At 42.4% G+C, this 274,889-nt stretch overlaps 3 protein-coding genes and 1 long non-coding RNA gene across 4 annotated transcripts; all 4 read left to right on the forward strand.

Annotated features, from left to right (window-relative positions):
• Positions 1-406: 406 nt before the first annotated feature.
• On the forward strand, positions 407-102,860 carry IQGAP1 (IQ motif containing GTPase activating protein 1). The gene is made up of 38 exons (XM_079913249.1): positions 407-565; positions 2,366-2,465; positions 36,314-36,470; positions 37,934-38,011; positions 42,871-42,947; positions 48,888-48,955; positions 50,037-50,150; positions 50,714-50,892; positions 51,798-51,882; positions 56,204-56,367; positions 57,193-57,268; positions 58,086-58,249; positions 58,467-58,627; positions 60,189-60,313; positions 62,280-62,443; positions 69,339-69,429; positions 69,601-69,768; positions 70,705-70,847; positions 75,821-75,991; positions 76,701-76,784; positions 76,888-76,959; positions 77,055-77,124; positions 77,493-77,701; positions 78,414-78,569; positions 78,806-78,969; positions 79,623-79,847; positions 83,365-83,505; positions 83,598-83,682; positions 84,781-85,013; positions 85,604-85,736; positions 86,979-87,081; positions 87,817-87,952; positions 88,349-88,436; positions 91,100-91,312; positions 92,419-92,585; positions 94,463-94,585; positions 98,254-98,362; positions 100,532-102,860. The coding sequence occupies exons 1-38, from the start codon at positions 511-513 to the stop codon at positions 100,643-100,645; spliced, it is 4,965 nt and encodes a 1,654-aa protein (XP_079769375.1). The 5' UTR covers positions 407-510; the 3' UTR covers positions 100,646-102,860.
• A 17,282-nt stretch (positions 102,861-120,142) lies between these two features.
• On the forward strand, positions 120,143-220,119 carry CRTC3 (CREB regulated transcription coactivator 3). The gene is made up of 15 exons (XM_079910122.1): positions 120,143-120,449; positions 127,935-128,033; positions 180,319-180,438; positions 187,959-188,020; positions 189,340-189,402; positions 191,508-191,608; positions 198,981-199,016; positions 201,886-201,971; positions 203,871-203,920; positions 209,385-209,602; positions 210,068-210,366; positions 214,297-214,497; positions 214,585-214,665; positions 216,105-216,207; positions 216,647-220,119. The coding sequence occupies exons 1-15, from the start codon at positions 120,318-120,320 to the stop codon at positions 216,853-216,855; spliced, it is 1,860 nt and encodes a 619-aa protein (XP_079766248.1). The 5' UTR covers positions 120,143-120,317; the 3' UTR covers positions 216,856-220,119.
• Positions 160,098-171,685, forward strand: LOC307181856 (uncharacterized protein; the record flags this gene model as incomplete). The annotated part of the gene is made up of 2 exons (XM_079912757.1): positions 160,098-160,227; positions 170,119-171,685. The coding sequence occupies 2 exons, from the start codon at positions 160,098-160,100 to the stop codon at positions 170,403-170,405; spliced, it is 417 nt and encodes a 138-aa protein (XP_079768883.1). The 3' UTR covers positions 170,406-171,685.
• Positions 220,120-268,779: 48,660 nt separating the features above from the next.
• On the forward strand, positions 268,780-273,199 carry LOC307182171. Its single transcript, XR_013827139.1, has 5 exons — positions 268,780-269,708; positions 269,900-269,958; positions 271,273-271,350; positions 272,024-272,162; positions 272,697-273,199. It is a non-coding gene; the product is annotated as an uncharacterized lncRNA (long non-coding RNA).
• Positions 273,200-274,889: the final 1,690 nt, after the last annotated feature.

The raw sequence follows: 274,889 nt of genomic DNA on the forward strand, positions 1-274,889 counted from the left end.
GCAAGAACACACTGGGCCACTTCAAAAGAGGCCTTCCTTGAGCCCTTTGGTGCAGAAGAGTTTGGCTAGGCAGGCAGGGGAAGGTAAAGTGCCCACGTTTTTTACTCCAAGCTACGGACACTGGCGGTCTTTGCGAAGAGGTGCGAATGGGACGGCCGCCGGCTAGGGCAAGTATCCAGGACCGGGGCGGGTCTTGCCGTCGGGCGGCGCTGACAGCGAGTACAACTCGCGGGCAGGCTCCGCCTTCCTTCTTCCGCCTCCTGAGGGCGTTCCGGGCGCAGGGCGGGGCTAGGGGCGTGGTCAGGAGGCCCAGGCCCCGCCTCCTTCCGTCCGCTGCGGTCGGCGCGGCAGGGCGGGGCCGCTGGGGTGGGGTCTGAGGGTGGGGCCTGCGGCGCGGGGCGGGGCCACAGGGACCGGGGCAGCTCGAGCAGTCTGCAGGGGCTGCACCCGCCGCCGCCTGCGCTTCCAAGGTTTTGCGGCTTCCTGAGCAGAGACCCGGGCTCGGCCGCCATGTCTGCAGCGGACGAGGTTGACGGACTGGGTGTGGCTCGGCCACACTATGGCTGTGAGTGTGGGCTCCGCGGCACTGGGGTCTCGGGGCGGGCTCGCTGCCTCTGAGGCGCCGTTTTCCCGGGGGCTCGCCGGGCGGGTGGGGCAGGGCTGCTGTGGGCCGCGCGGACCCGGAAGAGCCGGTGCGGCGAGGTGGCGGGCGGCGAGGCCCGCAGCCCTCGCCCTCTCGGTCTCCGAGGCGGCGGGGAGGACCCAGGCGGCCTCCCCGCCTTGTCCCGGGCGCGGCGGCTGGAGGGCCTCACCCAGCGCCTCCCGACTCCCAGCTCGACCGAGATTGGGGAGACGGCCTAGGGTGAGGTGGCAGGAGGACGGTGCAGGGCGTGTCCCGGGGACCGGAGACCCGAGACGCGGGCTCTGCTCGGGCTTCCTGGGAAGGTGCTGCCCGAGTGCTGCCTGCGAGGTAGACCCAGGGTCCAGACCTCCCCGGCCCTAGGCTAGCTGAGAGGTGCGGCCCTGGACAAGTCACTTCAGCTTTCTCGAGCTTAGTTCCCTCGTCAGGATCTCAAAAGTGAAAAAAAAAAAAAAAAAAAACCCAAACGTCTGACTTCCTCATTTTCCGAACCTCATTTTCTGTCCCTGTCCTGGGACATCACTGAACTGCAGGCGGGATAGTTACCACTGGCCAAAGGAGAGTCCTTGAGAGTCTTGAGGTTTTTCGTTTTATTTTATATTCTTGCGAATGATGTTATGTTTTAGGATAATTTCACTCAGCAGTTACATGCGAGGTATTGTGTCACGTTTGTGACATTAAAGATTAGTAAGAGCAGGTCCCGCTTTCAAAGAACGTTTTAATCAGAGAGGCGGGCAGGTGTATTATCTAATGATAATAAGGAGGGATAGAAATAAAGATGCCGTGTGAACTAACTAGGCTTAAACAGTAATGTGGGTGAGAAGGAGGGGCTTGGGGAAGGCAGTAGGAACACAGATAGGACCTTTGATCAGAGCCTTGAAGGATGCTGTGTAGTTTGACAGGGTAGGGTGGGGCAAGAGACAGGACGTGGAGAGAAAAGCAGGAACTAAGGTACTGAAGAGTAGAAGAGCACTGTGTGTGTTGGGAACTGAGTGGTGTGGAGTGCACAGTGGTGGGAGGGGGAGGAGGGAGAGGGAGAAGAGTTACCAAAAGTAGTTGGGGCTAAATTGGGAAAGGCATTGAATGCCAACCGCAGGAGTTAGGAATTTATTCCATATCCTGGGTGCCCATTAAAGGAAGCAGATTGCTTTGAAGTTAATCTTATAGGCTCTTGAGACAGACTGTCTGGATTTGAATCCAGGCCCCATCATTTATTTATTAGCTGTGGGGCAAAGGTCAACCAGCCTCAGTTTCCTCATTTGTAAAACAGGAGTGATAATCACAGGATTGTTGTGGGACTTCCATGAAAGAATGCATGTAAAATGCATAGTACAATTACTGCCACTTAGTTCTCAATGACTGCTGGCTTTAGTGATTCATAAAAGAGTGGGAAAAAAAAGACCATGAACAGCTCTGGATTTAGAGAGAGTTTGGAAGATAGACCAGCACAAATTTGGACCAGAATCTCAAGTCAGTATTTTTCAAGTCACACTGAAATTTAGTACATGTTCATAATATTGTACTTTGAAACAAAGATTAGGATGAATATAGTTGAAACCCCATGGTTCCTGTCTTAGGAAAGTCATTGTATTGATAGTACCGCTGGCTGTCCACATGTTACCCTGACTCTCTAGGTGACTAGCAGGAATTTGATGCTATGGCATTCTTTTATCTCTCAGGAAGGGTACAGATTCTTGCGCTTACATTCTTTCTTTCATGTTTTAGCGGTCCTGGATAATGAGAGACTTACTGCAGAGGAGATGGATGAAAGGAGACGTCAGAATGTGGCTTATGAGTACCTTTGTCATTTGGAAGAAGCAAAGAGGTAAAGGTTGGCTGGAGAGAAGATTGGGAGAAGGGAGCTGATCTGGTGTGAACAAAGATAAAGATCTCTGAGTATGTTGTAGGTGTGACTGTGAGAGGCAGGTAGTTTGAAGGAATAAGTAAGTACAGGTAGGATATTTTTTTCATGGGAGCAAGTAGCCTTGATGGCAGTTTATCATGAAACAGTCTGATGGGCACCTACATATACTGAAAAATTTCCAGATTTGTGTTGTTCAGTTTTATGCTTATGGTGCATGTTTTGGGCACAACCAGCTATAGGGAAGAAAAGCAATTTTAAGGTTTGAAGTTTTTGGCCTTAATGTTTCACCAGTTATTCACTGGTTTTGATTTATATATGAATTGGGTCCATTCTCCGCTTGGTAGTGCTCTGGGTATGGGTCCATGCATTTGGCAATATTCAAAGTCTGTTTACCAAAGGCAGCGTCCTCTGCATTCTTTGTGAAGTAAATGTACAACTGCTGTTTTCTTTTTTCAGATGCTCGAAGACCTTGTGGTCTTATTCTTAGAGTGTTGATTTGCTATCAGTAGTTCATTTCTTTTGTTCTGGTGCTTGTGTTTCTTTGCAAAGTCCCAGGGTAGATAGATGTAATTACAGATCACGTATCCTATAAGTGAGCTTTTTTTTTTTTTTTTTGCGGTACGCGGGCCTCTCACTGTTGTGGCCTCTCCCGTTGCGGAGCACAGGCTCCGACGCACAGGCCCAGCGGCCATGGCCCACGGGCCCAGCCGCTCCGAGGCATGTGGGATCCTTCCGGACCAGGGCATGAACCCATGTCCCCTACATCGGCAGGTGGACTTTCAACCACTGCACCACCAGGGAAGCCCCCTATGAGTGAGCTTTGGTGGAAAAGGCCAGCAAGGGATAATGAGAGATTTTGTGGTTAAAGTCTAATGAAAATCAAGGATGTTTCAAATGGTGCTAGTAATCAAGAGTGTTTTTTGTCTTGTTTTGTCTTTTTAGTTTTGAAAATCTTAAACGCTACAGGAAAGTCCAGAGAACAATACAATAAACATCCATGTATTCCAAAACTAGCAAATGTTAACCCTTCAGATTTTTTCCCTTTTCTCTTAAAAGACACAGTTGGAGTCCCCTTTGTGCACCTCCCTGGTCCCATTCTCCTTTGCATTCCTGGGGATACCACTAACATGCATTTGGTGCATCTTCTTGAATCCGGGCTTCTTTTCTGAGCTTAAAGCCCTTCCATTAGATTGGGAGAGGGTTGTGAGGAGATTAGTGATGATTTAGGTGGAGAGAATGGTAATAACACTTGTTTTTCTAAATGGAAGGTTAGACCGAAGGAGGTGAATGTGTTAGTAGAAAGGGGGATGTTTCTCATACAAAGTTTGTAAGGATCCCGTGAACAAAAATATTAAGTCCTCTGCTACTTAAATTATGGACTAGATCTAGTTTTGGAAGGTAAACAATTTGAAAGCTGTAGCTAGTATGAGAGACCATCTTGGGCTCTGTGGAGTCTTGGTGTCTTTGTTGGGGTGACCTAGGGGTGAGAGAAAAGGGCTTCCTCCCCCTGTCAAAAGCTTTTCTGCTTTTAATATTGGGTTTCCGCAGTAAAATTCCCTTTTTTAAAGAGGGTATCTTGGCTAACATCCCCTTGCTACCACTAATTCAGTTTCACTATTATGATTATGATTATGATTATTTTTAATTTGGCCACTCCACACGGCTTGTGGGATCTTAGTTCCATGACCAGAGATCAAGCCCATGCCCTCGGCAGTGAAAGCACAGAGTCCTAACCAGTGGACCACCAGGGAATTCCCCAGTTCCACTACTAATCTAGTTCAGCCATCTCATTTCAGTGAGGAAACTGAGGCCTGAGTGTCCACAGTCTACTTGTAGTTTTCTTGATTGAAGAATAGTTTTCATCATTTTATACGATGGTTTTTAACCAGGTGTGTACATTAGAATCATCTGGGGAACTTTAAAAAAAAAAAAGGCTATCTGAGCCTTACCACAGAGATTCTGGTTCAGTAGATCTAGGCTGGAAGGTCCAGATACCTGTATATTTTAAATGCTTCTAGCGGTTCTGATGGACCCCCCGAGTAGAGAAATGAGATTGAAAACATTTTAGAACTCTACCTTATGCTAGGTTATGATAGCCTGAATAGGATGATGTCCTTTATCACATTTCCTTCTTCAAGCGCTGTACTACAAGAGCACTTCATTTCCATCTACTCCAGAGCATATTCTTTTCTGTCAGGTGTTTTTTTCCCCAGAATAGAAGAATATCCCATTTCCTTTAAAATCCATCCAGGGACCATGATCCCCTGGGACGTTTTTTCGTTGGGTGCTTCTGCATACTTAGGAAGTGACTAAGGCAGTGAGACATTTGTGATAGTCTTTATTTTCCATACTTTTGGTTATAAGGGAGAGCATAATAGCGGCATATTGTCCTAGTACAATCTGCACTTTGGCCTCGCATCAAGGAAATGTGCCTGGTTTATTTTATGGAGGCAACCATATAAAATCTGGATGCAGTGATTTTTTTTTTTGTTTTTGTTTAAAGCTTTGATTAGAAAATCAACTTTGGAAGCACCTATTTAGACTTTACAACTAGAGAGGGCTAGGAAAAGAAGCCTGGGAATGTCATACTGAAAAAAGAAGACCGGGGTCCCTCCTGGCCACCTGATGTGGCTGTTGCCACCCCTAAAAAGTGTTCAAGGTGCACCGCAGACAAATCACATGCTCTTCCTTATTAGCTGCGACTTCAGCTCCCAGTTGTGTCTTCTACCCTGGTGAGCTGGGTTGTACCTTGTGTGCTTCTGAGGCCCCTCTTTACCCTCTAGCACAAGTCCATTTTGCCTTTTTGGATTGGCCCCATCCTGTTTCCTTCATAACCTCCACCCCTCCCAAGTTGGAGGAGTCCCAAGGTCTGGAATTTACACCCACTCCAAGGCCAGGAAGAAAGATCGAAGAGATCCAAGGGAGAAAAAGTTCCCCTCTTTAGTTCTATTTATAATACTGCTACTCCTCCCACTAAAAGCTCCACCTTATAGCACAGTGGCCCCATTGTGTATCCTAGGGCACTCCATTTTCTCCTGTACCTGTAACAGCTCTTTTGTGGGAAGAGAGGAGAGTGTGTAGAGAGGGAGAGCATATAAATGTGTGCAGACAGGGAGTATAAGTAAGAGTGTATGTAGAGAAATGAGAATGTGTTGTGAATTTGTGTTTCCCTAAGAGGTTAAGCGGGAAAATTTAGGAGTGATTCTATAAAAGTATGCACTTCGGGAATGCTTGCGAAATAGAAAATATAGAGATTCTGCTTTTCTATATTGTTTGGAGAGTAGTTTAAATATGGAAATTAAGTTATTGGTCTAATGAAGTATCATCTAAGGATTCAGGGTTTTATGCTAAGGGCTGCAGAGCAGACCAAGGACTTTATAAAGCAAGACATCTTAAATTATGTATTTATGCTTAAATGTGGGTTTAGTTTTATCCTTTTGCCTGTTCTGATTGGACTTTACATTTGTTTTGGCTAAAGAGCAGTTGTATAGTAGAGGTAAATAGCATTTTCACTCAGTTGAAAGAGGTGAGGTTTAAATATGTGAGATATGGTAGGTGCTCAGGTCTTGGACAGGAAGAAGTAACAGAAAGATCAGGGACTGCCCTGGTGGTTAAGAATCCTCCTGCCAATGCAGGGGACACGGGTTTGAGCCCTGGTCTGGGAAGATCCCACATGCTGTGGAGCAACTGAGCCCATGCGCCACAACTACTGAGCCTGCACTCTAGAGCCCGCAAGCCACAACTACTGAAGCCCGCGCACCTAGAGCCCGTGCTCCCCAACAAGAGAAGTCACTGCAATGAGAGGCCTGCGCACTGCAACGAAGAGTAGCCCCTGCTTGCTGCAACTAGAGAAAGCCCAGGAGCAGCAACAGAGAACCAACACAGCCAAAAATAAATAAATAAGTAAATAAAGAAAGAAAGAAAAGAAAGATTAGAAGGTTCAGGTGAAAAGAACCAAGAAGAGAACATAACAGGCAGGGCAGAAGAGGGCAGTCTGCAGAGGAGGAGAATGTATGAGTAGTACTAGAAATGGGAGAAAATTGAGTTAGGTTAAAGGTCACAGGAGGAAGGTTAATTCTAGCACTTCCCGAGTTTAATTTAGGATTCCTTCTTTCAGAGGCTTGCTGGTATGTCCTTTTGAGCCTGTCATGGGCCACCTTCCTCCTGCTCAGTGTCCATACCCCAGCTCACAGGGCAGGGCACACCCCTCCCCCCACAAGGGGTGGAAAGTGAAGCCTGTGGCTGGCTGGAGACTGTCAAAAACCATGTGATGTTAACAAGAGCTTAACACTAAGTAGAGGCACTTTACCTTCTGTAATTTAGGGGAATTGAAAAAGTATCTTGGAAAGAAATCAGCTCTTGAGAACAAATTCTCTTTTGTGCGTATGTCTTTGTTGTTGGCATCGAACATTTTCCAGGATGGGCTCATCAGATCTCCTCTCCTCTAAGTGGAATCAGAATTCCAGTAACATCTGGATATATCTAGGTTGGCACACTGTGATCATGAAAAGAGAAATTAAAGACGTTTAACTAGAAGCTTGCCCACCAGCTTCTAGAATTCTCAAATAATGAAGGAATATCACTAAGAGACTGAGGAGAATCATTTTTAGATTGACCCAAGCTTTCCTTTTGCAGATGAGAAAACTAATCGCTTCATGAGACCCAGTATGATTAAGGGGCCACAAAAAACGTAGCTTTTTAATGGTACTTTGGGACTACAAGCTAGGTGCATTCATATATTTATGATTATCAAGGAGAAGTATGGGGTGGGATTTATTCTTAACTCTTAAAATGGTGACATAGATGAAAATCTCTTTTTTTTAAAATTTTTGAATTTTATTTTTTTATACAGCAGGTTCTTATAGTCATCCATTTTATACACATCATTGTATACATGTCAATCACAATCTCCCAATTAATCACACCACCACCACCACCCCTCCCGCTTTCCCCCCTTGGTGTCCATACGCTTGTTCTCTACATCTGTGTCTCAATTTCTGCCCTGCAAACCGGTTCATCTGTACCATTTTTCTGGGTTCCACATATATGCATTAATATATAATATTTGTTTTTCTCTTTCTGACTTACTTCACTCTGTATGACAGTCTCTAGATCCATCCACGTCTCTACAAATGACCCAGTTTCGTTCCTTCTTATGGCTGAGGTATATTCCATTGTATATCTCTACCACGTCTTCTTTATCCATTTATCTTTATCCATTCGTCTGTCGATGGGCATTTAGGTTGCTTCCTGGCTATTGTAAATAGTGCTGCAATGAACATTGGGGTGCATGTGTCTTTTTGAATTATGGGTTTCTCTGGGTATATGCCCAGTAGTGGGATTGCTGGGTCATATGGTAGTTCTATTTTTAGTTTTTTAAGGAACCTCCATACTGTTCTCCATAGTGTCTGTATCAATTTACATTCCCACCAACAGTGCAGGAGGGTTCCCTTTTCTCCACACCCTCTCCATTTGTTGTTTGTAGATTTTCTGATGATGCCCAATCTAACTGGTGTGAGGCGATACCTCGTTGTATACCTCATTGATTTGCATTTCTCTAATAATTAGTGATGTTGAGCAGCTTTTCATGTGCTTCTTGGCCATCTGTATGTCTTCTTTGGAGAAATGTCTATTTAGGTCTTCTGCCCATTTTTCGATTGGGTTGTTTGTTTTTTAAATATTGAGCTGCATGAGCTGTTTATATATTTTGGAGATTAATTCTTTGTCCGTTGATTCGTTTGCAAGTATTTTCTCTCATTCTGAGGGTTGTCTTTTCGTCTTATGGTTTCCTTTGCTGTGCAAAAGCTTTTAAGTTTCATTAGGCCCCATTTGTTTATTTTTGTTTTTATTTCCATTACTCTAGGAGGTGGATCAAAAAAGATCTTGCTGTGATTTATGTCAAAGAGTGTTCTGCCTATGTTTTCCTCTAAGAGTTTTATAGTGTCCGGTCTTACATTTAGGTCTCTAATCCATTTTGAGTTTATTTTTGTGTATGAGGTTAGGGAGTGTTCTAATTTCATTCTTTTACATGTAGCTGTCCAGTTTTCCCAGCACCACTTATTGAAGAGACTGTCTTTTCTCCATTGTATATCTTTGCCTCCTTTGTCATAGATTAGTTGACCATAGGTGTGTGGGTTTATATCTGGCTTTCTATCTTGTTCCATTGATCTGTGTTTCTGTTTTCGTGCCAGTACCATATTGTCTTGATTACTGTAGCTTTGTAGTATCGTCTGAAGTCAGGGAATCTGATTACTCCAGCTCTGCTTTTTTCCCTCAAGACTGCTTTAGCTATTCGGGGTCTTTTGTGTCTCCATACAAATTTTAAGATTTTTTGTTCGAGTACTGTGAAAAATGCCACTGGTAATTTGATAGGGATTGCATTGAATCTGTAGATTGCTTTGGGTAGTATAGTCATTTTCACAATATTGATCCTTCCAAGAACATGGCATATCTCTCCATCTGTTGGTATCATCTTTAATTTCTTTCATCAGTTTCTTATAGTTTTCTGCATACAGGTCTTTTGTCTCCCTAGGTAGGTTTATTCCTAGGTATTTTATTCTTTTTGTTGCAGTGGTAAATGGGAGTGTTTCCTTAATTTTTCTTCCAGATTTTTCATCATTAGTGTGTAGGAATGCAAGAGATTTCTGTGCATTAATTTTGTATCCTGCAACTTTACCAATTCATTGATTAGTTTTAGTAGTTTTCTGGTGGCATCTTTAGGATTCTCTATTATAGTATCATTTCGTCTGCAAACAGTGACAGTTTTACTTCTTTTCCAATTGTGCTCCTTTATTTCTTTTTCTTCTTTGATTGCTGTGGCTAGGTCTTCCAAAAACTATGTTGAATAATAGAAAATCTCTTTTTTGTGAAACTTAGTACAACTGCCTTGGACAGACTCTATGGTAAGAAGTGGGTTGTCTTTAAAAGTGTTAAAAGTGATTCAAACCAAGAGTGCTTTTTTCATATTATTACAGTGTTACAAATGGGGGGATGTGTTCCTAGCAGCCAGGAAAAGCGACTCTACAGTGTAGCTGAGACACTTAGCAAAATTTACAGCTGAGAAATGTGAGCAGTTTCTGGTATATATTAGGCAGTCAACTAGTTAGTAGCTGCTGTGATAACTAAGAAAAGTCATATTACTGTAATCTCATAACACTTATGATGAAGTCAAACAAATTTTAAAAGCCTGAATAAAACGTCTTTGAAAATCTTGACTGTTGAGATACACAAAGTGAAAAGAACGAGGACTTTCAGTTTTGGCAGCTGCAAGTTCTGATTCTGGTTTTGCAAGTTACTTAACCTTAGGGAGTAGAGCCTAAGCTTGTACTTTACAGAATGGAGATACTGTGCATTTTAGGGAGTTGCTGAGAGGGTTAAGTGCCTGGCACAGTGTCTGAAATACAGTAGGCACTCGATAAATGTATTCTTTATCCTGGTCCTTGGGGCAAAAGCAGATTTAATATGAAGATGAAGAGGCATTCATAAACTTTTCTGGGGAATTTTCTGGGCATTTTCAAGATTCTAAATGTTGGTAGCTCTTTAGTTTTTTCACTTCATACTTAAGCTGTTGTCTGAAAGGAAACACCAGAAACAGAGGATACCTCTAGGGATTGGAGGGTATGAGAAGACTTTTCCTTTTTACTTAATGCTTTTCTGTATATTTTAAATGCTTTTTACAATAATCATGAATTTTATAATAAAAAAGGAATGGATTAAGAAAAAGGAAAAACTTAGTATATAATTTTTAGATAATGATTATCATGAATTTAGATTTTTAAATTGCTGTATTGTCATCTTAATTACTATTTTCAATGGATACATAATGTCCATAATTTATTTAGGCTTATTCCAAAAGTTGTATTGCTTTGATTTCTGGAAAGAGTAAACATTTTCCCATATATTTGTTTACCATCTTTATTTTATGCAAGTTGTTGATGACGTTTGTCTGTCTTCTAGGGTCATGATGTTGACTTTTGTGAGCTCTCTTATAATATGGGTGTCAACCTGTGGTATTGCTACAAACATTTTCTCTTGATTTTCCATTTTATTCTTTCACTGTATGGAAGTTTTAAATTTTATGCAGTTTAAGTGTTAATCTTTCTCTTTGTAATTTCTTCTATCTAGATAGTTTAATTTCTGTAAGGCCTTGCTAAAATTTGAAGTTTTATATTCTGTTAACTTTCCTATGATATAGTTATTTAATTTTTTAAGCGTCTAAGTCTTTAAATTTCATGGTGTTTCTAAATTATTCTGATATTACTTAAAAATAATCTTTTACTACCTATTAGCAACTGACATCTAGGATGTTAAATATTAAATTACATAAAGTTCTGTTTCTAGACTTTTTATTCTTTTATGGTGAACTGTATTTCTTTTTGGGTGGGGGGGGTAGGGAGTGCTGTACCATGAAGCCTGTGGGATCTTAGTTCCCGGACCAGGGATTGAACCTGGGCCCACGGCAATGAAAGCACTTAAAGCACTCTTTTTTTTTTTTTTTTTTTTTTTGTGGTACATGGGCCTCTCACTGCTGTGGCCTCTCCCATTGCGGAGCACAGGCTCCGAACGCACAGGCCCAGCGGCCATGGCCCATGGGCCCAGCCGCTCCACGGCATGTGGGATCCTCCCGGACCGGGGCACGAACCCGTGTCCCCTGCATTGGCAGGCGGACTCAACCACTGTGCCACCAGGGAAGCCCTAAAGCACTCTTAAAGCTTAGAGTCCTAAGCACTGGCCCACTGGGGAATTCCCTTCATTTTTCTTGAAGAAATGTGTGACTTCATTTTCTTGTACTTATTAATGAGAAACAACATCTGAAACTAGCTTGATTTTTACTTCCATGAAAAGTAACATTTTTAAAATACTTTTTCACAGTTTGAAACTTGTAAAAATTCTTATTTCTAAAAGTTTCCCCATGTTACATATTAGAGTTGATACCGGCTTAGTAATTTAGCCTGTACTGTGGAGACTCTTCTTGATTTATATCTTTTTTTTTAAGCGATTATTAATACTGCTTGACTTTTATTTATTTTTATTTTATTTTTTGACATATCTTTTTTGTTTGTTTACTTTAGCTCTAGGAAGTTGTTATATCTTTAATAATTGGTTCTAATTCAGTAGTTCTGTCTTGGGGGTGCCTGTTGGTAGGTTAGATCTGCACAGTGTTTTATGGCTGATCTTCATTTTGTTTAAGTCAGCTTTCTAGATATGTGTCCTACATATATATCTTCTGTTTGACTAACTTGATTTTCCTCTTTGGTTCTGTTAATGGTAGTTGCTTTGTCTTATTGCAATTTTTATTTTGGACTATTAACTCCTTTTCCCTCTCTATTCTTGTTAATAGATCAAATGGTCTCTGATTAGCTCATGAAGAATAGTGTGACACATACAGGACCCTTTTCAGGTGGAAAAAAGGAGCTTGTAGCCAAGAGAGTTGTTTACTTTACCAATTCCCCTTATTTTCATTAAGTCTTGGAGTGGATGTCACCATAGGAAATCTGTGTTAACTGGATTGTCCACCAGTCAAGGTTAGGAAAGTCTGGGTGGGCTAAGTGGACCATCAGTTTGACCTAATCTAGCATATATTTCTTCTAGTCTTAAATGTCAAAGCAACAATTGTTTATATATTTTGATGTTCCTAATTGAAAAAACAGTAAAAATATATTTGAGGGCCTAAGTTGGCATTGTTCTAGGAATGTGATTTTTCTGGCTTTGCGTGATGATCTGTCTCTGATTTCTGTATAATTCCTTCAGTTTCACAGTTTAGCAATGGGGATACCTTTTGGTAGCAGGACCTGTTTTGAACATTTTTAAGCCATGTGGTATTTGATGGACTCAGGGTTGTTTCCAATTGTGGCTGCTAAATAAACCCTTTCACAGGAAGTATTTATGTAAAAAAGTGCTAGTAGGCAAAGTGAGACCATCCGGAAGTGATTCATATGACTGGTGTTGTTTGTTTAATTTGGGACTTGGTTGCCTAGAGACCATATCTTTGAGCAAGCTGAGTGAAGTGCCACATGAATGCAGAGGTCCCATTGCCTACCTGATCAAATCAGGACTGCTGTTTGATTTTTCTTCTGACAGAGCTTCTGGTAATCTCATTGATCCCTGTGCTTTGACAGTGTGTGAATCAAAAAATCTTAAACATATAAATGAAAGATCTGGTTAATGGTTTATGTTGAAGAGAAAGTCTACTTGCTTAAGTTTGAATGTTTAAAAATTTTCTTCCATATAATTGTACATTGGGAAGAATTATTTTTCAATAAGGTATTTTATTATATAAACCTCAATACTTCAAATACCTTTACACCAGGTAAGAGGAAGCAAAACAAAATAAAACCCCGAAAACCAAAAACCAACCCTGCGATTTGCAAGGACATCATGATATATAATATTACCTGTCTGACCCAAGGTCAGTGTCCTTCCCCTCTCTCCTCCTTCATCATCATCATCATCATCATCATCAGTACCATTTATTGAGCACTTATCATGTGCTGGGCACTGTGCTAAGCACTTCATATGCATTGTCTAATTAGCTATTCTTGAAGTCCCATGAGGTGCTTATTCTTATCTACATTTAACAGAAAAGAAAGCAAAGCTCAGAGAGGTTGACTCGTCCATCTCTTAAGTGATAGATCCAGATTTCAGGCTTGGCAAAGACTCCAAAGCCTTTGCTCTTCCCTGGATCAGTCTGTCACTGCAGTACTACTTGTGCTTCTAAAAATAATAACTACAACAACAGTATCTACCAGTAATTAAATAGAACGATGATGTACTTTACATACAACATTATGGTGAGATAGGCATTATTTTTATTTTAAAGAAGGAAAAAAATGAGTTAGTATCACGTGTTTCAAGGTCATGTAACTGTGGAATTCAAGCCCAGGTCTGTGTGACACCGTCACTACTGCTGTCAACCTCTACAGGCACTAAAGGGACAGCATTTAAGTCCAAAGTTAAGTCACCTAGTTCCCAGACATTAAACAATTGCCTAGCTGTCAAGTGGGTGAGGGAATGTGAGCTGTTTCCTGCTTCTAATTGCAGTCTCTTTTACCTGCCAGTCTGCCTATATGAGGACAGTTCTCTGATTTGTCTCATGTATTTTAAAAAAAATATTTATTTATTATTTATTTGGTTGCACTGGGTCTTAGTTGCGGCACGCGGGCTCCTTTAGTTGCGGCATGCAAACTCTTAGTTGTGGCATGCATGTGGGATCTAGTTCCCTGGCCAGGGATCAGTCCTGGGCCCCCTGCATTGGGAGTGCGGAGTCCCAACCACTTCCCTGGAGTGCCACCAGGGAAGTCCCATGTCTCATGTATTTTTGTGTCTAACAAGTTGTTGGACTCTGTCTTACACTTTTTCTTATTCATTGCAGAGCTAAAGATAGTGATAGACATAAATAAGTAACAGTTAACTGATTGATGAAAAATTTGGGCATGAATGCTTACAAGAAATACAGTAAACATAAAATCTAAGTGATTTTTATAGGTGTCTAGAACATAACTGGTCTGTGATAAATGTGTATATTTAACTTTTTTGACCTAACTCCTGCTCACTAAGAGGTCTCTTGGAGTTGGAAATTGATGCAGTAGAGGTTATATGGTTACATACAGTGACTCTGGGGAGACTAGAGAGTGCCTGGTTGGTTTTCTTCTTTCTAGCACCTATTTTTGATTCAGTTTAGAAAGGCATTCCTTCTTCCCAATTGCTTGTTTTTTCAGTAGTGACCTCATGCAGACAGGAGTGGCATTGGAAATTGCCTTGGATTGTTTGGCAAGAATTGTATTTTTTGGTGTTGTGGGTGGAGGAAAGGCCTGCCTCAAGGCCTTTATTTCTTCCTTATTCTGAATACCTTCCTGTTGACTCATTGGAAATCATAACAAAAAGCAGAAGGAGCATTGGAGAGGCAGCTGCCAGCCCAGGGCTTGGCTTCTGTTGGGGCAGATGTCTGCGGACTGAGAGAACTCTGGCTTTAAGAAAAATTGGGAGACTTTTGTAGTAGAAGGAAATACTATTGTTGTGATAGGTATTTATCCATAAGGTAGAAAGTATCAGCCAGTTGCTAGGAGTCATTAATCAGCAACATAAAAAACTAAGGATATTTTCTTCAATAGGATTAATTAGTCTTCCTTTAAAATTGAAGCAGAGGAACTGAAGTGTAAAAAGAGGGAATGGGGCAAAATTAGAAAAGGAAAAATTGAAAAAGAAAAATACCTATGATCATTAAAAATAGAAAAATGATATAAAAATAAAATTTAAGGGAATTCCTTGGTGGTCCAGTTGTTAGGACCCCAAGCTTTCACTGCCGAGGGTTTGGGCTCAATCCCTGGTCAGGGAACTAAGATCCCGCAAGCTGAAAGGCGTGGCTGAAAAAAAATTTTTTTTAATAGAAAAAGTCTTGTGGTATAGCAGATCATTTTATTACAAATAACATACATCTCAGATGATCTTTAAAACAGCTAAAAGGAGACAAAAGTTACTTACCACTTACATGACTATTACAACAAAATGTTTTTCTGCCCTGAAGACATATTACTATGTCATTACTTTGGAGAGTGCTTTTTAATCATTGCTAGTTTGAAGAGGTAGTGCTAGACAGTGGCTTGACTTTGGGAGTTTTCCCTTAAAAACTTGAGAATTACCCACAAAAATGTGTTTTAGGTAGATTTGGTCTCAACTTTTAAAACTTTCTCTTAATCATTTAAAAATAGGTAATATATGGATATATGACACTTAATTCAGAGGCTCTGCTAGGATATTCAGTAAAAAAAAAGAAAAAAGAAAAAAGTCTCCCTAGTCCTGTTTCCCAGGCACCCAGATCTTCCCAGATGGAACCACTGTTATGATTGTATATCCTTCCAGAGTCTGTGCATCTAAATACAAATACCTTTTGTTTCCTCTTATAGAAATGATAGCACTGTACATTCTGCTTTGCATCTTGTAACATGTTCCACATGAATATGTTATAGCGCTTCATTTTTTTTCTTTCACAGTTGCATAGTTTTTCAGTGTATGGGTTTAACCCATCAGTGGACGTTTCCCCCCCACCCCAGCTTCTTCTCTTATTAGTAGTGTTGTAGTTAGCAACTTCGTATGTGTGCCATCTTGCACTTGTGAGTATTTTAGGTTAAATTTCTAAAAGTAGAATTTCTAAGTTAATGGGAATATCTACATTTAGTTTTGATAAATATTGTCAGTTTGCTCTCTTTGGAGGTTGTACCAGTTTATATGTACATCAATGATACATGAGAGGGCTGCTTTCCCTATGATTTCACTGACCTAGAGTATCATAAGTTTTTTTGTCATATTTATGAATTTCATAGGTGAAGATGGTATTTTAATTGTAGTTTCATTTTCAGATTATCTTACTCTGAGTGAAGCCAAGCATCTTTACATATGTTTAAAAGCTATTTGTATTTCCTTTTCTGTCAGCTGTTTTGGCAGAATCCTTTGCTCATTCCCTGTTGTGTTATTGGTCTTACTGATGTAAGAGCTCTTTTTATACTGAGGAGATTGATCCTTTGGATTTATGTGTAGTAAATAATTATTCTAGCTTGTCTTTTAACTTTTGATTTTAAGGTGTTTAAAATAATTTAGAATTTTAAAACATCTGATTTTACTAAATCTTTTATTTTTATTTATTTATTTATTTTATTGGAGTATAATTGCTTTACAGTGTTGTGTTAGTTTCTGCTGTACGATGAAGTGAATCAGCTATATGTATACCTATATCCCCTCTCTCGGACCTCCCTCCCATCCCACCTATCTAGGTTGTCACAGGGCACCAAGCTGAGCTCCCTGTGCTATACAGCAGGTTCTCACTAGCTATCTATTTTACACATGGTAGTGTATTTATGTCAAACCTAATCTCCCAATTCATCCCACCCTCCCCTTCCCTACCTATGTCCGCATGTCCGTTCTCTACATCTATGTCTCTATTCCTTTTATTTTTAGCTTTTGGGCTTTGTATAATTTTTAGAGAGTCCTATACTGAGATTATACAAAAACATTCCCCCAGGCTTTCTTTTAGTATTTTTAGGATATAAAGAACTTTAACATTTGACCCTTTGATCCATTTGGAATTTATTTTGGTGTGAAGAGTGAGGTAGAGCTCCTGCTTTATTTTTTTTTCTCTAGTTGGTGTTTGGATAGTATCTTAAATATTGAGCACCAGCAATGGCTCTCTTATGAAATGTGCTCTGGAATTTGCCAAACTCTCTGGTCTATGAACTGAGATTTAATTTTTAATTTTTTATTTTCAGAACAAGGCAGCTTCAACTTCTGAGATTTTTTGAAACATATGGCTTAAATATCCTTTTAGAAAAATTAGCTAGAAGTTTCCAGAGTTCTTTCCTCCTCCCTTCCTCCCTTCCTTCCTTCCTTCCTCCCTCCCTCCCTCCTTCCCTCCCTTCTTTCCCTTCCTTCCCTTCCTTCCCTTCCTACCCTTCCTTCCCTTCCTTCCCTTCCTTCCCTTCCTTCCCTTCCTTTTGGCTGCCCTGGGCCTTAGCTGTGGCACCACGCAGGATCTCTGTTGAGGCATGCAGGATCTCTCTTTTTTTTTTTAGTTGCGGCATGCGGGCTTCTTAGTTGCAGCATGCAGAGTCAGTTGCGGCATGCATGCGGGATCTAGTTCCCTGACCAGGGATCCAACCTAGGCCCCCTGCATTGGGAGTATGGAGTCTTACCCACTGGACCACCAAGGAAGTCCCCAGAGTGCTTTCAAGCAAGTTGTATTATGTTTAAAAGATTAATAGTGTAATGAAGTTGGCATTGAGAAAACAGGTTTTGGATGAACAACTTTGACATATATACTGTGAAGAGATGAATAGACTTGTCAAACTAACAATTTATTCTTTGTGTTAAAGGAGAGTATAGTTTTGAAGAACTTTTGAAAACTGTGTAGCTGACTTCTGTATCACTATTTTTTTTAAAATAAATTTATTTATTTATTTATTTTTGGCTGCATTGGGTCTTCATTGCTGCACACGGGCTTTCTCTAGTTGCAGTGAACAGGGGCTACTCTTCCTTGCATTGCGCAGGCTTCTCATTGCATGGCTTCTTTTGTTGTGGAGCATGGGCTCTAGGCACACGGGCTTCAGTAGTTGTGGCTCGCAGGCTCTAGGGTGCAGGCTTAGTAGTTGTGGCGCATGGGCTTAGTTGTTAGTTGCTCCATGGCATGTGGGATCTTCCCAGACCAGGGCTCAAACCCATGTCCCCTGCATTGGCAGGTGGATTCTTAACCACTTTTGAGGCATATTCTATTAATTTCCTCTCATTAAGGAGGAAAGCTTTTGGTGGTCAAATATGTTTCAGAAATACTGGATTAAACCAAGGTAAACAGATTATTTAGCTGGTGGACTGTTTAGACTGTCATGGGCTGTAAATTCTGAATCTCCAAGGGAGAGGATAGTGTAAACAATATTCCTCCAACCTAGTTTACTATCAGACTCTTTCCTCACAGGTCGTCTTTCTTAGGACTAGTGTTCCAGGGTATACTTGTTTGGGAGCTCTCTCAGAATATTGGATCTGTGGGACTGTTTCAGCTAAGAATTTGAGACCTGTTCATGGTCAGTTCTTAAATTAACTGTTTTATGTTTTATCTGTAGTTTCTTTCCTTTCTCCATTGAGTTCTCATGTTCTTGGTTGATAGAGCTTAAATTAAAGCCATTATTGTATTAATTGGGTAGGTGTAATTGCTGAACTTCGCCAGTGATCTTTAAGACATTGTGAAGAACAAGAGTGTGTTTTTTTTTAAAATGGGGGATTGAAAATGTACTAGTTATTAAAAAGGAGAAGATACCACAAATTCTAGTCTAGTGAACTAGTTTCTGGCAAAATTCTGTAGCATGTATTTTGTCAAATAGATGGCTTATGGAGAGAAAAGAAGGGGTGCTTAAGAGTCAACCAGGACTCCCTGAGAAAGGCCCTGTCACAGTAACATCATTGCCTTTTGGACAGACTCACCAGATTGGTGAATCAGAGAAACGGAGTAATGTCTAGATTTCATTAAGGCATTTGAAAGTATGTCTTGTGATACTTTTGCAGACAGATTGGATAAATGTGGACTAGACTGTAATGTAATTAAGATTTGTAGCCAGATGAGTAAATCATATTCAAAAAGAGCTGCTAAATGGTGAGTGACTGCTTAATGGGCAAAGGATTCCTTTTTGGGTGGTGACAATTTTCTGGAATTAGATAGTCATGGTGGTTGCACAACATTGTGAATATACTAAAACCCACTGAATTGCTTACTTTAAATATGTTAAAAATGGTGAATTTATGTTACATACATTTTAGCTCAGAAAAAGGAGCTGCTAGAACTTTTTTGTTTTTGTGGTACGCAGACCTCTCACTGCTGTGGCCTCTCCCGTTGCGGAGCACAGGCTCCGGACGCGCAGGCTCAGCAGCCACGGGCTGGGTTCACGGGCCCAGCCGCTCCGCGGCATGTGGGATCTTCGTGGACCAGGGCACGAACCCGTGTCCCCTGCATCGGCAGGCGGACTCTCAACCACTGCGCCACCAGGGAAGCCCGAGCTGCTAGATCCTTAATTCAAAGAAAGCTCAGTAGGTCATGTTACAAGTAAAACATTTGTGTTGGGACTTATGCATGCATCAGTGGTATGTTGATCAAATCTTCAGTTGTGTTGCTGGGATGGTTAATACACTGCATGAAAGATTTTGCTTTCAAAATACCTTGAATCTAATGATGATATTTAATAGTGAGAAATGTGTCATCCTGCATTGAGGTTCAAAAAATGGAGTGTCTAAATACAGGATAGAGAGAGAAGTAGCATTAGTAGGGACAGGATTAGTGGGGGAAAAAAACAAAATGAAACAAAACTGAGATGTTTATTAACTCACTAATAGAAATGTGGTATATGCAGCAAAGGAAACGATGGTTCCATTGTCCTCTGTACTGATGAGAGGCTACCTGAAGTTGGTTTTCAGTTCTGGAGGCCGTACTTTAAGAGGGACCTTGCTAGTCTAGAGCAGGGATGATAGATATGTGGTGGGCTTCCTTCACACCCATGGCAGGCACTGCTGATAGATCAGAATCCTTACCTGAGGAGCCACTCCAGGCAGTGGGTGTTGGTCCACTAGTTGAGACTTGGTTGTTGCTCCAGGACTAGAGCATGTTGGATGAGCATGTCCAGGATTAAAAAGGGTCTAGAGATTATGAGGTATGAGGAATTATTGAACAGATCATTTAATATGGAAACAAGATTTAGAATATATTGAGACTTCCCTGGTGGCACAGTGGTTAAGAACCCACCTGCCAATGCAGGGGACATGGGTTTGATCCCTGGTCCGGGAAGATCCCACGTGCCGCGGAGCAACTAAGCCTGTGCACCACAAGTACTGAGTCTGCGCTCTAGAGCCCACAAGCCACAACTACTTAGCCCACGAGCCACAACTGCTGAGCCCGAGTAACACAACTACTGAAGCCTGTGCTCCTAGAGCCCATGCTCCGCAACAAGAGAAGCTACCACAAAGAGAAGCCTCCACGCAGCAAAGAAGAGTAGCCCCCACTCACCGCAAGAGAGAAAGCCCGTGCGCAGCAACGAAAACCCAACGCAAAATAAAATAAATAAAAATAAATAAATAAATAAAAATTTTAAAAATTTAGAGAGAATATAGAATCATAGAATCTCAGAAGATCAACCTCTCATCCAGTATAGGAATTTATTCAACTGTTAATATTTTGCCGATATTATTTTAAAATTCCTGAAAAATGGTAAAGGGGTTCAATTTATCATATGTGGTACCAGAGGAACAGAACTAGGCAATGGAAATCTGCTTAATATGAGGAAGAACTTTATAGCAATAAGAGGTTTCCAAAAAAATTCCCCAAAAACTTGCTTTGAGAAAACCCATGTTGCAGATTTTCAAGCATAGACTGTATAATGGTTAATGGAAGATTATGTTCTAACCTAAGTGCTTTCTCAAGTTACTTAAAATAGTTTTTATTTTCATTTCCTGTTATTAAAAGGTATTTTTATTTTGAATGACTTGATAATATTCCATTGCTCTTTTTTTTTTTCTGACACGGCTAAAAAAGTCAGGAAAAACACCTCCAATACAATAAAACAGGTAAAAATTTTCTGAGCTCCTCCATTGTTCAGGACCCTCTGGTAGAACTGGAGAAGATGTGAAAGTATAACCCAATCCTGCCCTTAGGGGACTTATGGATTAATTGGACAGTCAGGGTATAACCATTTGAAAAGTTACTCACCATCGAAGGATGAAAGATCTAACTAATGTCACAAGGCAATATAGATTGCCAAGGAAATGATGCAAGCAGTTAATGTGTTAAAATTTATCTAAGGGAGAGATTATTTTATGGCTGAGTTTTGCAGTATAGTCTGAAATTATATGGCAGAGAAGGGACAGCATAACTGTATGTATGTTTGTCTTACTTTTTTGTGCTCCTTTAGACAGTCTCTTTAGTGAGACCGTCTTTTTCTACTTGTTGGTGTCCAACAGCAGCTCCTTCCACAGTGCTTTTCACAAAGTAGATGCTCAGGAATATTGTTCTGCTGAATTCGTGAAAAGTTGTGTGGAATGTGGGGGCTGTGGTGGTTAAGAGAACTTCAGTATTGGTGGTGATGAGAATTTAGGGTAATTTCTTTTTCTTTTATTATTTGGCTGTAATTGAGACCAGGACTGTGGTCCTCAAGCAAGAGAGAAAGGATGGTTTGTGTCATTCAGCAGTTATTTATTGAGCACCATGCTTCAAATAGAAATCAGAAAAGGATTCCACCCTTATGTCCTTAAGTAACATTAAGAGGTAAAGAGATACAAAGTGCTGTAAGAAACTCTAGAGGAGGGACTTCCGTGGTGGCACAGTGGTTAAGAATTGGCCTGCCAGTTCAGGGGTCACGGGTTCGATTCCTGGTCCGGGAAGATTCCACATGCCGTGGAGCACCTAAGCCCATGCGCCACAACTACTGAGCCTGCGCTCTAGAGCCCACGACTACTGAGCCCATGTGCTGCAATGAAGAGTAGCCCCGCCTTGCTGCAACTAGAGAAAGCCCATGTGCAGCAACGAAGACGCAACGCAGCTAAAAACAAAACCATTAAAAAGAAAGTCTAGGGGCTTCCCTGGTGGTGCAGTGGTTGAGAGTCCGCCTGCCGATGCAGGGGACACGGCTTTGTGCCCCGGTCCGGGAGGATCCCACATGCCGCGGAGCAACTAAGCCCGTGTGCCATGGCCGCTGAGCCTGTGCGTCTGGAGCCTGTGCTCCACAACGGGACAGGCCACAACAGTGAGAGGCTCGTGTACTGCAAAAAAAATAAATAAATAAATTAAAAAAAGAAAGTCTAGAGGAAATTTGGAGGAAGAAGAGATTATTTCCAGTGGTAGATTATGGAAGAGTTCATGGAGGAGGTGCCTTTTGGAAGTAACATTTGAATTGTCAGAGATGGGTGGGGCTGATCAAAAGTTTTATCAACCTTTATTCTTAGTAAGCATCTCCATCCCTAGCTTCCCATATCACAACTTGATGACCTCAATTTTCTCTACAAACTCCCTCCATTTTTCTGGCCCTAACAAATTTATCTCGTTTACCATGCAATGTTGACCTCCTTCCCTGTAGCAACGGGAGAACAATTTTTCTTCTTAAGACTCAGTCTTCTCTCTGTGGTCTGGATCCTACCCCTCCTTGTTTCCTAGGGTTCTTGTCCAGTATTATTTTCTTAACTATAACTTGAGCTGTTTTCTGCCAGTTCTTTCTCTTTCGCACATAAACATCCTCACCCATTCCAGATATACTCCCTCAATCCTAGACCCTGTCTAGGATTATTGTCCCTTCTTTTTTCCTTCAAGGAAAACTTGTCTTTATTCCTTATATACACTTTTAAAATCTTAACTCACATGGATGCGATTCGTGTGCCCTCCTTTCTCCCACTGAAATTTCTCTTGCTCAGGTCACCAGTGACCTAATTGCTATGCCCATTGGAAAATTTTCAGTACTTATTTTACTTAATCTATGCAGCATACGACACTCTTGTCTATTCACTTCATGAGATTTTCTTCCTTTTAACTGGGTATCTTTTTATACTTAAAAATTTTTGACCTGTATCAATATATTGCCGATCTAAGAAAAATTCAGGCAGCTCCTCCTCCAAGAAGCTTACTTGGACACACACCCTTACCCCAGGTCTGAGTTAGATGCTCCTCTCTTGTGTCTCTATCGTCCCCCCTCCCCCGCCCACGTATCTTTAGTATAGCTTTTCACAATAAATTGTAAGTGCTTTATTTTTTTCTCTTCCCTAATTGACTGAGGCTTGGAGGGCAAGGGCTATATGTCCTTAGTGAGGTTCATACTCAACAGTTAACCTGCCTCCTGATACGTTCTCACTAACGACTACATCTGAAAATTAACTTTTTGGCATGTTTTCGCTCTACAGCCTCTCCTTGTTCCCCTGGGCTCTGACAGCTGCTGCAGTAGGCAGTGACTCAGAGAAGTGGTTTTTTGCAAAGAAATATGTGCCTGTCTTCCACCTAGTAGAGGACTCTCACCTGTTTTTTTTTTTCCTCAAGAGCTGCCCACAACCAGCAGTGACTAGGCTGAGACTTGAGCTCACTTTGAAGTCTTTTTTTTTTCCATTTAGTGTTAAAAGGTGTTTCATGCTTCATGATTTATGGTAAAGTAGAGGTGGGTGGGTGTATAGGTTGAACACAGTAATGTTTCACTAGGCTTTGCTTCTGAATACTTGGTCTGGAAGTAAGTTAATCCTATTCACTCAGGGACTTCTTTTTTTTCTTTTTAAATTTCATTGAGGTACCGTTTACATACCATAAAATTCTCTGATTTTCAGTGTATAAGTCAACAATTTTTAGTAAATTTACCAAGTGGTGCAACCATCACCATAGTCTAGTTTCTACCACTCTAATAAGATGAGGGACCCTTTTGAAATACGATAACAATTAGACATTTAATACTGGCAAGTAAACCTGACATACCTTGTCCAGTTCAGCAGAGTGAAATGATTTGTTCAGGGACAGGTCTGTTTTAGGTATCAAGAAACACAGAGGTTAACTAAGTTAACTTAAGACGAAGAAAAAAAAATCCCTTCTGTTTCTCACAATTCCTATAGCTGTTCAGATTGGTTTAATTCATATTCAGAAGTTTCTTTTAAAACAGATACTATCAGGATTTCTCATTTTGCTTGTATGGCTTGGAAGACTAGCGTTTGTCATTTCTTGCCTGGGTTACTGCTGTACTTTCTTTAGTAGCTCTGCACCCCTTAATAGTCCCCCCTCCTAATCCGTTGTGCTTGGAGTGATCTTTTAAATCAGATCTAATCATTTCTTTCCTGTTTGAAATCGTTCAAAAGGTCTGTACATTCTCTTCCTTTAGCTTGACATGTTCTCCCCCATGCGCGCGCGCGCGCGCGCGCACACACACACACACACACACACACACACACACACACGTCCTTCAAGGCATAAATGTCATTTTCTCTGGGAAACCACTTCTCATTCCCCTCCCTCTTCATATGGTGAGGAATGCTTTATTGAATAATAAAGTCTTTTTTCTCAAGACTTGTTTTTGCCGCACTGTATTGAAATTACTAGGCTGTTTCCAGTGCCTAGATGGTACTCAAATGTGTTAGCGACTTAGTAAAATCCTATTTACAAGGAAAGATGGCCCAACTTGGGAGGTTTTTAGCAGTGAGTAATGCTGACATTCGGCGGGGGTGGGGGTGGGGGCGGCGTTTGCTCTGCAAACTGGGTGTGGTGCCAGCGGAGCTGCTCCTGGAGGAACTGAATCTCAGTGGTTTGGAGTAGTCAGTTCCGGCATTGGTATGTTCCCCTTCTGTATTGCACAGAGCCGGGAAACCACTGAAGTCGTGTGGTCTGCAGGACTTGTTCAGCTGGTTTCACAGACACCTAATTCAGATTCCCACCCTGATTCTTTTCTCCATATGCTCTTGGTCTGGGCTTGTTTTAAGGCTTATCACACTAGAGTTCTCTGAATAGTCATTTTTTGTCTTGCTGAGTGGTGGAATGGGTAGGGTCAAGTATATGCTCTCTTTGACAAATGATATCAATAAGACAAAGTAGATAGGTATTACGCAAGTTACTGGGTGTCAGGCTCTAGAAGTACGTTTATTTCTGGGATCTAGCTGTCCCCCACGCGTACACAAACACGTTGCTACCATTATTTAGAGCCTACTAGTGCTTCTATACGTTATCTTAGTCTTCACAACAATCTTATGAGAGTAGGTGCTGTTCCTAATCCTGTTTTACAGACAGGAAACTGAAGCTCAAGAGAGGCTAGTTAGGTACGTCATTCTTGCTCATTCTTATTTCCTTCCCTCTTTCTCAAGGAAGAAGTGGGTATGTTCCTTCTCATACATAACTGCCCATTGTGTTCTTCAGAACCTTCTTTTTTATTCCTTTATTTCTTGTGTCTTTAGTCCCTCTTCCTTATTCTTTTCTTGCAGGGCGCAAATATGTGCCTATTCTTCAGTTATTTAAAAAAAGAGACAGAGACATACCGCCACTTCAGACTAACCCTTTCTTTATCCCCCCAATTTCTCTTCTTCCCTTCTTAGATTTCTTGAAGAAGAACTCTACATTTTCTGTCTCTAGTTCCCTACTTCTAGTGACTTCTCTAGTTATAGTAATCTGATCCTCCTGCCTCATCACTCCACTGAGACTCCCCCCTATTGGGATCCCAGATGACCTTCTTCCTTATTTGCCATATCCTTTTCTCTTTGCCACCCATCTCTCTGCAGCATTTGAAATTGGTGACCTCTCCCAGCTTCCTGAAGTTTTTTTCTTCCTTGCTTACCATCACGTGATTCTCTCATAGTTCTCTTTTTACCATAGTAACTGTTCTTTCTCTGTAATATTCGCCTCTTAAGTGTTGGTGTTTTTCCAAGGCACAGTCCTTGAACTTTAAAATTTGTCTCTACAGTCTTTCTCTAGGGAGCTCGTCCACTCCTGTGGTGCCGCTTCTCTTTCTTCTCTCTCTTTTTTTTTTTGGCTGCATTGGGTCTTCGTTGCTGTGCATGGGCTTTCTCGAGTTGCAGCAAGAGGGAGGCTACTTTTCATTGTGGTGCGCAGGCTTCTCATTGCAATGGCTTCTCTTGTTGCAGAGCACGGGCTCTAGGCATGCGGGCTTCAGTAGTTGCAGCCCACGGGCTCAACAGTTGTGGCACATGGGCTCTAGAGCATGCGGGCTTCAGTAGTTGTGGCTAGTGGGCTCAGTAGTTGTGGTGGCTGGCGGGCTCAGTAGTTGTGGTGCCTGGGCTTAGTTGCTCCATGGCATGTGGGATCTTCCTGGCCCAGGAATCGAACCCATGTCCCCTGCATTGGCAGGCGGATTCTTAACCACTGTGCCACCAGGGAAGTCCTGGTGCCACTTTTCAAATCTGGGTCCCTGGTCAAACTTGGTCTCTCTCCTGAGTTTTTCAGACTTGTATTTCCAACAACCGGTAGGATGTCTCTACCTAAATGTATCATTGACCTTTCAAGCTGAACATATTTCAGGCATGAACTTATCATTCTGGCTTGCTTCTTGTGTTCCCAGCCTTGTTTAATGGCATAATCTTTTATTTAGTCATCCATGCCACAAGTCACCAAATCATCTTTTAAAAACAAAACAACCTTTTTCCTTTTATTGAAGTTCTTGCAAGTTTCCTATAGATGGTACGTGTTGCCAGATTTTCTTGTGGAACAGTGTGAGAACGTTGAGTTTCCCCACATACTGGACAATAATAAGTTACTATCATTCTTTTTTATCTTTGCCTTTTTTATCTGCTAGCTGAAAATGGTGTTATTGTTACTTTAATTTGCATTCCTTTGATTAGTAGTGAGATTAAGATTTTTTCCCATAATTGCTGACTACTTATATTCTTTTGTGAATTGCCTGTTTGTGTTTCTAGTGCATTTTCCTAGGAAAATATTTGTCATTTATTTCAAGCATTAAAATATATATATATGCATCTGAAGATTATGGGAGGGCTTCCCTGGTGGCACAGTGGTTAAGAATCAGCCTGCCAATGCAGGCAACATGGGTTCGAGCCCTGGTCCGGGAAGATCCCACATGCCACGGAGCACCTAAGCCCGCGAGCCACAACTACTGAGCCCAGGTGCCACAAATACTGAAGCCTGCGTGCCTAGAGCCCGTGCTCCACAACAAGAGAAGCCACCATAATGAGAAGCCCACGCTCCGCAACGAAGAGTAGCCCCCGCTCGCCACAACTAGAGAAAGCCCATGCACAGCAACGAAGACCCAATGCTGCCATAAATAAATAAATAAAGCTTTATTTTTTTTTTTTAAAAAATAAAGATTATGGGAGAGGGCACTTCCCTGGCGGTTCAGTGGTTAGGACTCCACGCTTCCAGTGCAGGAGGGGTGGGGGACAAGTTCAATGCCTGGTGGGGGAACTGAGATCCGCATGCCATGCAGACAAAAAATTTTAAAAATTTTAAAAAATGAAGATTATGAGAGATTATTAGCCCCTTGTTATAGGTTGCAAATTTTCCCTCCAGCTTATCTTTCAAATTTTTTTTTTTAAATTTCCTTGTAGAAGTTCAACTGCTTTTGTGTAGACAGTTTATTTCCCCCTTTTCAAAATGATTTCTGCCTCACAGTCTTGTTTGGAAAGGCCTTTCTCATTTCAAGATTATACAACCATTCATTTATATTTTTTTCCTCCTTTCATTTTTTTATGTTTTAAAATCTGTAATCCACTTGATGTTTAAAGTCAGTAGCAAAATGTGAGGTCAGGAGCTAACTTTGTTTTTCTTTTCTTTTCCAATTGTCTGTTAAACCTCATCTTCCTCAGTGCCCTTCTAACCCCCACTCCCAGCCATCTAACAGATTGTCAAATGGGGTCAATTCTTCCTTTGAAATTACTCATCATTTTTCTTTCTGTTTCTGCCATTGCCCTAGTTGGAGACCTTATTATCTCTCACCTGGATTCCTGAAGTAGTTGCCTAATATTGCTCTGTTGAATCTATCTTCCGTGCTGTTGTCCTAGTTACCATACTAAGTGTCAGATCTGACCAAGCTACTCTTCTATTCAAAAACTTTTGTGGTTCCCATTGCCTGCAGATTAAAATTCTATTGTTCCAGGTACATCTCCTACTCCTCTACCACAGTGATTTGTCATTCCCTAAATATGCCATTTGTTTTCATGCCTTTTTGCCCTCTTTTTTATGCTGTTCTCCTTTATTTTAAATGTCTTTATTTCCCGTTTTCACCTTTCTAAATACAATTTATCTTAAAAGCCTAGTTCAAATATCATCTACTATTGTAGCTAGTCGTTTAAGCATCTCTGTTCCCAGAGGGTGATCTCCAGGTAGTTAGCGCATTTTATGCCACTGATAAGTGTTGCACAGAGTGAGCCGTTAGAAATGTTTCCTAAATGGATATTTAGCTGTCAGAGTAGATTTTTTTTGGAAAATTGATTTAAAATATGAATAAAACAAAGCTTTATCAAAATACACTAGATATGAAAGCTGTATCAGGACTATTTATAAGAATTATTATGCAATTATATTAAAGATAGACTTTTATATAAGCACTTTTCACACTAGTTGTGTCAACTTCAATGTTTAATATTTTATAGGCCTCTCTCTTGGTCCTTGGTAGAGTAAGTGTTGTTAATGAGGTCATGCACTGTGGTTTAGGGTGCTTCAGGAGGCCCAGCTCCAGAACTTGAGCTTTTATTAGTATTAAGGAGGGTAGTAGCTTTTATTATTTTTGAATAAATTGCTGGAATGTAGCACCTCAGTTTGCACTTTAGAATCACACCATCTTGGGTTCAAGTGTGAGCTCAGCCACTTACTAGATGGGTAATCTTGGACAAGTTACTTTACTTTGAGGAGCCCATAGTTTTCTTATATCAGTAAAATAAGAATAGTAATACTACTTACCTTATGGGGTTTTTGCAAGGATCAAGTGAAATAATACATGTAAAGTATTTAACTTAGTATCTGCCAGGTGGTGTTAGAGATTTTTTTTTTGGTGTTATTTATAGAAAATGAACCATTCAGATGTTACTGTTTTCCTGTTTAATAGTTGTGTTTCAGATCAGATGTCACTTAAAAAATTTTTTTTTTTTAGTAATTTTCATTTGAATTAGATTTGTTAAAGCAGTTCTAGGGTTAAACTTGAGGAGGAGAAAATGTTGAAAGTTTAATCCCTTTTTGTGGGAGGAAGGACTAACAACTCTATTCTCCGTTTCCTTCATATAAGAGTTTTGTTGCTGAGTTCTATCTGTGGTCGTGGCTGCGAGACCTGTTCACAGATTGGGTGTGCTGGTCTCACCACTTGGTATAATATTCTCAGAACTTTTTTTTTAAAGTGACTTCTTTGTTAAAACATTTGTACTCGTAGAAACATTCGTACTTGAAAAATTTTAAAACCCCACATTGTTGCCACAGTGATTTTCTGAAACAGATCTGATCAGATCACCTCCCGCTTAAAATCCTTCAGTGTCTCTCATGACAGAAGGAAAGGTTTCTTAGCATGACAAACAGGCCTTGCACCATCCAGCCTGCTCTTTTTTTTCATCTTCACCTCCTACTTTCCCTTCTAGCAATGACAGTGCTGAACTACTGCATAACCCACCATTTTTTCTCGGCCCTCCCTGCCTTTGTACATGGTATTTCTTCTGCTTAGAGGCCTTCTCTGCCTTGGCCATTTGGTGAACTCCTCCTCGTCATTCTTTAAAACCCATTAATATTTGTGGATAATGTGAAGCTGGAAGAGAAGTTGGTATTTTGGGTAACAGAATTAGGATCCCAAAAGGTGTTGACATTTCGGGACAATGGGCTGAATCAAACATGAAGAAACATAGTAGAGATGAGTGCAAATAATGGATCTAATATGGAGCTGTAGAGATCGGGTTTAGCAGCTGCATATTTGGGGAAAAAAATACTAAGAATCTCTGTTGAGTGGAAAAGTGTTGTAAAATAATTTAATTGAGGCTTTGTCTGTGGTTTTGGAGTGTTCAGAATGAAGGAGTGATATTCCGGTTCCATTTCAGGCCAGTCAGACCACACCTGGAGCATAGTGTTCAGAGATGAATGAGAAAGATGTGAGGGGCAGGGAGTCATGTCTAACACTAGCAGTGATATCAGCTAACGCTCTGAGCGCTTACTCTATTCCAGGCACTGTTCTTAACTCTTTATGTGTGTTATCTCTTTTAATCCTCACAATCGTCCTGTGAGGTAGGTGCTGTTCTCTTTTCATGAAGAGTACTTGAAGGAAAAGGAATCATTTTACTGACAAAAGTGTCAGCATGTGACTCATCATATGAGGGGAAAGGAGGAAAAACACAAATTTTTAAATACCCAGCCAAGCACTGTGCTAAGCACTGTATTTCACGTGTAATCTTATTTAATCCTCAACAGCAGCCTTATTTGGAAAATATTGTTATTCCCTTCTAACGAATGAAGAAACTGGGTAAGTGACTTGCTGTCTTGATAAGTAACAGGGACAGGATATAAATCCACGTCTTTAAAAGTCCCTGGCCAATACTGGTCACATTATATTTTAATTCCATATGTTGTCTTGCTTCAGAAGGCAGCTTAGGGTGTCAATGGGGAGCTAACTGGTGGCTTAATAAAAACTTTTTGGCTACTAGAATCCTGAGATGAAATGGGTTAACTTGAATGTGTGATTTCCATGTCAGCATCAGTGTTCAGGGTCAGCTTACATCATGATTTGGCCAAGATGTTTTGGAAGCATTCAGGCATTAAAGTGGGGGAGGGAGTGGAAGGTGAGAGGGGAGTGGAGGAGTTGGGGTAGACTGGAAGAGCTTTAATGAGCCTTCCAACTGTGAAGTTCTATGACTATTAAGACAGTTTTAAACATGAAAATTGGTAATATGAGAATTGTGTTGACCAGTGACTTTTCTTTTGTGCATAGATTGATTTATTTGTTAAATTTCTGCTTTACTGAGGTATAAATAGCATGTAAAACTATAGGATATTTAAAATAAGTACTTTGTGGTGATTTGATGTATGTATACATTGTGAAAGGATGTAGTTAACATATCCATCACCTCACGTTTATCTTTTTTTTTTTTTTTTTGGTGAGGACATTTAAGTTCTACTCTCTTAACATATTTTAATTATACAATATAATGTTAGCAACTATAGTTAGATCCTCAGACCTCATTCATCTTAAAGCTGAAAGTTTGTATCCTTTTACCAACCTCTCCCTAATTTCTCCACACCCTACCTCATGGCAAGCACTAAAGTTTGACTTTTTTTTAAGATTCCACATTTAAGTGATACATACAGTACTTGGTTTTCTTTGTCTGGTTTATTTCACTTAGTATAATGCCCTCAAGGTCCATCCATGTTGTCACAAATGGCAGGATTTCTTTCTTTCTCATGGCTGAATAATATTTCTTTGTAGACATATACCACAACCTCTTTATCCATTCGTCCATTCCTGGGTACTTAGTGTTTCCATATCTTGGCTATTGTGAATAATGCTGCGGTGGACATGAGAGTGCAGATTTATATTCGATATCCTGTTTTCATTTCTTTTGACTATACAGTTATCCCTCCATATCTGCAGGTTCAGCATCTGTGGAGTCAATCAACTGTGGATTGAAAATATTTAGGGAAAAAATAATTCCAGAAAGTTCCAAAAAGCAAATCTTGAATTTGCTGCTTGGCAGCAATTATTTACATAACATTTACATTATATAGACAACCATTTATATAGCGTTTACATTGTATTAGGTATTATAATAACCTGCAGATGATTTAAAGTATACAGGAGAGTGTGCTTAGGTTGTATGCAAATACGATGACATTTTATGTACAGGATTTGAGCATCCTTGAATTTGGTACCTGTCTACGTGGGTCCTGGAACCAATCCCCTGTTGATACCCAGGGATGTCTGTATACCCAGAAGTGGGATTGCTGGATGATATGGCAGTTCTATTTTTAATTTTTTGAAGAACCTTCATATTGCCTCCATAGTGGCTACACCAATTTATATTCCCACTGTTGGCTGAAAAAAAATGTACAACCTAAAAGTTGAGAATTACGTTTTATTCGGCAGCTTTAATGAGGACTTAAAGCCCAGGAGACAGCCTCTCAGATAGCTCTGAAGGACTGTTCCAAAGAGGTAAGGGAGGAACCAGGATAAATGAGTTTTTTTAAGAAAAAAAACAAAAAACAAAACCCAAACCAGGTAGTCAGACCATCATAAGATTACTGCTATTAAAACAAAACAAAAAACCCAGACATCTCAAGTTAATGAATTAAGTGCTTTTCTACTTACAGAAAGATGCAAGAGTCTGGGCTTATTGAAACTATTCCTTTGATATTCACCTTATGTAGAGCCAGTATTCTTTTTTTCTCTCTCTTGAATCCTCTCAGGATATACCGTTGGGGCTGGATGTAGAGGTTCATGGCTTGGTGGCAGGCAACCTGTTTTTCTCCATCCTGAATTCCCCTTAGGGTGCACTGTCATGGGCCGCTGCAGTGGCTGATGGCTTGATGGCCTCAACGTTCTTTGTTTTACTGAAGTGGCAGAGGACATTCTTTGTCTACACCACCAGTAGTGCACAAGGGTTCCCTTTTCTTCACATCCTCACCAACACTTTCTCTTGTCTTTTTGATAGTAGCCATTCTAACAGGTGTGAGGTGATAGCTCATTGTGGTTTTGATTTGCATTTCCCTGATGATTTAATGATGTTGAGCATCTTTTCAGGTACCTGTTGGCCATTTGTATGTCTTCTTTGGAAAACTATTCAGTTCCTCTGCCCATTTAAAAATTGGATTGTTAGGGGTTTTTTTGCCATTGAGTTGCATGAGTTCTTCATATATTTTGGATTTAACCCCTTATCAGATATATGATTTGCAAATATTTTCTACCATTCCATAGGTTGCCTTTTCATTTTGTTGGTGGTTTCCTTTGCTGTGCAGAGGCTTTTTTTAGTTTGATATAATCGTCCTTGTTTATTTTTGCTTTTGATGCCTTTGCTTTAGGTGTCAAATCCAAAAAAATCATCTCCAAGACTGATGTCAAGGAACTTACCCCCTATGTTTTCTTAAAGGAGTTTATGGTTTCAAGTCTTGCATTTTTTTAGTTTGATATAATCGTCCTTGTTTAGTTTTGCTTTTGATGCCTTTGCTTTAGGTGTCAAATCCAAAAAACGCATCTCCAAGACTGATGTCAAGGAGCTTACCCCCTGTGTTTTCTTAAAGGAGTTTATGGTTTCAAGTCTTGCATTCAAGTCTTTAATCCGTTTTGAGTGGATTTTTGTGCCTGGTGTAAGATAAGAATCAATGCATAGATTTATTCTTAAGTGTATTTATAAAGTTAATTTAAATGCTTAAGTTTTATAAGGAAGCTTTGTGTCTGAGTTGAGAATTACTGGTGGTCTTACAGTTAAACTGAAATATTTAAAACCCTATTAAGTGGACAGAACTTGGAGAGATACCAGCCTTTTTCCTGCATGGGATATCTGAAACTTGGTCCTGTTTAGACAGCCCTGTGGAGCTCAGCTCTGTTAGGCTTTGGGGGTGATGTGGTAAGAGCAATAGTGGTTTAGTGAGAAGGATTCTAAATTAGGAATCAGGGCCCTCTTATCGCACCTTTGTCACTAGCTAGCAGGTAACCTTTGATAGGCCTTACTCTTATTTGTAAAATGAGAGAGTTGTACAAATAGGTACAGCCTTTGGGTAAGCTTTTGAGCAATAACATTTTTTATTTTGGAGTTTCCAAAGGAATTAATTCTAAATAAGGAAGAACATTGTGTACAAAGACGTTCCTTGCAGAATTATTTAATGGTTGAAAACATTTAGAAATGATATAAATGCCCAACATAGGTGACTGATTAGCATTTGGTAGAATTTTAATGTAACTCGAAAGTCTTGAGAAACTGTATAGTAACATGAAAAATATTCATAAAATGTTGAGAAATGTTTTGTAATTTTCCTCAATGGATAGATTTTATATAGAGGGGAAAACCCCAAAGGGATTTGCCTTAGAAGTGCATTCAGTTCCTTTCTCTCACATTTTGTGATGCTGTGAGTTTGTGGCAGAGGGGGAATCTCAGATGGGCTGTAGAGAAGGACAGGAGAATTTGTTGCATCTTCTCAGAATTATAGTAGAATCCAAACTGATGTTGAGATTAAGAATCTAGTAATATAGCATCCTACTTAATGCTGTTAATTTTTCAAGCAGTTTGGTCCTAATTTAACTAACTTTATTCTTATAAACAAACCAGGTGATTCTCTGCTGTGGAGCAGAGCTTAGAATGGAGGGTGAGCCACACAGGGAATTGGAGGGCAGTTTTGGGCTTGCGGCGGTTGTTTAGAGACACTTCTGTGCTTTGCCTGTTTCCTCTAGCTCTCCCTCTCTGCTTATTCCTTTCCACCAGATCACAGGTGGCTTTTCTTCAGGCCTGACACTTGTGTGATATTTAGGGTATTCTACTCCGCTATAGAAAGCTTGTGAGTCTTGTCATCAGTCAGGACTGTTTTATAGCAGTTAGACAAGAGAAGGCGAAGGTAAAGGATTGTGGGAGATGTGGCTGTGGTCCCTCCGTTTACTCTGATTTTAATCCAGTGATCTCAGAGGAGAGGAGAACCTAAACAGCCCTGGTAGCTGGCTCTGATTCAAGCCAAAAGCACTACTGTGTTGTTTATCCACAGTCTTCCCCATTTTGAGAGGAAAATAAGTAACTTTTTCTTCATACTATTATGTGGTAAAGGGATATTTTGGGCTTAAGATTTATTCTAGGTTTGTCCCTGTTAATGAGAACATAAGTTAGACTGTCCCCTGAGAGCAGGGATTGCCAGGAGCTGTTTGCTGTATCCTTTTTAGCAGTAAAATATTGGATGGACGATTACATGAGATGTGTCCTTAGACTACAGCTATTTTCCATACCATTGACCTATGTTCTTTTCCACATTGTCCTATGGTCGTAGGCTCTTGGAGAAGCATAGTTTGGATTTTGTAGCTGCTACAAATTGATATCTAATTTAGTTACTATGGTAACTCTTCTGGAAAATTAATTCGTTTCTTCTTTTTCCCCTTATGACATTTCAGTTCAACTACCTAAAAGAAAAGCCAGAAGAGAAAACTTAATATCATTGGGTGTAGGAAATAACCAGAAAATTCTCTGGCCCATTCATCTATCCAGCTAGTATTTATTTAAGTATCTACTATGTGTCAGACAGTATGCTAGCTGCTTTAGAAGTAGAATAGACTTGAAAGTGAGGTTGAGTTAACTATTCTATAGAACTTGAGAAAAACAGGAACATTGTTGCTTTTCCTTTTTTTTTTTTTTGTGGGAATCTTAGCTCCTGACCACAGATTGAACCCGGGCTCCAGCAGTGAAAGCACTGAGTCCTAACCACTGGACCTCCAGGGAGTTCCCTCATTATTTTTTAAAGATTCTGAGTGGTAATCTCAGTTTGAAAAGATAGAATTAATATAAGAAATTTTATTCTGAATTATAAGACTAATAATTTTAAAAGTATGTAAATTCAAGCTCTATTGTACATCTTTTCAGGCAATTTTATTAATGTAAAGAATTATATAGAAACACACATAAATGGGATTATAAATACATTTATATATTATTTGGTCTATTTTTCTATTGGTATGTTAGAGTTTTCTTATAAATTTTCATGGGTGTGTGTGTGTGTATAAAATATGGCATATTTAAATGTGGCTCAGTTTTATTTGTCTTTTAATTTAAATTTTAGGTATCAATTAACATTATAAATGTTTCATTCTTGTATTGTCCCATTTGGCAGTAAATCTAGCTTTTACTTCAGTCTCCTGTATCTCTGGATTTTTTCTTTCCCCATTTGGCTTTTCAAAGATTTATTACTAGGGAAACAGACCAGGTATCATCTAGTGGTCCCCCTCAACCCCTGTAAAGAATAGTAAAGAATTTGGGGATACAGTAGCCTTGTAAAATTTGAGTAGCATACTTATAAATTAGGGGTTTTCAAACCGGGGTCAATGAAATCTCTGAAATTATATATTAAATTTAAGTATATATACATTTTGGGGGGGAAGGATCTGTAGCTTTCCTTAGATAGTCAAACGATTCTGTGATTCAAAAAAAAGTTTAAAACCATTGCCCTAAATGACTTTTTTAGTTAACTACATTTCTGTTGGTAGAAAATACATGCAAATAAACTTGGCTTTGTTTTATCTTGGGATTCCCTGAAATCTTGTGAGAGGTGTCCGAGGGGGACAATATAGTTTTCCGTTACAACTTCCTTTCCCCTCTAAAAAAACACATAAGAATTCACTTTTACTGCTTCCATTGGAGTTTCCTTAAGTATTTTAGGTGAGATGATTGACTATTTTGGAATCCCCAAAACAGCTTTAAAATCTGAACCTAGAAATTCACTATGGATGCTGAATTCTCAAACCAGAAAAGAACCTCAGCTGCAAATATAAGTTTCTGAACAGTTGAGAGATGGTGGCTTCAGTTACAAAAGGTTTTTCTTAGGAGTTCTTAAGGCGCAACTGAAGGAGTAAGGGAGACCGTCTGGGCTGAGGCTCGTGGGGCATTTAGGACCTGGGGAGCCAGCTGGCTCTCTTGCTGCAGGAGAGGAAAGTAGGGTGGAGAAGAGGGTGGCGTTTATACTTGGAAATTTTCCTAAGTTCCCTGCCTCTGAGATCTGACTGGGCCAGAACAAGGATGTGTGTGAAATTGAGTCTTCAAACACTATTGCTTATGTTCAACTTAAACTTTTCCAAGGAGAATGGAAATTAAGCTTGAAATCTCTGAAGAGGGGAGGGGTTCATACCTTCCCTCTCTTTTGTCATGTCCTCCCTCCTTCTGTGCAGGTGGATGGAAGCATGCCTGGGGGAAGACCTGCCTCCCACCACAGAACTGGAAGAGGGACTTCGGAATGGGGTCTATCTTGCCAAACTAGGAAACTTCTTCTCCCCTAAAGTGGTGTCACTGAAGAAGATCTATGATCGAGAGCAGACCAGATACAAGGTGAGTCCATCCTTGCTTGGTGCTTAAATTTCTGTAAACTTGAGAGAGAAGTTTAGCATACTTTATCCTGTGAAAGAGTTACTGAGAAATATGTGTAAGTGTGTTTGTTCCAACAAAATAAAATACCTGGCAGAGTGGAGAAAATTTAGTGCGAAGTCAAGATACAGTAGTAAAAGAACTTCAGCTGTCCATATTTCTGGCGCAATTCTAATGAGTAATTTGTATCTAGAAATTTTCATGGTCCTTGATGAATTTTTTATTTCTTAGAAGGTAGAGGAAGTAACTAGGGGAATTACTACTTTAAGTCTAATTTTAACCAAGCTCTGAGATTTGTTGGCAAATTGAAAGCAATAGCAACTTCGGGGGAAGAAAATCACCCCATGATATTAAAGTTTAAGGTAAAACGGGACAGTGATCCGATTTCAGAAAATTGAGATACGTGATTGATTCTTGTGGCCCAGGGCCCTCAAAAAGAAGACTGCTTTAATTAAGTTGGGATGTTGACAAGGACCGAATTCCCATTGCTCACAGAGTTTCTGTGGGGAGCTTTCCTAAGAGCTCTTATCTGAAAAAAGGATGAGTATAGAAGATAGTGGAAGATTGCAAAACCAAGAGCAAATGTAAGAGGGGTCAACTGTAAGAATTGGGCAAGAGCTCAGAATGAGTTAAGGATGAAGACAGAATCAAAAGAGTTGGTTTTTTTGTTTGGCTTTTTAATATTTAAATTAAAAGGAAAACAAGGAAAGTATAGGTCTTAAGCCAAAATTAACATCCCAAATAGAAACTTTTCTTCATCAAAAAGCAAAGACTTATATGCTGAATTTTAAATAAGTGGTTATTCTGAAGACACCTCCTGAACTGTTCTGTTGACTCTAAAAAATGTGTGCAGAACAGGCAGACAGAGCAGTCTCCAGCAACAGTAAAGACAATAGCCTACACCTCTAACCGTCTGGAGGGTAAACCTTCCTAAAAAACAACAGGTGTAGAGGTTAAGAGGGGGATGTTTATATGTGTAGTATGAAAATACCTCATTTGGGGAGTATCTTCTACTTGCCAGACACCACACTGAGTGCTTTATGTACATTTTCTTAGTTAATCTTTCCAACAAACATAAAGTAGGTGTTAAAGATGGGGAAACTCAGAATCAGTAGGGTGAAGTGACTTGCCCAGTGTCACCAATAGATAGCCAAGTCAGGAATTGAATCCAACACAATTGAATTCCAAAGACCATGTTCTGCTGAGCACACTGTACACAGGAAGATTCTCCAGATGGTTCTTAACTGAGGAGAGCTGAGATGTGGATTTGGCTTTTGGAGATTAGAATGTGTAATGATACAGACAGACCTTAAGTTTAAGGGGACCATGTAAAGTCTTACAGGGAAACTTTTATTGATACAGAGTATTTATTTAGTATTTGCTTCAATATTGCCAAACAGTGCCTAATGGTCTTTTATTTGTTCTAGGCAACTGGCCTCCATTTTAGACACACTGATAATGTGATTCAGTGGTTGAATGCCATGGGTGAGATTGGATTGCCTAAGGTAATTTATGTGATATTCATTGTTCTGGCTTAGTTCTGGCTGTTTGGCATAACAGTTCTCATTCTACCTGTAAAATTATTCTCAATTGATTCTTTGGTAATATATCTATCTATCTATCTATCTGTCTATCTATATTTTAATACTAAAGGATCTCTTCAGTTTGTTTTAGGAAATAGCTTTGTTCTTTTTCTTTTATATTTCTCATCCCTGCTTCACCTCACCCTAGAGAAATTCCCTATGATGTCAGTTACTTTTACTACACCAAATTATAAACATTATAATTCAGGGCTTCCCTGGCGGCGCAGTGGTTGAGAGTCTGCCTGCCGATGCAGGGGATACGGGTTCGTGCCCCGGTCTGGGAAGATCCCACATGCTGCGGAGCGACTGGGCCCGCGAGCCATGGCTGCTGAGCCTGCGCGTCCGGAGCCTGTGCTCTGCAACGGGAGAGGCCACAGCAGTGAGAGGCCTGCATACTGCAAAAATAAAAATAAAAAATAAAAAATAAAAATAAAAAAAATTCACATACCATGAGGGAATTCCCTGGTGGTCCAGTGGTTAGGGCTCGGCACTTTCACTGCCAGGGCCTGGGTTCAATCCCTGGTTGGGGAACTAAGATCCTGCAAGCTGAGCAATGTGACTCCCCCCCACAAAACAAACAAATTCATATACCATGAAATTCACCATTTTAAAGAGTACAGTTCAGTGGATTTTATTCACAAAGTTGCTACATTCAAGTTTGACTTTAGGAAACATAAGGAAATATTTTAGAAATGTCATCTTCCAGCTTCAGAATAACCAAATTTGTAGGTAATATGAAGGGTTTATTTTACATTTCAAATTGTAGAGGCAGTATAATGAGATTTACTTCTTTTATCTGGTTTTGGAGGTGGCTGTAGGTTTTTTGTTTTTGTTTTTTTGACAGCTTTATTGAGGTGTAATTGATTACAGAAAAAACATACATATTTAATGTATACAATTTAATGAGTTTGGAATGATAGCTGTAGTTTTGATACGGGAGTGTGCATCCTTGAGTGTTTTGCTCAAGAGTTTATTTAGTGCTTCTCTTAATGAAATTGCCATCTCAAGTGTTGGGCTGCACCTTGCAGGCCTGCAAGCCTTGTAGTTGCCTTGAGAATGAGGGAGGAGTCCGAGACAGCAACAGAGACATCACTGGTTTATTAGATAGGGGATCTCAGCTGTCCGAGTCAGGGTTCTGGAGTGACACCCTACCGTGGACGGCAGACAGCAGGCAGAACACGGCAGCAGTCTTTGCTACTGGGGGTGGGGATGAGGGGGAGGAGGAGTTTACCAGTTATGGGGGAATTGACGTCAGTTTGGCTCATCAGTTAGTTACCAGGGAAAGCAGCAGAGGGGCATGTCCCTCATAGCCCCTTGGGCAGAGTTTTTCCCCTTTGATAAGCTATCATAGTGGAGCCATTCTGATCTAAAGATCACTAACATTTACTGATTAGGCTGTATAATTAAGAGGGAATGTCAGCCATATGAGTAGGGTATAGGTGAAGCAGGGACTGGTTGAGCAGGAGATGTACAGAGAGCAAGAGAATAGCCATCTTGGGTGGCCTGATCATACATCTAGCTACCTAGTCCTACCTTGAATCCGTAGAGGCCCTGATACAGTGTCACTGTTAGAGGCATGGACAGCTTTTTTTCCCCCCTATCCTCTGACCTAAGAATTCTACTTCTAGGAATTTATCCCCACTCCCACCCCACCGGCTCAAAAAAAGAAAGAAAAAATTAGACAAGCACAAAAAATGTATATGTAAGGATTTTTCAGCATTGCATATGATAGAAAAAATTGATAGCAAACCACATATTCCTTCACTCAGGGTATTAATTGTGTTACAGCCAGTCAAATACTAGTGCTGCCGTTGAAAAGGATGATGTCAATCTATATATATATAACCGTGATGTGTTAAGTGAAAAAAAAATCAGGCTACGATTATAAGAGCTTGTGTTCTGGCTAAAATGAGATCACTGTTTTTGTCTAAAAATAAAGTGAGTATTCTTGGGAAAAATCTGCAAGGAGAAATAGTTTTCATTTCTGTGTGATGGGGTTAAAGGGTGGTTTTTATTTTCTTTATACGTTTCTGTGGAGTCTAAATTTCTGTAACCAAAGAAAGATTAAAAAGAAATGAGATGTGGAGTATCAGAAAGTGGCTGAAACCACTTGGAATGAACACTTGGCATTTAGCAGAGTGCTCAGCTCACTGTTGCATACATACCTGTTGAACTGAGTAAATTCAGAGCTAAGTCTTTGCAGACTAGCTTGTGTCCTCTTTTTTTCAGAGCAAAGTGCTGAAGTTCTCTTCCTTGCACTGGTATGTTTGAGAATTAAGCCCCACAAATGTCAGGAAATGCAATACGTCAAGTTCTTACAGCTACTTGGCCTTTCTATGCACCTGTAACTTCCTGTTCCTGTTTTTTATATAGTATGCCCAATGGGCAATAACAATTTAACCTCTTTTGAATGGTACTAAGAGCTTTGTTAATATTTGCTATTGCTAATAGTACTGTTACTACAAAATGCCTTTTTAATAATTTAATCTTATTACCTTTTTTGTTTGCTAACAGTGGTGCATTGTCCTGGACCACAATCTCAACAAACTGTTGAGGCTATCAGGAACAATAGGGTTATTATGGCTATTACCCTTGAAATGTCTGCTCTATATGATTTAAGTCCAGAAGACTTCTGAGTAATGTAGACTAAAGATACTTAGCCTAAAAATGTGTTTTTGCTCATAATATAACATGTGATCGATAATTGACAATAATAGTATTTATTGGGATATCTTCCCTAATCTCTTTATATGGTACATACAAATTATAGAGACTTAATAGGATAATTTTTTGGTTTTTATCCATTTGACTCTTTATTATAATTGGTGCTGTTGGCCAACTCCTACATGAAACATTTTGTTGTTTTGATTTTTAAAATTGTTTTTAATCTGCCTAATAGTCCTCTGTTTTCTTCAATTATTCTGCCTTCTACATCCTAGTGGCAGGCATTCCTTAAGATGCAATTCTTATTTTAGCTACATTCTCTCATTCTCATGGTTTCAGTTGTTTTGAAGACTCTTTGCTATAAGGTAAACACAGTTTCTTCAATTGGCTGCTGGACATTTCCCCTTGGATAGCTTTCTATCTCCTACAGTTTCTCATATGTAAAACTAAACCTACCTTTTCCCCCAAGTGAACCTCCTCTCCTCTGCATAAATGGTACCATGTCATTATGTTCCCAGTCATCCGGTCTCAAAACCTTGGATTTACCTTGGACTCCTAAATGCAGTCATTCCCCAAGCCTTCCTCAGTTATTTGCAATGTCTCTTTTATCTGTTGAAACAACCTCCCAGCCTGCTTTCTCAGCTTCAATCTCTTCACTATTCGGTGTATCCTGTGTCTTGTCTCCAGTCAGATCTTCCTGAGGTTGTTTTTAGCCTTGGCTCCAAAGCTAGGACTTCTCTAAAGCCTGAATATCAAGTTCAAACTTGTCTGACTTTCAAGGTCCTCATAATCTGCCTCTATCCTCCCTCCCAACCTTATTTTTTTTCTATTGCTTTCTAAAATGTATTCTGTACTGTTTTTGGGAGGGTGACTGACTTTGACATGATTTTCACCGTTCAGGAGAAGACATTTCAATCTTAGGAAATGAGCATGGAAAGTTTGAAAAATTATCAAAAAAGACCCCCATTTCTCTTGGGGGTGCACAGTTCTTCCTCATCAGGAGCAATAGGTATTGTGGGGGAAAACAAGCATAAAAACAAGTAATTAAACACAATGTGTTAAGTTCTATAATAGAGTTAGATACAAAGTGCTATAGTACTCTTCTCACTGCCTTTTATTGCTCATCCAGATTCCTCTAATCGCTTCATAATCCAGTCTCACTTCTCTAATCCACTGTTACCCCTTTATTCCTCTAAATTACAGATTGAGTTGTATAGTACCACATTACCATGAGAAAAGGTCTTGAAATTCAAGGCAATTCTCCATCTAAACTTACCCTGTTCCTATCCTACCTCATTCGTTAATTCATCAAACATAGAGAGCTCCTTCCATGACCTTGACTCTGGGCTTAGTGTTGAAGATACAGCAGTGAACAATATAGACCTAGTCCTTGCCTTCATGTGGCTTATAGTCTATTGGAGGAGTCAGACAGATAATTTCAGTGCACATAGTTGATTAATTGTGGTACATGCTACCAAGGAAAACTCCCTATCTCTCTCATTCCCATATACATCCTCTATTCTACCTACTTTATCTGTGTATCTTTCTACTTCCCCCAAGCATTATAACACATTTTAATATTGTTTATAATGTGTTATAATATTATAACACATTTTAATATTATAACACATTTAATATTGTTTTGTAGTTTTTTTCAATGTCTAAATGTAGTGATTTTACACATACTGAAGCACTTAGTAAATGTTCATTGTTGAGCTATTATTACTCGATCTAGGCCTGCTAGATAGCAACTAGGAAGATTGCAATCCTTCAGAGCCTCATACACTTGCCACTGATTTAAGCTGGACTGGAACTTGAGTTTTGTTTGCCCATGTCTGTGTCTGCAGTAAGTAACTCACTCTCACATACTTAGTAAAATTCAGTGGGTTGACCCAAATAAGTCTTTTCCAAGTAGTGCTTTTCACTGTGTATTGTATCATTTTGTTCCTTACATTACTTATAATGAAATGTCTGTTCACCCTAATGAGGTTATTTGCCAAATGCTGACAATGTTTTCTAATTGTCCAAAGTTTTACTTGTATTATTCATGATTGTTGAATGATTAAATGAACTCTAGTGGATGGATGCCTTACTCTACTTCTTTTATTTCTCTTTAGATTTTTTATCCGGAAACTACAGACATCTATGATCGAAAGAACATGCCAAGATGTATCTACTGTATCCATGCACTTAGGTAATCAGATTTTCTTGGTAGAATAAGCAGTATATAGATACAGAGAATAGATTGGTAGTTGCCAGAGGCGGGGATTTGGGAGTAGGCGAAATGGGTGAAGGTGGTCAAAAGGTACAAACTTTCAGTTATGAAATAAATAAGTCCTGAGGATGTAATGTACAGCATGGTGACTACAGTTAATGATACTGTATTATGTATTTGAAAGTGGCTAAGAGAGTAGATCTTAAAAGTTCTCATCACAAGAAAAATAATTTGTAACTATGTGTGGTGATGGAAGTTAACTGGACTTACTATGGTGATCATATCATTATGCTGTACACCTGAAACTAATATAATATGTCAGTCATATCTCAATTTAAAAAAAAAGCAGTTTAGGAGTCACATCTGAATTGAGTGTGTAGCTTGTTGTCCAGGGTATGATGAAAAAGTTTTTGCATTTGCTTCAGAATTTTCAAATAGAATAGAGCACTATTATCTTAACAAAATGGTGAGAAACAGCTGTGTTCTTCTAGGGAGAAAGGATTTATTTATTCCTATAATAACAAAAAATCTTCCTCTAAAAACATAATATAATCTTTCATTATTGATCTAGTGTTTCAGTGAACTATGCATTTCTCTTGAGATGTAGTCCCTTTCTTTTAAATTAAAGTCTCTTAAAAATTATAAAAACTACATACATTTGAAAACTTTTATTGTTTCTCATTTTGTTTCAAGCTGATAAACTGATTTACTAAATACACTGTGTCTTGATACTCTTTGGTAGTACAGTTAAATTTTGGCAACATCTTCAAATAATACCAGCAAATATCAAATGGTTGATTGATAATTTATTAAGTTATCTAGGACCTTGACAAGTCATTTGTTCATTAAGTAATTTTTATGTCAATGCAAAAATAATAAATAGGAACTGAAACAAGGTATAATTTTATCACAGCTTCATAGTAAATTTGGAAGATGACTTAATTTCAGGTCCTCAGCTCTTAGAATGAACGAAGTACTAAATTGGAGGGAAGAGGTGATATGTCTGGATGGAGGATGGGATGGGAGAGGTGTAGGTGCTAGTAGTATAGTACTTCAGAGTGGTGCAAATTTACTTGATGGCCGTAGGCCTAAAGCAGAAGATGATAGAAGTAAGTATGAGAAGGGACATGAGGATGAGATTTTTTTCTTGGGCTGCTCTTCTTATATAGCATCCTGTATGTGTACTTAATAAATGTTAATTATATGTATGAATGTATAATATATACATTGACCCACAAGAAACCTGTTGTCTCCAGTTTCTGGATCAAATGTTTGCCAGATCCTTGGTATCACTGGAATCAGTGTGAAACCCATAAAGGAGAGAATATAACTGAGGGCTAATAGATCTCTTGTGTGGACTAATGAATGCATTAACCTCCTTAGAGGGTGCCCTCACTAGGCTCTCTCCCTTCTGATCCATCTGCCATGCTGCTGTCAGAGCTCTTTCCAAAACAGCCCTAATGGTATCAGACGCTTCATAAAATATTTTGAGGCTTCCTTTCTAGCCTCACCTCCAGCCATTCTCTCCTGTGTACCTATGTTCTAGTATTTTCAACAAACAGGCTATGTACTCTTGCCTTTGGTTTTGCTGTTTCCTGTGCCTGAAATGCCTTTCTTAAAAAATTATTTATTTATTTATTTTTGGCTGCATTGGGTTTTCGTTGCTGTGCGCAGGCTTTCTCTAGTTGCGGCGAGCGGGGGCTACTCTTCATTGCGGTGCGCAGGCTTCTCATTGCGGAGCACGGGCTCTAGGTGCGTGGGCTTTAGTAGTTGTGGCATGTGGGCTCTAGAGCGCAGGCTCAGTAGTTGTGGCGCATGGGCTCAGCTGCTCCGCGGCATGTGGGATCTTCCCGGACCAGGACTCGAACCCGTGTCCCCTGCATTGGCAGGCGGATTCTTAACCACTGTGCCACCAGGGAAGCCCTGAAATGCCTTTTCTCCTTGGTTTAACGTATGCTTTTCTCCAGGTGCCACCTCAGAATGCTACCATTAATATGTTCTCTTACTTTTTCCCTCTCTGGCAGAATTAGCTACTTATCATCTTTGTGCTCCTTTAGCATTTTATAACATACCTCTTACTTCAAGCATAGTGCTTGTTACATTGTACTCTGGTTACTGTTTGTTCTTATAACTTGCTTTCTTGTGGATTCCTTAGGGACAAGAAGTATTTCCTTTGTTCTTTATCCATGTGTCTTTAGTATCAACACTTAGATGCCTAGCCTATAATCACAACAAATGTGTGTCAAAATTATACATTATAACAAATCTCCCTCTCCCTCCCCCAGCTCAAGGGGGTACTTTCTGTCCTATAAATGAAAAAGGAAATGGTACTTTGTCGAAGGGCTCTTCATGTTTGTCTCTGCTTATCCAATCAAGTTTTAGCTCAGTTCCCGCATTCTTGGTGAAGTTTCTCAAATGACCTCAGCTCATTCCTTTTTCTAAACCTCTGGGGGGTTTTTTTGTTTTGTTTTTTTTTTGGTTTAGTTTTGTGTGTGTGTTTTTCGTTTTGTTGTTTGTTTGTTATATATTGCTTCTTTCATATCTTTTCTCCCTATTACATTTATTAGCATCTTAGGGACAGAAGTCATGCCTTACTTTTTTTCCCCCTCCAAGGTACATAGCATAACATTGGACAAACAATGGTAAAATGAGAATTTTAAAAAAATTGTTTAGGAATAGGTGATATATTGGAGAATTTTCAGAATGTAGCAATTTCAGATGCATATGTCTGAGCCAAAATCAGCTAAATTCTGAGTATTGTGATTGGCTTAGTGTTCTGTGAAGTCTATGTTGATAACCTTGTGAAGGCTGTACCTACAATGGATATCTGAACTTGGCAGGCACAGCAACTAAGCTGGCAGAATTCCTCTCTGCTAGTTCTGTAGCCACTACTCTCTGCAGTGTAACCTGAGTCCCAGGCCCTCAAATTCTCAGATTGAAGAATTAACTGCCTTTCTAATGATGGAATCAAAATGAGAAAGGGAGGAAGCCTGCTACTGTTTTCCATTTCTGTTCAATATGCAGTTCGTGCTTAGAAAGTATATACACAGCAGTGTGTTCTGGTTGGTGATTTATGATTTCTTTCCTCCCTTACAGTGTTTTTCCTGAAGGGTATGTAGGAAGTGTTTGTAAGTGCTTGAGCCTCTTCTTTACCTTTACACAGCAGTGTTCAAGGCAGGTTCCTCACTTCACTTACCTGTATTGGGTGAGGCACTGTTTCCCTTTTGGATCAACAGTGATAGAGAAGCTTTATCTTCTTGTTTTCTCCCTTCCTGCCATCTTTTTTTTTTCTCCCTCAGTCTTGACTGGCATTATTCCAGAGATAGTTACTGTACTTTAGTGAGACTAAATTACTCTTGTAGATTACATTCCACTCTCAGATAAGACCCTAATTCTCCATTATTTCAAATATATTTGTATACTTCCTTTCCATTTCCTCTGATGCTTTATCTTTCTAAGAACTGATTTTGGGATTAAATTGGCCCATAATCCTTTATCCTAAATTCAAAAAAACATGCTGAAAGATCTGAAAAATGAGTTTTGGTTTAGTTCAAACTCCTTTGTTGGCAAGATCTGATCAGTATTAATTGAGATTACTTAGAATGTTTATCTACTTAATATGATTATTCATATGTCTCTTTGCAGAAAAGTAATGTATTTGATTAGGGGTGCTTCCCCAAGGCTTGTTGGGGGTGTTTTATAATGCTGTTTACACTGTAAAACTTTCTTTCATAGGTTACTCTACAATCAGTAACAGTAATTGGAATCCAGATAGGCTAACACAACCTCCTTTTCCTCATTGCTATAAAGTATATCTTAGATAGGAAAAGAAAAAGAAATCTGAGCTCAATTACAGGCTGACTATTATAGGTACCTAACAGCTTATTTGTAAGCAGACATAGGAGACTAGGAACAAAGATTGAAAGTGGTGTTTATTGTTAGGAGTTTTAAGTTTTAGCTGTGAGGTTAAATACTTTGGATGCTGGATAAGAGGATCCAAGTGGCCATTATGATTCCATTTAAAACTCCAGCATATCCTTAAAATATTCCTAATAATTAAAATGAGATAAAAGAAAGATGATGCCCATCTGTTTTCTGCTTACCACTCCTCTACTTTTTATAGCAGCTAGTGATATCATTGTAACACCTTTAATTTACTGTTGAAAGATATTAAAAGCTAACTCACTGTTCTTGGGGCTGTGAAAGTGACATGCCCAAGCTTTTGTTAAAGTGTGGCAGCCACTTTCTTGTTTTAAAGTAGGAATAAAAGAGGAAGAAATTTCTGGAGAAAAATATTTCTACTAATTTAGAATGCAGATGGAACATTGTGTGGGGAAAGTATATAAGGTAAAATGTGTGTAGAAAGTTGTTAGCTGTTTGGCTTTGGAAACTTTATTGAATAGATGTAAAATCTTTGCAGAGAGGAACTTCATGTATTTCCATCTTGAGCATTTTATTCTAAAGAAAAGCCCTTAATCATATACGTATGATTTATATTTGCACTTATCTGAGAAAGTGATTAGTTATTGTGGATGTATATATTCTAATGTATTTTTAGAACACTTGATTTTTTTTTTTTTTAGATTATGCATTGGGGTTTATTATATGCAGTTTGGGTTCTGATCAGTTCTGTGAATGCAATATGCGTGATACATATTTGTATTTGGATAATATTGAGGTTTATAGGCTATCTGCAAAAACTGTAGACTGCTCTATTGAGTTTCTGTGATTTATTTCTTAGACATTTTTTTATTTCCTCCCTTATTGATAGGCTGTCAGTGTCTTGCTCACGTTAATCCCTGTGGAGTGCCCTTCTGATTTCTTCTTCTTTTTCTTTTTTTAAAAAATAAATAAATAAATAATTTATTTATTTATGGCTGCGTTGGGTCTTCGTTGCTGCGCTCGGGCTTTCTCTAATTGCATTGAGCCAGGGCTACTCTTCATTGCAGTGCGCAGGCTTCTCATTGCGGTGGCTTCTCTTGTTACGGAGCACGGGCTCTAGGCGTGTGGGTTTCAGTAGTTGTGGCACGTGGGCTCAGTAGTTGTGCCTCGCGGGCTCTAGAGCGCAGGCTCAGTAGTTGTGGCGCAAAGGCTTAGTTGCTTCATGGCATGTGGGATCTTCCCGGACCAGGGATCAAACCCGTGTCTCCTGCATTGGCAGGCAGATTCTTAACCACCGCGCCACCAGGGAAGTCACCCTTCTGATCTCTTCTAATTTATTGATTCTGACCTGCTAGAGCCTTAGAATCCAGTTAATCTAACTCATGTTACAGACTTCCATCCATCTGTGAAATATTGATTAATATTTATTAATATATGCCAGGCTCTGGGTAGGCATTGGTAAATAAGACTTTCATTGTCCCTGCCTTCATGGAGCTTAGAGTGTAGGATATTTTTATTTAAAGAGTAAAGATTTATAATATATACTTTATTTAAAACTCTTAAAGTACCTGAATTAAACTTTTCCATCAGTAATATGAATTCAGCTTAAGTAAGATTTGCTGTCTGAATCATTTTTATGAGACTTTTCTAAAATGTCCTGTTACTTAAAACTTACTGATCACAGGAAGGTAAACAGTGAAGAGACTTCACTTATATTTATTATGTTAACATTTATATTAACATCTAATCACACATTGGATTTATGCTGGAGCTGGGACTTAAACTTGCATCTGCTGATTCCCAGTCCAGTGCTTTTTGCATTACATTATGTGACTTTTTAAGGACCTCCTTGTTATGTAAAACTAAAAAAAGGCTCTGAGGTAAAGTATTGTAACTGCAAAGTGGAATATGGTAGAGTACTGGGAGTCTCTGTGTTCAGAGTGTTTCTGTCCTTTATGCTGATTTTCCCCTTTGAACTTAGAGCAACAGGGAGGTTCAGCTGCGAGGCCTGACTCTTTTGCATATTATATCTTCTAGTTTGTACCTGTTCAAACTAGGCCTGGCTCCTCAGATTCAAGACCTATATGGAAAGGTTGACTTCACAGGTAAGAAGTTACAAACTTGGCAGGAAGTGCTTGATTTATGTGGAAATAACCTGGAGAGTCAACAGTGCAAATCTTAAAGACGTACGGCTTTAAAAACACTGTGCCAACAGAGATTAAAAAAAAGCATGAGTAACCTGCTTCTCCTGCTTCTCCTCTTCTTCCACTAAACTTGGAATTTCAAGCTCTGTTCTCTCAGTTATGACATGGGTATGATTGATAATTCTCAGTTTTCTTATATGTAAGTTAGAAAGAATATTAACATATAGTATGTAAAAAATAATATAATACTAACATGTAACATTAAAGGTTCATGTACAGTGAAAAATCTTTATAACAGTCTTGCCCCTTCCCTTCCAGTGAGCACCAGTTGTAGGCAAGGGAAGGGGAGCGAGATGATACAAAGATGACAATTTACTAATTTTAAAACTTTAGCTTATTTGGGTGGGTGTTTGCTATAGTCAGATGCTTGAAGAGATGGGGGCTTGGGGAGCAAAAGAACAATGGTAATATTGGTTAGGGGTAAGATAGAGTCAAATCTTTTGTAGGCCGGGGAGTTTTAAAAATTGTAAATAAAACTTTTATCTGTGATATTTTTCCTTCCAGAGAAGTTGTTCCCCAGACTTGGGGCAAGGGCCAAACCTTACATGTTGTTTTCTTTATCATTTGGCTTTCTGCCTTAGAAATGAAATTGTGTAATAGTAGCTAGTGATTTGGATTGTAAAGACAGATAACTGGCTTGTGATTCACTTCTTGTTCGAGCTGCCTTTAAAGCTGCTCCATTCGTAAGTTCATTATAGGGAATGCCATAAGTAGCAGTTTGGGAGAACTATTTTCAATAGAGCCAGTCTCATGTTATAGTTATTTCTGATGCTCTTGATAATACTGTGTCTATTGAGTGCATGTTATGTACCGGGTATCATGTTAAGTGCTTTCCATATATTATCTTATTTAAATCCTTCTAACAACCCTAAGAGGTAGATGTCATTTTATCCAATACATTTTGTAGTTGAGGAATCTGTTTCCTTCTCTGTTATGGAAAGGTGTTTAACTTGCTTGTTTGGGTCTTAATTTTTCCCTGTAGAAGAAGAAATCAACAACATGAAGATTGAACTGGAGAAGTATGGGATCCAGATGCCTGCCTTTAGCAAGATCGGGGGCATTCTGGCTAATGAACTGTCAGTGGATGAAGCCGCATGTAAGAAGAGAGAAATTTTGTGGGTTCAAATGGGATTGTTGCTACTACTTTTAATGATTAATACTATAATGATGGTCTTAGACATTAGGAATTTTGCTAGCAAGTTTAGGTCAGTAGATATAGATTTAAACACTACTATACAGTTATCTATGCTATTGTTATTTGGAAATAAGTGAGTGATTTTGATTAAAATAAAAGCACTAGAAAGTGAATTCTACATTTCAGTGCCTTTTGGAGTTTCTTATTTTCTGATGGTGTTTACGTGATGATTAAGGTGAACATTTCCATAACAAATGCTCAGAGGCTCCTTTCAGAGTCTCTTATGAATATTTCCCTGTTAAGATTTCAGATTCAGCATTTCAGACATGGATCACAGGCCGAGCTGTGGGTTTGTGCATCAGAGGAAAAAGACTGGGCTTGAAGATCTGGGGGTCCTCTAACCCCTCCCTCTATGAAAAGGAGCCTCTTTCTGTGATAGGGGGTTGCAGTGTTTGAATGTGTAATGTATATCCTTTACTTTGTATAACCTTAGTGTTCTATGTTTTGAATTTTTTTTTTTTTAGTACATGCTGCCGTTATTGCCATTAATGAAGCTATTGACCATAGAATTTCAGCTGACACGTTTGCAGCTTTGAAAAATCCCAATGCCATGCTTGTGAACCTTGAAGAGCCCCTGGCTTCCACTTACCAGGATGTACTTTACCAGGCCAAGCAGGACAAAATGACAAATGCTAAAAACAGGGTAAAAATGGAACATTTGATCTTTCTAACTGATTTATATTCTTTCACTGTTTGATATGACTCCATTTTAAAAATCAGTTTTATCGAGGTATTAATTTACATATAGTAAAATTCAACCATTTAAAGTGTACAGTTTGATGGGTTTTGACAAATGTATATGGATGTGTAACCACCCCAAAAGTTCCCACGTCTCCCCTTTGCAGTCAGTCTGTACTTCCTCGTACTCCCCACCCCTGACCCCAGCAACTACCAGTCTGTTTTCGATCACTTTAGTTTATTTTTTTAGAATTCTATATAAGTGAAATGGAGTTACCCAGTATGTAGTCTTTTGGTATTAGATTCTATTTTGACTTCTGCTTCCTTCTTGAGTTTTGTGCAAACCAGTGACAGGCTCTGCGATCTAATCCCTGGATGTACCTGTTCTGCTCAGGTCTGAGGCAAGGATGCAGACTCACAAGTGAGCAGGGCAGGGTTCACCAGTGCTTCCTTCTCTTGCCTGACTCTGGAAGAACCCCTGGGCTTGTTATTTACAAGTGGATCTGCTTTTTTTTTTTTGTGGCCTCTCCTATTGTGGTGCACAGGCTCCGGACGCACAGGCTCAGCGGCCATGGCTCACGGGCCCAGCCGCTCCATGGCATGTGGGATCTTCCCGGACCGGGGCACAAACCTGTGTCCCCTGCATCGGCAGGCGGACTCTCAACCACTGAACCACGAGGGAAGCCCAGATCTGCTTTTTATGTGTTTAGTTACAGTTGTGTAGCATTCTGCTCTTTCTTTATTAAGGATTTTAAGCCACACCCTTACTTGCTGTTGGTTCTGTAATGGTGGGGGAGGAGCACAAATATATTTCTGTGGTCTTCTTAGAGACCTGAGCTAATTTAGTTACACTTTCTTATTCATCTTCAGACAGAAAGCTCTGAGAGAGAGAGGGACGTTTATGAGGAGCTGCTCACTCAAGCTGAAATTCAAGGCAATATAAATAAAGTCAACAGTAAGTATGTCCCCACATCAGGCACCTAAAAGAATGTGACAGAATAATGTGGCAGCTGTTGATCTCTTCTTGGACCTATGGCATGGTTTAAGTTTGTTTATTTCAGACATTCATGGGTTTGCTTAGGAACTGTTACTCATTTACTTAAGTCTTTTGTGTTCATACGTCTTCTCTTTGGGCTACCATTGTCCTCAGACAGGCCCCCACTCCTCCATCTATTCATCTACTGTAACTTACAAACTGGATTTTTTGGCTACGGTTTCACTCTTTCACCCTGTGTTAGACACCTAAATCTGAATAGGGATTTCATTTTCCTGTTTTTATTTATTTATTTATTTTTAAATTTAAAAGAACAATTTATTTTTGGCTGCGTTGGGTCTTCGTTGCTGCACATGAGCTTTCTATAGTTGCAGTGAGAGGGGCTACTCTTCATTGCAGTGCACGGGCTTCTCATTGTGGTGGCTTCTCTTATTGCAGAGCACGGGCTCTAGGCGCATGGGCTTCAGTAGTTGCAGCACACGGGCTTAGTAGTTGCGGCATGCGGGCCCTAGAGTACACGGGCTTCAGTAGTTGTGGCGTGCGGGCTCACTAGTTGTGGCTCGCGGGCTCAGTAGTTGTGGTGCACGGGCTTAGTTGCTCTGCAGCATGTGGGATCTTCCCGGACCAGGGATCAAACCCGTGTCCCCTGCATTAGCAGGCGAATTCTTTATCACTGCACCACCAAGGAAGTCCCTATTTTCCTATATAGTTTTGTTTTTCTTTTAAAGAGTAATACAAGTTATCCAGAAATAAACAACAAACAAAAAATTAGACCCCATCACCTAGGATAACCACTCTTGATATTTTTAACATATCCTTCAAAACATATTTAAACAAAAATGAGATTGTACTGTTCATATTGATTTTGTGTATGTTGCACACTTTTGAAAAACTAATTTCTTGAAAGTGTCATTTTCATTTTGTTACTCTTCTTCAAAAGAACCTGCATTAGTTCCTTATTACTTGCCAGACAAAAGCAGATCCCTAGCCTGGTGGAGTTCTTTATGTAGTATTTTATGCATATAACTCTATAGAAACTCATGTGCCTAATTGTCTCCCATATTCATTGTTTATTTCATGACTCATGAAAAATGGCTATGGAGTTAATCAGAACTGGGATTTGATCTCTTGCCCTCGTAGTAATAGCTGTGGGAATTGGGTATGTGTGGCATAGAATCATTATACGAATGATGAGATAATGTATGTCAATTGCCTGGTATTTAGTAAGCAGTCAGTAAACAATATTATTATCACTTTTGTTAATCATGTAATCTCGCCATTGTAATGCCCTCACGCCTCATCTCTTACTTAATCCAAATTATACCCATCATTCAAGATTCAGCTCAGTTCTCACCTCAGTGCCCATCCTAGCTCACAATATACTTGCCTTTCACATGTCCTACTGCATTTATATGCTAAACCACACAATTTTGTTCTTAATTATGTATTGTCTTAATTGCTTGCTTTTTGTTTCTGACACATTTATAAACTTAAAGTAGAGTTTACTTCTGAGTTCTGCTTTTCAAATCCTCATAATTCCTAGAATAATAGGGTTAGACTCACCAAAAGAACTAAAAAACCTTGCTTGATTCAACCAGACTTGATCTTATCTTGATCAAGATAATAATAATAGTAAAAGTAATCAGTGTCCTCTTCGTTCCTTTGGAGATCCCAGTTTCTCACTTGAACTAATACTCTGAATAACTGGAGTGAATTTATAAGATTTTACCAACTCCATGTGATAGGGAGTTCTAAATCCTGACCAGGAGTCTTTGTATTCTGTTCCATTCTGGCTCATTTAGGATAATAGCTTTCTGAACAGAGTGATAGTTCCATTCACGTATGGGTGATTTGTTGTGCTGTATCTGTATGAATACTACTTAAGTCAGCAAGTATAAACTAGAATGCCCTTGTAGTTAGTTCTCTGTGTGAGAAGAAAGTCCAGCACATTTCCTGCTGCATACACCGCGTAAAATACTCTTTTATTTACTAAGGGATTTTTTCTCTACCATGTTGTCTGGGATTTTTTAGCCTTATAGCCCTACCTGGCTAATTGTATTAGAGTCCGTTATAAACTTATAAGGAGAGAAACATATGTATATATTTTTAAAGTGTTTCATGCATATTGTTCTCATGTGGTCAGAGGAGCAAAATAGTAAAAATTCCCTCAAATAGCTTTCAGTATAGTGAGGAAGGTAAATAGTCAAATGAATAATTTCAGGGCAACTTGGTTAGAACAATACAGTGAGTAATTTCAAGGCAACCAAAGGTGTGTGAAGTACAGTCATAGAATAAAGAAAAGAATGATGACTTTTCCTCGAGGTTTGTATCTGAACCTTCACTGGGGTTCTTAGGGTAGTTAAGAAGGTGAGGATAAGGCAGAATTCCCCATAGGGGGACAAGCTTTTCCTAATAGTAGAGAAAGTCTGAGACAAGGGAAAGTTGTATGGTAGGAAGATAGAGGGACTTTAGGTCCTGGGAATCATCTTAATGTAATAACAGATAAGATTCTTTCCCTAGGGCTTGAGAAGCCATTCACGCTGCCCCAGAAGAAAGCTGCAGGCCAGATAGTTAAAAATGAGAAAAAGTTTTTATTTTTTGTTAAGTAGGATAAGGAAAATTAGAGTTAGGTAATTAAAGCATAGTGGGAGAAAGTGTTTAAATAATGTTGTAAACTTTATAGTATTAGTAAATGTTCATTTAAATATTTACATATTTAAGTAGTAAGTTTACATTTCTAGTAAAAGCATAATTGACCAGATGCCTTTGCAGATGGATAGTCTGAGATTCTGCATTGCATATGTAGAGGAAACCTGCTTGTTACCTATATTGCTTTTGTTTTCTGTCCCCCACTACTACAAAAACTTCCTGAAGATGGAGATAACCTGTCTGCTTTGTTCATGGCTGTGTTTGCAGCAGGTGCCTTGGTCTGTGTTGTTGAAAAATGCTCGTTTAGTTGGCTAATGGCCACATAGACCTGCAGCCATGATTCAAGGAGCTGCTCACCTCCTTCGTGTGGTGATCAGTGAGCTGAATTGCAGGGGAATGTTGGGAAGAAGGAGACAGTCTCTTAGGAATCTAACCTTTTCATCCTTTCACCTCTTGGTGTTATTTTTTAGTTCTAGTTTGAGACTTTGTTTTCTCTTGCACTGTTTTGTTTCTTTATAACAGCTTACATTAATTTTCTTTTTGTTTCTTTACTAATGAAAACAGTTAAAATTGATAAATACTGCTATGCCCCAAATATTTTAATTTTTAGTATTTTATTATTGACTTTTTTTTGCTACTTTGGTGGTAAAATCATATGGTCATTCCTGGGTGGGACATGGGAGGGCGAACTCTATATTCTCTTCTAAAATAGGAAAGCTGAAAATAATACAATAATTATGATTTTCCAGTGGCTGTCATTTCTGAAATCAGAAAGTACGATATGTTGACTTTCAACTTAGTAATACCTTATTTATTTTACAATATAAAAGTACTTTCATGTATATGATTTTATTTAATCTTATGAGGAGGGTATCTTTGTTATCATTTTCAGATGAAGGAAAGTCTGCATTTTTACTGTTGGATAATAAAGCCCTTGTGTGACGTCAGGTTCTGTGACTAGAAGTAGAGAATATTGAGGTGGTGTAGAGAGCCCCTTCCACTCCACGCAGTCAGACCAGCCTTGATGTCTAAGCACTGCTTTGGGCAGAGTACATTCACCAGAGTACACCAGGATAATGAAGGGATTCAGAATGATGCTGGATAAGAAATGGTTGGAGGAACTAAGGTTCTTTAGTCAGGAGTAGACAGTCACAGGGAAGGGGGTTGGATGTATTCAAGTATCAACTCTAGGGTGGGAGCTTTAACAATTTTTATAAACAGAATTGTCCAGAGATGTAGTAAATTGCTGTGTGGGATACCTTCTCCTGTATAGTAGTTTAGTCTGGATAATGACTTGGCATTCTAGAGGGAATTTAGGCATGTGTTATTGGTGCTTCTTATATTGCTGACCATATTGGTGCCAAGCTCTCTGCATCTAGAAGCTTTTAAGTAGGCCTGGGGTGTGATCCAGGAATCTGTTAAATCTGAACAACCTGGGAACCCCTGGATGTGATGACTTTAAGGTTCTCTTCCAACCCCAAAGTCTAATGCTTCTGTGATACTCCAGAATAAAAGCTATCTAATTATATTTCCCTGATCTGGAACTGGGATTGGTTTTCAGGAAGGAAAAAATATTCTAGGCTATAATGTTAACATAGTTTTTTCTTAAGCGTTTGCCTTTTTTCCTCCTCAGTGTTTGCTGCGTTAGCGAATATAGACCTGGCTTTGAAGCAGGGATCTGCACTGGCCTTGTTCAAGATTCTGCAGTCACCAGCGCTGGGCCTTCGAGGACTGCAGCAGCAGAATAGTGACTGGTACCTCAAGCAACTCCTCAGTGATAGACAGCAGAAGAGAGAGGTAAAAGTACCCTGAGTTGCACCTGCAAGAGTTTATATACATCCTTTTGAATCCCATGCTGTTGTGTCAAGGTATATATGGGGCTTTTTTTCCCCCCTAATATAACTTTTTCTCCTGCAGATGAATTAGGCTGTTTAATATACTCAGGTAAAGTACACATTGTCTTCAGCTCTCTTTTGCTTTTAGAGTTGTAAATCGTCTTTTAAAATAAACATTGCCCATCCCGGCAAGTGAATCTGACCACCCCTTCACTTGAAGTCCCTTAAATCCCCAACTAAAAGCCATTGGGGAGAACCTGAAATTTTTTATTCTTACTTCAGGAATTTCCACTTTTAAAAAACCATACCTGATGAGTTTCCTCTGGCCAACACTGGGAAAGTACTTAATGTGCAGTAAGAGTAGACTGTGTGGGACTTTATGGTTTTCTTTTTTGAGAACAAATATGAGGGGATTTCTTTTTTTTTTTTCTTTTTCTAAATAAGGACAAGTATACATTTTACAAATCCTCAGCATTGGCCAGAGGAAGCAGCATTAATGTGCTAATGATTCTACAAACATTTTATCTCAGAACATTTTGATGCTCTTTACAAAATATATTTTTTTAATGTGCTTATATCAGGAGAGTCACTCTACCCGAGATTTGACAAGGGCATTCGGCTCTCGCTCAGGCTGCCGCTTTGGCTGTGTGTAGCCTGAAGCTGTCTCTTATGCCTGTGGCTCTCTGTCCCTAGTGACTGCTGTTGAGATATGAGAACTACAAGGCCCGGAGGCCTAGGCAGGAGTCATCTTTACCTAAGTGTTCTTTGCTTTTCTCACGGTGGTCAGGCTGAGGCCCTGCAGAAGGAGGAGCTACAGTCTGGAGTGGATGCCGCAAACACTGCTGCCCAGCAGTATCAGAGAAGTAAGAGTCCTCTCAGCTGCGTGTCCACTGAGATCCTGAGTAGGGGAGGAAAGTGGCTTTGTGTCGTTGAGGGACCTGAGGTTAGATTCTGTCATTCCTCACCCCACCCCAAGGCTACTAGCTGCAGTCAACTACCAGGTACCTTTGGTGGCAGAAGGGTTCCTCCAGTTTTAAAAGTAGAACCGGAGTCAGCGTAGTCTCACTTTGGCTAGGAAGCTCGTGCTTACGTGGTTGGTTAGGGAAGCATCTGGAGGAGACAGGACTAGGGATTGATTGGCAAGATTTGTATGTTGAGAGACAGGAGAGAAGGGTGTTCCTAATATGGGGCAACAGGGGAAGAGGAAGTGTGAGCAGAGGGACAGAAGGTGAAAGATGTATTATGGAACAGTGGGTAGAATAAAATTTTTGTAGATGTTTTAGGCTGAGTTGTGTAAGATAAAGGCTTGGAAAGATTGTGGGAAGCTTTGAATGGCAGCTTAACAAGCTAGTTCTTTGCCAGGCTCCCCTCTGTAGGGGAAGGATGTCTTAGGTAGAGCGTAGTGGTGGCAGGCAGGATGATTTGGAGTGGAAAGAAAAAAGGGGTGAGGAGAAGAGGAGGCTGCTTTTTAGAGACAGATTTATTGAGATGTAGTTCACATACCATGCAGTTCACCCTCATACAAAGGAGGCTGTTTTCTAAAGATGAAAGTTCTACTTCAAACGTCATGGCTAATAGCTTATCCACAGAATATAACTTTCTTCTGTGAAAATTGGCATCTGCTTCCCCTCGGGCCTCTCAAAGCCAGCTGCCTTTGTGACCTCCTTGTTCTCTACCCAGGACTGACAGCAGTGGCAGCGATCAATGCTGCAATCCAGAAGGGTGTTGCTGAGAAGACTGTTATGGAGCTAATGAATCCCGAAGCCCAGCTGCCCCAGGTGTTTCCATTTGCTGCCGATCTTTATCAGAAGGAACTGGCTACCCTGCAGCAACAGAGTCCTCAGGTGAGTTAACTGAACCTGTGCTGTTTGTGAGCAAAACAGAGTGGACGTGAATTTAAAATTTAATACCCACTTCTTGGTGTAGTTAGGTAGAGGGGTTTTTTTTGTTTGTTTTGTTTTACTGGAAACTTAGACTCGTTATGGTTTTATTAAACTTCTGACCTCCCTTGGTATTCCAGAATGTCTTTCCTTATTCTTTCCCCCCTCACTTTCTGTACAGCATAGCCTCACCCATCCTGAGCTCTCTGTTGCAGTGGAGATGTTGTCATCGGTGGCCCTAATCAACAGGGCGCTGGAATCCGGAGACATGAATACAGTGTGGAAACAGTTGAGCAGTTCAGTTACAGGCCTTACCAATATTGAAGAAGAAAACTGCCAGAGGTGGGTGCCCAGAGTGCTGGGTTGAATCCATTAGGTAGCTGTCACCTCTGTCTTTCGTGTGCCAACACTCTTATTTTCTTTGCAGGCATTGTGACTTCAGTGTGATTGTCTTTTATTTTTTCTATTTTGATACATTTTATTCTTTACTATGCTGAAGGTTTTGTAGTAAATTACAGATATAACATTCCACTCCTAAATTTATAAGTATACTTATTTAAAACAATGAGGATATTATATAGCCAAAATAACACTCTTATACCCTGACAAATCAACAGTACTTCTTTAATACTTTCTAAACCTAGTCCATTTTCGTACTTCTTGTTCCAAAACTGTTTGTTTTTTCAGCTGGTTTGTTCAAACCAGGATCCAATCCAGGACCACATGTTAACATCTGATTATTGTGTCCCTTTGGTATCTTTTAATCTAGCATTGTCCGTTTCTTTATGACACTGACATATTAAAGAGATGGGGCCAGTTGTCCTATAAAATGTCCCATCTTCAGTTCTGGTTGCTTCCTAATATTTGGTTTATTCCTGTAAATTGTAAATTAGGTCTAAAGACTTGTCAAGATTCAATTAAATATTTTTGGCGACGTGTGTTTCATATTTTCTCATATCAAGAGGCATATAAAATCTGCTTGTCCCCACCATTAGAGATACTAAGGGACATTAATCCCTCCAATTGCATATTTATTTTTCTCCCTTATCACCAGAACATAATTTTTTTTTTTTAATGTAACTTTTTTTTTTTTTTTTGGCTGCCTCGGGTCTTCGTTGCTGCTCGTGGGCTTTTCTCTAGTTTGTGGCGAGCAGGGGCTACTCTTCGTTGCGGTGCACAGGCTTCTCTTTGAGGTGGCTTCTCTTGTTGCGGAGCATGGGCTCTAGGCCTGCGGGCTTCAGTAGCTGTGGCTCACAGGCTCTGGAGCCCAGGCTCAGTAGTTGTGGCACACAAGCTTAGTTGCTCCGCGGCATGTGGGATCTTCCCGGACCAGGGCTCGAACCCATGACTCCTGCATTGGCAGGCATATTCTCAACCACTGCACCACCAGGGAATCCCCAGAATATAATCATTTTTGTACCTTTTGCAGCATCAAAATGTCCAGTTCCCCATTAACCATTCATCTAATATTTTTAACCCCAATTGATAATCCTTGCCTAAATCCATATACTTTCAGTAAGAGTTGCTGAATGGTGATTTGTTGATCTGTCATTCCTTCTGTGTTTGTTAGCTGGTGTATGGCCTTGTTTTCTTGTCTTTAGAGGGATTGCTTGAGCTGCTGCCACTGACTCCAGAGTTGGTCTTACTTGGAATTCAGAACATGTAATATAAATAGGCCGTTAAGAATAAGTGATATCCTTGCATTTTTACACTTTGCTCAAGGTAACTCCTCGGTCCCAAAGCTGACCTCTAGAATACATCAAGCTGTTGGGGTTCCTTAGCTATCTCTGTTCCTTGGATCCTTTGCCCCCATGTCTTCTCATTCCTGTCAACCAAAATAATCCTGAAGGTCCCTTTTCTTATGTTGCACTTCATTGTCTCTTTTGTTGGGGGAATGGAGCAGGTATCTCGATGAGCTGATGAAACTGAAAGCTCAAGCAGATGCAGAGAATAATGAATTTATTACATGGAATGACATCCAAGCTTGTGTGGACCATGTGAATCTTGTGGTGCAGGAGGAACATGAGAGTGAGTAATCTACTTCCCGTCCCCCCAGATAATGTCACAGTTACAGATAATGTGATTCCATGAGCTGGTTCTAAACACTACTCCCGGGAGGATTTTTGGAAATTGGAAAAAAAAAAAAATCTGTCTCAAAAAGCTACAGTTGTATATTGTTTTCGAAACACCAGGCAACTGCTATGATTAGATAAGTATGTAATAAGAACTAAAATTTTCAGGAGGCGAATTGAACATGATCTGTTATTTTTAAATGCTATTATAAGAAGTGGTTCTGACACTGACTACCTGGAGTTAGGTCATACTGCACAGATTGAGGGCACAGTCCTCCCCAAGACTCCTCTCACTTTAGACACCAGCCTTAATCTCTGGAGTTCCCAGGTCACCACACTTCTGAAAAACTGGCTATATATTCAGGGGTTCCCTCTATCCCCTCAGGTTCAATAATTGGCTAGAATGACTCACAGAACTCAGGAAAGCACTATACTTACGGTTATAGTTTTATTGTAAAGAATACAAATCAGGATGAGTCAAAAGAAGAGAACAGGAGGGCAATGTCTGGTAGGGTCCCAAATTCAAAGCTGCTGTATCCTCAGGGTGTGTTGCCCTCCTAGCCCATTGATGAGTATCACAACCAGGGAAGCTCACCTGAGCTTTGGATATCCAGAGTTTTTAGTGGGGCTTCGTTCCATACAAATAATGGATTGAATTATGGCCAGCTATTGGCCAAGTAATTGAATTCAATTTCCAGTCTGCTTCTCCTCCCTGGAATAGCTGGGCTGATATTCTGAGATCACATGGCTCAAAGCCCCAATCTTCTAATCACATGGTTGGTCTTTCCAGCGTGACCAGCCCCTATCCCAAAAGTTTCTAGGGGCCCACCAGCAGTCACCTGGTTGGCATAAACTCAGGTGTGGTCCTAGGGGCCCACTATGGATAATGAAGATACTCCTATCGCTTGGGAAATTCCAAGGGTTTAGAGCCTCCTTTCCAGAAACCAGGGACAAAGACCAGCCAAATTTTTTATTATACAACAGAGTCTTTACAAAAGTAGTCCAGTTGGATGAGATACCTGAGGAGTGACTATTTCTAGTTTTAATTAGTGTTTCCTGTGAGAAATATTCAGTGATTTAGTGGGAAGAGTCTTCCCTTGGAGTAGGAGACCCTGAGCTTTGATTCTCTGTCTCTTACTTGTTTGCTGTGTGGTGTAGGAGAGGAGATTCCTAAGACTCATCTTTTTTTTCTATAAAAATGTTGAACTAGGTGACTTTTTTTTTTTTTAATTTATTTCTTTTTTTGGCTGCGTTGGGTCTTCGTTGCTGTGTGCGGGCTTTCTCTAGTTGCAGCGAGCGGGGCCTACTCTTCGTTGTGGTGCGTGGGCTTCTCACTGCGGTGGCTTCTCTTATTGCAGAGCATGGGGTCTAGGGGCATGGGCTTCAGTATTTGTGGCATGCGGGCTCAGTAGTTGTGGCACAGGGGCTTAACTGCTCTGCGGTATGTGGGATCTTCCTGGACCAGGGTTTGAACCCGTCCCCTGCATTGGCAGGCAGATTCTTAACCACTGCACCACCAGGGAAGTCCCACTAGGTGACTTTTAAGATCCCTTGAACTCTTGACTTTTCGTGAATCAAGAATGGTTTTGATCACACATTGGAGTATACTTGAAAGCTATCCTTTATAAAGCCAGTTTCATCAAAATCCTCATCACTCTTAAGTTAGGGCAAGTAAAAATAAAACAAAAGGACTTGAGATTTCAATAGGAATATGGATATAAGGGAGTTTACTTAGTTGAAAAAAACCACTAAATTTAAAGGAAAAAGATTTAAATGCTGTTTAATATTATGAATGACAAATTGTAGTTTGAATCATGGTAACTCTTGGATAGAGGATTTATGGTCACTTACCATGTTTAAAGACTGTTTTATTTATACAATTTCTTAATCTAAAAAATAACCTTTTGTCCATTCATATTTAGGGATTTTAGCCATTGGTTTAATTAATGAAGCCCTGGATGAAGGTGATGCCCAAAAGACTCTGCAGGCCCTGCAGATTCCTGCAGCTAAACTCGAGGGGGTCCTTGCAGGAGTGGCCCAGCATTACCAAGACACGCTGATCAGAGCAAAGAGAGAGAAAGCCCAGGTGAGTGGCACTAAATTGTTCCTTTTTGTTCCGAGAACTCCATCCCTCCTAGAACGGAGATAGAGGTAGGAGTGTTCTCTCAATGACTATTTCCTGGGCACCCTTAGATTCAGAGCACTGGAGGGACACATAAGAGTCATAGACTCTGCCCTCCAGAAGCTTATGCTATTTTACATATTTGGTTTTTTTGTTGTCCTTTGTTGTTATGGTTATAGACACATCTCTTATGTCTCTTTAAAGAAATTCTCAATTGAAATATAAGATCCAGAAAAATGTGTCAGTTATTTAAGTGTACGGTTGTATAAATGTTCAGAAGTGAGCATACCTATGTAATTGGTGCTCGGATTATAAAAAGCATTAACAGAAACCCCCTTATATCCCCTTACATCCTTATTCACCTCCCCACTCCCCAGGAATAAACCACTATCCTGATTTATTCTAGCACATGTCTTTTGGTAAATATATGTATGCATTTCTATTAGGTATACATTTGGAAGTGGAATTTGTGGGTCATAGGGAATACATATGTTAAGCTTTAGTAGGTAGTGCCGTAAAGTTTCTTTTTTTTTAGTTTAAATAATGGCTTTATTGAGATATAATTCACATACCGTACAGCTCACTGTTTTGTAGTATACAATTCAGTGGTTTTTTCGTCTATTCACAGAATTGTGCAACCATCACCACAATCAATTTTAGAACATTTTCATCACCCCCAAAAGAAACCTGTGTAGGTAGTCACGCCTCATTTCTCTCAATCTCTCCAGTCCTAGGTAACCATCAGTCTACTTTCTGTCTATGGATTTGTCTATTCTGGACATTTCGTATAAATGGAATCATACAATGTGTGGTCCTTTGTGACTGGCTTCTTTCTCTTAGCTTGGTGTATCCAAGCTGTAGCATGTATTAGTATTTTCTTTTTACTGTTGAATAATATTCCATTGTATGGCTGTACCACATTTTATTCATTTATTCATGAGTCAGTGATCATGTTTCCACTTTGTGGCTAGTTTGTTGAGGAAATGGATGAGATTTACTCCTTTTTTAGTCCTCTTGCTGAATAGGAAGTTGCCATGTTGCTTTAGGAAGCCCTAAAAGAAATTCTTAATTCAGGGGGTCAGATTCCTTCTGGGAAGCCAAAAGTGGTAAAACAGATCAGGGCTTTTGTGTTAAGGGAGCTATTGTACACCGACAGCCTTGTGGGCTCTAGAAGTTTGGGTTGTGGGGGAGGAGCTGTGGATAATATAATGTTGATAGATCTCATTTGATTCCATTGTCATGAGAGTAGTTGACATTACTGTGTCCTAAACATATAAGTGTAGCAAGTACCAGGTTCCTTTTAAGAGGGTCATTGCTGGGCTTCCCTGGTGGCGCAGTGGTTGAGAGTCCGCCTGCCGATGCAGGGGACACAGGTTCGTGCCCCGGTCCGGGAAGATCCCACATGGCCGCGGAGCGGCTGGGCCCGTGAGCCATGGCCGCTGAGCTAGCGCGTCCAGAGCCTGTGCTCCGCAACGGGAGAGGCCACAATAGTGAGAGGCCCGCGTACAGCAAAAAAAAAAGAAAAAAAAGAGGGTCATTGCTATGCATGTCAGTTGATCCTGTGGTGAAGGTTGAATCACAACCCCCATTTTGTAGCGAGGAAATCTAGACAAAGGCATTAACTGATTTTACTTACTCAAGTGAGAAGCGGTTGGCTGTAGGGAAGCTGTAAATAGAGGCCTGTCTTTGATATCAGTTTACTGGATCAGAGCTTCCCAAACTTGACTGATGACTAGAACGCTGGAAAAGTCATTTTAAAAATACAGATTCCTAAGCATTAATTCTATTTCTGCTAATTCAGAATCTCTAACCTGGGGCCTGGCTGCAATGATTCTCTGTAGGCCAGTGGTGGTAGTGTTATTTTTTGCTGCCTTATTAGTCCGAAAGGAGTCTTATATCCGGTCCAACTGACAGAGGAATGGGCTTTGAAAGAATAAGCTAGGTCTGAGTCCATGTCTAAAAAAGGAAAGTAGATTGAGGATATAATTTGTACCAGCTCTCACACATGTGATGGGCCTTACTGGTCCTTTTGTTTGGATCATAGGAGTTAAACTTTTATTAGAGGATGTGACTAGAGTTTGAAGCATTTCCTTTTGCTGTGGAATAACTTTTCAGAGTTCATCAAAGGCAGAGAAAGGGGAGAGTTAGAGGAAAATGTGCTTAACAGTGCCGTGCTCAGATGGGTAGACTATACGTTAGGTGTAATTGTCTTTTTTTAAGCCTCAGCTCAGCTTTTAAGTTCCTCTTGGGAGTAGTTTTAAAAATAATCATCTGAGTTCCAAATTTAGCAAGCAAAAGATCTTTAAATTTGATCTGTTTTTCTTGTAATATCTTTCTGTCTGGTTTTGGTATCATAGAATGAATGAATTGGGAAGTGTTCCTTCCTCTTTTATGTTTTAGAAGAATTTGTAGAGGATTGATATTAGTTCTTTAAACATTTGGTAGAATTCACCGTTGAAGCCATATGGTCCTGAATTTTTGGTTTTGTTTTTGTGGGATATGTTTTGATTACTGATTCTATCTCTATATTTGTTATAGGTTTGTTCAGATTTTCTTCAAGTAAACTGCCTCTTTCTCTTTGCCTTTAGGGAATTCCATTATGCATATATCTTCTCTTTACTCAAATCTGCTGAATCCCTCTAGTGAATTTTTCATTTCAGTTATTATATTTTTCAACTCCATAATTTAATCTGGTTCTTTTTTAAAAAATGTATATTCTCTATTTGGTGAGACATTGTTCTCATACTTCCCTTTAGTTCTTCAGATATGGTTTCCTTTAGTTCTTTGAACATACTGAAGATAGCTGATTTAAGTCTTTGTCTACTAAGTTCAATTTGGACAGTTTCTGTTGTCTGTTTTTTTCCTGTTTGGACCATGCTTTCTTGTTTCTTTGCATGTCTTGTAATTTTTGGTTGAAAGCTGGACATTTTAATAATAATGGGTCAACTTTGGAAATCAGATTCTACCCCCTCCTCAGGGTTTATGGTTGTCCCTGTTTGTTTCTGCTGTTGTTTGTTTAGTGATTTTCAAGTCTGTATTCTTTGTCATGTGTGTCCACTGAAGTCTCTGCTTGGTTAGCTAGTGGTCAGCTAATGATTAGTCAGAAATTTCCTTAAATGCCTAGAACCAATAAAGCTCCCAGCCTTTGCTGAGGGCCTTTGTGTGTGTTGGGGCATGCCCTCGACTCTCAGCCAGGCAGTTTACAATTTTGCTTTACCCTTCACTTCATGCTTGCCCAGAGCCTCAAGGTCAGCCAGAGGTCAGAGCTTACAGCCTTATCAGATCTCTTCTGAGCATGTGCATAGCCCATAATGCACTATGACCTTCTAGATTCCCATCCCAGGAATTTGTCAGAGCTTTTCAAAGCTCTCTGTGGACATCTCATTCTCTAGCTTTTCCTTTTAAGCTTTTTGGTTAACCTATTATTTGCCTAAGTTTTTACCCACTGCCCCAGGCATCTGTGATGTGAAGCAGTTACCTCTGTTTTGGACAAATACCCCTGGAGAAAAGGCTGTTTGCACTGGGCAAGCTCTAAGTCAGGTCAAATAAAGACAGCCTAGCTGTGGTCTTCCAGGGAACTACCTAACATGGCAACTAATGACAGTTCTGTGGGAATAGATAGGGCTTTGAAGGAGGTAGGTGTTTATGGGGTGGGGGCGGAGGGGGGTGGGCAGAGCACAAATGGGAATAGGGCAGTTTAAGTGCCATAGGCCTCACTGTTCTTACTGAGAGTCAACTGTTCTTGAATAAACTCTCTCTGATTGCTGCAAGCCTTTGGTTCATTTCTGTAGTTTTGAAAAAGTTGATTCTGATGACTTTTGTCAGTGTTTTTGTTGCTTTTATGTAGGAGGGGATATTCAGAGGTCCTTCCTCTACTGTTTTCACCATTGTCAGTTCTCTCTTCATTTAAATTTAGTGCCTTTGGAATACTTGTTAAAAGTGGATTACTGGTCACTGGGTAGTATTGTTTGAATGCCAAGACAGAGATATCAGGAATTCTCAAGGAACTCATTTTATAATTACAAATATGAATGATTTTTAAGTCTGGCTTCTCCTCCCCCACCCCACAGTCTGAGTGTACACAGACAGGCATACATGCATGTAGCTAAAAATCAGCTGGTGTGCACTGACATGGCTGTACCAGTTGTTAGAATATTGAATACTTTTGTTTGGTACATTGCTCCTGTCCCAGGCCTCCCAAATGTGTTCCACCCCCAGTTCTAGCTCTTTCCCTGAACTACCGCTATGAGCAACTGGAGAATTAACACCTAAACCAGCAAGGGGCCATGAGATCTCTGCTCCACTCTGATTGATCAGTGCTTGTGTTGATAAATATGTTGTATAGATTCATGTGTGTGTGTTTACATGTGTATATGGTAGGTATGGAGTGGTTTATATGTATATATAGCATAGTTTACATATGTGATGAGCGATAAAACATTATATTTATGTTACACATATATGTATCTATAATATGTTACATATATATTATCAGTACATATGTGTAATATTTTATCAATCATGACACACGCATCCATGCCACATATAATAGGAGAGACTTTTAAGGAGGTTTTAAGGGGTGAGAAGTGCCCTTTGCAAGTGTGTGTGTTTGTGCTTTCCGAATATATACACACATATATGTATGGTAGCCATTCTTTCATCTCTTTTCCCTTTCTTTTCGCCGTGTCTTGTGGCTTCTCCACCTCTTTTACCTCTAGTCATTGCCCACTCGTTTGGTTCTTATCTCTGGTCCCTATCTCTTTACCTCTTCTAAAATGCAGTCAGTGTGCTTCTAAGTGTCAGTCAGAGTTGTTAGGGATGTTATTTCAGTATACTTTATATAGCATTTTCACATTAAATCTATTTTATCTCAGTATTTTCCACAATATGTCATTCAGGGTTTTAACTCTCTACTGAGTGATTTGAGTTAATCTTTAGAGCAAACTTTAACAGGAGGATGTTGGGTTTTGTCATCTTATTCGATCTAATTGGAGCAGAGAGAGCCTGTTCTTTCCTCACACTGGGATGAGCAGGTGTATGTCACCGATCTTGCCTCCATCAGTCTGGTGAGGGGTATTTCTATATATCATTTTCCCCTGATGTACTGCTCCATTGTTGTTGTTGTTTTTTCCTCCTCTCACACCACAGCTCTGTACCTTGTTTCTTAGGGGGGAGTATGTATGGAAGTGTTTGCTTTAATCCTTCTGCTTTAGTCTGTCCGGGGCAGAGAAGACAGAACTCTGAATGGTCAGAAATCATGATAAGCTGCGCCTTTCTCTGGATGCAAGGAAGGTTGTGCCAAGCCCCCAGGCTTTGCTTACAGTAGACTCTGCTCAGAGCCGTCTGACGCGTGCATTAGCCTAAAACTGAGCCAGAAGTGGCCTGGTTCTGTGGAAATACTTGCTTTGGGGGTGCAAGGGTTTTTATGCCACTTGTCTTGGAGACTGCACCTTCAGCCGTCTAGCTTATGACTTCTCATTTTAAGTTGTTGCTGACTCATTGTATCATCTCGTATTGAAACTATTGCTTAGCATTGCCAGTATTTATTCGTATGACTCTAGGGAATTGTGTGTGGCCATTTTCTATTTTCAGTAACAGAAGCTGACCAGTGGCAGAAAAGTGCTAAGTTCTGCAGCTATTAGGTGACTTGTTCTTGCATTCTATTTATCGGGTTACTCTTTTCCTTTCCCAAGACTATGAGCTTCTTAAATTGGGATGGTGCCTCTTATGATTGTAAGTTAAATGATCTTTCTAAAACTCTGAATTACAGAGACATCTTTAGATTTCAGATGCCTTCCTTTGGCCTTACCCTGTCTCCAAGGCGCTTTATAAATTGCAGGGGTTTGTGACTGCTTGGCTCTGCTGAGTGAAATATTGTGTATCTCTCCCCAGTAATGCAGGAGGAAAACCAAGCCTCCTCTAAGGTTTTGCACTTCAACTGCTGGGCCTGCAGAAGGCAGTGAAACTTTCCATTTTGCCCCACAGCCCAGACCCTGCCTCACCTGGCAACACAGTTATAGTTACTGATCCCAGCCGCCTCATTGGTGCCTTGGCAAATTATATTTACATCAAGTAGTCTCGATGGATTTTTGAGCTACTATTTATCCCAGTTGCTATTAGCTCAAGCCTCAGGAACAGTTACTTTTGTTGGGTCTGTCAAGATTGCCTCAGACATGACTCTCAACCTGGACACTTTAAAACCTGAGGTGCCTTGTCTAGAAGGAGAAAAAGACTCCACTTGTATTTCACCTCTGTCCCTAGTATTCAGCTCAAACTACACTATGGACTAGAGAGGCTTTTGTTGGCCATGCTGAGAAAACTAATCACCATTTATTATGTTTCTGTGTGAAAATGTGTTTTTAAGTTTCCAACAACTGATATAACTTTCAAGTTTTAGAATATAAGCTGGTGATAAGATTAAATTGCCTATAGTGACTCCTGGCTTCACATGTGATAACATCTTGATAGTCCTAAAAACAGTAGTCATAGAGAATATTAACTCCCTCTGAATATTGTTGGCAAAGGAGGCTTTCTAAAAAGTACTTCATGTCATGGTGCTTGTCACAGTATTTAAGTCCCTACGCCCCTTCCCAGTTGGGATGTTTTGCCCCTTCTAGCAGCTCTTGTCCTCCTGAACAACTTGAATCCATCTTCTTATATCCATCACCTACATCTGTGATATTTCTCTTGTAACCCTTTACCAGTTTTTTGGTGCCCGGCTTCTTCCAGTTGACTATTCCATGTGTCTTGTATGTTGGAAACTTCTTCCTCTGTCTCTAATTGAGTCTCAGAAGCCGCCATCATGACATGTACCCTGATTTGATGACTATAGTATTGTTTTGCTTTTAATGGTTTGTAGGAAACCCAGGATGAGTCAGCTGTGTTATGGTTGGATGAAATTCAAGGTGGAATCTGGCAGTCCAACAAAGACACCCAAGAAGCACAAAAGTGTATGTATCAGTTGTTTTATTTCTACTCTGGTGGAAAGTGGGGGTGGCGAGGTGCTCCGTATCTTAGAACTCAGCTTGACCAAGATAGAAAGATGTAGGGGGAACAGTTTGCTAGTAGGTGAATCTAGACACCTTCTAAACTATTCCAGTAACAATTCTCTTCTGGGATAGTTGCCTTAGGAATCTTTGCCATTAATGAAGCAGTGGAGAAGGGCAATGTAGGAAAAACACTGAGTGCCCTTCGTTCCCCTGATGTCGGCTTGTATGGCGTCATCCCCGAATGTGGTGAAACTTACCAGAGTGACCTTGCTGAAGCCAAGAAGAAAAAACTGGCAGCAGGTGAGTTTGCGTAAATAAATATGTGCCCTGAAAGTAAGAACTTGAAAATATCACAGGGCAGATGTAGAGCAAAGGGACAAGCTATAGGGAAATTCAGAAGTACAGTATTAGGCTTATTTTAAAGACCCAAGGAGATAATATTCCTATTTTTGAAAATATTCTTTTTCTTCCCCTTGAGGGTGGCTATGTTAATAAAAAGGTCAGTTTTCTGAAAACGTTTATGTTTCATAGGGTGTTAGTAGTTCTGATTACCTAAGCCTGTAGATATTTAAAAGTTTATCTGCAAAAAGAGGGGAATAAAGATAAGAATTTTCATCCCGTTTCATGGCCCTGTTTTTAAAATTAACTAGAGAGGCTGAATGGCTGTAAGTTTTTTATCAGAATAGTTTTCTGACACACAAGGTCTTACTTAGGTATAGGCTTCGGAAGGAACAGAGGCAGTCAAGGTTGATTTCCCCATTTGGACTTCATAGGTATTTTCTTTTTATACTGTGGATATGAATGAGCTAAATGAGACATTACAAAGTCATAGTTTTAAAATTTTATTTATTTATTTATTTTTTGCAGTACACAGGCCTCTCACTGCCGTGGCCTGTCCTGTTGCGGAGCACAGGCTCCGGATGCGCAGGCTCAGCAGCCATGGCTCACGGTCCCAGCCACTCCGCGGCATGGGGGATCCTCCCGGACCGGGGCACAAACCCGTGTCCCCTGCATTGGCAGGCAGACTCTCAACCACTGCACCACCAGGGAAGCCCCAAAGTCATAATTTAAGAGGGACTTAGGATCGCTCTTTACTCTCATAGACCCAGGGACAGGTTTTGGAATGGTCTTCATTCAGCTTGTTAACCCTTACCAGAACAATCCTGTGGTATCAGACATGTGAATGTGGGGCGTGTGGCTCTGGGTTTCTTTCATCTTTCCTTTATTTTCTGCCAGGAGATTATAACAGCAAGTGGGTGAAGCACTGGGTAAAAGGTGGCTATTATTATTACCACAATCTGAAGACGCTGGCAGGAGGATGGGATGAACCCCCAGACTTTGTGCAGAATTCTATGCAGCTTTCTCGGGAGGAGATCCAGGTAGGTCTCATTTCTTCACAAAAGAAGAAGCTGAGGGAAAGTACCTGTATTTTAGAGGTAATATTACTTAGGAGGAACAGGGCATGTGGTCAGAAGCCCTAGACTAAAATTAAGGCTACATAACAAACTACTTTGGAGTAATTTTTCCAGTGGGAGTGCTTAAGGCCTAAATTAGTAAAACATCTGGATTATAGACTTAAGTCAGATGAATTGTGTGCTTTTTAAAGAAAACTGGATGATCCAGCAAAGAACAAAAAAAGTTGCTCTGACTTCTCATTAAATGCAACTACTCTTACTCTTTCCCAGTGTACATTTTTAATCTCTTTTCTGACTATTCCACAGATTCCAACTGTACTATGTTAGAATATAACCTGCACTTTCACATAAAGTTAGCATTTTTTCTTATAGCAGCTTTTAAAGTGCTTCTTTCTCATCCCGTGTCTTTGCTTATGCTGTTCACTCTTACTAGAATTTCCTCATTCAGCAGTTCCTGAATACCTCCTATATGTACCAGACCCTCTTCTAAACACTGGAGATATAGTCATAAACGAAACAAAGTTCCTGCTGTCGTGAGATGTCCCTCCCCTGCCATCTACATCTGTCAAAATTTTATCCTTCCAGGCACACCCATCTCAAAGTGTCACCTCCTCTACAACGCTTACTAAAATTCCTTTTCCTTCCCCACTCCATCTTCATTTCAAGCCCCCCGCCCATAGTCTTTGTATTCATTTAGAATTTAACCAACTTGGATTTGTTTCAGTCGTGTGTGTACTTACCTTATGCCCACTGTTAGTTTTTAAGGTGAGGTACTAAGTTTGCAGTCCTTGTACGTAATGGCCACTTACTTTGACCTTGACGGGCTGTTGAGCACTTCCAACATTACCTGGTGCTAAGCTCGTGGTTATCAATCTGGAGTTGTCTAATGTACATGAAAGGAGAGGGAAATATATTGAGGGAAGTTGTTCAGTAGGCTCCTGTGGGTCATGATTAGACACATGGTTAATACACACAAAGATTCCTAGAGAGAAGGGACAGTAAAGGACTTTTAAAAAGGTTATCTACTTCCATTGGGCTGTTATTCCCAAATCCTGTATAGAAAAAAATGGATGTTCACATATGTAAAAACTGAAATAGTCCCTTTCTTCAGAACTCACCTATCAGAGGAATGAGTTTCTATCTTGTGTTTATTAAAGTTCTCCTGTGAGGGAAATTATAGTCTCGTACCTTCCCAGTGTTTCATCTTCACTGCTAATGGTTTCACAGGTGATTAAATTTAACTAAGCTCATTGAACTCTCTCTCTGTTGGGCGTTGAGGGGCTATAAAGATGTATCAGAGTCTCTACTTTCCAGTTATTAACAATATTGTGGTAAAAATAGCAGGCACAGAACTGCGTACTGCAATGTAAGACAGAGAGAAATAGATGCTCTAATAACAGTACAATAGAGGAAATATTAAGGAAGCAGTTAATTCTATCCTGGAGAAAGACAGCGTAGATAACATTTTAGCAGATGAGAAACAGAGGGAAGTCTATTCTGGACAGAAAGGACAGTGTGGGGAAGGACATCGAGGACTGGAGGAACATGGGCCATTTCAGGGAGGACGAGTGGTCCTTTGACTGGCATGCGAAGTGGAGGAGGCAGAGAAGAGAGGCAAGGACCTGACTGGCCACTTAAAGGAAGCCAGGGTGATCTTCCAGCAGAGTGATTTTTAACTCTTTTTGGGTCGTGTACACCTTTGAGAATCTAACTAACCTCCACAGAGACACTCCTACTTGGTGTTTTGTGTATGGACCTAAGATTTTTTTTTTAAATAAATTTATTTTATTTATTTATTTTTGGCTGCATTGGGTCCTCATTGCTGTGCGCAGGCTTTTTCTAGTTGCAGTGAGCGGGGGCTACTCTTCGTTGCAGTGCGGTGGCTTCTCTTATGGAGCATGGGCTCTAGGCACGTGGGCTCAGTAGTTGTGGCTCACAGGCTCTAGAGCACAGGCTCAGTAGTTGTGACGCACAGGCTTAGTTGCTCCAACAGCATGTGGGATCTTCCCGGACTAGGGCTCAAACCCGTGTCCCCTGCATTGGCAGGCGGATTCTTAACCACTGCCTGCGCCACCAGGGAAGCCCTGGATCTAAGAATTTTTTTTTTTTTTTTTACATCTTTATTGGAGTATAATTGCTTTACAATGGTGTGTTAGTTTCTGCTTTATAACAAAGTGAATCAGTTATACATATGTTCCCATATCTCTTCCCTCTTGCGTCTCCCTCCCTCCCACCCTCCCTATCCCACCCCTCTAGGTGGTCACAAACCACCTAGCTGATCTCCCTGTGCTATGCGGCTACTTCCCACTAGCTATCTATTTTACGTTTGGTAGGGTATATATGTCCATGCCACTCTCTCACTTTGTCACAGCTTACCCTTCCCCCTCCCCATATCCTCAAGTCCATTCTCTAGTAAGTCTGTGTCTTTATTCCCGTCTTACCCCTAGGTTCTTCATGATCTTTTTTTTTTTTGTCTTAGATTCCATATATATGTGTTAGTATATGGTATTTGTTTTTCTCTTTTTGACTTACTTCACTCTGTATGACAGACTCTAGGTCCATCCACCTCACTACAAATAACTCAATTTCGTTTCTTTTTATGGCTGAGTAATATTCCATTGTATATATGTGCCACATCTTTTTTTTTTTTTTTGCGATACACGGGCCTGTCACTGTTGTGGCCTCTCCCATTGCAGAGCACAGGCTCCAGACGTGCAGGCTCAGCAGCCATGGCTCACGGGCCCAGCCGCTCCATGGCATGTGGGATCTTCCCAGACCAGGGCACGAACCCGTGTCCCCTGCATTGGCAGGCGGACTCTCAACCACTGCGCCACCAGGGAAGCCTGTGCCACATCTTTATCCATCCATCTGTTGATGGACACTTAGGTTGCTTCCATGTCCTGGCCATTGTAAATAGAGCTGCAGTGAACATTTTGGTACATGACTCTTTTTGAATTATGGTTTTCTCAGGGTATATGCCCAGTAGTGGGATTGCTGGGTCGTATGGTAGTTCTATTTTTAGTTTTTTAAGGAACCTCCTGGTGGCTTTATCAATTTACATTCCCAACAACAGTGCAAGAGTGTTCCCTTTTCTCCACACTCTCTCCAGCATTTATTGTTTCTAGATTTTTTGATGATGACCATTCTGACTGGTGTGAGATGATATCTCATTGTAGTTTTGATTTGCATTTCTCTAATGATGTTGAACATTCTTTCATATGTTTGTTGGCAATCTGTATATCTTCTTTGGAGAAATGTCTGTTTAGGTCTTCTACCCATTTTTGGATTGGATTGTTTGTTTTTCTGTTATTGAGCTGCATGAGCTGCTTGTAAATTTTGGAGATTAATCCTTTGTCAGTTGCTTCATTTGCAAATATTTTCTCCCATTCTGAGGGTTTTCTTTTGGTCTTGTTTATGGTTTTCTTTGCTGTGCAAAAGCTTTTAAGTTTCATTAGGTCCCATTTGTTTATTTTTGTTTTTATTTCCATTTCTCTAGGAGGTGGGTCAAAAAGGATCTTGCTGTGATTTATGTCATATAGTGTCCTGCCTATGTTTTCCTCTAAGAGTTTGATAGTGTCTGGCCTTACATTTAGGTCTTTAATCCATTTTGAGTTTATTTTTGTGTATTGGTGTTAGGGAGTGTTCTAATCTCATACTTTTACATGTAGCTTTCCAGTTTTCCCAGCACCACTTATTGAAGAGGCTGTCTTTTCTCTACTGTATATTCTTGCCTCCTTTATCAAAGATAAGGTGACCATAGGTGTGTGGGTGTATCTCTGGGCTTTCTATCCTCTTCCACTGATCTATATTTCTGTTTTTGTGCCAGTACCATACTGTGTTGATTACTGTAGCTTTGTAGTATAGTCTGGAGTCAGGCTCCTGGACCTAAGAATTTTAAACAGAGGAGTGATGTTACCTCACTTCAGCACGTTACCTAACCTCCTACCTCCCTGAAAACAAAACAAAACAAAAAACAGTGACCATCAAATTGGTTCTCCCACTCTCCACTTTCCTCCCTTTCAGTGAATCTGGATTTTCACTGAATCCTTCATCATTTTCTTTTCCCAAACTTATCATTTATCTTGTCTCTTGATTTTATTCTCTCCCAGTTCCTTGCAGACCGTGTACTCCACCTCCTCTCATTTTTTGGATTATTCTAATATGTAACCTAGATCAGTGCTTTCCAGAATTTAGTGCAGTCTTTAACTGCACACGTTGTTGCCCAGGGAAAAAAAAAATCAAGGCTCTGATACCAAGGACGGGGGGATACATGGTATATCCATATACCATGGAGAGTAGGTGGGTAACCAGGTGTTCTCACTAACCATTCTCACCACTCCTGCCCTCATTCAAGCCAGGTCCTCTCCCACTTGGATTATACGATAACAGCATCCTAATTCATCCACTCAGGCTAATCTGTCAGCTACTCCGCTAACAGTGCTGCTTTTCTAAAAATAAATCTGATGGCTTTATTCCTGTTTGAAAGTTTTCTGGTTCTCCAGTGCTTGTAGTAACAGTTCAAATACTCTAGGCTACTTCTCAAGACGATTTGTAGTCTGTCCACTCCCTTGCAGGGCCCTCCTCTGTGTCATTCCAGGGGATCTGGGCCTTGGTGTTGTCACCTGTTACTCTGTCTTCTTGTCAGCAATGACCCCAGATCAGCAAGCACACTTCCTGGCACAGCCAGTGTTAGGTAGGTGAGTAAAGGAAATAACATATGAGGTAAAAGAAGGTGAAGTTTTTGTTTATGACTTTTTGGGGGAATGTGAGGGCAACTTGGCCTTGAAAAATAGATCTGAAGTCTGCATTCCCATTTCTTGGCTAAAGATCTAGTATAGCCTTGGAAAGCCTTAAGCATTAGTTTGTGTGATACTGTGTAAAAATTTGTGTCCATTCTCACCTGTGTTTGTCTTCTCATGTGACCATTGCTTTTTCAGAGTTCCATCTCTGGGGTGACTGCTGCGTATAACCGAGAACAGCTTTGGCTGGCCAACGAAGGCTTGATCACCAAGCTGCAGGCTTGCTTCAGGGGATACTTAGTTCGGCAGGAATTCCGATCCAGGATAAATTTCCTAAAGAAACAAATCCCTGCCATCACCTGCATTCAGGTATTTCAGAGCCTATTATGCAGACAGCAAGTGGGCTTCTAGAGCAGGGGTAATAAAAAGTCAGCTCCTACGATCGAATGTCTGAGTATGTCCTCTGTCTTCTGACCTCTTAGTCTTGTCCTTCTTCTGACAAGCACTTCCTCTCCTACCATTGGAATCAATGTGTGCTCATTGCTGTTTAGTGTGGTGAGTTGTCCAGCTCAGTGGCAGTTCTTCTTGGGCACCTCATTGTCTTCTAAGACTGTTCCTTTGTGTCAGATTTGAATATTGAGAGAAGCAACTGCGATTTTGCTTCAATGACAGGGAAGCACAATGTCACAGAAACAATTCTGGGTTAGGAATTATGGCTCCAGCACTGCCAGGTAGTGGTAAACCTCTTCTCTGAGTTTGTGTCCTCATCTATAAATGGGGATACTAATATTTATCTTACCTTCCTCACCTGATTCGTTGTAAGGAGCCTATGAGAGCATCTGTGCAGATGCACTTTAAGGTGTGAAGTGCTGTGCTCACATCAGGGAGGTGGAAGTTAGCCAGTGTGCTCTCCTGGTAGAGGTACAGCCCAGGCCCCTCTTCCCCTGTCACTGGTGGACGTGATCCTTTTTAAAGCTGCATCATGAATTGCACTTGGATGGTATCTCAAGACAGAATCTTTTAACTTCCTCTGACCCTTGGGAAATAATGTGTCGCATGTAATGTTTGATGGTTTCAGTCGCAGTGGCGAGGATACAAGCAGAAGAAGGCGTATCAGGACCGCTTAGCTTACCTGCGCTCCCATAAAGATGAAGTTATAAAGGTGTGTAGCCCAGGCAGGGTTTCTCAGCGTGGGGCGTGAGCATGATATGTGTGGAGATGAAGGGCTCTTCTAATTTCCAGGACCGCCTTTTCCTTTTCCACAGATTCAGTCCTTGGCAAGGATGCATCAAGCTAGAAAGCGCTACAGAGATCGCCTACAGTATTTCCGAGACCATGTGAGTACCCTTGGGTAACAAGGACCAGTAGAGTTAGTTTTGCTGTGTTTGTGGTGGACAGAAGAACAAAGGAATTTCTTTTTTTTGTTCCTTAGATGAACGACATTATCAAAATCCAGGCTTTTATTCGGGCAAACAAAGCTCGTGATGACTACAAGACTCTCAGTGAGTAACTGTGGCTCAGCAGAGGACAGTTGAGGCAGTGGTTGAGAGCCGTCAGGTTCTGAGTATTCTCCACGGATCTCTTTTCTTGTCCTGCAGGCAAGGCTTGCAGGGTAGGGTGCTGTTTGTGACTTAAGCCCCATTGCTCACCTGTGACTTGATGTCTTGTTGCTTGCTGTATTCGCCTTCCACATAACAACATAGCAATAGCATGACTGGGAAGACTGCACTTGGTGGTTGTCTTTGCACATCTCAAAAATAAACAAATATCTTACGTGTGAATAGAGCTTTTTTTTTTTAAGACAGTGCTGATGTTTTCCATTTTATTGACGCTTCCATTCCTCGTCTGACACATGCTTTCTTTCTGTCAGTCAATGCTGAGGATCCCCCTATGGTTGTGGTCCGAAAATTTGTCCACCTGCTCGACCAAAGTGACCAGGATTTTCAGGAGGAGCTTGATCTTATGAAGATGAGGGAAGAGGTCATTACCCTCATCCGTTCTAACCAGCAGCTGGAGAATGACCTCAATCTCATGGATATCAAAATTGGACTGCTAGTGAAAAATAAAATTACACTACAGGTATGGTCCAGTGCCAGTAAGGGCCTTGGGGTACATTGTCCTGCTTGGTACCCCTGTCTCTCCCTAGGTGACTTGCAGGGAGGGGGTAGGAGGCTGGCTTTCTTCTCAGCGAACGCCATACATTGTTTTTTTTTAAGTTAAATAAGAAATCAAGTGATTTAATCACAAAATTTTAAATAGAGAAAAGTAGATAAAAACCATCCCATAACTCCACCACCCTAACAATCATTTTATATCCTACATTTTTATTTAATATAGAGGATAAGACACTTTCCATATGTTAAATCATCATAAATATTATTTTTAGTGGCAGTGTAATAATTTATCAGGAAATAATCTGAGTTACCTCTTTTTTTCTAGACTATTTGACATTTTCAACTTTTATTATTACGGAATAACACTGCAGTTAATGTTTCAATGTATATGTAGCTTTTATTGTGTTTAAGACTTTGTAAGATAGATTCCTAGAAGTTGGTTTCCTGAATCAATGGACATTTTTATAGATGAGGTTCTTTATAGGAAGATGGAAGTAGGAATGGATTTGATTGATGTACTGAAAATAAGGTACAGTGTAGTGATTCTAAAATATTTAGGGGATCTGCCAGTGCAGTAGACCTTCATGAAAGTTTTTAGGTGCTAAAAGACCTTTCCATAATGCCCAGAGTTTCATCTTTGAAAGCTTTTTGATTTATGTATATGTGTTTGTTTATAGGACGTGGTTTCCCACAGTAAAAAACTTACCAAAAAAAATAAGGAACAGTTGTCTGATATGATGATGTTAAATAAACAGAAGGGAGGTCTCAAGGCTTTGAGCAAGGAGAAGAGAGAGAAGTTGGAAGCATATCAACACCTGTTTTATTTACTGCAGGTGAGTGGCTCCTGGAATTAGTATTGTAAAATTTAGTTAATTTACTTTTCTCAAGAAAACCTTATGCATAGATCTCTGTGAAAGTCCTTCTGATTTCCACTGAGAGATGAGTAAAGGGCTATCTTATTTTTCTTTATTACTCAGGTACTTTCTAATCCTTCAAGATGAAAAATCTTGAATATTTGTGCCAGCCTTCATGTCATCTAGAAATTACTTATCCCTTGCTTTCGTTTCAGACCAACCCCACCTATCTGGCGAAGCTGATTTTTCAGATGCCCCAGAACAAGTCCACCAAGTTCATGGACTCTGTAATCTTCACACTCTACAACTATGCATCCAACCAGCGAGAGGAGTACCTGCTCCTGCGGCTGTTTAAGACAGCACTGCAGGAGGAAATCAAGTACGGACAGATTTCTGCAGGGCATACATGGGACCCCTCCCCACCGTCATAGGTGCTCATAGTTTGAGATTCAGGCCTGCCTGTGCCTTTTCTCAATACTGTGACATGTGTGAGATACTTACTCTAAAGAAGCATTTACCTTTTATAATGTAATAATATAGATTATGCACTCACACAAACTAATTATACTGAAAATACAAAGTAATTATATGTTAATTATATATATACTGTATACCAATATGAACTAATAATATATACACAATATAAACTAATATGCTAATTATAAGCTAATATAATAAACACTAATATAAAGTGTCACTGTTTCTGGGGAGGTGATAGAGATTCGCTAAATTAGTTTTAGGAATATTCTGTATTAAGATAGAATTTTTTAAAAGCTGGTCCAAACATGAAGATTTCACATCTTTAGCTAATGAAGGACCTGATCATGTTCCTATGATTGAGTCTGCAACAACAGCAGGAAGGTGCGGTATTCAGATGAGTGTTGGGGAGTGTTTCTAGAGAAAGAGCTTGTAACCCTTTCCTTCCAACTATCATATTTCTGTTTTTAGGAGATGAGATCTTTAAGTAGGAAGGATCTTTAGGTTGGCAGATTTGTGATTAGTTTGAATTGAATTTGTATTTATGTTTTATAGGTCAAAAGTAGATCAGATTCAAGAAATCGTGACAGGAAATCCTACAGTTATTAAGATGGTTGTAAGTTTCAACCGTGGGGCCAGGGGCCAGAATGCGCTGAGACAGATCTTGGCCCCGGTGGTTAAGGAGATTATGGATGACAAATCTCTCAATATCAAAACTGACCCTGTGGATATTTACAAATCTTGGGTCAATCAGATGGAGTCTCAGACAGGAGAGGCAAGGTATGGTAACCACAACACCTTTTCTTCCATGTTTTTATTATTTTCTCTCTCTCTTTTTTAAACAGTGAACATTTCTTTGATTTATAAATTAGTAATTGCTTAAATAGGTTTTCCTTAGAAACCCCTTCTTTAAGTAGTTGACTTGGTAATTTATTCACTTATTTAGCAAATATTTATTGAGTACATACTAAGTGCCAGACACTGTGTTAGATACACCTACAATAATGCGATAATGAATGAGACATACAATAATGAATGAAGAAGACATGCTCCCTGCCCTCTGTTCATAGTTTATTGCGTGGGAGAGATGACACACAGGTACATAGAAATAAAGTTGCAAACTGAGGGGAGTTTCGTGATGTTTTGTAGGGAACTGTAATGGAGAATTCAAGAGGGAGCTAACTTAGAGGGGTTAGGGAGAGCCTCCCTGAGAAGGTGAACCATCACATGGTGGAGGCCTGAAGGGTACAGTGGGGCCAGCCTTGCTAAGAGCTAGGTGCAGAGTCTTCATGTCTGGATGCTGTCAGGTGGAAGGAGCTTGGGAGAGTCTAGGACCTGGAAGGACACTGGGCATCAGCAGAGATGCAGTTGGATGGGAAGACTCGCACAGATCTGAGTGAGATCCCTGTGTTTCATTAAAGGGAAGAGGAGCTGGTGTGGGCGAATGATGAGCTGCCCTGGAATACTGAGAGTTGGACTAACTAAATTAACATAATCCAGGAGAGTTCTGTGCCAGGGCGGTAGTTTTCACCACCAGCGTTAACACATCCAAAGGAAAAATGTGTCAGTAGAATATGGGAAATGCTGGGAAAATACAGTTCAGAGGGCCAAAATGTTTAAAATATTTTTATCCAGCTTGGGTGAGGACAGGGGAGGAGTAGCTCTCCATATGATTGCTACTCAGAGTTTGATCTGTGGGCCAGTAACTGTAGATCATCAGTGTCGCTAAACACACTGTTTAGTTCAGCTGACATTTTTTTCCATAGCAAGACTTTCTCAATGAAGGAAGTATCCATTCTGAAGTTGATTACATTCTGGCTCAAGCTCCTTATCCTGTCTTGGACTGATTGGTGGAATGGTCTACATGTTGAATAATGCTGCTTTCCACGTACCTGGACACCAGGCAAAGGGGGAGGTTACCCTGGATAGAGAACAGAAAATTCTGCTCACTCCTACAAAGGGCTTATCCCCTATTGGGAATCGTGTGGGAACCAACCCTGATTTGGTTCTCTGCTTTGTGTCAGCCTGTCACCCAAGAGTCAGATCGTTGCTGGGTGTGATGGAAAATCCATTTTTGTTTTGACCTGCACCAGGCCCAAATCCTGGAATATGGTCAGCCAACTGCAGTAGTTGACTGGGAAGGTTTGACTGAAGCTCAGGGCATCCCTAAATGGGAGCCCCACGGACACAGGCTCAAGGGTACTAAGATACTTCCTCTGCCGGTCCATGAGTTGGTCATTTTTAGATCAAAATTCCAGTAGGTATTTCAAGATTTTTTTCTTGTAGGTGCCTATCAGAAACGTGTCTTATTTTGCTTTTCATAAAATGGAAATTGATTTTAACACATTTTTTTTAATGTGGATAACTGGGAGGTGTAGTGGTATGTGGTGGGAGCCCATGCAGCATGTAAGCATCACGGATCCTTGAGCTTCAGCCACGAAACTCATAGCAAACTGGGACGTTGTCCCTCTTGGCAGTGTTCACCTCTAAAATCTTTGAAATTTAATATTCTGTTCTCTGACTACACCCATTTAGTTTAACACTTTCATTCTCTTTGTTCATTGCTACCTTTTTTAAAATGTCATATACGTATACAGTTATATTTTACTGATATAAAAGATGTAAAGTACATAACTTACAAAATATAAATGCCCTTATAAATTCAATACAGCCAATTGTTTGAGACAGAATGCTTTTGTTAATTTTTGCTGAATCTTTGTGTTCATAGTCTACCAGTGTTTGTAATTCAGCCACCATATGACGAATGGAGTTGTGTCCTTATTTGCTGGTATTAGTTTCCTATTGCTCCTGGGATGAATTACCACAAACTTGATGGCTTAAAACAACAGAAATTTATTTTCTCACAGTTTTGGAGGCCAGAAATCCGAAATTGGTATTAAAGGGGTGAAATCAGGGTGTCAGCAGGGCTGTGTTCCCTCCAGAGGCTCTAGTGGAAAATCCATTCCCTGCCTCTTCAGCTTCTGGTGGCTGTTGGCATTCCTGGCCTTGTGGCTGTGTCACTCCAGTCTCTGCCTGCCCTCCCCCATCGCCACATTGCCTCCTCTTCTGTGTGCACCAAATCTCCCTCCGCCTCTCTCTTATTAGGATGCTTGTGATTGGATTTAGGCCACCAAGATAATCATTACTGCTTTTTGACCTCATTGAAAGTACCACACTGGGACCCCTGCAATTCATTTTTGTCTTTCAGCTCCCTCCTGTCCTTGTTTCCTTCCTAATTAAGCCTAGGCCCAGTGTTCTAGCACATCTACTATTCTCTTGTCAGTTCCTTCTGACTCAGGGCCTTCTCCTGAATGATCTCGTCAGCTCCTCTGTCTTCAGTTCCTATATGTAACTGTCAGCTCCCTCACCAGTACCTAAAGGGTCACCATGTCCCATTGATTGTGTCTCCTTAATATCTCTCAGATCTGTCTCCTTGGTCCCCACTGCTTGCATCCTTGTTCATGCCCTCATCATATTTTTTTTGGTGGGGGGCCATGCCACGTGGCATGCAAGATCCTAGTTCCCCAACCAGGGATCGAACCCACGCCCCCTGCAGTGTAAGCACAGAGTCCTGACCACCTGACCACCAGGGAAGTCCCATGCTCTCATCATTTCTTGATCAGGCTGTAGCACTAGTCTTCTAGCTCTTTCATCTGTGACTGTCCATCTTTAGTTCATTTCTCATGGTGGATCAGAGCAATCCTCCTCAAAATTCAGATCTGTCTCTTAATAGCTTTCTGTGGCTTCTAGGAAAGTCCAGACTTCTTAGCATCATATACAGGGCCCTCCATGATCTGGCCCCTGTTTACTCTTCCACCCTCATTTCTCCTTCCTCTTCCCTTTCTTCGCATTTGACCTTCCTTCCCAGAAGACCTTTCTTCTCCCTTTTTCCTGAGTTCATATGTCCCTTCCTTATGGAAGTCTTCCTTGATTCCTCCAGTCTGAATCGAAGCCTCTTCTCTGCGGCACTGTAGCACTTCTGGTCAGCTTCTTCTTTGTAGTGCAGTGTGTTTACAGATACTTATTTGTGTGTCTCTTCCACCAGACTGTGAGAGACTCGAGAAGCTTTCATGTCTCCAATACCTTTTATCCCAAGTGCCTGGCACATAGTTCAAGGCACCCAATTCACAGTTGAAAACCTGAGCCCCAATTCTGGCCCCACCATTTACCAGCTCTACGAGCACAACAAAATTATCTACTCTCTCTGGGTTTTTCTGTTTATGAAAGACACAGTCTCACCTCAGGCTGTTCCTGGCTGTTGGTCTAACATACCTGGGGATAATTTCTGCTTTCCCAGCAAACTACCCTATGATGTGACCCCAGAGCAGGCTCTGGCTCATGAAGAAGTCAGGACACGGTTAGACAACTCCATCAGGAACATGCGGGCCGTGACGGACAAGTTCCTGTCAGCCATCATCAGCTCTGTGGACAAAATCCCGTGAGTGCTGTCAGCTGTGACCCCCTGTTGAGCCCAGAATTAGTGGCCTTCTGCTCCCTGGCCCTTCTCACTACGTTTTGTCCACCCCACAGTTACGGGATGCGCTTCATTGCCAAAGTGCTGAAAGACTCATTACATGAGAAGTTCCCTGATGCTGGTGAAGATGAGCTGCTGAAGGTAAGACTGAAAGCTGGCACATTCTTGCCCTACCAATAATAGCCCTTTGAGGAAAAAGTTCTAAGACTAGGCCTGACCTTAGACTTTCGTTAAGGACCTTAACCTAGATTTTGTCAGTAGCTTGCCGTTGATTGTGAGATTTTGAAAGTGTTTGTAAATAGTAAATCATACCTCTTTTAGTTCCTATATAGTTCCTGTGTTGTTTGAATGGCACACAGACCTCAAACAAGTAGAGAAGATGGATTTTCCTGTCTTGAGATACATTTCTTTGAGTCCTATCTTTTCGCTGAAGAATTGCTCCCTCTGCTGGTGGCCAGGTGAATGGTAGCAAGCACAGTTGTTTCCACTAAGGCTGTTGCTGATAATTCTTTCTTACTCAGCTATGCTCCCTCCTTTTTTTTTTTCCTCCTTCTTCTTTTTTTTTTTTAATCTGAACGCTTTTTTCTTCTCTCCTAGTTCTGTGCTTTCCTACAGTGAGGCCTCGATTCTAGACTTTCTGTTCAGGTGAATTAATTTTATTTTTTTCTGAATGAAACTCTAGGGGAAATGCTGTGACTGTCCTTGAATTCTTCTGTGGAAGAGATGTGTGTTGAGTGACTTTAATTTCAGAGGCATGAACTTGTGCACCTTTGAAGTCTTCAGCATGAGGATGATGGGGGTTGGACAGGTTATGCTCTGCTAATTAGGTCGTGTTCAAGGATTTATTTTAGCTATGTTTATTAGCTTCTTAAAATGAAAGCCCATCTGCCTGAAAATGAAAAGTGCATGTGGTTGACAGCAGCCTTATTTGCTGCCATGGTATGTGAACAAAGGATGCCCTAAAATGCTCAGTAACAGACTTTAAGTCTATCATTTTTACCTTCTGAATCTGCTCTTTCATTGTCGTGATTTTCAGTTCTGTTCTCATTTTCTTTTTTTCTGCATCCAGCCAAGGGCTGTTTGGTCATTTTAGTTTCAGGCCTTGAGGGAAATTGTGTGTGTGTGTGTGTAGTGTTTAATTTTTTCTCACAGGACCACATTTTCTTTGCTAGCAAAGTCATTTATGGCTTACTTGGTGGAATGGTTTTTAACACCCATTTCTTTTTCCTCTGTTCCCAGATTATTGGTAACTTGCTTTACTATCGATACATGAATCCAGCCATTGTTGCTCCTGATGCCTTTGACATCATCGACCTGTCAGCAGGAGGCCAGCTTACCACAGACCAACGCCGAAATCTTGGCTCCATTGCAAAGATGCTTCAGCATGCAGCTTCCAATAAGATGTTTCTGGGAGATAATGCTCACTTAAGCATCATTAACGAATATCTTTCCCAGTCCTACCAGAAATTCAGGTAAGGGGAAAGGGACAAGGTACTTGAAAGATTCTGTGGGCGTGTTTCTAACTCTGAAGGTAAAGACAAGATTAAATACCACACCCAGCATTCCCTGGACTGCAGTGTTGTATACATCTCATGTGCTCAGAGCTCCAGGGGATGATGAAGAGGATGTTTGAGCTATTAAAATGTATTCCTATGAAATAGACTGTACTTCACGTAGAAACAATGGTCTACGTTAGGCACGTGTTACTTTGTAACCAGAGAAGAATTGGAGAGTGCTTTTAATATTTGTAAATTAAACATTCAGTTGAGAGTTCGAGTTCGGGACGTTGTCTTAGAAAGTTGGTTCTGCTAACAACGCAGGTGTTTGAGAACTGTTTTAAATTATGGTTGAGCAGTTCTTGTGGGTAGAACTAAAACGAAGTGGAAAGAGAACCAACGTCCCAAGGCTGTCAAGCACAACGAACATGCAGCAGTTTCTCTAGAATTAACTGTCTTGACTGGCTTCTTTTGAACTCACTGCCCCAGAGGTTTGTGGGATGTCCTTCGTCAACTTCTCACACATGTGTCACTTGTTGGGGCCTGGTTCCTGTGTTTATTTTCAGACGGTTTTTCCAAACTGCTTGTGATGTCCCAGAGCTTCAGGATAAATTTAATGTGGATGAGTACTCTGATTTAGTGACCCTCACCAAACCTGTGATCTACATTTCCATTGGTGAAATCATCAACACCCACACTGTAAGTATTTTTCTTTAATGATTTAATTTCATTGCTCTGTCTTAATTGCCTTCTCCGGCTGCTGCCTGCTATCTCTGGAAGCCAGAGATCTCAGTTTGATCTTACTGACATCACATCTGCCTTGTTGTTTATCTTCTTTGCTTATTATCCTTAACTTTCTTGAAGTGATCCCCAGGCCACCTGCATCAGAATCATCTGGGCTGGTTATTAAAAATGAAGTTTCCTGAACCCCACCACAGGCCAGCTGAATCAAAATCCCCATGGCTGGGCTTCAGAATCTCCATTGTGACCCCTGATATAGTGACTTGATAAAATACTGTTTTTATTGGTCCTTTTTTTTACCCTGGCCCTCTGTCTTACTTTTCTAACATGATCTAGAATACCAGCTTTTTCCTCTGTGTCACCTTTGAGTGATTTTTCCCTTGGGTACTTCTTCCCCCCTCCCCAATTTTTTATAATTCATCCCCCCTTGGGGGCATATAGAACAGGAAATAAGGAAATAAAATGAAATTTCAGGGATTGTCATTTCTGACGACGTCACCTGGGGTAATAGCTTATTAAGGCTTTGCCGAATACCCCTAAAATAATGATAATGTTGATCTGATGCACTTTTTTTCTGAATTAAAAGATATTATATACTGGAAACTTTTTTTTTTTTTTTTTTGCGTTATGTGGGCCTCTCACTGTCGTGGCCTCTCTCGTTGCGGAGCACAGGCTCCGGACATGCTGGCTCAGCGGCCATGGCTTATGGGCCTAGCCGCTCTGCGGCATGTGGGATCCTCCTGGACCAGGGCACGAACCCGTGTCCCCCGCATCGGCAGGTGGACTCTCAACCACTGCGCCACCAGGGAAGCCCTATACTGGAAACTTTAAGTAAAAGTATGAATGTGAGTCATTTGAACTGGTTGTAGGGAATATTGATGACTTGGATATTGAAGTCTGTGAGTTTCCTTGTTCTTTCTTATATAGGGTACGTTTAAATCCTTTATATCTGTAAGGTTGAGAGAGTACCAGTATTTCCTCTTCATATGTCGTAACATATGTCATTCATCACGGGCCAATGTGTTGCTTTATATATCATATTGTTTATTTGGGTTAGTTTGTTGAGGATTGGTTTTTCAGTTCTTTGAATATGGGAGTTTTGTTATCTAACCTCTTTTGTGCTGTTAGGCATTGTGGATGGGGACGGGGGCTAGTGGGTTGAGTGTGTAAATGGAATTGATCCCTGGATGTTGGATGCAGCTCCTGTTAGATCACCAGGATGCCATTGCCCCGGAGCACAATGATCCAATCCATGAGCTGCTGGATGACCTTGGCGATGTGCCCACCATCGAGTCCCTAATAGGTAAAGTTCTGACTTAACTGCCCAGAAGCTGAGAGAGGAGATTGGCAGGAGTGCTGTAATTATCACCTTCTCTGTTTCTACACTGTTCAAGCTCTGAATACACATCAGAAAAGAAAACAGATGTGATCCCTATCTGTTAGGAACTGAAGTCCAGTGGAAGAGATCATTTTAAATGCATAGATACATATAATCATGTAACTAGAAATTTATAAGTCCTATAAAGGAAATGAACAGAGTATTTTTTTTGATATTTATTTATTTATTTGGTTGCACTGGGTCTTAGTTGTGGCAGGCAGGCTCCTCAGTTGCGGCAGGCGGGCTCAGTTGTGGCAGGCGGGCTCCTCAGTTGTGGCATGCGAACTCTCAGTTGCAGCATGCATGTGGGATCTAGTTCCCTGACCAGGGATCAAACCTGGGCCCCCTGCATTGGGAGCGTGGAATGTCAACCACTGTGCCACCAGGGAAGTCCCTGAACAGAGTATTTTGAGAGAGAAATGTTACAGTGTTGAAATGATTTCTCAAACATTTGTTAAGTTATTTTATTATGGATCCTTTGCCTTTACCATTTGGCATGATGTTTTATTTCTCAGTAAAAGGTGTCCTCACCACAGTGTACATATAGGCTTATTCAACTACCTTCTTAAACTTGCATTATCTTTTACTTGAATTATTATCTGCTCTCCAATGTCTCCTCTGTTTACGGTATTGATTCTTTCTACCGTCCCAAAACTTTAGGAGAAGGCTCTGGCAATTTAAATGACCCAAATAAGGAGGCACTCGCTAAGACAGAAGTGTCCCTCACACTGACCAACAAGTTTGATGTGCCTGGAGATGAGAATGCAGAAATGGACGCTCGGACCATCTTACTGAAGTGAGTATTGGAAGGAGGAGGAACGGAGTAAGTGTAACCCAGTGATCCCTTCTGTCCCTTGGTCTTGGTGAATGAGTCCTCTTGTTCATCCCTAAAATGATCATCTCAGCCATTTAAGCCTCATACATTTCCAGTCACCTCATGTATTATACTTGACGCAGGGCTTACTTGCCTTATTTGCTAATAAGATACTGAAATGAATTTGTAGCTTGGAAATCCTAACCTTGGTACTCACTCTGTCATAACTGTGTAAGTAAGCCTGGGACTTTGCGTACCTTGCATTAGGGCTGCCCAGTGGGACTCTGTGAGGTAGTGTTTGCTCTGCTCCTGTTGAGGTCCATTCGAAGGAAGTAGGACACCTGCTAATGTTTAAATGCTTCGCACACCTCCTTTCAGCACAAAACGTTTGATTGTGGATGTCATCCGGTTCCAGCCGGGAGAGACCTTGACTGAAATCCTAGAAACACCAGCCACCAGTGAACAGGTAAAGTTTGGGGGTTTACCAGGTACCACAGTAAGATGCATAGGTGCTCCTGTGATAGGCACGTGACAAGGCTGAGGAGGTGGGACATAGGTGGCGACAGGTGGTCACTGGAAGGTGGGCCTGGATGTGGTGGCATTTAGGGCTTATTGAGAAAGTTGTTGGTTCCTAAATCCAGAGGTGGTTGTTTCTAGGGCACAGAGCTCACTGGCACTTACATGCAGTCTGTGTGTGTGCTTTAATTTAACCTGAGGCAGAATCAGTGAGTCTGCCCAGTAATTTATTGAATACTATATAGTTAGAATTTTGTTAAGTGCCTTGGTAGATAGGAGAAAAGAATAGAATGTGGCTCCTAAGTTCCGTGAACTTAGTTGGAGACATGTGACATATGCCCCTGAAACAGTTAGAAAACCACTGAAAATTCACTATGGTTTTGGCCCTGAAAATGCTAGAAATTAAAGCAAGAGTCCAGTGAGGAGCAAAGCATCAGGGAGGTATGGGACTTGAACCAAGCTTACAAAGAACATGCATGTATGACAAGAGGGACGTTCTAGACCGGGGAGTCCCCGTGAACAGAGGCACAAGGGAGGGCAGAGCATGATGTGACCAGACCTACATATCTAGAATGAAGGTGTGGGTGAGGGTGAGTAGTGAGAAATTAAACGTGAGGACAAATTATGTAGAACCCAAAACTTAGGAATTTTGCACCAGAGAGATAGGAGTAAAGGGCCTTTGTAACCTTTGGGACCATTTGACATTGATTAATTTTGCAGTGCTGTCAGAGCAGATGGTAGTTGAGTCATCTGTGTGTGTGACAGGGTTCCAGGTCCAATTGGGTGAGGGGTGGCATGGCAGTGGGGAGGGACGGATGGGTCACGTTTAAGCCTTCTGTTTCATGTTTATAAAATGAGAAAAGTAAGTCAAGTCATTCGTTTTCAATTTTTTGAGCATGGGAATCCTTTTCATTAAGTAACAATGTATTTGGAAGCCCAACATATAAAAGAGGTAAAATTGGAGCTACTCTGGCAGCCCCAGGGATGGGCCCTTGGAAGCCCACCCTCCAGGACTCGTGGCATCCCTGGGAAACCCTTAAGGCTGCAGGGAGGACTATTTGAAAACCAGTTTTAAATGAATTGTCAGCGTTTAGATGCTGTGACTAATTACTCATTAGTTGTGTGTGATGGGCAGGAAAAGAGGCATAACCAGTAACTGCAACTGGTTAAACTTGGAAGGAAATTTGAAGTAGGGAAGAAGGAACTGGTCTTTACTGAGAATCTGCTATTAGTTTGGTGCTTTCACCTGTGTTCTTTCCTGTAATCCTTGCACTATCCCTATGCGGTGAGTCTTTTCATCCTCCTTTCACAGATGACAAAACTAAGACCCCTAGAGGTTAAATAACTCGCCCAAGATCATTCACTTGTAGTGGCAGAACCAAACTTGAATCGGGTTCTGTCTGACTCCAGTTTATGCTCTTTGCGTTATCTGATGAAGAGTAATTTTGACATTAGAAGAAAAGGGAATATTGGGAAAGGAATTGCTCCAGTTCGGGAAAAATTACAAGTCTGAACTACAAACCTTTCCAAATGTAAACATCCCCAGTACAAAACAGTTCAAAATGTGGTACCAGAGCCTTAGCCATATGCTGGGATCTATCAGCATAGAGGTGATCATTGAAGTTTTGAGAGAGAACACTTACAAAGAAATGACCATGGGCCACTTGGAGGTACCAGCGCATGCTTAGGGCAAGGAAAAAGTGCAGAGAAGATGATCAAGGCAACAACTAAGAAAAGGCACTGGATTGGGGATGGGCGGAATGGTAACGAGAATTGGTGAGAGAAGCCAGACTGCGAGGAAAGTGCTGAAAGACTGCAACAGCAAGTGTGGATCGTTTGGTGGGTGGGAACATAACAGACAAACGTTGGTTGGTGACTAGGAGACAGAGCAGATATGAGAAGGGTCTCTTTACTGGCGTTTGCAGCATGTTTGAAAGAGGGAAGGCTTGAGCGTGATTCAGCTGGGATGAGGTAGCAAAAAGGATTAGCAAGAATTTACTGACCACTGGTGTTGCATTGGTGTGGTTATAACGTTCATCAAGCCGGGTTTCAAATAAAATTAAATGATTTCCATGTCCCTGGTGTGATAGGGAAAAAACGAGGGATTTTGTACCCAGTGGAGTCCAATCTCCTGTCCAGGAAAGAAGCCCTAAGAAGCCAACATCTGACTTCATAGATGTTTCTCTTCTAGATGAAAAGAGAGCTGTCTCTGCTTCATGCAGTTTCTTTGTCAGTTGTCGGGGGTGGGGGTAAGTTTGTTCCCCTCTATTTCCGGAATAGAGTTGTTTGTTTGTTTGTTTTAAATATTTATTTGCTTGCTTGCATCGGGTCTTAGTTGTGGCAGGCGGGCTCCTTAGTTGTGGCATGCAGGCTCCTTTGCTGCATGCATAAACTGGAGTCAGACAGTTGTGGCATGTGAACTCCTAGTTGCGGCATGCACATGGGGTCTAGTTCCCTGACCAGGGATCGAACCCAGGCCCCCTGCATTGGGAGTGTGGCGTCTTAACCACTGCGCCACCAGGGAAGTCCCCCAGAATAGAGTTTGAGAGCTTTATAAATTCAAGTGTGGTTCAGTGTGGAGACCTTGCCACGAACTTCTTTTTCTTACTGTAGGAAGCAGAACACCAGAGGGCCATGCAGAGACGTGCTATCCGTGACGCCAAAACTCCTGACAAGATGAAAAAGTCAAAATCTGCAAAGGAAGACAGCAACCTCACTCTTCAGGAGAAGAAGGAGAAGATCCAGTCAGGCTTGAAGAAGCTAGCAGAGCTTGGCACCGTGGACCCAAAGAACAGATACCAGGAACTGATCAACGACATTGCCAGGGTACGGCATTTGGGGGACAGTGACGGCCTGGCCATGTTTAAAGCTGTCTCAGAGGCTTGTGAGGAGACAGTAGCTGTTCCGGTGACAACGTACCTTCAGTTCAATGTACCTTCAGGAGAGGAGATTAGAGTCCTCTCTTCTGGGGAATCGTTTCTGACTCTTCCAACATGAGGTCCTAGCCTGCCCTTTGATGGCTTATTCCATGGCCTAAATTAAATTAGTAGGGAGAAAACCTTAATTAGAGCTTCCTATGTCTCAGTTTGTCTTTGGCCTTAAAGAATTCCTCCAGATATTTTTAATGATTACTGTGAAATATAAATTAACATCAAGTTGATCATCAAATCTTGATTTGTGTGAATCTTCTCAAGTAAGGGGCTCTGGCGCAGGCTGAGAAGTTTAGGCATTCTCTGCTGTCGCCCTAAAATCACACCATGCACAACTGCAAGCTTGGTAATTGTTATATTAAAGTTATCTTTTTCTCCCTCTCCTGACGACATATTTAAGAGGTTTAAACCAGCTTTGCAAGTCAATTATGAGAATGTGGAGGTCTGTAAAAGTAACACATTTCCCTGCCTCATTAAATAGAAATGGGGAAAAAATTGATGAGATCTGAATTTCTTCGTTAATTTTTGAACATAAAATTGCTAACATTTTTAGATTCCACATATAAGCAATATCATATGATGTTTGCTTTTCTATGTCTGACTTACTTCACTTAGTATGATGGTCTCTAAGTCCATCCATGTTGCTGCAGGTGGCATTATTTCGTTCTTTTTTATGGGTGAGTGGTGTTCCATTGTATATATGTGCCACATCTTTTTTATCCATTCCTCTGTTGATGGACATCTGGGTTGCTTCCATGTCCTGTCTATTGTAGACTGTGCTGCAGTGAACATTGGGGTGCACGTGTCTTTTTGAATTATGGTTTTCTCCAGATATATGGGCAAAAATCTTTAAAAAATTTCGAGGTGAGTAAGAAAAAAAGAATTGCTGTCTATTAAAAATGTGTGGTCAAGCAAGGCAAAGTTAAGCGCTGCTGGGTTCTAGTGTTAATGATTCAAGAAGCACATGATATTATTTCTGTAATTTTAATAATTATGTCTCAGGATATTCGGAATCAGCGGAGATACCGACAGAGGAGAAAGGCTGAGCTGGTGAAACTGCAGCAGACGTACGCTGCTCTGAACTCTAAGGCCACCTTTTATGGAGAGCAGGTGGACTACTACAAAAGCTACATCAAAACCTGCTTGGATAACTTAGCCAGCAAGGGCAAGTGAGTATTTTATTTTGAAGAGTCAATGTCAGGGGAAAAAGAAGTAGAGGCAACTGAAGTGACATAGGAAAATTTTATTTACAACACACTGGATCTATTTATTGCAATAGTCCTTTATTTTTCTTCTCATTGTTTGTGTAATTTCCTAGTCCCATTTGTTATGGTATGGTGTAAATAAATAATGTGTGGAGGATTTCAAGGATGCCTATTTCTAAGCATCCTGTGTTCCAAAATATCTTCTTGGCTCTAGAAATTAAAGAATCTAGGAAAGGGATCATTTAGTGGCCCCCAAACCAGGTTGTGCCTCAAAAATCACTTAAGGAACATCATAAACAATTAGATTCCCTGGCCTCTACACCTCCTGGACACAGGCTCCCAGACCATGATTTTTTTTTAGCTGCCAAGGAAGATCTGATGCAGCCTCCTTGTTGCTGGCCACAAACCATTCAGCCTGCCCATTTTATAGGGAGGGAAATTGAAAATCCAGAGAGGCGACGTGATTAAGCACAGGTTCTGCTTATTAGAAGGGTTAGTTTATTATTTACTCCACACTTTTCATTTTGAGAATTTTGAAACCCCAGAAAGTTTCAGTGAATAGAACAATAAACACCCATATATACCTTTCACCTAGATTCACTTGTACTTAACATTTTGCCACATCAGCTTCCCCTCTCTATAGCTTGCTTACTCTTGTGTCTGTGCTTTTCCTCTTCCTCCCTGAAGGCTTCATGGAGTGAGGCAGGGCTGTTGTGAAGTGGTGAAAATCAGGTCCACCTAACCCATCTTGCAGAGTTGGTGCCTGTGTCCTTTTGAAATGTCCCCATCATTCTTTGAGCCCTTCTTGACTTTGTGGCACAAGATGTTTCTGGTTCAATTTGTACTTTTCCCTCCCTGGGCTTGGAATTAGCTCTTTCTCCAAGCATCCCTGGTTCCTTTTTTTTTTTTTTTTTTCCTTCGGTACGCGGGCCTCTCACTGTTGTGGCCTCTCCCGTTGCGGAGCACAGGCTCCGGACGCGCAGGCCCAGCGGCCATGGCCCACGGACCCAGCCACTCTGCGGCATGTGGGATCCTCCCGGACCGGGGCACGAACCCGTGTCCCCTGCATCGGCAGGCGGACTCTCAACCACTGCGCCACCAGGGAAGCCCCTGTAGGCATGTTTTTGAAGACAGATTTCTAGAAATGTAATTGCTGGGTTAAGATTTTTGTGCAGTTGTGATTTTGATAGATATTTCAGTTGCCAGCCATAGGGATTTATTACCTTTTACACAACTACCAGCTCTTCTGCCCCAGATCTTGAGACCCTTCCCTTGAGAGTCCCAGATACCATTCTCATTCATCTGTATTCTTCCTTTGCTTACTCTTCTTACCATTTCTCGCCTTGATTATCCCAACAGCCTTCTGACATCTGTTTCTTTTTCCTTGCTCCCATTCCTCTGTAATTGCTATGCTGGCTTAAATGCTTTTAAAAATTTCGTATTCTAAACTATTTTTATTTTTTCTCTGCACAGCCAAGGAACTTAGAGTGACTCCCTTGGGGTTCAGTACAGTTCCCTCAGGCTGGCATTAGAAGCCCTCACACTTACTTTAGGTGCTTAGGTTCTGAGAGGGACACAGAAGGATTCAGACACTGTCAAATTCATCGTGTGTTCTCAAATGTATAGTTTAAATCAAAGGCAAAAGCAATTTAGTAATGTTTCCCTGTTTTGCAGAGATATTGCTTAGGCGAATCCTAGCATTTATTTGCCATTTTAGAATTGGTTTGTTACTTACGCTTGTGTATGGGAAGTTTGTTTTCTGACCTCATATCCTTGAGTTACCAACAAAGATTCATAGTAGATAGTTACCTATAGAAAATGACATAATGTGATTTTTACAGGGTCTCCAAAAAGCCTAGGGAAATGAAAGGAAAGAAAAGCAAAAAGATTTCTCTGAAATACACGGCAGCAAGACTACATGAAAAAGGAGTTCTTCTGGAAATTGAGGACCTGCAAGTGAATCAGTGAGTATTTGCTTTTTAACTTTGTTTTATATGTTGATTTTTTTATTTGTCATATCTTTATCTTATTGACTTTATTTCTCTTATCTGGATAATCATTTTTATATTTTATATGTGTTTATAGTTGATTAATTAAAATAAGTAATTAATTAATTATGTACAGAATTTGGCCTAATACTCAGAGTTAATTTGCCTGTCATAGAAGAGAGGTATTTCTTTTCCTTGTTTGTGGAACATTTGTCTTAGGACATCCTACTTTTCCTCTTTAAAGCAGGAAGCCATTCCTTCCATTTTTTTTTTTTTCTGTGCCCAAACCAAGGATAAATAAAGAATAACAAGAAGAGGAGTGTACTTTATTCCACTTGAGGCATGAACCAGGGGCTTACCCTCATCTTCTTTTCTGGGAAGCACCAGCTTGCTTTACATGTGGTTCATGGACCTGACCTGACCTGACCATCCTCCCTCAGGTCCTGGCCCAGCTGCCATTAACAAGCATTTTATTGAGTACCTGCTCAGTCAACCCTGTGATCTCAGGCAGCTGAGCTTTCTGTTACTGTGTCTGTTTAAATTTTTTTTTTAATTTTGCTTCAAAAAACTTTTATATTTTTCTGATTATAAAATAATATGTATTCACTGTTGAACTTTGAAAATGTGGTAAAGCATAAAGAAAAAGAAAAAGCACCTATACTCCAACAAGCCAAAGATAGCCACTGAAATCATTTTAGTATATTTTCTTCTGTGCCTCTATTCACATAAAGATTATCTATGATTACTTACTTACCTTCCTACTTTTTTTAACATAAATTGGGATGATACTGTTTATAGTCATGTATCCAGCTTTTTCCTCATAACATTGTGAGCATTTTTCACATAGTTTGAAAGTATCCTTTTTAATGACCACATAATATTCCATATTGTAGTTTTAATTTAGCCATTTACCTGTTGTAGAACATTTTAAGTTGATTTTACTTTTTACATTATTACACATGTGATAACACCTTTATATGTACATCTTTGATTCTGCCTCAGATTATTATTATTTTTTTTGTATCATAGATGCCTAAAAATGTAATTTTTGGTCAGAGTATAAAAATATTTTTTTATTGTAAAAAACACAAAACATAAAATTTACCATCTTAACTAGTTTTTAATTGTACAGTTCAGTAGTGTTAAGCATATTCACATTGTTGTGCAATCCAGAACCTTTTCATCTTATAAAACTGAAACTATACCCATTAAATAACAACTCCCCATTTCCCCTTCCCCCCCAGCCCCGGGCAACCAGCATTCTCCTCTCTGTTTCTATGAATTTGACTCCCTAGGTGCTTCATATAAGTGGGATCATACAATGCTTGTCTTTTTGTGTCTGGCTTCCTTCACTTAGCATGATGTCCTCAGGGTTCATGCATGTTGTAACCTGTGACAGATTTCCTTCCTTTTCAAGGCTGAATAGTTTTCCACTGTGTACATGTACTACATTTTGCTTATTCATTCATCCATTGATGGACATTTGGGTTCCTTCCACTTTCTGCTATTATGAATAATGTTACAATGAACATGGAAGTATAAATACCTCTTTGAGACCCTGCTTTCAGTTCTTTCTGATGTATACCCAGAACTGGGATTGCTGGATCATATGATAATTCTATTTTTAATTTTTTTAGGAACTGTTTTCCATAGCAGTTGAAAAAATTTTTTAATTCATATATATATTTTCTAGCAGTGTCTAAAATGTGTATGAAAGTGCTTACTTACCTCACTACTTCTTTGCCATCATTGAGTAATAAAACAGTTTTTGATATTTTTGAATTAATAGATTAAAAGGTAGCATTTTTAGAATTCTGGTTGAGTTTTTTAGTGTGTGTTTATTTGTTTTTTAATATTTATTTTATTTATTTTTGGCTGTGTTGGGTCTTAGTTGTGGCACACGGGATCTTGCGTTGCTGCGTGTGGGCTCTTCGTTGTGGCGCGAGGGCTTCTCTCTAGTTGCAGCGTGGGGGCTTCTCTCTAGCAGTGGCATGCGGGTTTTCTTTCCCTAGATGTGGCGCAGGGGCTCTAGAGCGCATGGGCTCTGTAGTTTGCGGCACGCGGGCTTGGTTGCCCTGCAGCATGTGGGATCTTAGTTCCCCGACCAAGGATCGAATCCGCTGCATTGGAAGGTAGATTCTTTACCACTGGACCACCAGGGAAGTCCCTGTGTGTGTGTGTTTAAACAGGGCTTATTATCTATGTTTTCTCTGATCATTTTTTCAATTGGGGACCTTGGTCTTTTGAGGTTTTTTTTTAGTTGACCACTTTATGCCATTTTTCAAATCTGTTTTATAATTTATCATCTCCTCCCTTCTTTTTTGTCATTATTTGCCACTACTGTTCAAGTGCCTACTGTTATTTGACTCTTCTTTTTAATTTGCTACCATGGGCTTAGGAAACAGATGACAAACCAAACCAGTTAAAATAAAATTATTTATCACATAAAATAAACATCTTTATAAAGGGTCTCCTATTGAGTAAAATGCATGTGTTTTAGTACATGGATTTTGTAACCTCTCGTTTAGCTTCTTAGTGGCCCTCTTGCATCCTTCATGGTTCTCAGCGCTGTTCACAATAGATCAGTTTGCTCTGTAGTTGAGTTCTAGAAATCTGGGGTGACACACTTTGATCACCTGGGGAACAGCATACTCCCACCTTCTGGTGTATTAAAACTTCTGGGCATGTAAGGTGTCCAGAGTGAGTGATACCCTAAATATTTTCAGTAATAGTAGTTTATATTTGATGGTACTCAGTAGGTTTATTCTGTAGCACCTACTCCTTTCAGAAAACCTCCTCTCTTGGTTCTTTTCATTCTGACCATCCTCACTCCACCCCCCCTCCCCCGCCTTTTGTTTACTTACCTCTTCCAGTCCTCAGACATGCATGGATTCAAACATGCATCTTTTCCTCCTCCTTCTAGCCCAATGTCCTCTTTATTTTTTTAAACATTTTACTTGCAGAACATAATTAGTTCTCTCATTTATTTACTTTTTTTTTTTTTTTTTTTGGGCTGCATCGGGTCTTTGTTGCTGTGCGCGTGGGCTTTCTCTAGTTGTGGCAAGCAGGGCTACTCTTCATTGCGGTGTGCGGGCTTCTCATTGCAGTGGCTTCTCTTGTTGCGGAGCATGGGCTCTAGGTGAGCGGGCTTCAGTAGTTGTGGCACACAGGCTCAGTAGTTGTGGTGCACGGGCTTAGTTGCTCCACGACGTGGGATCTTCCCAGACCAGGGCTCGAACCCATGTCCCCTGCAAGTGGATTCATAACCACTGCACCACCAGGGAAGCCCCCGATTTCCTCTTGATTCTCCTTTTATCATTAGGTTTCAGCAGTGGCCACATGGAAGGCCAACATGATTCCTGACATCATCCCTTCAGAGGCCATTTGTGGCCTTCCTCAGTGGTTCCTCTTCCAGTGGAAAGCAAATGCTGCCAGGAGAGGCTGCCACCCTTCTCTCCAGATCCCAAAGTAGATGGTACTGAGAGTAGCAGTCCCACACTGCTTCACCTGCAGAAGTACTTTGCACCTTTATTTTGTATGCCTTTTCACTTTTGAAGACTTTATTCATCTCCTTTCTGCATTTCACAGAATATTTTTACATGAGAACACGGAAATCATACCCTTACGATGTTGTGTTCCAACAGGTTTAAAAATGTTATCTTTGAAATCAGTCCAACAGAAGAAGTTGGAGACTTTGAAGTGAAAGCCAAATTCATGGGAGTTCAGATGGAGACGTTTATGTTACATTATCAGGTGGGTTTGCACCAGGTAAAACCGAAAGCCTTGGGTGTGAGGTAGTTGTGTTCTTGTCAGGAGAATGGCTGAAAAGGAGACCCATGTGGGGAAAGCTGCCCACAGTCAGCAGTGAGTGAGCTGAGGAGTTTTGTGTGTCTAATTTGAGCGGTACAGGCTGGAGAGCTTTTGCAGGTGTGTAAATCTTCAGAAAGCATATCTGAAGCTTACACTTAAGGTTGCCACTAAATTGAGCTTATACCTCGGGCTTGAACAAAATGCTTAGGTACATATCTTGACAGTATAAAATTATAAACCTTCTCAGTAGCTTGAAATCTTATGTATTTTTTCCCCTCTCATTTTGGTTTGATATAGGGGCTTAAAGGTGTACTTCTGACAAGATGTGTGTAAATTGCATCTTTGTAAAACTGAATCCCATTTTATTTATTTATATATTTTTTGAGGATTTTTTTTTTTTAAGAGAAAACAACTTTTTACTGGAATCTGACTTAATAAATAGGGATCACAGACCAAATAACAAACAACAGCGTGAGCTACATCAGAATGAAAAAAGAAATGATGGACCTGGATTTCCAATCTGAAACTATTATGCAACATGATATTTTTTTTCTTGCCATGCCGCATGGCTTGTGGGATCTTAGTTCCCCAACCAGGGATCGAACCCAGGCCCTTGGCAGTTAAAGCACGGAGTCTTAAACGCTGGACCACCAGGGAATTCGTCCGAATCCCATTTTAAATTCAAAAAGAATTCTGCAGTGAATCATTTTGTAACATAACTGTCCCTAATTTTTATTTTGAAATCTCTCTCTTTATTGCATCGAAAAATGTCAGTGCATCAGAAGGATTCCTAGGTAATGTCCAGCCTCTGTTAGTTTTATGAACACAGTGCTTCACTGTTGGTACCCACACAGGGCTGCACTCCGTGAAGCTGGGCAGGGGCCTTTCTCTGAACGTGCCTTTGGGCTCTTGCACACATTGATCTCCCTTAAATGGGGGCTCTCCCTCCCAACCCCTTATTCTTCCATCATTTATTGAGGACTTTCACGTTGTTACAACCCCTAAAGCTTGCCCCACCAGCAAAGCCACAGTTTTTTTCTCCTTCACTTCCATAACCTGTAGAGACAACCCCTGTTCACCACAGGCATTGACTTATTTTCCTCTTAACTTCCAAACTGCAGACTCCTTAAGGACAGGTAGTATTTCTTTGTTTCCTTCTTAGTGACCAGTTGACCCTCAAAACACATTAACTGTACAGATGTGAAATGATTTTGTGATGCACATAGCTAACTCAAGTCCTTACACAGAAAAGATCCTATTATTCCCTCAGTTTCACCAAGTTCATGTAGGCCGCCCAGTCTGCCTCAGGTAGTGTATTCCTCCATGCACAAATTCATTAAGTGCAGAATGACTGCCAGGTGCAAGGTATTATGTTAGGTGCAGGTGATGCACCAGGGTCCTCGTCCTCATAGAGCTGCTAAGATTTTTCCAAAAGATGAATTGGTTGAACTTTCGGGATCCCTTCAAGCCCTTTGACTCTTGCTTTGTCATCACCACTCTTCCAAAGTTTAGGGGTGCGACCACTCAGATTTCCTCAATTTGTTCTGGACAGTGGAGGGTAGTAGGGAAAGCAGGGGCTTTGCAGTCAGATCCAGATTCACCACATCCAGCTCTGTACTGTCGGGCAGGTCATTTAACATCTCTGAGCCTCAGAAGCCTCATCTTTAAATTTGAGATAATCATACCTGATAGGATTTTTGACAGGACTTGAAAAGACACTAACGTGCTTCTACGTTGTGGAACACATAGTAAACACATAAAAAACATTTAGTCCTCTCTTTCCCCTTGCGTTCAGGGTATAAAAGCTTTGTCATTTGAAATAGAAATTAAGACTCTAGTAGATGGTGTTGAGACATTACTGGCCTTATCTTGTTTTCAGTTGTTAGTATATTTCGTCACGGATTGAAATGCCATCACCTTCTCCAGGTGACACATCACTTAGAAGAACTAGGCTGCGGGCAGGCAGTTCCATAGTTGGGGACTTGTTTCTCACCCCAGTTCATACCTGGCACACAAGGCATGCCTCATTCCTTCTGGATCCCTCCCTACATTGTGTCCTTCCTTTTCTTGTTCCACAGACCTGATTAACTGTCAGAATGATTTTTTGAACAGGACCTGCTGCAACTACAGTATGAAGGCGTCGCAGTCATGAAATTATTTGATAGAGCGAAGGTAAATGTCAACCTCCTGATCTTCCTTCTCAACAAAAAGTTCTACGGGAAGTAATTGATCATTTGCTGCCAGCCCAGAAGGATGAAGAAAGAAGTACCTCTCGGCTACCTTTCTAGGGGTGCTCCTCTACTCATAGGAAGCAAACACCCAGCCCACACCATTGCCTCAATCTGATACACCCCCAGTGCCACATGTTTAACCCCTCCTGCTCAATGGGACATTTGTTGCCCCTTGTTCGTAGGGAAATTGTATTTCAGGCTTAGTCTGACCCTTCTTATTCCTGCATTTTCTTCTGTCCCTTAGGAAAGAGTGAGAACTCCCCTGAAATCTCTCATGTTGTTACAGTCTTAGAGGTTGCATTACTATATTGTAAGCTTTCGTGTTTGTTTCAATTAGCAATAGGGATGGTGGGATTTGAACTCTTGTTATTTAGAAGTGGAAGCCATTAGCACCGATAACATGCATACATATAAGACACATAATTAAAATGTCAGGTTATCCATAGTTATTAGGTTGTCATTTAAAAGTAAAGTTCCTTATATTTCTGTCTCATCCGTAGAATGGAAGGATACGGGGAGTCATTGGTTCTCTTCCATTCTGTTTTCCTTTATGGGCGGGAGCTAATAGAAGTCACTGTTCTGTGTTCAAAGGAAGCATTTCTAGAAAGAGGGGGATATTGTTTTTAAGTTTCACCATTAAATTTGGGCAGTTCTGTTAGTGTAACTCTCTCCTCAGTGGATGGGAGAGTCCCACTGATAAAATTAAGCTATTTAGGTAAATTCGGAATGGTCTGAGCGACTGCTCATTTGTGTTACGTTAGTGCAGAGATTGACTAGATTCAGACAGTCCACTCTGTCCCTGTGGCAAAGGAATGGGTAAGCCCTAGCGTAGAATGTAATTGTTTTCAAAACTGTTTTATATCTTAAGAGTGTCTTATTAAAGTGTGGATTTATTTCTTAAAATGTGGGTGATAGGAATTTTAAAGATTTATATAATGCTTCAAAAGCCTTTAGAATACTGTAAGAAAAGGGTTTTTTTTAATTGGCTTATCTGTATATCTGAACTCTTAAAACTTTCTTATAGCTAAAACACTAGGATTTATCTGCAGGGTTGCAGAGAGATAATCTTGCCTTAAATAGACTGAAACAAAAACAAACAAAACCAGCCAACTGATGTTATACTTGATATTAAAATCTATTTTTCCCTATTTCTTTTTCTTTTCTCTTGCTGCCCACACTGTGCCTTTATTTTATGAACTCCAGTTTTTTAATTTAATCACAAACAATCCAATTCTAAACATTGAGCTTAAGAAGCTTTCATTCTTAGATTAAGTCATATGCTTTTAAAAAAAATCTTTTTATTCAGGAAAATATATTGAAATCATGCTACTGAGCCTCTATTTTCTCTGATGTTTTGGTTCAGTATTCTTTTATCGTAAAACATAAACTAACATATAAAAATTTACTGATGTATATTTAAAGCCAATAAACTGTTTCATTAATAACAAATCATGTGATGTGTCCCAATTACAAATGTAAGTGTTGGAAATGTGGATTTCATGACGGACTGTTTACTCAGTCAGGTCCACGGGTGCAAATGTAATAGTTGTAGGAGTCTACACACTCCAGGCAGCCCACAGGCAGGTGAAGAGGTGAGGTGTGGAGTGCCACGGAAGGAGTCTCCACTACCTTCACCTTGTTTTTTGTTGTATTTTGGAAGACAATTTTTTAATAAATATTTTCCTCAGATTAAAAGAAGATGTTATATAAGTAGCATTGCCTCAAAAACTGGGACCAACCAAATTGTCAACCCTTTTACCTTAAAAGATGATACTCATCCCAAATGCATGTCATGCCCCAAAGGCCACATTCATGACAGACAGTGAGCAAAGTTCACAACTCCTTTAACAAAATATGATGTTTCAATTATTTGTAAGGATATAGTTCCCTTAACACAACTTCTAATGCAAAATAGCACAAAATACACTTCAAGAAGTTTGATGGTAACTATGTAGAATTAACCGTGTTAACAGTGTTGAGGATGCCCAGACGAGCTCAAGTCATGGCATTGAAACCTTGTAGCTCTTATTTTAATTTATTAGCTATAGCAATCTCTGTCTCAACTCTCTCCTTCTTTGACATTCTCTTCAACCAGCCATCGTGACATTTACCATGAATTTCCTCCCTCAAGAATTTGGACTGCCCATCAGATTGTTGTTGCACACAATTTCCTTTGTATCTTTGTATGAAATAAAAGGCCATTTGTTCGTTTTTGTGTTTCTTTTTCTCAGTGTCATTGTTAGCAGTTCCTGCAAAACAGTGTTAACTAGAGTGAGATTTAATAATTGAAAACCACAACAAAAACAACCCCTTCATAGTCTTTTTGAACGAACAAACGCAAGTCAGCTATCTCAAAGCAATTTTTAACTTGTGAGTTTAACCTTCTTAAATGTAAAATGCTTGAAGTAGCCTCCACATAAAAAGAACTGGGGCGGGGGGTGGGGGGAGGTGGAGAACTAACATAATGTCACTTAGTTTTTTTTTTAATAATCCAGAATTGTTTTTAATCATTATTGGTGGACACTTCAATGTCAGCTAATGGCTGGAAGTTTCAAATTAGAGCAGCATTAAATGTTTTATGACAGTAGCACCCTAGGTCATAGTGTGTCCCTCAGGGGACTTCTATGTTACATACAAGTCACCAGAAAAGACTAGGGGAAGTTGGATATGGAAAAAGTAAACAGCAGCAAAAGGGAGGAAAAATGGTTTCCTTTTAAGTACGGCCCCGGGGGGCACCCTTACTTAACATACAAATTCATATGGAAACATCCTGTTGTGTTTTTGTTTTGTTTTTATTTTTTTGGCTGAGTTGGGTCTTCGTTGCTACGCGTGGGCTTTCTCTAGTTGCAGCGAGCAGGGGCTTCTCTTGTTGCGGAGCACGGGCTCCAGGTGCATGGGCTTCCGTAGCTGTGGCTCGCGGGCTGTAGAGCACAGGCTCAGTAGTTGTGGTGCGTGGGCGGCATGTGGGATCTTCCCAGACCAGGGATCAAACCCACGTCTCCTGCATTGGGAGGTGGATTCTTAATCACTGCGCCACCAGGGAAGTCCCATCCTGTTGTGTTTTTAAATTGTGGCCAGACTATATTGGAAAATCAGTGACAATATGAAACAAGGGGGGGAAACGGAATAATTCTAAAGTAAACATAAGTGCAAAATTGGAGGTGATGGTTTGTGTGCATGGCTGGAGATCCCACAGGCCTCTGAGGAAGAGAGACGTGGTAAGAACCTGGGCTTTCCTGGCAGTGGGCCCTTCTGGAAGTTACCCCTTCGGAGCCTGTGTCCTCATTCCGAAATGGGAAGATGCCATCGAGTACGTGTGTTATTGAAACCTGAAATACACGTTAACAACATGCTCTACATTGTCCTGCAAAGAAATCGAGGGAGTTAGGAAGGTGCTTATCAAGTATAACGATGTTAAGTAAGGAGACCAGGACGAGAGGAAAATAAGAGGAGAAAGGTGGATAGCACCTGGGGTGATGCTCGAAGAGAGTGGCCACCGTGAGGCCTCGCAGAAAGGAGCTGGGGTGCCTCAGCAGTGCTGTAGACACCTTGTAAACCTGTGTAAACCAAAGAGAATCTGAGAAGAGTACACCCCTCCACACATTTTAAATTTGGCATCCAAATTTTTTGTTTAAATTGTATAAGTGTAATTGCCAACATTGTGAAATTCCAGGTAAAAATTACCTCACTCTTAAAGGTATCCAATGGAACCCCCTATTTTATTTTTTAATACTTGTGTGTTATTAATTGAAGATAGCACCCCACTGTGTATGAGAAGGAAACTCCTCAGTAGAACACTGCAATGGAACCCCTATTTTAAAAGGCACATGAACAGAGCCCTTCGTCAGTTGGAAACTTGACATCTTTTTTTCTCTTTAAAACTCATGTGTCTAGGGTTTCCCTGGTGGCGCAGTGGTTGAGAGTCCGTCTGCCGATGCAGGGGACGCGGGTTCGTGCCCCGGTCCGGGAGGATCCCACATGCCGCGGAGCGGCTGGGCCCGTGAGCCATGGCCGCTGGGCCTGCGCGTCCAGAGCCTGTGCTCCGCAACGGGAGAGGCCACAACAGTGAAAGGCCTGCGTGCGTACCGCAGAAAAAAAAATTAAAATGTTTTTTTTCCTGTGACCATAAGGCTGTTAACTCAATCCAGAAACATACTTTGCATCATAATTATTGTTAATGCATTTTTGATCAAAGTAATCTTATATATTATCTTGACAAAGAATTCTAAGACATTTGAAATGTATTTCTTAATAAAGTTCTTAAAGTGAAGGTTTAAAAAACTTATGGATAAGTATTATTACTTGCTATAATGAGATAGGGCTCATGACCAATTCTCTTCCTATTTTTCACTTTTATAAATGTAAGCTTTGAGAACCTTTGCTGTCATAATAAGTATATGGAATGGAAGGTGTTTTGTGATAATGTCACCCATTTCTTAGGACTCCTTAGTTATAGCTCCCAAATCTCAATGAATTATTATAAAAAATTATCACGTGATTAGCATGATTAGGTCCTCTAGTTTTGTTGAAAGCCAAAAAAAAAAAAAAAAAGTTACCTAGTTTGGAAAAGAGTTTATTATCCTGTCTTTAGATCATCCACTTCTTCAGGACTTGGGACTTAGGAAGTAGGCCAGGGGCTTTACTAAGACATCAAATGACTGTGAACTATACTCATAAACCTTCTGACTTAGAGACAACTTATTTAACTTAATATGCTAATGATGCTTTGGAAAAATAGAAATATTTTAATACTCCTTTGGCACTACAATTTTTTAACTTTTATTACAGAAAACGTCTAACGTACAAACAGAAGGAATGGTATAATGAACTCCCACGTGTCCACTGTCTAGCCTTTACAATTACCAATACAGGGTCAAACTCATATCTCTACAGTCACCCACATTCCCTTGGGTTATTTTGACAAATCAGATACAGTATCATTTCAACCACTTTGGTATGTATACGTACCAAATACTTTGGTATGTATCTCTAACACAGCGTTTCTCAATAGGGAGCAATTGTCCCCCCCCCCATGAGACATTTGGCAATATTTGGAGATATTTTTTGCTGTCCTTACTAAGGGGGTGCTACTGGCATCTAGTGGGTAGAGGCAAGGGTTCCTGCTAATGCATGTCTTACAATGCAGAGAACAGCCCCATCAACAGAAAACTACCTAGTCCAAAATGTCAGTAGTACCAAGGGTGAGAAATCACACTCTTACACTTAAAAAAAAAAAAAAATCCCCAAACCATTATCACACCTAAAAAATAAATTTGAAATATCGAATATGCAGTCAGTGTTTACATTTCCCCAGACATCTTAACAATTGCTTAAACATTTCATATATGGGAGTCAGGTGCCAAACAAGATCCCCACATTACATCTATTAGTTGATAGGTCTCTTAAATCTCTTAATCTATGAATTCTCTCTTTTTTTTAAGTCTTGTAATGTATTTGATATTGATCCTATAGAATTTCTATATTCTGGTGTTTCTTATTACATTGTTGTGGGTCGGACTCAGTTTCAACCTTTTGGCAAAAATATTTCAGAATTCCTGTTACAGCACATCAGGGATTTATCTTTTTGAGATGTAAAGTCTGATTATTAGGTTCAAATGTCAGCTTGACCCATTTGTTATAAAGTTTCCCATGAGCTTTTCATCATATATCACATGGATTCGGCAGCCACTGATAATGACTGACTAGATTTTTTATTTCATTAGGGGTTGCAAAATGGTGATATTCTATCATTCCTTCTTCATTTATCAGAATTTTTCTAAAAAGAATGTCCTATCATTAATTATTTGGTTACCTTGAAGACTATACAGGAAAGATAATGAATGCTGTTTCTCTCCCTTTATTTACCAGTTTTCAGAATAAGACTGTTCCCTAACATCTACTAAAGTTGACCAATGAGGTTTTGTTTTTTTTAATCACATGACTCCTAGATTTTTTTAAAATAAAAATTTATCTATTTATTTATTTATTCATTTTGGCTGCGAGCAGGGCTACTCTTTGTTGCAGTGCGTGGGCTTCTCACTTGTGGTGGCTTCTCTTGTTGTGGTGCATGGGCTCTAGGCATGCAGGCTTCAGTAGTTGTGGCTTGCGGGCTCCAGAGCACGGGCTCAGTAGTTGTGGTGCATGGGCTTAGTTGCTCCATGGCATGTGGGGTCTTCCCAGACCAGGGCTCGAACCTGTGTTCGAGCATTGGCAAGCAGACTCTCAGCCACTGCGCCAGCAGGAAAGCCCTAGATTTTTGATATATTTGATGTCTTTCAATCCACTCATGGCAGATATACATATATTTTTTTAATTTTTAATTTTTTACATGCTCAAATTGTCCCCTCTTGGGCCAGTAGAAGTACCTTCTAGTGGAGACTCTTGAGTTCTTTTGTCATGACCCCAGTGTTCCAGCCACATCTTGTTACTTTTCTCACCACAGAATTCTTTTTTTTTAAATTAACTTTTACTGGAGTACAGTTGCTTTACAATGTTGTGTTAGTTTCTGCTATATAGCAAAATGAATTAGCTATACATATACATACACCCCCTCTTTTCTGGATTTCCTTCCCATTTAGGTCACCACAGTGCACTAAGTAGACTTCCCTGCGCTGTACAGTATGTTTTCATTAGTTGTCTGTTTTATACATAGTATCAATAGTATATGTGTGTCAGTCCCAAATTCCCAATTCCTCCCACCCCCATCACCCCAGAATCAGCTATTTCTCCAAGGAGCCCTTGTTACTTTTAGTGGGAAAGGGTATTTAGAGAATATAGTCTGGGTGCTAGGAGCCCTCATCACTATTATGTTGGTCATTGTTTCTGAGTGTTTTCAATGGAGATAGTTTTTTAAGAACATTTCCTGAATTCATTATTTTCTTTTAATAAAATGCTTTTATTCTAAAATATGCAGCTCTATGAAAGAAAAAAATAATGATTAGTAGCATTTGCCAGTTCCATGGTGTAAATACCTCCCCATAGCTGATTTCAAGCTTGACACCATTGGTCACTGAATGTAGAGTTGGGAAAAGATGCTAACCAGCAGCTCTCATGAGCTGGTGCTAAACTACTGATTTTATTCCAAGAATAATAATAGGAAGCAATTGATGGATTTTAAGAAGAGCAAGAAATGATCAGATTTGGGCCTTAGAAATGTGGAGCTGGATGGCGATAAGGAGTCAAAACTCAAGACAGGTTGTGCTAGCTATCTCCTGTTTGTCCCTCCAGATCCACTGTCTACCTTCCATTCTGTGTGCCCTGGGAAGCTGGCCTCATGGACTGCATCAGTGTCTCCCTCCAGCTTCTGGTTGGGTTTGGCCAATGACAGGCACCACAAGGAAAATAAAGGTCTAAAATAAGGTGAGGTTAAGATTTATTCCTCCAGGTCACTGTGAATTGGCTGCCTCTCCCTACCAAAGGCCAGAGCTCCTATCAGGCTGCTCTCTCTAAATAAGTACCTTCTCCCTATTGCAGTAAGCAATCCCTCCCCAATTCCCTTCAGGCCCAGAGTGCTAATGATTCCTGCTGTAACTAGACCCGGGAGGTACTGCATCATCCATAAACCCTGCCCTGTTTCTTTATTAACTTTTCTTCAAATTACCAGTTTCAGCGTGCCATTTGTTTCCTGCTGGGACCCTGACTGATACACAAGTTGACCAATTAAGGTCTCAGTTAGAGATTTGGTGGCCTGAATTGGATGGTGGTTGTTAGGATGAAAAGAGGTAGGTAAATTCTAGAGATGTTTAGGAAGCAGAGTTGATTTACTGGATGTTGGAAGAGTGGAACCTTGTGGAACACTGGGACAGCCAGTGCTCTATAGGAAATATTCTATGATCAGGAAAGTTTGGGAAATGCTGTATCCCACCATTCTACTTAGAAGTCAGAACACACATGAATGTATTAAAAAGCTTTGAGGGGACTTCCCTGGTGGTCCAGTGGTTAAGAATCCACCTTCCAATGCAGGGAATGTGGGTTTTATCCCTGGTCAGGAAACTAAGATCCCACATGTCGCGGGGCAACTAAGCCCACACACCACAACTACTGAGCTCATGTGATCTGGAGCCCGCCTGCCGCAACTGGAGAAGCCCATGCATTGCAATGAAGATCCCTCACGCCACAATGAAGATCCAGAGCAGCCAAAATTTTAAAAATAAAAATAAGTAAAAATAAAAAAGCTTTCAGAAATCCCACGGTCAAGAGACCAGCTTAACTTTGTGTAGCCTAGCTTTCCCCAAATGTATTTGACTATGCAGTCCCACCCCTCCTACTTTTCGGGAAGCTCCTCTTAGCCATCTCTGACACTCATGTTCCATGGAACACACTCTGTGAAATGCTGGAAAAAGAGGAGACTAGAATAGAACCTGACTTTAAGCTCTCAATAACTGTTAAATATTACTTAGGAAACAAAAAATCAAAAATATGTATTTGTATATCACCTTTGCTAAAGAGTTTTGGATCCCATTCAACAATATGAGTTTGGTGAAATTATTTGTGAAACACTTTTGGCCTTAAATTGCAGTTATTTATTCTAAAATTTGCCCCATTTTCTAGAAAATAAATTTGATATGATTATGTAAAAATGTATGCTTGCTAAACTCACTATATTGCTCACAGTCACTGGCCTTTGTCCCTGGAGAAACACATTCCCAGTTCCTATAGGTACAGAGGCACTGAGATCTGGACGGTGAGGGGAAATCTGGAGGTAGGGGTTGAAAAGGCATACAACTGGAAGGATGATGTAACAGAAATTAAAGGATAATTCCTCTCACAAAAAGCCAACTCAGAAAGACTAGCTTCCAAAAATAAAAAGAACCAGTGCCCAAACATGCTTTTCCACTAAAAGAAACCAGGACTGCTTGGAGAAGTGGCTGGATCTGCGGCTGGGAAGAAAAAGTACAAGATAGCCAGAATATCTTGTTGTGCCCAAAAAGAAAAAAATACTAAAAAATGGATGGGGGCATATTAAAAGGATACAGAAGCCAGCTTAAGGGTTAAAGCTGGGATAATTTAAATATAAAAATAATAATAGTAATGGATTATAACCTAATTGGATAAAATAAGAATTCATGAGCCCATTCTAATATAAACAAATAAATGGGGAAAAGGCAAGAATCATTAATGAGTGCTAAAACTAGTTGGGTGCAAGTTTATTGAGTAACAAAATATTTATGCAGTCTCAGACTGTCTCCCTTCAAGAGTTGTATTGACTACTAATGGAAAAAATAGAAACTTTACAGTGGAGAAACCTGGCAGAGAGCATCTTAACTAAGTGATCCAAACTTAACATCAGTAATAGGACAAGTTGACATCGTGTGCATCCTGATTGATAAACTATGAATGCAACATTGCTCCTGTGCTATTCCTACCAAAAATGCATAATGTGAAACTAATCATGAGGACATACAAGACAAACCCTAACTAAGGGACATTCCACAAAATAACTGGCCTGTAACTTCAAAACTTTTCAGAATCATGAAAGACATACAAAAACTGAACAACTGTTTCAGATTAAAGGATACTAAAGAGACATGACAACTGAATATTGGGAGTTATCCTAGATTTTCTTTTGCCATAATATTATATTGGGACAGTTTGCAAAATATTTAAATAATATCTGCAGATTAGATAACAGTGCTATATCAAAGATTATTTCCTGATTTGGTAATTATACTGTGGTTATGTAAGAGAATACCCTTGTTTTTATGCAATAAACACTGAAATATTTAGGGATAAAGGGGCATCATATCAACTTACTCTCAAATGGTTTAGGAAAAATGAACATATATATAGAAAAAGAAATAATAAAGCAAGTGCAGTAAAATGTTAATATTTGGGAATCTGGGTAAAGAGTATATGGGAATTCTTTACATATCTGCAACTTTTCTGTGAATCTGAAATTATGAAAACATTAAAAGTTAAAAAAAAAAGGAAAAAAGAAATGAGGATCTTTACCGAAGTGCATCAGGAATTGGCTGCAAGAAATGGAAAACAGACTTCCAGTGATTTAAACAAATAGGGTTATCTTTGTTTCACATAAGTCTAGAAGAAAACAGTTGCAAGTGTTTGTTTAGCTACTCACAATACTAACACTGATCAGGTTGTTTTCTATTTTTCTGAATATTGGATTTGTTTTTATGCTTTCTCTTTTCATGGATGCAAGAAGGCTCCATAGCTCCAGGCAGCATGTCTGTATTCAAAGTATAAAGGAGAAAGGGCTAGCTACAGCTAAATATGTCCCTTTTATCTGAAAACCAAAGTTTTCTGGGAAGCTTTCCAATTGCCTTTTCCTTAAGTCTCAATAACCAAGCTGGTCATGTGGCCAGGCCCATCTGTGAGGGAGCCCTGGAAGTGGCATCTGCCTTTCTGGTCTCTGCGAAAGAAGAGTGGAGGGAGGGTTTGCCATACCAAGAAGTCGATTACTTTCCACTTGAAAACCATAGCCCATAGTAATTCTTTGATTCATTCTGTGATTTCATTCTTAATGGCAGCATTTCTTAAGGTTTGACCCATAAACCACCTATATAAAAATCACCTTCTGTGATTTTGATCTTCTATGGGCCCTGAGCATTACTGGACATTCTGGCTGGTTATGCCACAAATACAAAGCTCTGATCATTCTTTACTGGGGCACTTCTCAGGGCTGTGTTTGCAGCAAGCAACTTTGAGGGATGAGGCAATGCCTTCTTCTGAATCAAAGAGCAGGTTGGTTCCTCTCTTGTGACAGAAGCCACTGCATGTGTAGGCATCCATCTGGGCCCTTCTGCATCACCCCTGTGGGACTTGGTGTGCAAGAGGAATTGACACAAAAATGATGCTCATGCTGTTTGCTGTGCAGTGTCTCTGACCCAGGCATCTCATGCCTCCTGCCAGCATCCATGAAGTAGTAACAGGTTAATGTACTAGTTTGTAAGTAGGGTAAAATCCCAGCCTGAAAGGGTAAACTCTACCACAGGTAAAGTTAATAAGGAAGCTTGACTATCTCTGTCTGGGCTCTGGGGGGTTGGGGATGGGAAGCCCCTTGAAAAGCCAAAAACTTGGCCCTACATGGGTTTAGGGGCTGAATTTATGGTCTCTATGTAATAAAATTCTCAGGTCTAGTAATTGATTCCCATGCAGCTCATGGAACAAAACAAAACAATATTAGAGTCCTATTTCCACTACCCAGAATCCCCATGGGGTAAGATAATTGAACCTTCCTAAAGATGAAAGCATAGTTAAAAACATTAGGAAACAATCCATCATAAACAAGAGCCAGCAAATACAACAAACAGGATTAGAGCTCCCCAAACTTGAAATAATAGAACTACATGCTGAAAGGAAATATAAAATTAGTATAACTAAAGGCATAAAAGAAGGAATAAAAAGATAAGAAACAGGACTCTGAGTAAAGAGTAGGCAGATTTGAAAAAGAACTAAATGGAGTTTGTAGATGGGAAAACAGTCCTTGAGGAAGAAAAACTCAATGGACAGGTTAAACAGCAGATTAGACATGGCTGAAAAGAGAAGTTAGTAAAGTGAAAGATAGATCTGATGAAATTACCTAGAATGTAGCACACACACACACACACAAAAAGAGTAGAAAAATATAAAAGGGAGGTAAAAAGACATGAAGGATAGAATGGAAATGTTTAATATGCATCTAACTGAACTTCTACAGGGAAAGAACAAATATGGAGAAGAAACAATATTTAAAGAGATTTTAGAAAAATTTCTGGAACACTTGGAAGACATGTAGCAGGGTCTTCCAGTTGTTCTTCAGTATCTTTTCTCCTGGCATCTAAAAGTTATGGTCCTCAAAGTGAGGTCCCAGAGCAGGCAGCATCAGCATCACCTGAGAACTTGTTAAAAATGCAAATTCTGGGCTTCCCTGGTGGTGCAGTGGTTGAGAATCCACCTGCCAATGCAGGGGACACGGGTTCGATCCCTGGCCTGGGAAGATCCCACATGCCGCGGAGCAACTAAGCCCGTGCACCACAACTACTGAGCCTGTGCTCTAGAGCCCATGAGCCACAACTACTGAGCCCACATGCTGCAACTACTGAAGCCCGTGTGCCTAGAGCCCATGTTGTGCAACAAGAGAAGCCACCACAGTGAGAAGCCCACACACCGCAACAAAGGGTAGCCCCCGCTCGCTGCAACTAGAGAAAGCCTGTGTGCAGCAACAAAGATCCAATGCAGCCAAAAATAAATAAATAAATAAATTTATATTAAATAAATACAAATTCTCCCCACCATCCAAGACATACTGAGTCAGAAACTCAGAGGTTTCTGAGGTCAGAAGAATTTGAGCCTCAGAAGGTGGTCAGCAATCTGTGTTTTAAGAAGCTCCCCAGTGATTCTGATGAATGCTAAAGTTTGAGAACCACTGTTCCATCATAATAGAATCCTGATTTTTAGTTGGACATGTCTACCTTGTATCTAGGTATGGCCATGTAACTAAGTTCTGTTCAATGGAATGGATAGAGAAGGAAGTTCATGTAGCAGCTTATGAGAACCTTCCTTAAAGATACAGAATGCATGTGCCCTTCTCCCTTTCTTTTCACCCTCCTGTGTATTGCTGCTTAGCGTGGAGATACTATCATCTTGTATCATGAAGGTGAGGGTGTGAATGGCAGAGCAACAGGATAGTACCTTGACTTTTACACAAGAGAGAAATAAATTTTTGTATTGTCTAAGGTTACTTTTTGGGAGGTTTTCTGTTACAGCTAAATCTAATTCTAAATGATATAGGTATTCAGATTGAAATATACTGAGTTCCAAACAAGATAAACAAAAAATCCATATCTTGACATATTGTTACAAAACTGCAAAGTAACCAAGGAGAGGAGACAGATTGTCTACAAAGGAACAGAAATTAAGCTAAGAGCAACAGCAACAAAAGAGACCAGAAGACCAAAAAAAAAACAACTCTAAGTTCTGAGTTTGACCTGAAAATAACTGATACTCACAGATAACGAGCAATTCTCTTACAATCTTTATTTTTTTATTTTATTTTATTTTTGGTTGCGTTGGGTCTTTGTTGCTGCACACAGGCTTTCCCTAGTTGCGGTGAGCAGGGGCTACCGTTTGTTGTGGTGCGCGGCCTTCTCATTGCAGTAGCTTCTCTTGTTGCGGAGCATGGCCTCTACAAGCATGGGCTTCAGTAGTTGCAGCACACAGGCTCAGTAGTTGCGGCACGCAGGACCTAGGGCACGTGGGCTTCAGTAGTTGTGGTGTGTGGGCTCAGTAGTTGTGGTGCACAGACTTAGTTGCTCCATGGCATGTGGGATCTTCCCAGACCAGGGATCGAAACTGTGTCCCCTGCATTGGCAGGCGGATTCTTAACCACTGGGCCACCAGGGAAGTCCTACAATCTCTATGAAAAATGAAGAGGTATGAGAACAACTTAGACAACTAGGGGTCAGAAAACTATAGTCAATGGGCCAAATCTGTCCCACTGTTAAATAAAGTTTCATTAGAATTCAGCCATGTCCATTTATGTATGTGTTGTCTATGGCTGCTTTCATGATACGATGGCAAAGGTGAGTAGTTACAAGGGGACAAGACCAGATGACCTGCAAAACCTAAAATGTTTACTATCTGGCCCTTTACAGCAAAAAGTTTACCAATCCCTGACTTAGACAAATTATACCTCTCAGTGAGTGTGGATTCCCAGTTTCCCTTCTATTCCTCTTAGGGGATGCTCAGATGGCGGTAGCAATGGTCAACAGGCCTGAGGAGCTTCAATTTAAAGCTCCCAGTTTTAAATTCTACTCCTGCCAGAGCTGCCATATCAGCGCTTGGAACCAACTTAGGTTACGGTAGCACATAGGGAAATAATTTTGCCACTCTGCAAGCCAGGTCACTTGGGTCCTGATTCTGGGTCCAGGTTCATGGTCCTGAAATTCTTAGTGTGTCCAAATTATGCAATCTCTCCTTGCCTGTGCCTTTACTTTTAATTTTTTTTTTAAACCCTCCCAGCACTTCTATGTATAACTTTTAAGTTTTGTCCAGCTAGGGGCTTTCCCATAGCAGGCCTAGCCATGCTCCCCTCCCCCCATCCCATGGACCAATGGTAATTGACAAAGCAGAACATAAAAAGCTGAAACCAAAGTGCCTGAGAACCAGGGGAAAGGGGAAAAACTAATAAGAAGCAAGATGATTTACACCAAAGAACTTCAGAAAGAGGACTAGAGGCACCAGAAGAGGGGAAGGATAGAGCTGAAAATACAAATGTTGGTCAAAAGTGTATACGAGGAGCAGTTAGACACACAGATCTCCTCCCCAACTGCTCAAAGCAACCTGATGACTCCTTTCCACCTGGAGTGTAAACAGGAGGTTAACTCTGGGGAAGCAGAGCCAGAGATGTTCTGGACTCAGGGTGAGGCAAAGAAAAAGCTAGAGTGAGGTGCTGTCTGAAAACAGAGAGAGTAACAGCAAGTCAACACATCAAATAGTGAGACCCTTAGCTCTTCTTTTTTCCCACATGACTCTCAGAATGCCAGCAGTTTATTTATACTCCTGGATAGTCAACTGGAAGATTCTTTAGGCGGGAGAAACTGAACTGCCCAAGAGAAAAAACAAAACAAATTTTAAAAACTCCCCAGGGACTTCCCTGGTGGCGAAGTGGTTAAGAATCCGCCTGCCAATGCAGGGGACACGGGTTCATACCCTGGTCTGGGAAGATCCCACATGCCACAGAGCAACCAAGCCTATGCACCACAGCTGCTGAGCCTGTGCTCTAGAGCCTGCAAGCCACAACTACTGAGCCCACATGCCACAACTACTGAAGCCTATGCGCCTGGAGCCCATGCTCCGCAACAAGAGAAGCCACCACAGTGAGAAGCCCGCACACTGCAATAAAGAGTGGCCCCCGCTTGCCGCACCTAGAAAAAGCCCATGTACAGCAGTGAAGACCCAAAGCAGCCAAAAATAAATAGATAAATATTTTTTAAAAAATAAAAATAATTGATATTTGTACCATCTTTCTTTTTTCTGATTTTACTAGTAATACACACTTGTCTTTAGAATTGCATATAATTTAGAAATGTGTAAAGTAGAAGGTAAGTTTCCCAGTAGTCCCTACATCCCCAAAGACAACTGTTGTTAACCATATCTTGATATGTTTACAAAATTTTTTCTATTTAAGTATAACAGGTACTGGTTTGGTTGCTGTAACAAAGACCAAGATAACAGGGCTTTAAACAAAACCAATGGTTATCTCTCAGTGATGTTATAGTCTAGAAGCAGTTTAGAGCTAACATTGTGGTTCCCCAGGGCTGGGAACCCAGGTGCCTTTGCTACCATCATTCTGTCATTCTCAACACATAGTTTTCATCTAATGGTCTAAGATAGCTGCCCTTGATCTAGTTACCACATCCATATTCCAGCCAGTGAGAAGAAGAGGAAAAAGGCCATTCTCCTTTACATTTAAGAGCATGATCCCAAAGTTGCCTATATTTCTTCTGCTAACATCTGTTGGGTGGAACACAGTCACATGACCATACCTAGTTGCAAGGGAGAATGGGAAATGTAGTCTTTAGCTGACTTTCGCTGGGCAGTGAAGCACCCAGCTAAAGCTCAGTATTTCTTTTAATAAAGGAAGGAGGGAAGAATGAATATGGGGAGACAATCAGCAATCTCTGCTACAGAATATATAAAATATTTATTTAAAAACATTTTAATTTCCAGAAACAAGGAATCTATACATATTTAGTGTCTCTGTCTTAATTATGAATGGAGTCAGGATCACCAGAGGTTTGAGGAAAACCTCTAGATGGAGACCAAAATGAACAAACTGAAAAATAAACTCAGACAAAACAGAGACAGAAAATACAAGGAGTAGAAGAAAATGTAAAAACAGAAATAACCTATAATTAATAGCACACCCATGAAATGAGTACAGGATGCTATTTTTTTTAATTTCAGAAATCAGGAAAGAGCATTCAGTAATTAAAAATACACTAACAGAAATAAAAGTTTAACAGAAGGGTTGAAAGACAAAGTTGAGAAAATTTATCAGGAAATAGAACAACAACAACAAAAGACAGAAATAGAAAATAGGAGAGAAAAGATGAGAAAATTAGAAGAGCAATCTAGGAGATCCATTAACTGACCAACAGAATTTCCAGAAAGAAAGAACATAAAGAAAATTATCAAAAAGATAAGACAATTTCCCAGAACTAAAGGGCATGAGTGTCCAGGTTCCACACACATACCTAATGCCAGTGCAATGAACAACAAACAACAAAGTCCTCACACCAAGGCACGGCATCATAAAATATCAGAACACAAAGTCTTCAGAGAATGGGGGGGGGGAAATGAAAATAAATAAACAATAACAGCCCTCAAAAAAAAAAACCGAAACAAACAGGTCATCTACAAAGGAAAGGGAAACAGAATGTGAGTGGCCTTCCCAATAGCAACACTGGACATGAGAAAACAGTGAAGCAACGCATTCAAAGAACTAAATGAAAAGGATTTCCGATGAAGAAGAGTATTCTTAGCCAAAATATCAATTAAGTCTGAGGGAAAAATAAAAACATCTGCATACACACAAATTCTCAAGGATTTTATCTTTTATGTATTCTTTCTTTCTCAGGAAACTATTGGAGAATGTCTTCCACTAACATGAAGCAGTACACGGAGCAAGAGGACAACCTGGGACGCAGGAGGCAGAGGTCAGAAGACAGGAGATGAAGGGAGCCCTCAGGATGATGGTGAGGTCAGCCAGCAGATAGCAGTGCAGCAGGCCTGGAGAGCAACCAGTCCAGGATGCAGCAGGAAGGCAAAGTGCTCTAGGAGAGAAGTTCCCCCCCAAAACTGATCATTCATGGGTTCAGTAATGTCTTTCACAGTTCTGGGAACTTTTTAGAAAGAAGACCAGAGGCACCAGAAAGGGGGAGGGACAGGGCTGAAAATCCAAATACTATAAATCAGAGTTGGGAAAGCATTTCTAATGAGTTGAGAGAAATCTAAGCAAATAAAAAACAAAGGCAGTACTCAGAAAAGTTGAATAAAAATGGAACTATAGTACACTGTGTAAACACTTAATATTGACTTACCAAGAATTATCATATAACTACATTGAAAGAATGGGAGCAGGGAAAATCATATTTTTGTTGGGGGGCACAAAAGAGCCAAAGCATCCTTTCCCATAATAGAAAATGAATAGTCAACATCTAAAACTGAAAAATAATCACAAAACAGCAGGAAAAACTTATTACAGTGGGATTGGGCATTACTTCTTTTTAAAATTGTATGCCTTGTAAAACAATTGTTAAAAAAATCCACATGGGGCTTCCCTGGTGGCGCAGTGGTTGAGAGTCCGCCTGCCGATGCAGGGGACAGGGGTTCGTGTCCCGGTCCAGGAAGATCCCACATGCCGCGGAGCGGCTAGGCCCGTGAGCCATGGCCGCTGAGCCTGCGCGTCCGGAGCCTGTGCTCCACCACGGGAGAGGCCGCAACAGTGAGAGGCCCGCCTACAGCAAAAAAAAAAAAAAAAAAAAAAAAAATCCACATGTATTTATTTGATTAAAAAATTAAATAGAAAAAGATTAGATTAACCATAATAAGAATAGAAGTAGGATGACTATCTTCCAAATTAGATAACAGAAACATGGAAATAAAAAACAGTCATTCAGTGCAATAGAATTCGATATGATAGATCCTTGCATTGGTGAATTGGTGGATGAAAATGGAGGATTTAGCTCAACACCCATTCCAGTGTCCTCCTGTGCCTACCTATATTTCAGAAGCTGAAAGGCTACGTTTCCTAGATGTTATTGCAGCTAGAATTCTGGATGCAGTTTTGGCACTTCCAAGCCAATTTTCTCTCTTATTGGATTTGTAAGGTGGCAGTGAAGCTGAGACTGTGTATGTGCTGTTTCTATTGGTGAGGACTGTCGGACTTTTCTACAGTGGCTTCTTCTCATGTGGTTCAGGAGGTGGCAAGTGTAGTGACAGCTCTCCAATTCAGTAGGTGGCTTCCAGATTTTAGAAGAGGCAGTGGCTCTTTTGGTGCCCTGGTTCTGCAGCATGTCTCTCAAGGTCATTTCTGAACCTTTCAACCTGGAGTCTGCTTCCTCAGCCCTCCAAACAAGTCCTTAAGCCATTTTATACCCTATACCCTTTTATACTTAAACTATCTAGAATGAATTCTGTTCTCTGAAACTGAACCCAATGTAACAGGAAAGCAGAAAATAAAATATAAAGAAAAAGGATGGTAGATGGCACAAAATAAAACAGAAGAAATAAATCCAATTATGCTTAATAAAACAAGCTAACCTCTAGCTAATAGAGATATGTTCTCATATTAAATTTTCTAAAAAAAATCTCAGACATATGAAAACTACAATGAAATACTACACAGTAAAACAAATGAATCAATGCAAATGAATTTCAAAAACAATAGTAAATGAAAAAGGTTGCAAAAGGTTATTCAGCATGATGTTGTTTTTGTAAATTTTAAAGCCAAATTTGGTATTTCATATGCAGTTGGTGGAGCCGTACATCGTATGTAGTAAAAGTGTAAAAACATGAATGTGAGTGATACGTACCAACTTGAGCCCAGTGATAATCTCTAGGGAGGAAGGAGAAAGAATAAGGGTCGGGTTTTACTTCTGTCTAATTTTCTATTTCTTTAATAAATACCAAGTAACTGAAGCAAAATGTTTTGATACATTTAATCTTGATAGTGGAGGGAGTAGGTGTCGCTAACATCATTTTCTGCACTCTTCTGCGTGTCCCTAATAGTTCCTAATTTACAAAACGCAGACACACTCTTAGAGCCGTCCAGGACATCTTTACACACAGCCACATCTATACGGAGAGGAGCTCCTGGGCTGCAAGAGAGGGAGAAAACCGTTGAGGCTGAGAAGCTAGTTATAAACGGGGAGTTGACGTCTGACGAGCTGGAGTCTGCAGAGGCCACGGATGCTCAGAAAGAGCCTGGAAAAAGGGCCGGGGCCGAGGAGCGAGGAGGGTGCCCACGGTTCAAGTTCGGGCAACTCGGGAGATGGTTTTAGAAACTGAGATCCAGATTTAGTAACTTTTCTCTTGGGTGGGCCTGAGCGGACTGTCAACGACACAAATCGAGGGAGGAAGCGGGCTGGGAGGCGGAGGACGGAGGGCAGACGTTAGGCCCCAGAGTGTGGGAACTGAGGGAGAGGATTGCTCAAGCGTAGGTCGCCCCGTTTTCACCCCCTGAAGGAAATCAGCATAACTGGAGGGAAGCCGGGCGAGAAGGATGTTAAAACTGTTCTAAAGTTGTAACGTAAATCCAAAGGCCAGGACGTCCCTACGAGGGAGCGTTTTGGAAAAATGGTACCCTAGCTGCTCCCTCACGTCGGATGCGTTTTGCTCTGCTGACGGGGTTTCCTCAGTGTCTGCGTGGCGGGTCGCAAGCCCGGCTCGGGACGCCGGGGAAAGCCCTCCGGTGGCTGGCGCCGAGCCGGGTCGGGGCCGGGCGGCGGGCGGGCCGCGCCGAGGGCGGGGCCGGGCGCGCGGGGGCGGACCTCGGCGCGCTCCCGGCCGCTCGCTGGCGGTGGGGCCGCGGCGGCTCCTCTGCCGGGTCGCGCCGGAGGACGGGCTTCGGGCGGCGGCCGGGGCGGCCTGCGGACGGACGGGTGGGCCGAGGCGCAGGGCCCGCGCCTGCCGTCTCCCCCTCTTGCCGGCGCCGGGCCCGCGCCATGGCCGCCTCGCCGGGCTCGGGCAGCGCCAACCCTCGGAAGTTCAGTGAGAAGATCGCGCTGCACACGCAGCGGCAGGCCGAGGAGACGCGGGCCTTCGAGCAGCTCATGACCGACCTCACCCTGTCGCGGGTGAGGGCCCGGGCCGGCGCGGGCGGGCGGCCACGGCCGCGGGCGGGCCCCGCGCGGCGGGTGAGAGGTCGCGGGGCCGAGGCGATGGCGGGGCCGGGCGGGGTCGCGCCCGCGGAGTGGAACCCGGGAGCGGGGCCGGCGCGGCCGCGGCCTCGGCGCTTGCCTGCCTTCCGACACCCGCTGGAGGTTTGCTGTCGCCGCGGAGGTGGGAGAGTCGCGGGGCAGTGTGTACAGGGAGATGGGAAGGGGCCGAGCCCGGGAAGGCGGGCCGCCGAGTGAGGGCGGCCTAAGGGGGAGGGTGACCGGGAGCGCGGGGAGGAAATCACAAACAGCTCGGAGGCGGGCGGTGCGGCTTCTGACTGCTCCGAACATCCACCGCCCGCGAGTCCTCCCGGACTGCTCGGCGTGGAGGGCCCGAGGCACCCACCCGCTCCTTCGGGAGAGCACCGCGCACCAGTGAATCCAGGGTCGGCCCCGGGCTGGTTTGGGGTCTGTCTGGGTATCGAGATGTGATTCCATGTCGAGTGTGGGACTTCGCTACTCTTCCTCCATGGAGGTGCTGTATCGGTCCGGTTTACTGACTTCAGCCCCGATGGTTCATGAGAACTGGGAAGGTGTACCGCGTTGCTGGTGACGGAGGAGGGTCCAGGAGGAATAAGGCGCCAGCCTGGACAAACACTCGGCGAGGTTAGGTAACTGTCGAGGGAGGCAGTGGAGGATGGAGAGCCAACAGGAGTGTCCGCGCAGAACTGCAGAGAACGAGGGTCAGCGTGAGCGGGGCAGGCAGGCCTTGAGGATCCTGAATGCTGACCTTGAAGGACCATCAGGAGGATGGGGGAGGATGTACAGAAGCGGGGGCGGGGTTGTGGGCAGCCTGAAGGAGAATTGAGAGGGGAGTCGCAAACTGGTGGTCCCTGGCTCGCTGAGCTACAGACGCGATATTTTTTGGCCATTGGTGCTTGGGAAAACTTCTGGAATCTGTCGCCAGAATTGGGAGATTTTTCATAGAAATCAAAGTTGGAGATTTTAATGTACAGTCAAAATTTCGTTCTTTCTCTCTATTTTAAATATATATATTTATATACATTTAAAATTGGGAGACCCGATAACACTCATCCTGATTTCCCATGTGACAGCTAGCTAGCTGGAGCTGGGTGATGGCTGCCCCCTCAAATGGAGCATGTATTCTCTGGTTGGCCACAGTTCACCCCACAGCCTGTCATGTCCCCCACTCCTGAGGCTAGGTGTCACTTGCCATTTATCATATTTTTGATGGTGTTTTCTTTTAGCGAGGTTAAGGAGAAAGTGAAATATCTCTTGTACTTACATTTCTATCATGATGAGAAGAAATATATATAGATAGTGCTAAACCCTATAGCTCAGATTCTCTAGAGTTTAGCAAGCCTGACCAACTCTGCCCCATATGATAACTCAATTCAGCCACCACTTTTCTCTATTCTAATTGCTATAAAATTATGATGTCATTTTGTCCTTCACCTTGTACAGGGCATTATTTACATGTTAATTCTGCCTGTGTTCTTTTCTACTCTCTACCAATTGCAAGTAAAATAATAAATACTGCTTGGCTCCACTGTGTTCATACACACAAAGGCAAACGATGACACTGAATTTGCCTAGTAATCTTTGCTTATTTAAAATTTTAAGGGTAACTTTCATAATGAAATTATAAAACTGAAACACTTCTTGTAGAGAACTCGTAGATCCCCAAGCATATGTTCCAAGGGTCCAAAGATCTCAGATGGAGAAGAATCTATCCAGTTCATTATTGATAACCAGATGGCAGACATACTGATTTTCCATTACTAGCCCATGGTGGGCATGCTTATAAATGGAACAGACATCGCTAATCAATCTAGGTACTCTTTCCTTTCTGAGTCTGTTGGGCTTCGACTTTTTCTCCATATAATCAGAGTCAGTCCTTCAGAGTTGGAGTTAAATCCTATTTGTTTAGTTGGTGGGATAGATTAGATTATGGAGAATTTTTCACTCTAGCTTTAGGGGTGCAGCCTTACCTGGAAGCAATGGAAATTTTTTGAGAAGAGAATGCTAGGAGGATCAGTTCAATGGTGGTACCTGGGATGATAAGGAGAGGGAAAAAAATGGAGGCAGATATGCCTGGAAAGAGGCTCTTCCTTTGTTCATTCATTAATTTGTTGGTACTTGAGTCCCCAGTGGGGGTGTAGGGGTGGGGGGAGGTGAAGACGTGGTACCTTGCTTCAAAGATCTTATTAATTTGTTTAGCAAATACTTTTTGAGTCTCCAGTGCGTGCTGGGGGTTCGGATGGACACTGGGGATGTAGTGTCTCGTCATAGATTTTAGGGTTTAATGGGGAAGACATTCATTTGACAAGTCAGGACACATTTTGATGAATAGTACGAAAGGGGAACAGTTGGGAGTGTATGGTAGGGAATCCTCACCTCTTCTAGTGGCATAAAGGGTTAGTAGGAGTGGGGAAGGCATGTGAGGGTATATGCTCGTGTGTTGAGGGAGGGGAGAGTGTTTTAGGCACAGGGGACAGAGGTTCAGCAAGGGGATGAGGAGGGTAATTTGAGATGAGGCATTCATGGGGATTTGGGACTTGATCCTAAGGACAATGGAAAGTCATTGAAGGGGTTGAACCAGGGGAGATTTGCATTTTGAAAGAATGCCTCTAGCTCCAGAACGTAGGCTAGATCGGAGGAAGAGGTAGCAGGGAAATGCTTTGGAGTCTAGGAGATGTGATGATGGTGGCATTGGCAAGGGTGGTAGCCACAGGGAGGCAGAGAGGTGAACAGATTGATACTTAGGAAGTAGAAAGGACCAGACTTGGTGAATGGATGAGGGAGATGAGGGAGAGGGAGGACTCAAGGATGATCCCCAGCTTTCGGACTTGAGCCATTCCAGGGTATCCTCTGCTAAGAGAGGGAGCGCTGGCAGGAGCAAGGCGGGAGCTGACTCAGTGTCAGGAGATGCTGAGTTTGAGGTGCCTGTGAGGCATTTAAGTAGAGATGGGCCAGCAGATAGTTGTATATGTGGTCCTGGAGCTCAGGAGAGAAGTCTAGGCTAGTGGGAATCTTTGGTGTGTAGCAGCAGGAGTAGATTCTGCTGCTTAGGAAGAATTTCTAGAAAAGATCTTAGAAATTGGTGGCCTAAATTCTAATTTGGCCCTCTGATTTTTTTTTTTTTCTTCAATTAGGGCCAACAGTGAATATTGTGATTTTACATTAAAATCTGGACTCTGGCTTCTTTTGAAAAGAGAGATCATCTAACAACACTTACCCTACATTTCCTCATGGCAGCGATTGCCTGGAGTTGAATAGCTGCTGCCCCCCTTAGACAGGGCACGGTGTGTCCTTCAGTTTGCCACAGTCCCCGTCACTCCCTATGGTTTCCTCACAGTGATTCTAGGCTGCTTCGCTTACTTATCTTCCATACCTGGCACCCGTAGGCTTTTGAGTTTGTAACCCCTGCTGTACATAGAGTGAAACATGGAAAGGGCCTAGGAGAAGCCCAAGGAGCTCCACCATTTAAAGGGGAGATAGAGGAGGAGGAGCCAGCAAAGAAGACTGAAGAGCAACCAGAGAGGTAGGAGGAGAGCCAGGAGGATTATGGTTAAGAGGAGGGGATGTGGACCAGCCGAACCCCGTGCTGCTGACTTGGTCTGATGTGATAAGGACTCGTTCTTTGGTCCAGTCATGTGGAGGTCGTTGGTAACCTTGGTGGGAGCCACCACGTCCACAGTGTGCTGGGTGGAAGGGAGGTTGTGAGGCACTGAGGCCTTGAATAGAGGAAGTGGGACAGGGTTGGGAACTTGTACAAGAAGTTTGGCTTTGAAGGACAACTGGTAATGTGGAGAAACCACACGATCAATAATAGCACATCAACCTGGAGTGTTAATTTTGCTGGAATATTTGGGGAAAACTATTACTTTTATATTAAAACAAACAATAGATATGTTATGGCATAGTGAGGCCTCAGAGAGGAATAGAGGAGACTAGAAAGATTAGATTTGGGCTGAATATGGAGCGTTATCTCTTTGCCAGCCACTGTGCTGATCACTTTACGTTCATTATCTCATGTAGTTCTCACAGTAACCCTGTGGACTGTGTATCTGGAGCGATCCTCATTTTGCGGGAGAGCAAACAGACTTGAGACATAAGGTTGCATGGCTGGTAAGAGGCAGAGCTGGGGTTTGATTATGGTTGTGACACTGAATGTCTATATGCTGAACTGCTTTTTCTCCCCCATTAGGATATCTAATTGTACCAGCGGCATTTGTTGAAAACGGTTTTCTTTCTCCATTGAATTGCTCTGACACTTTTGTCAAAAATCAACTGGCCATGTATACATCGGTCTATTTTTGGACTCTCTCCTGTTCTATTGATCTGTTCATCTCTCTTTTGAACAACAGCACATTGCCTGGATTACGATAGCTTTATAGTCAGTCTTGAAACAAGGTAACTTAAGTCTTCCACCTTTACCGTTCTTAAAAATTGCTTTGGCTACTCTAGGTCATTCACACATCTACAGATTTTAGAATTATCAATTTCTGTGAAAAGGGCTGCTGGGATTGTGTTGACTACTACAACACTTTTTCAAAAAGGAATTAGTGAGACTTAGATCTCATTTCATATAGACATTGGAGAAAATTCCACTAAAAGTGTGTGACTATAGGCTAAAAGTTGCTAACTCAAGGTACTGGGTGAGGCAGGTCAGGAAAATGAGTGGAGGGGTGCGGAATGAGATGGCAAATGGTAGCTGATCTTGGGCCATAGTGGAGGAGTAACAGGGTACAGTGAGGACACGGGCAAACTGGAGAACCCAAGCCCTATCTAAGGGGGCAGGCATTTCTCAGCTCCACACACTGTTGTCATGAAGAATATGGGTTCAGTGTCATTAGATCTTTCAATCAAGACAAGATGGAAATCCAGATGTTTGTGGCTTCTTGCAATTTAAAAATTTAAAACATTGAGTGGGTCAGACAGAACTCTGTAGGCTAACCATGTCCTGTCGCCTGCCAGTCCATGACCTCTGCCTCAGGCTAATCAGCCTTTTGTCCTCATTTTCCTCATCAGTAAGCATGACGGTATTGAAGACAGTCTCTAAGGTTCTTTCTAGCTCAATGGCTCTAAATTTCAAAAGAGAAAAGTGTCAGAATTACTCAAGGGTTTAGGAGGTAGTTGAGGTTATCAACAATAATGATAATATTTTGAGCAGTTGTCCAGACCTGTACACTTTACACACCACTGTCATGTCTGTTCTCTGTTTTAATCCTTCCACCGTCTTTGTGAAGTAGGCAGCAGAATAATCTGTGCAACCACATGGGAGCTCCGGTTTACAAAGTCAGGTCTTCCTGTTCCAAATCCATTGCTCTTTTTACTGTAGCACAACCGTCTCTGAAGACTCCAGAAATGGGCAGTTTGGTAGGGACAGCAGATATGGACGACCGCTAAGAGAGCCTCAAGCTCAGTTGAAGGCAAATCTCTAGCTAGATTTAGAACTTAGCTTGGTTGAAGTGTCAAGGCTTTTGGGTAAGAGTTGAAGCCTTTGTGAGAACTCCCTGCAGGTAGGAACTTTGGCACGTATTCATCTTAGTAAGCTAGCGTCTGGCACAGTACCTGACACACAGTTAAACGTTTTTATGTAAGTGACTAAGTGGATGGATTCATGTAAGAAGGAATCAAAGGCTTTAGATCAAGGGGGCTGAGAATTTTGTCGAGAGACTTTCAAGGATAGAGAGTCAAATGCTTCTGGTTGAGAATGTCAAGATCAAAAGCTGAGACTTTATAACTTAGCTGATAGATGGGAAAAGCTCATCATGGCTTCCTTCTCATTTGGCTCTCAGATCTGGGTTTTGATTAATAGAGTTTTACTGTGCAGTATGTTTGAGAAATCAAGTACATTGGGTATAAGGAAGTTAAGGCTGCCAAAGGGTTTTATATGCCTTTAAAACTTCCAAACAGATACAAGTCCTTATCTTTGGAGATGCATATTGAAATATGGAATGCTAGGATGCCTGGATTTCTTTCAGTGGAGTGCAGTGGGTGATGGAGGAGGTAAAGATGAATCAAGATTGGATGTAAGTTGATCATTGTTGGAGCTGGAAGATGAAGAGATGGGGTTTCATTTTACTTGTCTCTATTTTGTACGTATTTGAAAATTTTCATAATAAATGTAAAAACAAAAAATCAGAGCGCTTCATAGGTGCAGCGATGCTTTTGGTCAACCAAACTTCACTTTTCTCTGAGCTTGTGAATAGTATGATCATTGAGGGAGAAATGGAACAAAGGAAAGGTACATGGCAGAAATAAGAATGTGGGTTTTGAGTTAGCCATAGCTCAGCCTCCTCTAGCTGTGTGACCTTGGGCAGGTGTCTGAACTTCCCTGAGTCTGGGTCTCCACGTTCGTAAAAGCAGGATCATGTGGTCTCCCTTGGTGATTGCTGAGAGGGTTAGGGATAAAGTGGGCAGAACGTCTGAGGACAGCATCTGGCTCATCTTAGGGGCTCATATCTGGTAGTTTTTATTATTATTAGACAAAGACAGAGAGTAATGAAAGGGTAAAAACCTGCCTCGGAGTTCCTATCTACCCTTTCTTCCCTACATGAATTACAAGTGCCAAGGGTTACATAACCACAGAGGTAATTTATTATTTTAGAAGCAGAACTCTTAAAGACCAAATTGGACCACTCTGGGGTTTACAAGAACTGTAACCAGTTTACTGCCTTTTGAAAAATGAAGCAAGGAAGAACTTACAGAAGAAAAGCATATTAAAACAGTGGGATACCATTTTATACCTGTTCAGTTGACCTGCTTCTTTTCCCCAATTAATGATAATATCCAGTGTTAGTGAGTTTGTGGTCAAACTGTTTTCTCATATATACATTGGTATACTCTCTGGGAAAACATCTTGGCAGTGTGTATGGAGAGCCATCAAAAGGCCCAAACCCAGAGACTTAGGAATCACTCTTTGCAGTGTGTTCTAAGGAAATAATTCAGAAGAAGAAATGTCATATAGCCATTAAAATGCTTATGTAACGTCATAGAAAAGAGTTATGATGTAAGCATGCAAGATTGTACCTATGTTGTGGTCACCACTGTGCAGTTATTACACATAAATGTAAAAGGAGACTGGAAAAGAGCATGGAGAAGGGAAGATAGTCAGTGTGTTAGAGTCATGGACAGTGGCTTAGTTTTTTTTAAGAAATTCTTTTGTTGCTGTGCCTCCACACACATAACACTCAAAGACCGTGCAAGAGTACCTCACTGTCATGGCTGAGACATTTAGCACAGGGGTAAATTCTTTCCAAAAATAGACAAATCAAAACCCAGAAAGCACTGGAAACCTGAAGGTTTTAAGTAGAGAAGAAACTGAAGCCAAGACTTTCACTCTTGAACCATTTCGCTACACAACACCATACTTTGATGCTTCTTTCAGATCTTTGCTGTCATCTCTCAACAACTTTGAAATGTCTTTGTTCCCAGGTTCAATTTCAGAAGCTTCAGCAACTGCGCCTTACACAGTACCATGGAGGATCCTTACCCAATGTGAGCCAGCTGCGGAGCAGTGCCTCCGAGTTTCAGGTACCTGAGATACTTACTTTCTTTGAGCTGAGTGGAGTGTAAAAAGAGAAGCAAAAATTTTCCTTGAAAAGATTAGATCTTGGCTTCCCTGGTGGCGCAGTGGTCGGGAGTCCACCTGCCAGTGCAGGGGACATGGGTTTGAGCCCTGGTCCGGGAGGATCCCGCATGCCACGGAGCAGCTGAGTCCATGCGCCACAGCTGCTGAGCCTGCGCTGTGGAGCCCACGAGCCACAACTACTGAAGCCCGCGTGCTTAGAGCCTGTGCTCCGCGGCAAGAGAGGCCAGCACCATGAGGGGCCCGTGCACTCGCCACAACTAGAGAAAAGCCTGCGTGTAGCAACGAAGACCCAATGCAGCCAAAAATAAAAGAAAAAAAGATTAGATCTTGAAGATAAACTGGGCTTAGATACAGTTCAGTGTTCTTCTGGGAAGTCCATTGTTATTCTTTTTCCTAGTTACTGCAGCATAAGATAGTGTTATTTCACAAATGGTCTAAGGCAGCACTGTCCATTGGAAATATAATGTGAGTCACATATGTCATTTAAACATTTCTAGTAGCCACATTAAAGAAAAAGAAACCAGTATAATTAATTTTAATATTATTTAAATGATTTAAATAATTATTTGACCCAATCTATCCAAAATATTATTGTTTAAACATAGAATCAATATTAAAAAACATTAATGAGATATTTCACATTCTTTTTTTTCTTTTTTTTCAATTAAGTCTTTGAAATCTGGTGTGTATTTTGCACTTAAAGCACATCTTAATTTGTACCAGCCATGTTTCACTACCTTCATGTGGCTAGTTTCTACCATGCTGGACAGGACAAATCTACAGCATAGATAAGTGGTCTGTACTGCACTTATTTTTAAATTTAAAAAAAATTTTTTTTTGGCTGTGTTGGGTCTTCGTTGCTGCGCGTGGGCTTTCTCTAGCTGAGGTGAGCAGGGGCTACTCTTTGTCGAGGTGCGTGGTCTTCTCATTGCAGCAGCTTCTCTTGTTGTGGAGCACAGGCTCTAGATGCATGACCTTCAGTAGTTGCAGTATGTGGGCTCAGTAGTTGTGGTGCGTGGGCTCAGTAGTTGTGGCTTGCAGGCTCTAGAGCACAGGGTCAGTAGTTGTGGCGCACGGGCTTAGTTGCTCCGTGGCATGTGGGATCTTCCCAGACCAGGGATCGAACCCCTGTCCCCTACATTGGCAGGCGGATTCTTAACCATTGCACCACCAGGGAAGTCCCTATATTGCATTTAGATTAGTGCAGTGTCATAGGGTGCTTTAATCATTCATATTAGTGAGGAGCCTTGTTCAAAACAATGTGGAATTGGTGATTTAGACAGTGGTATATGGTACTGTTTTTAAGATCTGAATTAGATTTAGATATCCTAGTCTTTGAATAATTAGGAGGCTGACATTCTAATTATACAATTTAAGGTTCAGTGTTAAATTTCTTTGTTGTGAAATCTGGTTCACTTTGTTTGATGATGTCCCGTAAAGCAGAAATATTATTTAAATGGATACTTCCATTTGGGAGTGCTAATAGGAACTCTTAAATGTAATGTGATTAGAAAAAGTACTATATGAACATATTTGTACCTTAGTACACTGGAATCTTGTCTTTAATGAGTTTGGAATCTCACTATAATACTGCCTATATTAGAAATCTACCTCTGTAGATCAAACTATCTTACATGTTGGCTATTGGGTCATTCAGTATCCAAATAAAGTAGATCTCTGCTTTATGCTGGATTTCATGCTTCAGAAGATAGAACTTTGTCAAGATATGCTGTGTTTGAAATCCCGATTTTGTGGTACTTTCCTGTCAACTTTAGAGGAATATAGAATGTACTGTAGTGTCCTTTTCCTTGTGTATTGGGGGATGGGATGAAGTGACAGACCCAGGGCTTCCCGGGATTCTTTCTCTGAGTAATTTTTAAACTTTGAAACAATCACAAACTTACAGAAAAGTTGGATGTACAGTAAAAATAACTGTATTTTTACCCTTGAGAATAAGTTGCTGACCTAATGCCCTATCAACCCAAAATACTTCACCGTGTATTTCCTACAAGCAAGGCCGTTGTTCTACATAATCTGAATAGAACCATCAAAATCAGGAAATTAACAGTGATGCATTATTACCATTTGATCCTGAGACCCCATTCAGGTTTCACCAGATGTCCCATTACTGTCCTGCACAGCAAAAGGATCCAGTTCAGAGCACATACATTGTCTTTAGTCTCCTTCAGTCTAGAACAATTTTTCAATCTTTTATTTTTGACATTAAAGAAATTATTTTTGACTTTTGTGACCTTGCCACTTCTGAAGATCACAGGCCAGTTCTTTTTTAGAATATCTCTCTGTTGGGGTTTGTCTGTTTCTTCATGATTGGATTCAGATTACGCATCTTTGGCAGGAATAGCCAAAGGTGGTTCTGTTATTGTATCCCATTAAGTGGGTGATTTTTCATTTTCATGATGTTCACTTTTATCACGTAGTTAAGATGGTGTCTGTCAGTCTTCTCCACTCTGAAGTTACTCTTCTCCTTTGTAATTAATAGGTATTTTGTGAGGAGATACTTTATCCTGATTCTCATCAAACTTTCAATTTATACATTTATTTATTTATTTCTATATTTGTGGTTTTGTGATTTCTTATTTTTTTCCATGGTTTATAATCTATAACTATTATTGTTATTTTGGTCCTCACATTATCCCTGATTAGGCCAATAGGAGCTCCTTCCCAGGATTCTTGTCAAACAGAAAAAAAGGGAATCCCAGAAGCATAAATTTTTTTTAAGCAAACATTTTTGAAGTGTAATTTATATGCAATACAATTGACCTTCTTTAGATTTACAGGTTATGTTGTATAATTACCACCACAATCAAGATACAGAACAGTTTCATCATCCCCCAGAAGTTCCCTTAATATCCCTTTGTAATCTATTCCCATCCCCTACCTCCAGCCTCTGGAACCACTGATATGTAGTTTTGCCTCTTCCAATGTATCCTATAAACAGAATCAGAAGTAGAGTTCTTCTTTCACTTAGCAATTGCATTTGAGACTCATCCATGTTGTGGCATGTATGAGTTTCCTAGAGCTGCCGTAACAAAGTACCACAAACTGAGTGGCTTACGTTTTGAACAGCAGAAATTTATTCTCTCACAGTTCTGAGGCTGGAATTGTGAAATCAAGGTGTCCATAGGGCCATGCTCTCTGGGGGCTCTAGGGAAGAATCCTTCCTCGTCTCTTCCCAGCTTCTCTTGGTTGCCTCCAGTCCTTGGTGTCCCTTGGCTTGTAGCTCCATCATTCTGCTCTCTGCCTCCATTCCATATGACCTTCTTCCCTGTTTGTCTGTGTCCAAATCTCCCCCTTCCTTCTCTTATAAAGACACCAGTCATTGGATTTAGGGCCCACCCTAATCCAGTATGACCTCATCTTAACTTGTTTACATCTGCAAAGATTCTCTTCCCAAATAAAGTCACATTCATGGGTACTTGGTGTTAGGACTTGAACAAATCTTTTTTGGGGAACATGATTCAACCCACTACGTTGCAGTTATCAGTAGTTGACTCTCTTTATTGCTGAGTAGTATTCCATTTTATGGAGGTACTATAATTGGTTTATCCATTCATCACTTGATGAGCATTTGGATTGTTTCCACCTTTTGACAATTGTGAGTAAAGATATTCACATTCAGTTTTTGTGTAAACACCTAGTAGTGGAACTGCTGGATCAAATGTAAGTGTATATTTAACTTTGTAAGAGACTGCCAAACTGTTTTACAAAGTGGCTATACCATTTCACATTCCAGCAATGTTCCAGTGACTCTGCATTCTCTCCAGCCCTTGGTATTTCATTTCTTTTTTTTAAAATTGTGGTTAAAAAAACACAACATAAAATTTATCATCTTAACCATTTTTTTGGACTTTTTGTTTTATTTTATTTTTTTCACACACACACACTGTATTTTATTTTTATGAGATAAATAAACTGACACCAAGCATTGTAAATGGATGACCACAACAAAAACAACAATGATTGCAATTACCAAACATGAAACACACTCATACTATGTCATAATATTGACATTCAGTCCAGTAATCCTCCACTGTAACAGCTCCTTTACTTTGCAGTGAAAATTGATTTGTATATTTTTTGCCTCTGAGTCCTTGTGGGATTATTATTTTTTTTATTCAAACAGTAAGTCACAAATATTATAATCATCCTCATCAGTTCACTCAGTCCCATGTAATTAATTTTCTTTTTCATCTTGATCTTTTGTTAGCACTTCTATGAATTCATCAGTTTTCCATTAGAGTTCTGAAAATGCTTATTCAGTTCAGTAGTATGGTCAGTTACCAGAAACCTGCACTTGTCAGAGTCTTTTCCATGAATTCCTTGAAGGTGAAACCCTTTTATAGAAACATTTTTGCGAAAGCTTCAGAATATACCCAGAAGTGTCTGTGAATGACAAAAGACTTAAAAATGACCACGGTTAAATATTTGGTGAAAGTTCATAATAATGCAATTGACAAGGAAATTTAGTTATTTCTGAGATATACATTTTAAAGTAATAACTAGAATTATGACTTATAACATTATACCAGAACATATAAGATTTTTAGAAATTTCATGTAATGTCTGAAACATTTACATTAACATATTTCCATATAAATAACCCAAAGAAAGTTTAGCATTAGTTGTTTTTTTTGTTTGTTTTTTTATACTGCAGGTTCTTATTAGTCATCAATTTTATACACATCAGTGTATACATGTCAATCCCAATCGCCCAATTCAGCACACCACCATCCCCACCCCACCACAGTTTTCCCCCCTTGGTGTGCATACGTTTGTTCTCTACATCTGTGTCTCACCTTCTGCCCTGCAAACCGGTTCATCTGTACCATTTTTCTAGGTTCCACATACATGCGTTAATATACGATATTTGGTTTTCTCTTTCTGACTTACTCCGTATGACAGTCTCTAGATCCATCCACATCTCAACAAATGACTCAATTTCGTTCCTTTTTATGGCTGAGTGATATTCCATTGTATATATGTACCACAACTTCTTTATTCATTCATCTGTCGATGGGCATTTAGGTTGCTTCCATGACCTGGCTATTGTAAATAGTGCTGCAATGAACACTGGGGTGCATGTGTCTTTTTGAATTATGGTTTTCTCTGGGTATATGCCCAGTAGTGGGATTGCTGGATCATATGGTAATTCTATTTTTAGTTTTTTAAGGAACCTCCATACTGTTCTCCATAGTGGCTGTATCAATTTACATTCCCACCAACAGTGCAAGAGGGTTCCCTTCCCTCCACACCCTCTCCAGCATTTGTTGTTTGTAGATTTTCTGATGATGCCCATTCTAACTGGTGTGAGGTGATACCTCATTGTAGTTTTGATTTGAATTTCTCCAATAATTAGCGATGTTGAGCGTCTTTTCATGTGTTTGTTGGCAATCTGTATATCTTCTTTGGAGAAATGTCTATTTAGGTCTTCTGCCCATTTTTGGATTGGGTTGTTTGTTTCTTTAATATTGAGCTACATGAGCTGTTCATATATTTTGGAGATTAATCCACTGTCCGTTGATTTGTTTGTGAATATTTTCTCCCATTCTGAGGGTTGTATTTTCGTCTTATTTATGGTTTCCTTTCCTGTGCAAAAGCTTTTAAGTTTCATTAGGTCCCATTTGTTTATTTTTGTTTTTATTTCCATCACTCTAGGAGGTGGATCAAAAAAGATCTTGCTGTGATTTATGTCAAAGAGTATTCTTCCTATGTTTTCCTCTAAGAGTTTTAGAGTGTCTGGTCTTACATTTAGGTCTCTAATCCATTTTGAGTTTATTTTTGTGTATGGTGTTAGGGAGTGTTCTAATTTCATTCTTTTACATGTAGCTGTCCAGTTTTCCGAGCACCACTTATTGAAGAGACTGTCTTTTCTCCATTGTATATCTTTGCCTCCTTTGTCATAGATTAGTTGACCATAGGTGTGTGGGTTTATATCTGGGCTTTCTATCTTGTTCCATTGATCTATGTTTCTGTTTTTGTGCCAGTACCATATTGTCTTGATTACTGTAGCTTTGTAGTATAGTCTGAAGTCAGGGAGTCTGATTCCTCCTGCTCCGTTTTTTCCCCTCAAGACTGCTTTAGCTATTTGGGATCTTTTGGGTCTCCATACAAATTTTAAGATGATTTGTTCTAGTTCCGTAAAAAATGCCATTGGTAATTTGATAGGGATTGCATTGAATCTGTAGATTGCTTTGGGTAGTATAGTCATTTTCACAATATTGAGTCTTCCAATCCAAGAACATGGTATATCTCTCCATCTGTTGGTATCATCTTTAATTTCTTTCATCAGTGTCTTATAGTTTTCTGCATACAGGTCTTTTGTTTCCCTAGGTAGGTTTATTCCTAGGTATTTTATTCTTTTTGTTGCAGTGGTAAATGGGAGTGTTTCCATAATTTCTCTTCAGATTTTTCATCATTAGTGTATAGGAATGCAAGAGATTTCTGTGCATTAATTTTGTATCCTGCAACTTAACCAAATTCATTGATTAGCTCTAGTAGTTTTCTGGTGGCATTTTTATGATTCTCTATGGATAGTATCATGTCATCTGCAAACAGTGACAGTTTGACTTCTTCTTTTCCAATTTGTATTCCTTTTATTTCTTTTTCTTCTTTGATTGCTGTGGCTAGGACTTCCAAAACTATGTTGAATAATAGTGGTGAGAGTGGACATCCTTGTGTCGTTCCTGATCTTAGAGGAAATGCTTTCAGTTTTTCACCGTTGAGAATGATGTTTGCTGTAGGTTTGTCATATATGGCCTTTATTAGGTTGAGGTAGTTTCCCTCTATGCCCACTTTCTGGAGAGCTTTTATCATAAATTGGTGTTGAATTTTGTCAAAAGCTTTTTCTGCATCTATTGAGATGATCATATGGTTTTTATTCTTCAGTTTGTTAATATGGTGTATCACATTGATTGATTTGCATATATTGAAGAATCCTTGCATTCCTGGGATAAATCCCACTTGATCATGGTGTATGATCCTTTTAATGTTTTGCTGGATTCTGTTTGCTAGTATTTTGTTGAGGGTTTTTACATCTATATTCATCAGTGATATTGGTCTGTAATTTTCTTTTTTTGTAGTATCTTTGTGTGGTTTTGGTATCAGGGTGATGGTGGCCTCATAGAATGAGTTTGGGAGTGTTCCTTCCTCTGCAATTTTTGGGAAGAGTTTGAGAAGGATGGATGTTAGCTCTTCTCTAAATGTTTGATAGAATTCACCTGTGAAGCCATCCGGTCCTGTGCTTTTGTTTGTTGGAAGATTTTTAATCACAGTTTCAGTTTCATTACTTGTGATTGGTCTGTCCATATTTTCTGTTTCTTCCTGGTTCAGTCTTGGAAGATTATACCTTTCTAAGAATTTGTCCATTTCTTCCAGGTTGTCCATTTTATTGGCATAGAGTTACTTCTGGTAGCCTCTTAGGATGCTTTGTATTTCTGTGGTATCTGTTGTAACTTCTCCTTTTTCATTTCTAATTTTATTGATTTTAGTCCTCTCCCTCTTTTTCTTGGTGAGTCTGGCTAATGGTTTATCAATTTTGTTTATTTTCTCAAAGAACCAGCTTTTAGTTTTATTGATCTTTGTTATTGTTTTCTTTGTTGCTATTTCATTTATTTCTGCTCTGATCGTTATGATTTCTTTCCTTCTGCTAACTTTGGGTTTTGTTTCTTCTTCTTTCTCTAGTTCCTTTAGATGTAAGGTTAGATTGTTTACTTGAGATTTTTCTTGTTTCTTGAGGTAGGCTTGTAAACCTCCCTCTTAGAACTGCTTTTGCTGCATCCCATAGGTTTTGTTTTTATTTTATTTTATTTATTTATTTATTTATTTTTTGCGGTACGCGGGCCTCTCACTGTTGTGGCCTTTCCCATTGCAGAGCACAGGCTCTGGACACGCAGGCTCAGCAGCCATGGCTCACGGGCCTAGCCACTCCGCGGCATGTGGGATCTTCCTGGACCGGGGCACGAACCCGTGTCCCCTGCATCGGCAGGCGGACTCTCAACCACTGCCCCACCAGGGAAGCCCAGAAGGCAGGTTCTTTACCACTGGACCACCAGGGAAGTCCCCTCCATAGATTTTTAGACTCAGCTTTTTGACTTCTACAAAAAGTCGTGTTGGGATTTTAAGTGGGATTTCACTGAATCTGTGATCAGGTTGGGGAGAACTGATGTTTTAATACTGAGTTTTCTTATCCATGAACATGGAACAGAAGCAGAGATTTTTGATTCAAGTTAAGTTACTTATAATTAGTTATTTAAACACAGTCCACTTCCTTTTATGTTTATAGATCATTTTGGAGTTTACAGAATGTTTTCACAACTCTTATTCTACTTGATCCTTAATACATTAGTTGGTAAGCATAGCACTATATTAATATTGGTTAAAGACCAATTTTCTATCCTAATGGAGGATCTAAAAGTACATCCTTTTCACCTAACCCATTGGGCCCTTATTCAGAGAACACAAACTTACCAGATGAGTAAACCAAAGTAAGCTTTTCAGGCTAACTTCTGATAATCCTTAGCAACGGACAGGTCATTGGTCAGGGGTGACTAAGGTTACAGCCCTCCTATTTCTAGGCAGGGCCTGGCCTGTGTACACTGAAGGCAGAGAGAGGAAGTGGGCATTATCTTCTTCTCTGAGGGCTAGGGTTGTCTCTTCTGGTTAGGGGAGGGCCTGCCGTTCTCCAGTGCGTTGCAGCCTGCGTAACAGCGAGGGCGCCTGTTGGCTGTGCAGCCTGATTGTCAGGCAGCTACAGAGAGAGGGACAGAGGGCATCTCTTTGTATAGTGCTATCTGGGTACAGTTGTAGCCTTTCACATCCTTCACATAACCTCCCTAGTTCTTTCAAATTATATCACTAAAAACTAATCACACTTTTTTACATTTCTGACTGCTACATTTTTTAAAAATTGGGTCATCTTGTTTATAACTGAGAGTTTATAATTTAGGGAGCAATCTGGCGGCCAAAGGGAGAAAGCCCTATTGCAAGCAGAAGGGCTTGGCCAGATGCAAAATGGTGATTTTTCTGAGACCCACCACCAATACAAGTGGGTATAGTGAGGCCCAGAGTTTGCATAGCAAGTATTGTTGGAGAAGCAGAACTTAAAAATCGAGTCTTTGACTCCTAGTTCAATTTTAGTGGCTTTCCTTTGCTGAATTTCCTTTAAAAGTTTTATAAGATTCTTTAAAAAATGACTGGCAGGGAATTCCCTGATGGTCCAGTGGTTAGGACTCCACGCTTTCACTGCCGAGGGTGCGGGTTCTATCTCTGGTCAGGGAACTAAGATCCCGCAAGCTTCACAGTGCAGCCAAAAAAAAAAAAAGATTGGCAAGGTACATTGGTTAAATTCAAACAAATGGAAAACAGAAGTAGCAATATTAACCTCAAAATACTGCTGCTAATAATAGCCAACATTTGTTGAGTATGAGCTATGTGTCAGACACTGCATTAAGCTCACTACATAGATTATTTAATTTTCACAAAAACCCATTCGGTATATGTATTTGGTAATTGTCATAGCATTATTTGAGTTGTATGTGATATAATAACATAGCAACAAATTGCAAAAAGCAAAAACTAGTAAAATTAGGAGAATGTGACAGCACAATTGTAGATTTTTAATTCACTATAACAGTTGAGTCAGTACCCAAAATATAGAGTGATATCATTAGCAAATGAGGATTACTATATACAAAATGTTTTTTTGATAAAAGTCCCTTTTATTTTCTACTCAATATAAAATATGTAAAATCATATATCATTTCTTCAGCCTTCTGCCAGTGAAGCCCTGGTCCTTGAAATACTTTTTTATAATTTTTGTTGAAATATAGTTGATTTACAATGTTATGTTACTTTCAGGTATACAGCAAAGTGATTCATTTACCCATATATAAATATATATAAATAAATAAATATATATATATATTCTGTTTTTACATTCTCTTCCCTTATAGGTTATTACAAGATATTGAGTATAGTTCCCTGTGCTCAAAAATTTATTCCTATAATTTTTTTCTTTAAAAAGGTAAGATAACCTTTTTTACATATTCATAGACAAATTTTAAAAACAACATTTTTTTTCCTGATTGTAAAAGTGATGCTTATTATAGAAAACAGGTAACATTCCTGTTCACATTTTGGCTGTTTTCTTTCAGTAGTTTTGTTGTGACTGTAAATATTTTTAACAAAATCGGCATCATACTGCATGTATAGTTTTGTATCTTTTTGACGTCATGAACACTTTCTTATGTTTAAATGGTCTTCAAAAACATTATTTCTAGTGATTTATGATATTCTGTCACACGGATGCACCACAATTTATTGAACTGCTCCCTTATTGTTGGACATTTGGGTTGTTTTCACTATTCATAGGATGTGTGTGTGTGTGTGTGTGTTGTATGTATAAATCGATCATATACTAGGCCAAAGAATTTCTCAGTAAGTTAAAAAAATGTTCCACCGTGATAATCCCAAACTCCTCCAATTTCTGTAGTCGAAGTGCATCTCTCAGAGTTCCTCCAGGCCCTTGTCCTCCTCACTGTGGGCTATGGGGCCTGACAAGGGGGAAAGGGCAGCAGAAGCAGGTTTGGATGAAGGGTGGAGATCTGTGCACCCACCACACAGCACAGGGAACACTCTGAACTTCAAGGAACTGAATTCCAAGGTGGTGAGAAGCTTATGTAGTGAAACAAGGGAGGCTGATTCTCACTGAATATCCTTGCAGATTGTGCAGGGCAGAAAGATGAGATGACAGGATCTGTCCATCTTGTACTTCTTTTTTTCTGAAGGAAGAGCTGAGGTTCCTGGATGCTACCTTGTCAGCTTGGAGTTAAATGACCGGTGGGCCTGCAGCCCATCCTCCTACTGAGCCTCCTCAGGCAAACCATGGAATTCTCTAAACCTCATCTATGGATCATGATAATGACAGTCACTTGATGGGGTTGTTATGAGCATCTAGTGAATGCAGAATAAAATGCAGAAGAGCTTTGGAAACTGTCAAGTGTGAAACAACCATCAGTTATTAACACAAATAGTGCTCAGGAACAATTTTGAAGTCGGAAGTTTGTATTTATCACTTTCTACCTCTATTTTTCCTCTGCTCTTCCCATTCTCCCGACCCCACCGAAACCTGTGCTGTCCAGTATGGTAGTCATGAGCCAGATTTACATCTTTAATTAAGATGAAATAAAATTAGAGATTCAGTTTCTCACTCACACTAGCCACACTTCAGGTCTCAGTAGGCGCCACGTGGTGGGTGGCTGCTCCTGCAGTTGGCCCTCTTTATGCTGTGCCCGAGTCCCCATTTCAGCCCTGGGTTAAGGCTTCACCTGGCCCTAAAAACCCAGTGCTTTCAGATGATCTTCCCCTCCTTCCTTTCCTTCATCAGTCAGTGAGATTTTTGTGTCTTAGCTAAAGCGCTTGTTTGGATTACAAGAACAGTTTTCTGGGGGAATTCCCTGGCAGTCCAGTGGTTAGGACTCGATGCTTTCACTGCTGAGGGCCCGGGTTCAATCCCTGGTCTGGGAACTAAGATCCTACGAGCCACGCAGTGCGGCCAAAAAAAAAAAAAAAAGAAAGAAAAGTATTCTGATTAAATTTCATATAAAAAATTTAAGGATGGACCTAGAGATTATCATATTAAGTGAAGTAAGTCAGACGGAGAAAGAAAAATACCATATGATATCACTTACATGTAGAATCGAAACTATGATACAAATGAACTATTTACAAAACAGAAACAGACTCACAGACTTAGAAAACAAACTTATGGTTACCAAAGGGGAGAGGGAGTGGGGAGGGATAAATTAGGAGTTTGGGATTAGCAGATACAAACTACTATATATAAAATACATAGGGACTTCCCTGGTGGCGCAGTGGTTAAGAATCCACCTGCCAATGCAGGGGACATGGGTTTGAGCCCTGGTCTGGGAAGGTCCCACATGCCTCGGAACAACTAAGCCCGTGTACCACAGCTCCTGAGCCTGTGCCCTAGAGCTTGTGAGCCACAACTACTGAGCCAACGTGCCACAACTAAGGAAGCCCGTGTGCTTAGAGCCCATGCTCCGCAACAAGAGAAGCTGCTGCAACTAGAGAAAGCCCATGCGCAGCAACAAAGACCCAACGCAGCCAAAAATAAAAAGATAAACAAATAAATTTATTTTAAAAATAATAAATAAAATAAAATAGATAAACAACAAGGTCCTACTGTATAGCACAGGGAACTATATTCAGTATCCTGTAATAACCATAAGGGAAAAGAATATGAAAAAAAAAATATGTGCACATATGTATAACTGAATCACTTTGCTGTATACCAGAAACTAACACAACATTGTAAATCATTATATTTTAATAAAAAAAATAAAAAATTTTAGCTTCCACTTCACTACTCTGAAGCACATTTATCAATATTTCAAAAGAGGATGCCTGCAAAATCACATGTCTCCACTTGGCAGAATTCCACCCAATAAATGATGGAAGTTAATCTGAAAGGCTGTGAGGAAGGGCTTATCCTTAAATAACTGGATGCACACACACCACACACACACACACACACACACACACAAACACACGTGTGTGTGCACACGCAGGTGGACATCTGAATCAGCATACTGACCCTTGGAGGGCTTTGTGTTTTCCTGTTCCTTACTTCATCTAAGAGAGGATTAACTACTCTTCTTTTTCACTTCTCATTAATTGATAGATAATCAATAAATAAATTCAAAAATTTCTTGAGCACCTACTGTGGTGGCAGAAACATATTTCTGTATGAAGCAGAAGAAAGATGGAAATGAGTAAGTTGGCCCCTCCACGGAAGAAGATTGTGGCCCGGTTAGTCCTTGTTGAACACCCCTCAGCTGTGGTCCTGAAGTCTGGGCAGACTGCATTTGGCCACTGCCCCCATGGAAGTAGGGCTGCTCTGCCTTAAGCCAAGAGTGATCATCATGAAGAAAAAGAAATAAAAGGAATACAAATTGGAAAAGAAGAAGTCAAACTGTCACTTTTTGCAGATGACATGATACTATACATAGAGAATCCTAAAAATGCCACCAGAAAACTACTAGAGCTAATCAGTGAATTTGGTAAAGTTGCAGGATACAAAATTAATGCACAGAAATCTCTTGCATTCCTATGCACTAACAATGAAAGATCAGAAAGAGAAATTAAGGAAACACTCCCATTCACCACTGCAACAAAAAGAATAAAATACCTAGGAATAAACCTACCTAAGGAGGTAAAAGACCTGTACTCAGAAAACTATGAGACACTGATGAAAGAAATTAAAGATGATACAAACAGTTGGAGCAATATACCATGTTCTTGGATTGGAAGAATCAATATTGTGAAAATGACTATACTACCCAAAGCAATCTACAGATTCAGTGCAATCACTATCAAATTACCAGTGGCATTTTTTACAGAACTAGAACAAAAATTCTTAAAGTTTGTATGGAGACCCAAAAGACCCCAAATAGCCAAAGCAGTCTTGAGGGTAAAAAACAGAGCTGGAGGAATCAGACTCCCTGACTTCAGACTATACTACAAAGCTACAGTAATCAAGACAATATGATACTGGCATGAAAACACAGATATAGATCAATGGAATAGGATAGAAAGCCCAGAGATAAACCCACGCACCTATGGTCAACTAATCTATGACAAAGGAGGCAAGGACATACAATGGAGAAAAGACAGTCTCTTCAATAAGTGGTGCTGGGAAAACTGGACAGCTACATGTAAAAGAATGAAATTAGAACACTTCCTAACACCATACACAAAAATAAACTCAAAATGGATTAGAGACCTAAATGTAAGACCAGACACTCTAAAACTCTTAGAGGAAAACATAGGAAGAAACTCTTTGACATAAATCACAGCAAGATCTTTTTTGACTCACCTCCTAGAGTAATGGAAATAAAAACAAAAATAAACAAATGGGACCTAATGAAACTTAAAACCTTTTGCAAAGTAAAGGAAACTACAATCAAGATGAAAAGACAACCCTCAGAATGGGAGAAAATATTTGCAAATGAATCAATGGACAAAGGATTAATCTCCAAAATATATAAACAGCTCATACAGCTCAATATTAAAAAAACAAGCAACCCAATCCCAAAATGGGCAGAAGACCTAAATAGACATTTCTCCAAAGAAGACATACAGATGGCCAAGAAGCACATGAAAAGCTGCTCAACATCACTAATTATTGGAGAAATGCAAATCAAAACTACAATGAGGTATCACCTCACACCAGTTAGAATGGGCATCATCAGAAAATCTACAAACAACAAATGCTGGAGAGGGTGTGGAGGGAAGGGAACCCTCTTGCACTGTTGGTGGGAATGTAAATTGATACAGCCACTATGGAGAACAGTATGGAGGTTCCTTAAAAAACTAAAAATAGAATTACCATATGACCCAGCAATCCCACTACTGGGCATATACCCAGAGAAAACCATAATTCAGAAAGACACATGCACCCCAATGTTCATTGCAGCACTATTTACAATAGCCAGGTCATGGAAGCAACCTAAATGCCCATCGACAGATGAACGGATAAAGAATATGTGGTACATATACACAATGGAATATTACTCAGCCATAAAAATAGAATGAAATTGGGTCATTTGTTGAGATGTGGATGGATCTAGAGACTGTCATACAGAGTGAAGTAAGTCAGAAAGAGAAAAACAAATATCGTATATTAACGCATATATGTGGAACCTAGGAAAATGGTACAGATGAATCAGTTTGCAGGGGAGAAATGGACACACAGATGTAGAGAACAGACATATGGACACCAAGGAGGGAAAGTGGGGTGGTGGTGGTGATGGGGTGAATTGGGAGATTGGAATTGACCTATACACACTAATATGTATAAAATAGATAACTAATAAGAACCTGCTGTATAAAAAATAAATAAAATTCCAAAATTCCAAAAAAAAAAAAAAAAAAAAAAGAGTGATCCTGGAATCTCAGAGACCATCCCAAAATGGTTATGGCTTGGGTCACAGATGAAAGAGTCTCTGCAGAGACCTCAGAACAGCCTCTTGTGCCATCTATTGGTCTTCAGAAATTCCGTCTATCTCTACCTTCAGCTCCCTCCCAGCTCCTCATATTTCCTGACCATCTCTCCTCTAGTTCTCTCTCCTGGAATTTTGGCAGTGACTTGCAAGGTGAACTTGCCCTAAGCCTCTGCTTCCTCTGGGTACCACGCAGGAGGAGGCTGTGGTGTGATGAGGAGTATGGCTTGGGTGTCTGGCTGACTTAGGCTTGAGTCCTGGCTCCATCACTCTTTTGATCTGTGATCCTGGGCTTTCCCTCAACCTCTCTAAGCGTTTTTTTTGTTTGTTTTTTTGGTATATAAAATAGGGATAATAATAATTTTCCATAAGATAAACTGAGATAATGGGAGGTATGGAAGCACTGACCAAGGGATTTGGGAGCTGGAGTGAGTTAAGAGAACTAGGGTGTAAAGACAACTGACTCCTTCCCAAGCCACTAACTAAATTCTGTTTATGTATGCTCCTTCATCAGAGTTTGTGGCATAGTCATCTGCTCAAAACTTAAAAGTGAGAGGGAATTTTGTTCCCAAGGTCATAAATCTTAGCCAGCCCTGCTCTTTGATACAGCATGGTCTCTGTCAGCCCCAAAACAATACCCTTTTATCCAAATACTATTAGGTAAAATGAGATAGGGCCGTGACCTTGGGCTTCTGCGTGAGATGTAGAAGACCACATTTACTAGTTATTTTAGCGTACGTTATTTCCAGGAAAGATTTTCACTGATTACTAATATCTATTTTATGTTATGTCTTAGTTTCTTTTTCAGCGAATGTTATTTTTCTGAATTTGTCCCTAAACTCTATTTAGGAGTCTGTACCTCCCAAACTATGTGCACTTTACAACTGTGATTTTTTTTTTTTTTTTTTACTATCTATCTCTGTGCTTGATTTGCTCCCTGGTTTACCTTTGGTTTTGACTTCCAATGAGATGTTCTCCTCTTCTGCCTAAGGAAACAGTGAGAAGCACAGAAAGTTAGGGGCTTACTTAATAGTTTTGGAATGTGCATCTGTCCCAAAATAGGAACTGTGACCAAGAATATGGTTGTCGTATTTTTAATACAGATTTGATAGTCCTGTTTTTCCCTTTTTATCTAACCATACGTGTTGAATAGAAAACTTAAGAGTGAACGAGTAAAGTAGACAACTCATGAATCTCTAGTCATCCAGAATAAAGGCCTTTGATACTATATAAGGGGCAAGGGAACATTGGCTCCACACACTGAATTAGGAACATCTGCATCCATGAGAACTTGAACAAGAGACCTGGAATATTGCCACTTTCATTCTGCCTTTCACGTGCTCCTAAGTGTTCATGTAATGGAGGGTCAGAAATAGCGTGGATACTCCAAATAGTGCTTTAAAGACTGAACTGTATTACATCAATTTAAATTTTTTATGCCGGAAAGGTAGGAAAAGATGGGAATTTCTCCTGAGAAGTCCATCTATTGGATAAAATCAGAGGTCTGTTGGAAAAGAAATACCACGAGGACTGAAGTGCCAATGGACATTTTGCTTTAGAGTAAAAGCTTTAGCGCAACACAGAGGCTGCGTGGTATGATGGCCGAAAGGTAGGACTCTGATTTCAAATCCAGCCTCTGCCACTTTCCAGCCTGGTGACCTGCGACAAGTCACTTACCATCTCAGCCTCAGTTTCCTCACCTGTAAAGTGAGGATGGCAGTAATGCTGATATCAGAGTTTTGTCGTGAGGAATAAGTGAGTTAATATATATAACACTCTTAGAGCAGTGTCTGGCACAAGGTGAGCACGTTGCACGTCTTTCCTCTTGTTATTGGTTTTGTTCCTACCCCACCCCCATCGGGCCGCTACCACCACTCTAATTACTTCTACCAACTCGTCTATGGCTACCTTACGGCCATACTACCTCTCGGGTTTTGGCATCGGCTTGGGTTGAGTTCTAGCTCTGACTATTTAAGTCTAAAAGTCTCCGTGTCTGTATTTGTAAAATAGCAGTGTTAATAGTGTGCTTCCCAGGGTCCTGGTGAAGGTGACACCAGGATAGTGCGTGTGGGGCACTGTGCCCGTGCCTGGAGCCATCGGTGCTTGTTGCTGTCTTATCGTTACTGCGGTGTCTCGCAGCCAAGGTGTCACCCACAGAGCACTGGGCTCCGTGGTGAGTTGTGTCAAAAGCAATTTGTTCTTATTAATAAGCTGTCACTGCTTGAGTATTATTTTTAAAAGGTAATTGGAACTAAGTCAAGGTTATCCCGACATAGCGTTGCTGTTGGCTTCTGTATTGAGAAGTGGGCAAGCGCTTGGAGGGTGGGAACACCCCGGGTATAACTGCTGGAACACGGGTCCTGCATTTGAAAGTTGAGTGCTTTGTGTGAGGCAGAAAGCAAGCGTGAGAACCACTGGCCCGGGGGTGCTGGCCTTTCTGCCATAGAGGGTACTGTTCACAGTCTTCCATGTTCATGGCAAACTTCTGTTCCTGTGCTTGTCAGACCAAAGCGCCACCCTCCCCAAACCCAACCATTTTTATCCTGTCCAAGCATATGTAGGTACCAAAGAAATACTTGTTTTTACTCTTAAAATCACTTTCCTTATACATTAAACAGCTACTGTGACTTGCCCTGACTTTACCCATTAATAAATATCTACTGAGTGCCTGTTAAGAGAAAGCTATTATTGGGCTTATGAAGATAACTCAGAGAATGTCCGTTTAAGAAGCTTATAATCAAGTTTGAGAGACAGGTTGTGTACACAGAACTGTAGCAGAAAAACATTGGTTCTAGTGTTCTTTTTCTTTTTTAGCTTCCATTTTTAAACTTTTACATTCAGGAAAAGTAATACATTGTTTATAGCTTGGTCCTTAATTCTTTGTTGTTCAGTGTAAAAGTAATACATACTCATTGTATAAAATTTAGAAAATATATAAAAATGAAAAAGGAACAGAAAACATTATCTATATTTCATCAACTAGAAATAACCATTTGAATGTTTTTAGTTATTTTTCATCTTTTATGTGGGTGAAATCATTATCTGTATTTATATCCTTTAAAAAAAATTTAGCCATTATATAATCATTATTTCCCTAAGTTAAGATACTTTATAAGTATAATTTTAATAGTTTAATAATATTTCTTCACATATGACTTATAATTCATAACCACTCTCACTATATGTTGGATATTTTGGTTGATTCTGATTTTTCTTTATTATACATAATATAGTAATAAAATCTTGGTGTGTGAGTCATCTGTATTTCTGAAACATAGATTCCCATAGGTAGAATTATTCAAAGAGTAGAAATATTTGTAATGTTATTAATACATGTGGCTTTGTTGCTTTTTGGCAAAGATATTTAACCTAACAAAGATTTTGACTCTGATTTGAATATTTATTGCCTTAGCCTGAATGTTTATTACCTTAGGTCCTTAGCCTTTGCAGATCTAACATCCCAAGTATTGACTATTCAAGAATGACTCCAAAGGAGAGGGGGGAAATATACATATATGTGTGTGTGTGTGTGTGTGTATCTGAATCACTTTGCTGTACACCAGAAACTAGCACAACATTGTAAATCAGCTATACTTTGGTTAAAAAAAAAACTAAAAAAAAAAAGAATGACTCCAAAGTTCATGACATAAGTAGTTTGCATATTTACTGAAGCACAAAATTTAATCACAGGGGCCTTGAGGCTGGTGTACACAGTTGAGTCCCTTGACTAGTGAGTGACCAAGGCTGCCTAGCACATTTCGCTGGGGCTTCATGGTTCTTTCTGCAATACCTCTCATATATTGCTTTAAAAATTAATTTTTTTAAATGTAGAGAACTTTTGTGAACACTGAAAAAGCCATTAATTTATAGTATACAAACACGCATAGAAAATCTGTGACTGTCAGAGAAATGTGACTCAAGAAAAAACAAGTGTGTACAGATATTTTCATATTAGAAAATTGAAGATTTACTATCTAATTGTTTGATAGCTTGTATTAACCTGTCACTTCTAGAAAATAAATACAATTTCATTTTTAGTGCCAGCTGAAGAAATTATTGTCTTTATAATAAGTCATGTGAGGGTTATATATATCTTTATAATAAAATATGAAAATAAGTACATTAATGAAGTCATCAGACAATGAGCTGCAACAGATATTTCCCCACTTGCATTAATTTTAAAAGAAGCTCTTTGTATTTTGGTGGGAATGTCTTACTCTAGCTAGGAAGGAAAGTGTGTGGAAAACAGTTTAACCAGTGTCTAGGAAGGAGTCAGAGAACACACGAGACATTGCTTAGACCACTCACAAGTTAGTCTCTGTTTCATCTTGTACTTCTAAGTGGAACCACCCACCCTGCCAGCCCCCAGCATCACAGTCTAGAGCAGCCTCCCCGCCTACCCACTTTGTTTGAACTATTCCCCTTGAGGTTGCTTTTTCTTCTTTCGGTGACAGGGAGGTGGTGGTAGCTACAGTTGCTTCCTATCTGGCCCCCCAAATGTTTCTTGCTTTTATTTCACAGTCCCTTGGCAAACTGTCACCCCCAACTTTTCCGATCCTAGGGCCTGCCTTTTCTTCCCTCCCCTGATAGGGTCTCAGACATATGTGAAATGGGGCCCCCTCTTTGTTGGGACTCATGTTTCTGCACCTTTCATATAGTGATCTGGCCTTGTGGCCCTGCACAGTATGTTAAAGGACTGGAATCAGTCTGTAACGTGCCGACATCTCCCTAATGATACAGCTGTGGACAGAGATGGAGTCACATCTGTCCGGTTTCTGGCTTCTGGTGTAGCCTTCTTCCCCAGGCTCTGGGGGCCACGTGACCTCTGGCTAGCCAGCCTCTTGCCGTCTCTAAGACACAGCCGGAGCTGAGCAGAGGGACTGAGGCTGCCTCACACTCTGTAATTTGGCTTCAAGTCACCATTGTTGGCCTTGTGCCTCGGTTCTGATAACTGGACTCTTGTCTGGTTCCTGAGTGCCAGAATCCCATGGTAACCTGCCTTGTATCCCTGTGCCTTGTTTTTATCAGCCTCTCTCCCAGGGACTGAAGTCCTGCCCTGAAACAGTGACCGATGCACTTTCCTGATGTCAGCCACCCATTCTGCCTTTCTGGTTGGATTCCAGAGCGCCCTAGATTTCTCATTGTTCTACAGTGCCTACAGTCAGGAAGCCTCTGTTCTGGACACTTATCTCAGCAAATGGCAACTGTGTTCTTCCAGTCACTCAGGCCAAAACCTTGGACTCATCCTTAGCTCCTCCCGTTCTCTCACATCCCACATCTGAACCATCAGCAAATTCTTGGTTCTACATTAAAAATATAGCCAGACTCTGACTGCCCTGGTCTGAACCAGTGTCTTCTCTGCCCTGCATTCTTACAAAGAGCCTCCTGACTGGTGTGCTGGCTTCTGCCTGATCCCCTTTCAGTTATTCTCAACACTGCCATCTGAGTGATCCTTTAAAAAGATGAGCCAGATTATATCACTTCTCTTTTCAGAATCCTCCCGTGGCTTCCCATCTCACAGTGTAAAACCAAAGTGCAAAGTGCAGTCACTGCCCCATAAGGCCCATTACCTCTCTGCTCTTACCTGCTGCACATCTGTCCAGCACCCTTTCTCGTTCGCTCTGCTCTGGCCTTTTCCTCTGCTCCTTGGACCCTCCCTAGCATCTCGCTGCCAGGAATGCTCTCCCCCCAGAAATCTGAATGGCTTACTTCCTCACTTCTCTTAGCTCTTTATTCAAATATCTCCCTTCAGTGAGGCCTTCCCTCTTTAAAATCATAACCCCTCACCCTCTTCCCTGTTCTTTTTTTCTCCTTCTCATTATCCAACATACTGTATATTTCTATTTATTTATCTTATTTGTATTCTGTTTCCTCCATTGGAATGTAAGCTCCATGAGGTCAAGGGCACTTTGGTTCACTGCTGTAATTCTAAAGTCTGGAACAGTGCCTAGCCATGGTATGAGTTCATTAAATATTTACTGAATGAATGAATCAGGTAGTTGAATATTTGCCGTGTGTAAGCACTGTTCTAAGCATTTTATAAGCAGTATCGCATTTAATTCTCACAATAACCTTATGTGATGGTACTTTTGTGAATCCCATTTTGCTGATGAGAGAAGTGAGTCTAATTCGAGAGGTTAAGTGACTTGACCAAGAGGATGTGAGCACACACAAATAATTGGATAGGGCAGCATGTTAGAACAAACATAGACTTTTTTTACTAGACAAATCTGCATTCAAGTCCCAGCTCTGCCAATTATTGGTTGAGTTAAAACCTCTTCAAGCTTTTTTTCTCAGTTATAAAAAATGGACAATGATTCTACTTCTCAGGTAGAAGGACTGCATGAGATCATGGGTATGTTATTTTCAAACATATTTTCTTGATTGCTGGTAAGGTTGACACTTTTTTCATATATTTATTGGCCATTCAGATGTCTTCTGGGAATTTCCTATTTATAACCTTTGCCCAGTTTTCCTTCTTTTCCCCTTATCAAGTTGCAGGAGTTCTTTGAATATTAGATATACACATTGTCCCATGTGTTACAAATAATTTTGCTCACACTGTCATTTGTCTTTTGATAATGTTTTTGGAATACTCTTTTATTCATATATAGGAATATGTCAGAGATATTGCAGGTTCAGTTCCAGACCACTGCAATAAAGCAAATATTAATAAAGCACTCACACAGATTGTTTGGTTTCCCAGTGCATATACAAGTTATGTTTACACTATATTGTAGCCTATTAAGTATAATAGCGTTATGTCTAAAAAAAAATGTACATACCTTCATTAAAAATACTTTATTGCTAAAAAATGCTAACCATCATCTGAGCCTTCAGCAAGTGGTGATCTTTTTGCTTGTGGAGGGTCTCTGTATTGATGGCTGCTGACTGATCAGGGTGGTGGCTGCTGAAGGCTGGGAGACTGTGACAACTTCTAAGAGAAGACAGAAGTGAAGTTTGCTGCATCAGTTGACTATTCCTTTCCCGAATGATTTCTCTGTAGCAGGCAATGCTGTTTGATAGCGTTTTACCCACAGCAGAACTTTCAGAATTGGAGTCCATCCTCTCAAACTCTGCTGCTGTTTTATTAACTAAGTTTATGTAATATTCCAGATCCTTCATTGTTATTTCAATAGTCTTCATAGCATCTTCACCAGGAGTAGATTCCACCTCAAGAAACCCCTTTCTTTGCTCATCCATAAGAAGCAACTTATGTTAAAGTTTTATCATGAGGTTGCAGCAATTCTGTTACATCTTCAAGCTCCACTTCTAATTCTGGTTCTCTTGCTATTTCCACCATATCTGCAGTTACTTCCTCCACTGAAGTCTTGAATCTCCCAAAGGCATCCATGAGGGTTGGAATCAACTTCTTTTAACATTGATATTTTGACCTCTTCCCATGAATCATGAATATTCTTAATGGCATCTAGAATAGTGAATCCTTTCCAAAAGGTTTTCAATTGACTTTTGTCCAGATCCATTAGAGGAATCACTATCTATGGCAGCTATAGCCTTATGAAGTGTATTTCTTTCTTTCTTTTTCTTTCTTTTGGCCGCACCATGTGCACCATGCGAGATCTTAGCTCCCCAACTAGGGATTGAACCTGTGCCCCCTGCAGTGGAAGCATGGAGTCTTAACCACTGGACCACCAGGGAAGTCCCTGAAGTGTATTTCTTTTTTTCTTTTTTTTTTCTTTTTTTTGCGGTATGTGGGCCTCTCACTGTTGTGGCCTCTCCCGTTGCGGAGCACAGGCTCTGGACCCGCAGGCTCAACGGCCATGGCTCATGGGCCCAGCCGCTCTGTGGCACATGGGATCGTCCCGGACCGGGGCACAAACCCATGGCCCCTGCATCGGCACGCAGACTCTCATCCACTGTGCCACCAGGGGAGCCCTGAAGTGTATTTCTTAAATAATAAGACTTGAAAATTGAAGTTCCTCCTTAATCTATGGGCTGCAGAATGGATGTTGTGTTAGCACGTTCATACCTGCAAACACAACATTCATCTCATTGTACATCTCCATCAGAGCTCTTGGGTGACCATTTACCTTGTCAATGAGCAGTAATATTTTGAATGGAATCTTTTATTATTTTTTTTTCTGAGTAGTAGGTCTCAACAGTGGGCTTAAAATATTCAGCAAACATGTTGCCAACAGATGTGATGTCATCCAGGCTTTGTTGTTCCATTTATAGATCACAGGCAGAGTAAATTTAGCATAATTCTTAAGGGCCCTAGGATTTCGAGAATGGTAAATGAACATTGGCTTCAACTTCAAGTCACCAGCAGCATTAGCCCCTAACAAGAAAGTCAGCCTGTCCTTTGAAGCTTTGAAGCCAAGCATTGATTTCTCTCTAGCTATGAAAGTCCTAGATGGCATCGTCTTCCAATAGAAGGCTGTTCCAGCTACACTGAAGATCTGTTGTTTGGTGTAGCCACTGCGGCGAGCCGTTTCTGACCGGCAGAATATCGAGCCGCCACACGCAAGATTCTTCTCGTATCACACTTTATTGGAGCACAGCTTAGTTGAAGAAAGATGGAAGGAAGACCCCGCAATCCTATAGCAGTCTGCTTATATAGGGATTAAGAACATGTGTCGCTCTGTGATTGGCTTTCGCCGATGGTGCGATTTGTGAGCCAGCATCGGATAGGTCGCTACTTTAAAACCTCATTAGTATACTTAGCGCAAGCGCAGTGGCCACAGGAAGGATGACTCAGCTTATTTCAGCTTCCTGCCGCGTAGCAGTTAGCTGACCGCGCCCTACAGCCACCTTCATTAATGATCTTAGCTTGATCTTCTGGATAACCTGCTGCAGCTTCTCCATCAGCACTTGCTGGCTGCTTCACCTTGCACTTTTATGTTATGAAGGTGGCTTCTTTCCTTAAACCTCATGAACTAACCTCGGCTGGCTTCAAAAGTTTCTTCTGCAGCTTCCTTACCTCTCTCAGCCTTCATAGAATTGAAGAGAGTTAGGGCCTTGCTCTGGTTTAGTCTTCGGCCTAAGGGAATGTTGGGAATGGTTTGATATTCTGTCTAGACCACTGAAACTTTCTCCATATCACATAAGGCTATTTCGTTTTTTATCATCCATGTGTTCACAGGAGTCGCACCTTTAATTTCCTTCAAGAACTTTTCTTTTGCAGTCACAACTTGGCTAACTGGTGCAAGAAACCAAGCTTTTTGCCTTTTCCGGCCTTCATCATGCGTTCCTCACTAAGCTTAAGCATTTCTAGCTCTTGATTTAAAGTGAGAGACATGAGACTCTTCTTTCACTTGAACACTTAGAGGCCATTGTAGGGTTATTAATTGGCCTAATTTCAATGTTGCTGTGTATCAGGGAATGGGGAGGCTGAGGAGAGGGAGCGAGATGGGGGAACGGCTGGTCAGTGGAGCAGTCAGAACACGCACAACATTTACTGTTTAAGCTTACTGTCTTATATGTGCACGGTCCATGGTACCCCAAAATAATTACAATAGTGACGTCAAAGATCACTGATCACAGATCACTGCAACCAATATAATCATAATGAAAAAGTTTGAAATTGCAAGAATTACCAAAATGTAACACAAAGACACAAGCGAGCAAACGCTGTTGGAAAAATGGCACCAGTAGACTTGCTCAATGCAGGGTTGCCACAAACCTTCAATTTGTAAAAAATGCAGTATCCACGAAGCACAATAAAAGCACGGTGTACCTGTAGTTAGCGGTCAAGTGTTAGTGATTGATCAAGCTAACGAGAATACAGATTTATTCATTCAACAAGTGCTGACTGATTGCTAGGACTTTGTGGGATTCAGTTAGGATGGCTCTAAATCCTGCCTTTCAATTTGTGTCACTGGTGGTGGCTCTCAGCTTTGGTTTTAGCAGGTTCTTGAAAGAGAATGTGTTTTCTCAGAGTCAAGTAGACCCAAACATTTCCCAGACTTTGGCCACATAATCAGAAATTTCAAGAGTCTTGAAATTTGTGGGTGTGGCTCCAAATGATCAGGTCTACACTGTCTTCTCCGTGGGCAGTCTTCTTTCCCCCTGCAACTCCACGGCATGAATAGAGCAGATAACGAGGACTTCAGACTTGCCCTGTGGGGTGAGCTCAGGGCAGCGTCAGAAACTAGATGCATAGTTCATATGGTCAAAACCTGGGAGGCTCTTCTGAAATCGTGTGACAGCTCTGCAGGTCCTCAAAATCGCCAGCTCTGCAGGTCCTCGAAGGTCAGCATGGTGCAGCAGTGGGGACTAAGGGCAGCAGCCACATACCGCCCACCCCAGCTGCAGGTCTAGGTACGTCTGAATAGTAAATGTCCCGTGAATGAGTCACCAATGCTCCTGGTTTCACCCTCCAGTCCAGGTTTAGTTTGTGGAGACATCTCATACAAGAACTGTCTTGTGAGCCTCTTGAGGGTTAAACAAATGGGTCTCTCAGAAACCTTTAATAATACAAAAGTCCTTTTTTTGAAAAAAAGCATCTTCAGTAAATCTCTTCCATAAATCTCTACAACCTGCCATCCAGTGCATCAAAATAAACACAATTTTCACGCTCTGTCTTGGTATCTCAGCGTGCGGTCAAGAGTGCAGTCCTTGGAGTCAGTCTGGGAATCTGATTACCAGTTTCCCCACTAACTGTCACTGGGACTTTAGACAAGATCCCTAACCTCTCTGTGCCTCAGTTCACTAGTCTGTGATGTGGCTACTAAGTAGTACCTAAGGGACTTCCCTGGTAGCTCAGTGGTTCAGACTCCGCGCTCCCAGTGCAGGGGCCCGGGTTCGATCCCTGGTCAGGGAACTAGATCCCACGTGCATGCTGCAACTAAGGAGCTGGTGAGCCACAACTAAGGAGCACGGCTGCCGCAACTAAGGAGCCAGCCTGCCACAACCAAGACCTGGCACAACCAAATAAATAAAATAAATATTAAAAATTAACAATAAAATAAAAAAATAGTACCTACTATAACATCGTTGTGAGGATTAAATTAGTTAGTACACGGGTGTCTTTAGAACAATGCCCAACACATAGTTATTGCTCAAGAAATGTTGCAAAGTTCCTGGTACAAACTCTCCTGTTGAGTGAAATACTAGAAGCTAGGCATACCAGCCTTCTAATTTAACTTCAATAAATTGTTGGTATCATTTTTCCCTCTTTCATTGCAAGTACCCTTTCTAGGGCTAGAGAACTAAGAATTTTTGCTGTTTATATAAAGCTGCTTAAATTCTGGACAGGCTAGTTACGTCTTACTCGTTCTTCACTGACTAGATGAAAACACTTTTGTGGAAAGTCTTCATTGGCTTCTCGTGGGGTCAGCTAGGCTATGTGTTGATCCCCTGACCCAGTGCAGCTTCTAGGAAAGGTAGAGAGAATATCCACGTAAAGAAGACAGACTTGGGTGGTGTCAGAGCCAGCACCAGGACAGAGCCCAGGTCTCTGGATTTCCTTGCATTTTGATTTCATGTTAAGTTCATACCGTATTAATATGAAATAATCTTCTTACCTTTGTCCTTGTTCCAGCCTCTGACTGCTGAATCATAAAAGAGAGTGAGAAGAGGCACTACATTTAAAGCAGTGATTGTCTCTAACTAAACTTAAATTCTCACACTTTTTGGCAGTAGAAACAACCAAAGTTTTGTTCTGATTTCCTGCAAAGTTTCACAATAGTCAGGAGTCAGAATTGGTCCCTATGTTATGAAACAGCCAGTTTTTATACTTTAGACTTTAAAAATGAAGCTTTAGTTGTTTATGATTACTTTGGATGTTTTCCAGGAGTCAGGATAACATCTGTAGAAGATTCTACACAGGGCTTGATGTCAGGTACCAAGGTGGTTTTCCCATTCAAAGGCAATAGTCTGTGCTTCAAGGAACTCCCTGGGTATAGAAATTGGCTGCCTCAGCAACAGCTAGCTAACTAACAAATTAGCCCTCTTCTGTCTTTACCCCCAGCCTCTTGGGGACGTGACCTCAGAAAGCTCTCCCCTATCCATGTTCTCCTGGAACCTTGGCAGAGACAGTCACCGTGGTAACTACCTTCTTTTATGCTAGTTTGCCTGAGTACAAGGGAAAACACTTCCCCACAGGCGTTAATTAGATAGAAGTTTAGCGGTGGTGAGGAGAAGAGTACAGTTACTGAGTACCTGACTATGCTTTGTGAACCCCGTATCATTTAATCCTCTCATTAGCCCTCTGAGATAAGCATTATTATCCCCATCTTACTGACATTTAAACAGTAACCGTACCCAAGGTCACCAAAGTGTTAAGTGTTGGAGTCCGGGCTCAAACCCAGGTTTATCTGTCCCAGGCTTTTGCTTTTATTTTGCAAATTAAACAAGTATGGACACACTAAATCAATTCATTTTCAGTTAGGAAAGTGGTTTTTTGTGTTTTTTTTTGCGGTACGCGGGCCTCTCATTGTTGTGGCCTCTCCCGTTGCGGAGCACAGGCTGAGCAGCCATGGCTCACGGGCCCAGCCGCTCCGCGGCATGTTGGATCTTCCTGGACCGGGTCACGAACCCGCATCCGCTGCATCGGCAGGCGGACCCTCAACCACTGCGCCACCAGGGAAGCCCAGGAAAGTGTTTTATTCTTTCTTTTTCTCATCTGGGTAGATGCCTTTTTCTAGTCCCCGGGGGCCAACAGACGCCCATTTCAATGTGACTTTTGCTTGGTTCCTTCTCTTAGGTTATATCTGTTTGTTCACCTGTCAGCCACCTGAGAAGTCTTTTGCCTAGTTTAATCCTACTTTCCGCCCTTCCCTTGACTATCTAGGAAATCTCTCATTGGGTTAGTCTTAAGTCTCCCCTGAACTGAGATTTTCATACTGGAACTTGGTCAGGAAAAGCTAAAACTGGGATGCTAGAGCCACAAAGAAAAAGGCGGCTCAGATAACAAAAAAAAACACAAGACCAAAGGCAAGCAGGGTCCGAAAGATCAGGGAGCTAGTGAGGAAGGGGGCAGGGGTGGTCAACAAAAGCAGATATGGCCACACAGGTCGTAACTCTTCCCCAGCTGCCGTGGCTGCCACATCTGCCAGGATGCCTATGACCTGAAGAGCTCAGGGACTTGCTGTTGCATTAGAGGCTGTGCTTATCTCTTCTCAGTATCTCTCACCCACCATCTTGTCGTTCATGAAATTGCTCGACATGCTTTCTACCAGTCTGTGCCTGTTGGTCCCTAAGTAGTTTTCAGGGTTAATTTAGAATTAATTAATTTAGAACTATCATTTGAAAGGTTTGAAGCGGCTTATAAATTAAAATGTAACTCAAAATAAAGCAGAGAGAAGGACATTAAAAGGGCAACATTTATGGGAAGCAAAGCATAGCCTTGACTGGGCTTCTGCCAATAAAGGACGGCTCTAATTTGGAACAGAGATCTTTCCATATTGACTGCTTGCCCTGGCAGATGAAGCAGAATTTTTAGAACCAGAACAGACCCTGTAGCTCTTTTGATGCAACACTCTTATGTTATAGGTCAGAAACTTGAAAGCAAGAAAAAGTAGATGATTAGCTTAATGTTTCTCATCTAGTAGGTAGCTGATACCAGAATCAAATTCTTCTTACTTTGTCTAGAGTTTTTTAGCCACTCCATACCATTTGACCAGCACATTTACCCTTTATTTCTGAGTGCAGTGGAAAAGGAAATTTACTCCTTACTTCCTCCCTCCTTCCCTCCCTGCCTTCCTTCCTTCCTTCCAAACAAGATTACTACTGTTAGTATTTTAGTGCTACCACTTCTACCACTGCCTCTCCTGGTGAAAATGTACCGAATTTGTACCAGGCATCAGGCACTATTGCTAAGTACTTTGCATACATTGTTTACTCTTCCCGATAACCCCGAAGGTAGGTTCTGTTACTGTCTCTATTTAAGCGGGGGACAGAGGAGGCTAAGGATTACGAAGCTTCCCTAGATCTCACAGCCATAAATGGTAGCACCGGATTTCAAGTCCTGGCTGTTTGATTGTGGAGTTTGTGCTTGTAGCTACTAGCAATCCTTCCGGCAGTTTTTTTATTCTTTTGTTGAATTACTAAAACAGAACTGTTTTCTCTAAATGCAGAAGTTGAAACCTGTTGAGGAAATTCAACCAGAGTATTTTTTGAAGAAAAAAGAAACCATTTCCTGATTTCTTCATTTGTTAACCCTGTGACATCATTAGGGCTGGTACTAGCCGCCCTCTTGCCTTCACACACCAGAATGGAGTGAGATAGTTCTTTAGGAACTTCTGAGGCTGTTTGGATGGCCAGAAGCTCGACCTGCCTTTTTGATTCTCTCTGCCCTACATCCGGCCCTTGAAGCCTTACCATCCCAGCCACTGAGGAAAGGCACATGGCAAAGGCCCCACATCCAGTCCCTGCAGTAACTGTAGACAGTCTTCTCTTGATTCCGATCTGCTTTACTACAGACCCTGTCCTGCCCATTGTCAAAACTTTGGCTCTGAAACCCTGACTTTTAAGCTACCTCTGACCCTTTGGACTTGTTTGTATTTGCCATGGATAGAAAAATCAGGAAATAGGAAATTCACCCAGCAAAGAGATCTTTGGGAGTGCGTTTGTCACTATAAGCAATGATACATAGATTAAAACAGTAATGAGATACCATGGGCAGGAGTGGTTGGCATATGGACTCAGGCTTTAGACAGCTTCGGTTCAAAGCCTGCTTCCACCCTTGCTGAGCTTTGCACTCAAGAACATAAGCTTTCTAAGCCTCAGTTTCCTCATCCATAAGATGGGGATAACATTAGTACCATCTCAAAAGGTGGTTGTAAAATTAAATGAGATGATGTATATGAAGCATATAGCACTGTGCCTGGAACATTGTAAATGCCAATAAAGGTTAATTATTATCAAAGTAATAATTTAGCCTTTTTGTTCATTAAATTAGGAAAAAATTTGAGTTAATACTCAATGTTGGTGAGGGGATAATAAAATTTGTTCTTGTATATGTTGTTACAGACATTGTAAATCGGTATACATCATTTTAAAAAAAAGTTTATTTCTGGCTGTGTTGGGTCTTCGTTGATGCGTGCGGGCTTTCTCTACTTGTGGTGAGCAGGGGCTACTCTTCGTTGCGGTGTGCAGGCTTCTCATTGCGGTGGCTTCTCTTGTTGCAGAGCACAGGGTCTAGGCACGCGGGCTTCAGTAGGTGTGGCGCACGGGCTTAGTTGCTCCGTGGCATGTGGGATCTTCCCAGACCAGGGATCGAACCCTTGTCCCCTGCATTAGCAGGCAGATTCTTAACCACTGCACCACCAGGGAAGTCCCAGTATATATCTTTTTGAAAGCAGTTTAAGAATATGCATGAAGTGTTAAGATATTCATATTCTTTCATGAATTCTACTTTTGGGACTCTAGCCTAAGAAAGTAATCCAAGGTGTGAAAAGAAAACTTTAGGTCTGATAATGCTGCAGTATTATTTGTCATAGTGAATAACTGACTTGAATAAAATATGATACATCTGCTCAGTATTAAAATTATGAGTTAAAGACTCTGCAGCTACATGGAAAAATACTTGTATTACTATATTAAAGGAACAATTTAAAAGGAGGTACAAAATTGTATGCACTGATGGTTGGAGGAGTATATGAAGTTTCTACACAGCTGCTAGGACATAACTGGTTTTTCCCTAGGGACTTTTTGACACTCCCACTGAGACATCAGTTTTTCTTGTTTTTGTTTTTTTAATGTGGCAAAAAAAAAAAAAAAAAAGTCAAGTAATGACCAAAATACAGAACCGAATCTCGTGTCTGAGTCTTCTCCCTGTTGCCAACCTCTAATCTCAGGCTGAGGGTAAACGATGGAGGATAGTAAGGGTTGAGGCAGGGCTCAGAGATGCTCTGAGGAGTCACTTGTGTCTTACATGGGCTTCTTCTCAGATTCTCAAACTTCTCTTTATAGACCTGGGGAGGGAGGTGGGGAGAGGGGTGTGTGGGCATTAGTGTGATTTCTTATTCTTGACCTCACCACTGTCAGGGACATCCTCAGTGAAGTTCTTAACAGTTTCTTCAGCCACACATACATTATACTGATGTTTTAACACTTCTTTATAGTGATTATTTGGGAGAAGGAGTACTAAATTTTAGAAGTTAACCAAGTAGGCTGTAAATAAATCATTGCCTTTTTTTTTAACTTTTATTTTTAATTTAATTAATTTATTTATTATATTTTTGGCTGCTCTGCAGCAGCAGCAGCATGTGGGATCCCAGTTCCCCGACCAGGGATCGAACCCACGCCCCCTGCACTGGAAGGGCAGAGTCTCAACCACTGGACTGCCAGAGAAATCCCAAATCACTGCTTTTTAAAAACTTATAATAGTAATCCATCCTCATACAAGTTCAAACAATCCAGTAATTAATGGGGTACAAAGTAAAAGTCCTGGCAAATGAGAGGTAGGTTAGTGATTAGAAAGAGTCTGGGATGTCTGTGGTCTCTTGTGCACATTACTTGATTATAAAAACAGCAATCTTTACTTTGGCTGATAAAAGTCTCATGTTTCCACAGGATGTAGCAAAACGTTCCCTGACCAAAATGTCTCTGTCAGGAGGGTCTTGTCAAAATGTCCAGCTTGGGAATACAGCTATGAAAAAACATGCACAGGGAACAAAAACACTGAGTGGAAACAGTGCTTGTGTTTGGGTGGTAGGATTATAATTCTACCTCCCCTCTTCTGTGTTCCTAATTTGTCTATAAAGTGGTTATAGTTCTTTTGTAATGAAAGTCCAACTTGACAGATATGTATCAAACACTATCTATGTGCCAGACATTGTGCTTGATGCCAGAGATAGGGCAGTGACCCAGACAGGCATGGTCACTGCTTGGAGAAACTTCAGTCCAGTGGGAAATTGCAAATGATTTTAGAAGTCATTGTGAGACCATGTGATAAACCCAGGGCGGAGGGGTTTAGAGAGCGTCTGGAACACATCTGAGGGGTGCCTACCCCAGACTGGGGGTAGGGGGAGCTCCAGGGAAGATTTCCTGGAGGAAGAGATGTCTGAGCTGGGACTTGAGGGCCATGTGACTGAAGGTTGGAGTGGGGAGTGTTCCAAGCAAAAGAAACAGCATCTGGCAAAGCTTGGAGGCGAGAGAAAACGTGTCCTGTTTGAGGAACTGGAGGTTGGTGAGACTGGAGCATAGATTGCATGTGAAGTGGGGGTGGTGAGAGGTGAGACTGGAGGGTAAAACAGGGACCAGATTGCGAAGGATTTTACTTTCTTTTTAAGGGATTTAGATTTTGTCCTAAGGGCAATGTAAAGATACTGGGGAAATATTTCTTTATTTGCTTGTCTGCTTGCTCACTTATTTATTCTTCCAAATTAATTTTTATGTAAAAGTAATACATGTTTGTTTAAAAAACTCAAATAAAATAGAAGTATATAAAATGAAAAGTAAAAGTCTCCCTTTCTCTCCTTGACACTCTCCCCCAGTCTAATCCCCAGAGGTACTTATTGCCAAGGGTTCCTTTTGCACCCTTCCAGGAGTTTTCTGTGTATATGCAAGCATGTATTGTGTGTGTGTGTGTGTGTGTGTGTGTGTGTGTGTGTGTATATATATATATATATATATATATATATACACACTTTATCTTTACACAAATGGAACCATGCCATAATAAATAACTTCCACCTTGAAGGCAAAACTTGAATGTCTTGGACATCATATCCGTACATAAAGATATGTATTCTTTTCAGTGGCTGCATGGTATACTTTCACATAGCTATCCCATCATTCACTTAACCAGTCTCTTATTGAGGTCTAGACACCTAGACTGTCTAGTTTTTCACTATTACAAAGCAAACTGCAGTGAACGTTCTTGTTATATGTATCTTCGGGTATTTATGTAAGGGTAATACCTGTAGGATATGTTCCTAGAAGTAAAATAGCTGGGTAAGAGGATGTGTACATTTACAATTAAGGTAGATATTACCGAAATAGTCTCTATAGAGGTAGTTACACTTTCTGCTCCCACCAGCATTTTGAGAGTGTCTGTTTCTTCATATTGTCTGCACCACAGAATATACCTACTTTAAAAAATTGTGGTAAAAAATAAAAAAAAACCATAACATAAAATTTACCATCTTTACCATTTTTAACCATAAGTTCAGTAATGTCAAGTATATTTGCACTGTTGCGCAATCAGTAGCCAGAACTGTTTCATCTTGCAAAATAGAAACTCTGTTCTCATTAAATAACTCCCCATTTTCCTCTCCTCCCAGCCCCTGGTAACCACCATTCTACTTTCTCTCTGTGTGAATTTGACCACTCGAGGTCAAATTAGTGAAGTCTTACAGTATTTGTCTTTTTGTGACTGGCTTATTTTATTTAGCATAATGTCCTCCAGGTTCATCCATGTTGTATCATGTGACAAGATCACCTCCTTTTTACAGGCTGAATAGTATTCCATTGTATGTATATAACACATTTTGTTTACCCATTCATGCAGGGAAGGACACTTGGGTTGCTTCCACATCTTGGCTATTGTGAATAATGCTGCTGTAAACGTAGATGTGCAAATATCTCTTTGAAATCCTACTTTCAGTTCTTTCCAATATACTCTTAGAAGTGGGATTGCTGGATCTTTTGGCAATTCTGTTTTATATTTTGGGGAACAGCCATATGGTTTTCCATACTGTCTATACCATTTTATATTCCCACCAACAGTGTACAGAGTTCTAATTTCTCCATATCCTCTCCAACACTTGTTACATTCTGTGGATTTCATAGTAGCCATCCTAATGTGTGTGAGATGATATCTCATTGTAGTTGATTTGCATTTCTCTAATGAAAAGTGATGTTAAGCATCTTTTCATGTACTTACTGGCCACTTGTATATTATCTTTGGAGAAACATCTATTCAAATTATATCCATCTTTCTAATCTTGGCTAATCTATTGGGTAAGAAATAGCATCTCATTGTTTCAATTGACATTCCTTTAATTATGAGTGAAATTTATTCATTCATTCAACAAATAAATATTGAGCAGCCCCTACTTGTCTGGCACTGTTCTAAGGTGCTAAGGACAATAACACAAAAGACGGGTTGAGCATCTCTATGTTTCTTTGACGGTTTGTATATCCTGTTCTGTAGACTATGTTTTTAAGTCTTTTGCCTGTTTTTCTGTTGAGTACTCTATCCTTTCATTGGTTTTTAAGACTTCTTTATTATGTATTAAGGAAATTGGCTTTTTGTGTATTGGGTTTCTGTTACTGTGTAACAAATTACCATGAGCTTCTGGCTCAAAACCACACGCATTTTATTATCTGACAGTTTCTGTAGGTGGGAAGTCTGGTACGGGTTATCTCGTTTCTCTGCTTCAGCGTCTCACCAGTCTGCAGTGCAGATACTGGATGAGTCTGTGGGCTCATCATAGGCTGAACCAAGAATGCGCTTCCCAGCTCCCTTGGGCAGAGTTTATTTCCTTGTGGTTGCAGGACTGAGGCGCCAGTTTCTTGCCTGCGACTCCCCTCAGCTCCTACAGGCCACCCACACTTGCTTGGCACGTGGGCTTCTCCAGCATGGCCATTAATGTCATGGCAGCTTACTTTTTCCAGGCCAGTGAAGAGGAGTCTCTCCAACGCCTCTGCTAGCAAGACAGAGGCTTTCAAATATCAGAACGGAATCACTCCATTGCCATATCCTATTGGTGAGAAAAAAGTCACAGATCCTGCCCACACTTAAGGGCAGGGAATTACACAAAGGCATGAACCAGGAGGTGGCGATCATCAGGAGACACCTTAGAGTCTGTCCACCACTATCTGCCATATATATTCCAAATATTTTCTCCATTTAGTAATTTTTTTTTGTTTGGGAGTTTTCTGTTCTGATTTTTATGAGGCAAATGTATTGATCTTTTTGTGACTTCCGTGTTATAATCTGTATGTTTAGAATGGCCTTTATCATGTCAAGATTTCTCAAACACTCACCCAATTTTTTTAACCCATATTAATACTAATACTCTAATACTGTTATTACTTTGGGATTTATTTTGTCTTGAGCCTTGAGACAGAGATCCCACCCTTTTTCTTCTGTGTCCAACCTGTTGTCTCAGTTCTTGAATAATTCATTTTTTATATGATTCTTTCTGTTTTTTTAAATTAATTAATTTTATTTATTATTTATTTTTGGCTGCACTGGGTCTTCATTGCTGCGTGTGGGCTTTCTCTAGTTGCGGCGAGCGGGGGCTACCCTTCGTTGCGGTGCACGGGCTTCTCATTGTGGTGGCTTTTCTTGTTGCAAAGCATGGGCTCTAGGTGTGCAGGTTTCAGTAGTTGTGGTGCACGGACTTAGTTGCTCTGAGACATGTGGGATCTTCCCGGACCAGGGATTGAACCTGTGTTCCCTGTGTTGGCAGGCGGATTCTTAACCACTGCGCCACCAGGGAAGTCCCTTTCTGTTTGTTTGGTTACATTGATATGGCTGCCCATTTCCTCTGTCCATTTCCATATCAGTGTAGTTACTGTAGCTTTGTAATATGCTCTTCAATTTTAATTTTAGTTGTTTTTTGAATATATATGTATTTATATTCATGTGGTTCAGAATTAAAAATAATCAAGAGTGTGCAGTGAAAATACCCCTTCCATCTCTGTCCTAGTCACCCAGTTCACTCCCTACAGGCAACCCCTGTTATCAAGTTTGTTTATTCTTTCAGGGATATTTTATGCAGTATTAGGAAATGTGAATATATAATTCACTTCACCCCACCCTTTTACCCAGAAGGTAGCTAACCATACACATTCCTGTACATTGCATTTTTCACTAATATATCTTACAGATCTTTCTATATCAGCTCCCCAAGAGCATCCTTATTCTTATTTTGTTTTGGTTGGTTTGTTTCTGAGTACACAGTATTCTATTGTATGGATTTACCATAATTTGTTCAATTAGTTCTCCAATGATGAACATTTAAGTTACAGACTTTAAAAAAAAGTTACAAACTAAGTTTCAATGAACAACCTTATACACATATAATTTTATACACATGCAAATATAACTGCGAGAAAAATTTCTAGGAGTGGAATTGCTGGGGCAATGAGTATATGCATTTATAGCTTTGATAGGTGTGTCAGTTCACACTCCATAGAAGTTGCACCAGTTTACATCCCTACCTGCCATGTATGAAAGTGCCTGTTTGCCCACATCCTCCCCAGCTCAGTGTTTTATCAACTGATCTTTTTCAGTCTTATAGATGAAAAATCATGTCTCTGTGTTCTTTTAAGTTACATTTCTCTTACTAAGAGTGAGGTACATTTTTTCTTATGTTTATGTATTATGTATTACCTTTACTGTGAACAAGCTGTTCATTTCTTTTGCTCTTAATTCTTTAGGGTGGTTGATCTTTTTCTTATTGACTTTTTAGGAGCTCTTTATATATTAAAAAAGTAGACATTTATCTGTGTTATAAGTTGTAAATATTTTCCCAGTTTGCCGTTTGTCTTTTTTTATGATGGGATTTTGTTTTTCCATGCAGACATTTACATTTTTTTATGTATCAAACTTTAATGTTTTTCAATGGCTTCTAGGGCTTTGTAAAAAGTCTTCTTCTCTTTGTTTCTTTTAATACTTTGTGCCTTCGTCTTTAGATTTAAAATCTTTGATCCATCAGGAGCTTATGCTAACATAGGGTATGCAATGTGAATCTGACTTAATTTTTTTTCAGTTTGCTAGCCAGTTGTCCCAACACTGTTTATTGAATAATCATCTTTTCTCCACTAATTTGAAATGCCACTTTTATCATATACTAAATTCCCACATGTGTTTGCTTATATTTCAAGACTTCCCGTTCTCTTTTATTGATTTATGTGTCTATTCATACACCAGAATCACAATGTTTTAACTGATTACTGTAGCTTTATATTACATTTTAAAATTCTAGTGGGATTTATTCACTCTCAAGCTTCTTTTCAGTGATTTTTCCAAGCTATTCTTGCATAGTTATTTTTCCAGGTGAACTTTAAAATCGGCTTGTTAGGATCTATTTTTAAAAATCCTGTCATTAATGGGTTTTATGTAGTTGAATGATGTGATCAGATTTGTGTTTTAGGAAGATTACTCTGACTGCATTGTGAAAGCTAGATTGGAGGAAACAAGATTAGAGACAAAAAGACCAATTATAAGGCTGTTGCAGTAATTCCGGGGAATGGGTAGATGGGAAATTGAGGATAGTAGTAGGTTTGAGAAATGTTTGGAAGGTCAGAGTGACCAGACATGGAGATGCCTGGGATGGGGAGGGGCTGGGAGGAGGTGCTCAAGGAGGACCCCAAACTTCCAGGGCTTGGCTGTGGGGTGGTGCCATTCCCAGACATTTGAAATACACGAGATAGAGCTGGTATGGGAGGAAGATGGCAGATTCGTTTCTAAACATGCTGGGTTTGAAATGCCTGCCAGGTAGTCCTAGAAGAGTTGTCCAGTGGGCTGTTGAACTACAAGTCTGAAGCTTTGGTGAGAGGTCCCTGCTGAAGATAAAGAGTTATACGACAGAGTCCTGAAGAAGGCCAGCACTTAAAGGATGGTCGGGAAGTTCAGGAGTCAGCACAGAAGACTGGAAAGAAATACCACAGTGGTAGGAAGGAAACTGGAGAGCATGGAGTCGCAGAAGCCAGAAGAAGAACATTTTCAAAAGAGAGTGAATTGTCAGTAATTTCAGATGGTTCTGAGAGGTCAGGTAACTTAAGAGCTGAAAAACGTCCAGTTGCATTTAGTAACAAGGAAAGTCAATGGTTATCTTGGGGAGAGAAGTTTCAGTGTAGTAGAGGGGTCGGGGGCTGAGGGGTGAGTGGGAGTTGAGGAGGTAGTTGAGGCAACTCCTTCATCAGGAAACTTAGCTGTGGAGAAGGGAAGAGACACAGGGGTGAGAGGAGAAGAACAGAGCATTAAGTTCTATTTCAAACACCACCCCCACCCCCCAGGGGAGAGGCTTGGCTGTGGTTAAATGGAGACGAGAGGGAGGCAGTGAAAGGGAAGAGGGTAGTGATCGTAGGCTTTGAGGACCAGGTAATTCTGAGATAGATATAAGGGCTTAGAGAAATTGGCCAAGATGAACTGTCTAGAAGGGAGTGATCCAGTTATAGCCTTGGTATATGTTCTCTGATGGTTTTTACTTTTGTTGAGTTTTCTAATATTTTTGTTTGGCTATTTTTTAAAAATTAATTAATTAATTACTGTATTTATTTTTGGCTGCGTTGGGTCTTTGTTGCTGCGCGCGGACTTTCTCTAGTTGCGGCGAGCGGGGGCTACCCTTTGTTGCGGTGCGCAGGCTTCTCATTGCGGTGGCTTCTCATGTTGCAGAGTGCAGGCTCTAGGTGCATGGGCTGCAGTAGTTGTGACACACGGGCTCAGTAGTTGTGGCTCACGGGCTCTAGAGCGCAGGTCCAGTAGTTGTGGCCCACAGGATTAGTTGCTCTGTGGCATGTGGGATCTCCCAGACCAGGGCTCGAACCCGTGTCCCCTGCATTGGCAGGTGGATTCTTAACCACTGCACCACCAGGGAAGTCCCTGTTTGGCTATTTTTATATCTTGAGAATTTAGAGAAAGAACTTCTAAGAAATTGGAATCAGGTTTAGAAATTTAATTGGCAGTTAAGTTAAAAAGGTACAGAACAGTGTATTAGTGTGCTACCATTTGTGTAAAAAAGGGTAGGGGTAGAAATAATATGTATTTGCTGTACATGCATAACCAGTAGTTGGAAGGAGTCACAAGAAACTAATAATGTAATTACCCATTGGGAGGTGGGGACTGGAGAGAGGGGAACAAGGGGTGGAGGTTGCCTCTTCACTGTCCATCTTTTATTTAAGAATGTAAATATATTTCTTATTTAAATAATTTGATCTAAGCGGGTTGGTTGTCTTTAAAAGTAATGGTTCCAGCAGAGCCTGAATTTTCTTAGTTACTGATGGCTCTAAGTGGGGTCCATCTGTTCTTCCATATCTAAGAACCACCAAGAAGCAAGTTCTTGCTTTATGCCTGTGAGGTGTGGACCTTTGCCTTTTCTCTACTCTTCCCCACTGGAGAACAGCAGCGCTGGGGAAGTGGGCAGTCCTAGATTTTGGTTTAGGGAAAAAGACTGTGCCCTGGCCTGGCATGTCCTGGCCCTACTACCCATAGTTCGACTGAGTGGGCTATTAAGTGTTCTGCACCCAATTCCACCATGGGCAGAAGGGGGTTCCCGACACCAACAAGCAATTCTCCTACCATTCAACTCAATTCTGACACCATCTTCCCAGAGACAGCATCAGGTGACACAGGTTAAGGACTCAGTCCTATATAAGACTGCCCCGCCTCTACACTTCAGACACCAGTTACAAGTCTAGGTCCCCGAGTTACCTACAACTTCTGTCCAACTTGGCTGTAAATCGGAGGTTCCCATGACCTCCTCCTCCTCCTTTGGATTCAATTAATTTAATAGAACAGCTCATAGAATTCAGGGAAACATTTACTTACACTTACCAGTTTATTATAAAAGAATATGATAAAGGATACAGATGAACATCCAGATGTAAGAGATGTGTAGGGCAAGGTATGTGGGAAAGGGGCACAGAGCTTCTGTGCCCTCTCCAGGACACACCACTGTCTTCACATCTCCATGTGTTCACCAACCCAGAAGTTCTGCAAACCCTGTCCTCTTGGGTTTTTATGGAGGCTTCATTACAGAAGCATGATTGATTACATCATTGGCCATTGGCGATTGCTTCAACTTCCAGTCCCTCTCCCCTCTCTGGTGGTGCTGAGGGGGACACTAAAACTTTCGACCCTCTAATCACAGGGTTGGTTCTCCAGACAACCAGCCCCTACCGTTAGGTGTGTTCCAAAAGTCACCTGATTAACATAACAAAAAACACCTTTGCTGCTCTCATCACTTAGGAAATTCCAAAGGAGCTCTGTGCCAGAAATGAGGAGGAAGACCAAATATGTTTTCCTTATTAAAAGTCACAACCCCACAGCTGTAAAGCTGGTCTATAGGGAAGAGAAAGGAGAAAGTGGGCAGTCATCATCCTGACACAGGCAGAAGTCTCCCACTGGTTGTCGCCTTCCCAGCTGTGGCACATCCCACTGACAGTTAATCCTATGTGTCAGTCTCTCCATGACCACAAATTATTTCCAGAAACTCCAAAACTTTTCAAAACATATCAAAAATTCCCTAAACACAAACAAGTGAAATACACAGAAAATGAAAAAAAAATTTTTTTTTAGCATTTCTCAGTAAGTTTCTTGGTGGCTTTAGAGGAAACATCTGAATTATGGCATTGATGAACCATTTTACTTTTAATCTCTGTTTTATACTCCATGCGGATTGCACACCTCCGCCGTTGGAGCATCAGATGAAATACAGTCACCTCAAAACTTTGAAATCCCACAAAAATAACCAAGTTCACTGATGATAATTTTCCTTATCCATTTTTTAGGGTACCAGGTAAAGTAGTTAGTTAGGGCTGTGTTAATGGTGCCTAATCTGAGAAGCTGAACCATAACATTCTGGCAGTTGAAGCTGATTGATCGCCGTTCCCTTTTCTGGGTTCTCACTGGTGGGTAGATGACTCAGGGAGCCGATGGAGGATCAGATCATTAGCTTTATTACCTTTATTACTAGCTGCTGGGTAGCTCCCAGAGCCCTTTTGGGCGGGGCTCTGGGATCAAAATGGGACATCCCTCCTCACGCCTCCCTCTTCCTGGAAGTGAGGCCACCTGCGTGCCCGCGTAGGCAGGGCTGACCAGGCTTACCTCACCAGTCACAGGCCAGAGCTGGAGAAAGGCCCACCTTCCTTGTAAGGGAGAGACCCTGCCCTACTGTTGGGAACCAAGAAGCTGTCGGTAGCACATTCACCCATCCAAAGGAGGGGCCCGGTTCAGGATGGCAGCTCTCACCAGCTCACGTCTGAGTGGTTGGATTTCTCTCCCCTGTCTGTAGGCAGAGGGGAGCACTTGCAGGTGAGAAGAAAAGACTCCCTCCTTATGAGCCCTGCCAGTTTTTGTATTAGGTGACAAAAGGAATGCCAAACCCACTTAACCTGGAGTCTCCAAACAAGCACCCAGACTCATTTGCAGTTTGAACTCAAATTAAATGGAGAACCTGGTCCCACAGACAAATCCTCCTACTTTTGGTAACTTGGTTCCTCATGGAGAAGAATGACCTTATAATGATGAATTTTTAGAAACCTCTCATCTGGGCAGATTCCCCCAAGAGATTCCCCCAAGGATACTTTACAGCTCAGCCTAAGGGAAGATATACCAGAAGCAGGGCTGTATGAAAAAGGAGTGGCCTGCCTGGGAAAGTCATCGGGTCCCATCTCCTGTGGGGTCTAGTAGAGGCTGGATGGCTGCGGCAAGGGTGCTGCATAGTGGGATTGATAGGCCTGTAAGGGCGTTCCTAACTCTTGTGACTGACTGTATGAATCCAGGAGGAACAGGACACTATGTGTGCCTCTTCATGAGCAAGTAGTCGGGTGAGGAAAAGTACCCAAGGCTCTTTTAAATCAAAAACAGGATGTACATTTCGTTGTCTTTTTTAAAACTCAATATGCTTTGTTTAGAATTGCCATGTGCTGTTATATCTAACTAAATATTCCAGATTATTTTATTCCCTCTAGAAACATTTTCTTTTATGATATACCTTCCTAGTTCCTTTGTGAAATTATACACTTATTTTGTCCTTTAAAGTCATGTGAAGAAAAGTATTTTAGTAATAATTTTTGCAGGCCATATGGTAAAACACTTAGCTTTCATCTCTTTTTTTGCATGTCTGTAAGTTATTGGGTTAAAGCTGAAAAAAAGACACCCTTAATTTACTATAGTGTCACAATTTTAATTTTAAAAAATTAAACTTTTTATTTGAAAATGTAAAATATACCCTAAAGTAGAGAATAGAATAATGAACCCCCTTATACTCATCACCAGTCTTAATATTTTCCAGTTTTATTGAGGTATAATTGACATATAACATTGTATTAGTTTAAGGTATACAACATAATGATTTGCTCTGTGTATATATTGCAAAAAAATGATTACCACAATACACAGGGGAACAAGGTCATGAGGAAAGGCGGGCTTGGTGTGCTGCTGCCATTTCTTCCACCTTCAGTCTCTGCGCCTTTCGCCGAGCTTCCAACAGCACCGTGTTGGGACAGAGCATTTGGAGGTTCACAGCCTCAGTGGTCCGTAGGAGCCGCTATGAGGAGGGTCCAGGGAAGAATTTAGCATTTTCAGTGGAAAACAAGTGGCGGATACTAGCTATGATGACTTTGTACTTTGCGTCTGGATTTACAGCACCTTTCTTTATAGTAAGACACCAACTGCTTAAAAAATAATCCATGAGACAGATATGAAGAGGAGCATTTTGAGATGTGCTGTCTCTTTGAAAAAAGGATCAAACTCTTGAACTCAGCATCCTAGATATGTTTGTAAATAAACTTATGGCATAAATCCTTAATATCTCTTCTCTGAAATATAGAACATGATAATTAAGCATGTGCTTACTTTTATTTGGGTAATATTGCATTATTAGTTTCTTAATTAAATATGTATGTGATTTTTAAAAAAAATGATTACCACAATAAGTCTAGTTAACGTCCATCACCACACACAGTTACACATTTTTTTTTTCATTGATGGGAACTTTTAAGATCTACTATCTTAGCAACTTTCAAATATGTATTATGGTATTATTAGCTCTAGTCACCATGCCATACATTACATCCTCAGAACTTGTTTATCTTAAAACTGGAAGTTTGTGCCTTTTGACTGCCTCCACCCATTTCCCTCAATAATTTTCATCACTTTGTCAATTTTGTTGCATTTATCTCCCTTACTTTTTTTTTTTTTAATTCCAAATTACAGATCTCTTTTAAACTCAGTGAAGTATCTTACCAAGTTTAATCAGGGTGGTGTATCTGGCGTGATTCAGGTTGCAGCGAGACTGAAAGGAGAGGGAAGAAGGGCAGTCCGTGCCTACACATGACTCTTCCTCACCTCTGTCTCATACGGCAGGAAGAGGCAGGTGATGGGGTAAAGCCACGTTCAGGTGCTTTGACTCCTTTCCTACCGGACCTAAAATACCTATCTGACCCCTCTGGCCTCTGAGGACACCATTGGCCTTACTCTACTGGCCAGTTGCTTTCCTGTTTAACCTGCCTCTAGGCCAGGCACCTGCTGCCCTGCCCTGTCACTGCTCAAGTCTTAGCTCACAAAAACCAGTTCCTCCCTTCCACAGTTCCTTTCCATCATTCCATCATCACATAAGAAGCAAATCAGCTTCTTCTGGAGGAAATAAATGGGCAGACCCAATTTACCCAGAACTGATTTCTCTAGTCATGATCATATTAGGAGCCAAAGGGGAGCTGCACTCAACAGAAGGCCTCTCTTTCCACTGAAGACATTGCACCAGGCAGGAAGGCGGGGATGGGAATGGACAGTTTAAAACTTCTACCTCTGTGGGTGCTTGTGTGGTATTTCCTGGAAAGACAGTATAATATGCCTGCAGGGGCCTGGGGTCTGCATTAACCTCTGCCATGCCCATGCCCATCCCTGAGGATTTGAAGTGGAAATTCTTTTTATTATGGAAAATTTTAGCTATCCCCCAAAGTAGAAAGAATAGAATACTAAGCTCCCATATAGCCATCACCAGTTTCAATAATTCTCAACATTTTGTCATTTAAACTTTTTGATCATGCATCCTAGTAGTAAAAAAGAGTTTTGTATCCCCAATCTGGTTACGTTTTTGTTTGTTAGTTATATATACATACCCCTGTACTGTTATATTATTACACACAAAAAAATAGAAAACTGAGTGGTGGAAACAGGGCTTCTAATATCTTCTCTACACCCTATATACATCACACACTCTGCTTTGGATCCTAATTATTTAGAAACATAATAATAATTCATCAAACGTGTGTTGGAACCCACTGTCACAGACACCATGTGGGGGCCGAGAGGGAAGGTGCTGGGGCAGAATAACAGGTCTCACCGCTTGCAGTACGCTAGGTCAGCAGAATGTCACCCACCAACCTCTCCAGGTGAGATGCCTGTGCGAGCCCCACCTGGGATATTGACCTTCTCAACTGCCTCTTCCGGGAACAAGAGCCCCGCTATGAACCCTAAACCCTGCACTCTGGGCATGTTTTATGCTTTGTGGTTATTTCTTATTTTTACAGATTATTCCTCCTGGTCCTCTGAGATAATTTTGACTGCTTTGATTTTTTTTTTTTCTGTTTGGACCTTTGCTGCCTTAAAAAACAAACTGTTTTATCAGTCATATTTTAGAGTAATCTTTATCCTTAGTTTATCTTATTAACTTTTCTTCCCTTTTACCTTTCATTTAAAAATAAGGACTAGGAAGGGGCAACACATGGGATACAGATATGGTGACAGGCCATGTCACAGGTTAGAAGGTTTGGGTGCCAGCACCTTCTCTGCTCTGCTCTGCTCTTTGTAGCTTCTTTTCATCCTCACAGCAGGACTCATTTGGTCCTTGGGAGAAGATTGGATCCCAAATTCAGTTGGCAAAAAAGGCATGGTCTCAATGTTAAAAATAAAATAAAAACTACCCACTCAGGTGATTCAGGGGCTCTGAGAGTCAAAGTACCCTGTAAAACTGGACTAAGACCAGCCTGAAGATAGTGTAGCACTGGCCACCTGCTGGGAGAAAAGCCTTACCTTATTCCCAGAAGTTAGGAGCCTTACAGTTTTGTGAACTCAAGATCTAGCCCACTGGCGTGGCTGAGCACCAGCTGCTGCCCAATTTTAACACCGCAGAGGGCCAAGGAAGAGGCTGGGGAGCTGAGGTCAGGGAGGGCTGGCAGAGCGCTGGCACGTCTGATCCTGGAGATTTGTAAAGTATTTTGAATTATATTTTAAGGTTGTTTTGTTTTGTTTCGTTTTGATGGTGATATAATAGAGTCTCTAACCAAGCTATGAAATCCTTTTTATTCTGCTCGTTTTGTAAGGCAGAATTAAAATGCTCCATTTAGCCCCCAGGGAGTGAATTAATAGCCTCTTCTTTGCAGTGGGCAGGTCTTCCTGACTCCCTCCCTCCCTTCATGATGAGAACCAAAGGAAGCCCTGGCTGTGGCTGGAATGATCCTGGAATGTGGCTGGGTTCCCAAGAGAGGCACAGTTGTCCCTTTGTTAGACTCTTTTTTAAAAGAGGGGACCTATAACGTCGCCCATTAACTATAGCCTGCATATAAATAAGAAGCGCTGCAAACTCAGGGAATCTGCCTTCCTGCCCTTTTAAAGTCTCCAGTCTTCCCCCCAGAGAAATGTATTCAGAACCAGGGGTTAGTCTTTCATGATCGAAAGAAGAGCTAAACAGCATTGTGGGCGGGCTGGAGGTCCTGTAGAGCAAATTAGTGAGTGCGAGGGTGACCTCAGAGCCAAGCATTAGCACACCACGTCTAGCAGTGCCTTTATGATCTGTTAAACTTCTACCCAGTCTCCTGTTCCACCTCTAGCTCTACTGGGGAGGAGGGAAACAGATGGGAGCTCAAATATATAGAGTAATTTAGACAGACACCATGTAGCATTTTAATTCTATAGGAGGAAGCATGGGAAGGTCAATAAATAGCCTTGGGACTTGTAGCTAACCTTTATAAAATATTGTTGGACACTTACCCCAAATGAGACTGTTGGATCCAATATAAAAGATAAGTATGCTGTTTATACTGCAGGATAGCCAGATACCCTAGCAGGGCTCTTACCCTTTAATTGAATCTTGGGTCGTCAGTAGATTTATGAGAACATAATAAAATTTTGTCTGGAACATTTCTGGAAAAATATTTTTTATTTTTTCTGTATATGTCAGCAAAAATCCACTTACAATCTCAAAAATAACTGATTTTGTGTGGGTGACTGAGCAAAGGAGGCAAAATGGTGAGGTGAAGAGAACCCTGAAGGAGACTCAGAATCCTGAGTTCAAGTTGCCAGGCTGTGTGACGGTGAGAAAAAATCACTTCATCTCTCTGGGTCCTGGTTTCTCATCTGTAGAAGGAAAGCACAGAGCTGGATTCCATTATGGTCAGCAGTCCTTTTTCTTATCACTCTGATAAGCCAGCAGCCCTGTTCCCTTGTGTTGCTCATCCCCACCTTATTTTCACCTGCTCTGGGCTGAAAAGCCAGGTGGTCCAGTTTATTAGGCTCAGGTAAGGTGTAATGGAGAACCTGAGGGGCTCCCTTCCAAGTGCTCTCCTGGAGGGTTCTGTTTTTGTTGCTTAGAGACTCTCTTTGCTTCCTGGTTTGCTGCTGAGATGGGTGAAGTTGTCACATAAATGACCCCTGGTTCAGGCTAGCACATTGTCCTCATACCGTAAAATAACGGTATCATCACATCCAGTGCAACTCCTGTCAGTATGTGTTTCTAGTATTGACAGTGGTATTCCAGAATAATATCTGTTGCTCTGACAGGATTTTTTTTTTCTTGCGCTTTAGTTATCATAATGTCTACAAATGATGCTACTGAGAGTTGTCTTATGTGGAATTGTTTCTGTTTGAGATAGTGATCGGGCATCCCCTTGTAAAGATACTGAGGTTATGGTATTCTGGATCAAGACTTTTCAGAGGAACCATTAATATGCTTAATCTCTGTCTTCTCAAATGTTTTAAATATATTTTTAAAAACTCAGTAGAACTTCTTACAGTGCAGGAATGTACTTGGCCATCCTACTAACATTTAGAAATCTATATTTCACTTGAGAGAAGTTGCAAATTACATTGCTCCTTTTTTTAATAACATCGTATAGAAATACAGCTGTAAGTAAGAATTGATTTTGCTGCAAGAAACAAGTGTGGCTTGGTCATTCACATATAAAGAATATGCTATAGCATATATACCTTTAATAATGACAGTCTCCTTGAGTTGGCAATAAGCAACTCTCCAATTCTCAAACTTCAGCTCATTCCATGACTAAACATGGGCTTAGTAGTAGGAATCTGCTTGTGGTTTGTTAGTCATGTAAGATCTGGGGTTTCTAATTAGCCACAAACTTAATGATCTGCCAGTGATGCGGTACGTCTGCTAAAAGAATCAATGCAAATGTAGGTCACATTGATAGATCGATAGTGTCTAATTAGAGGAAGTAATCTTCCTCCCAGGAAAGGTAAGGAAATCCAGCTGCCACGTTCAGCCATTCACCCCAGGCTGCAGCTTTCACAGGTGATGTGAGGTGACTGCATATGGTGCTGCATGTAAAGACACCTGCGTGAGGTCTCGGTCCTTGGGGGGAGTGCTCTGGGAGTGTGGTCCTGTCTGCCGTTGCCCTGCAAATCCACAACGCTGCTTCTTTTGGAGGATTCACGTGTCCTGTTTCATCTCGGAAAGAGTTCCGCTATCAGCATTAGCCATGTCGCCCCCGCCCTATCAGCCACCCTAATACCTGGAAACCTGAACCAGTTTGCCATCCACGTAGAGGTATTTTCAGAAGCAATCAGGAGCATGCAATTCTGCAAAGCGGGGAGAGCCTGAAACGGGGACTCTCTGCAAGTGGACATTCAATTCCCAGAAGTACCTTGAACCGCTTTGAATTCGCCTCCTCCCCCCAAAGCCCAGCCACAGAAACTAAGTAAGAATTGCCTATGGCTAGCTACTTGCCAACTCAGGAAGCACCTGTACCCTCCCGCCCCGGCCTCATTGTCCTTCACTGTTGAGGTCCGTGGAACCTTGGTGTTTGGTCTGTGCTCCACCTAGTCTACCCTCTCTCAGATTTGGGGACCTAAGCCCAGAATCCACCTTTCCCCTGCCTTGGGTTACCACTCGGTCATTCCTCTCCATGCTCAGGCCCTGGCAGTTCAGTCACAATGTGAAACAGAATTCTCTGGCCACCCCTTCACTGCTCAGTTTCCTACTGAGAGCCTCCTGGTGCTAACCCTCACCCCTGCATTACCTCAGGCAGTCAGCGAGGATACTGCCACTCCCCATGTGCGGTTCCCATCCGCTTTCTAGTGCCTGGGGCCCTGCAGTAAGACCAACGCTGGCCCGGGACTTGAAGCGGTTATTGGACCTCCCATCCCTATGTATTTCAGAATAAAAACTGTTAAGCCATCCAGAACAAACAAACAAACAAAAAGATAAGAAAATCCAGCTAAATTCTGATTTTTCCCACACTGAATACTTTGAATGTTATTGGACAGTCTCTCAAATAGAGTCTTCCTCTTCTGTGTTGTCCTTTTCTTGCTTGTATCCTAAGAATGTGCTCGGTCTACCTATGGGTAGTCCAGCACCGGATCCCAGATATCAGTGTGGAGGAGCTTTTGTATACGGGTGTGCAGGAGTCCTGTCTTCTCTACTTAGTGTCTGGGTCCCACGTTTTCAGATCGGGTGGTGCTTGTCAGAACCTGAGCCTGAGGCCCTCCTTAAAACATGTAGGCACCAATTTGCAGGCTCTTTTGACTTTACACTTCCCTCGTTGCTCTTCGTGAAAAGCAGGACTCTCCATCTCACTGCAGTCTCTCTGCCATCACTGCCGTATCAGTCAGCTTTGCTACAGTACCAACCAATTCAAAAACTCTGGGACTTTAGCAAACCTTTGTTTTTCACTCATATTCCCTGCTGTGCTCTCCTCCCTGTATCTTCCCCTTCTGCAACTGAGGTTGAAGCAGCATCCGCTCTTTGGGACATGGCATTCTCATGGCAGAAGGAAGGGTGTGAGAGTTTCTGTTTGGACAAGATGTATATCACGTGTGCTCATGATCCATTGATTAAAGCAAGTCACAAGGCCCTGCCAACATTCTTTTTAGGCATTCATCCCAGATTGCAGCTTTCAGAGGTGACATGGCATGGGCAGCAGATGGGTGTGGGAGGCTCAGAATGCTAGAGGATGCCCCTAACGATGATGTCACTCCTGCTGTCCACAGAAGGGCTCTGCAGGGTGGCCTCACCTTTAACAAGATGCTCTCCAGTGTCCCACCACCTGGATATCCATCCTCCTTCTGGTGCCCAGTGTATTGGCCTGCTTGACCTTCCCTAATAGAATACCACAGACTGGGTGGCTTCAACAACAGAAATTTATTTTTTCATAGTTCTGGAGGCTGCAAAGTTCAAAATCAAGGTGTTGGTAGTTTGGTTTCTATTGAGGACTCTCTTCCTGGCTTGCAGATGGCTGCCTTCTTGCTTTGTCCTCACATGGCCTTTCATCTGTGTGCGTGTCCTCCTGGTGTCTCTTCCTCTTCTTAAAAGGACACCAGTCCTAAAAAAAAAAAAAAAGAAGAAGACACCAGTCCTATGGATTAGATCCTACCTTATGACCTCATTTAAGCTTAATTACTTCCTTAAAGACCCCATCTCCAAATACAGTCACATTGGGGATTAGGGCTTTAATGCACAAATTCTGGGGGACACAATTCAGTCTGTAACACCCAGTTTCCTTGGGATAAGGCAGCTTTCACACACATAATCTAATTTCGTTTTCTCAACAAGCCTGTGAGGAAGTTATCAGATGATCATTTCCACTTTACAGATAAGGAAGACTAACGAAGTAACTTGTTAGTAAGTGGAAGATTCTGGACTGAGACTGTTTTCTTTGATTCCAAACCACAAGTTCTTTGAACTGTATAATGGAGTTTTGGCGTTATGAATGTTGGAAATGAAATACTGTATGCTTATTGAATTAATAACTGTAAGGATTACATAATATATGGAAGATTGTTTACAAAATGTTAAGTATGGAAAATAGATCACAAAAATAAATGTGCTATGGGTACCACCATGTAAAAACTATGGATAAAACTTGAAAAGGAACAGAAAAAATGAAGTACTTGACCTTCAAGGTGGTAGGGTTTTATTTCTTTTCTGTATTAAAGTTAGCTTAAGAAATACATTTTTAAATAACAGAATTTTAGCTCTTATCAAGGACGAGATTGGAAGTTGGTGGGAACAGGAGAACTGTGTGTCTGTTTGTCCCTAGCTTTTTGGGATCCAGAGACTTAGGCCAACTACCAAACACCATAGTGTTTAACAGACTCCTTCACTGTGAAACCTCGTCCAGTTCCAGCTTCCTGGGCTGAACTGCTCTAATTCATTTGATGGGCAAGACCCTGTGAGTTGAGAGGGCTAAAGTCAAATATAGTGTGGAAGAAGATCAGCTACTACAGGGGCAGAGAGTTGAACTTGTGCCACGGTGAGGAAGAGAAGAAAATTTCAAATGTGGCCAGAGACTTCCCCCTCCACACACACACACACACTGAGTCCGAGTAATAATAGAGGATCTGGGCCAGCAGGGGTTAAGGCAAAACAGGCAAGTGTAAATAGAAAATGTATGTGTAGTAGGAAGATCAGAAGACATTCCAAGAGCTTTCTGCTTTTTGGATCCCCCCCCCCTTTATTTTTAATTTTATTATTTTGGCCACGCCGTGCGGCATGCGGGATCTCAGTTCCCCTGCAGTGGAAGCACAGAGTCTTAACCACTGCACCGCCGGGGAAGTCCCCTTGGATCCCCTTCTAAAGACCCTCGGTGCCCCTTCTGTAGGCTGGCCTCTGGGAGCTCAGTCTGGCAGTAGTTGTGCTCTACGACTCCTAGAGGAAAATGTTATTTTCAAGTACAGTTAACGTTCGTGTGATTTTATTACCAGAGAGTCCTCCCTTTTCTTTTATCCTGGAACAAAGTAATCTGTCTCTTAAAAATTATGTCTGCTGTGTAAGCAGGTCCTGATAAAGTGTGCCTTGGGTATTCATCCTCTTGATTAACAAAGGTGTTTCAACTTATCACTCCCTAGATTAGTGTGCTGTCTTGTCTGAGATCAACATCCATCTTACCTATCACAATGGATGTTTTTCTTCCAGTACCAGAGGTTGTTCCTCAGTAAGATCTCTTTATTTTAGGAGTTAATAGATTTGGATTGTAAAACTAGAGAACTGAGACAGGCTGGGACCTGGGACCCTTTGCTGACAGAACTGTTCAACTAAACTAGTCCAGACATTTTATCAGTCCACTCGGGAGAAATAGGAGTCATTCCCAAATCCGATATAAGAAAATCTGTGTGTTTATAACAAAGAAAAATTAGCGACCAATTCTTAACTAAAAGAAGCTCCCCCAGAAAGACATACTCCGTCAAAGGATTCCTTTCATAGTAAGCTAGGTATTTGACATATGATTCAATTTACATAAAAGAAAATCTGTTTTCATGTATTTCACAAACATCTCTGGCATAATATTGTATACACATTGCCCCATTATGTGAGGTAGAATGGTCCAGCCTAGGATTTGGTTTTTGCTTGTGACCACCTAGAGGGGTGAGATAAAGAGGATGGGAGGGAGACGTAAGAGGAAGGGGATATGGGGATATACGTATGCATATAGCTGATTCACTTTGTAATACAGCAGAAACTAACACAGCACTGTAAAGCAATTATACTCCAACAAAGATGTTAAAAAAAAAAAAAGGTTGCCTTTTATCATGCCAAACTCAAAAATGTTAAGAATGTCACCCAAGCCTCCATTAATAAAAGATTTTGTATTTATTGACCATGGATTTATCTTGAATCTGTTTGTATTTTCATTTGTGCCATTTGGGGTATAAATGAGTTGATAATGAGCTGTGTGTTTCCCACTTGTATTCAGGTAGTATTCTTTTTTCTCGCCTTGACTCAGGGGTCACAAACTCAGATGTCTAACATAAGAAGTCATTTGAGTGGTCCGGTGTCCCACCTGCAGAGAGCAGCTACTCTCAATTTCAGTCCCCATTGCCAAGTGGGAATTTGGGACCAGTGTGGCCAAGATGTTCAGATTTTTCACTAGAAGCCCCAAACCTGAATTTTTAAACATTGTCGAGTCAATCAAAAATATAAAAAGACACCGTATAGAGCAAGTAGTCCCCAGTCCCCAGGAGGCATCCCATTTTATTTCTGGATGCCACATCTATGTTTCTGCACACTGCACGCTGTAGGTACTCAATTCGTTTCTGTCTTAAGTATACCTCTTTTACATTTCATGCTTATCTCCTAATTCCTGGGATTTGATGTATGAGTCCATAGTCTCCAAATTGTGACAACTTTTAATATATCATTCTTTCAGCTTTCATCTTCACACACTAAAGACTATTTTAAATTATTCTGTAATGATGTAGAAACAGCTCCATGTGCTGCATTTTATTTACCTTGACTCAAGGCACAGTCATAGACACCAGTAAAATTATAAAGTCAGCCTTGTCATCTGTTGTTGTGATCAGTTGGTGTTCTTGAGGGTGAGTGGCAATGTCACGGTCACAAGCCAACTCTCTTCCTTCTCTCCACAGCCGGCGTTCCACCCAGCTGACAGCGTGCGCGGAACCCGCCACCATGGGCTGGTGGAGAGGCCGTCCCGGACCCGCTTCCACCCCCTCCACCGACGGTCTGGGGACAAGCCAGGACGACAAATATCCTTTTTCATTGTCTGAGGAGAGGATAAGTTTTGAAAGGTTTTCAGGATGTATCTTCCCTGTCATTCCCCTTTGGCCTCAAAATCTTCATTTTATCTGATGAACAGAGGCAAGAAAAATAAGTGAGTTGGAAACCAGAAACATCTCCGCAGGTAAAAATTGGAAGGATCATTGTAGATGTTTACTTTATGAAAGTGCCAATAAAGTTCAGTTTAATGAAGTAACTGAACATAAACAACATGTAATTCAGCCCCACTGCAAGGCCTTCTCAGCATTTTCTTCAGAAATCAGCAGTCAGAATTAAACGTGACTTTGAATCAGGTTAGATAGATTTAATCTGTCCAGCCAAAACAGACAGATAGGTGATTTGTTTTTATTTCTGTTGACCCACTGACCTGCTGCTAGAACTTACAGAAGAAATTTTGTATGATTTTCTATTTATGGAGTTTCAAACTCAATAGATGACAACTAAAATATAAAGCTGGTATTTAGGAAAATCTTACGTAGTGATATTCACTCACACCAAATCCTATGCTATTAAGTAGGAAGAAAGAAAAGGAGATTGTGAATTCATCTGACAATTTTATTTTTGAGGCCAGAGTGGGGTGTGCTGCTCGGGGTCCAGCATTGTGCTCAGGGCTTTTGGAAACAGACCTGAGCTGGATTTTGTGGGAGGAGGGCCTGCGTTCTCACTTCACTCTTCTCACCCGCAGGGGTGGAGGAAGACGAGAAAGGCGGGGTAAGTCTTACTGCAGAGCTGGATTCCTGGCAGTGATGGTAGAGTTCGCTTCACCAGCCTAGAAACCAGGAAGTGGGGGGAGGACGCTTATGTTTACTGAGCACCTACCCATGCCAGACACTGTGCTGGGCAGTTCATATGTCATTTAGTCCTCAATACTTACTGAGCAGTTTACTTTTTTTAACCCCCATTTTCCAATGAGGAAACTGAGTGTCAGAGTAACTTGCACAAAATTCCACTGCTGAGGTTGGAGGGGCCCAGATTCAGCCCAGGTCAAGCTGACCCCCCAGCCTGAGCCCCTCCCTCGCTACAGCACTCAGTGGTCCCCAGGACCACACTCAAGAGAGACCCCCTGGGAGGAGTTGCGGGGGGGTGGGGGTGGGAGTGGGGGTCACACAGAGGAAACCACTGCTTCTCTTGCCCTTGGGCTTCTTGCAGTTTTCTGTCAATGTGAGGCGAGGTAATGACCCCAATGAATGTTTACTTCTCCTCTCTTCCACCCCCGGGGACACACCACATTTGGTCCACTGAGATACCTTGACTTCTAATTTTGTGTATCATGTGACCATTATCTGGGAAAATGAAGTTGATAACTGATTTTTCCAATTTCTTTCTGGGAGGCGAGAATTCTACCATTTAACCACCAATACCCCTCAAATTCCTTTCTGGAATGTGTAGTAACTTTTACATAGAATGCAAAAGGAAAGGAGAATTCAGGCAGTACTTCAGCTAATTCACATGTGTGCGGGTGGAGTAGTACCTGGAACCATTGTCTAAATTGCTTGGAATTTTCAAGTAAAAGAGTGTTTCTTGATGTAACTAACATTATATCTTTTTCTAATTTCTCAATTCCCTCTTTCCCTTGTAGGTGTTCTCTCTAAATATTATAATACATATAGATATATTTATAGCTATTTCAAATCCTTTTTGCAGCAAGTATAGTCTAAATATATGCATATACTCACAGCTTTTTAAACTAGAGGACTGTCTAGAAGAGGAGGAGATTGAAGAAAAGCAACGGAGAAAAATGTTCATTCACTTAACAGTTAGTGTTAGGCACCATTTAGACACTATAGATATCATGGGAAACATAACGTAGTCCCTGCCCTCAAGTTGCTTGTAGTTCAGTGGGAGAGGCAGCTGGCCAAGCGAACGGTGTCAGCACAGTGTGGTGAGCTGCAGGTGATGCAGCTTAGAGGCTGTGCAAGCTCAGAGTAGCACAGCCTGCACCAGTCTTGGGGAGATGGAGAAGGCATCCCAGAGGAAAATCTGAGGCTTGAAGTACAGGTAACAAGTGAGGGGATAGCATGTTTATTTATTTAACAGGTATTCACAGAGCCCCTTCTCTGTACAAGGTACTGTTCTAAGCACTGGGGACTCAGAGGTGTATGAGACAGACGTGTCCCTGCCTACTTGAGTTTACAGTCCTGTGGGAGATGACAGACAACAAACAGGTAAAAAAAAAAAAAAGAAAAAATTATTAAAGGAAAATAACTTCAGGTGGTTGTGATATGCAGGGAGGAAGACAGCCGGGAGGAGATGTTTCAGGCGGAGCGAACAGCTTGTGCAAAGTGCCGGAGGGAAGACTTAGCTGTGTGTTCAGGTGACTCTGTCTCTTTTCAGGTAATAAGTCATAGGTTAGAACTTGACTGTGTATACGGGTCAACTCATGAGAGCAGCAGCAAAGCAGATCAACTCCTAAGGGCAGGAGAAGCAAGAACCAAATAAATATACAGATGAATTAAAGTTGTTCATCAGACAGTGCAAGTCTGATTCACCAACCATGAGATGTCTCTCTGAAGCACCTAACGGGTGTCCTGGGACTGACATCTGCTGACTCAAAAGAATTCTTTAGCGTAGGCCTGCCCATGAATAAACAGCGAGTCTCTTTTGAAGAATCAAGGGACCTTGAGCTCCTAGTAAAATATAAAAGTGGGATGATTTTATGTCGAAGATATGAATATATTCAGGAGAAGATGGGGAAGAAGGCTGCAATTCCACCTTTCCTTTCCTGGCCTGCATTCATTTGATTTTGCAATAATTTGCTTAAAATGGTTGCCTTTCTCACCGATCTGTTACTTCCTTAATGAAGTTTTATTATTCGGAAGTATTAACACCGGTTTGAATCTTTGCTAGAACAAAGAGAAGAAATGTATTCAGAATTTTCTTCTTCCAGCTGCTTCTTGGCTTGGTGTTATTTTAGAACGCGCACACTGACTAAGAGAAGGGTTCAGTCCTATGATCTCAAATGAACATTGTTAACAGTGTGGGCACCACAAGCAGTGGAGATCTGGCACAAGGGCATTCCTCCCGTGGTGGGCAGTGGGCGGCCACCATAGCAGGGAAGGCTGGCACAGTGGGCTCTGGGCTCTGCTGTTGGCATGGGGGCCGCCACAAGCAGAGACCAGGGCACTGCCCACCTGAGATCTGGCCCAGGGCTGTACTCAGGGCAGCAGAGAGGCACTGCCTGGTCCCCAGCTGGGGGCCTGGGCCTGAGAACTCGGAGGAGAGGCTCTCCTACCTTCCTGCAGCTGCTCGTGTCTTCAGCAGCCCTTCTCACTCCTCAAAGGCAGCAAACATGTATCCCAAACACCATCCTGTTGAATTTCTGAGCTATTAACATAAATTTACAGCAAATATAATATTATCTCAGACCTGTGGATAATACATTGAAGAAAAGGGGGACACACCTAAGAATCATAAGAAACCCCTTCCTCTAAAAGAGATGTGTTTTTAGGAAGAAAGAAAAACAAATGTTTAGAAATTTTCTGATTTATATTCCCAACAAGGTTTGAGAGTATATTGTGTCCAGAAAACTAGGGTGAACAGTCACGAAGAGATGCCTTAAGACCCGCCAAAGTTAGGAATGGCTTTCCTCTTTGGAATAGGCCTTGCTTTGATTCTTTTCATACAATGAGATGAAAATTTTAGGATGTCAGTTTATAGAACACTGTTTCTTTGAAATGCACTGCCTATTATATTTGAGAAATGTCAGGTTCTCTGTATCTTCTTGAAGCTTCACAGTTTATATTAGGGGTCTGAGAAGCCTGGCAGTTAAGAAACTTCTTGTCTTTAATCCAGGGTTTCCAAAACTTAGTTGATCACAAAATCCAGTTTTTACCTACCACCCATTAAGGATTTCCATCTCGGAGGATAAGGAAATGCTAGTTTTTAGAATTTTAAGAGGAAAATAGTCAGACTTCAAAATCCCACATGCCGCCTGTTTGTCACTCGCGTGCTGAGGTAAACAGGAGGACATTTTCATACACACAGGGACTCAAAAAAGATCTCACTCATGTACCTCCCTTCATGTTTGACTTTTAGATGTATTCTGGCAGGACATAGTTGGAGGTAAAAGGACAAGAGGAAGTTGAGCGATGGTGAAGACATGGTTGAGAAATTAGGAAGGAACCAAATTGTGGTCAGTTTTATATGTTAAATCTGACCCTGGCACTTGTCTTGGTGGGTGGGTTCTATTAACCCACCAGACCTGGAGTTCACTTACCCCACCAGCTGCATGGACCATCATGAACCTGCCCCACAAACTCTGTGCCTGGAGGAACACGGAGTTGCAGGGGGCAGGGGAGAACATGGTCGCCCCTAGGCTGCTCAAGAAGGCAGTTCCTGAGCCCTGCCCCGGGTGCCCTTACCTCATGGGAACAGGAAGCCAAAAGAAGAACCCGGCTGTGCTCACCAGCCACGAGCAGGCAGCACAAGAAAGAGACAGGGTCGGACTTGTTTGGAGCTTCTGAGGCTCAGTGACCCCACCCATGGGGAAATGGGCCAGCAGGTGTCCTGTCATATCAACAGAAGGGCTACTCCCCTTCCTCTGGGAAAGAGTGCGTGAGAACTTTCCCTCTGACCCTCCCCGAGCTGAGAAGGAGCAGGAGCCCCCTTGTCGATGGACTGAGGCAGGAACACGAGGGGAAGGATTCTCCGCTACAGAACTGCAGGGACTTGGGGAGAGAGAGCAGCCCGAGATGACTGGCATTTCCACCTGGAGCACCTGGGTGGATGGCACCCTCCATTACATACGATGGACTCCTAACAAGACGAGCAGGCGAGACGCAAGATGATGAGTGGGGTTTTAGGTAGAATTTGAGGTACTTTTGGTGGAGAAGCTGAGTAGGCAGTTGGAAATTTGAGCCTGAAGTTCATGAGAACTGTTGGGAGCTGGAGGTATGGATTTATGAGTTACTGGACTGTGGATGATGGATGGAGCCAGAGGCATGGGTGGGACCGACCAAGGTGAGCATGGAAGGCAGGACACTCTTCCCAAAGTGGCTGTGCCCGGAGTCCCCAGCCTCTCGCCCTGCTCCCACTCTACATGGCACGCATGATACTGAGACCCTTCTCCCCATCCTGTCCTTTTGAGAGCAATGTAAGCAGATGTGGGCTGAGAGGCTGTGAGGCCACAGAAACTCTGGACCATCAGGGTTGAAGGCAGAAGAGGAGGAGCCAGCAGAGGAGTGCACAGGGGGATAAATAAAAAGGCCCATTATAATGTGGGATTGTTTGTTTTTGGATTTTTTTTTTTTAATTTGGACCATTTTTAAAGTCTTCATGGAATTTGCTACAATACTGCCTCCATTCCATGCCTTGGCTCCTTGGCCGGGAGGCATGTGGGATCCCGGCTCCCCAGCCAGGGATCGAACCTGCACCCCCTGCGCCAGAAGGCAAAGTCTCAACCATGGGACCGCCAGGGAAGTCCCTGTGGGACTGTTTTTTGACTTAGGCTTAACTAACGTAGTGCTGGGTGAGGAGCTGATCTGGCTTGTTAAAAACCCTGTCACCTCTGCTGCTGTTCTGTTTGTTTGCTGGCAGCTAGCAAGCACTCTAGAAATGTTTGTTGAATTAAATGGTAAATTCAAGTTTACAAATAAGGGTATTTTGTCTGTCTTTAGGATGTTCTTTAGGACATATTAGTGTTGTAGAGTAATTAAAGCCACCTGAACAAAATTTTCTGAAATCTTCAGACGAACAAATAAACCTTTTGTAGGTTTTCTTCTGTTGAATTTAGCTGTAAGCTATTGACATTAGTGGTTACTAACATTAGTGGTTCTCTTGGTGCCAATAATTGTTGGGTTTTCGAATATCCATTAAGTGAGATGTGAATGGTGAGAACTGGGAGAGCTCAGAGGTCACATCTTTTTTAACTTTTGAAGCCTCAGCCTACTCATATTAAAATTTCAGGAATTTACTACATTTCCATGTTGTTAATACACATCAGAAAGGCTAAAATGCTGACTTACATCTCAACATTGAAATAATCGGTGTTTGATCATTGCACTACTATTACACCACTGCATTCTAATTTGTATTACAGGTTCCAGATAAGTGGACTTAAGGACTTTAAGGGTGGCAGTGTCCTGAGGGAAGTGGTAAACTTCTGCTTCTGAAATTTATCTTTTCTGGACAGAGATTCATCAAACTCTGCAGGAAAGAGAAAGGCTCAATGCCTTCTCCCTAATGGCTCTGCCAACTGAGATACTGCTGTGCTTCCTCTCAGAGGGCCTTCTTATTTCTTTATCACCTCTTCCTCTTCTGTCTCCTTCTGCAGTCTGTTCTCATCTGTACTTTGCATACATTAAGCCTAATATTTGGTGTTGAAGAAATGTCTGGTCTCTCTTTTGAAAATAGCTCTGTTTTATTGCCTTGACTAAGATTCAGATTAAGAAAGAAGGTAACTAGACATGACAAAACTAATACACAGGAAGTGAACCTTGTGATCTTAATGCTTCTGGCAAAGGAAATATTTCATGAAGAGTTCATTAGTGCCCATGTTTTACTAATGTCAGATTCTGCCTGTAGGATAGGGTCCTTCTCCGTTGGTTCCCATTTCCTTCTGAGCCCTAGCTCAGAAGCCCTGGCTTCCTTTATACAGAATCATTGAAGATTTTTTAGCAGGAGAATAATATGATTTAAAATGTTTTAAGAAGGCTATTCTATATGTATAATTAACTAAATTAACCAAAACGACTCTACTGTGCTCAGCATGTATAGTGTAGCATCACATTTGTTTTTCCGTATTTCCATTTCACCTGGAATATGTTCTAAGGCAGGCTAGACCCAGTGAAGAATACAGAAATTATAAAACGGGGCCCCTGACAACCCAAGGAAGTTCACATTTCTCCACAAACCTAATGCCGTTCTCTTTTAGTTATAAGAAACAGAAACCCTCAACTTGGAAAAAAGGAAATTTATTGGCTTATGTCACTAGAAGCCCTAGGGGCTAGATCCAGGGGTTTGTACAATAGCATCGAGATTCAGCATCTGTGAGGGGCTACCTCTGAATTGACTTCCAGGGAGGGAAACCCAGGTCCATGTGGTCCTCGGGCTCACCACGTCAGCTGGGGGCACTCCTTTTCCCCCTTGTTTGTATCATGAGCCCATCCCTGAACCAGTCACAGGGGGATAAGTTACCTTGACTGGAAATATTGGGTCTGTGTACATTTTGTGGGGCAGGCAGGACCACACAGAATGACAGCCTTACCAGGTTTCGGATCGGGGTGGAAGCAGTTCTTGAAAGTAAAAGATGTTGGGCAGGCAGAAAAAAAAAAAGAAACACCCCATGTGAATCATGCAGAGATGGCACTGGTTAGAAGATAGAATAGATTTTTCCAGAGGAAGTTGATAAGACAAAGCATGGAGGAAGAGATGTCGGGTGTAGAGATAAAGATAAGAACCAAAAAAAGTTGTTGAACTCCCCACGATTCCAGCCTCTTAGTTCTGCTTCAACTTTCCATTCATTAAATTTTTCCTTTATTGAAAATTCTACTTTGATGGTAGTACATTTGGAGCTAATTACGCCTCGCAGCCCCTGGATGAGAGTTGGCCAAGGTAAGCAAGCCTTATTTTCAAAGATAGGAGGGGCATGTGCTATTTTTGGATGGTTTCGCTTTATTGTATCCACCTTGAATGTTGTTTTAGAAATTTCTAATCTAAAGCACAGGCTCTTGTTTTCTCTTATAAAACTTAAGTCTTTCCATGTATAATCATAGACTTATATGAAAGTCTAAAATTAAGTTATTTAAATCAATCTAGATCTTCATTTTAAAGACCAAATAGAAACACATTTGGAATACAATTACCAACATACTACTCTGATTTTTTATTCTTATATTTGAATATATAACGTGTCTTGGTAAGCTACTGAAAGAAACATAAGACTTTAGTAAGCTCCTAAAACTAATTTGCATAGTGGATTTGACCAAGGGTCTCTCTGAGTATTTTTGTATATAGAGAATATATACCAAAAAGTTGAGTGTTTTTGAATACTGAGGGTGACAGAATATAAAATTAACTGAAAAGATTGTTACATCCGGTGGATGCATGGTATCATTTTCAGATCACCTAGTCAGATTTAAGAGGCATTTGAAATGTACGTATTGAGAAAATTTAGCTCTCTCGGTTGAGATCTATTCTCCATCCATTCTCGGGGCAAACACTGGCAGCACTTCCTGTGGATAATGTAGTCAGGACCTGGAAAAGGTCGATATGAAGATGAGTGACAGCTGGCCCCTACCTCAAGTAGGTTTTCAGCAGCGCTTAAGAATCTTGGGATCCACGGTTGTAGGATAAGCACAATATTTTATTTTAAATCATAAAAGGATACCTCCAAATTGAGATTCTAAACATTTGTATTCAAGAAAAATTGTCTTAGGCTTTCCAGAGCGGGAGGATTAGTCAGATTCATAGTTTCATAAACTGGTCTACTGTAACAGTTATATTCCTCTTCATGGGAGTCTGTGTGGGGTTGCAGCATTTCTGCTTCCAGTCCGGCCAGGCACCCGCATGCACATACTCCACGCACTCGGGGTATGTGACAAGGGGTAGTTTTTCACACATCTGGAGTAAGACCTCACATCCCCAGAGAGGAACTGGTCATAGATTTGAAACATTTCAAAAGGCATTCAAAGGTGCTTGTTTGACCTTTTAAAAAAAACCTTGTTATGTGCCCAGCTATCTCATTTGCTCCTGCTGTTCCCATGGATTTGTGATAGTTTTAATCATGGAAATCAGAAATCACAGGAACTGGAGAGGTCAGCCTTGCAGCTGGGTTAATAGAGGAGCCAGTTCTCAAACCCAGGCCGGAGGTTCTCCTTTGCTCCCCGTGGATTGAACTTCTTTTTCTTTTTATGTTATTCTGGTTTTTAAAGGCAGCAGCCTCCTTGGAAGGAAGAGAAGCACCCTGGGTTCAGGCTAACATCTGCACTTAACAGGTACATGGCTTGTTTTCTAGTAGAAATAAACTTTAAGCCAGTCGCCTTGATTGTCCTGATATTTTCTAATATATCATCCATTTGCCAGAGTACGTTTATATCAGTTGTGTTTATATGAAGTGTTTAAAAAAAAAAAAAGGAACCCAAATCTCCCACCAGGTCGTGAACGTCTGCTCAGGACACTGCAGCAGTGTGAGAACATGAGGTCTGAGTGGATAACAGGGTCTGCCTCTCTTAATCTGTGACCTTGAGCAAGTTATGTAGCTTCCTTATGCCTCAGTTTACTCATCTGGAAAAGGGAGATAACAGTGCCAATATCAAGGGGTGGTTGTGAGGATTAAATAAGATACATAAGGAACTTGGGAATCGTAAGTATTCAATATACATTAGCTATTAAATGATCACTTTGAGCTGGACCCCAGTGGTAAGTGTTCTACACAGGTCATTTTTTTTGATCCTGATAACATTCTACAAGAATGAGTAGTATTTTCTGTTCTAAGAGGTTATAAACGACTTTTCCAAGGCCACTTAGCTAATATGTGATGGAACTGGGATTTAAAAAAAAAAAAAATTAGTGCAAAATTTTAACATATACAAAAAAGAGTTGGAAAGGAAAATAGTTATAAGAATTCCGTGTGCCCATCCTTCAGCTTCTATTTCTACCCCGCCGTCCCCCACACCCCCATCCCAGCACCGGCCAGATAAAGTATTTCACCTGTAAATATATCTAACAGTATAAACCTGATAGGAACCTTTTTTAAAAAAACATAACCACAATGCCATTATTACACTTAACAAAATTAACAGTAATTTCTAACATTATTTAATACCCAGTCTGTATTCAGATTTTCCCAGTTGTCTCTCTGCATTTGATTGACATTCTCCTGAGTCTTTTTGAATCTGTAAAGGAGCTAGAATCTGAACCCAGGGCTCTCTGATCCCAGAGTCCACACTCTTCCTGTTTTTCATGTAGGTTCTGAACCACCTCTCCCTTTGTCTGAACACAACACAGCCATGGTGCACAGTCAAGCCACATGGCTTGGTGGCCACAGGAGGCCATCACCTGGAACAGCCCACAAAGAAGCATTTTAGATTAATTTCAGGTCTCTCACAAGTTCTTTTTATGGCAGACAGTTTGACCCTTAGATGAGATAAGTAAATAATATCTCTTAGAGTCGAAGCTAAGTATAAATTGGAGCTGTCTGGGAGAATTCCAGAAATTTGCTATAGTTCAACGGTTCCCAAAATGTTTGTCTTAAGACTCCTTTGCAATCTTAAAAGCCATTGAGGCCCTCAGTGTTTGTGTGAGTATATTTGTTTGTATTTCGCTATTGATATTGGAAATTAAATTGAGAGATTTATAGAAGATACTTATTAAATGCATTTAGAAATAAAATAACAATAATAAACTCATTACATGTCGATAAATATCTTTTTTTAAGAAGCACAGTTATATTTTCTGAAACAAAAAAAATTTACTGAGAAGAGTGGCATTGTTGTACCTTTTACAAATCTCTTGAAGATAGCTCAATTCTCCGCTTGTGCATTCAGCCTGCGGTGACATCACAGGTCACAAGGCTGCTGGAAAACTACTGTGTTCATGAGAGAGCGAGAGTGAAAGGGCAAAGGACACATTAGGGTTATTTTGAAAGTTGTCTTGACCTTGCATTCTCCCTGGAAGGGTTTGAGAGTCACTGCTATCGGTGATCCTTCGTATAGGAGGAGTTATTCTCAGATGGGGAAAGGCTAGTGCAGCCACAGAGAATATACTGATCACAGCGATCTTCTGAGTTGTGAGGAAAACTGGGAAGTTTCTTAGAGGAAGCCGTGAATCCAGGGTCTGCCTTGTTGAACCAGATCATTATGCCATTAGCTTCAAAGGAAAAGATCATACAAGTACAAATTACAGTCTTTTGGGTATGGGCCATCCTCAAAGGCTGTTACTGATCTAAGGGACTTCAGGTAGGTCCAGACCCCTCATTTTATGGATGATTGCAAATCTGTTATTCTTGCCTTCTTTCCTGTTGGTAATTTTCAGCAAAGAACATTGCATTTTCACTAAGGAAAAATGGATTTTCAGCCAGACTCTCTCCTCCCCCCATTAGGACCAATTCTGACTCTGCTCTTCACACGAGTGCTCTGAGCACCAAGCCCCAGGACCCCTATGGAGGAGGGGGCCAGTCGGCCTGGCCTGCCTCATACATGGGTAAGACATGCAGGCCCGATGCTAACAGCATCTGTGCCTTCTCATTCTGTCCTATGGGAACCGGGAGAGAGAAAAGCTTAAACCGCAAGTGCATTTCCCCGATTCGTGGTCCTCAGGGAAAAACTCCTGGCAGGGGAGATGTGTGTGTGCTCACGATGAAATAAGAATGGAGCTTCTCTCCTGCCTCTTCCTCTGCAAATTCTCTCTTCTTGGCATCTCTTGACCCTCCAGCTTCCTCTACTCCACACTCTTCCATTTTCAGGCCCTCATCATTTTTATAGGGACTCATAACAACTTGCTAACTGGTCTCCTTATTTCCAGTCTTATGTCCTCCCAATCCAGTTTTATGTTGGGTTCTCTCAAAGTCCTTTTTTCCCATCCAGAATCTGGACAAACTGAGAAATAAAAGTAGAAGTGATGGGTGGAGGTAAATACCACCTTTCTTCCTGACAAGAGGAAGTGACTTCTCTCTGTGGGTCTGTGGCTGTTAAGACTGAACCCCAGAGGGAGACTGACTCCCCCAGTGGCCAGCAGCACTGGCCCAGGGCGCCCCCCGCAGGAGCATCGAGGTCAGACTGCAGGGCAGGGCCGGCAGGGAGGCTGCTCTCCGAGGGAAGGTGCGCCCCTGGCCAGGAGGAGCGCGAGTCAGAGTGGAGCCGACACACACACACACACACACACACACACACACGCACGCTCACTTGTTCCCCTCTTTGCTGCAGGTCATCATTCCACCTCCCTGGGGCCAGAGGGAGTAAAGGGGTGGAGAGAGGCCAGCGGGGACCAGGAGTGAGGAAAAGATTCATGCTGTCTGCTTCCAGAATGAACCCACATCTGATCATATTCCTCTCCTGCTTAAAATCTCAGTGCCACCCCCTCACCTCCCAGAGAGAGTCCAAATCTCTCAGTTTGGAATGACGCAGACTCCAGGATCTGGCCCTTGCCCACCTCTCTCCCTTCTCTCCTCACTCACCAGCCCCTCCCCACAAGTGGGTGAACTACTTCGGTTTCTATTAATGTTCCATCCTCTTCCCATCTCTTCCTCTCTTAACTTACTCCTGGCTCACCTGACCAGGGCCCTCAGCTTTGTCCCCACGTCTGTGGAGCCATCCTTGACCTTCCTCCCTTTGCCAGCCCAGAGCTCCCCATGTCCTTCTAACATCCCAAAGCTCCTACCTATAGATGGCCATCTCGGCACCTGTGTCACTTGACTGCCTTTCTCGTGGATGTGCTTCTCTCCTTCTGCTCCCAGGAGGTTTCTTACAGTCAGCGTCTTATGGTCTTACCTTCCGCACAGTGCCTGGCAGTGACGGAGAGTGTGGAGAAATTACTCAGTGGCTTATGTGTACAGAGCACACTCTAGTTGCTGAATCTAACCTGCATGTGAACCAAGTCTGGTTCACTAAGACAAAGACCAAGCCTGCCTTTCTGGAGTTTATAATCTAGTAGGAACAATGGTCCTGAACTATCCATTCCTTATGCACACTGACTCTTGTCCATAAATAGGGCTGTGTGTTTGGTCTTGAAATGGGATTAAATAAATCTTTGGCCAAGATAATGCTAGCTTTTCTAGTTTTCTTTACTTTTTAGGTAGTTTAAACCCTAAATAGTCTCTTTTCCTTCTGAGGAGAATATTCCAGGTCTTAAGTCCTTGCATATAGTAGGGATGGGATTCAATAATCCCTATATTGTTGTAATAATGCTGCATTTGTTCCCTTGGTGAAATTCAGAGATGCTACATTTACCCGAACAGTTTGTCAAGTATGAGCTCTTATAGAATTGGTTAGGACGGTCTAGCTGTTTCCACACATGGGGATGTGAGAGTAAAGCTGGCAGTTATGTTGGAATTGGATATGGGTCCACTGCTTACCACTTAGAGAGGTAGGATATACGGGAAGATGGAGTAGTTTAGCTTCCAGATAGGTAGGGTTATAGGTAGACTATAGGCATGTATAAGCCTAAACAAGGTGCAGCAAGCGCTTAGTCTCCCTGGATTGGGAGGGAAACAGACTGATAGGCTTTAACCTGGAACTCCCCAAAAAGAGCTACATTTCTGCTTCTGACATCCCTTCATTCGTGTCGCCCTGCCCTCTGTTTAAAGTTTCCGCTTCTCTAGAAAGGGCCAAAGGCCTACAGAGAACAAGGTAACAAGATCTTGAGGCCTGCATGCAGAGAGAAAAAAAAAAACACAAAACTATAAAGAAAGTGATTAATTGAGTGAAATATTTATGCCAAGAGTGATGTAGCCTCTGAGGGAAGAGGTGAGAAATGTCAGAAGGTGTGAGTGAGGATGAATAAGAAAAGCAGAAGAATGTCAGTGTTGATCCTAGTAGACAGAGCAATACAAAAAGCAGAAAGAAAGAAATCCTGGAGCAGAATTCCTGGGTCACTCCTTTTCACATCAGCAGTTAGAAACCGTTGGGCCCCAATATCTCTCAACCGTGGAAGGTGGGCCGACCTCCAGCTTGGATGTCTGAACTGTGTGCCTCCTTCTGCAAAGTTGCCTTGCAAGTATAGCAGAACTCAGAAACACATCCAAATATGGATGTGTTTACATGGGAAAGCCAGTGTGTTTAAAATATTATTCAAGTCTCCAGGGATAGGAATTATTTCTGGAGAATTATATTTGTTGGTGGAAGCTGTTTTAAATAGTTTCATGTACTTTTCCCCCTGTCATTCATTAAAGTTTTTCATTTTCTTTCCTTTTGGACTTTAAAAATATCGGCTAGCTTTCCAAAAGGTATTTCTTATTATAGGACCAACCAAATAAAGTAAAGATTTAAAAAGTGATGGGAAAATATAATTGAAGCCCAGAATTAGGCTCCATAGCAGAAGCAATAACTGCTCTTTCCCTGGGAATCTTTCCTGAGCATAATGATGTAACCTCAGTTAATGTTCCCATTATTTATTTGCTTTTTTTTTATGAGCAGATGATAAGGGAGCATCTGCTCACAGCTTAACTACATAAACAATAAACTATGATACATTCATGAGCAGAGGTTTGTGTCCCAAGAAAACAAAGCCATTAGACTGATACGTAGTTAGTAATTTTCATAATGGTTATTGGGTTGCACGGCAATTAGGCATCCATGGTAAGCAGTTGATGTAAATTCTAGAAATAAACTTTTATACATCCAAACAAGATTTTTATAATTTCTCTCTTCTTGTTTAATTATCCAGAATTTATAAAGAGAAATATTGATCATTTCCCTGGCAGCATGTGCAGTATAATTATTGTTTCACAGGCACACCCCCCCCACACACACACACACCCCCAATGGGTAAGCATGAGGGCACTCTGTGACACTTGCCCCGTTTCCCTGTCCCATAGCCTAGGGACTGTCCCTATCTCCCCTCCACTCCTCACCAGCGAGTGGAGGAGGGGGCTGCGGTGGTCCCTGTCCTTTCAGGGGACAGTCTAGAGCTACGGGCAGAAGAGGGCATGAGGGTTGTCGTCTTTGCACCCAGAGCGGTAGATGCTGAGTGTCACCAGCTTTGAGAACTACAGCCCTGAGCTCCTCCCCAGGAAAAGAGGCCTGCCTCCCACCTCAGTGACCTTGCCAGAGGCAACACCTTTGACCAGCACAGTTAACATTTTTTTTTTTTAAACATCTTTATTGGAGTAGAATTGCTTTACAATGGTGTGTTAGTTTCTGCTTTATAACAAAGTGAATCAGTTATACATATACATATGTTACCATATCTCTTCCCTCTTGCATCTCCCTCCCTCCCACCCTCCCTATCCCACCCCTCTAGGTGGTCACAAAGCACTGAGCTGATCTCCTTGTGCTATGCGGCTGCTTCCCACTAGCTATCTGTTTTACGTTTGGTAGTGTATATATGTCCATGCCACTCTCTCACTTTGTCCCAGCTTACCCTTCCCCCTCCCCGTATCCTCAAGTCCATTCTCTAATAGGTCTGTGTCTTTATTCCCGTCTTGCTCCTAGGTTCTTCATGACCTTTTTTTTTTTCTTAGATTCCATGTATATGTGTTAGCATACGGTATTTGTTTTTCTCTTTCTGACTTACTTCACTCTGTATGACAGACTCTAGGTCCATCCACCTCACTACAAATAACTCAGTTTCATTTAACGTTTAAAATGCAAGTAACCCTGAAAGAAGCTTGACTGCACGGATAGGAGGAAGAGGGGGATGGCAAAAGCATCCCAGATCTAAAGCGGGGCAAGAGTGTCACCCGGATGACAGGAGGGCCCAGAATGGGGAGGCTGAAGCCAGAGGCTTCTTAAAGGACACACGCTGGTTGAGGGATCTACCCCCTGCCTCTGCCTCTATTCAGCAAATCAAGGCTGTGCTAGGAGTTACTTTAGATTCGTCAGGCATGGGAGTAGGGAGAGGGAACATGGTCTCCGTTACACTGGGTCAGCCCTCAGTGGCTCTGAGACTTCGAGGTTTCTTGGAACACAGATGCAGCCTTGGTCATGGCTGTTCCATCCCCTGTGGAACTGATATGAGTTTCCTCTGTTTCTAGATATCCAGTCACAACTCGTTCCTTTTTACTTTTATCCCTTTATTTATAGTTGTATCATATGATATTCCTTATCCAGTAGTAAAAATCCAGCTATGGATATTTTGGTTATACGTTAGCTTGATGCTGACATATCAGTTATTGCCACCACCATCCTTCTAGTTACCTAAACTCTAAACCAGGAGTTAGTTGTCTTTAAATTACTCTCATTCCCATACCCCTCGCACCCATTCAGTAGCCTGGCCGTGTTCCTTCTCCCTGCAGGGTATCTCAGGTCTGCCGCCTCTTTTCTGTCCTCACTGGCAATAAATACCCTACTTCTTTCCTTCTTGCCTGGACTATTACAGTGGTTTTTCCACTTGGTCTCCCTGCCTTTAGGCTTTCTCCTTTCAATCCATCTCACACTGCTGCAAGAACAGTCTCTCTAAAGCTTAGCTATAATCATGTCACTTCTCTAACCAAAACCTTCTATTCCCTGCATCAAGCCAGATTACTCACAGACACCTTCAGTCCAGCCTCATCTCCCCTTCCTCCCATCCTGAGCTCCAGCGAGACTACACCATTCTCTGCCCCTGCTGTACCCTCCCCCTCTTCCTTCTCCTCCTGTCTTTACACTGGGGCATCCCCTTCGTCCTCATTCCTGAGTGTCTAAACTCCTCCAGGTGAAGCAAGTTGGACATTCTGAAGGCACACAGGCCGGAGTTCTGCTTCAGACTTCCTAGCGTGTGATCTTGGGGGTGATAATAGCCCCTGCCTCATGGGGTTGCTGTGGGGATGACCTGAGATCATCCATGTAAGTGCCTGGCACGTAATAAGAGAGCAGTCACAGTGGCTCTTGTTATTATCATCCCCGTCATTGTCCTCCAGTGGCTAACTCAGGTGCCACCTCCTCCACGAGGCTTTCTTTCTGTCCCAGTCTGAGAGGATATTATGTGGGGTGTCTGCTCCCCACTCAGGCAGTTCCACAAGGTAGCCATCAGTTGAGTCTGTTCCAGGGACAGGTCAGACTTACTACTTAAATGGAAAACTGGCCTTATTTATTAAACCCAGAGTGACTGGTGCCTTAATGATAAAGAGATGCTTCAACATACTATACCAGATTGCTGTGTCAAACTTCGTTTTTTATCTGTAATAGAATTGTCACTTTTTAAGTGATCTCAGTGGTTAAGTTCCCGATATGAGGGTCCCAGGGAAACCAAACCAGGAATCAGAAGCTTCTCCCCCTCCTTCTGATGTGCTGATCGTAGAGCCACACCTTCCGTCTCTCCGCACCTGTCTCCTAGTCTTCTGTTCACACTGCCTGTCTTTAGTAGGCGTGTTAGATCGTGACTAAGCTACAGCCTAGTCCAAGTCTCTCTAAGAGACCATCTGCAGTAAAGTCCTCTGAGCTGATTGTTTAAAATGTAGATTCCCGGGCCCATTCTCACAGCTTCTGAACCAAAATCTGTGCAGTTTGGACCCACGAACTTGCATTTTAGCAAGCTTACCCAAATAGTCTTTATGTGCACTAAACAGAGTTTTAAATCACTAACTTGGATTCTGTTCTGTGGGCCTGAGAGAAATGCTGTCTTTATGAGTGTTCTTAATTTTTAATTTTAGTGCTTCTGGGGATTCTCAGTATTGTCCAGCCCCAGAGTGCCACTAAAATTTTATATCTTCTGCCTGTGTTATAGAATTTGCTTCCGTGTTCTATCTTCTCACCTACACTGTATCGTCTGGCCACACCTAGCAGTCAGTGCAGGAACTTAATTATGTTCAGTGTATGGTTATTAGACATTTGGCTTAAGTTTTATAGACTAATCAGGTTAACTTACAGGTTAAGCTTATTCAGAAACATATTTAAACCTGAAGTAAGTTATATTTAAAGGCTTAAAACTTAAAAATTTGTCCTGATCTTAACTGAAAACTCATATGGTATATTTGATTGCTCCACAGAGAATGCTAACGTATTACATTCTTGGCACAATTCTGTGGTTTTAGCTTAGAGCAATAGGATATACTCTACTTGTCATCTGCAATATATTTTATGGATCAGAATTCCTTACAAGTCAAATTTTTAAAACTTTGTGAATAGCTATCATATATACGATTTAAATTGACTGAGACTCCAGATAAGTTTCTTTTAAAAAAATATTTATTTATTTAATTTTTGGCTGCATTGGGGTGTCTTAGTTGTGGCATGCGGGATCTTCGTTGTGGCACGTGGGCTTCAGAGCACATGGGCCCTGTAGTTTGCAGCACACAGTCTCTAGTTCTGGCTCCCGTGCACAGTAGCTGCGGCGCTCGGGCTTAGCTGCCCCACGGCATGTGGGACCTTAGTTCCCCGACCAGGGATCAAACCTGCGTCGCCTACATTGGAAGGTGGATTCTTAACCACTGGACCACCAGGGAAGTCCCAAGTTTCTTTTTAAAATGACTGTTTGTAAGAAATATAAATAACAGTACACAGCATGGAACTTCCAGTTTGTTTCTCTAGACACGCATGGTGAGTGTGAAACAGTGATGTAGACTTTTTTAGTTACCTCCCCTTCCCCCCACAATAAAGCATTTGGAAGAGAGTTTCGATCTATATACTTCTTTTCTTTGTGATTTGGTTAGAGGTTCTCAGACTTTGTAAATTGTTCTTCTTTCAGGACAGAGGCAGTAAAAAATTTTAAGATGGAGATAATTTTAAATAAAAGTAGATAGGCACCAACTTGAGACTTAAATTAGCCATATCTATTTTAATTTTATTATAAATGCTAATGTACACTGATTTGACCACCAGTGTACCGAAATTGCCTTGGAATTTTCGAAATTCTATTTTGAATCAGAAAGACTTACTGATTCATGAATAAATAAAGGTGAAAGCACCACATAAAAGTGTTTTTTTTTCTTTCCCACTAGGTTTCTGTGATGGTGAGAACGACGTACATGGGGAAGGTATGAATTGATTTCACCTACCTGTGCTGAGTGAGATACTGACTTTAGTATTCATAACCTTCTTTCAACATCTGAACTAGTTAATACTCATGTTTTCAGGACTTCCCAAAATGCTGACAACTGCTGATGGGTTTAATTTTCTGAGATGCTCTATAAAATTAAGGCTAGCCATGATCAAGGCCACGAAAAAGGAAATGTGTGGTTAGATTACAAGGCTCCTCATCATCTGAGTCCCACAGTCCCACAGTCACAAGGTTGTGCAGGGAAGCAAAAGTTGTAATCACGTGAAAATATTAATAAATTGGTCACTTAAGCCATTAGTTGTTCCAATATCCTTCCTTCCTCAGCTGTCTTTCTCTGCCTGTTTAGAAAGTTTTGTGAGTCAGTAATTGACAGATATAAATAATGTGAGGAAAATGCAAACTGATTGCAGAATGAAATTGCAAATCTTGCAGAAGATAATGAGTTTCATAAAGCTGATTAAAGTAACGTTGGAGGGCTTCCCTGGTGCCGCAGTAGTTGGGAATCCGCCTGCCAATGCAGGGGACATGGGTTCAAGCCCTAGTCCGGGAAGATCCCACATGCCGCGGAGCAACTAAGCCTGTGCACCACAACTACTGAGCCTGCGCTCTAGAGCCCGCGAGCCACAACTACTGAGCCCACGTGCCACAACTACTGAAGCCTGCGTGCCTAGAGCCTGTGCTGCTCAATGAGAGAGGCCACTGCAATGAGAAGCCCACGCATCGCAACAAAGAGTAGCCCCTGCTCGCCGCAGCTAGAGAAAGCCCACGTGCAGCAACGAAGACCCAATGCAGCCAAAAATAAATAAATAAAATAAATTTTTTAAAAAAAAGAGATCTACTAAATGACTCTCGAAGCCATTGACAAATGAGGGTCTGACACAGTTTGTTTATTCATTCAGTACCAGGCACTGTTTTCTTTTCCCTAAAATTTTATAATCTGGAATTTAGTTTTCATAATCTAGACGTGAACAACTAAATTAGGTTTATGTATCGCAGCGGTCAGGACTCGTGGGGAATATGATAAATGAGGAGCATCTTGCGCCAGAGGCACAATTCTCTTTCATCGTCTTATATACTCGTTTCTGGGCAAGCCATTTTAGGCCATGAGTCAAACCATGAAAAGTTGAAACAGCAATAAATATCTAATCCACTAGGACAGAGATAAAGAAATGGCTTCAAGGTTGTTTGCATTCCCCCAATGACTTCTCTGAAGAATTCCCAACCAATCTTGGATATGAAGAGACTAAAAACAATGAACTACTCTAAGGAAACAATCCCCTTTGCGGTGCTGGAATACACTCCAGCCGTACTCCTGTGACCAAACCCTTACAAGAAGTAGCCTTGAGTCATGAAGCTACCTCACTCAGCCCTTGAAACTTTTCCTATCATCTAGCAGTACATTACAGAGACATTTTTTAATTCTTGAGTCATTGTATGGCTTTATAAAGGCTCTCAAACCTATTATTCCTGTCCTCCAGTTTGTTGAGAGAGGGCTGTAGGGCCAGTGTTTACCAGGTACTATTTTAAGCACTGCCCACCAGTGCATAAAATAAAGGCCCTGCCATCATGGAACTTACATTTCTGAAGCAGTTTACGTTGACAGTTAGACAAGTTAACAAGGAAGCCAAGAAAAGGAAGAAAACAAGAAGGTTGACAAAATAAGCTTTTCCAAAGAGAGTGGTTTGACGATCAGAATTATGACACACCTGGGATCATTGATAAAGCCTGGAATATTTGAGCAGAAATGACTGCTGTTGTGGTGGTGCTGAGTAGGTCACCTGTAAAGAGCATTGCCTCATTCTCAGAATTTACTCTGAAATTTCAGTCTGTTTGAAGTGGCTTCTCTCTGGGGTCTGTCATCCTGTGTGGGGCTAAGACAGGACAGTCATGACAGTCACCCTGGAGCTTACATGGTCACCAGAACCTAACAGCACTCGTAGTTCTGAGCGTCACCCGTCTCTCTAATGAATCCCCTTCCTAACATCAGATCCCTTAATTCCTGAGGGTTGGCCCTTTGTCTTCTTGTCTCTCTCTGAGAACAAGAAGTTTTCCCTTTTTTATGGCTCAGCACTCCTGTTTTACCTGGCAGAAAGCCCTGGATTGGTGCCTTGATACAAAGCCAGGAGAGGGCCCTTCAGCTGCCCAGCCTTAGTCCTCTGGGTTCTCAATTCCTCTTTATCCCCCACTCCCAGCCTATGACCAGGTAGCTTTACTGCCACCATGTCTTCCATGTAATATTCCTCTTCTCTCTTTGTTATCTTCCTCATTTCCTCTCTCCTGGATTTTTGTGGGTCTCTCCTCATCCCTTTTCTTCCATCCTCTCCTCGCCAAGTTTGAGGGCCCTTCCTGATCTGGCCTCGACCTTCCTACCCTTCTCCTTTACTTTCCCTACACTCCAGTTGAAAAGAGCAGCTCTGCTCAGTAGTCGTCCACCACTTCCTCTCTCTCTAGGCCTTTGTTCTTATTCCTCCCTCTCTGGGGATGTTCATTTCCTGTGTCTCTAAAGGGCTCGCCTCAGTGCCGAGCCCCAGAGGCCAGCGTGGGCTCTTCCTGGTCTACCCTTGAGCAGCACTGAGCCTTCGCTCTTGTGGGCCTCCCCCGGCTTCTCCTTCCGGACATGGGTATTCACATTTTGTCCTTTCCCCTGACTGGAGTATAAAGTCCTCAAGGGCTGAATCCATGTCTTACTCACCTATGCCACACCCATGGTAACGCTCAAAACATCTTCCCTAGTAGACAGGCAATAAATATGTGTTAAATCAATCATTTTTACGAAGATAATTGGTTCGGCCAAAGGTGGGATGGCTTCCTTCTAACACAGTGAATGTGCTTCTTCTCCCTTTTAGTTGTGTCTTTCCCCAGCCCACTGAAGGAAGAGAATCTGCTAAACATTCCCAAGCCACTGCCAAAACAGCTGTGGGAGACCAAGGAGGTGGGTGGACAGCTATGTTTGTTGTCACTGAATATTTGTACTTCAGAGGTCATCGTCAAATTCTGCTGAGGAGAAAACAAGAGGAGTTGGGAAAAAAGGCGGAGCGGATGTCTGGGGACAGAGATAGGAAGAATGTACTAGGGAATGATGGTTCAAATAAAAATTATCATTGTTGATGAACTAGTACAGCGATCTCTTGCCTTCCTAATTTTCTGAATTTCCTCATTCAGAAAAACCTGTTGGTCCTTCACATCTCATTTGTATTACAAGAAGCACTGAAACCTGGTTACAAGTCACAGGCAGATTTTTCTGTTTTGTAGCCAACACTGCCTTCCAGTCACCAGCTTCTGTCCAGAATTGCTGGTTTACCAGATACTACTTTCTTTAATCAAGGCCATTTGACCCGAGTCCTCCAGAAGTCAGAAAGGAAGTGCTCTGTTAAATGGTTTCTAAGAGCCTTCGAGTACTTGTCCCTGTCTCCACCATGGCTCTCTCTGTAAACTCACCTGCTGTGGAAGAGAGGGAGGTCCCAGCAGTACCTGAGTTGGCCTTTCTTCCCATAGAGAAGCTGTTGCCTTTGAAAGAAAACAGTGTGTCTGCCCTGGCCCTGAGATGTGCTGTTGCAGTTGTTTGTATTGTCTCATGCTTGACCATCGCCACCTGTTCAGGCTTCCTTTAGTCAGTTCCAATTTCTTCTGCCAAGTCTACCAAAGTCATCATTAGCATTAGGGTGGGCTTGAATGGTCTTTTGTAAAAGCAAGATGTTTTGATGTTTAGTCTTTTGGGGAATAAAAGAGATTTAAAATTCACATGCTTAAACATAGGAGAAGCAGCCTTTGGCTATGGAGGCCCAGGCGGTTTTGGAGGCTTTTATCGGAGGACAACTGTATCTTCCCCACAAAGGGGGCAGTGGCATCCGCTCTTCCCCAAGTACCAGGGAAGATGTGCTCTCTCTGGGAAGAGGTGTTCATCTCCTCTTTTAGTTCTTTTTTTGCCACACCACACGGCTTGCAGGATCTTAATTCCCTGACCAGGGGTTGAACCCAGGACCATGGTAGTGATAGCGCCGAGTCCTGACCACTGGACCACCAGGGAATTCCCTCATCTCTCTTAGTTCTTATGGATTTGCAGTTCTCCATAAATCATTTCTGGGTGAAGAGTTGAGTCAATAGGTTCATTCATTTTATATATATATATATATATGTATAGCACCTGTTGCTAGGCATCCTGGGTGCAGGGATACAGCAATAAACAAAATGAAAATCGCCCCCATCCTGGAATTTAGATTCTAGTTGAAATATTTTTTTTCTTCTGACATTAATTTCCTCTTTCTTCATCCTGTTTTATTTTTCTCTTTTCTTCTTTTCCTCTCAGGCCAACTGGAAAATGAATGTTTATTTAAAAGCTCTGTATGAAAAACATTGGCCTTTTATAAGAAAATAATATTCATCTAGAAGATAAATTAAGAAAGCATCAAATTAAGAAAATTTGTTAATATTATGCCTCCGTTATGCCTGGAAAAGTCTAGTCAAAGCTTAAATGGCGGGCTTCCCTGGTGGCGCAGTGGTTGAGGGTCTGCCTGCCGATCCAGGGGACGCGGGTTCGTGCCCCGGTCTGGGAAGATCCCACATGCCGTGGAGCGGCTGGGCCCGTGAGCCATGGCCGCTGAGCCTGCGCGTCCGGATCCTGTGCTCCGCAACGGGAGAGGCCACAACAGTGAGAGGCCCGCGTACCGCAAAAAAAAAAAAAGCTTAAATGGCTGCCTTGTGGGGATGCTGTTTATATGTGCTGACTCTCATTTGCACTGACTAGAGTCCCAAGATACCTGCAAAGACGCTTTTTAAAAACCTGAATTTGGCTTGACAGTGAGTAAGCCCAGCTTTCTGTGTCTCTCCCCAGATCCAGTCCCTGTCAGGGCGCCCTCGATCCTGTGATGTCAGAGGTGGCAGGTAAGTAATGTTCTTTGAGTTCTTGGCTCGGAGGGCATCCTGAAGGTTTTCCCAAAAGGGAAGTCTTACTGCTTCATCAGAGAACTCTTGAGAAATTTCACTTGTTATACATAAGTTGAAAGTCAACTGAATTTTCACAAAACAACAGCTCCCTTTTGGTACTCATATATCATTTAAAGTAATTATATTACATAATTGCAATAACAAATAAAACCGCCATAAATACATTAGAGAATAACACAGCTGACTCTCAGTAAACACACAACTCCACGGGTAGAAGCAGAAGCGTGCCCGCATTGAGAGGGGCCCACCAGCCTTGCACCTTTGGCAGCTGTGGGCCCCTGGCAACTTGCTGGCACAGAAGTTCACTAAGGGAGTTTGTACAAATGTACTGAATGCCACAGAACCATACACTTAAAAGGGATAAATTTTATGTACGTATGTTTTACCACAATTTTTTTAAATTAATGGAAGATGCATAAATAGGAAAATTTGCAATATAAAAAATTTCTATGGAACAATTAATTAACGTATTTAGGAGTATACAACTTTACTCCCTGAAAGAGTTGAGACAGCTTTCAAAAATATGTGTAGTACTACTAAAAGATTAAGATGTTCTTGAGGAAATTGGGACCAAGGAAGAACACGGAGACGACAGTTAAGGAAGCCCACATGTTGACAGACACTGTGAAGACGCAAAGACAGAGCCCATCAGTGCCATCACTTGAGTGACACAGACGCCGGGCGATTCTCGCGCGGGTCTTCACAGAGAGGACCGAGCCCTTGGGACGCACAGGCGGTGTCCGGAGAGCACCAGGGGAGCCACCTGGGGCTGTTGACCACAGCATCCCTCAGGGCTGCCCCGCGGGCTTGGAACCAAAACCCGCTCAGAAGCGGCAGCTCTTTCCGGGGCCAAGATCATGTGGCTTGAAATCAGGACCCTTGCCTGATCTAGCTGAGTACAAGCACGCATTTCAGAGGGTCTGCAGAGGAACTAAATCTACATCAGGCCATCCTATTTATCATTCTCCCCAGTAAAGCCTTTTCTGGGTATCTAACTGCAGTGAGTTCAGGGCATTCCATACTCAGTAGCTGGAGTGCAGGCATTCTTTTTGGCTAGTTAAATATAAACGCATGTAATTAACAGCCCGCTGAGCCGCGATGATCGGAAATTCAAAAAGCCAGCCAGGACACGTGACTGGAGAGAAGACCAGCACCCCTAGAGGTGTAGGATGTCCCCACAGATAGGGCTGAGATTCTTCTCAAGGGCTCATTTTGGCTCAATCCTCAGACAAAGGAGTGATGGAGGCCCCGAAGGCCTACATTTCAGAAGGGGGCTACGGTACTTTAAACCCCTTGTCCCCACCCCCGAGAATCTTGAAGGAGCTGTTTCTTAGATAAGGAAAGTTGCTTTCTTGTTCTTATGTTAGAGATAGAATTCTATTCAGTGATTCCCATTCATTCAGGTATTGATTGACCCCCTAATTCTAGGCACTGGGGTAGAGCAGTGAACAAAACAGATCAAGTCTCTGCTTTCAAGAAGCTAATGCTCTAGTGGAGCGAAATAGGCAAAAACAATTAAGCAAATAAATATATGTCATGCGTTGGTAAATGCAGTGAAGAAAAAGCACAGTAAGGAGAGAGGCAATGAAGGGTGTCTGGGATAAGATGATATGTCACCAGAACCTGGATGAAGAGGAGGGGAGGGCAGAGGGGACAGCAAGACCCTGAGTGCAAAGACCCTGAGGCGGGAGCATGCCTGCAGAGTATGGAGGCTGGTGTAACCTGACTCAGAGTAAGGTCAGAATCATCAGAGGGTTTTGAACGAGGGAGAACATAATCTGCCTTATATCAGATCCAAGAGATGACTCCAGCAGGTCGCAACTATATTTGGAAAGTTACAAATTGTATTCCTCTCAATTGGAGAGAAATTGCTCTGAATGTCACTGACGACCTGGGCCGTGTTTGTCACAGTTACCTTCTCCATCCTTGCTCTGTGCTGCTAGACGCTGTTCAGCCTTCCCCGCCCCCGCCCCGCCCCCCCCCCCCCCCCCCCCCCCGCCTCCTTCTGCCTTCATTCCGACCTAAGCACCCATGGAGCTCTCTTCTCTCAGTCAGAGAGCCCATCTGCCCTCATAGCAAGCAGCTCTGGGTTCTCAAGTTTATTTCCTAGTCCTTGGCCTTAACACTGCAACCAGCCATCCGAGAGACAGTATCACATTCAGTTTTTCTACAACCAAAATCATCCTTCTTCCTCATCCATCAAATCGGACACCTTTCCTGCTTCCCCATTTCTTTTCAAGCCTCCACAGTTATCCCAGTCCTACTTTTACTAAGAAAAGAGAGACCATCAGGAATGAATGCTCAGCTTCCCTCCCGCCCCTACTTGCCCCCTCGCCATCCATTTTTGTTTCTAGTCTTAGGGACACAGGTGTCCCTCTGTTCAAGACTGTTAGCCTCACCCATGTCCCTGACCCTTCCTGAGTCCTCTCTCTCCTGCTTATCCTTCCCTCTTCTATGTTTTCAGCCTTTCCCTCTCTACAAGGTTTTCTCTCTGCGTTTAAATATACTTAAGGATTCTGCACTAAAAAGTCCTTCCGTGACCCTGCATTCCCTTTTAGTTACTTCCTTCTCATTTCCAGAATTCTCAGCCACACTTTCTGAAAGAGTATTTACTCTTGAGGCCCCCTCACTGCTTGTCTATTCCTCAACCCACTGTGGCCGGGCTTCCACCCCCACTGTTCCGATGGAGCTGTCCTCAGGAGACATCCCATGACAGGTCCTCCCGTATTACAGAAACTCAGTGTCTAAAGCAGAATTCGTTGTCTGACCCCACCACCTACCCTTATCCCCAGTCTACTGGTGTGCCTCCGTGTTCCCTGTCCTAGTAGGGGTGGTTCCACCAGTCCCCATGGCAGAAAATCGGGAGTCATTCTTGAGTACTTGCTTAAATATCTCCAGAAGCCCTCCCTGTCTCTCCACCTCCATGCCCTCATTATGTCTAGTCTGATTTTCAGCAGCAGCATAACTCACCTCTCTGCCTCCAGGCTCTGCTTCTCACACCCTGTCCTCCCTCCCCCAAGTCTGTCCTAAGAATGATGATGTCTTTTCCCTGCTCTCAACCTTCCACTGGCTTCTTGTCATCAACGCATTAGTGTAAGCCTCATGTGCTTTCTGCCTCCTCCTCCAGGCCCATCTCCCATCATATCCACCCCTCCTAAACTTGACCTTCCTGCAGCAGCTAAGTTCCTAGGGCACACAATATAGTCACGTGCCTCTCTGCTTTGCCTGTGCTGGGAACTCTACCTGAAATGATTTCCCTGTTTAGAGTGTCTGAATTCTCGAGCCTTCCAACTCAGTTCAGACGTCCTCCAGGAAGCCCCCTCCAGCCTGCTGGTCATTCCCTCCATACCTTATACCATCAGGTTCTGTCACTGTACAGTAAGTCCCCTACACACGAACCTTCAAGTTGCAAACTCTCAAAGATGTGAACGTGCGTTCACATGTCCAGTCACGTAAGTTAGTTCACGTATCTGGTGTACATGGTCACGTGTGTGCATCCTCTACAAGTGGTTGTGCTTTTGTGCTCTTTACAGTACTGTTTAGAGTACAGTCCTACAGTGTCTTTACTTCAAGCCCAGCATGTCCGGAAGCAAGCGTAAAAGCAGTGGTATATAGCCAGTCGTGGTAGTTGGGTATCTAGGCTAACTTTGTTGGACTTACAAACAAATTGGACTTATGAACGTGCTCTCAGGATGGAACTCGTTCGTACGTAGGGGACTTACTGCACTACTGAATGGTATTATGTTGCAAGTTGTTTTCTTTATGGCTCTTTCTCTCTGCTCTGTCCGAGTCTCTTGAGGCCCTAATGCCAGTGGCTGGCACCCGGGAGGCGCTCTGCTGGTGTGTGCTGTATTGAGTCCGGTGTCCTCAGTCGAATTCATAATCTCTCCCTGCCGCCCCATTCCTGGCTAACGGCACTTCCTCCAACCATTCTCCTCCTCTTTAGCCTCTTTGTTCTCTTCCTAGATCATACCTGAACCACACAGGCGCTTCTGACTGGTTCCCCGCCCCTCTCTTTCTGCCCCCTTAAGCCATCCTCCACGCTGCAACCACAGTGGCGTTTCTAAAATGTGATTCTGATGCTCCAGCTTAATCCTGGGCTCCCTGTCTCCTGCCTTCCCTGACCCAGACTCTTCAGAGCATCATGTCATCATGCCCTTGATTTCTCCCTTACCTGCCTCCCCCACCTCATCTCCTGTCCCCTGTTCCCCACTCTGCCCCGACACCTTGGCCGTGCTGCGCTGCTTGCAGTTCCATGTGCACAGGGTCATGTGCTTGGTCAAGGCTTCCCTTCCCCACCCATCCTCACAACCCCAACTCCTGCTTCTGCGTTCCCAGCGTCACTTGTATCGGACCTGGCCCAGCGAGCTTCCTGCCGTACTGCAATCGCTTGCCTTACCGGTCTGTCTCTGGCCTGCCCGTGAGCTCTAAGGGCAGTGCCCCCTCAGCCTGGGCCACGCAGCCCCTCCCTGGGCCCACACTTCAGAGGTCTCTGCTCCCGTGGAGTAAGGAGTCCAAGGAGCCACAGGGGATGCGGAGCTTGGCCAGAGCTGGCCCCTAGGCTGGGATATCCATAAGCGTGCCCTGCGGTGCAGAACAGGGCTGGGGGGAGAGATGGTGGCATGGACTGAGGGTCGGGGCTGCCTCTCTGCACGTTCTAGTGTGGAGCTCCAAGGAGTCGGAGAATTCTGAACTTGAATCTGGCCTTCCAGGCTATTACAAAGGTACAATTTGTCAAGACAGAAACATAGAACATAATTCATTTAAAGATTTATTGATTTGATTTATAACTTTAAAAAATTTAAACTAGACGGTGTACTAGGCCTCCGTTTGTACTCTTGCTCCAGGCCTGCACACACCCTGCTCATTCATCATCCCACCTCCAGCAGTTAGCCCAGTGCCTGGGCACAGAGTGACCACCCAACAGATTCTGACAAAGGAATGGTCACATCTCTTTCTCACTTTAAAGTTTATGAAAACTGTAATTGAAAAAATATATCTTGGAAGGCATCTGGTTGATACAGAGATACTTTTTTTGGTAGGAAAGATAATTTAGCAATGTAGCAAAAGGAACGGAATAAATAGAAAGAAGTGCCTCACATTTTATATAGTGCTTTATAATTTTCAGAGTACTTTTGCATCAATAATCTACTCTTATCTCGGAAAATATTCCTGTAACGTGGGCATCCTTAGTCCAACATACCAGGTAAGCAAATCGCACTTCAGAGAGGTTAAGCCAAGGATGCAAGTTTTCGGGACAAGGAAGAGGCAGAGTCTACACAAGGACTTAGATCTTTGGCTCCAACTGTTTTTATTGAACAAGGAAAAGTATCATACATGTCCTATTCCCCAGAGCAGCGGAATGCATTTTAGAAAGTAATACTTATCTTTCTTTTTTCAGCGCTTTTCCACACAGTGGTCAAAACATGGGCCTCTCACCCTTTCTGGGAACCCTGAACACTGGGGGGTCGTTGCCAGATCTAACCAACCTCCACTACTCAGTGCCCCTGCCTGCCTCCCTGGACACCAGTGACCACCTCTTTGGTAGTATGAGTGTGGGGAACAGTGTGGGCAACCTTCCCGCTGCCATGACTCACCTGGGCATAAGAAGCTCTTCTGGTAAGTATTCCCCACTCCATAAGGACCTTGTCTGTGTCCCCTGGTGGCTTAACCATAGGTGGTACCTGGCCAGGTGGTACACTGGACAGAGGCTTCCAGGGGCCCTGCGCGGAACTGGTTGTCCAGCCCTGGGGTCTATTCCTTGGGTGGGAACAGAGTACACTGAACATTCACCTCTGCTGCCCCCACCCCGCTTACCTAGTCCTGCTCTCCCAGTGTGATTTACACAGTCTCCTTCCTGAGAAAAAGCCATTCTCATCTTGATGGCATCGTCCCTCTCAGTCTGAGTGTACCTTTTCTTTGCCGTTGGTACCATTTTCAGTAGGAGAGTTGCCCAGAGCTCCTTCTCATACAGAATCATCATCAAATACAAATAGTAGGAAGTCGAGTTTTCTCTAATCTTTGGAAAACAGGAGATTTGGTCTGAAATTATGACAAGTAACTTGTGAATGTGTTGTCTTCTAGGTCTGCAGAGTTCTCGAAGCAACCCCTCCATCCAGGCCACGCTCAATAAGACAGCGCTTTCCTCTTCCCTAAACAGCCGCCCACAGGCATCTGCTCCCAACGCCTCTGCGCTTCACTCTTCGCTCCGTCTCTTCTCCCTTAGCAACCCGTCTCTTTCCACCACAAACCTGAGTGGCCCCTCTCGGCGTAGGCAGCCTCCCGTCAGCCCTCTCACGCTTTCTCCTGGCCCCGAAGCGCATCAAAGTTTCAGCCGACAGCTCTCTTCAACCAGCCCACTGAAGCCGTATCCTGCCTCGCAGGTAAAAGCAAACGAACAGTGAAACAGACTGAAGCAGTTAGGAATTGGATTAGGTCCTCACACCGAGCGCTGTCTGTTGAGGTCTGAAATGCGGTCAGTTCTCACTTCTGTGCGAAATCAAATGATTCAGAACGCACTAATGATTTTCCAACAGCAGATTTGTTGTGTTGATTGCTCTTAAGCAAACGCTGAACAGTTTGCAGTACTCTGGTGAAGTTGGAGCTGGAGGGAAGGGTCGGGTGTAGAGGGCGCAATCCAGGCATGTCTGAAATAGCTAAGGGAAGCCAGGTTGGGATTTTAAATTTGGTATGGAAAATCAATAATTGACTCTATGAGCACTTTGAGCCACAGAGGAAAGCCACGGAAGACATTTAAATACCTTCCTGAAGCTTTGATATTGGATTAGACCTCTTCCCTAATTACAGCAACAGATTTCATCAACAATACTTCTATTGTTGATGAAATGCTAGGTACAATAGGATCATATCTCTGTAAAAGGACCCAAATAAATCTGTTTAGAAAGAGGCACATTTTGAAGTCACAAGCCTGTTACAGAAATTTAGGGTGGGAAGGTCATATTTTGACTTGTTGACTTTGTTTCTATTCTAAGTTCTTAGGGTGGCTCTTACTACCATCATGAATGAATATGTTTTTAACCTGTTGGTCACTCTCTAGATACATTATAACATCACTTACCACTTCACTATAAATGAGTAATGATTTAGCAAGAAAGAGTTGACAGAGCACAGCAGAAGGAGTTAGCAGGTCCAGTTATTAGTCACTCTTTACCAATTAGTAGCTACGGGATTTTTATTATATGAGTAATCCCTTTCGGGAGAGGGTAAGAGGGTATTTCATAATTGTTTTTTTAGTGCTTATTTTCATGTTATTGGATTGCCTTTAGTTCTATTTTGCACGATTATTTTATAGGATATAAAAATATTACTCCTTCTTTCTAGTTACATTTTAAGGAGAGATAAAAAGCATCCTTTTAAAGATATTTTTGTTTGCTTAATATTTTAAAATATTTTTTTTAAAATCAGTGTTATTCGTGCACATAATTTAAAAAGTCAAATACTTCTAAAGGGCTTGTTGTGAAATTACAGTTGTCTTCCCCTCCCTCCCCGACTAGCCATATTTCTCACTGCCTGGAGATGGCTACTTTTGACCATTTTAGCTACTCTCTTTGGTATATCAGCATTATTTCATGCTTATTTTGTTCTAGATTTTTAGTGTTAGGTACTATCTAATGACATCCTACCATGGAAGATTAGGGGTTAGTTCTCTTTCAACTCCCCCAATCCCCTCACTCCCCACTCCCCACACGTATTTCCTACTCAGCCTCCTCATCTTCACAATGTGGTTTATTATAGTTTTGTTTAGAGCAATACTCAGTGTTTAGTGTTTTCATGGTTATAATAATGCAATCAGAGTTGAACCATAGTTTACTGTGAAATAACAAAATGAACATCTTTTTCTCCTGGGAGTTAATAAATGTCTTACTTTTTTCTCTGTATGTATTACTTATTCAATCCCAAACTCTCAGGGTTGGGTAGATCTCCTCTCAATACAGTTAAATATGAATCCTCTAGTAGCTTTACAAGAAAGAGTACATGTGACCTGGTGTGACTTCACCATGTCTTCATTCTGCCCACCATTTAACTAATAATTGGCTAAGCATAGAATTCAAATTTTAAATAATTTTCTCTTGAAATTTTGAAGGTATTAATCCATTGCCTTTTAGTTTCTAGAGCTGCTATTGAGAATTCCAATGACATTCTGATTCTTTTCTTTTTTTTTTTCCATTCTGATTCTTAATACTTTGAATTAAATCTCCTTTTTTTTCCCCTCGAGAGGCTTGTGGGATCTTCTTTTTGTCCCTAGTGTTCTGAAACTTGAAGATAATGTGGCTTGATATGAGTCTGGCTCTTTGGTGAGTTTCTTCAATCTGGAAACTCATTGCCTTCATTTCTGGGAAATTTTCCTTAATTATTTCTTCAACGATTTCTTCTCTTCAGTTTTCTCTGTTTTCTCTTGAATGTATGAATGTTGGATGTCCTGTACTTTTCCTCTAACGTCTTATTTTTCTCTCCTCTTTTCTCTCTCTGTCTTTTTTCTCTTCTTTCTGAAAGAGTTTCTCACCATTATTTTCCATGCTTATGTTGAGGTTTTCATGTCTGCTCTCATACTTTTAAATTGCCAAGAATTTTTTTGTTCTTCTTCTCTGAATGTTCCTTTTTTATAGCGTCATACTTATTCCATGGACGCCATATCATCTTTGATCTCTTTGAGGTTTTTAGTGGTAATTTTTATTCCGGTTTCTTTTATTTTTATTTTTTGTAATACGAATTTTCCAAATTGCATAGAAGTAGAGAACATAATATAATGAATCCTCTATACCCATCATCTAGCCTCAACAGTCATCAGCATTTTTATAATCTTGTTTTATCCGTATCCCTACTTTTTTTTATATGTATATATGTTTTGGCTGTGCCGCACGGCACGTGGAGTCTAAGTTCCCCAACCAGGGATCGAGCCCACGCCCCTTGCATTGGAAGTGTGGAGTCTTAACCACTGGACCACCAGGGAAGTCCTCCATATCCCTACTTTAAAAAAATGTATATGGAGGTACATATTACAAATAGTTTAATATGTATTTCTAACAGATAAGGATTTTTTAATAGCTCTAAATATTATAATGATAATGTTGTTTTTCATGACTCCTTCTTCCTACATAGACTTCTCCAAGTTTCTTTTCTCAGTTTGTCTGCTTGGGTCTCTGACTTTCATTCACATGCTTTCCTCATGGTCTGGTGATCCTTGGCACCCTGCTCGTGTTTATGAACAGGACAGACACACACAAAAACTGATTGGAAGCTCTGTGTAGGTGGGTGGGCTTGTTGAGTATGGTCTTCATGGTAGAGTGATCTAGCTCAGCCATTTCCTTAGGGAACCTCTGGTGTCATAAGTTGGATTTTCTCCCAGCCTGGTCAGATCCCCAAAGGATGCTATCCCGATCTTGCTCCTGGCATGTGCCTGGATCCCAGCACTCTGAGATCTGAGTTGGGAAAGAGAGGTGGAGGACTCAAGATGCGATAGTGGGCTTTCTCATAAGCCCTGTGTTTTCAGGAGTGCCTCGCCTTCTAGGGTCTGGTGCACCCCAGCCAGAGACCCTGAGCTGTACTCTCTCCAGAGCACAGCCCTCAGTCTCCCGCCGTGCAAGGGTCCTGGAACCTAACTGCTGCCCACGAGCTCCTCCAGGTTTAGCTCCATCTTCACCCGCTGCTGCCTGCTGCCCCGGTTCCAGACCCCTTTAGGGATTCTGTGATGTAAACCAGAGTGTCTCTTGATTTTCCCCACTGCCAGCTTAGCATTTGGCTTTCTCAGCTCTGCTCAGCCTGCTACTACTTGTCCATCTGCTTTTCATTTTCCAAATTTTGTTGCCATTTTCTTCTTTCTCATTATCTTTGTCCTCGTGTTGTTACTTATCCTTTCATGTTGTTTATGTTTTAGTGTTGTTTATTAATGTTTATGGTTGTTTAATGTTGTTTTAGGGGTTTTAGGAGAGTTTTGGGAGACAGCAGAGCTAAATGCTTTTTTCAGTCTTCCATTTTTAACCAGAACTTTTGGCTGTGAAAAAACAAACATGATTTTCACTGAGAAAACTGAGATGAAACTGGTTAACTTGGCTGGGTTTTGTTTTGTTTGTTTTTTAAGACAATAGAAATTGTCGTTGAATGGAAAATGTTTTGTGGGGAAGTGAGATTTGAGATATACTTTGAAGGATACAGAACTGGGCTTCTCAGAGCATAGTATAGACTATCAGGGTGAGGAAAATCTCAGGGTTTTTCCTCACTTTGACATTTCCTAATCATAAAGGACTTACTGCTAGAAACTCAGAAGCTAAGTAGTTGGTGGCTTTGTTTTTCAGATGGTGTCCTCAGATCGAAGCCCGCTCTCCTTCCTGCCCACAGAAGCTCAAGCCCAAGTGTCACCCCCGCCTCCTTACCCCACGCCCCAGGACCTCCCCCAGCCTCTGCTGCAGCAGCCCCACGCCCAGGAGCCCACTGCTCAGCAGCCCCAGGCAGCCCCATCGCTGCCCCAGTCAGACTTCCAGCTCCTCGCGGCCCAGGTGAGTCCCACCGGGAACACCAGGAGGAGGGAACGCTTAGGTCGCCCCAAGTTCCAAGCTAAATGGTCCCCTCCTTCTTTCCTGAAGGGCTCATCTTTGACCAACTTCTTCCCAGATGTGAGCTTTGACCAGCCGTCCATGAGGCCAGGCCCAGCCTTTCCTCAGCAGGTGAGTGGTCGCCAGGGCCTGCCTCTTCCTCGGAGCAGGAACTGCCACAGTCAGGCCTCTTCCGTGCGTGGAACCCACACCAAACAGACTTGGTACTGCACTTCTCTGACCTCAGGTGTGCTCAGCGGCTAGGAGAGCCTGGCACCGCCCCGAGCCCTAGAGGCTGGTGCTGGCTGCCTTAGTTAATTGTCAGGCCTCAGCAGAGGACCTGTTTGAACAAGTGGTAGAAGACTTGTGATGACACTCTAGCCATAGAATTGTAGAGTCATTGATGCTGGAAGGAACCGTAGCAATTCACAGATCTATCTATCATGTTGAGGAGACTCAGACCCAGGGAGGGGCTTTGCCTCGGCCTGAGTTGCTGTGCCCTGCACAGTGTGTGGCCTCCTGGGAGCTCGTCCTGGCTGGGGCAGGGGTCAATCCTGAAGGTACTTTCATTCAGGCTTTTTCTTTTGCTTTTTAGTTTCTCCCTAACACAGACCATTTTTTAATATCCCTAGATTTTATAATATTCAATAATTATGGTTTGGGCTCCAGGATATATTATGGAGAGAAGGAAGAGCACTTTCCAGAACTTAATAATAATAACAGTAAAATAAGTAAAGACAGATGTTTCCTGAATAGGCCATGGGGAAGCCTCGTGGTAAGAACCAATAGTCCCTGCCTCCCCAATTTCTAAAGAAGCCATTTGAGTCTAGGTGAGTCAATGTGTTTCTGAAAAAATGATGGAAACTCCTACTTTTGAAAGATTTTTTTAAATGGTTTAAAAATTAATTTCAGGAACGGCACCTAAAGTAGGCCCCAGAAACTGGGAACTTCATGGTGATCTGTACATATTGAAGTTTCTCTGGTACTCAAAGGTTATATAGTTAATAAATTTTCATTAACAAAAAAATAAAAATAAAACAAATAAAGTAGGCGCCAGTTCTAACCCATCCTCATAGAGGCTTTCTCACAAAGAGGGGCTTGCCTGTGGTTCCTCCCTCTGAGTGAGAGAAGGAGAAGGTTCTGCTTTCTCATTTTTCTAGAAACCAGAGAGGAAAAGAGCCCATCACTTCCTTGGTTACAGACAGGGCCTTTGAAGGGCTCCACAGGTGGTAGTTTCCAGAGGCCTTTGTGTGCTGAGCAGGGGAGGTGGCTGAGACCAGAGGGCCCGCAGAAACCATGGCCAGTGGTGTCTCCTGGGATGGGATAGAGGGCCAGGCAGTGTGCAAACAGGGACATGTGTGGCCCTCAGGGGCCCCTCCTCTACCGCAGCATCCCCCTGCCTGAGCAGAATGTTCTGTGTAGGCTGTCACAGCGGCCAGGCACTCTGGGATCCTAGAGAGAAGGGACTGTAAGAGAGCGTTCACGTCTGGTTTTGCTCCGGGAGCACACTGCACTGTTCTGTCCTTGGAAACAGAGACCGTCCCTTACAACGTGACCTTTGTTGCTTCCAGGTGCCCCTGGTGCAACAGTGTCCCCGAGAACCACAGGACTCCTTTCATTTGAGACCAAACCTGTATTCCAACTGCGGGAATTTCCCAAACACCATCCTGACAGGTGAGTGCTGCTTCTTTTATTTCACTGTGTTTCTACAGATACCACTGTAAGATAGTTTAGACAACATAACATTATATGAAGCAGAAAATGAAACTTTACCTTTCTGAGATGCAGGTGTCCAGCCCCAGAGACTGTGAGGCAGTAGGGAAGGGGCCTGGTGACCCAGGTCTTTTCCGAACTACGTAACTTCCTGTGATTGACAACTGTTCCAAGGGAGAAAACCTGCAAAACTGGGAGTTGTGGGACTGACTGAAAAGAACATAGATTCCAGAGCAAAACCGTAGGCCCAGGAGTGGTTGGGACACAGGTGATGACTGTCCTGGTTGGGAAGATGACAGGAACGGCATTTTGGGGGTTGTCATCAGTTGTGTCCTCTTAGTGACCTGGGCCCTCGCGCCTCCTAATCCGCATTGTTTTCCCCTCCCGCTGCCCTTTCCAGAAGACTCGAGCACCAGCCTGTTCAAAGACCTCGGCAGTGCTCTGGCAGGCATGCCCGAGGTCAACCTAAACGTGGACACTCCGTTTCCATTGGAAGAAGAGCTCCAGATCGAACCCCTGAGCCTGGACGGACTCAGCATGCTAAGTGATTCCAGCCTGGGCCTGCTCGACCCCTCTATTGAAGAGGCACTTCGAGCTGACCGACTGTGAACAGAAAGGAACGGGGCGGGAGGGCTTGTTTCTGAGACAGAACGGAATAGGACGGAGCCAGCTGCAGCCCTGGGCGTTAGTTATCACGGGCTCTGACACGGAAAGAACCAATTCCTTGGCTCCCAGCTCGCAGACAAGGTCCCATCTCAGACGCCGTGGCTCATTCTAGACCACAGAGCTGGGCGCCGCCCCTCAGGCCTGCGGCACAGGTCCTGTTGCTGCGGGCAGGCTGCTCTGGGGCTTCCGATGAATTGGTCGTCACCACAACCGTTACATCTTTTACTGGCCATCTAATGGGTCAAATGTGTAAAAATATAGCGAGAGGCCTCAGTAGCCTTGTGTAGTGCTCAGAACCACTGATCTCAATCAACACTGAAGAAAGGACCCGGAGTGGGGGGCGGTTAGGGGCCACAGGCCTTCGGAAGTTCGCTCAGCATCCAGCAACGGTACCACAGCCCCACGATGCCTTCTCTGATCCAGCCATCGTGCCTCAGCGGCGGCAGGATGTTCCAGGGCAGAGCGGAGGGCCAGGGCTCTCTCAGAGGCCTCAATTCTAACATGAAGAAGGCTTTTTACCACAAGTCCAAGAACAGACTTGAGTTAAGCAAACTGAATTCTAATTTGTCCCCCCCCCCCTCAGTTTGTAATCTCTTTTCTGCTGCTTCAGAACCCCTTTTCCTATGGACAAGAGGAAAAGGAAGACTATTTTATTCAGTCACTGAAAAAAAAAAAAAAAAAATCCCCTGGTGATAGATGAGCCTGAAGAGAACGGTGCTTCTTCTTAGAGGCTGGGGAAGAGAGAAAGGGGGCTGCAGTTATCTCAGAGACACACGAAGTCCTCCAGACAAGTTCTGGACCGTACAGGCCTCCCTCTCTACAGACCAGCTGGAGGGGGTGGCTGGAGGTCTGGATTGGGCCCACCCAGCAGCTGCGCAGCAGCAAAGGGAAGCTGTTTCTCTCTGGAATGGGGGTGGTTCATATAACCCCACTAGACCGTAAGCTCCTTGAGGGCAGGGACTGTGCCTTAGTCATCATCGAACCCCTAGCACCTAACAAGTGCCTGGCGCTGGGCAGGTGCTGCAGAACCGTGCGTTGAATGCACACGTGAATGAGTGAATGAATGCACGAATGAATGAATCTGCTTTGCTGTGAGGCAGTCTAATCTTTCACTGTTTCTGTTCCTTACCAAATCTTCTCAGAGCTTCAGCTTTTCTAACACTTGTGCCTGTGGTTAAGTTAAGCACGCACTTTAATATGCTTTTAACACTAGGTGACCAAATCCACGGTTAGACTGCACGCCCTGTGCTCCTCCAGAGTATGCAGGTAGGTGGAAACTGTCTTCTGAGTGCATCCACAGTGGGTCAGCAAACTGAGGCCTCCCACCTCCCGGGACCTCGGGGGTCCTGGCCATCTCAAAAGATCTTCCCTCTCAGACCCAGGTTTTGTTCTCGATTGTGTTAGGAAGAGATTCATTCTCTGAGGTTGAAGAAATAGTCTATAGTAAAATGAAGGCCTAATTTATGAAACCATCATTAGTCATCAGTTTCTTAGCACAAAACAGTATTACTATATTTCCACCACCATCTGCCCCCTCTGACTTAGTCCAGGCCAGCCCTTGACCAGAAACCTGATGGGTGGGATTAGAAGCCGTCTGGGGAGGAGGGTGGGCAACGGGGCCAAATGCGGGCATGGGTAGACAGCACAGAGAGGACAGACACACTGAAGGAGGGATGAAGATGCCGGAGCCTTTGCCCAGACAGCCGGTGTCCTTCCAGGAGACAGCAGGGGTGTTGCTGAAGGGTCCAGACTGTTCCCACCCAAAGAAGCAAGGCTGCACCTTGTGGGTCTGAATCTGACACGTGTGCCTGGTGGCCGGAGGGGTCTGTCACAGCGTCCTGGGCTGTTAACCTCTCTAGACCTTGTCTCATTTCCTTCTGTCTTCAGGGGGATCCCTTCCCTCCAGTCTTTCCAGTAACCTCGATCGTGCACTGCTCCATCTTCACTGTGGAGCCCAAGTCTTCCCACCTCACGTTCACCCTGAACCCCTGCTACTGAATTAGGAAGTCAAACCAGAGTCCTCCCTGCCTGAGCTCTGGCTCAGGGAGAGGCAGTTGGCCTCCCCTTCGAAGCCATATTTCCAGTTAAACTTCCCAATCTCAGAGGGCAGTGACTTTTTGTTAAAGTAAAAGGGCCTTTCATCGTACCCAGCACCCCAGTGTGCCATAAGAAGCCAGATCCTGGCTGCCTTCCTTTGTCAGAGCCCCCCAGATCCGATCTGGCCTTTCAGACAGGGAGGAGTGCTGATGTTCTCAGAGGTTTTTTTTGAACAATGGAGGTTCCAGGATAATCTGCTCTTTACACAGTGCCTTACCCACGGGGATCACTAGTGTCAGGGTCCCAACTCTCTTTGCACAGCAGCCCAGTCTTACAGCTGGAGACCCTGAGACCTACAGGACGAAGTGTGCTCCCCCTGGGCATTCGCCAGGGACTCGTGGAAATGGAGGCTCCTGGGAAAAGTGACTTGTTTGGGGTAGTATAATGATGACAGTGAGGTTTAGCACTGAATTCAATTTGTCCTGAGGTCCATCCATCCCATCTTTTCCTGTGAAAAGGTTTTGGGCATTATATAACCCACGTTGCTTACATGGTGTCAAGGACACCCATGGACAGGAGTCGCCCTGACCTTCTCACTGCTGCCTTCGCAACAAACCAGGCGTGGTCCTTGGCACCTGAAGTGGCTGCAGACTTCAGAGTAAACTATTTTTCAGTATTTAGTTTTTCACAAGAAATCGATGGTTGTACTACTCTCATTTACTAGCAGTTAAACAGCATAGCACTAAAAACCTATCTGTATTTTCTATTTTTCCCTTCTGTACGTTTGTGGTTTTCAGGACATACAGTGTCAGGAGAAACTTTGATGATGTCAAGATCAACATGAATTCTCCATTGTCCTGTTTCATTTCTCCTAAGTCTACTGTATATTACCCGAGCTGAAATCTATATTCCAGTCCATTTGCATATTTGAAGACATTTCCAACTCCGCCTCTCATCGCTCTTCTGATTCATGCACAGACGGTTCCGAGCGTGTGTCTTCCACTGCTTCGTGATGGAACCATCACAGCAACTAATCAGACTTCCCGCCAGTATCCTAGTTCCCAGGTTCCTTGTTAAACAATATTTAAAGATTGGAATTTGTACAAAGTAGCTTCCAAGTTTTATAATGCATCATTTTACATCTTTCGTAATTAAAAGCAGCACAATAAGGTTGTTTGTGCATTTGGTGTTTTTCTTCAGCCTACGGTGAGGTGAACTGGCGGAGAGCCCTCCTCGCTCAGCTCAGCCTGCAGTTAGAGATTTCTGGTCCGTGGCCCGCTTCTCACGTGTTCTTAATACTTGCTGTTGCGCCCAGTCCTGAGAGAAGTTCAGAAGGAAGTGGAGGCACGCTGTTCCTTTGAAGCCACGTGGACCCAGGACAGAGACATCATTGTAGGGGCTCAGGATTCTGCTCCCCCTGCTGGCGCCCCTTCCAGACCCCCCGCCTGCCCTCCCCTAACACCCCTCCCCTTCTGAGGTTCAGGCCACTGATGCTACTCTGCCTCATGTACCGGGTCTTTAGCCCTTTCTCCCGTTTCACCAAAGACTTGGACTCTGTTTTCTACCCCCAGACCCCCTCCCCATGTCCCAGCAGGGCCCACAGCCCCAGCCTATCCAACAGCAAACAGCCTCGGCTGCCTTCAGAGACCCACTTCCCCAGCCACATGCAGGGCTTGTCATAAAGGTGACTCTTCTGAAATCCTAGAAATCCCTTCTCTGACCCCAGCTTCCTGAGCCACCATCTCTACTCTGGTCCACACACACCCTGTTATTTGACCCAACCGAGGATTCTGTTCCTTGTCCCTCCTCTCAGTCTGCCTGTCCTCTCCTGTCCCTTCCTTCCCCGGCCTAGCCCACAGGGTCAGAGGCCTTCATGACACCCTCACCAGCCCTCCTCTGCTCTGATCCTGAAAATTTCTCTGCCAGGAGTCCTGCCAGAACCAACCACCACACACTGTCCCTTAACCCCGTCCCTCTCCTGCCATCCAGGGGCACTCCAGACCTCTCCTCTCCTCAAGGCCCTCATCAGGGCCCTGCTCTCCTCATGAGCAGGAACTCCAAGCCCTCAGGGGGCAGCTCCCTCCGCGTCCCAGCTGCTCCCACCTGCTCCCCACTCCATTCTTTTTCCTGGTAAACTTGCCCAAATCTATACCCATCCTTCCCACCTTCCCCTCTGCCTTACCTGGTTCTCCTTTTTCATGTGTGATTGATCTGTGCTCCCTCCAAGGATTCCCTGCCCTCCGCCAGGCCTCCTTCTCATCCTCTCCAGTGGCTCTTTCCCCTCAGCCTGTAGATGGTCTCCTCCTTGCTAAAAACAAACAATGAAACAACACTCTCCTCCAACCATGGCCCTGCCTCCCTCCCTCCCTTCCTGGAAGAGTCGCTCATGCTCAGCTCCCTTCTCAACTCCTCTGGCCTGTCCAGTCCCTCTCCTCCTTGGCCCTCCCCTGACATTTGAGCCCTGAGGCCGCTCCCTTTCCCCCCAGATCCTCTCTCCAGCTCTAGTAAATCCTTTTCCTCTTGTTCTCTCAGGGCATATCCATCTCCGATGTGTACCCTCCTCCCCTGCCATCTCCTCTCTCAGACCCACTGTCCCCAGGCCGTCACCTCCAAGCTGATGACTTCCCACATCCAGCCTCCTACCCCACGTGCCTGTCAGCGCAGGCCCACCCGCACTCCACCCCGTGCGGCCCGCTGCACCATCCTTCACGGGTCTGTGGACACCGGCAAGCGTTCATCATCACCTGGGACACCGGCCTTCCCCACGGGGCTCTCGACTCTGCAAGGACAGGGGCCGTGTCTTCTACCTGAATTCTACAGCCACGGTGCCTGGCATGTAGTAGGTGCTCAATACAGTAAGTCCCCTACATACGAGCAAGTTCCATTCCGAGAGCTCATTCGCAGTCCAACAAAGTTAGCCTAGGTACACAACAAACACAATCAGCTATATCGTACTGTACTGTAATAGGTTTATCATACTCTTCACACAAATAATACATAAAAAAACAAAAACAAACAATAGAACTTAAAAAAATTTTTATTTATTTTTGGCTGCCTTGGGTCTTTGTTGCTGCGCGCGGGCTTTCTCTAGTTGCGGCGAGTGGGGGCTACTCTTCATTGCGGTGCACAGGGTGCGCGGGCTTCTCACTGCGGTGGCTTCTCTTGTGGTGCACGGGCTCTAGGTGCATGGGCTCAGTAGTTGTGGTTCGCGGGCTCAGTAGTTGTGGCTCGCAGGCTCTAGAGCGCAGGCTTAGTAGTTGTGGCGCATGGGCTTAGTTGCTCCGCGGCCTGTGGGGTCTTCCTAGACAAGGGCTTGAACCTGTGCCCCCTGCATTGGCAGGCGGATTCTTAACCACTGCGCCACCAGGGAAGCCCAAAGAAAACATGTTTAATCTTACAGTACAGAACCTTGAGAAGTACAGTAGTACAGTACAACAGCTGGCATCCAGGGGCTGGCATCGAGTGAACAGGAAAGAAGAGTTACTGACTGGAGGAGGGAGAGGAGGTGGGAGACGGTAGAGCTGAAGGATCGTCAGCAATAGGAGTCGAAGGGCGAGCTGCAATTTCACTCACACCAGACGCTGATGGCACAGGTTCCTTGCTGCAACCAGATATATGTTTGCCTCTTTGAAAGTTCGCAATTTGCAGGTTTGTATGTAGGGGACTTACTGTAAATATGTTCAAACTGCTAACTACTGTCCGCCCTCTCGGATCACAGCCTCTAACTACCCTGATGCTCAAGCTGGAGAGCGAGCCCTTCCGCATAGCTCTCCTCCTCCCCTCAGATCCAGCCTGAGTCCCTAAGGGCTGCCTCAGCCCCCATTCTCCCTCTCCTGAGCCTGGCAGTAGCTTCCCATTTGGCTCCCTCCTCCTCCCTGGCCCACTAGGCAGCCTCTGCCTCCCCTCAGAAATTAGCAGAGGGACAGGTTTTACTTTTACCTTTGTGTGCCCCAGGGTTCTTATCTTAAAGCGAAACAATAAGTACCTCCAACCCCACCCTGGTTTCACAGCTTTGTAGAGGGTGCAATGAACTCATAATGAAAGCACTTAGAATTGTGCCAAGCACATCGTAAACACTCAAGAAATGTCAATTATTATAAATATCACTTGTTGCACGAATTTGCTGTCCTTTCAAACAAAGGATGCACACATCTTTGTAAGTGCTGAATTTGTATAATGCTTGCTTTGAAATACCAAACCTTTGTATGGGGAGGAGTGTTTTAAACTGGTCGTATTTAGGTCCTGTTTGCCTAATGAGCCCTTTACCATTTGCAAGTATGGAAATTTTACCCTAAGCCAGTTATATGGGCCTGTGTCCCCATGTGGACACTAGATGGCGCTGCAGCATAGAGTGGCTGTTGGGACCTGGAAAAAGCCGGCAGTGCCACCTGACCCTCTCCTCTCCAATTTAACCGTTAGCCTGGGGTGGCGGCACCGTGGCTTAGAATCGAATCCTATGATGGCAGAGTGTATTAATGTCTCTCTAGTGACCGCTCCACTGTGAACACTCAGACCCTGCACATCACACATCCCTCACAGCAGCCTGGACGTGAGGCAGGCCAAGGACGGCTTCTCGGGTTTCCGGATGAGGAAGCAGGCCCAGAGCAGCACAGAGTCACCCGGCGACACATGGAGCACAGACCCTGCACGCGGCCGGGTCCCCAAGGTTCAAACGTGCTGGTGGAGCTGGGGAAGCGGCGCCGCCGGGCCTCCGGTGCCCGGGCCACGCACCCACGCCTCCCAGGGGCTGGACTGACCCCCTCACCCACCCGGGAACCAGACGGTCCGGCAGCGCACGCAGGAAGCACGAGCCAGAAGGGAGCACCCGATTTTCTCTTTTCCAGAAATGTATTTTCAGTTTTTAAATAAAAGGCTTTGCTTCTACAATAATAGTGAACGCACATTATAAGAAATTCAAGGGACTTCCCTGGTGGTCCAGTGGTTAAGACTCCCAATGCAGGGGTCCCGGGTTCGATCCCTGGTGGGGGAACTAGATCCCACATGCTGCAACTAAAAGAGCCCTGCAACTAAAAGAGACCACATGCAGCAATTAAAAGATCCCGCGTGCTGCAACTAAGACCCAGCAGCAGCCAAATAAATAAAAAGAAAGAACTTCCAGTAACACTGAAGAGCACAAAAAAGAAAATTTTCAAGTGCTCTGGAAGGCCAGCACCCCCAGAAGCATCGAGGGAGACATCTGTCTATGCACCTATTCAGAGAAAAGGACAGGTAGATTGATGGAAATTTTTACCAAAAAGTGTTCACACGGTACGTGCTCTTTTTGGGAAAAGTGTTTAACAGAAAGGAAAAAAAAAAAAAAAAAAAAGAAGAAGCCTAAATGTAACTAAAGAAATTGCCAAGCTGCAAATAATTAAAAGGAAAGAAAAATACCCAGGGACTGAATTCATTCTTGAAATATGCTTCAACTGTAGATGGCATCTCTTGACAGCCTGTGGATTTAGGATGAGGAAATGAGCTCACCCACTTCCTATCTCTTCCCCCCTCCCAAATGTTGTGAGTTCTTATTTTTACATTGTCAAGGTTTGTAACTACCTGCATCCTGTCCTGTAACCATCCTTCCCACCATTGTTTGGCCCCTGCTCTGTGCGTGCGCGGGTCCCCTGCTCACTGCCAGTCCTTTTAGAGTGGGTTTCCCAGCCCTCCATTCTTGAGTTCTTGACTTTGATTCACCTCATGTTTGACTTGACTTGTCCCCAAGAAGTCTGTTCAGGGAGGGCTTTGGTGGTCACAGCCAAGAGGGGTGGCTGCTAGGAGCAAGGTTGGAGGCCTCAATTCTGAAAAGGGGGTGGGCGGGCTATAAAATCGGCTGATTTATGCCCAGTGAAACTGGCATAAATCCCCAATGTAGGAACAAGCACTAATACTTTCCAGTGTGACTCCTTGCTGAACAGAGTCTTCAACTTGTATTTGGTTGCACATAGTTGAAGTCTTAGAATTTGGAAATAAAGAAAATGACTAGGGTGGGGAACCCAGAGAGTATTGTTTTCTTTTTTTTGGCCGCACCATGCAGCATGTAGGATCTTAGTTCCCCAACCAGGGATCCAACCCATGCCCCCTGCATTGGGAGCACAGAGTCTTAACCACTGGACCACCGGGGAAGTGCCTTGTTTTCAAAGAAAGGACATGCCAGATTTCTGGCTCAGGGGGCCTCTGTGACCAGGCCACCACCACTACCCTAACAGCACCCGCCCCCAACACACACACACACACACATACACACACACACACACACACACACTTCATACCTTTGACAGCAGTGCCTAATCCCATATTCACCTGGAAAAACCCAACTTCTCCTTCAAGACCAAGGTCAAATGACACCTCCTCTGTGAAGCCTTTTGTATGTTCTGGATTATTGCTTGGCAAATATTTACTTCTCTGCCTTCCCACTTTGGCAGTGGTATACCTCCAGGCCCCTTTGCTCCTGGGCTCTGCTATGTGACTTGCTTTGGCCAATGAGATATTTGGAGACAAAACGTGGAGTACAGCCTTGGCATGAGCTGGTGGCAGAGCCCACCCACTCGTGTTTCTGCCATTGCCACAAGCACACCTTTCCCTGCATGGCCTAGTGGTTCCAGGAGAATGAGAGGCAGGGTAGACCTCCATGTAATCCATGCCCAGGAGCCAGTCTAACCAGGCCCAGCTGAAATTGTCAGGGCTGCCCCAGTCAGTGTGCAGACACATGAGCCAGAAATAAATGCTTGTAACAGTAAGTTATTGAATTATGGGGTCATTTGTTATGCAGCATTGTTGTGACAATAGTTGACTGATACACGTTCTCTGTTCATTTCCTCTTTTGTGCTTGAGATGCACTTTGTGCCCACAGCTTTACTTATTAACTGTAGGGCTGATTTTGTAGCAGAGTCTGCCCTCCCTCTGGCCTGTGAACAGTTTGAAGAAAGGACTGCCTCTCATTCAATTCTGACTCCCCAGTACCCAGCTAGATGGCACCCAATATCATTCTTTCCATCAGCACTCTGTCCAGGATAGCCAAGTCCAAGTGGAGAGCCCAGGCCTCTGCTTCCAGGACTCACCTGCAAGTATGGACAAGAAGGTTCCAAAGTCCTAATCTTCGGTACCCACTGCTGGGGAAAACACTCAGGGCATAGCTGCTCTTACCTGGGAGCACCAGGGACCACAGTGGCTGCTTTCCTAGCCAGGTAGTGTATGAAAACAGGGAGAAGACCCTGGTAAGTAGATGTAGGGGGGTGGGAGAAAACTAAGCTCTTTGTCCAAATAGAAACAAAGAGCCTTGGGGTATGGAAATCCTGGAAGCCTTCCTTACAAAGTGCCCGGGTATCCAGGGGCAGTGAAGGCCATGTCACTAATATAATACAGACCCACCCTGGGAGAATGAGTACTGAGAGCCAGGGTTCTGGCACAAGGAGAGCAGCTGTGGACTGGGTTTTCCAAACTCTGCCCATCAGCATCTTGCGATGCTAATCCTGGTTCCACCTACCCTACTTTCCTTAAAATTGGTCATCCAAACCAGAACACATTGGTGAGTGAAAGGAGACACTGTTAATAATTGTGCCAGGACAACCAGCATAAGCAGGGACATATGGTCAGGCCTGTGTATCGGACCAAGACCTAGACGCAGTACTGCTCAGGGGCCAAGGGTGTAGGCTCCAGAGTTAAGAGACCTGGGTTCAAATGTGCCTCTTTGTGGCTCTGAAGCCAGGGCAAGCGAGTGGCCTCTGTGTGATTCAGTTTCCTGATTTATAAAACAGAGATGATGGGGTTGTGCCTGCTCCTGGTAAGCACTTCCTAAATGTTAGCTATCCTTTTAACTGTTACTCTTTTCACTAAATGGGTCCTTTATTGCTAGATCTCAGAAACACAACAAAAGGATTTCTTGAGAAGAACAAGCCCACGTTCTGAAAGGAGCCCTGAATAGTTTTCGCCACGCAGAGGGCTCCTGTGGTACCCCCACCCTCCTCTCTAAGGAGCTGGTGTGACTGACACTGACCAGTCTGGCCAGGGCACCTGCAGCCAAACTTGGATCTTCTGGACGCACCAGCTTTCCTGATTCAGGAGCCTCAGGACTAACCTCAGATGATGCTTATTCCTCACCTGCTCAAAACCTGGCCTTGTAAGTACTGGATCTTCCTCAACTGCTTTCTGCAGGGCCTTGGTTTCCCTCCAACAAGCCTGGCACACTGCCAGGGGCCCATTTACTGGTTGCAGGAGGAGCCAGGCAAACTGGAGGCTGCTGGGCCCTCCCCTCCCAGAAGCCAGGCCAGCGCACACAGGGCCCCCTGGCATGTTTGCTTGATCCACTTGGCCAATCAGATATTCCCTCCCAGGACTTTGAAGCTTGAATGGGAGATCCGGGTGGGGGTGGAGTGTCAGTGAAACTGAGCCACATTAATGGCAGTGCCTTGGAGAGAAGGTTCCCCAGGCCCCTGCGTGGCCATTATTCTGCCATCGGGAGGCCTGGTTGTTCAGCAGTTCTCCCAGGCTGTGTGCTGCCTCACTAACTTTCTCATAAGTCCCCTGGAGCGAAGAGTTGCTTCAGTTCACCAGCTTGTGAGGCTGAACTTCCCAAGAAGCAGCCTCGGAATCTCTGCAGCTCTGTGTCTTCCCCAGCCCGGGGGGCTGGTCTGCCATCTGGGCTCCTGCTTCTGACTCTGCCTTCTCTTTCAGATCAGCCGGTAGCAGTGGGAGTTGGTAAAACGTGTCACTTCTGGCTCCAGGTTCTTTCTGAAGAAAGAACTCCCTGGGCATCCATGGTTACACCAGCACACCCCTCTAGCCACTGCAAATAGCGCTGTTTAATCACTTCCCACCCGGGGGGCCTGAGAACCAGCGCTCCCCATGGCAAGGCCTGGCAAATGCTAGTTCTGCAGAATGCTGATAAGGGGTGCACAGAGCAGTGCTCCTGCAGGCCTGGGGTACTGGCTGCTTAAGCACAGTGAAAAGCTGTCTTCACTGAAGGAGTTCGCAAGGGGCCCTCACGTGCCAACCCACCTCCAAGAGGTTGACTAAGTCGGCATTGCTCAAATGTGTTCAACCCCTGGGTCCTTTTTGTCAGGACCATCTTGTGAATCTGATGTTCTGTGGAACACACTGGGAAAGGCATGGAGACAGGTAGAGATGGATGAGAGCAGGAGAATCAGATTTTGAGAGGACCAAAGAAGGAGAAGGGAAAGGATGGAGCACAGAAAAGAGCACAAGAAAAGGATGAGAAGCCACCCAGAGTTTCCAACATGGAAGATCCAGTGGGCCCAGGCTCCAGGAAGCCTGAGAGTTGCCTCTGACCAATTCAGGGATATTATTATTACATCTATTGATGGCCAATATTAATACAAATAAATGACTGCCCAAGAAGCCACACCTGAGACTTTAGTATTAACTGGAGAAGGGGCTGTGGCCTGTAAAGAGCGCCCCCTGGCATTCTTCCACCTCCTTGTGGTCAGGGTTACCGGGCGCCCAGCCCAGGACAGGTTGATTGGCAGCCTCTGGTCTAGAAGCTGATTTCATTCATTCATTCATTCATTCACTCATTTATCAATTCAAAAACGTCTCCGTGGTCATCTGGTTTGTGTGAATGAGAGTGTGGCTTGACAATGCAAGCTTGTTAAAATGTCTTGGGTAAAATAAACATTTTACCAAATGATTTTAGACCTGAAATCTTGGAGAAAATACAGTTTAAAACCCGAAGAAACAGACTTCCCTGGTGGTGCAGTGGTTAAGAATCCGCCTGCCAATGCAGGGGACATGGGTTTGATCCCTGGTCCAGGAAGATCCCACATGCCGCGGAGCAACTAAGCCCATGTTCCACAATTACTGAGTCTGCGCTCTAGAGCCCGCGAGCCACAACTACTGAAGCCCACGCGCCTAGAGCCTGTGATAAATAAATAAATAAATAAATAAATAAATAAAACCAGAAGAAACAACAGGAGAAATCAGTTATGTGATTAGGTAAGAATTAATGGTGGAGAGATTGAATCAAGATGGCAGCCTGAGCACCTGTTTCAACCCGATCGAAAAAATATGTATTTTTAAAAAATCTATCAGGACTTCCCTGGTGGCGCGTTGGTTAAGAATCCACCTGCCAATGCAGGGGACACGGGTTCGATCCCACGGGAAGATCCCACATGCCATGGAGCAACTAAGCCCGTGCACCACAAGTACTGAGCCTGCGGTCTAGAGCCCGCAAGCCATAACTACTGAGCCTGCGCACCACAACTACTGAAGCCCATGCTCCTAGAGCCCGTGCTCCACAAGAGAAGCCAACGCAATGAGAAGCCTAAGCACCGCAACGAAGAGTAGCCTGCACTCACTGCAACTAGAGAAAGCCCGCGCGCAGCAACGAAGACCCAACACAGCCAAAAATTAATTAATTAATTAATTTTAAATATATATATATTTTTAAAATCTATCATGGGCTAGAAACTACAAAGGGATATCCTCATTATCAGAAACTATGAGGAGTAAAGGATGCTGAAGAGTGAAAGGCAAATAGCTGGAATTGAGTTGAAGGTGAAAGTCCAGCCATAAATGTTCAGAAGAGGATTCTGTAAAGGGAGGGGCTGGCCTTTGGGGTGCACCAAGGGCAGGGCAGGCGGGCACAGGAAGCAGGAGAGGCCCAGGCGGCTGACAAGGTGACCGGGGGCGTGTGGCTCCTCCCCCACCCCACTGCACCAAGCAGCTGGCAACGGATGCTGCTAGCAGACAGCAGAGATATAAGGACAAACCAGGGGGACTTATTTAACACACGGGGCCGGACTGTTTCCTTAAGAAACAGTGAGCCCTTTATCAAAAGATAAAGACTGACAGCCAACAGAAAAACCAGGGTGAAGATGCCATCAGGCAGGTCACAGAAAAAGAAATACAAATAACTAATACTCATATGAAAAGATTCTGGATCTCACTGATAATTAAAGAAATGCTAATTAAAACAACAAGATACAAATTGTTCACCCCTGGCAAGGATTTGGAAAGATTGCGGATGCTCAGGGCTGGTGAGGGTGTGGGGAAGGGCTCATACACACGGCTGATGGGATGTAAACTGGTAAACCTTTCTGGAGGACAATTTGACATCAGCCATCAAACAGAATTATTAAGGCACTGGAAAAAAATATGATAAAATATTTTTTATATTCTTGGAGTGGGGAAAACTTTCCTAAGCAAGACAACATCTAGAAGCCCTAAAGGGAAAAGTGGACAGATTTGACCTCATAAAAATGTAAAACTTCTGTAGGGCTAGAGACCATATCAAAGACAAAAGGCAAATGATAGACATTAGGTACAACATGCATAATAACCTGAAATATGCAGAGTCCCTTCATATCAAAGGATGAAGCTTTATTTTCCAAGATATAAATGGTCAAAGGACAAGAACAGGCAATTTGCAAGGGAAGAAATTCAAATGGCCACTAGTTGAGAAATGACATTTATGCTCACTAGGGATCAGAGAAATGCAAATTTTTAAAGTGATAATATCTAACGTGGGGAAGAAGAAAGGCGTGCTCCTGTATAGTGTGGGCTTTTGGGCTGGTACAGTCTTTTGAAGGACAATGGGGAGAACCCATCAGCATATGTAAAATGTGCAGATAAACTTCTATGAATCTATTCCTTAGAAATACTTGCTCAACGGTTCGTGGAAATGTGAACAAGTATGTGCATCACAGAACTATTTGTATTAGAGAAAAACCAAAGATAATCTAAATAATCAGAGAGTGGGAAGAGTAAGGGGAGTTCACTTTTTATATTTTTGTATTGTTTGAACTTTTTCTATTTAGTGTTTTTTAAATTAATGCCATGTGTCTGACTTTCAAGAAATTATTTAGAGTGAGCTGAAATTCCAGCACCTCCCATCCCTAAATCCCATTTAAATGTCCTTGAAATCAACCCCAACAGGAGCCCGAGTGCCACAACTAAGGAGCCGGCGAGCCACAGCCAAGAAACCCGCCTGCTGCAACTAAGACCGCGCGCAACCAAATAAACAAATTTTTTTTTTCTTTTTTTAAAGAGGAGCATAGCTCAGAATCTGAGTCCATATAATCCAGCCCCTCCTAATGGGAAGAGATGAAGAAATGGAATCCCTTCACACAGCCCCTCTCCCACCTGGCTGGGGAGGCTGACGTGCGGTGAGTATGCGGTCATAACTGCGTGGAGGAAGCTGGCCGGTGGCCGGTGCCCATATCTGGACTGAGCGCTCTACTCGGCCCAAGAGAGGGAACCAGGACAACAGCCCCATCCTCCAGCCTCAGGTCTGAAATTGCTCGGAGTGGAATAAGGAAGAGAGCTCACCCGTCTCACCCAAAGTCGTGGGGTATTTACAGTGAGGACACAGACTTGGGAACCCAGGAGAACAACCTGGATGCAGGTCTTTGCTCTGTCCTCCCCCAAGTAGCACGAGTGACCCAGCCCTCCCCAGGGTGCTGCCCTTCTCTCTGCCTCCACCGTTTGGTCTCCTCTCACTCATGACTCTACCTCCTCTCTGTGTCATTACTCCTACTCAGGGCTAATAGTCAAGATACCTAACAACTACTAAAGCATGGGCATCTACCAAGCAGAACAGACACCAGCCGTAAGAATGGGTAGAGGTAGCAAATTATCCCAGAACTCAGTGGCCTAGAACAACAAATATTTATGATCACACACACGTATGGGTCAAGAATTTGGAGCTGCTTACCTGGGTGGTTCTGGCTCGGGGTCTCTCGTGAAGTTGTGGTCAAGATGTCGGTTGAAGTTGTAGTCATTTGAAGGCTTGACCGGGCCTGGAGGATCTGCTTCCTAGGTGTCTCACTCACAAGGCTGTAGGCAGGAGGTCTCAGTGCATCACCAGTGGGCCTCTCCATCGGGCTGCTTGAGCATCCTCACAACGTGGCAGCTGGCTTCCCCAGAAGGAGTGACTCAGGGAGCAAGACAAAGTCACAATGTCTTTTTTTTTTTTTTTTTTTTTTTAGTATTTATTTGGCTGCACCGGTCTTAGTTGCGGCACGAGGGATCTTCACTGCAGCGTGCAGGCTCCTTTAGTTGTGGCATGTGGGATATTTGGTTGCGGCATGCAGGCTCTTAGTTGCGGCATGCAGGATCTAGTTCCCTGGCCAGGGATCAAACCCAGGCCCTCTGCACTGGGAGTGCAGAGTCTTAACCTCTGGACCACCAGGGAAGTCCCAAAGTCACAATGTCTTTTATGACCTAGCCTTGAAAGTCACATGCTCATTTCTGCAGTATTCTAGGGTTACACTCATCAGCTATATTCTGTGTGGGAGGGACTACACAAGCGTGTAAATACCAGGAGGTGAGGATCAATGGGAGCATTTTGGAGACTGGCTACCACAGTACCCTATCACTCCCTGCTTAAAGCCTCTGATGGCTTCCCACCACCCTTAGAATCAAACACAAATGCCTGGCCATGGCCTGCAAAGCCTGGCATGAACTGGCCCCTACCTACTGTCCAATCTCATCATGTCCTTCTTTTCTTTTGGCTGTGCCACTCGGCCTGTGGCATCTTAGTTCCCCAACCAGGGATCAAACCTGTGCCCCCTGCAGTGGAAGCTCGAGTCTTAATGACTGGACCATCAGGGAAGTCCCTCATCGTGTTCTTCTTTACCCACTAAACACACCAACCTTCCATATATCCCTCAGCTTCCCCAATTCATCCTTTATATTTTCTGCTCCCTCTGCCTAGAATTCTCCTTACCCAGATCTTTGCGTGGCTGGTTCCTTCTCATCTTTCAGGTCTCAGCTCAAATGTCACCTCCTCAGACAAGCTTCCCTGACCACCTTATCAAAAATATAGCCCCTGCCCTAGCCTGTCACTCTCTTTCACATCACCTTGTGTTTTTGGTTGTTGTTCACTGTTACATGTGTGTAGATGCTACGTGAGTGATGATACATAATTTGCATTTTATGGTTTGCCATGCAGTCAGTTGCAATGTCATGCTACCTTTCCTTAGGAGATGCCCATCCACATCCCTGTGTGCTAACTACTTCCTAGCACTGACCTCTATCTGAAATCATCTTGTTTATTGCCGTTCTCCCTTCATGTACCAGCAAGAGTTCTTGTTTACAAGCAACAGACTCCTCTCTAGCTGGTCTAAGCTGGAAAGGAATTTGTTAAAGGATATTAGGTACCTCATAAAATCTCCAGGAAAACAGAGAACCAGGCAAGGAGGCCATCTGTGTGGATAACCCCCATTGCTCACACCGTCATTTGCCCTGGGGGTGCACTTGATGTTGGACACCACCATTGGGGTGCCTGCTCCTGCTGCCTCTGAGAGCCGGGTGGATCTGCTGTCATCCTCTCTAGAGAAGATGCCTTGGCACCTGCTTCTCAGTGACACTTAGCCTCATGCAAGTGCATCAGATTGGTGGCGTCTTAAGTCACATGCTCTGCCCCATCTGCAGGTGAGGCTGGGAAACGATCTGGCTTCCGCCATGGGGAGGTGTGAGTTCATTGGGTGGGGAATTCTCAAAATATAGGAAGCGTGTTCCTTGGTTTTGAAGCCAAAGTGAGTTGATGACGTTTATCCTCCACAATCTACCCCCTTAGTTACTTAACCTCATCATCAACCCTTCTTCCATACTTAATCTTACAAACAACAACAGAACCCAATAGAAAGCTGAGAGCTGTTTCTCAAAAAGAAAATAGTTACTTGCAGAGAAAATTCATGGCTTCACTCCAAAACTCAGGGCTTTCTGCTGTTCTCTGACCATCTTGCTCATGTACCTATTTCTTGCTTGCCTAGAGCAGCCCTCTGGGTAAGTGTTATAAGAGCCGGGACCTTGTTCATCTCTATATCCTCACAACCTAGAACAGTGCCTGGCACATCACAGGTACCCATAAATGTTAAGCTGGTGAATTGTGTCCATGAAGTTCCCTCCCAGTGAACAGGGCTGACCTGTGTGACCAGGAGGGAACTGCAGAAGTGGCAGTGTGTGACTTTCAAGCCTCAGCTGCCATGGCTAGCAGCCTCCTTCTTTGGTGGTTCCAAATTTCAGGTTTGAGAGAGGGAGAATCCAATTGGCTCATGTGGCCTATTTGTACCAAGCCATAGATTATCGGGGGGGGGGGCCTATAAATTGGGGTCTCTGAGGAAAGGGGTCTGCCCACTTTGGCCATCAGAAGGGGCTATGGCATCCCAGACACTGCGGTTGAGACGTCTAGTACAATGGGGTCACATCTTACATGAGGATTGGATTCGAAAATCTCCATGTAAGACTTTACCCCATATAGTCAGAGTCACTCATGAAAACCCTTTAAATTACCCATACATTTCTCTACTGTATAGTACCATCTATTGAAAATCCACTTCAGCCAGTTTTCCCTTCAGTTGGGAAGAGATAGCTGTTTCTTTGGTTGGGCAGATGAAGTAGTTGGTTTACCTTATGGGTCTTGTTTGAAAAACACATCTTTAGATATTAGAGTCATGATGAGATGCTCACATATAAGGGGCACGTGGGACCCTAGACCACGGAGAGAACCACAGGTTCCCACCACATCTCCGATCTCTGCTCATTGCGGGGCACGCCCTCTCTGAGTAGAAGGGGAGGCCCTATTTAAATCGTCCTGTCTTCTCCCCTCCCCTCCTCTCCTTCCCGATTTCCTCTCTCTCCCCCCCCTTTTTTTTTTTTTTTTTTTTTTATGCGGTACGTGGGCCTCTCACTGTTGTGGCCTCTCCCGTTGCGGAGCACAGGCTCTGGACGCTCAGGCTCAGCGGCCATGGCTCACGGGCCCAGCCACTCTGCAGCACGTGGGATCCTCCCGGAAGGGGGCACGAACCCGTGTCCCCTGCATCGTCAGGCGGACTCTCAACCGCTGCGCCACCAGGGAAGCCCTCTCCTCCCTTTTGAACGAATATATACTACAAGGTTTAATGATTAAAAAAAAAATCCACTTGCTCTCATTGGATCTACACATGAATTGCAAGGAAGTCTGAATATAAGAGGAAGAAAACTAATCTGATGTCAGTGAGAAAGCCCGGAGCACAGAAGTAAAAGAAGAAAGCAGTGAAATTGTATTGCTAATCCTATTCTCTGAAAAGGATGTCTCACGTGAAATGAAAGAAGATTTTAGAAAACAGCTATTACCAATTCTCGGGGTGATAAGACAAGGACAGTGCAGGGCAAGTGGGTGCCCGTCACATTAGCTTGTCACTGGAAGCTGTGATTAATAGGATTAGAGGAGATTGGATTATTAAACAAGATAGGCAAGAGAAACCTCTGTGGCAAATGGGGGAAATTAATGGAGAGATGGAAGCAAAGCTCGGGGAAAATGCCGGACATTTAGGATAAAGTGTGAAGATTTAATATGGGGCGGGGGGGGGGAAGTTCCTGAAGTTTATAAATAAATAAATGGAACGGGATCAGTAATCAAAACTTGTTTGTTTTCTCTCTTCCTATTTCCCTCTCCCTCCCTTCTACCCTCCCTCTAGCGTGGGCGCGCGCTCGCTCGCGCGCGCGCGCTCTCTCTCTCTCTCTCTCTCTCTCTCTCTCTCTCTCTCTCACACACACACACACACACACACACACACACACACACACACACAGGTACACACACGCAAGGGCAGAGAGTTTTTTCTGTTTTCTTCACAGCTGTCTCCCCAGAACTTAAAACAGTGCCTAGCACATAGTAAGCCCTTAACATTTGCTAAATTGTTACAATGAAGTAAGATGTACCATCTTGTACCAATTCAAATGAGAAGCCAACCCGACTCTAAGATATATTCTGGTGAAATTCCTAAACTTGATGGAAAAATAAAGGCTTCTCCCAACTTTCAAGCAGAAGAAACAAAGTCAGATGACTTTCAAAAATGTTGATAACCAGCACAGCTTTGAACTTCACGTGGCAACAGCCATTGCCTGAGACAATAAAGTGAAAACTACAGGATCCTTAGGGGACAAGGGCCCCCCAGGACTCCCGAAGCCAGGAAGAAAATTAAAGGAAATCTCGGACCCGGAAACTCAGGAAAATGGACTCGCCAGCCTTTGGTGAAATGCAGAGACTAAAGTACACCTGAAAAGGGAGAGCCCTTCGTTCTGCTTCTGATGCTTATGGAGCACCTTCTGTGGGCCACTGGGCCTTGGGTTCTCATGGGAGGAGGCAGTCAGTCAATGAACAAACGACTGAATCAACACTTGGGAGAGCAGCGCTGGCCTTGCTGCCTTAACTTGGCAGGGCTGGTGGGGCTGGCGGGGCTGGAGGGGGCAGCCTCAACCCTCCGCCGGGACAGCTGGGGAGGCTGCAGCCCAGCCCACCACTGGCAACTGCAGCTCTGTGACACTTCAGGTCACCTGGGTGGTGACCAGAGGGGTAGTCTCCCCAGACCCTGTGATCCCTCTGCACAGCCGGGATGGGCTTGGGCTGGGCACCCTCCCTTCCCTCCTGCGCCTGCAGAATTGAGGCAGGGACACAGGAAGAAATGGAGGGGGGGAGATGGCAGCAGCCTCATCGGAGCCCAGCCTAGCATGTTCGCTGTGATGAGAAAAGGGCAGCCTAGGTCCCTCTCTCAGATCCCTGTGGCTCCCACCCTCGTGAGCTCCACCCTGGAACCAGCTTTATTCCTCTGCCGCGAGCCAGACCGGAAGTGAGCCTGCTCGCTCCCACTTCCTCCTGAGCCTCTGCTGTCCCAGGGCAGGCATAACCCAGGACCCGCCCTGACTCCATCCAGGCAGCGTCACAGCCAGCCCCACGGCAGGAAAGGGGCCACTGGGGCCCACCTGGAAATGGGGGAGACCCCTGAAGCCCAGGACCTCGGCCCCCTGTGCTCTCCTCCGCCCATTCCTGGGCCCTGGTTATACCCACAGGCACTTGTTTGTGTGTCCCTTGTCCATTCCAGGATTTATTGTCCATTCTAGGATTTATTGAGTACCTACTACACACTACAAGCTGGTGGACAGAACAGTCTCAAAACCTGCTGTTGCGGGGTTTTTACTCCACAGGGATGACAAAGGCAGAGCCCTACATGGATCAACCGTTCCTGGCTCTCTGAAGTTGCAGAACAATCTTGGACACCTCACCCAACCAGTGCACAGTAAGAAAGTAGGCAAGAGTTTTCTACCTTGGGGACAAAAATAAAAACCCAGTCACTTAAGTGTCACACCTACAGCAGCATTGACTTAATGACTGCAGTTAGAGAAAAAATACCGTTGTCTGAACAGAGACATATTTAGCAAGCTTTGTTATACTGACTGTCATGCTTAATTCCCTTCCCTTTGGAGAAAAAAACAAAAAGCACTGAATGCCCCCTTCCCCAAAAAGGGTAAAAATAAATTATCAGAACAGAAACAAAACTGAAGCCGAGCTCCCTTCAGTCCCAAGCACTGTCTGGTGACTGAATCACCCAGATTTCAGATTATTCTGAAAAGGACAGGAAAGTGGTGCTTTACCTCCTGGGCCAAGGAGCAGCCAAGCTGGGGGTGGAGGGACATGTGGGGAGCCACGGTGCCATCGCCCTGTCCCTTTGTCTTTCAGTCTATGACTCTGTCTCTCTTTTTTTCCTACTGTGTTCTGTGTCTTTGTCCATCACTCTGCTGCTTGGTCACTGTCTCCTGGCCTCTGTTGGTCTCTGCCCGATGACTGTCTCTCTCAGAACACGAGATCTCTCATCTCTGCTTCCCAGTACATCTGCTTTTTCCCTTCTCTCTTTCTCTTTCACTCTCTTTCTCTCTCTCTCCCTGCAGACTGGCTTTCTCATCTCTGCTGAAACACAGCTGGTCTTTTCATGACCCTAAACTTTGGTGCCTATACTAACTGACCCGTCTCTAGGTGACCCAATTCCTAATCCCCAGGCCAGGGAGGGCAATTGGCTCAGCTGCCTCTGGAGTGCTTCCTCTGGGTTGGCCACCTCTCTGTTCTGTGGCTCTGTGAGTGTGTGTGTGTGTGTGTGTGTGTGTGTGTGTGTGTGTGTAGGGCAGGGCCCATTCTTGGGAATGGCCAGGGGTGTGAAAGTTCTCAGATGAAGAGGCAAACCCTGGGGACACACCTCAAAAAACTCTTCTGTGTTACAAACCCCACAGAAAGAGGTGTTCCTGGAAATCCTTGGGGCAGACCCCACGTGTAATGTTCTCTTTTGCAGATGTTATAAATATATAAATTCCTAATGCTTAAAAAAGACATATTTCACATGTGACTGTGAAATAAGATAGTGAAAAATACATCCCTGTTCTACATGATTCAGGCTGAAAAGTTTTCTAAATGCAGTAGGTTATATTACCATCTTCATGCAGCCTCTTCCTAATTTGAAGATACTATAATTATATACCATGCATTGACATTGCTGGAAATCTATCTAAAAACTTGGCCCAGGAAGGACTTAACCAAAATATGCAGTTTCCTTGATTTAAACTGGCCGAGATAGTGTCTGAAAAATTCTACACATTGTCAGAGACAGCTCTGAGAACAGGGCTTTTCCCTACCTGCTTTATCAAGACCTCCTCACATCTCTGTGAAGGACCAGAAAGGCCTTCAGCCTTCAGCCAGGAGTAGCGGCGAAACGGTGGGGGGTGGGGGTGGGGAAGGGCTCTAGCTTCGGGGCAGGGGTGACTCTAGCTTCTTCTAGATTCTGTGTGCTGAATAAACTACAGAAAGGGGATGTCTGCATTAGCTTCTCTGTAGAAACTAAATACAGCAAAATTCTCTCATCCTGAATCACAGAGAGATTAATTGTTGTTTAAGTGGCTGTTTCTCATCCAAGGCATTTGGCGGTTCTCTCTTGTTTTCTGGGAATTTTTTGAAACCATGGTTTGTCTAGTTTCGAATTGTGCTGTGAGAGTGCCAGGGATGGGCTGGTGCTGAGTTCTGCCGTCCTAGCCCAAGCAGAGAGGCTCTGGTTTGACCTGTTTTACTTATCTTCCTAATTTAATTTTTATTTGGTCAGTTGTACAATAAATATTGGTTAAATAGCAATAGTCTCGTAATCCAGCCCTGCAAAGTTCAAACTCTTAAGCCAGTTCTTTTGGTATTTACCTCCCTAATTCTCAATCATATGCTTATATGATTACTGACTGATTTTTTTTCACTTTGGACCATCATCTGCTGATTTCCAACCTCCTATTCTAGAAGATGAAGATGAAGTTGTCTTATCACACACCTCTCCGCCTGCACGCTCCCGCACCCACACATCCTACACTTTCCTTTTCCTTCCTTATCTTCTCAAGACAGTTCATCACAATTTTAACTAATTCAATAGTGTTTATATTATTATGACTGCAGAAGAGGCTATTTTTTTAACATCTTTATTAGAGTATAATTGCTTTACAATGGTGTGTTAGTTTCTGCTTTATAACAAAGTGAATCAGTTATACATATACATATGTCCCCATATCTCTTCCCTCTTGCATCTCCCTCCCTCCCACCCTCCCTATCCCACCCCTCCTAGGTGGTCACAGAGCACCGAGCTGATCTCTCTGAGCTGATCTCTCTGTGCTATGCGGCTGCTTCCCAATAGCTATCTAATTTACATTTGGTAGTGTATATATGTCCATGCCACTCTCTCACTTTGACCCAGCTTACCCTTCCCCCTCCCCATATCCTCAAGTCCATTCTCTAGTAGGTCTACATCTTTATTCCCATCTTGCCCCTAGGTTCTTCTGACCATTTTTTTTTCTTTTTTTTTTTTTTTTTTTAGATTCCATATATATGTGTTAGCATACGGTATTTGTTTTTCTCTTTCTGACTTACTTCACTCTGTATGACAGTCTCTAGGTCCATCCACCTCACTACAAATAACTGAGTTTCGTTCCATTTTATGGCTGAGTAATATTCCATTGTATATATGTGCCACATCTTCTTTATCCATTCATCTGTTGATGGACACTTAAGTTGCTTCCATGTCCTGGCTATTGTAAATAGAGCTGCAATGAACATTCTGGTACATGACTCTTTTTGAATTATGGTTTTCTCAGGGTACATGCCCAGTAGTGGGATTGCTGGGTCAATGGTGGTTCTATTTTTAGTTTTGTTTTTGGTTTTGTTTTTTTTTGTGGTACGTGGGCCTCTCATTGTTGTGGCCTTTCCCGTTGCAGAGCACAGGCTCCAGACGCGCAGGCTCAGCGGCCATGGCTCATGGGCCCAGCTGCTCCGCGGCATGTGGGATCCTCCCGGACCGGGACACGAACCCATGTCCCCTGCATCGGCAGGTGGACTCTCAACCACTGCGCCACCAGGGAAGCCCTGAGGGCTTGTTTTAGAAGGTGAAACACCCACTCCCTCCCGGGAGGGCCTGGGTGTCAGTAGATCTCAAGATTCAAAGGAGGGGGAGATGCTTCAGATGACGGGGAGGTAGGTTTCGCAGGTGCCATGGCAAAATGAAAGGTAAAGGGGAGGAGAAGCTGATGGCAAGAAAGCAAGATGGCAGGAGGCCAGGCAAGGCTAACGTGACCCCTGACTTAGTACAACACCCCCACCGGACCCTTTGGCAAAGCCCAAGGACCCCACAGTGTGGTGTGATTAAATGTCGGGGAACCAGAGAAGCAGCCAGAATGCTGAGGACTGAAGGGGTTCCAGCAATGGAGTGACAAGGGAGGTGGGGAGGCCCCAGGGAGCGCTGCCTCAGTGGGGGCCGAGGCCCGGCAGAACAGAGGCGGACGGACCAGGAGACCAGAAAGTAAAGCACATAGGTAGACGATGCTTTCCAGAATCTTGGCTTCAAAGAGGCTCCAGGAGCCCCGTGGTTAAATTCTCTTCCAAAGGCCTGAAAACCCTGTAATACCACCATTGAGCTATATTGCTTTCTTCTCTTTCTGGAAAAAAAGATAAACAAAGCATATTGTGATGGTTTATGATTCAAAGTCTCACCAAACTCTGTGTTCCCCTTTCGCACGAAGACATATTTTACATCATTGGTACAAAACGAATATGCAGCGTTTTCAAAAGTTCCGAGGGAAATTCTCGTCCCAAAATTGTGCCAATGACTGAACAGAGAGGGGCCTGCCTCGAGGAGGAAATGGAGCTTTGATCGGAAGGTGACCTCCCCCTTCCCTTTGAAACAGGTTGATTGGTTGTGGACACTCTGGGGCAGCTCCCCTAAAAGTTAGGGGATCCAATTCTCCCCACATTATTTTTTAAATACACCAAGGAGAAGACGGAAACCAGTGTGGTCACAACCAAACCTGCATGATGTTGTTTAGAGAGAAAAGGGAATGCAGAATAAACCTTCTGGACGGGTCTCTAGGTTTCTTGGTGTCTAGATATTTTCACCTCATTTCTCATTTTAACAGAGCTAAAAATTAGGCTGAGCATAGACAAGGGGGGGTCCTTCTTGTTTATGTGGAAGGGGAGCAGAGTGACTGGAAGTAGCCGGATGGGGAAGGGGAGGCAAGGGGGAGACTTTGATGGGAAGGACTTGAGCTTGTTTAAAGACTGATGAGAAGCACACAGTTGAGAGGAAAGAGGCTGAAGACAATGAAAGGTTCTGAGGTTGCAGAACCAATGGGAGGAGATGGATTGAGAGCTCGGGAGGTCTGGCCTTAGACAGAGAGAAAAAGGTGGGCGTGGGCGTAGCGAAGTTTGGTGAGGGGTGGGGGGAAGGAGAGCAGGAGGTTGAAATAAGTCCCGTCGGAGGCAGGCGTGCTCTCTGCTCCGTGCAGCAGGCAGGGAGGGTGTGTGTTCAGAGCCACCGCGGGGAGATGGGGGTGGAGGTGGAGGTGGAGTTTGGAAAAGCCGATGTGGGCAAAGGGAGAAAAGAGCTGGCCAGGGAGATAGGTTGGGGTGTCGGGATAGGAAGTTGGGGGCCCCCCAGCAACCATTCCCCCTTCTTTCACCGTGGTAGAAGATTTAATGGTCACCCAAGGGCCAGAAACAAGAGTTGGGATTTTGTTTCTGTGTGTTTGCTTGTTTGTTTTTTCCCTTGCCCGACCATGTCCACCACGCACCTCCTTTCCAGGTCCTGGAGTAGTCCCAAAACACATTCCGAGAGAGACTGGTGTCTGCAGCCCGAGCAGTGCGTATCAGATACCGATCCAGGCCTTCCGGGGACCCTGCACCCACTTGCACAAGGGTTCCAGCACCATCAACAGCCCAGCCTGCGAGGCGCCACTCGGGGCTCGGCTGGGAGGGAAGGAGGCCGCTCAGCTCCCTTGGGCGAGTTTTGCTCCACACGCTGTTGGTAATATTCATGTATGCCGACTTTACTTTGTGTTAATCTTTTTACACAGCTTTTCTGCAACAGGACATACAACAAGGCATAAAAATACAAAACACCCACGGCCCTATCACCCGGCGTAAGGAGAACAACACAAACATACTAACAGGACGGGCGGGGGGCTGAGGGAGCGCGCGGCGGCCGCGGAGCGAGCGAGCGGGCGGGCTCGGTCCGGAGTGCGGGGGATGCGGGCGGCGGGCGCGCTGAGCTGCCGGGCCGGGCAGGGCCGGGGCGTGGGCAGCGGCCCCTCCTCCTCGGGCTGCAGGTAAGGGCGGCCGCGGGGAGCGTCCGAGGGGAACGGCTGGTCCCGGGGTCTCGGGGCCCGGGGCGGGGGGAACCGCCGGAGCGTCCCCCACTTCGGAGCACCCCTAAACGTTATTGACCCCCAGAATTTAGAGGGGAGTACCCCAGAACCCATGGTCCAGAGAAAGGGAATGCCCTCCGAGAGGGGGACAGGCCCTCGCCCGCCCCTTCGTACCAGTTGGAGAGAGCTCCCACCCGGGGAGTCTCCCTCTAGGCTGCTCGGCGGCTCCACTGGCGCCTTCACAGACTCAGGCCTCCCGAAAGAGGCCAACAGAGGATTCGCACTGCGTCTCTCCTAAGGCCGGCGTCTACCTCAGAAGCTTAGGCCCTGCCCCGTTACTCTGAGCGAGGTGGAAGACCCACGTTCCGGAGAGAAACTGTTCTGGGAAACCTGAGCCTGTGGGGTCCCAACTGGCTCTCTGGCCTCTGTGCCGTGTTGCGCGTCAGGGTCACAGGCGGTGGGATTCTAGGCACTCCGGGGCAGGTGGTGTGCGGCTGCCGCCCTCATGCAGTCAGCAAACATTCCGGCAGCTTTTTCTGTGCCATGAATTGGGCCAAGGACATGGCCGTGACCAACACCAGGCCCTTGCCTTCCTAGAGCCCGGAGTGTGTCAGGGGAGACAGCCAGGTAACCCCACAAATATAAGCCGGATTTACTCTAGGGTAGCGAAGCCCGGAAGATGTGAGAGCTCAGGGGAGATGCAGCTGAATGTGAGGTTTGGGGGAGGATCCCTTGACTCCTGAAAGCCAAGTAGGAGCCAGACAGAGAAGAGGTAAGAAAGTGGATGTATATCCTTAGTGCCTTTTCCACCTTTCAGCCTGGCAGAGACTAAACAGACTTTCCCCCGTCTGCAGAAATAGATGAATCCCTCTGTGTTATCCCTCCTTAAATGCACTTCACGGGGTGCCAGTTGCTGCAGAGACTTTATGGTATTTGAGCTATAAAGAGAATCAGGGGAAAAGGAGATTGCTTGTCAGGTTTGATTTCAGAGAGATCTCCATTGGAATCCACGTCTTTCCTTGTGTTTGAATTTGTTTTCATGATTATTATCAAAGATCGTGTTCCCTTTCAGAGCTGAGAACCAGCCTTGCTCCTGGATTAACAAGATCATTCAACAAATATCGCATACCTACTACCATTTACCAGACACGGTTTTAGATGGCAAGGATACACCAGTAAACACTCTTCACTGGGGTCACAGTTCTCATAGAGCAGGGAAGACAGAAATAAAGAAACAAATCAAATAAATGAGATAATTTCATTAAAAAAAAAAGTACTAACAGAGGTGAATCCCCCAGTGTCCCTCTCTGACTGCATCCCCTCCCCCTGCCTCGAGGCACCCACTACCTTGAGTTTGGGGTGTATCCTTCCGTTGCTCCCCACCATGGGAGCCCAGAGAGGACAGCCGTCTGCGGTGGGTCACGTTGCAGGTGGGTGAAGGGGCTGCATTGCGGCGTTGCCATAACAAATAGGAAGAGAAATTATGGAAGCAACAGAACTCTCCTTTAGAGATAAAAATAGAGCAGTTTCAGAGGCAGAGACCAAGAGCTCTCTGTCACTGATACAAAAGCTCTGACACAAGGAGTGACAAGTTTAGTGAGTGGCCAGCTTAGGACACAGAAGCCTATGAGGGGACAACCCACAGGGCAATGACAAAGTGAGGGAGCTTGGACCAGGACTGACCCCTCCCAGCTACTCCTGGCCAAGGGTTCCCCGATATCCAGGTGAGGAGTAGTGACTGTTTACTAGCAGAAGGAAGTGGCAGCACAGCTTGGCTCTTCAGAGGTGGTCCAGGATGATCTGGCTGCTAAGTTGCGCTGAGTCCATTCTCTGCTGAGGGGTTAGTTTTTCCTGTTAAGTCAATGCTCAGATGGTTCTACCCACCAGGCTCACATTTGGATCAGGAAAATAAAATGGATCGTTAGGCCGTCTTGGAGCACTTCCTAAGGGACAGATGAACGAGAGGCTGTTGGTTGACATTTAACTGTAGTTCCAAATTTGTCAACGTCTCCTTGCAATATGTCCACATCAGCCTGGAACTAGACTGGACTTGGAGGCCCGAGGGGCTGCCTGTTTTCCAGGCTGTGCTGCCAGCACTCTCCCCCTCAACCCTGTCGCATGCTGGGCACAGGCCGCCTGCTTGCATTGTAGGGTCAACTGCCCAAGCTCCTACCAAGGGTAGTTTTCTTTTCAAAACTTCTTTCTCCTCTCTTCATTCTTGGTATAGGTCACATGGTATGACAGCTTGAGCTGCCATAACAAAATGCTATAGACTGGGTGCCTTAAACAACAGAAACTTCTTTTTCACAGTTCTGGAGGCTAGAAGTCCAAGATCCAGATTCCAACAAGGTAGGTTTCATTCTAAGGCTTCTTTTCTTGGCTTGTAGATGGCCACCACGTCCCTGGGTACTCACATGATCTCTTCTTTATGTGTGCAGGGGAGGGGGAGGAGGAAGAGAGAGCTCTGCTGTCTCTTCTTCTTATAAGGACACCAATTCTATCAGATTAGGGCCCCACCCTATGACTTCATTTAACCTTAATTACATTTTAAAGACCCCATCTCCAAATATATACATCGGAGGTTAGGACTTCAACATATGGATTATGGGAGAGCACAATTCAGTTCATAGCGCATGGACACCTAACCAACTGCTCATAATCTGATCTGCGACTCCACAGAGAGTAGAAAAAGTAAACCTTCTATAAGCATTGGAAATGTTCTGTGTCTGGGTGGTAGTTATATAAAGGTGTGTGTGTGTGTATGTGTGTGTGTGTGTAAAAATTCTTTGATGTATATACGTAAGATTTGTGTACTTGACTGTGTTATGCCTCAATAAAAAAATTTTTTGTTTAATGAGCACACACACAAAAAAGAGAATCCAAAAAAAAAAAAAAAGAGAATCCAATTAAGGCTCTGAGGCCTTTGGGAATGAAGAAGGTAGCCTCTGATGTCTTTAGGCTAAGTGACACCAAGGACTTAACCTGTAGGAAGGGAAGGAACTTAACTTTTATTGAGCATTTTGGTTAGGGTGGTTCTGGATATAAGAAACAGAAGTTCACTCATGTGTCAAGTATAAAGTGTCCTATGTGAATCCCAAAGAATCTGAAGAGCTAGGTGTCACAAGGGACAGAAACTTGGGGCATTCCCTCATTACTAGCTCTCTCTCTCTCTGTCTCTCTCACTCTCTTTCTCTCTCTCGCTCTCTCTTGCAGTTTCTGCCTGTGCCTATGCATCTGCCCCATTCCACTCTTTGGATCCATTTCCTCTCCTTTTTCCTCATGGTTCTAATATGGCTGCCACAGCTGCTTAGTCAATATGAGTCTCCATCCTCAGCTTCCACCATGAACTATTCCTTCCCTTTGTGTCTCTTAGGTCAGCCTCCTGAGAAGGGCATTTGGTTGGGTTCCAGCACACCTCTTTAAGCCAGTCTCCAGGTGCCAGTTAAATGACTAACGTTGGGTCCAAACATCTGGAACCAGGAAGAAGGAGGCCATAGTACAGTTCAAGGTCATTTAAGAGCTAGGTCCTGAGTTAGGATAACTTCTTTTCAAAAGAGCTGTGGAGGGGCAGGCAACAAGTGATGAATATCTCAGGAATGGGTGTCTATTTAGTAGATGTTGGGATTTTCAGGATTTTTATATATTTTCTTGTAGTGTCTTTGGTTTTGGTATTGTGGTAATGCTGGTCTCAAACAATGAGCTGGGAAGTATTCCCTCCTCTTCAATTTTCTGGAAGAGTTTGTATAGAAGTGGCATTGTTTCTTCCTTAAATGTTTGGTAGAGTTCACCAGTAAAGCCATCTGGGCCTGGCGTATTCTTTGTGAGAAGGTTTTTTTAGCTGCAAATTCAATTTCTTTGATAAATATTGGGCTATTCAAGTTATCTATTTCTTATTGAGTGAGCTTTAATAGTTTGAGTCTTTCAAGGAAATTATCCATATCGTCTAAGTTATAGAATTTCTTGATATAAAGTTGTTCATAATATTCCCTTATTATCCTTTTAATAGCTATACAATCTGTAGTGATGTCCCCTCTTTCATTCTTGACATTGGTAATTTGTGTTTCCTCTATTTTTTTCCTAGTCACTCTGGCTAGAGGTTTATCAGTTTTATTCATTTTCTCAAAGAACTAGCTTTTGGTTGCATTGATTTCCTCTGTTGTTCTGCTGTTTTCTCTTCATTGATTTCCTCTTTGATCTTTGTTATTTCCTTACTTTGGACTTAATTTGTTCATCTTTTTCTAGTTTGTTAGAGTAGAAGCTTGAGATCAGTGATGTGAGATCTTCCTTCTTTTCTAATATAAGCATTTAGTGCTATGAGAACACAGGTCCTTGATGACATTCCTGTTCAAGTCTCATTTGAGGCCAGCCTAAATCCAGACCACCTGTTCTCAACTCTCTCAACATTAGAACCACCTGGAGGGCTTCTAAAAATACCTGTGCCTGGACCCCACCCTAGGCCAATTAAATCAAAATCTCTGGGAATGAGCTCCAGTATGACTAGTTGTCAAAACTCACCAGGTGAGTCTAAGGAGTAGCCAGGATTTTCAATCACCACACTAGGGCAGTGTTTCTCAAACTGATAAAGGCAGTTTTGGTTTTCATTTCCAGTTTTATATTTCTATTATCCCATTGACCGTAACATTTTGTAAAATACAGTGAAAATGAACCATATGGTTTCTAGAAGTTTCCCTTATGAAAAGTGGTGTTTCCATTGCCTCATAAACTCAGGTGTTCTCATTATTCTTTATCATTATCAACAATGGAGGAAAGGAAGTTTGTAGAAAGATGATGTAGGGTCAGGCCTTTCAAGATGGCTGTTCTCTTGCTCTCTGTACATCCCCTGCTTGACCAGTCCCTGCTTCACCTACACCCTACTCACATGACTGTCCAATCCTCTTAATCATAGGGCTTTAATAGTAACTGCCTACGTGCTCGCCCCCACCTGCCCCAGCCGCTGGTTTCCCTGGTAACTGATGAGCCAACATGATGTCAATTCCCCCTATAACTGGTAACGTCCTTCTCCCCATAGAGTTGCGAAGACTGCCGCTGTGTCCTGCTTGCCGTCTGCTGTACACGGTGGGGTGGCACTCCAGGACGTTGCTTCGGACATGTAAGATCCCCTGTCCAACCTATCACCGATGTCTCTGTCACTGTCTCTGGGGTCTTCAGTCTTGCAGCTGGCCAATTACAAGACTTTCAGACCTGTGGGGTGCAGCCAAACAGATGATCATGCATGTAGTTGCTTCAGCAGTGTAGTTCTGTCTCACTGTGGACCATTCAAGTTTTTGGATGATGTTGTATTTTAGTGATGTTGCACTGTCTAGATCTCTTGCGTATGCGTCAATAACTTCTTTTTATTGTTTAAACCTACTTGAGTTGGGTTTTCGGTTATAAGAGAATGATTCCAACTGAAGCACCCTACCATAGATGTATCCATCCATTCTGCAATCACTTGTTGACACATTATCCTCTCTTTCTCACTCTCTTTCCCACACAAAAGCTGCAACCATCCCAGACAAGGGCCATGGTTTGTTTGATGATGACTGTGTGATCACTCTGTACCCTCACTGTGGCTCCCTTTACTACAGGACCTTAACCAAGATGATACAAACTTCCTTTCCTCATTGTTGATAACGCTCAAAAAAAATGAGAACACCTAGGTTTAATAAGCAATGGAAATACCATTTTTAAAATAAAGAAAACCTCTAAAAGCTACACAACTGCCGATATGAATTTTTGCATATTTGCATTGTTCTTTTTGATGTTCGAATCATCCCATATTTGACCACAGGGAGCCCCTTCAGGTCGGCTCCTGTGTCCTTTTAATCTGACCCCATGGACTTTGATACCTTCCTTGTTCATCTGTCCCAGCCCTGGAAAGGCCATTTCTCAGGATCCCTTGTTCCCTTTAGCAGAGAATGATATTTAGAGAGTAAGATCTAGGCAAGATAGATACACTTTTTAAACACAGAAATTACATGAGTTTTCAAAAGATCTGTTTTTACCATAACTAGTGGCCTTTTCATTAAGTCAGTTAATGACCTGAAATCATTGGGATTTCAGGTGGTTTTGGATTAAAGCAGTTTCTCAACCTCAGCACTATTGACATTTGGGTCTGGGAAATGCTTTGTTGTGGAGACTGCCCTGCGCTTGGTAGGGTGTTTAGCAGCATCCCTCGCCTCTCCACACTAGATGCCAGTAGTACCCTCCCAGCTGTGACAACCAAAAATGTCTCCAGACATTGCCAAATGCCCCTTGGTGTGGCAAAATCATCCCCCATTAAGAACCACTGGATGGCCTGTGGCTTCTGTGGAAAACATCCTGGAACAAACCAGAGAGACTCTGGCCCTGTTGCAACATCCTTAACAGTTTCCTGCCTCTATTTCCCTGTGTGTCTATTGGGACAATGGCTACAGGATAAAACAACACACTGTGGGAAGCAGTCTGACCTGCAAAGACTCATCGGCGTGAAAGTGAGGAGCAGACATTACATCATAGGCAGCACCACACTGAAGCCACATGTCGGTTTTTGCTCACTCTGCTGAGATGGTACAGCTTCTGATTGAACTGACTCAAGTCCTGAAGATTACTCAAGCTCTTGTGTTCCCACCAGGCCTCTTTTTAGTGTCAGCCTTATATAAGAGCTTTCATTTTACTGTCACCAAGAGAAAGTCCCATTCAATTCATACCAGATGCTGAGTCGTCGTGAATCAATACAACATCATCCAAAAACCACCAAAATGAATCTTAAGGACAAACAGGACTTTTCCCCCAGCAAAACAGTGACTAAAATAGTGTTTTGCCCTTTTAGAAAGAAAAAAGTTACAAGGTTAATAGGACAAGGCTTCAGGCCCTGCTTGTGTAACACACGTGTCTGTGGGCGTGAAGTGGTTAAATTGCGTGTCCTCAGCAAGACAGTGTATGAGGCCTGCAGCTGAGCCAGACAGAGGCTGGCGAGAGGAGGTGAGGCTTGGACATCAGGGGCCCTAGACTGGGAGTCCAGTGATGACCTGAAACTGTTATGCAATCCTCCTCCATGTGAGTGGCAAGGGTATCTGAGACTCAGAGTTTAGGAATCTCTACCGTGGAGGAGAGGCTCTTGGGAACTGTGGAGGCTCTTCCAGGAAATGAGCATCCAGAATCTTCTCCCGATAGAGCCGGGGAGATCCCCAAGACTTGTTTCTCAGTCCTGCCTCTGCTCCCTGGATGCTGGGAATAGCACTCCGATTACCTATGGAAGTGAGAAATGGTGTATGTCCTCCCTGGGGTGGGAGGGGGTGGGCCCACCTAGGCACTCTCTCCTGGCCTCTGACCCTTGAATGGAGGGAAGCAAAAGCAGAGAAGAGATGGCGGCTGACACATCCCCGTAGTGGCTGGATGAGTCTCTCAGTTGGTTCCTGCTTCTGGGTCCCCAAGGCCTCCCAGGTTCCTGTCCTTTGCAGACTAGGTTCTTCCAGTTTCCCCTTTATTGTGTGAGGGACTCGCTATCCTTCCAATGGGTTTCCTTTGCGACAAGGTCAGTGTCTGTTTTCCCACCGCAGCACCAAGTCATTGCTGTCAGAGGCACTGAGAGCTGTGTGTCCCATTCCATACCCCACAGACTACTGCAGGAGCCCGGGAACACGGGCTGCAGAGCCCTGCTCGTTGATATTCACAAGGTAGGAGTCAGAAGGTCTCCCCTCAGTAAAGGCAAAATGGGAGCAATGGAGGCCGAGAGCTCCCCGCAGCTACTGTGTCAACACTGATCAAGGAACTGAATCATCATATGATAGCACTTATATGTGGAAACTAAAATATGGCACAGGGACTTCCCTGGTGGCACAGTGGTTAAGAATCCGCCTGCCAATGCAGGGGACAGGGGTTCGAGCCCTGGTCCGGGAAGATTCCCACATGCCGTGGAGCAACTAAGCCCATGCGCCACAACTACTGAAGCCCACACGCCTAGAACCCGTGCTCTGCAACAAGAGAAGCCACCGCAATGAGAAGCCCGTGCACCGCAACAAGGAGTAGCTCCCACTTGCGGCAACTAGAGAAAGCCCGCGCGCAGCAACAAAGACCCAGCACGGCCAAAGATAAATTAATTAATTAATTAATTTTAAAATGCTTTTAAAAATAAAGATAAAAGATGGCACAAATGAACCTACCTACAAAACAGAAACAGACTCATAGACATAGAGAACAGACTTGTGGTTGCCAAGGGGGGGAGGGGAGGGAGAGGGATGGACTGGGAGTTTGGGGTTGGTAGATGCAAACTATTACATTTAGAATGGATAAACAGCAGGGTCCTAATGTATCACACAGGGAACTATATTCAATATCCTGTGATAAACCGTAATGGAAAAGAATATTTAAAAAGAATGTCTGTATGTGTGTAACTGAGTCACTGCTGTATAGCAGAGAATGGTACAACATTGTAAATCAACTTACTTCAATAAAATAAATAAATAAAAATTTAAAAAATATTTGTCAAGATTTTTCTACCTTAAAAAAAAGTGGGGGGGTGCTTCCCTGGTGGCGCAGTGGTTAAGAGTCCGCCTGCCAATGCAGGGCACACGGGTTCGTGCCCCGGTCCGGGAAGATCCCACATGCCACGGAGCAACTAGGCCCATGTGCCACAACTGCTGAGCCTGCGCGTCTGGAGCCTGTGCTCCGCAATGGGAGAGGCCACAACAGTGAGAGGCCCGCATACCAAAAAAAAAAAAGGGGGCTTCCCTGGTGGCGCAGTGGTTGAGAATCTGCCTGCTAATGCAGGGGACACGGGTTCGAGCCCTGGTCTGGGAGGATCCCACATGCCGCGGAGCAACTAGGCCCGTGAGCCACAACTACTGAGGCTGCACGTCTGGAGCCTGTGCTCCGCAACAAGAGAGGCTGCAATAGTGAGAGGCCTGCACACTGCGATGAAGAGTGGCCCCCTCTTGCCACAACTAGAGAAAGCCCTCACACAGAAACGAAGACCCAACACAGCAAAAATAAATTAATTAATTAATAAACTCCTACCAACAACATCTTAAAAAAAAAAAAAAGGAACTGAATCATCAATGTGGGTCCAGTGAGGGACGCTGAAGTTGGACTAATGGACAGCTAAGCCCTACAGCACCAAAAGAAGATGGAGCTGTTAACAGAGAGTCCCTCGGTGCTACTCCAGGTTTCAGCAGTGCTCTGTGGAGGGGCCTGGGCATGCAGGTTCTGCTGCGGGACCCCTGGGTGGCCCCCGGAATCTGGGCTGTGCCTCTGGACCCCTCCATTCTCTTACATGTTGTTTGGCAGCCCTACTATGTGTGGGAGCTCCCCGACTCCTACAATGACTATTTCAATTCTTCAGTCTTTCAAATCTCCACGGCCCTCCCATCCCCCTCACTCCCAGCAGAAGGTGAATTTCTTATGCCACAGAAAAAGTTCAGACCATCATATGGGGACCCCTTCAACTTCCCAACACCAAACCTACACCATCCTGCCCTCTAACCTTCCCCAACCTAGGCACTGTAGGACGTGTAGCAGCATCCCTGGCCTCTGTCCACTAGATGAACCCCGCTAGTAATGCCCCCTAGACATGATAATCAAACATGTCTCCAGACATTGCCAAATGTCCCTCGGGGTATAAAGTCACCGGTGAGAACTCTTTTTAATTTAATTTAATTTAATTTAATTTATTTGGCTGTGTGGGTCGTAATTGTGGCACGCGGGATCTTTGGTTGCGGTGTGTGGAATCTAGTTCCCTGACCAGGGATCGAATCCAGGCCCCCTGCATTGGGAGCACAGAGTCTTAACCACTGGACCATGAGGGAAGTCCCTACCGGTGAGAACTCTTGACCCAGACCAACCTCTGGCCGCTCTGTCTCAAACTTGTAGCCCACATCTGATCCATGGGAAGTGCACACATGGGACCAACCTTCACCTACCTCTCAAATAGAGCACTTGGTAAAAGCGCAGCCACTGACAGACAGCCACGCCTCCCCTGTAGATTTCCTCCCCTGGCTCTAGGGACCACCCTTTGAGTTCCCTATTTGGCCCCCCTAGTTGATTTGAGAAAATAGGAAGCACACCCCACACCCCTTCTTTCCATGGTACAAGCCTCTCTTCCAGAAATCTCCTTTATAGTTTCTGGTCCTCTCTTGGGCTTTCCATCCATCCTCTTTGTAAGCTGGAGGTGGGTGGTCAATACAATGACTCAGAACTAGTTCTCAGACATTTCCCTTCCCAGTCCTGCTTAGGTGGTCTAGCATCCCACGTTGGAATCGGGGAGCAGCTGCCTCTCTTGGCGGGGGCCTCAGCCAACTGTGAGGCAGAAAGAGCTTGTATTCACATCCGTGTGCCCCTTAGAACTGCCTTCTCTCTTCCTCTCAGGATCCTTTCTCACTTCGATTTATTCAACCTCTCCTTCCTGATTGAAGCTTTCCCACTGACATTTAAGCATGTTTAAATCGCTCCCATTTAAATAAATAAATAAAATAAAACTGCTTTGACCACAGAGCTCCTCGCAGCTACCTACCACTCTAATTCTCTCCTCCCCTTCAAAGCCAAACTAGTGAGAAAGCTCTCTACACCCACCGTCTCCCTTTCCTCACCTCCCACTCTTTCCAGTCTGGCGTCCACCCTTATCAGTCCCCCGAAACAGCTCTCACTGACATGGTCAGCGATCTCTGCAGAGCTGAGCTGAGGCTGGAGGGCAGGAGGCTGGCCTGACCCCACTCAGGACACTGGCCACGGGAGCAGCGGCAGGGATGGTGACAGCTGGCGTTACCCAGAGTTGTGTGTGGGAACCGCAGATGATAGAATGGAATTTCTGAGCTGTATCAGAAAGAACATCTGGCCTTGAGTCCTGAGAATGTGCCCCCACCTCCTTGCCCTCATTCATTCAGTCAGTCGTGATTGAGTACAGCTTGAGCCAGGCCTGGAGGTGGACACTTGTGTTACACTTTGAAGGACCCAGGCATGGTCTCTGCCCTCATGGAGCTACCCATCGACTTGGGGAAGTAGGAATTAGTCAAAGAGCCGTGGAAGTACCCAATGACAATCTAGATGTTTTATAGAGGAAAAGTACACAGTGTGTGATGGTGGGATCTGATCTCACTGGAAGGTCTGAAAAGAGATTTTTGAGGCTGACGTCTGATTGATGGGTAGGAATTAGCTAGTCCAGGAGGAAGGAGGAAGAAGAAGGGAGTAAAAGCATTGGGGGAAAGGAGTAAGGGCAATGTTCCCCCCAGAGACCAGGCGTTCCAGAAGTGGAAGGGACTGGGAGGGGTTGGGGGGAGAGGGGTGAGACGTGCTGAATAGAAATTAGATTTTTATCTCTGCCTCGTAGTCTTTGTGCCGTGACCTTCTCCTGCCGCCTTCTGAGGGACTTCGGCACCCTTGGCCACCCTGTATGGTTAACCGCTTTTATCTCCTTTTCTCCCAGGGCTGTGTGCTTCATGGCCTAGTTCCTGCCTGTCCCTCCTGTAACCTGAATGGGAGCGTTCCACAGAGTTCTACCCAGGCCTTACTCTCTTCCCCACCCACTTCTTCTTTGACATCGGCTCCCGGTTTTATGGCCTCCCACTTCCAACAGATCTCCAGTCCCAGAACTCTCTCCCGACACCCAGGTTTATAGTTCCATTTGCCCAATGGTCATCTCCATGCAGACACCCTGCCACCATCTCAAACACGGCAGATTGTAGTTTAAAAATGTAAGTCTCTGGACTTCCCTGGTGGCACAGTGGTTAAGAGCCTGCCTGCCAATGCAGGGGACAAGGGTTCGAGCCCTGGTCCGGGAGCATCCCACATACCGCGGAGCAACTAAGCCCGTGCACCGCAACTACTGAGCCTGCACTCTAGAGCCCATAAGCCACAAGTACTGAGCCCGCGTGCCACAACTATCGAAGCCTGGGCACCAAGAGCCTGTGCTCCGCAACGAGAGAAGCCACCGCAATGAGAAGCCTGCACACAGCAACGAAGAGTATCCCCCACTCGCCGCAGCTAGAGAAAGCCCACCTGTAGTAGTGAGGACCTAACGCAGCCAAAAAATAAATTAATTAAATATAATTAATTAATTAACAGAGCTTGAGTATTCAACCCAGATCTACAGAAACTTGGTGCACCTGGTGAGTTGTAAATAGCCTTTCTTTATGACGATAAGGAAACTGAAATTAAACAAAGAGTTTTGATTAGCTGATTAATCAAGTTGGAGCAAGCTCCCAGTAAAGCTAAATTTAACTGTGCCCCGCTCTGTATCCCAAACTGCAGATTTCCTCTTTTATGATTTCTTCCAGCTCAGTGTAATTGGATTGTTCAGTCTGGGTGATGAGTATGTGAGGGGGCCGTTACACTATTCTTCTGTGTATTTTTGAAATTTTTCATAATAAAAATCTAAAAAAGAAATTGTATCTCTTTCTTAATAAAAAACAAAACTAGTCTGTCTTAATTGGTTGGTTAGTGCTTATCTGAATGTAATCCTTAACCTCCTGGTTTGAGAGAATTGCCTGGACTCATGAACATGCTTTTTGCAGGAAATCATGTGATATGAAACATATAACTGTGCGCTGAAGTTGCAAATGACATCATCAATGAATTATTTTTCCTTGTTCTCCTTTTCTTTGTTCTTCTAACCATATGTGTATATAAATGTGTGTGTGTGTGTGCTCTCTGAGAATTTCTGAGCAAGGAGGAAGTGGTTCAATCTGCTTGTCTCTGAGCAGCTGTTGGCTTTTAGAATAAAGAAGTGACTCTGCCTCGTTTCTGATTCAGATGCAGTATGAAATTTGCTTTCATCCACGTCTAAATTTAAACGCCTGCCTTCTCCCTCTGTAAAACTTAATCCTCTTCCCCATAACACTGTAGAAAAAAACCTTGGCTTCACAATGGTGTTTAGGTTAAAGATACAAGAGGAGTTTAGGTGTCGAGTGTAAGTAACATCAAGGAGAGAATGCAAACTGGCTGGAAACCTGATGCAGCTCAGAAAACTGCATATGACAAAGACACTGCACAGCCTCTACAGGTATCTAGGTTAGAACGGCAGTGCACTAGAGCCTAATCAGTTAAGGGCATCATTGATGCATCTAAGAACTCAGCCCTCCCATGTCTTCAACCATAACTTTTATTCCTTCCCACACCTTCCCCACTCCTATCTTCATTTCAGCAGAAAAAGACAATCTCTCTTGACCAAAATCTGAATCGTTCAATATTATCAATTTGCACATTTCACTCACTTTATTTAAATTTTTATTTTGACGTAATTTCAAATATACAGAAAACCTGTAAGAACGGTGTTAAGGAACCACCATATAGCCCTTACCCTGGTCTCACTTTTATTTTCCCTCTCATTCTCTTTATTTCTAAGTCTTGCCAATTTTATCGGTTTTATTAATCTTTTCAAAGAACCAACTTTAGGTTTTCTCTATTTTTTTGTTGGCTTTCTCTTTCACTGATTTCTGCTCTTGTTTTTATTATTTCTTTTCTTCCTGTTACTTTGTTTTTTTTCTTTTTTCTTTTTCTTGGAGTATAGTTGATTTACAATGTTGTGTTAGTTTCAGGTGTGTAGCGAAGTGAATCAGTTATACATATACATATATCCACTCTTTTTTATTTATGTATTTTTTTATCCACTCTTTTTTAGATTCTTTTCCCATATAGGCCATTATAGAGTACTGAGTAGAGTTTCCTGTGCCATACAGTAGGTCTGTATTAGTTATCTATTTCATATATATAGTAGTGTGTATATGTCAATCTCTTCCTGTTACTTTGGATTTAATTTGTTCTTTTTCTAGCTACTTAAGTTGGAAAGTTAGATTATTGTTCAAACCTTTTCTTCTTCTGTAATATAAGCATTTAAAGCAATAAATTTCCCTCTAGACATAGCTTTACCTACAACCCACATATTTTGATATGTTGTGCTATCATTATCTTTCAGTTTAAGATATCTTAAAATTTCTCTTATGATATTTTCTTTGACTCATGAGTTGTTTAGTAGTGTGTTGTTTAATTTCCAAATACAATACTTGGGGTTTTTCTAGATTTCTTTTAGAATATACTCCATAAGATGTCAGTCCTTTAATATTTATTTATGTTATGGTCCAGCATATGGTCTATCTTGGGGAATGTTCCATGTGTCCTTGAAAAGAAACATCTGTATTCTGCAGTTATTGGGCATAGTGTTCTAGACACAGACATGGACAGAAGGAAGACAATGTGGAGACACACGGAATACAGCCCTCAGAGGGAACCAACACTGCCAACACCAGGATATCACACACCCAGCCTCCAGAACTGTGAGAAAATAAATTTTGTTGTTTAAGCCACCCAATCTGAGGTACTTTGCTACGGCAGTGCTAGCAAATTAACATAGTTACTAAGTGCATGTATTTAGGATTGTTAAATCTTCTTGATGGACTGACCCTTTAATCAATATGAAATTTTTTCTCTCTTTATGTCTAGTAGTATGCCACATCTTGAAGCCTACTTTGTCTGATATTAACATGACCCCACCAGTTTTCTGTGTGTTCTTATTTTTGTTTATATTTCATCTTATTACCTGTATTATATATGCATAATGTATTTTTCCATCCTTTTACTTTTGCTTTATCAGTGTCCATATGTTTAAAGAGTATATCTCTTAAGACAGCAGAGATTTGGGTCATTTTTATCCAATTTGATAATCTCTGCCTTTTAGTTGAAGTGTTTAGTTCATTTACATATAATGTAATTGTTAACATGCTTTGGTTTAAATCTACCATCTTGCTATTTGTTTTATATTTGTCCTACCTGTTTTTTGTTCTTCTGTTCTTTTCTGTCTTTAATTAATCAGATATTTTTAGTAGTTTATTTTATTTCCGCTATTTGCTTTTTAGCTCCACCTTTTTGTATAATATTATCAGTTTAGCTCTAGGGGATTACAATATACATTCTTAATTCATTACATTCTGCTTCTTATTAATTTATACCAATTCCCATAAAATTCATTACCTAAAAAGAGAATAATTCTATTACCCTCCCTGTCTTTGTGCTATTATAGTCATATGTTTTACTTTCACATGTTTTAAACCCTGTAATAAACTATTATTACTATTGCTTTAAATAGTTGTCTTTTAAAGGAATTATAAGAAAAAAATCATCTTTTATTGTTACCCATGTATGATGCTTTTCATTCCTACTTGTAGATCCAAGTTTCTGTCTGATATCCTTGCCCTTTAGCCTGATGAGCAACATTTAGTGCTTGTACTACAAGTCTGCTAAGGATGAATACTCTCAGTTTTTGCTTATCTGCAAATGTCTGTATTTCATGTCATGGCTTCCAGGAGGAACTGTGGGGAACCAACAAGAAAAGATGCACAAGTCCTTAGTATGTTGGTATGTCAGTCAAAGAAAAGCATTGTTTTCTCTTTCTGGTGAGATGATGAGTGAGAAAATTATAGTTACTATGAATGGCCAATAGTTCAGGAGACACTGGGTTTTTAAAAACCTGTTTGGATGGGCAAAATATCTTTGTTTTGGGGTTGCAAATCTTTTACTGAATAGGAAGTTAAAACAGAGACCCTGGACCATTCCATAGGAATCAGGAAGGACAGTCACAACCAACAGCCCCTGTGACTGCTCCTCCCAAATCACAAATGGCTGCAGAGAGCACATTTCCCAGGCAGTTCCTGTATCTTTGTCAGGAGCAAAGCTGTGAGAACCATTACTCTGCCTCTACACTCCCCTCCCTGCCTAACTGAAGCAGAATTCTTTTTGCAGTAATGAATTCAAAGCCTTTTAGCAATGTTTCTGTGACTTTTTTTGCTGGTAAACTTTGATGTGTATCCCAGCCTTACATGGCAGCATGGTTTATCAGGGATGGTTGCTTTCTTAAGTTGGGTTCCTAAAAGCACATGTTGAAACAGGAATCATGTGCAAATGATTTATTAAGGAAGTGATCTAGGGAGAAACAAGGAAAGGAATGGGGAAAAGAAGTATAGAAAGGTAAGAAGCCAGGAAGAGTATGATGTTGGCCAAGCCCCAACCTCAGCCTGATCCAGAGGGGAGCTCTGAAGGGTAAATTACACCTTGTAATTCATCCCTCCTTAAACAAGGGACCTGGGCTTCCATACTCCTGAACCAGTCAGTAGCCACAGATCCAGGGAGGAGGGGTACACAAACTCCCAGGCAATTCCAGTTCCCTTTGTGTACTGGTGTGCAAAGTAGCCCCAGCAGCCCAAGGGAGAGCCTCTGAACAAAGTCACAGTTATAAACCACTAGAAACCCAGGGCACAGAAGCTGGAGGATGACAAAATGGAAATGGCGAAAGGGATTGTGTTATTGTGATTTATAATGAGAAATATATATTTGGTCTTTGTCCCTGACCCTGGCATAGAGCTCCCAAAATCCTTGGGATTTCCTATGTGATGAAAGCAATAAAGGTGCCTTTTAAAGTTATGTTAATGGGACTTCCCTGGTGGCGCAGTGGTTAAGAATCCACCTGCCAATGCAAGGGACACGGGTTCGAGCCCTGGTCTGGGAAGATCCCACATGCCTCAGAGCAACTAAGTCCGTGTGCCATAGCTACTGAGCCTGTGCTCTAGAGCCCGCGAGCCACAACTACTGAGCCCACATGCCACAACTATTGAAGCCCACGAAGCCACCACAATGAGAAGCCCGCGCGCCACAAAGAAGAGTAGCCCCCCCAAAAAAAAAAGAAGAGTAGCCCCCACTCTCCCCAACTAGAGAAAGCCCATGCACAGCAATGCAGCCAAAAATAAATGCAGCCAAAAATAAATAAATTTATAAAAAATAATGGTAAAAAAATAAAGTTATGTTAATGAGGTGACTTGGGAAGCTGCTGGGTCACCTAAGGATGAGCTGGTTGCCAGGGGAACAAACCATGTCATTAGAGGGTTGGAACTTTCAGTCCCACCCCCTCACCTCCAAGGAGGGTAGAGGGACTGGAGATTGAGTTCAATCACCAATCGTTAATAATTTAATCAATGATGCCTAGGTAATGAAGCCTCCATAAAAACCCCAAAGTACAGGGTTTGGAGAGTGTCCAGGTTGAAATTTGGGGAGAGAGGTGCTTAGAGAGGGCATGGAAGCTCTGCACCCTTCCCACATATTTTGCCCTGTGCATCTCTTCTATCTGGCTGTTCCCGAGTTATACCCTTTTATAATAAACTGGTAATCTACTAAGTAAAATGTTTCTCTGTGTTCTGTGAGCTGCTCTAGCAAATTAATGACATACAAGGAGCAGGTCATAGGAACCTCCAATCTATCGTGGTTGGGCAGAAACCCAGGTGACAACCTGAAATTGTGACTGGCATCTGGGGTGGGGAGCAGTCTGGTAGGATTAAACCTTAACCTGTGGTTATCTATGTCCAGGTAGGTAGTATCAAAATTGAGTTGAATTATAGGACACACAGCTGGTGTGGGAGAATTTCTTGGTGTGTAGGAAAAAAACACATCAGAATTTGAATCCGAATCAGAGGGATCAAAGGGGATATAGGTGAGGCATCAACAGCATTTGCTATGGTAGGACAGTTATGAATGGAAGGCCTTGACATACTTAAAAAAAGTGTTTTGTACTACTTTAGTAGAATGTCAGTTAATACACAATTTCTTTTAAGTCGGTGCCTCTGGGAGCATAGTGGGAAATTTCATGGGCCAACCCATTAATATTTCAAGATGAGAAAGTCTTGTCTCTTTGATAACTTATACTTGCAAGAACCAAGGGCAAGATCTAGGCCATTTGATTCAGGTTTCTGCATATATCTTGGCCAACTTCGTTTTCAAAATTCTATTTTGTCATTTTACCCGCTTGATGAATCTACAGTGAAAGTCAACAGTGAAATTCTTGCTGTTTCTGAGAGACTTCCAGTTTGACCTATAAAGTGTGTGTCGCATTATATTAAAGGGTAGCAGTATTTCAAATCAGAGTGTGAAAACTTTTCACAGCTCTTTGATGATGGTAGTATATTATATTTTGCATTTGGTGATATTTCTATATATCTTGTGAACATACATTTCTATTTATGTGATCAGTATTTCTTCATCTGGATGAAATTAAACAAAATAATCCTGTTGTGGATTGTGCCCTACCATTATATGCTTAAAAAGTGTCCGGCATGACAGTACTATGACCCACGTGGAACATGTTGGAACACATCGATAGCTTTTATCAGACTTCCTTTATCATACCCAGCTTAATTCACATGAGCCATCCCACCCATCATGTGAGTAAAGTGAAGAAGATCCTTCGGCGCCCTCAAGTGGCCATCTGGGGAATACCTAAGGTGATCTGGCTGAAGACCATTTGGCTACTACAGATTTCCCCCTAAATTTGGGGCCTGGTTTTGGAGCAGAGCAACATTCAAGAAAGGTAAAGTTGTCAGAGGAGCCTAATTGATGGGTGAGGAAGGTAAAGCCATGGCCTGAGAAGAGAGAAAATGATTGCAGTAGCCAAAGCATTTTTAGCTGGAGTATCTCATAAGGCTTCTTTAGAAGATAGTTATAAGACATGAAAAGTCATTAATCTAAAGACATCTGGAGACTTATTTCACTTCACTGTTTTCCAGTTGGCCATAAATATGAACGACCCAAAAGTCATCTGGAACCAGTAAAAATATTGGCAGATCTGTTTGAAGGGTATGTGTTTTGAAGAAAGCAATCAATTCATCACCTATGCAGATGTCAGACACCAAAGAGGAACATTACTTTACCTTACAAACACTGAAACCAATGAACAGATCCATCTGTGTAAAAGATGACAGTAAGATGTCTGAGACCAGTACAGGTTCAGTCAAGTGGGCAGTAACCACATCTGTTGAAAACCCAGTGTATCAGTCAGGGTTTTGGCAGAAAAGAGATGGCACACTCAAAAGGGGACATTTCATATTGAATCACTATGCTGTGTACCAGCAGCTAACACAGTGTTGTAGATCAATTATATTTCAAAAACAAACAAACTCAGAAAAAGGGATCAGATTTGTGGTTACCAGAGGCAAGGTGTGGGGGGAGGGGAAAATGAAGGCAGTCAAAAGGTCCAAACTTTTAGTTAAAAGATAAGTACTAGGGATGTAATGTACAACACAAGAAATGTAATGAACACTGCTGTATGTTATCTATGAAAGTTGTTAAAGGAGTAAATTCTATGTGTTCTCATCACAGGGAAAAAAAATTTTTTTTAATTTAATTTTAATTTAATTTCTTTAATTTTGTACCTATATGAGAGGATGGATGTTTCCTAAACTTATTGTGACAATCACTTCATGATGTATGTAAATCAAATCACTATGCTTTACACTTTAAACTTATACAGTGCCATATGTCAATTATATCTCAATGAAACTGGAAGGGAAAAAAAGGGGACATTTCACAGAGGTTAATGGAGGGATTATTTACAAAAGTATGGGCAGGGTTCATGGAACTAACTGGCAACAGAGTAAAGCTACCCCCATGCTTGAGAGGGCAAAGGGAAGGAGTGGCTATTAGAACCTCAGAAATATGGCCTTGGTAAAGGATGCAGCCACTATTGAACCATGACCTGGCTCTCTACTCCCACCCTTTGATCTACTGCTGATGCATGTCATTGACCAAATCCAACCTCCTCATTCACAGAGAGGTGTGGAGAGTGAATCTGGAGGGCGAAATGAAAAAGCATCTAGTACACAACTTCAATTTGTCTTTAAAAAATTAAGAGTATTTAACAAGATTTCCTGAGGTGGGGCAGCTCCATGGTTGGTGTATTAAGAGATGTTATGGAGGACCCAAAGTCCCTCCATCTTTCTCCTCTGCCCTCCTCAGGCTAGATTCTGTCACAGTCACAAGAAGTTGGCTGCAGCTCTAGGTGCCACACTCAGGCCCAACGTGATCAGCAAAAGAGAAAGACTCTGTGGGGGGTCTATTTTGGGGAATGAAGAAACTTTTCTCAGAAGCCTCCCCAGGAGATTTTTCCCCATGACTCACTGGCAGAACTATATCCATACTGGACCAGTCTCCGCTCAGGGGAATGGTACCCAGTTAATCAAGATTTGCCCCTGAACCAGGGACAGTGTCAGCTTCTAGGGGAGGGGAGATGTGTATAGACATCTGCAAAAAATCAAGATTCTGTTAACAAAAAGAGTTGGAAAAAGGTTGTATGAAGGCAAACAAGGCTGTGTGCAAAAACGAGAAGACAGATAAGAGGTTTTTAGTATGTTGGAGTTGAAAGTGAAGATGCTGGGTTTACCTGGGGACAATGTGTAAGGGTAATATGACCATCCAAGATGAGTAAAATTTAATACTAATATACTTGGACTGTAGATAGGAATTGTATTTTGGCTTTTAGAAAGAGTGCTATACCTGAAGAGGAGCAGCCCCCTCCCCATTCAGAGGGCAGCCAAGACAAAAACAGAAGAAGGCTCTAATGAGATAGATGTCCTAGCCACAGAACACAGGCTGGAGGCACATCTGGTGCAAAGAGAATTATAATAGGCAACGGGGAGTTGTCTCCACCAGTCTTTGTACAGCAAAGGTAAATATTGCTTTTTTAATGGCAAAAAAGAGTGACGTGCTTACTAGAAGCAAGGGTACCTAATGTTGGGGCTGACAGGACTTGTTTAAGGGAAGAAAAAGCCTTTTAGATTTTAAGACCTAGGTAATCATTTAATGGGGTTAGCTTGAATTAGATGCAGTAGAGGTTTTATATTTGAGGTATAATTTAATATTTACTGTCGGCAAAAGCCAGACATGTCCAAGAAGGTATGCATTTGTGAGATTGTGGTGAGCCCAGGTCCCTTGAGGAAAGCTACTTCCATAGAAGAAAATGAGTATCTCTTTTTTACTGATTTGTCATGTCCAACTAATGGGCTTACGACAGGCATAACTGTAATTTATTTTAGAGGCTTTGTGGCCCTTGAGGGCACACGAAGAAAGGGAGATTAAGAAATCTCATTTGGGCCTTTTAGTGAGGAGGCCAACAGAAGTCTGTTAATATATTGGATGAGAACAGTTTCCAGGAAATGTTATGTTATTTAAATCACTTTTAAGAATTAGTACAGGAGTTCTGGCTGAAAATATGGATTAAACATGCACATCTAGATTCATTCCCTCTAAAACTCCTACTAAAACCTACTAAAGTGATTTTTTTAAAACTACAATAAATCTACAAAAATGAGAGAACAGAGGAGACAGCACTAACAAAATTTTGGAAGCCAGACAGCAGAAGAGAAATGTTGACTTTTAGCAGATCCAAGAAGAGACATTTCCTGAGCCAGTAGTGGGCAAAAGTGAAAACCATCCCAGTTTATACCACAGAATCTTTAAAAGGCACAACCACTGACAGAACCAGGTATCTCTGGAGTTGGGAGTAAAGGAGTGACGTCATAAAATAATGAGGATTGGGCAAAAGCAGTTTGAAATATCCCTAGATCCCCTTACCCGCTGCATACTTTTGGGCTTCATTTCCCATTACTTCACTCATTATGACCATATTTTCTTTTAATTCTTTGAACACATATTCTTTTAGATTTTTGAACATATTTATAATAATTTCCTTAAAGTCTTTGCTAAATCCAACATCTGGACCATCTTGAGGTCAGTTTCTATTGACTCTTGACACTTTGTTGTGGTTGTCTTTACTATGGGTCACATTTCCTTGTTGTTGTTTTTACATATGTAGGAATTTTAGATTGTTTAATGGACACTGTGGATGATACATTGTAGAGGCTCTAGATTCTGTTATCTGCTTGACTTCTGGTATCTATTTTACCCTCAACTCTGTAGCAGCCTCTCTGTGGAAAGCCTTGGGTGGTCTTCCCCTATACATGTGCATCCCGGCCCTGAGCCAAAGATTCACAGGGGACCTCCCACATAGATTTTTGCCTCCCACACATGCAGCTGCATCCTCTCCAGTGCCATGACCTGTAGATTGCAGCTGCTTCAGAGCCCTGAGCTCTGATCTCTGCCTCTTCCACACAGCAAGTCAGCCCTACTCTGCTAGAACTCCAGCTTGTTGTGCTGTGGTTGGAAAACTGTTCCCCAGCAGAAAGCCAAAATGATTTGGGGCACATCTCATGAGTTCCCCTTCTCTCAAGGATCACTGTGATGTACTGCCTATTATCCAATACCTGAGAATGGTTGCTCACATATTTTTGTCCAGTTTTATTGTTGTTTATGGCAAGAAGGCTAATCTGGTCCCATGGATTATATCATAGCTGGACCCCTTCCTCACCTGATATACTTTTATTTCTTTCTGTTATCCTCCTTTCCCCTCCTCTTCATCCACTTAAGCCAGTTCTGTGTTTATTGGTTCAGAGGAGAGATGAAGTGGTAATGAAAGTAGAAAAACAATAGTTCCAAAAAAATAATTCCAAAAACCTAAGCCTATTAAGAAGGTAGCGTTCTCTAAGGAGACTGGATAAAAGCCCCTTAAGCAGGGAGAAAGAGAAATGAAAAATTGATTTCTAATAGCAGTGATGAAGTGGGTTCAAGAAAGAAAGGCCTGGGGCCCTGCTTCCTGGGCAGCATCCCTGGGAACATGATCGTAGAGATGGCACTACTGTCTAGGGTGTCCAGGCAAGCCATGTCCCAGCCTCTCCAATATTTCCATGCCCTTGTTTGGCAATGAAGCAGCAGAAAGATTCCCATGGCCCCCAAACTGGGAATGGAAGTTGAGGACAGAGTCCACTGACCTGAAGTAGGTGCAGGAACAAGGTACTCCTCTGTGACTGATGAGGGAAGATCCAACCCATACCTTGCACAATGTGAGCCCCTAGAACTTAGACGCCATCTAGCAGAAAGGAAAGAAACCTCAAATTACCAAGATTAACTTGCTGCCACTCTAGCTGATTGGGAGCTCAAAAAATAAATTATTATATAAAAATAAAATACTATTTATGGTACATCTGAGTTAGTAAACTGAGATTCCTGCTATAATAGTAAAGGGCACCATTATATCTCTTTATGGAGAACTTTACATCCATTATTTCATTTAAGCTCATCTTATTGAATGAAAGTCCATTACCTCATACTCCCTCTGATGATTCTTCTGACATACAGATGTACCTGCGTGAGGAAAAAATGATAATAAAAATGTACATTTACTCTGTGCCAGGGATTATTATGCAAAGGGCCTTATGTCACTTAATCCTCATACTAGAGCTATGAGATATATATTATTACCTCCATTTTACAAACGTGGAAGCTGAATTTCAGAGGTAAACAATGATTGTGGTTTTTAGATTCAAACCCACTAGAAGCTTTACTTTGTATTACTTGCAATCCGTGGGAGAAAACTAGATCCAAGAGTCTAATCAGCAATATGATTTACAAAGTGAGCTTACTTACAATTTAAATAAACAAATTTCCTTATATCTGCTACAACAAACATTCTAAGAGGAAATGAATAATCTTCTTGGCTAAATATTGTATTCTGGGGAGACATCAAACAAAAACTTTGTAGTTAACATTGTTCTTTCTATTCCTTTATCTTTCTGTACTTTAGTTTGGGTATTTTCTATTGGCCCATCTTCAAGTTTATTAATCTCTTGCCTCTGCTGTGTCTAGTCTGCTGCTCAGCCCATCTGAATGCTTCCTTTCAGATATTCTATCTGTTCATCCTAGAATGTTCATTTGGCTTTTATATATTCTAATTCTCTGTTGAAATTCCACATTTTGTCACCATTTGTTCATTGTTCCTAGTACTGTCTTTAACATATTTATTTATTTTATTTATTTATTATTATTATTACTTTTTTTTTTTTTTTTTGCGGTATGCGGGCCTCTCACTGTTGTGGCCTCTCCCGTTGCAGAGCACAGGCTCTGGACGTGCAGGCTCAGCGGCCATGGCTCACAGGCCCAGCCACTCGGTGGCATGTGGGATCTTCCCGGACCGGGACACGAACCCATGTCCCCTGCATCGGCAGGCAGACTCTCAACCACTGCACCACCAGGGAAGCCCTCTTTAACATATTTAAATGGTTACTTTATTTTTAAATTTTATTTTATTGAAGTATAGTTGACTTACGTGTTAATTTCTACTGTACAGAAAAGTGATTCTGTTATACATATATATACATTCTTTTTCATATTCGCTTCCATCATGGTTTATCACAGGATATTGAATATAGTTCCCTGTGGTACACAGTAGGATCTTGATGTTTATCCATTCTGTATAATAGTTTGCATCTGCTAACCCCAAACTCCCAATCCATCCCTCTCCTACCCTCCCCTCACTCATGAGCAAACTCATGAGCAAACTCATGTTTGCCCTCTATGTCTGTGAGCCTGTTTCTATTTAATAAAAGTTCATTTGTGTCATATTTGACGTTCCACATATAAGTGATATCATATGCTATTTGTCTTTCTCTTTCTGACTTACTTCACTTAGTATGATAATCTCCAGGTCCATCCATGTTTCTGCAAATTGCATTATTTCATTCTTTTTTATGGCTGAGTAATATTCCATTGTATATATATACCACATCTTCTTTATCCATTCATCTGTCGATGGACATTTAGGTTGCTTCCATGTCTTGGCTATTGTAAATAGTGCTGCAATTAACATTGGGGTACATATATTTTTTTGAATTATATATTTTTTCTGGATATATGCCCAAGAGAGTAATTGCAGAATCATATGGCAAATCTATTTTTAGTTTTTGGAGGAACTTCCATACTGTTTTCCATAGTGGCTGCACCAGTTTACATTCCCTTAAATGGTTAAAGTCCTTGACATCCAGATCAGGTATGGGTCTGCTTTTATTGCCTCATTTTTTTTTCTCTTGATTATCAGTCACATTGTCCTGTTGTATTAGTTTCCTACTACTGCTATAATAAATTACCACAAATTTAGGGGGCTCAGACAACACTGATTTGTTATCTTACAGCTGTGGAGGTCAGAAGTCCAAAATCAGTCTCACTGGGCTAAAGTCAAGGTGTCAGCAGGGTGGGTTCCTTCTGAAAGCTGTAGGGAAGAATCCTTTTCCTTGTCCTTTTCAGCTCTAAAGGCCACCGGCATTCTTTAGCTTGTGACCCCTTCTTCACAAAACTCCTACCTCTCATTTCCATCCTTAACATCTACTACTAACTCTGACCTTCCTGCCTCCCTCTCATAAGGACCCTTGTGATTTTATTGGGCCCACCTGGATAAGCCAGGATACTGTCTTCATCTCAAATCCTTAATCACATCTGCAAAGTCACTACATTCACAGGTTCCAGGAATTAGGACAGACACATCTTTGGGAGGACATTGTTCAGGCTACCATACCTGCTTTTTCTATGACTTGTAATTTTTTATCATATGCCAAATATTGTGTATAAAAGAATCACAGATGTTGAGATTAATCGTATTTTCCCCTACAGGGTTTACTTATCCTCTGTTAGACATATATCTTAAAGGGATGATGCCTCAATCCAATCAGGAATTGAGCTGAGTTGGGGTGAGCTGCAGCTTTAGTTGGACTCAGTACACCTCTGTTTTTAGTTATCTTGAGAGTGAGATCTATCTTGTGTTTTTGCAGGCCCTTCTCCCCAGTGAGACTCCATCCTCCAAACACCAAAAGATGTAGATCTTGTGCTGCCTTTCCAGCCCAGGCCCCCAGACAGGCACAACCCCCTCCATCACCACCCCTCAGTCTACCCCAGCACTTAGCAAGTATCCCATAGGAAAAATGAGCCTCGCATCTAGATTCTAGTCTATAATGGCAGCTTGAATGGCCTCAATAGTTTCTGTAAACTAAGCTCAATCTTCAGCCTATGCCCAGACTTCACAAATGACCCAAGGAAAAAATGACCAACAATCTCAGCTCACCTGGAATGAGCTCTTCCTTTTCTGCTCCCACTGCTCTCTGATGTCCTTTAAAATATGGTTTTTGTAATTTATCCTTCTTTTTCCCCAATTGTTGCAGCACAAATGAAGACCTACTGATACTGACTACATCCTACCCAGAAGCAGAAGTTCTTTATGGATAACATTGAATATTCTAGAAAGAACTTTGTAGTTAACACTGGATATCTCAGAAAGCTTCTTGCATCTTCTTAGCAAACACAACAAAAGACAGACTATGCATAACTTTAATTAAGATCTTTTCCCATCTACCTGGTCTCTTGACTCTGTTCTGTTTACTTTGCTCTTGAGTGGTTAGGAGTGTAAATATACTTATCTTACATACTTTGAAAATTTAATGTATTTGGTATAATAGAATTTGTTCTTACTAAGGCTTATAAAATACCATTGCAACCTCTCGTTTTTTGTATTTTTAAAATTATGTGGGACTTCCCTGGTGGCGCAGTGGTTAAGAATCTGCCTGCCAATGCAGGAGACATGGGTTCGTGTCCTGGTCCAGGAAGATCCCACATGCTGGGGAGCAACTAAGCCCGTGGGCCACAACTACTGAGCCCACTTGCCACAACTACTGAGCCCACGTGCCACAACTACTGAAGCCCATGCGCCTAGAGCCCGTTCTCTGCAACAAGAGAAGCCACTGCGATAAGAAGTCCAGTCCGTGCACTGCAATGAAGAGTAGCCCCCGCTCGCCGCAACTAGAGAAAGCCCGCACGCAGAAACAAAGACCCAATGTAGCCAAAAATAAATAAATATTTTAAAAATTATGTAATTAATACTATGAATAGTAACAATCCCAAATGTGCAAATGTAAAAAGATATAAAAGGATATATAGTGAAGTCATTCCCATGACTTCTTCCCCCATCCACCAGTTTCCATTCCCCAACAGGTATCCATGATTATTAGTTTCTTGCTTATCAGAAAAGTTCAAATGCATACACAAGCAGATACATATAAACACAATTTCCCCCTCCTTTTCTACATAAACAGTAGTATACTATGCCTACTATTTTGCAGTTTTTTTTTTTTTCAAACATGAAAGGGAATTTGTCAGCTCGTGTAACTGAAAAGTCCATGGCTGATAGCACGGCAGCATCCAGGGCCTCAGACAATCATATCACAACCCAGCTTCTTTCCCAGTCTTGCTGCACTCTCCTCTGTGGTGGCTTCACCCTCAGGCTAGCATCCACCCCTCTTCCACATGGTGCTTCCCTCCCAGTCCCAGCTTCAGGATGACATCCTGACAGTTCGATAACCCCACCAAATAAGGCACACCGGCCATGTTCCCAGTGAACCCTAGTGAAAGTCTTAGGGAGAGCTGCCATTGGACTAGCTGGAATCACAGACCCATCTGTGAACCAATCACTGAGGCCAGGATGGGAGGGTGATGCTGATTGGCCAGGCCCAAGTCACATGACCACCTCTGGATACCTAGGCTGAGAGAAGTCAGTCCGACAATGGCGTGAGTCACCTGGGCCAGGAATTGGGAAGCACGGTGGTTCTCCAAAGGGATATCAAGGTGCTATGAATGGAAGGTCCGTCGCAGCTGAAAGCAGCAGATGTCTACTGCAAAAGGTGCTCTTTTGTTGTTTTTGGTTTTTTGGCTCTTTCATGCCTGGAAGCTGCTGTTTTATGCCTAACACGTGTATAGCTGAGGCCGCACATGGCTCCCAGCACTGGCCAATTGGAAAATGCTGCAAGGTGAAGAGGGGCTGCTCTGTTTCCTTAGATTCTGTATTTGTCTATTTAATGTCTATTAACCACAGGGCCAAACTGACAGCCAAAGTTGTTTACATCTGCCCTGGGATCCTGCTTTCATGAACAGGTAAAGTTGTATGACAAATCCTCCAACTAATCCCGGATCCATTCCCACAACTACCTCCTTTATGTAACCCCACACACCATGTCACTATTTCCCCTTCCTTGAGTCAACCCAGGGCCAGTTACCAGGCATCTAGGGACAGCCCCTAAACCCCAAATTCTGCTGGAATTATTCAAACCAGGAGTTTATCAGGTAAACACTCAAAAAAAGTGGGGGAAATGGTCAGAGACAGGAGACAAAGAAAAACGTGACAAGTGGGACTTTATCCACCTAAAGATACAGCTGTTCAGCTGTTCTAAAAGATTTTGTTTAAGAGGGGAAAAAAGTAGGGGATGTTGAGAAGGGGACAGAGGAGGCTGCTGTCTAGAGGCACTGGGCCCTTTCCCTCCCTCTTTCCCCTTAAAGCAGAAACTAAAACCCACTGGCTTCAGGGAGCTAAAAGCCTAAAACAGAAGAAAAAAGGGTGAGCAGGGAATAGAGAAAAGAAAACAAAACCCTAGACAACAGGAGGAGAAAATTAAAGATTACTAAAATATTTTTGTATATATATATATATATATATAAATATTTTAACTAATACATAATAGATATATATGTATATATGATATCTAACTAAATTAAAACAGGTCTTTAATTTGACTCAATTGGAATTCGAAAATTTATATGTAAAAATGTATATATTAGAAGAATTTATCACAAAAAGATAAAAAAGGGTGCTGATTGACTTTTGTGCCTCTGCAGCCTTGGTTCTAATTTAACTTTAGCATTTGCTAAAAGGTATCAACTGAGACAACTTTATAGACTTAATCAATACTGGGGCTCAAATTATAGTTATACCTGGGGATCCCACTAAATTTAAACATTGTACCCCCTATAATCTTAGAAAAGGAACTAAACATAAAATAGAGAAAAAAATAGCCTTTAACTACAGCCTTACCCAAGTTTCCCATAGTCATAATACCTATTGCTCTAAAAATATCTCACGTTGGGCACACACACTCTAACACAATGAATACTGAATTAAAATTAAATCTTTGGCCATTACAAATTGGCTTGATACAATGGAACTCCACAGACCCCTTATAATATGGCCCATTGTAAGTTAAAAGAGGGCCTTCAAGGATTAAAACTTATTATATAAAACCTAATTAATAAAGATGTGATTGTTCCCACTGCTTTTCCGTTTGATGGCCCAACTTTGCCTGTTTCTGCTGGGAAAAAATAAAGGATGCTGTACTAGTTAGCTTGGGTTGTCAAGACAAAATACCACAGACTGGGTGACTTAAACAACAGAAAATTATTTTCTCAAAATTCTAGAGGCTGGTGCCAATGCAGGGGACACGGGTTTGAGCCCTGGTCCAGGAAGATACCACATGCCGTGGAGCAACTAAGCCCGTGAGTTACAACTACTGAGCCCATGTGCCACAACTACTGAAACCTGCGTGCCTAGAGCCTGTGCTCCGCAACAAGAGAAGCCACCACAATGAGAAGCCCATGTACCACAAGAAAAAGTAGCCCCTGCTCGCCGCAGCTAGAGAAAGCCCACGCGCAGCAACAAAGACCCAACGCAGCCAAAAATAAATAAATTTTAAAAAAAAATTCTAGAGGCTGGGAAGTCAAGCGTTAAGGTGCTGGCTGACTCAATTTCTGGTGAGGCCTCTCTTTCTGGCTTGTAGATAGCAGCCTTCTTGCCATGGCTGCACATGGTAGACAGAGGAAGAGGTATTTCTCTCTTCCTTTTCTTCTAAATTCACCAGTCCTTTTGGATTAGGGGCCCACCCTTACGCCCTCATTTAACCTTAGTTACCTTCATAAAGGCCCTATCTCCAAGTACAGTCATATTGACGGTTGTGGCTTCAACATTGTAAATCTAGGGAGGACACAAACATTCAGTCCATAACAGGTGCCTCATGGTGGATTACTACAACATTAATGCTCTGTTCCCAGCTATTAGGGCCCCCATACCCAATATCTGATACTATTAAAATTACGGACTCTATCCAACTAGTAAATATTTTGCTCTTATAAATTTGGTTAAAAACATTCTCTTGCATGCCTGTTTCAACAGCCTTTCAGCTGCAGTTTGCCTTCACTTCTGAAAGGACACAAGATACCTTTTCCAGGCATGGGTACCTCAACAGTTTTGCCACCACATAGAATCTTTGCAACACGATCTTCACTGTGTTCACCTTTCTCCAGGAGCACAGGTATGGCATTATATTGATGACATCCTCCTCCAATGAGACTCATTTAACACACTCTTTACGGACGTGTAAGTTCAACATTTTTTAGTCCTTTTTGCGTCCGGTGGCAGTGTATTTACAAATTTTACTTCCAAATCAGCAGACACTTCCATTAGTGCCCTCAGAAACTCCTTCACTATAGTCTTTGGCAACCTCTTCTCATGTCTCCTGGTGTCTCTACACCACTTTTTTAAAAAAAATTGGAGTATATTTGCTTTACGATGCTGTAAACTTTGCTGTGTTAGTTTCTACTGTACAGCAAAGTGAATCAGCTCATATATCACCTCTTTTTTGGATTTCCTTCCCATTTAGGTCACTACAGAGCAATGAGTAGAGTTCCTTGTGCTATACAGTAGGTTCTCATTAGTTATCTATTTTATACGTAGTTGTATATATATGTCAATGCCAGTCTCCCAATTCATCCCACCCCTGCCTCCTCCCTTGGTGTCCATATGTTTGTTCTCTACGTCTGTGTCTCTATTTCTGCTTTACAAATAGGTTCATCTGTATCTACACCACTTTTGATGGCCGTAAGTTGCCCAAGAGTTTGTGATTCAAGAAACTACCCGTCTTAGCCTCATGCTGTACACTATTAAAACAACAAATAGCAGGCTACATCCTGGACTCTCCTGGAACTAGAGGCTATCACAGACCCCCAAGACCGTGACCCTCTGTACGCAGCTACCCATTATGCTTTGGGTCATGGACACTGCATCCCACAAGCTCAGCACAGCTACAGAGTCCTCCCTAAGACAGGATGGAACCAAACATGGGCCCTCTGGCATATTCCACCTCCAGGGGGTTGGGGGTGGCTTCCCCTGTCTTCAGTCCCTTGCCAGATGCCATGGTGCTGAAGGAAGTCTCCCCACTCTGAGACCCCTTGGCTTCCTGAGAAGCCCATTGGCATTAACTGAGTGAACAGCAATGCTGTTTGTAGACGATGCAAATGGCACTGCTAACCATCATATGTGATGGAGCTTCATGGAATATTGCTGCTTTCCATCCCTTAACCTGGATGTCCCTGATGAAGGACGGGACCCAAAGGTCAACACAGTTGGCCAAACTTTAGGCAGTCATCTTCACACTAGATGCTCTGGCCAACAAATGGTCCCACCTTCACATTTATTATAAACTATTTGGCTCTTACGTAAAAACTGTCCCTTCCAAGGTAGAAGACTGGGAATCTCTTACCTCATAGATACCCAAAATATAAATCAAAATCACACATGTCTCTACTTATATTGAGGCCGCAATACAAGGCCTTGTCAGGACCCTCCTTATTCCCTTTGGGGTTACAGACGTTACTGGTAGTAACCAAGACACACATTTCACTTTTCAAAATACACAATGCTTGGCTCTTGGACAAGGCATTCAGTAGAACTGCATGTCCTTAATAGGACCTAAATAGCCAGTTTAACTGAGAGAACTAATGGTCTCTTAAAATAACTCCTTTTAAGATTCCAGCCCAGGAAATAAACCTCTAAATGTGTCTTTATGTTGCCCCTGGCCTTTAACCTATCTGCAAATTTTCAATCCTGTCTCCATTCCATAAGGGCTGGAGACCAGATCTAGGCCCATACTCCGCTGACACCCATTAACTATAGATTGTCCCATGGGCCAGGCAGCTGCCTGCCTGATATGGGACCCAGCTGAACCCAAACTTCCACCATAAACAAAGCTAAAAAAACAAGTGCAGCTGTACACTTTCTGTTGATTACAGAAAGTTGGGGCACTTTCATTCGTTTACAATCCACGGGCCAAATTCTCCAAGCTCCGTTGTTTCAACCAACCGTGGCAAATGCTAAGATCCACACTAACCTGAGTGGATGCCCACTTCAAAGGGATATCCCAAGTCCCATATCCCAGATGGCATTGCCCTGGCCCAGGAGTTCACCACTGGAGATGCCATCACCCCAACTCAAGACCTCACCTTTGGAAATGATTTGCCCTCCTGTGCCAGAGATGACTTCACCTGGACACTGAAACCTCCACCCCAGTGATGCCCATGGATGGCCTCTCCTAAGGTAAAAACTGGACACAGGGCAGTTTTGCTTTTCTTCCTTTGATATTAGATATTCTGTTTCTGAGCTTGCTGTCTGCTTAGCTTGTGACTCTTGGTATATCCCTTGTTCTCTGCCAAAACATACACCCCTAAACTCCCATGCCTAAAGGGAAATCTTGTGGAGATTATTACTATCTGTGCCATTCTAAAACTTATAGAGATTATTACTTTCCCCAGAAGGCACCTCCCCCATGTCAGTCAACCCGTTGACCCCTTGGGGAGAGGACCACTCACTCCCCAGTGCTGTGTCTTACTTGTGCTCTGCATCTCGAACATGACCTCTCCTTCCCCTTGGTTACACACAATACCACTAATCTTTACGTATACTTTGCTAAATTATCAGCTCATACCCTCCCACAACATAACTGCCTGACCCAAGAAATACACCAAGACGTTATTGTCACTCATACTTTTAACATACTGTACAACTCCACCAAAATATTATTAGAGACTCCTGAAATTTCAGATCTATTTTCTTGCCTAATGCCATATAAATGGAAAACCAGTTTTTCCAGTCAATTATGGACTGACCTAGAAGCACTCCTTATACTTCTACCTGTGTTCCTTCTTTCTACTTTCATAATAAAATGTTTCCTGTATCATTTAGGACATCCTATGCCTTACTCCAT

Source organism: Stenella coeruleoalba (assembly GCF_951394435.1).
Source record: "Stenella coeruleoalba genome assembly, chromosome: 2".
Lineage (NCBI taxonomy): Eukaryota > Metazoa > Chordata > Mammalia > Artiodactyla > Delphinidae > Stenella > Stenella coeruleoalba.

Bases quoted from the DNA above. Each gene is read 5' to 3' on its own strand.
- IQGAP1 (XM_079913249.1), top strand. From the start codon at position 511: ATGTCTGCAGCGGACGAGGTTGACGGACTGGGTGTGGCTCGGCCACAC. The intron at 58,628-60,188 runs GTGGGTGCCCAG...GGAATGGAGCAG, and splicing joins GAAGAAGAAAACTGCCAGAG to GTATCTCGATGAGCTGATGA. The intron at 79,848-83,364 runs GTATGGTAACCA...CTGCTTTCCCAG, and splicing joins TCTCAGACAGGAGAGGCAAG to CAAACTACCCTATGATGTGA.
- CRTC3 (XM_079910122.1), top strand. From the start codon at position 120,318: ATGGCCGCCTCGCCGGGCTCGGGCAGCGCCAACCCTCGGAAGTTCAGT. The intron at 188,021-189,339 runs GTAAGCAAGCCT...TGGTTTTTAAAG, and splicing joins CTGGATGAGAGTTGGCCAAG to GCAGCAGCCTCCTTGGAAGG. The intron at 209,603-210,067 runs GTAAGTATTCCC...GTTGTCTTCTAG, and splicing joins GGGCATAAGAAGCTCTTCTG to GTCTGCAGAGTTCTCGAAGC.